At 37.1% G+C, this 224,185-nt stretch overlaps 1 protein-coding gene and 1 pseudogene across 3 annotated transcripts; one reads left to right on the forward strand and one right to left on the reverse strand.

The window, feature by feature from the left end:
- The first annotated feature begins 38,148 nt into the window (after positions 1-38,148).
- Positions 38,149-163,399, forward strand: TUBGCP3 (tubulin gamma complex component 3). 3 transcript variants are annotated; one of them, XR_011645804.1, is made up of 23 exons: positions 38,161-38,580; positions 51,922-52,029; positions 54,780-54,847; positions 62,495-62,572; positions 63,474-63,691; positions 65,556-65,728; positions 73,248-73,366; positions 74,134-74,259; positions 76,385-76,453; positions 76,914-77,046; positions 78,705-78,871; positions 96,514-96,624; positions 96,955-97,063; positions 101,371-101,560; positions 103,688-103,823; positions 104,715-104,783; positions 107,827-107,962; positions 125,825-125,913; positions 126,048-126,179; positions 127,408-127,498; positions 135,849-135,989; positions 160,377-160,493; positions 162,258-163,399. XR_011645804.1 is itself a non-coding variant. In XM_004450720.5 (22 exons), the coding sequence occupies exons 1-22, from the start codon at positions 38,505-38,507 to the stop codon at positions 162,414-162,416; spliced, it is 2,724 nt and encodes a 907-aa protein (XP_004450777.2). In that variant the 5' UTR covers positions 38,149-38,504; the 3' UTR covers positions 162,417-163,399. The 3 variants fall into 3 exon arrangements, 2 of the variants coding, with proteins under 2 accessions (XP_004450777.2, XP_012377751.2); XM_004450720.5 differs by lacking the exon at positions 127,408-127,498 and having other exon boundaries at positions 38,149-38,580; XM_012522297.4 differs by lacking the exon at positions 127,408-127,498 and having other exon boundaries at positions 38,190-38,580; positions 65,556-65,668.
- Positions 163,400-200,550: 37,151 nt separating this feature from the next.
- On the reverse strand, positions 200,551-201,099 carry LOC101435672 (selenoprotein H-like; annotated as a pseudogene).
- Positions 201,100-224,185: the final 23,086 nt, after the last annotated feature.

Raw genomic sequence — 224,185 nt, forward strand, 5'->3', positions numbered from 1 at the left:
TAAGCTAATCAATTTAAAAATGCACCATCAAAACACAGTGCTGAAAAATAAAAACAACTGCTTTTATGCTTTTATGAATGTGAATAAAAGTGAATAAACTGCTTTTATGAATGTGAGTACAAGCAATAAAAAATCCATACAAGGTATGGATATATGAATATATTATAAAAACTAACATGCAGTTTCTGTTAATTTTGCTATTCATGTCTAACTATTTGTGACATAAAATGATTCAATTCTGTACTCAAATTGCTGTGAAATCATCTTTCATATATAGCATACCTTGAAGTCATTAGGACTTCACTAGAGTTTATGTCATTTCTATGTTTATTCTTTTTATATTACCCCTTGACACTTAGAGTGGTCCATTATTTTGATCATACTATGTTATCTTCATAATGTCTAACTGAAGTCTTAAGGTGTTAAACAAATTAAGAAGACCAAGCCTTACTCTAGGAAAATGTGTTTTAATGGCAAACATCAAGTTTGACTTTGTAACTTGTCAAAGATTTTAACATGAATACAACAGGTATAGGATAATCAACATTTTGAGTTTGGGACATGCCAAGTCTAAGGTGGCATATAAGCAGTTCATGGTCCCTTTAGGGTCTTACCTGGTGCATCCTTGAGCATAAGCAGTGTGTGAATGCAGGTGTGGCAGTGCTTTGGCAACACTCATTCTAAGATTGGCATCCAGATGATCCACAAGATGCTGAATTTTTCCAGATTAACATGGAAAGAAGCACAACATTGAGCAATAGTCTCTTGGACCCTGGAGAATCTCTCTTACCCTCTCTCTTCCACTGTCTCTTTTTCTTTATGTGTGTATGCATATTGTTATGTGGGGCATAAACTAGTTCAGTCATATTCACTCAATGATTCCACTTACTAGCATCATCTGCCTTGAAATTGTCCTTTTGTACTTCTTGCCACACAATGGGACATTTCTCCAAGGGAAAAAGGGCAAAAGCCCTGGATGATTGTGTATGAAGAAAGACAACAAAGAGGCAAGTGAATAACGTCCTCAAAGGACGAACCTTTTGTAGGGGTGGGTCTCCAGTGCCATCTCCATTTCCTAACCCAGCGTTCTGCACACGCAGGATTCCAAGATCTGATGCGCATTGGGTGGCTTTCAAGGGGTCTCTACTGTAACCTGACTGGGCTAATCATTCCTTTCCCTTTTATTGGTTTCTGGCTTTTGGAAGGGTCATGAAAGATCCTGTAGTAAGGTCACAGATGCCCCCAGGCCTCTGTGTTTCTGCCTTCATCAAGAGGTCTGAGTGGAGTCCACTGCACTGGCATAAATACATCCAGCCCTGAAAGCAGACAGACAGGCACCTGCTGACAAAGATGGAAGGTTGGAGCCCAACAATAAACATGAACTCCCTAGCCTCTGACCTTTATAAAACCCCTTACACAGATGGTACATGAGAGTGGCTCTCGTACTTGGCTTAGGGAAAGAATAAGAGAAAACAAGCATGTGGGGTTTAGGCTATAGCTGAGAAATTTTCTGGCAGAAACAATTATTCAAGATAGGCTTGATGGATTCAGGTTGTAGAAAGGAGACTTTCCAGGAAGAACTGATTGCTGAGGAAGGCCGTGGAATCACCTTCCCTGAAGGTCTTTAAAGGAAGATTAATTTCTACCTGTCTGGGGCAGGTTAAATAGGTCTTGCTCAAAGGGAGGAAAATGGGTCAGAGTGCTTTTCAAGGTCTTTTCTAGTTGCGTTACTCAGTAGTTCTTCTACCACTTGAGATAGGAAAGGTTAGACTCTGAATGCATCCTGGAAAACTGAAAGGCACCAACGGGCTTTGCCAGTTCTCATATGTGCTCTGTTGAGCTGGTCTCTTATAAACACCAGTTTAGAATTTTTCTGTAGCCAATGAGTATAATAAAATGCTTTTAGTCATCCAAAAAGGTATTAAAGATAAAATGGAAAGCTTTAGCATGCTCTAGGAAAAGCCATGCTCCATCTACTTCAGAAGTCCTAAAATAGTTCCAGGTACTATACCTCTATGCCCGAGAGGAACTGACCAGAAGAGACTAAACTAGAAAAACTTAGTTATCAGTCAGGAAGTAGGAAGCCTCCAAGGACAAGACTAAATTTTTGTGAATTCATGAATATCAGCGGTAGAGTGAGCACAGACTTATAACTAATCACAGGACACCAGAATTTGGGGGATCTTCCCTTAATTTGGAAGAGACAAATTTGCTACTATTCAAAGAAGACATCTTTTTTTTTTTTACAAGAAGTAAATGTATGGAACGCCTTTTCCTATAATTAGTAATAAGATGATTCTAAAAATTTAAATAAATTAATTGGTGGTAGAAACACAAATTACCATAAGGAATGCTGGAATTTTTAGCTATCTGATGTCAGCAGCGAGAACAATTGCTCTATCCTACGACATGGTTCTTGTAGCAGTTTATAAGAAAACAGAACCCTGGGCTGGGTGGACCTGGGGCTACTGAAACGATGACCTAAGAGACCACACAGAGAGAGGCTGACCTCCATCTCTGTGGAAACTGTATGGATTTAAGCAGGTTGTAGTCTTTTTCAATTTAAAGAAATAATCATTTGCAAGTTACTGGTTTTCTGCCAAACAAATAAAGGTAGCATATCTCATATTATTTCACAAGGCCAAAATTAGGCCTTAAGAGCTTAAGTATGCTTCCTATTTGGCCCTACCTCTAAATATTTATAATTCACTAAAGATCATTCCCCTAAATGCCTTTTGAATCGCATTTAATAAGCATTCATTTATTTATTCATAGCAAACATTTATTGAATGCCAATATATCTATAGTAAGGTATAAGCATTAATAAAATATAGTCCCTGCCCTCAAGGAGCTCACAATCAAATGGACAAATTACTGTAAAGAGCGGTCAGGGCTATGTACAAAAGATGCTCCCAGAGCCCTGCCCTCATCCCTGGAGCAATGACAATTCCTGGGAACACCCACTGAAGGGTTTGTCCTCTCAGGCATGGCCCAGTTCTGGAGAGAGGTCAAGTTGGATGAGAGTTAAATACAGGCTTTTCACTTGAGCAGTTAGTGAAGAGTCATTGGTTATTTTGGACAATACTAGCAGAGTGGCTGTTTGGAAGAATGAGTCAAGAATGAGAGCTGGGAAAGTAAAGCATATGTAGGCAACTCTGCTATGAAAATTTCCAATGAATTTTGTGCATTTAAATCAGTGATACAACTTGATTATTCATCATCTTGGTACATGCAAAAATAGTTTGCATTTACTGTTCCCTATAATTATCATGACCCTCTGCAGTAGACAGGGCAGTTACTATCATCCCCAGCTTTTGTGGAGGTGGTCCACCACAGAAAACAGGTAGTGTTGAGTTAAGAAAAGGAGTGCTGGCTGACATTTTAATCACGCTTTGTATTTATTTTGCCAGTAATAAGTACACTGTCAAATGCCAATGATCTTCTAAAATATTTAAGAATGGAACGGTATGATATTTGAGATTGCTTCAAAATCAGTTGGGAAGAGGACAGTGGACCTCACAGGAAGGGTGTGCCCAGGGCTTGGCAAATTATGGGGCCACAGGGTTTGAGGAAGGTGTGAGGGCTCAGGGCCCACTTTGCGTAGAGACTTTGCATAGAAGGTACACCCAGAGAAGGATCATTTAGGACTAGTGGCTAAACAGGGGTCAAAGATCAGAGAGAAGACTCAAAACATAGAGGCAATTGTTAAGAGCACATCCAGTTAAAAAGAAATGGAGCAGGAGCCGAGAAGTCTGAAGTAAGGGTAGGAAATGGAGGGCTGCGGAAGTGGAGGTGGATCTTCATGCTATCCCAAGAGATGAAAGCAGTGCTTGGTAACCTTGGCTGCACATTAAAATCCCTCAGAGAGTTTTAGAATACATCTGTCCTGGACCCCACCTCCAGGCATTTTGATTACGGTATTTAAAAATAACTCTTCAGGATTGAGAAGCACTGAACTGAAGTGTTGGCTAGCACATTCTCAGAAGATAGCTGTGAAGACAATTCAGGGATATGCCTGACTCATAGTAGGCACACAACAAATTTGTTTCCTCTTCAGCCCTTTTTTTCTCCTTCTACTTTATTTAAATATAATGATAATGGTTTTGTTTTTCAATCACATGCCATATATTCTACAAGCCTTGCAAGAAATTTGTCCTTGCTGTTCAATGCTGTGACCCATGAGATCACTGCAGAAGAAATCACTTTTTAGCCATCATTTTATTTATTTTGCCAAAATTGCACTTTTGAGTCTATTGTTGGCAGGGGACGCAGCATCATTTTTAAACATTATCGCATACTTGACACTGGCATTATGGAAACCTGATATAAAACTCTCTTTCTATCCTGCTTTGATATTGATTTAATATCAGAAGACCATTTTCTCCTCTTCTCAACCAGATGCTAAAAGGAACTTGAGGTGGAGGAAGGACATTTCCTGAGCAAGGTATTGCTCACCCAACCTAAAATAAAACACAAGATTTCCCCTTCATTTGAATTTTCCTATTGTGGTTTTTTTGCTTTTTGTGTGTTTTTTTTTTTTTAAATAGAAAGGACCATGGAACTATGTGTTAAAAAACAACAAATTCTAAATGATAAAAAAATCAATCAGAAAGGCACTTTTTGCCTATTTAAATTTATGCTTAATCCTCCATTTTTATTGTCATGGCCTTCAGGTGCAGAGGTTAATCATATCCTTGTCTACACCGGCCGAAGCAAGATCTCTCTGTAAAGTATTAATAGCTATGCACACATTAATAATATAATTTCTTCCCTTCTAATACTTCATTTTTTATCTCTTTCCTCCCTTTAGAGTTGGCCAGGGCCTCCAGTGCCATGTTAAATAGTAGCAATGATAGTGAGCTTCTGCATTTTATTCCCAACTTAAAGCAATATTTATGTAAATATTCTATCCAAATATTTTTCTTAAGAATATACATAATATATTCAAATGTTTGTATTACGATTTTTTTCCCCGAAGTAAAATGATTTACATGTAGTCTATTTAATGTGTAGTGACAAATGTGTATGCCTATGTCACCAACACTCCAGCCAAGAGAGAGAACGCTTCCCTCACCCAGCTGAGTTCCTCTAGGCACCCTCTAGTTTAGGCCTGACTCCCAGGCATCAACAGTTCTGATATCTATTGCTGTTGGTTAAATTTATTTCTTTTTCAACTCAAAGAAATGGAATCTCACAATATTGTGCTTGTTTCTTTTATTCAACATATTTTTTATATTCATCCATTTTTTAATGTTTCATTTGTTCTTTTTTTTTTTTTTTTTTCTGAGTAGAATTCCATTATATTATTATACACCAAATTTTTTAACCTGTTCATTTGTTGATGGATATTTGGGTTGTTTTTAGTTTGGGGCTATTACAAATAAAACTGCTTTAAATATTATTGTACAAGTCTTTTTGTGCACATGTGTTTTCATTTCTGTGGAGTAGAGTTGCTAGGCCATAGGGTAGGTGGAATGTTTTCCTTTATGAGAAACTGTCACATAGTTTTCCAAGTGATTATACCATTTTACCAGTGAGAGTTCCAGCTGCTCCTCTTCCTTTGCCAAAGTTTGATGTTAGTCTTTTAAATTTTAGTCATTCTAGTGGGTGTAAAGTGGTATCACACTTTGATTTTAATTTGCATTTCCCTGATGATGAATAATGTTGAGCACATTTACTTGCCCTTTTTCCCTTTTATGTATCTTTTGTGAAGTGTCTCAGGTCTTTCATCCATTTTTATTGAGTTGTCTTTTATTGTTGATTTGAAACAATTCCTTTGTCATATATATATATAAATAAAGGATATTTTCTCCCTGCTTGTACCTCCCTTTAGATCTTCTTAAAGGAATGTTTTGATGTGCCTTCTCTAAGAAATCTTTATATACCCAAGGTAACAAATATATTTTCATATGATTTTTTCTGGAAAGCTTTATAGTTTACTTAGAAGTATGATTCAACAAAAATATGTCTACCTTTATACCAAGTATCACACTGCAATTATAATCTAGCTTTAGAGTAAATCTTGAAATTTATTGGTGTGGCTACTTGACTTTTTCTTTTTCAAGATTATTTTTGCTGTTCTCAGTTTTTCATTTCCATATACATTTTAGAAATAAACTTGTCAATTTCTATAAAAATGCCTATTGGGATTTTGAGTTTGATAATGTAAATATATAGGTAGACAATATTGAGTCTTCTAATGTATGTACACAATATAGGTCTCTGTTCATTTGGGTCTTTTTAAATTTCTTTCAGCACTATTTCATAGTTCTGAGTGTAGAGATATCATATGTCTTTTGTTAGCTATTTTTCTAAATAATTTTATTTTTAGTATTGTAAAGGGAAATAAATTTCTTTTCCAACTCTTGCTTCTGATAGTATTTAAAAATATTATTGATTTTTCTGTATTTAAAAAACTTTTATTTTGAAATAATTTAAGACTCATGAGACATTTCAAAAATAGTACAGAGTTGTGTATCCTTCATTCTGCTTTCTCCAATGATAATGTCTTGCATAACCATATTTCATTATCAAAACCAGGAAGTTGACATTGGTACAATTTTATTACATAAACTGTAGTTCTTATTGTGATTTCACATGTGCTCATATTTTGGGGGTGTATAGCATTATGAAAGTTAATCATATGTATAGAGTCATGTTACACTTACCACTTGATTTTTTATATCATATCATTTTGTTAAATTTACTTATTAGTTTTTGATGTTTTTTTGAGGTAGATAGCATTTTCTACATAAATAATTATATCATCTGTGAATAAGGACAGTTTTACTTTTTTCTTTTGTGAGCGGCAATTCCAATGAAAATTTAATCTCCAGAGGCCCTGCAATACTAGTCTGTTCTGCTTCATATTTCATCAGGTTTTGAAATTTTTATATTAAGAATGGCTTCTCCTCCAGAAAAATAGCGAGAGGATAGACAGGCTGAAACAGCCTAGAAAAATATCTTCTAGGGAGTAGCACCCCAGGCGAAGGGTGGACACCGCCCAGGGAAGAAAGGGACAAAGGAGGGGAATCGGGAAGGCAGAAGAACTGTGAGTTGAAACCAGTGGCTGCTGCTGCCGGCACCCTCCCCCCACACTAAGGACACCTGAGAATACTCAGGTCTCTGGGCCTGCGGCTACAGACAAAGGGGGCTCCAGGGATCCACCACTCCAGGAGAGAGGAGAGTCAGGGACACAGCCTAAGGCTGACTCAGCTTCTGACCCACCAATTTGGTTTGCTGTGTCCCACCAGACCTTGCAGACCAGGTGGGACCACACCCTTATTTGCCTTGGGACCCAGCACAGGACTGGAGAAATCCGACCTTCTCAATCTCCCCTCTCTTCTGGCTGGACTGATTGTTCAGGACAGTACCTTCCCAGAAAAAGAAGAGAGGGACACAGCCTAAGGCTGACTCAGCCTTTGACTGACGAATTTGGTCGGCTGTGTCCCAGGAGCCCTTCCAGGCTGGGTGGGGTAGCACCATTGTTTGCCTTGGGAGCTGGCAAAGGGCTAAAGATATACAACCCTCCCAATCTCCTTCTCTACTAACCAGGACTGATTGTTGAGGACTCAGAGGGGAGTAGAAATATTTCGTACCCGGGAAAAGGGGGAGGGGTACCAGAGAAGGCTGGAGAACTATCTCTGAGAAAGTTTGAATTACAGACTCTTAGCCTCCAGGTAGGGAAGCTCTATCACATTTGATCCTGTCTGTGTTATAACAGACATTCCCACCAAGCATTGAACTGAGAGCGGCCAGAAAGCGCCATCTGCTGGCAGACCAAGGAAGTGCATGTGAGAAAAGTAAGCAAGAGAGACTTTTTCTTGCCTTTATAGCTTCCCTCCCCAAGGAAGCAGGGTCCAGATTACTGGGTCCAGAACCCAGTTTTGAGCAACTAGAAAGAACAATCCTAATAATCCAGGTTGAGCCAAGAATCAAAGAGCAGTGGTAACATACAGCGTCCCATCCCTAAATCCCTACAAAAGAGAAAGAAATTGAGCATCTGACTAAACTACATCCTCATCAGATCCCTAGACATCAGCAAAAAATTGTGAGCCATACTAAGAAAATGGAAGACCTGGTCTAAGAGAAGGAATATATCAAAACCCCAGAAGAGACACGGGATTTGAAAGAACTAATGAACAAGATTCACACAAATTTCCAAAATCAAATTAATGAAAGACAATATGACTAAAGAGACAAAGGACATTAAGAGAGCATTGAGTAAGCACAAAGAGAATTTGAAATCCTGAACAGAAAAGTAATAGAGCTCATGGGAATGAAAGACAATAGGTGTGATAAAAAACACATTAGATACATACAACAGCAGACTCGATGATGGAAGAAAGAATAAGTGATAGAAAAGAAAGAACATCTGAAATTGAAGAGAAAAAAGAACAGAGAGAAAAGAATGGAAAAAATTCATCAGGGGCTCAGAGAGTTGAGTGACAACATGAAACACAACAACATAATGTGTCATGGGAGTTTCAGAAGGGGAAGAGAAGGAAAAAGAGGCAAAAAGAGTATCTGAGGAAATAATAGCTAAAACTTTCCCAACTCTCACAAAAGAAATCAATTTACATGTCCAAGAATGTACTGTACCTCAATCAGAGTAAATCCAAATAGACCTACACCAAGACACATACTACTCAGAATGTCAAATGTCAAAGATAAGGAGAAAATTCTCAGAGCAGCAAGGAAGAAGCAACCCATCACATATAAGGATGCCCAGTAAGACTTAGCATGGATTTCTCTTCAGAAACCATGGAAGTGAGAAGACAGTGATATGATACAATTAGGATACTGAAAGAGAAAAATGCCAGCTAAGAATTCTTTATCCAGCAAAATTGTACTTTAAATATAAAGATGAGTGTAGCAGTTTGGCATTATTTATGAATTCCAAAAACAGATATTGGATTACATTTGTGAACTGGTCTTTTCCTCTGGGCATATTTGATTATATTGACTCAGAGGTTTCACTTTTACTTGATTAAATAATGATTAAGGCTTTGATTAGGCTGCATCAGTAAGACATTGAGTCCCCACTCCCTTGGTGGGCAGGGACTCACACAGAAACCCCACACAGAGAAGGGAGGTTGGAGTTTTGACGTAAGAGCCCCAGGAAGTAAACACAGTGGAGAAGAACACTTAGGAAGAGGCAGGGGCTCTGGAAAGAGAGATGAACTTTTCGCCTGATAGTTTACTGACTTTGTGGAGAGAGCAGAGCAGCTGAACCTGGAGAGAAATAAACCCTGGGAGAGAGATGAGACTTTTCCCAGCCTACAACTGATATTGGAAGAAGCTGGGACTATGGGACCAAGAGAGGAAGAAGAAGCATGAACCCTGGCAGACATCAGCAGCCATCTTGCTCCAACACATGACAACAGACTTTGGTGAGGAAAGTAACTTATGCTTTATGGCCTGGTAATTGTAAGCTTCTACCCCAAATAAATACCCTTTATAAAAGCCAACACATTTCTGGTATTTTGCATCAGCACCCCTTTGGCTGACTAATACAGTGAGTATATAATATTCACAAACAAACAGAAACTAAGAGAGTTTTCAAAAAAGAATCCACCTTTGCAGGAAATATTAAAGGAAACCTTAGAATCTGAAATAAAAAGAGAGGAAAGAGAGACCTGGAGGAGAGTATAGAAGAAAGAATAGAGAAAGGGTAACCAAAAGAGTGGAAATATGATATAACAAATGAAAACCAAAGAATAAAATGGTGAAAATAAATAATGTCTTTACAGTAATATCATTGAATGTGAATGGATCAAACTCCTCAATCAAAAGATAAAGGCTGACAGAATGGATAAAAGAACATGAGTCATCCATATGCTGCTTATAAGAAACTTGCCTTAGCCCAAAAATACAAACCAGCTGAAAATGAAAGGTTGGAAAAAGATACTCTATGAAAATAGTAACCTAAAAAGATCAGGGACAGCTATACCAATATTGGGCAAAACAGACTTTAAATGCAAAAGAGTTGTAAGAGATACAGAGGCCATTATATGTTAATAAAAGGGACAAACCACCAGGAAGATAAAACAGTCATAAATATCTATACATCTAACCAGGGTGCCAGAAAAACTCTGGAAAAACTGAAGGGAGAAAGAGACATCTCTATAATAATCTTTGGAGATTTTAAGACCCCACTCACATCATTAGATAGAACAACTAGACAGAAGATTGACAAGGAAACAGAGAACTTGGCAACAATATGATAAATGAGTGAGACCTAATGGACAGATATAGAACACTGCATCCAAACTCAGCAGATTATACATTCTTCTCAAGTGCCCATGGATTTTTTCTCCAGGATAGATCACATGTTAGGATACAATAACAGTTTCCAATAATATAAAAAGATTGAAATTATACAAAGCACCTTCTCAAATCATAATGGAATGAAACTGGAAACAATAACAGGAAAATGTAAACTTGCAAATGTGTGGAGGCTGAACAACACTGTCCTAAATAATCAGAAATTGCAAGTGAAATCAGTAAATATATTGAAACAAATGAAAACAAGAACACAACTTATCAAAACTTATGGGACACAGCAAAGGCAGTCTTGAAAGGGAAATTTATAGCCCTAAATACCTATATTAAAAAAGAAGAAAGAGCTAAACTTAAAGGTTTAACTGAACAACCAGAGAAACTAGAAAAAGAACAGCAAACCAGTCCTAAAAGCAAGCAGAAGGAAAGAATAAATATTAGAGCAGAAGTAAATGAAATTGAGAACAAAAACCCAACAGAGAATATAAACAAAACCAAAAGCTGGTTCTTTGAGATTAACAATAAAATGGACAAACCCCTAGCTAGACTAAGAGAGAAGATGCAAATAAATACAATCAGAAATGAAAGGGGAGACCCCACAGAAATAAAAAGTATCATAAGAGGATATTATGAGAAACTGTATGTCAACAAATTAGAGAACCTAGATAAAATGAACTAATTCCTAGAAATGCACAAACAACCTACACTGCCACTACAAGAAATACAAGAACTTAACAAACCAAAAACATTTAAAGAGATTGAATTCATGATCAAAAATCTTCCAGCAAATAAAAGTCCAGGACCAGATGGCTTCACAGTTGAATTCTACCAAGCATTTTGAAAAGAATTAACACCAATCCTGTTTAAATTCTTACAAAAATTGAAGAAGAGGGAAAATTACCCAACACATTTTATGAAGCCAACATCACCCTAATATCAAAGCCAGATAAAGATACTACAAGAAAAGAAAATTACAGCCAAATCTCTCTAATGACCATAGATACAAAAATTCTCAACAAAGTGCTTGCAAATAGCATCCAACAGCATTTCAAAAGACTTATATATCACGACTAAGTGGATTTATTCCTGATAGGCAAGGCTGAGTCAATATAAGAAAATCAATCAATGTAATATACCACATTAACGAATTAAAGGAGAAAAACACACGATCATCTCAATCGACATGAAAAGGCATTTGACAAAATCCAGCATCCTTTCTTTATAGAAACACTTCGAAAGATAGGAATAGAATAGAAATTCCTCAAACTGATAAAAGGCCTATATGAAAAACCCACAGCCAACATTGTACTCAGTGGGGAGAGGTTTGAAAGGTTTCCCTTTAAGATCTGGAACAAGACAAGGATGCCCACTGTCACCATTGTTATTCAGTTTTATACTAGAACTTCTAGCTAGGGCAATTAAACAAGAAAAAAAATTAAAGGCATCCAAATATGAAAAGAGGAAATAAAACTCTCACTGTTTGTGAGTGACATGATCCTGTATTTAGAATATGCTGAAGTACCCATGACAAAACTTTATTAAGCTAATAAATGAGTTCAGCAAGGTGACAGGATGCAAGATCAACACACAAGAATCAGTAATGTTTTTGTTCAGGATTACTGAACAATCTGAGGAGGAAATTGGGGAAAATTCCATTTTCAATAGCAACAAAAAGACTTAAATACCTAGGAATTAATTTAACCAAAGAAGTACAGGACCAATATGCAGAAAACTACAAAACATTGCTAAAAGAAATTTAAGAAGACCTAAACAAATGGAAAGACATTCTGTGTTCATGGATTGGAAGAATAAATATCATGAAGATGTCAATCTTACCCAAACTTATTTATAGATTCCAAGAACTACCATTCAAAATTCCAAAAGCCTACTTTACAGAATTAGAAAAGACACTTACTATATTCATTTGGAAGGGAAAGTGTACCCAAATAGCCAAAAGCATTCTAAAAAAGAAGAGTGATATGGGAGGAATTGCACTGCTTGTCCTTGAAACATGTTACAAAGCTACAGTGGTCAAAACAGCATGGTACTGGCATAAAGATAGACACATTGATCAGTGGAACAGAATTGAGAGTCCAGAAATAAACTCTCACCAATATGGTCAACTGGTTTTTGACAAACCTACCAAGTCTATGTTATCAGGACAAAACAATGTCTTCAATGAATGGTGATGGGAGAACTGGATATCTATAACCAAAAGAGTGAAAGAGGATCCCTATCTCACTCCCTATACAAGAATCAACTAAAAATGGATTTTAAAAAAACCTACATATAAAAACCAGGACCAAAAACTACTAGAAGAAAATGTAGGGAAACATCTTCAAGAACTTGTAGTAGGTTGTGGTTTCTTGGACCTTACACCCAAAGCATGCACAACAAAGAAAAAATAGATAAATGGGACCTCCTCAAAACTGAAGACTTTTGTACCTCACAGGTCTTTGCCAAAAGGGTGAAAAGGCAGCTGACTCAATGGGAGAAAATACTTGGAAATCGCATGTCTGAAAAGATTTAATATCCATGATTAATAAAGAAATGTTACAACTCAACAATAAAAAGACAAAAGACTCAATAAAAAATGGGCAAAAGACTTGAATAGACATTTGTCCAAAGAAGAAATACAAATGGCAAAAAAAAAAAAGTGAAAAAGTGCTCAACATCACTAATGATTAGGGAAATGCAAATCAAAACTACAATGAAATATCATTTCACACCTATAGAATGGCAGCTATTAAAAAGATGGAGAACTACAAGTGTTGGAGACGATGTGGAGAGAGAGGAACAATTTTTCACTGTTAGTGGGAATGAAGAATAGTACAACCACTGTAGAGGACTGTTTGGCAGTTCCTAAAGAAGTTGAATATAGACTTGCCATGTGACCCAGCAATACCATTACTGGGTATATACCCAGAAGAACTGACAGCAATGACACAAACAGACGTCTGTACACCAATGTTCATAGTGGCATTATTCACAATTGCCAAAAGTTGGAAACAATGCAGGTGTCCATCAATTGATGAATGGATAAACAAACTGTGGTGTGTTCAACAATGGAATATTATGCAGCTGTAAAAGAAATGAAGTTGTAAAGCATGTGATAACATGGATCAACCTGGAGGACATTACAATGATTGAAGCAAGCCAGACACAAAAGGACAAATACTGTATGATTATGTTATTACGAACCAAATATATTGAGGAACAGATTGTATGATTCAAAAAAAATTTTTGTGTGTATCTAATACATTTAATTGAGAAATGTATGTTTTTATTCAACTGTTTTATTTTTATTTTTAAATTATTGTTTATATTTTCAATTATTAAATGTACAAAATAAACTTAAAAAATATGACAACACAACAAAAAAGAATGTATTAATTTTGTACTTAGAGAAATGAGATCCTGATATAGACATATTTTATATACCATGTCTTAGTTTGGAAGAACTCAAAAGCCAAGTAAATATCATAGTCAAAAATATTGACCAGGGAGCAGATGTGGCTCAAGTGGTTGAGTTCCTGCCTCCCACATGGGAGGTTCCAGGTTCGGTTCTAGATGCCGCCTAAAAAGCCAAAAAAAGAAACCATAAGCAAAACAAATGTAAAAACCAACTCAGGGAAGCTGCTGTGCCTCAGTGGTTGAGCACCAGCTTCCCACATACAAGGTTCCAGGTTCAATCCCTGGTACCTCAAAAAAAAAAAAAAAAAAAAAATAGTGACCAATATTTGAAATTAGGAAAAGAAGGAACAAATAGAGTGGACCTGGTACTAGAGAAGGTAATGAGGCCCTGCAACTTCATTCCAGGTAGCAAAGTTTGCTGGCATGGGGCCTCTTTGTGCCCACTAGATTAGGGTGTGGTCATCTTAAAGGTATAACTGGCATCTGAAGATATTTCCCAACACACCAATTTGGATTCAAATTTAGGACTTCCAGCTGTGAAACCAGACTACTGTCTTTAGGAGAGCAAGACACAAGAGAACACGATCTAAATGAGTTGATTAATGAATTTTGATTTTTAGACATATACACTTTTATTTTTATGTATATGAGTCTAATTTATGACACATTATATTTCTATTGGTTTATAATGCTCTGGAGACTGGATTAGTTTATAATGTAGATAAAATTATGGCTGCGTGCTGAATCAACAAAACTCTACAGATCAGGCCTTTTTTCATCATCATAATAACTACTATTATTTTAATAATTTCGTGTATTTAGACCCTTTGCTACTTTTCAATTTACTTTTGATCAATTTTAATACACAAAATAATACTATATACATATATGTGTAATGTTAAATTAACTTTCATTTAAAAATATACAACATGATTAAAACGAAGCTCTGTTATCTTTTAAATGTAATCCTGTTAAAATTTATATATTGAAATCTATTTAAAGATATTCTATAAGCTCTTTCACAGCTACCATTTAAAAATGCTTATCAGGCAGTTGGCAGACATTCCCTCACTGAATATTTTCAAAATCCTGCAAGTGATTAAATAAGTGCATTTCTGTTTCAAGGATAAGAAAACTGAAGCTCAAGGCAATAACTTGCGCAAGGTCTCATCGCTAGTAGTAGGATTTAAACGCAGCGAAACGGTCTTCCAGGCATTCTGAAAAACAAGACAGAACATTCTAATAGTTTTACTAAAGCAAGACAAAGACTATGGGCCAGAGCAGAAGAGACTTATTAGTACAATTATTAGAATTCTATCAATAACAGAATTGCTCAGGAATTGATTCGCTAAAACCAGTCATGATCAAGCTTCAATTCCTGTGCCTTACGGGTAGCAGTTCAGTCCCACTGGCCTGCAGAGGGCAGCACTAGGCTGGCTCATGGGGGACTGATTTCGGAAGTGACGATATTACCTCGCTGTGCCTGTCATATTTACCTTAGTGACAGTATCTCACATCCCTGAGGATCGGAGGGTGCTTTTGTGCTATCAGATCATGAAGGGATTAGTATGAGGGCTGTCAGATTCAGGGTAGGAGTTGAGAGGACAGAAAAGGGAGTCCCTTTTCTCTTGGCTTCTCGTCCTCTCTGTGTTTATGGAACGGAGAAAAGAGCTGAGAAAATTCTCAACTAAATACAGACTTTCTCAAGGAACTTGTTACATGCAGTGATCCTGTCAGTATTTGGGAATGTTTTTTTCCCTGCATCAAATGTATCACATGCTATCTTCAAAAATATTTCTCCATTTTCGGTGGTAAGAATTTAAAATGATTTTCTTGGAGCCATATGAAAGGTTACAAAGAACCATAAATTTCAATATAACTAGAGATTTTTTTTTTTTGGTGGAGGAGGAAGGAGGAAATATTGCTCACCAGGAAGAAAAAAAATATGTTGCTTTTTAAAAAAGTGAAATAGCAGCTTCTTGACATGGTAGAAGTCTACTGGTGAAGGCTTTTTATATACAATTTTACATTGAGTTTTTACTCTCCTAATTTACTGATAAAGTGTTAAAATGAGAAGAATCAATGAGTTTTTACAATCCATAATTAGTGAAATAGGTATTCTTAAATTCTTATTCGTGGTTTTATTTCTATTAGAAAGCGATTACTAGTTAGAAAGGGATAGTAGTCTGGAACAGACACAAATTCTAGCCTCTGGATATTTACTGCTATGTGAGCTTAGGTAAAGCTTTCAACTTCTCTGGCCCTCAGTCTCCTCATTTCTAAAAGGGATCATAATACTTGCATTAGGTATTTAGTTAGGAAAATGGGCTCATCTTTTCCTCTCTTTTAAAGGTATAAAACAATCAAAATGCATATCCAGTGTTATTAATTAAGAATTTAGCTTGAATAGCATTTTATTAAATATATTTATTTCCACAGTATTCCATGCCATTCATTTTACTGACAAATAAACCCACAATTTAGAGAGATTGAAGGACTTTGCAATGGTTACACAGATAGTCAGTGGCTGAACCAGAACTTAAAGCCCTCATCTTCTGGCTCCAAATCCTCTTCCCTTTCTACTTCACCATACTGCCTGGGCAAAGTTGTAAAGGAAAATTTGAAGTTATAAACACAGAAAATGCATCTCATATAGGGGAGTAGAGTCATCCCCAAACTGTTCTAATTTTTAATGAGATTGATGACAGAGAACGTCATCTTAAAGTATTTTTTAAAAGATTTATTTTATTTATTTCTCTCCCTCCCCCGTTGTCTGCTCTCTGTGTCCATTCGCTGTGTGTTCTTCTGTGTCTGCTTGCACCCTTGGTGGCACCGGGAAACTGTGTCTCTTTTTTGTTACTCATCTTGCTGCATCAGCTCTCCGTGTGTGCGGTGCCACTCCTAGGCAGGCTGTGCTTTTTTTCATGTGGGGTGGCTCTCCTTGCCCTTGGGGCACCCCCACGCGGGGACACCCCTGTGTGGCACAGCACTCCTTGTGCACAGCTGCTCAGTGCATGGGCCAGCTCACCACATGGGTCAGGAGGCCCTGGGTATCGAACCCTGGACCCTCCATATGGTCGGCTGATGCTCTATCAGTTGAGCCATGTCCACTTCCCTTAAAGGGAGTTTTTTTTTGAGAGACTTAGAGTGATTGTCTACTTCAAATTCATGGCTTTTTCAAATGGATGTAATCCAGTGGTTTGGGTTCAGAGTTGTATTTAGAATGAACGTAATGCTACTTATAGTGATGTCCAAGGGCTTGAATAGGAAAATTAAGTACATAAATTGTGGTAGAGCCATAAGGCCATGTTATGGCACCATTAATAATCAAGCTTTGGTTTACTTGATGACATAGAAAAATAGATATTAAGTGGAAAAGGAGTTTACAAAATGGTATGCATAGTACAATTATATATACATGTATATATATACCTATATTTGCATGCATACAGAAGTCTGGGGTGTACATACTAGAACATTAATAGTGGTTCTCTCTCTGGGTGCAGTCATGCTTGACTTTTATCCATTAGGTGATTTTTTTTTTGTGGTTTCACAAATTTTCCATGTACATTTGTTATCCTGGGAGCAGAAAAGTTATTTTTTAAAGGTGTGTACATATAATATTGCCAATAAAATAGAAATGATTTTGTAAGTGTATATATGCAGACAGTCTCTGTAACCAAAAGATGTTACAAGAGGACCCTAGAAATAGAAGATAGCACGAATTGAATTTAGTGCCTAGGTGCTAAAGAAAATGGAGAAGAACCTGGTAGGTCAAATTAGAGCTAAGCAGTTAAATTTGATTGAATAGTTTTCTCATAGGAAATGGTGAATACATACATTTATCAGTAAAATGCTTTATGAAGTTCTACAAATAAAGCTTATTGATGACATTTTACCTGGAAATCTGATATAGGGAGAACTGTGACTGTGAGAAGAAAATGTGGGTGATTTTATAATTAAAATAAGAGAATTGGAGAGTCAATTTGGAGCAGAACAAGCAAAGCAAAATTTTCAGTATCAAATGAACCAAACCAATCTCTTTTCTCTTTTGTCCTATCCATCCCTGCTTTCTTTCGTTCGTTCTTTTTTGCTTTGCTTTCTTTTATTTCCATATATGTAACTTTGACTTTATTTCATGAGCCAAAAATTAAAAAGTAGTGTGATGAATTTGGGGATCTATTAACATTTGATAATTGTTATGCTGAATTATAATGTAGTCTGGGCTTAAAAAAACAAGCCAAAACAAAATCTGTCAAATATAGAGAATTAGTAATTAAATAAAAGTATCAGGAAAGGACGAAGACTTACACAGTTTTATCTGGAGTAAATTTGAAGTTACCTACTTATAAACACAAAGACAGCTTTGGAAACTATAAATAAAATATAGCACCTCTTGTCATTCAAATTGTGATTACTGATGGAGGAACATAAAATATAATTAGGAGGTGTGGTCAAGTTTTATGGGATTTGGTCCATTTGGTTCCTTGAATAAGAATTTGAATTAATAAAGTACTACTGTGCCCACTTCTTACATGAGAAAGCAAGAAGGAGGAGTTAAATGGTTTGCCCTTCTAAGCAGCAGACACAGGCTCAAATCCCTGTCTTTTGCTTTCAGTGTTCTTTCTGTTTTTATTAAATTTATTGGTTTTAAATGGTAAGTTAGTTTGTACACAATGAGATTTTAGGATGAGGCTCTTGCCTTGGGAATACTTATAGGGTAATTTTATATTTATATTATACACTGAATGTTAGTTAGTTGGGAATCTTGTAAAAATATAATTTGTATAAAAAAGTTAACATGTAAAATCCAAAATAAGGGAATATCCTTGGTTTTGATTCTGTGCCACGTTATACAAATTCTCCCTGTATATTCCAGGTGCATCTTTACAAATACGTTCAAGGTAATTTTATATAAAATGAACAAACATTAGTGCTTGTGCTTGATAGTTAACTTAGCCCACTCAATTGTTTTGTGAGACACATCAAATATAAAAGCATGACAAAGAACAAATGTTTTTCTTCCCTATGAAGAGATGAATTGAATTCTGCTGCTGCCAAGGTAATTTAATAATACATATTCATAAAAATAAATGACCCGTCTAATCATTCATGCACTTCAAATCAATCACTGAGTACAATGCTCAATGAAAAAAGAGTCTTATCCAAAATAGATTTTGAGGCCTCATTTGACCACTGTGCCCTGTGGAAGGTTTTGTAGCCTGAAGGTTTTGCAGGCAAGCACAGTCTTCTATCTTAGCATTTTTAACTTGGGTGAAGCATTCGTTCAAGCAGAAGGGAAATAAGCATTCCAATACCATGTAAGTTATTAGAAAATGAGTAACTTCTTTCTTAAAAATGACGTATTATATGTCTCCTTTGATGTTTTCCTCTAATTGTTTGGATGAAAGGGCTAAAAACATTTGAGAGGAGTTATCACCATATATCGAGCAATCAAAAATGTCTTTGAATGAGAAGCAGTTTTGTAGAGGGGCAAAGCACTAGTGAAAGGGCCTTACAAACCTGGCCTTGAATTCTGGTCTGCCTCCAGCTATGTGTTCTTGGACAAATTATTTATGACTTCTGAATTGCAGTTTCTGTATCTTTAAATTGGGGAGAACAAGAATGACCATAAATTGTGAAGATTAGAGGCATAATTAGGAAGCGCTTGGCATGCTGGGTCAGTGAGGCAGTTTGATATGGTTAGGAATTCCAAAAACAGATATTGGGTTATGTTTGTAATAATAATAATAATGGAATATGTCCGTACCTGGGCATGATTAAGTTATGATTAGGGCCACATAATTATGGTTGTGTCCCCACCCGTTGGTGGGTGGGGACTCACAGATAAAAGGCATGGCAAAGGACAGAGGTGAGGGTTTCTGATGTTGGAATTTTGCTGTTGGAGTTTGATCCTGGAGCCCCAGGCAGTCAGCACGCAGAGGAAAGAGAAGCAAGCCCCGGGAAGAGAGGACCTGAGCCAGGAGAAGAACACAGAGGAATAATAGAGAAGCCTCCTTAGACAGGGGCAGAAACTCCAGGGAGAGAGACAGAGCCATCCACCTGATAGTCTACAGCTGACCTTGTGGAGAAAACAGGGGAGCTGAGCCCAGAGGAACCCAGGAAGCCTGAACCCTCACAGACATCAGCAGCCATCTTGCTCCAACACATGAAAATAGACTTTGGTGAGGGAAGTAACTTACCCTTTATGGCCTGGTAACTGTAAGCTCCTACCCCAAGTAAATATACTTTATAATGCCCAGCAGATTTCTGGTATTTTGCATCAGCACCCCTTTGACTGACTAATACAGTCAGAAAATGGCAGCTGCTGTAATTTTTTAAAAATTGCATTTATGTATAAGATGACTGTGGTTACATAATGAGAAGCGTGTGATACCGTAACTTTTTTTCTTTTTTCTTTTTAGGAGGTACCTGGGATTGAACCCAAGACCTCATACATGGAAGGCAGGTGGTCAACCATTGAGCTGCATTCTCTCCCCGATACCATAATTTTGAGGACACAGCTTTCTCTGTTGCTGTGCTCTGAGGAGACTGAGGAGTCATAAATTAGGATAGAGAGCATCTGACTCTCAGAAGCTTAAATGGCTGTTGTTTGGATGGTATATCCCATCATCTGTTGTGAAAATCATACAATGTTTCAGAGCTAGCCCGGTCCAGAGGGAGGCCTTAACAAAACCCTATTAGGACAGTATACCTCGACCCACTTTATATCACTGGATATGAATGAGATGAAGTGGTCAAGAATATGGAGGTAAAGTAAGCAGGAAAGTCAGCTGCTGCTGTCACCTTCGGCTGTTTTGAAAGGTACTACTATCTTGTCTTTAATCTTTCAAACACATCATGTGTTATAGTTTGCTACAAACTGTTGGGAGCAATATACCAGAATTGGATTGGCTTTTATAATGGGGATTTATTAGGTTAAAAACTTACAGTTTTGAGGCTGTGAAAATGTCCAAATAAGGCATCATTGGAGGCGCTGTCTCACTGAAGTTGGCTGCTGGTGATCCTAGACTCCTGCCACATGGGAGGGCACAGTGGCGGTTCTGCCAGCCCCTGCCTTCTCCTCCAGGCCATGTTGCTTTCAGCTTCTGGCTTTCCAGGGGCCTTCTCTCTCAGCATCTCAGGGACCTGTTTCCATGCCTCTGTGCTTGGCTGATTCCAGCCTCCAGCCTCCGGGACCTCTCTCTGTCTCTGCTGGTCTTTTTCTATGTGTGTCTCTTCACCTTTCTTTCATTTATAAAGGACTCCAGTGAAAAGATTAAGACATACCCTGGGTCATGCCCTCCTGAAGTGATCTAATCAAAAGGAAGGTCTCATAACAGAATCTAATGAAATGGTCCTAACTGCAAAAAGTTTACATGCACAGGAAAGCATTAGCTCTAAGGACATGGTCTTTCGGCATCCACCCAGCTTCAAACTATCACAACATGGAACCCATGTCACTCTCAAAACTTCTACGTTCTAGAGGTAATAGACCAGCTAGAAGAAAGCAGACATTCTTCACCACTCACTTTCTCATCTTACAGCTTTTTTTTTTTTTAGAGTTGAGGAAACTACAAAAAGTCTCTAGCCTTATGGGGAGCCTCTGAGGAATCATGATGAGCACATCTCTGGACTGAAGAGGAGGCTGAAGTGTGTATCCACTGGCTTCTGTGTCCTACTGGTCAAAGGTCATCCTTCAGGGTGTTAATGCCTCTCACACTTCCAGGCTTCACCTCACATGGCTTCAGAGAAAGCAGAAAGACACACTGTGGGTCACCGACAAGGGTGCCAGGAAATTTACCAGAGCTTCACCAAGAACATGTGGGTCAAAGTGCCATGGGGTAGTGCATAACAGGTGTCCGCTATACTTTCTAAAATTACTATGTAAGAAAATTGTATTTAATGCATTTTCAGGAAATAAAAAGGACAATAAATTTCTATATTTTGTCTTTTATTTTTATCCCAGAATGTATTTTGACAGTAAGCCTGGCATGTTATTGTGGGGGAAGTGGTCATATGAAATGAGTGATTGAAAGATTGAATGAGGTCTGATGAAACTTGTAGAAGACAAACAAAATATTGTGTTAACCAGTAAGATCTTCAAAATGAGCTTTCATAGACCCAGGAATTTTCCAGTGGACCAAGCTTGCCTTTAGACTTTAGCCAAGAACAAATTTTGGGGCACACTCTCTCTCTATTTTTTTCTTTTCTTCTTTTTAAAAAATTTATTTATCCCCCCCCCCCCCATTGTCTGTTCTGAGTTTCCATTTGCTGTGCTTTCTTCTGTGTCTGCCTGTCTTCTCTTTAGGCAGCACCGGGATCCAATCCTAGGACCTTCCAGAGTGGGAGAGAGGTACTTAAACTCTTGCACTACCTCAGCTCCCTAGTGTGCTGCATCTCTTAGTGTCTCTCTTCTGCGTCTTTTTTTGTTGCATCCTCTTGCTGCACCAGCTCTTTGCTCGCACCAGCACTTCTGCATGGGCCAGCTCTCCATGTAGGCCAAGTTGCCACGCAGCCCAGCACTCCTGCATGGGCCAGCACTCCTGCTGGGTCAGCTTATCATGCGGGCCAGCTCTCCATGCAGGGCAGCTCGCTGTGTGGGCCAGCACTCCTGCATGGGCCAGCTCACTGCCTGGGCCAGCTTGCCTTCACCAGGAGGACCCAGGAATCAAACACTGGGCCTCCCATATGGTAGACAGGAGCCCAATCGTGGGAACCACATTCGCTTCCCTCTCAATATATATTGACAGATAATATATATATACTACCTAAAGCTGTATCCATTTTAGAGATACTTTGGGAATACTTTTTTTTAATCTCAGAAGTATGTAGTAAACAAATGTACCTTCAATCTTGGTGAAGGATGAGATCCACAATAGGGACACATACCTACCAGAATACCCAAACCTAAAAAGACCAACAATACTAAATCTTGACAAGGATGTGGAGCAACCAGAACTCTTTTACACTGTTGCTAGTCTTGTAAAAATGGTATGACCACTTCAGAAAAATGCCTGGCAGTTACACTGAGCGTACACTTTTCACATGACCTAGCAATTCTACTTAAGTATTTACCCAAGAGAAATGATAATATATGTCCACAGTACAACACTGTACAAGAATATAAATAACAACTTTTTTCATAATTGCCTCAAATGGAAGACAAAGTCTCCATCATTAGGAGAATGTATAAAAGACTGTGGTTGTCTTCCTACCATGGAGTACTATTCAGCCATAAAAAGGATCAAATAACACTATGCATAGAACAGCATGGATGAATCTCAAAAACAAGGGGCTGAGTAAAAGAAGCTTTATACAAAGGAGCACATTCTGTATGAATGTATATGAAATTATAGAACCTGAAAAACTAATTTTCGGTAGGAAAAATTAAAACAGTGCCTCTGTGGAATGAGGGTAGGGATTGACTGAAGTGGCTTGAAGGAATTTACTGGATTCATGGTAATGCTTTGTATCTTGATAGGGGTTTGGATTACACAAGTGTATGCACTGGTCAAAATTCAATTTTGTAAATTTTACCTCAAAATTAAAAAAACTAAACAAAATTGAACAAAAAAGTAAATAACTATCAAATAAGTATTTTATTATCTTGTATTATTATACATTATTATGTTATTCATGTTGAAGTATTGAAGAGGAAGTGAACTGATTTCTGAAATTTACTATGAAAGTCATCAGAAATAAGATGGATTGATGAATAAACAGGGTAATGGAGAGATGGATATGTATGTTAAAAGCAAATATAGTGAAATATACATATATACATTTTTAAAGATATATGTATTTATTTTCCCCCTTCCCCTTCTTCCACCCTACTGTTTTTGCTGTGTTGTCTTCTCATTTTCTCTTCTCTAGGATTCACTGGGATTCTACCTGAAGACTCCTCATGTGGAAAGAGGTTCCCTGTCAATTGCACCACCTCAGTTTTTGGTTTCTGCTATACTTCACCTTGTCTCTCTTTTGATGCTGTGTGCTCTTTTGGTGTTGTCTCTCTTGCTGTGTGACTCACTTGAGCGGGCACTGGCTCACCATGTGGGTACTCATGTGGGCACTGGCTCACCGTGCGGGCACACTTTCTCTTCTTCTTTTTCACCAGGAGGCCCCAGGGATCAAACCCAGTTCCTCCCAAATGGTAGGAGGAAGCTCTATCATTTGAGTCACATCTGTTTCCCAAGTATAGTAAAATATTAATGGAAGTAACTAGATGGTGGATACACAGATGCTCATTCTAAAATTCTTGCAGATTTTCAGTTTGTTTGAAAATATTCACAATAAATATCAAAAAAGAAAGCAAAGGTAATTCTCAAAGATGATCTATTATTAAAGAGCTTTTAAACAGTACAAACTTCAAAAAGAAAGAAATCTTTTAAAGAGGATCTTTAGGCGGCGGACTTGGCCCAGTGGTTAGGGCGTCCGTCTACCACATGGGAGGTCCGCGGTTCAAACCCCGGGCCTCCTTGACCCGTGTGGAGCTGGCCCATGCGCAGTGCTGATGTGTGCAAGGAGTTCCGTGCCACGCAGGGTTGTCCCCTGCGTAGGGGAGCCCCACGTGCAAGGAGTGCACCCCATAAGGAGAGCCGCCCAGCATGAAAGAAAGTGCAGTCTGCCTCAAAATGGCGCTGCCCACACGGAGAGCTGACACAAGATGATGCAACCAAAAGAAACACAGATTCCCATGCTGCTGACAACAACAGAAGCGGACAAAGAAGACGTAGCAAATAGACACAAAACAGACAATGGGGGGGGGGAGGGGAGAGAAATAAATAAATAAATCTTTTTAAAAAAAGGATCTTTAAATAGCACTCTTTTTTTCATTTTCCTAAAGGTAAACAAGTCATTTCTTGGAAGGGATATATAGTGTGCCTTCCTAAATAGTGATAATTTCACATCTATTAATTTTACCTGTCCTATGAGAGGAGAAAAATTGTTATATAGTAGTATCAAGTGGAAAAGTTGTCAAAGAGGTAGAACAAACACCATAAAAGTATATTATCTCAATTGTGAAAGGAGAAAATACTTCAAGAAGTAGGAAGTATTCAATTGTGCCAAAGTCTGCTGGGGAGTAAATAAGGTGAGGATTGAAATACACCACGGAGACAATGGGTGACCTTAGGGGAGATTGTTCTGGTACAGAGATGAAGGAGGGAAAAGTGGATTATTGAAGATGAAGAAAAATATTGAAAATGGAAAGAGCACAGGGATACCTCTTTCAAGACTTTCCTGGGAAACTGTGGAAAAGAGAAAGGATGGTTGTATAGAAGTAGGGTCAAGCTAGAGGGGAAGGATTTATTTGAGAGAGACAGGCTGATTACAAGCATAGCTTAGAGAAATTGCGGTTCATTTCCAGACCACAGCAACAAAGCAACTAGCAGAATAAAGTGAGTCACACAAATGTTTTGGATTTCCATTGCATGTAAAAGTTATATTTATACTATACTGTGGTTTAAGTGTGCAGTAGCATTATGTCTAAAAAATGTACATACCTTAATTAAAACATGACATAGAGACACAAAGGAGCAAAGGCTGTTGGAAAAATGGCACTTGATAGGTTTGCTCAATGCAGGGTTGCCACAAGCCTTTGAGTTGTAAGAAACTCAAGGTCTGTTAAGTGCCATAAAGCAAAGCACAATAAAATAAGATATGCCTGTACTTAAAAGAAAAAAGGGGCAATAAACAGTGCAATGTTACTAAGAAGGAAGGGGAGAATCACGCAAGCAGAGGAATTCACCTACTTTAGGAGACAGCCTACCTTCTTGTAGCAGTTTGATATTGTTTATGAATTCCAAAAATAGATGTTGGATTATGTTTGTGAACTGGTCTCTCCCTCAGAGGGTATTAGATTATATTGGATTCACAGGTTTCACTTTTACTTGATTAAATAATGATTAAGGCTTTGATTGGGCCACATCAGTAGGACATTAAGCCTCCACTCCCTTGATGGGTGGGGACTCACAAAGAAAACGACATGGCAGATGAGAAAATTGAAGTTTTGATCCTGGAGCCTAGGAAGTAAGCACGCCGAGAAGCAGATAGGTGAGAAAGGAGAGAAGGCTCCATTAGATGTGGCAGAGGCCCCAGGAAGAGAGGAGCCATTCACCTGACAGTTTACAGCTGGCCTTGTGGAGAGAGCAGAGCAGCTGAACCTGGAGAGAAATGAGTCCTGGAAGAGAGACAAAACGTGTCCCAGCCTGCATCCAGTACTGGGAGAAGCTGGGATCATAGAGCCTTGGGAGGAAGAGGAAGACTGAACCCTCACAGACATCGGCTGCCATCTTGTGTCAACACATGGCAGTAGATTCTGGGTAGAAAGTACCTCTTATGGCACCTTGAGTTGGACTCTTTAAGACTTTAAGACTATAAGCTTTTACCACAAATAAATACCCTTTATAAACTCAACAGAGTTCTGGTACTTTGCATCAGCACTGCTTTAGCTGACTAATACACTCCTGAAAGGTAGAATTTTGCATTTATAGCAGGAAAATGAAGGAATTTTCATCAGATCACTTCTATATCTCTCTTTAGTACATGGCTAGGTTATTAACAGAGGGTGAAGGAGGAGGATTGTACTTCAGAGTTTTGAGGAGAGAAGAGTCACATGGGATACTAGGTGGAGTTGGCAGCTCATTTGAAGTCAAGGTTATGAATGTGCAGTGTATGATGTACTCCATAGCACTTGGCTCAGGCCTGGAGAATGAAATGTACATGGTCTCCTGATCCAGAGGTAAAAAGGGTCAGCCTACTTAATTTTCAACAAAATCATCAAATTAGAGACCAAACTTTCTGAAAAAAAAATCAAACATTTCACCCTAGGAAACATATATTTATATACCCTTTCTGTCTTTAGAAACACATTTATCTTTTTCTTTCTCCTTTACTATCAGTTTACTTCTAATTATTTTAAACACATACTCAGAAATAGAAAAAATCCAGCAGGGACTTAGGGACTTGAATGACAACATGAAATGCACAAACATATGCATTATAGGCATCCAGAGGGAGAAGAGAAGGGAAAAGGGACACAAGGAGTGTTGGAGGAAATAATGACTTAAAATTTGCCAACTCTTTTGAGGGACATTGATGTAAATGTCCAGGAAGCACAAACAGTATAAATCCTAACAGGCCTACCCCAAGACATATACTTGTCAAATTGTCCAATGCTCAAGACAAAGAGAGAATATTGAAAGCAGCAAGAGAAAAGAGGTCCATCACATACAAGGGAAGCTCAGTAAGAACCTCACCTTTAACCATGAAGGCAAGAAGGAAGTAGTATGACATACTTAAAGTGCCAAAAAACAAAAAACAAAACAAAAACCTTCCAGCCAAGAATTCTCTATCCAGCAAAGCTGGCATTGAAAAATGAGGGAGAGTTCAAAATATTCACAGGTAAACAGAAATTAAGAGAGTCTGTCAGTAAGAAACCTGCCCTTCAAGAAATACTAAATGGAGTTCTGCAGGATAAAAGGAAAAAAACAGGAGGAAGAGTGTTGGAGGAGAGTGTAAGAATAACTAAAAAGGTAAAAAGAGAAATAAAAACAACATATTGCATACATAAACTTAAAGAAAATATGGCTAATATAAGTAATTCCTTGACAGTAATAACACTGAAGGTTAATGGCTTAAATTCTCCAATCAAGACACACAGATTGGCAGAATGGATAAGGAAATATGACCCATCTATATGTTGCCTACAAGAAACTCATATTAGACCCAGGGACACAAGGAGACTAAAAGTGAATGCTTGGGAAACAATCCTACATGCAAACGATAACCAAGAAAGGGCAGGAATAGCTATATTTTAATATCAGACAAAATAGACTTTAATGAAAAACTACTGCAAGAGACAAAGAAGAACACCATATATTAGTAAAAGGGAAAATCTATTGAGAAGAAAGAACAATCATAAACATTTATGCACTGAACCAGAATACATCAAAATACATGAGGCAACCATTGGAAAAATTAAGTGGAGAAATAGATGCCTCTATAATTATTGTGGGTGGCTATAATACACCATTATCATTATTGGACAGAACATCTTGACAGAGACTCAATAAAGAAACAAAGACATTGAGTAATACATTAGAGGATCTGGAGTTAATAGGCATATATAGAACATTACACCCAAATAGAGCAGGATATACATTCTTCTCAAGTGCACATTGCTCATTCTTTAGGATAGACCACATGATAAGCTACAGAACAACTCTTAATGAATCAGAAAGATTGAAATTATACAAAGTAATTTTTCTGACCACAATGGAATGAAGCTGGAAATGAATAAGGGGCAGAGAAGCAGATTAAGCACAAAGATATGGAAGTTAAACAACACAGTGTTAGACAATCAGTGGGTCAAGGAGGAAATTGCAAAAGAAATCAGTAACTACCTTGGAACTAATGAAAATGACGACACAACCTATCAAAACCTGTGGGATGCAGCAAAAGTTGTACCGAGAGGGACATTCAGAGCCATAAATACCTATATTAAAAATGAAGAAAAAGCTAAAATTAAAGCCCTAACTGCACATGTGGAGGAACTAGAAAAAGAACAAAAAACTAACCCCAAAGGATGTAGAAAGAAGGAAATAACTAAGATTAGAGCAGAACTAAATGAAATTGAAAATAATAAAGCACTAGGAAAGTGGATGAATACAAGCAGACACAGAAGAACACACAACTAATGGACACAGAGGGCAGACAATGGAGGGGGGAGAAATGAATAAATAAATAAATAAAAGCAAAAAGAAAAGAAAAAAGAAAAAAACTTTTAAAAAAAGCACTAGAAAAAATAAAACAAAACCCGGTTCTTTGAGAAAATTAATAAAATTGACAAACCCTTAGCTAGACTATCAAAAAAAAAAAAAAAAAAGAGAGAGAGAGAGAAAGAGAGAGAGAAGATGTAAATACATAAAATAAGAAATGTGGAAAGGGATATCACCTCTGACCCCACTAAAAAAGAGTATCATTAGAGGATACTTTGAAAAATTGTCTGCCAAAAAGATGGAAAATTTAGAGGATATGGACAAATTCCTAGAAACACACAAGCAGCCTACATTGATGAAAGAAGAAATTGATGAACTCACAAGACCAATCACAAATAATGAGGTTGAATTCGTTGTAAAAATATCTCAAATGAGAAGAGCTCAGGACCAGATACCTTCACAGGTGAATTCTCCCAAACATTCTGGGAAGATCTAATATCGATCATGCTTAAACTCTTCCAAAAAATAGAAGTGGAGGGAACACTGTCTAACTCATTCTGTGATGCCAATATCACCCTAATACCAAAGCCAAACAAGGGCACCATGAAAATGGAAAACTATAGATGAATCTCTTTAACGAACCTAGATGCTAAAACCCTTAACAAAATACTTGCTCATCATATTCAACAGCACATCAAACAAATTATACACCATGACCAAGTGGACTTCATACCCAGTATGCAAGGATGGTTCAACATAAGAAAATCAATCAGTGTAATACACCACATAAACAGATTGAAAGGAAAAAAATCACATGATAATCCCATAGATGCAGAAAAAGCTTTAGACAAAATATAGCACCCTTTCCTGATAAAAACACTTCAAAAGATAGGAATAGAAGGAAACTTTCTCAGCATAATAAAGGGTATATTTGAAAAATGCACAGCTAACATCATATTCAACTGTGAAATCCTTAAAGCTTTCCCGCTAAGATCTGGAACAAGACAAGGATGCTCAATGTCACTGTTCTTATTTAACATTTTGTTAGAAGTACTTGCTTGAGCACTGTAGCAATTTGATATTATTGATGAATTTCAAAAAGAAATATTGGATTATGTTTGTAAACTGGTCTTTTGCTCTGGGCATATTAGAGTGTATTGGATTCAGAGGTTTTACTTTTACTTGATTAAATAATGATTAAGGCTTTGATTGGGCCACGTCAGTAGGAAGTTGATCATAGAGAAGGGAGGTTGGAGTCCCAGGAAGCAAGCACACAGAGGAGCTTGGTTGTGAGGAAAGGGAAGCAAACCCTGGGGAAGAGAGGAACCCTGAGCCTGGAGAGAAGCAAGCCCTGGGAAGAGAGTAACACTGGAAGCTTGAACCCTGGCAGACGTTTGCAGCCATCTTGTTCCAACACTTAGCAGATGATTTTAGTGGGGGAAGTAACTTATGCTTTATGGCCTGGTGACTGTGGGCTTCTACCCCAAGTAAATACCCTTTATAAAAACCAACCGATTTCTGGTATTTTGCATCAGCACCCCTTTGGCTGACTAATACAAGCACTTTGGCAAGAGAAAGATATAAAATGCATCCAGATAGGTAAGGAAGAAGTAAAAATTTCACTATTTGTGGATGACAAGATCCTATACCTCAAAAGCCCCCAAAAATCTACAGCAAAGCTTATAGACCTTATAAATGAGTTCAGTAAAGTGGCAGGTATTAGATTAATGTGCAAAAATCAGCAGCATTTCTGTACACAAATAATGAGCAATCTGAGGAGGAAATCAAGAAAAAAAATCCTATTTCCAATAGCAACTGAAATAACCAAGGAATAAATTTAACTAAAGATGAAAATGACTTGTATGCAGAAACTACACAACACTGTTAAAAGGAAATCAAAAAAGACCCAAATAAATGGAAGATTATTCCCTGTTCATGGATAGGAAGATTAAACATCACTAGGATGTGTATCCTACCCAAACTGATTTACAGATTTAATGCAATCCCAATAAAAATTAATGTAGCATTTTTTACTGAATTGGAAAAACTAACTATGAAATTTATTTGGAAGGGCAAGAGACCCCAAATAGCCAAAGACATATTGAGAAAGAATAGTGAAATTGGAGGAATCACAGTACTCAACTTTAAAACATACTACAAAGCTACAGTGGTCAATGGAAATGACTGACCAATGGAAATGAATCGAGAGTTCTGATATATCCTCACATATACAGTCAACTGATATTCAACAAGGTCACCAAGCCCATTCAACTGGGAGAGAATGACCTCTTCAACAAATGGTGCTTGGAGAACTGGATATCCATATCCAAAAGAATGAGAGAGGAACATCGTCTCACACCTTATACAAATACCAAGTCAGAAGATAATGTAGGAAAGCATCTATATGCTCTAATATTAGGAAATGGTTTCATGAACATTACATCAAAAGCATGAGCAATGAAAGAAAAAATAGATAAATGGGATCTCCTCGAAATTAAAATCCTTTGCACCTCTAAGGAGTTTGTCAAGAAAGTGAAAAGGCAACCTACTCAATGGGAGAAAATATTTGGTAACTATATATCTGATAGGGGCCTAATATCTGGCATATATAAAGAAATCCTAACATAAAAAGACAAACAACCCATTTAAAAAATGAACAAGGGATTTGAATAGACACTTCTCCAAAGAAAAAATACAAAAGGCTAAAAAGCACATGAAAAGATGCTCAACAAAACTATTAGGGAAATGCAAATCAAAACTACAATGAGGTATTATCTTATCCCCATTAGACTGATGGCTATTAAAAAAGCAGAGGACTACAAATGTTGGAGAGGATATGGAGGAACTGGGAACCTTTATCCACTGCTGGTGGGAATGTAGAATGATGCAGCCATTGTGGAGGACAATTTGGTGGTTCCTCAGGAAGCTAACTATAAAACTGTCATATGATCCAGCAATCCCACTGCTGGGTATACACCCAGAAGAATTGAAAGCAGGGACACGAACAGATATATGCACACCAGTGTTCATAGTGGCATTATTCACTATTGCCAAAGTTGGAAACAACCCAGATGTCCATCAACAGATGAATGGGTAAGCAAATTGTGGTATGTACATACAATGGAATATTACTCAGCTGTAAGAAGGACTGTAGCATTAATACACAGGATAACATGGATGAATCTTGAAGACCTTATGTTGAATGAAGCAAGCCAGGCATTGAAGGACAAATATTACATGACAACACTAATATGAATTAATCAAATTGATCAAACTCATAGAGCTAGAGTCTGGAAGATAAGTTTACAGGAGACAGAAAGGGAGAAGAACATTGTGAGCCAATGCCCATATGTGCGAAATCTATGATAAGGTGAAAGTGTGTAGTTGTGCAGTGGATGGGCATGACAGGGTGCAGTGATACTATTGGGTTGGGTGATGCTGTTTTGTGAGGGGGATAGGGTGAGGAGGGTGGGGTGAACTCCCCATGGAACTGGGGGAAGTGTTGGGGAAGGGACCAGGTGAACACTGGGGATTTGCGGGTATGTTGTTCAGATAGAAGGGGCAGAAGAGCCATGTGTAGGGAAACCACACCCGAGTCCAACTCTGTCACAATGAGGAGCATAAGTTTCAAGTAGGTCCCACTGGCAGGGTGCCAAATTCCTGAGCTGTTTACCCTACCTGTACTGTCTGGATGTCTCCAGAGCCCTCAGAGGCCCTAATATGTGAGATAATATTTACTACGGCAGTCAATGGGATCCTGCTGAGGCGAGTTGTGAGAAAAAGAGTTTAGATTGTATTTGTACTTTGTGTGACCTGTTCCTTATTGTAGACGTTGCAGTTTTTCCCTATTTTTGTAGATGATGTTGCAGTTCAGATAGCAAACAACTGCTTGGTAGTTTCCAAATAATATGATGTGGAAACTAAGATCAAGGCTCTCAGTTCCAGAAGTTGTGGTTCCCCTGGTCCCATCTTTATTTCCTCTCTTGTGTCTCTCTTTCTGTCCTTTTATTTCATAAAGTTCTGCATTGCCTTCCCTTCAAACCAAACTATTGCTGAGCTGATCTCAGTAGGGAACATAGGCGTAACCTCTGGAATGACCTCTTAACTCACTCTGAAGACTTAGCCATATAAACTCATTTGTCTTAACCTTTTCCCCTTTTGGTCAAGGTCTTTTTCCAGTTGCATTGCTAGTTGGTGCTTGGTAGTAATCCCTTGGTGCCAGGAAGGCTCATACCTGGGAGTCATGTCCCATAATGGGGATAAGGTAATGCATTTATATGCTGAGTTTGGCTTAGAGAAAGGCCACATTTGAGCAAAAAGAAGGTCCTCAGGAGGTACAGGGGCAATGACTAGTGAAGGAGGAAGAACTATTGATGGGCTTTTGGTGTTGTTGAATGTACTTATGAAACTTTACTCAATGGAAATTTAGCCTAGTATTATAGGGTGCCTAAGAGTTTCCTCCCTACATATGGCTCTTCTGCCCCTTCTAGCTGAATCTGTAGTTAGTGCTAGGGTTGATAGGCATATGTCAAGAGACTTTAATCTTTGGACTGTTCATGTGCCAGCTAGGCCTGAATCTCAACAGAGTTGCAACACCTTCTCTCCAGTTCATTGGACTCACCCAGGACAACTAAAAAGGAGATGATGATGAACAACAACCATCCCAAGGAACAGAGCATCTACAACTGCAAGCAAGAGAGTCCATCTATCTGCCACATGGAATCTAAGCCCCCTCTCAATTAGAGGTGGAGTGGGCATCACCACCCAGAATCCTTAGGTTTGGGGAATAAACAATGGACTACAGTAGTCTTACTGGTATTCTAGTACAGACTTATTGTGATTCTAGAATGGAAGAACTTTTATCATTGATGTGGAGGCAATGGCCACTGTAGGTTCTGAGTGGAGGGAGAGGAAAAAACAGGTATAAAATGGGGATATTTTTGGGACTTGAGAATTGCCCTGAATGACATTGCTGTGATAGATACAAGCCATTACATATCTTGTTGTAACTTAGAAAATTGTGTGGGAGAGAGTGTAAACTACAATGTAAACTATTATCCATGCTCTTTGGCAATGCTCCAGAATGTATTCACCAATTGTAACAAATGTACCACACTAATGAAGGATTTTTTTTTAAAGATTTATTTATTTTATTTATTTCTCTTCCCTTCCCTCCCCCACCCCGGTTGTCTGTTCTCTGTGTCCATCTGCTGTGTCTTCCTTGTCCACCTCCGCTGTCGTCAGCGGCACGGGAATACGTGCCTCCCTTTGTTGCGTCATCTTGCTGTGTCAGCTCTCCGCGTGTGCAGCACCATTCCTGGACAGGCTGCACTTTCGCGCTGGGCGGTTCTCCCCACAGGGTGCACCCCCCGCGCATGGGTCTCCCCCACGCAGGGGACACACCTGCGGGGCACGGCACTCCCTGTGCACATCAGTACCACGCATGGGCCAGCTCCACACAGGTCAAGGAGGCCCAGGGTCTGAACGGACCTCTCATGTGGCAGACGGACGCCCCAACCACTGGGCCAAGTCCTCCGCCCCAGGATGTTGTTAATGTGGGAAAATGTGGAAGGGGTTGGGTTTGGGGCATATGGGAATCCCCTATATTTTTAATGTAACATTTGTGTAATCTATGTGTCTTTAAAAAAAACAACTATATTTAAAAAAAAATAAACACACATTCAGGAGATATTCTTAGTTTATTTCTAATTAAGAAAAGTGGACTTGAAGGTAGATATCATAGTTTGTCATCAGCTATGATTAAAATATAATTAACAATCTGACAAGTGTTCCTTTAAAAATTTTTTTCTTTATTAGAAAAGTTGTAGGTTTACAGAACAATCATGCATAAAATGCAGGATTCCCATATGTTTTTGTTTCCTAGTCAGTTCAAAGTAGATACCATGTAATGCGTTGCCTTTGAAAATGGGAATTTATTAGCTTACAATTTGAGGCCATGAAAATGTCCAAATCAAGGAAACAAAAGGTGAGACTTTCTTGCCAAAGACCAGCCGTGAGTGATCCTTGGCTCCTCTGCCACATGGCAAGGCACATGGTGACATCTGCTGGTCTCTCCCTTTTCTTCTGGGTTCAACTGATTTCACCTCCTTGCTCCTGTGGCATGCTCTCTCTTTCTTCTCTGTCTGTATTCATCCTGTTTATAAAAAACTCCATTAAGAAGATTAAGACCCACTCTGGGGCATGCCTTAACTGAAGTATTCTCATAAAAAAGTCCTACTTAAAATAGGTATACACTCTCAGAAGCCAATTAGCTTTAAGAACATGATTTTCAGGGCTATATAAAGTTCCAAACCCTATATACACTATATACCACCCTATAATTAACAACTTACATTGGTGTGGAACATTTGTTACTATTGATGAAAGCACATTTTTATGCTATTAATTTAGGGTTAACTGTTTATATAGTATAGTTCCATGGATTAAAAATTTTTTGTTATCATGTATACAACCTAACATTTCCTCTTTTAACCATATTCAGATATATATTTCAGTGCTATTAATTATGTTCATGATGTTGAGCTATCATCACCATCATCCATTACAAAAACATTTCCAACATTCCAAGTAGGAACCCTGTACATTTAAGCCTTAACTTCCCAATCCCTGTACCCACACACCATCCCATTTTACCTATAGTCTAGACTCTGATTCTATGAGTTTGCTTATTCTAATTATTTATCAGTGTAATCATATAATATTTGTCATTTTGTGTCTGGATTATTTCACACAACATGATTTCTTCAAATTTCATCCATGTTGTTGTATGAATCAGGAATTCATTGAAATGTATATGCCATATTTTGTTTCCCCATTCATGTTTTTTTTGAAAGATTTATCTCCCCTCCCCCCCCCCCCCGCACAACCCGCCCCCCCCCCTTGTCTGCTCGCTGTATCCATTCACTGTGTGATCTTCTGTTTCCGCTTGTATTGTTGTCAGCGGCACCAGGAACCTGTGTCTCTTTTTGTTCCATCATCTTGCTGCGTCAGCTCTCTGTGTGTGTGACCCCACTCATGGGCAGGCTGCACTTTTTTTCACCTGGGGTGGCTCTCCTTATGGGGCGCACTCCTTGAGCGTGGGACTCCCCTATGCGGAGGACACCCCTATATGGCAGGGCACTCCTTGCATGCATCAGCACTGTGCTTGGCCATCTTGACCACACAGGTCAGGAGGTCCTGGGTTTGAAACCTGGATCTCTCATGTGGTAGGAAGATGCTCTATCCATTGAGCGAAGTCCACTTCCCTCCATTTTTTTTGATAGCAGTCATTTGAATGGGTGTGAAATGGTATCTCATTGTGGTTTTGATTTACATTGCACTGATGGCTAACGATGTTGAGCATCTTTTTTATGTGCTTGCTGGCCATTTATCTATCTCCTTTGTAAAGATGTCTGTTGAAGCCTTTTGGCCATTTTGTAATTGAGTTGTTTACTTTTTGTTGTTAAGTTGAAGGATTTCTTTATATATTCTGGATATTAAACCTTTATTGGATATATGATTTCCAAATATTTTTTCCCATGTGTAGTTTGCCATTGTACTTTCATGATTAAGTCCTTTGAGGCACAAAAGGTTCTAATTTTGGGGAGGTCCTACTTATTTTTTTCTTTTGTTGCTTTTGTTTTGGGTGTAAAGTCTAAGAAACCATTTCCTAACACAAGAACCTCAAGATGCTTCTAGGAGTTTGATAGTTCTAGATTTTTATCTTTAGGTGTTTGATCCAATTTGAGTTCCTTTTTGTATATTGTGTGAAGTAGAGGGTCCTCCTGAAGCAGGCTAGTTTAGGGGATGAAAAGACGAATCTGGGACCTGGCAGAAAAACACTGCGTTGAAATATATGGCCCTGGAGACTACCCCCTGAGGTTGCTGGAAGAACCTCCAGAGAATCTCCATTTGGAATGATGGGATTTTGTCCAGGATTAAGGAACAGCCTCAGATATTCTCAAGGGGGCATTGTCATTGGGCACCCAGGGCAATTGATGGGTGGGCAACCAATCAAAACAGCAAACAGCTGGGACTCCTCCCCCAAACATTAACAAGGGGCAGGGTAATTATGGTTTAAAAGCAAGTGCAGGGAAACGGACTTTGGCCCAGTGGTTAGGGCGTCCGTCTACCACTTGGGAGGTCCCCGGTTCAAACCCCGGGCCTCCTTGACCCATGTGGAGCTGGCCCATGCGCAGTGCTGATGCGCGCAAGGAGTGCCCTGCCACACAGGGGTGTCCCCCGCGTAGGGGAGCCCCAAGCAGAAGGAGTGCGCCCCATAAGGAGAGACGGCCCAGCCCCAAGGAGGGAGCAGCCTGCCGAGGAATGGCCCCGCCCACACTTCCCCTGCCACTGAGGACAACAGAAGCGGACAAAGAAACAAGACGCAGCAAAAAAAAAAGACACAGAAAACAGACAACGGGGGAGGGGAATTAAATAAATAAAAAAATAAATCTTAAAAAAAATAAATAAATAAAAGCAAGTGCAGAGATTAATTTGCCCTGTTTTTGCCCTTTCTCTGCCTGAACCAGCATGCAAGTACACCTGAGGATTTGTAATACGTAATGGAGATTTTTAATCTGTAAATAAATAATTTTTACCACTTTTTGCCCTTTTCCCTCTCTCTCTGCCTTGACCAGCCTGCAAGTATACTTGGGACCCATAATCTGTTTTCTTTCTCTTCTCTCATTTTCTTAATAAACTACTGGCCTAACTAAACTGGCATGTACTTTAATTCTTTTTTGTAACATAGCCAAGAACCACAGAAAATACAGCGACACTACTTTTTTTTTTTTGCACATGGAGATCCAGTTTTCCTAGCACCACTTGTTGAAGAGATTATTCTTCCCCAGTTGGCCAATTGAATGGCCTTTGCCACCTTGTCAAAAATCAGTTGGCCATAAATGCGAGGGTGGATTCCTGAAATACAAATTCTTTTGATATTAATTCCAAACACTGTGGAAAGAAACTTTGACTGGTCTAGGTTGGGACAAGTACCCAACCCTGTAACAACATCTAGCTACCGGGATCTCATGCCTTTAACCAGCTGGTGTGTGGATTGGATGGGGATTGCGCAGTTTTCAGTGCCGGTGTCTCCCTTGTGGTTCCTGAGTAAACTTCTATAATTATGCTTAAAACGATGCATTGTAATCGCCTGCCTCCTTATTTTTCTTTTTCCTCCTCAGGCCTTTTCCTCTTTTCTTCTCTCACTTTTCTTCTAGCTCTTATTCTTCGAATAAAGTCATAGTTATTTGGGAATTGGGGTACAGGGGGGTCGGTGGAGCTTTGGGACTGGTGAGTCAATGTAACTAAAATCATGCCCTGTGAATAGTCGCATGCTCTACTTACAAAAAAGAACCCGCTTTCAGCATAGCGATGTGAAATGCTAAACCAAATGTTGAAAATCATAAAACCCTAGTGCTCCCTTATGTAGGCTTCTACCTAAAGTATGACTCAAACCAATGCAGGTAAAAAAGCCCAAAATTATGGATCACAAAAGTGCTTTTGACCAGTAAGCACTCTCATACCAAGTCATTCACTATCGTGAACCTCTGGCCAGCGTTCCGAAAACGCTCAGGAGAAGTTCTGAGAAGCAGAAAGCAGTAGTACCGATGCAAAAGCTTACACAGAAAGTAAGTGACTTGGAGCAATTTGTTAACCGGAACTCTTCTGGTCTCCTCGCTGGCGGTCGTAGGAAAATTTGCAGAGACGGGAGAGGAGGAACTTTTAAGTCGCTGCACCCGCTAGCTTTGAAGCGGTGGGAAGACGAAAAGCATTGTGGGGTCGGCTAGCAGTTTCGGCGGGTTCTGTTAAAATGGCGCCGTTTACACCGGCCGTCCTTGTGTTTTAGCCTGTCAGGAGAGGACGCCGGAGCCCACGCGCGCGGAGCGGCGAGGGGCTGCCGGCGGTGACTGTCAGGAGGGTCCCTGCGTGCAGCAGCGGCGGGGTCACGGCGGAGTCCCGGGAGCGCGCTCCGGCGTGGGGAGGGCGGGGTGCAGCCAGCGGGTGAGCGGCAGGGGTTGCCCACCTGGGCCTGACCCGCCTTCGTTCCGCCCCTCGTTCCCCTACGTTTTAATTCCCGGTACGAGGATGGCGACCCCGGACCAGAAGTCGCCGAATGTTCTGCTGCAGAATCTGTGCTGCCGAATTCTGGGCAAGAGCGAAGGTAACCGCGCCCGGGCCGAAGGAAAGAGCGCCGCGGGAAGCAGGGGGAGGAGGGGTGGCTTGGGGCTACGCAGATCTGTCCCGGAGGCCGCTCCCTCCCTGTCCGCTATCTAAGATGTTCCCGTAGACTCGGGTGGGGAGAAGGTTGGGGGTCACGGCAAGGGCTGGGAACCCTCAGGCCAAAGCGGTAGCAGAACCGAGAAGGGTTGCCAAGGCCTGCTTAGGTGTCGAGACGGGCCCGGCGCCGCGGGGTTGGCCAGATGCAGGAGAGATTCCCGAAGTGTAACGGATCTGGGGGCCTCGAGAGCAGGCTGAGTCACAGCTCATTCCGGCCGGTGGATCTGTTAGCCCCTTACTGTAGAAGTGAAGATTGAGGAATACTGTGAGGTTGCGAATTTATCCCCCTTTTCTGATGTCACATAACGGGGAGGGCGCTTTTGAGTTTATTTGGGTTTATACTGAATGGAGTGAAAACAAGGGGTAGAACTGCTTCCCAGTTACAGGTACGTGACTGCTGCAGGAGTGACGTTTGCGTCTCTTGGAACAAAACGCCGTGGAGCGGGAGGGTGAGAGGTGGTGGTGAGCCATATCCGTGTTACCTTTTTCATTAGGAAAGTATAACGGATTTGTGTATGATATGAAAGGGGTATTTATGAATGGTACCTATCATGTTTTTCGGTTATAAATGGTAAGGGTTGGATTTGATGTGAAACTATCCTGGCAAAGTTCACATAGCGGATATTGTCACGAAGAAGCAAAGCCAAGAACCAGTCCTTCATAATATGTAAAGCCACTTTGAGGCTGTGGTACTTTAAAAAATGTACCGTATGTTACTTCTGTGTGTGTGTATATATATGTATGTATGTATTTGGGGGAGCTGAAGAGTGGGGATGCATATACGGGAATTTTCGAGGTACTAGCACCTGGTTTACTTATTCTTTAAGCACTGGAATATGGAAAAGGAATTGTGCAATTTTTGAGGGAAGACTTAAAAACATTACATTTAATCAAGTATTGAGACCACATTTTGACCTTTCTTTCATGACTCATGACAATTAGGTATGCAGTTCATTAGGTTCTATGATAACCTTAGGGGTAAACGATAAATTTTTTTTGGCCGCTATATTAAATGACTGACTTCACCGTTCTCCTTACTTTTTGCAGTGTTTCACTCTATCCTTTATTCATCCAAGAAATATTTGCCCATTTACACTTGTCCCCCGCCCCCGGCATTATGGTAGTCTGATGATACAGAGATGAACAGGACAGACAAGTGTTTTTCCTCTCATGGAGCGTACATTCTAGTAGAGGAGACAGATGATAAACATGTAAACATTTAATGTTAATTCGTGATTAGTGTTAATGATGAAAAATAAAGTAGGATAAAGGAATAGATAAAAGGTCAGGGAAGACCTCAGAGGAGATACTTAAACAGAGAGAGAATGGAGTGTGGAGAGGCCTTGTGAACATCTGGGGAAATTCCAGTGCAGTGGCCTTGAGCTGGGTATATTAGGGTGCTTCTGTTTTTGTCTTTCTTGTATGTGTAGCTTTAGTACTATCAGCTACCTTTCTAATTTGATGTTTCTAGTTGCAGCAGAAACCAGATAACTAAGATCGCTATGACTTACCCACTTTAAGGTCATTGTTTTCATTATACCAGTGGTTCTTAAACTTTTCCTTCAGAGGTAAACCATACATTCATATATTCCCATTACCAGAACTGGATTTTGTGTGTAATTCATTATGGAATAGAATGATGTTTCTCAACTTAAAAAAAAAAATTGAGGCTCCTTTTTTTTAAAGAAACCAATTTAATTGATACATACTAATAAAGCATACAGTTCATCCAAAGTGTACAATCATTGATATTTGGTATAATCATATAGTTGTGCTTTCATCTACTTCAATCATTATTAGAGCATTTTCATTATTTCAGTAATAAACAAAAACCACATAACCAATCATCTCTCAATCTCTCTATCTCCCCTTACCATACATAGCTGCTATTTCTGGCTGTTCTTGAACATTTATTTGTGTATTAAGCAGTTTTATTGAGAATATTCATATACCATACAATCTACCCAAAGTATATATGACTAGTGGCATTTAGTATAATCATAATGTTGTGCATTCATCGCCACACAGAATTTAAACAATTGTTCCAAAAAGAGAAACTCCACACCCCTTAGCAGTCGTTCCCCAGCCCTACATAACCACTAATCTAATTTCATGTTTATAAATTGCTTTTATTTATATTTTATATGACTGGAATCATATGTAGTACTCTGTGTCTGGTTTCTTTCAGCATAATAGCTTTTTTTGTCTGATAGTAACATCTTGTATACATTTGTTGAGCTTCAAGAAAAATGGTCTTATATATGGAATTTTACTTACATTCAGAGGCTTCTTTTGATTGGCATAAAAATTCACCCCTTTTAGGAAATTATAGCACCTCTCCTCAGCAAAGTTTTGCATTCTACTATCCCCACATTTAGAATTGTTTAAATTAAGAGTGAATAGACTCTCAGTGAGATCCAGATGGGATCCTCTCTGAATAAAATACAGCATAAAGTCCATTAAGGATGATGGTGTTTAGTCTATTTGCTATGATCTGGACACCTAGGATTGCCATACAGTTATATTCATAATTACAAATTGTACCACTATTTACCGATGAATTTATAATTATTTAATAGCCTGTCTTGTTCTATTTTTCATTCTTCCTTAGTGGGCAAAGGAGCAATATTGCTGCCTTTGCATTTCTTGAAATAAAAAAGTTCTGATCGTTAGTGGGCATTTTATCTGATGACTAAGAAAAATCTGATTAATTACATCATTTAATTTTCTTATGACATATTACAAATTACTATGGCTATACTTTGTAATATATTGCTTTTTTAAGACTTTGATATTGAGGCATAATAGACACCTGTTACTAATATGAATTTCATCTGAATCAAATTTTCGTAAGTATCCTTTAAAAAATTGTACAGTTGGCTTCAAGAGACCTTCAGAAGCAAAGCATCTAACTATAAAGATGCTTTACAGTTTTATATAGTATAAAGTTAGTTGCCTTTTCCAATTTATAACATCTGCACATTATCTGGAAAAGCATATTTGTCAGCTAGTGACAGGAGAATCTCCATATCCCTGTCCCTAACGCAGAGTACCTTTTACTTATTATTATTTAGATAGTTGCTGTTTCCATCATTGGAAAGCAATGTGCTTGATGTTGTAATATTCCAACTCAGAAGCAATATGTTTTCATGGCTATTTTTCAATCTTTTTGCATTCAATTAATGAAACTGATAATGTAGGGGAAGCAGATTTGGCTCAACTGATAGAGTGTCTCCCCGTTCAAACCTGCGCCTCCTGACCCATGTAGTGAGCTGGCCCACATGCAGTGCTGATGCGCGCAAGTAGTGCCCTACCACGTATGGGTGTCCCCCACTTAGGGGAGCCCCATGCACCACACATGGAGAGCTGATGCAGCAAGATGACGTAACAGAAAGAGACACGGATTCCTGGTCCCGCTGACGAATGTAGGTGGACAGGGAGAAACATGCAGCGAATGGACACAGAGAGCAGATGGGGGGGGAGATAAATGAAAAATAAATCTTTTAAAAAATAATTGATAATGTAGCCTTCCTACACCTTTCTAACATAAGGTAAAGAAGAAATAAAGGGGGATTTATAGTAGATATGTATTTTAGTATAAATTCTCAGGTTTTACTCTACTATGTGACATAATGAAGTAAGGTGGTTTCCTTAACATAGCTATGACTGCATGATGATATTGCACATAGATAAAGAAGTGTTGTCTTGGTGATGCATAAACAAGTGGCATTGCTTGTGTCATGATCTTCCAAAATGGTGAAGAGCTCTTGATAAAAATTCCAAGTAATGTATGATCTTTTCTTTATTATATGGTAATTGCATTCTGGAAAAATCAGTGTATATTAAAACTGCAAGGTTTTAGGTTCAGATATTTCTTCTTTGGAAGTTGTACATAATGGATTTATTGTTGTTATAACAACAATAAATTATTTAAATATTTAAAAATATTTAAAAGTTGTCTTTGTTTAAATTTATAATATGATAAACACTGACAGATGTAACCCACATAAACCAAAACTCCAGGGTCTTTGATCTTAAGAATGTAAAGTCCTGAGACCAAAATGTCTGAGAACCACAAATCTAAAGCAATGTTTCTGACTTTGCTTTTGTTTTAGATCATTGCCTTTTCAACTAGAGCTGTGAAACATGACAAGAGAAACAGTAACTATTTGTGCGAAGGGGAAATGGTGGCTAGACAGTAGTTGTGGAAGACTTAACTGTATCTAATTTGATGCCTTTTCATTTTGAACTCTCTAAGTGTGACCTTATTCAAAATAAATATTGTAGGTCCCATCTTCTGAGATTATGTGGTGCTTGGCATCTGAAATACAGAACATTATAAGTTATTCTGACCTGCATTTAGAGTTGAGATTTGCTGGTTTAGGTGCTCTGTACACTTGTGAGTTAGCCCCTTACTTCTCCTTACCCCACTGTCTTTATTGTCCTGTAAAACAAGAACAACAAAAAAACCCAAAAAAACAAAACCCAAGAGCTTGGTACATTCAAGACACAGTATAGAGGAGTTACAGAAAGGCAGAAACCTACGAAACAATTCAACATTTTTTCCCCCAATAACTTCTTGAATCCTTAGGAAGCACACACCTGTAGTTTTTTTTTTTTTTTTTCCCCACATGGTACGGGGGATTGAGTCCAAAACCTTGTACATGGAAAGCAGATGCTATATCTGCTCCCCAATCAGAATTGGTTTTTTAGGGTTTTGTTTGTTTGTTTGTTTGTTGTTTTTTTAAGGAGGTACTGGGTAATCAACCACTGGAGCTGCATCTGCTCCCCTGTAGTGTTTTTTGATTCACCTGAGCTGTGTTTATTTTGTACATTTTTCAGTTCTGTTGTCATCTTTTACCTGAATGAGTATATAACATTTTTGAGATACAAAGTGTGACTGACTTTCATTTAAAAATTCTTGGGCCCTCATCTAAGTGTGCTTTGGAGTCTTTATCTTTGGAATTGAGATACTGCAGTTCCAACTGATCTTTTTTGCCTTAGTTTTGCACTCCCTCTAGTTTCTCTTTTACATTGCAGTTAGAGGGTGCTTTCTGAAAAACAAATCTAATCAGGTTTGTTAAGGAGACTTAATTTTTCCCCTATTTATAATTTTCAGAACTATAGTGTATTTAATTCTCAAAATAGCTCTGGGAGGTCTGTATCCTTATCATTAACCTTATTTTATAGATGAGAAAACTGAGGCTTTGCTCACTGTCATCCAGCTTAGTGAATTGCAGGGCCAAGATTGGACCCCAAGTCTCTGAATCTACAGTTTATGTTAAATTAATTCATTCTTGGCACTCATTGTAGAATTTGATGGCCTTTTTGTGTATTGCAATAGAGCAGGGGTTCTTAACAAAAGGGTCTGTGAGCTTGAATTGAAGTTCAAAAAAAACCATTCTTTTGGGGGCATGTTGGTGCAGGTGGGATAGATTTATTAAATAATACACAATATAGTGTGGACTTAGTAAGGGGTCCATGGTTTTCATCTGTAGAACAAAAAAGGTTAAGAACCCCTGCAGTAGAGGCTGGAAGGTCATGGCCCTGCCTATGGGTACTTTTCTGTCCTACTCCATCAGGACCTGCCTAACTGGCTTCTCAACTCTGCCCTCATCTTGCTTATTTTTAGACTGTATATGTCAGCCACACACTCATATCTCTCTGCTGGTACTTGTCTAATAGTGTATCCTTGGATTCATTGGTGCCCATTTCTTAATAAAAGAAATATTTTCAGAGGATTGCTATAGGAGTGTCAACTCCCCCTTCCAGGCTCCTGAGGACTGCCCACCCCTCACACATACCCAGAACAGATTAGAGATAATGGTATAATGTATCCTTTTGGTACTTTGTGGTTAAAAAATTGAGAATATTGTCCTGAATACTCTAATTTTTGGTCTTAGGTTAAGATCATCAGAGAACTTGCTAGATTTCATCAACTTTGACCTTCAGTGGAATGACTTTGACTAAATTACATTTTGGTATCCAGTCTCACTGGTTTCCTTTGAAGAACAGTATACAAAATAGCCCTCTGAATTTCATTATTGTGTTCTTTCCTCCTGTTTATCTTTTTATGTCTACTTATCTTAAAGCTTCCTCAGAGAAGCATTCCCTAACCAACTTACTTTATGAAGTCGTCCCTGTTTTTTTGCTGTTGTAGGGTCCTTCTTATTCTTTTGGCAGTTCTTATCACAATGTAATTAATTTTTGTAGTCATTCGTCTATCCTCCCCTCCCCCCACATAACCATGTATCTATAACAGAAACTGAATTAATAATAAAAATTCTCCCCACAAAGGAAACTCCAGTTCAGATGGCTCAAGAGTAAATCCAGGGAAGCAGATGTGGCTCAAGCATCTACCATATAGGCGGTCCAGGAGTTCAGTGCCCAGGGCCTCCTGGTGAAGGCCAGCTGACTGGTGTGGCGAGCTGGCCCACGCAGAGTACTGCCCCGTGCAGGAGTGCCAGACCGTGTGGAGAGCTGGTGCAGCCAGATGATGCAACAAAAAGAGACACAGAGGAGAGATAATAAGAGATAGAGCAGATCAGGGAGCTGAGGTGGTACAAGAGAATGATGACCTCTCTCCCACTCCAGAAGGTCCCTGGATCGGTTCCTGGAGCTGCCTAATGAGAATACAAGCAAATACAGAAGAACACACAGCGAATAGACACAGAAAGCAGATGGGGGGTGGTGGGGGGTGGGTGCGGTGCAAATAAATAAATCTTTAAAAAGAAAAAAAGTAAATCCAATCAAAATTTTAAGGAAAAAACATTACTAATCTTACATGAAATTGCTCAAATTATAGGAGTTAGGAAACTTCCAAACTCATTTTGTGGGTCAGCACAACTTTGATATCAAAATCTGGGGAGCTTATATGGCTCAGTGGTTGAGTGCCAGCTTCCCACATATGAGGTCTGGATTCCATCCCTGGCACTGGCACCTCAAACAGAATAAAACAAAATAAAAACTTACCAAGACAGTCCAAGAAAATAAAACTATCGATCATTATCCCTCATGAGCATATAGGCAGATATCATTAACAAACAAAATGTTACCAGATCATATCCAGAAATCTATAAAAAGACAATACAACCTAAGTGAGTTTATTCCAGGAATGCAGAATTGGTCCAACATTAAAGAAATAAACCAAATTCAATATACAAAAATAAATTGAATTTTTATATACTAGCCACAAAGAAATGAAAAATGAAATTTATGAAATACTGTTGACAGTAATATAGATTAACTAGTAATAAATCTAATGAAGGTGTAAAAGATGCCTATACTGAAAACTACAAAACATTGCCAAGAAAAATTTTAAAAGACTGAAGTAAATTAAGAGATATACTATATCTGTGGGTTGTAAGCCTCAATGTTGTTGATAGCCATTCTTTCAAAATTAATTTATAGATCTAATGAAAAAATTAATCCAAATACCACAGGCTTATTTGAAGAAATTTGACAGGCTGCTTCTAAGAATTTTATGGAAATGTAATGGCTTTAGAATGGCTAAAACAGGCGGCAGACTTGGCCCAGTGGTTAGGGCATCCGTCTACCACATGGGAGGTCCGCGGTTCAAACCCCGGGCCTCCTTGACCTGTGTGGAGTTGGCCCATGCGCAGTGCTGATGTGCTCAAGGAGTGCCGTGCCATGCAGGGGTGTCCCCCGCCTAGGGAACCCCATGTGCGAGGAATGTGCCCCGTAGGGAGAGCTTCCCAATGCGAAAGAGAGTGCAGCTTGCCCAGGAATGGTGCTGCACGCACGGAGAGCTGATGCAGCAAGATGACGCAACAAAAAGAAACACAGATTCCCGTGCCGCTGACAACAACAGAAGCGGACAAAGAAGATAAAGCAAATAGACACAGAGAACAGACAACAGGGATATGGGGGCGGGGGGAGGAGGGGGGAAATAAAAAAAAAAGATTTCTATAAAAAAAAAATGGCTAAAACAAAATTTAAAAAATTGAGGAAAGTTGGAAGACTTCCAGCACTTGATTTCAGTAATAATTATAAAAATACAATAATCGAGTCATGTAGAACTGGCATAAGAATAGTCAGATCCACCTGTGTGGAGCTGGCCCATGAGCAGTGCTGATGCACACAAGGAGTGCCTTGCCACGCAGGGGTGTCCCCCATGTAGGGGAGCCCCATGAGCAAGGAGTGCGCCCCGTAAGGAGAGCTGCCCAGCGCGAAAGAAAGTGCAGCCTGCCCAGGAATGGCGCCACACACATGGAGACCCGGCACAACAAGATGACGCAACAAAAAGAAACACAGATTCCCGTGCTGCTGACAACAACAGAAGTGGACAAAGAGGACGCAGCAAAATAGACACAGAGAACAGACAACTGGGGGAGAAGAGAAGAGAAATAAATAAATAAATAAATCTTTAAAAAAAAAAAAAGAATCATCAGATCCAGTGGAACAGAACATAGTCAAAAATAGTTTCATACATATTCTTTTTAACAAATGATATTAGATCAATAGGATATCCATATGGAATAAAACAAACGTCAGCCTGTTCATACCTTATACAAAAATTAAATTGGGATGGATCAGAGACCAAATGTAAAACTTAGCACCCTAAAACTTCAAGAAGAAAACATAGAACACCTTTTTGTCCTTGGGGCAGTGAAAGATATCTGTGGATACAAAAAGCACTAGCTAAATAAAGAAAAATCAGGGAAACGGACTTGGCCCAGTGGTTAGGGCGTCCGTCTACCACATGGGAGGTCCGCAGTTCAAACCCCGGGCCTCCTTGACCCGTGTAGAGCTGGCCCATGCGCAGTGCTGATGCGCGCAAGGAGTGCCCTGCCACACAGGGGTGTCCCCCGCGTAGGGGAGCCCCACGTGCAAGGAGTGCACCCCGTAAGGAGAGCTGCCCAGTGTGAAAGAAAGTGCAGCCTGCCCAGGAATGGCGCCGCCCGCACTTCCCGTGCCACTGACGACAACAGAGGCGGACAAAGAAACAAGACGCAGCAAATAGACACAGAGAACAGACAACCGGGGAAGAGGGGAGATTTAAATAAATAAATAAATCTTTAAAAAAAAAAAGAAGAAAAATCAGATACATTGGACTTCGTACGCCACAGATTGGGAAAAAAATATTTGCAGTATATATATGATAATGGACTTATCCAGAATATTTAAAGAATTCCTACAAATCAACAATATAAGATAACCCAGTTAAATAATGGGCCAAAGATTTGACCAGGCATTTTACAAAAGGAAATATATAAATGGATGATAATAAACTTAGGAAAAGGTACTCAACTTATGAATCATCAGGAAAATGTTAATTAAAACCTCAATGATAACCATCTTTCACCTATAGAATAGCCAAAAATCCAAAAGACTAATAACACCAACTTTTGGGGAGAGGATATAGAACAATGGGAGCTCTTTTATAGTACTGGTAAGAGAAGTTAAAAGTGTTACAACCACTTTGAATAAGTGTTTTGGCTGTTCTTATAAATTTAAACATGCATCTACCTTGTGACCCAGAAAGTCCACTCCTAGATACTTTTCTCCAAGAAATAGAGAACAGAAAATGTCCACAGAAGATTTACACAAGAATGTTCAGAGCCACCGTACTCATAAGAACTGGAGACTGGAAGCAACCTAAATGTCCATTGACAGGGGAGAGGATAAACAGATTGGATTATATACATATAATGGAATACTACTTAGTAATTAAACGGAAAGTACTTCTGATTCATGCAACAACATGGGTGGACCTCAAAGACATTATATTGAGCAAAAGAAGTGATACATGAAAGAATACTTAATGATTATACTGTAGTCTAAGAACAGGCAAAACTAATATATTGGAATAGAAATCAGAAATAACATAGTCAAGGGCTCCTTATTAATGAAAAAAAATGAAGAGAAAAGTCATATTTTTATCTCACAAAATCAAACCCCATATTCTTTTTTTGACCTTTGGCATTTATATAGTACCTTCCTTGCTTTTGTTACAAAAACATTATGATTATTCCTGTGTTTATATTATTAACCACAATCCTCATCTATCATCAAAATCTGTAATACATTCCCTGTGTTCCCCCAACTGTTCTCTAACTCACATTAATCTCCCCTAACTACTTGTTTCAACCAGTCACATCCAAAAATTAAGTGTTTGTTACACTGATTGTAATGTGTTACCATTAAGTCCACACATTACCACATATTTACAACTGATCTACATACATCCAACCTCATGTCCCCCTTCTTTTTTTTATTTTTTATTTTTTAAAAAGTTTTATTTATTTATTTATTTCTCTCCCCTTCCCCCTCCCCACCCCGGTTGTCTGTTCTCTGTGTTTATTTGCTGCATCGTCTTTGTCCGCTTCTGTTGTTGTCAGTGGCACCGGAATCTGCGTTTCTTTTTGTTGTGTCATCTTGTGTCAGGTCTCCGTGTGTGCGGTGCCATATCTGGGCAGGCTGCACTTTCTTTCACGCTGGGCGGCTCTCCTTATGGGGTGCAATCCTTGCGCGTGGGGCTCCCCTACACAGGGGACACCCCTGCGTGGCACGGCACTCCTTGCGTGCATCAGTACTGTGTATGGGCCAGCACCACACAGGGTCAAGGAGGCCCGGGGTTTGAACCGTGGACCTCCCGTGTGGTAGACGGACGCCCTAACCACTGGGCCAAGTCTGCTGCCCCTTCTTTTTTTTTTAAAAAAGACTTATTTTTATTTATTTCTCTCCCCTACCCCCCACCAGTTGTCTGCTCTCTATGTCTACCTGCTGCGTGTTCTTCTGTGACCGCTTCTATCCTAATCAGTGGCACCGGGCATCTATGTTTCTTTTTGTTGCATAATCTTTCTGTGTCAGCTCTCCCTGTATGCGGCGCCATTCCTGGGCATGCTGCACTTTCTTTTGCGCTGGGTGGCTCTCCTTACAGGGCGCACTCCTTGCGCGCGGGGCTCCCCTATGCGGGGGACACCCCTGCGTGGCAGGGCACTCCCAGTGCCCATCAGCGCTGTGCATGGGCCCCTCCACACGGGTCAAGGAGGCCCGGGGTTTGAACCGCGGACCTCCCATGTGGTTGGTGGGCCCCCTATCCATTGGGCCAAGTCCGCTTCCCCTGTCCCCCTTCTTAACCCACATTCTGTCTCCCACCAATGTACACTTCATAGTCCAACTCCATAAGTCTACTCACTGTGTTTAGTTCCTATCAGTCAGACCACACAATATTCATCCTTTAGTGTTTGGCTTATTTCATTCAACGTAATGTTCTCAAGGCTCTTCCATGTTGTCATTTGCTTCCCTAGTTGATTTCTTCTTACAGCTGAATAGTGTTCCACCATATGCACGTCTTGTTTATCCATTCATCAGTTGACTGACACTTAGGTTGTTTCTATCTTTTAGCAATTGTGAATAATGCTGCAGTGAAGATACAGTGTGAAAATATCCTTTCAGTTCTGAATATATTCCCAGTAGCAGAATTGTTGGATCAAATGGCAGTTCTATATTTAGTTTCCGAAGGAATTGCCAAATTATCTTCCCCAGAGGCTGCACTATTTTATATCCCACCAAATATGAAGGATTTTGTATATTTTAAATATTTTACTGTGAAACTCTGGGTCTTGTTAAAATCTGGAGAATATTGATTGTTTTAGGAGGTAATCAACCTGTTAAGGTTCAGATTATAAATTCTGAGCCACCTACTGTGAACTGTGGCTTTAATGTCAGTTTACTTTTCCAGGCTTTTGCAGTGTTCTTTTGGTGAGCTATTCAAAAAATAATTTAAAATTTATTAATAATTTAGAAATTATAAAAAGTGTCTTTATAATTGTCCTGTTAACTATAGTCTGTCATTTACAACACTCACCATGTTGTACATCCTGTTTTATTCGTGTCATATATGACCTTTTTAAGCACATTCACATATATGAGTCAGTCCTGTTAAATTAACTCACAATGTTGTGCCACCATCACTACTATCCTTTTCCAAAACTTAAAAAGCCAGAATTTTGACTGCTAATACTGTGCACTTCTTGTGATATAGCCTGTACAACTGCCCCTGGTTTTAGCTTCATTATTGGTGTTTGCCTGGTGTAGGACGGCAAGAGTCAAAAAAATTATTCCCCAAATGGTTGCAGTGCAGTGTGGAAGCAGAGCGGTTCTACTTTGCCGCTCATATTCATTGGTTGTAAGGCAGATAAGTTAATAGATCTCCCTTCCCTTGGAGTGCCCTCCTTCCCTGCCCTGATCTCCCTATTTCTGTCTAGAGAGAATATCTGGGAGTTGTTTCTGTTTTTGCCTGTGATCATGGTTTGGGTTTTGGATTGTCTTTCAGCTCCAGCTGGGATGTATAAGAGGCAAACCAGCAAATAAACAAAATATCAGACAACAAAAACTGGAAACTCACTGCCCAGATTTCCTCTTGATTCCTGAGCTTTATACCCTGTCATCTCAGTCCAGTCCTGTTCATTACCCAGAGTCTTTTGATAGCTGTTTCATATAATTTTTTTTTTTTTGCCAGAATTTTTAGTTGTAGACAGTGAGAGAGATATGATGGCATGTGCTTACTCAGTCTTGACTGAGACTCCTTTCCAGCTTCTAACACATTGTTGACTTCTCTGTGGTATTGTTTCTGCCTTGTATTCTTTGCCTTGTAGGTTTATGCTTTACTTAAAAAAAAAAATCCCTTTATTCTCAATTTAATGGGATTTTTGAATGGAGTAGAGGCAAACAGATGTTTAAGCCATTATCTTTTTCTAGACGTGTAAATACAATTTATAAATTAATTACCTATTCTGATTGTTCCATGGTCCACTTCTTCTTCTTTTTTTTTTTTTTTTTTTGGTATTTGTTGACTTTAAACTTGGAGCTTTTCTCAGCTCTCTTTAGAAGGCTTACCTCTCAAGCATCATCTTTTGGTTTTGACTTTCTCTGCTTCATTTTCTCTGTTTATCTATCCAGTTTGTTTTCTGTCTTCTAGTATTTCTCCAGACTTTCTGGCCTGTTGCTATTTCCCTTTCTTATTTTATAGAACTATTTCATTCATTAATTAACAAGTTAATTTTGTTTTTATTTCTTTATAGCATTTCTGTCTTTTCATTAAAGACCTTGGAAAAGTAGAAAGGTAGATAGGTACGCTTAGTCCACTGTCTTAATCTGGGAGCTTCAAGTGATTGAAAATTAACATGATAATAATTGGTGTCCCTTTATGCATCTTTAAATTTGTCAGAGTTGTTAAATAATAATGTTTTTTATTCAGCTGATGCAGCACAACAGTTCCAGTATGCTGTGCGAGTTATTGGCAGCAACTTTGCCCCAACTGTTGAAAGAGATGAATTTCTAGTAGCTGAAAAAATCAAGAAAGAACGTATGTATTTTAAATAAAATTTTGTCATTTGTTGCATTCTTAAGTTTGTTAAAGCTTAATTGTATGTATGTATGTAATATGTGTGTACTGATGTATATATATAATTCCCAGGAACATTTTAATTATGAATACTACTAAAATAATGATAAATGTAATGTGATGGTAACACATTATAATCAGTGTAACAATGCTGACTTTCATTAGATCGTAGCTGAAAAGGTTTGTTTTGAATTAGCAACATAATTTGGTTAAGGGTGTGAAGAAGATAAAGGGCTTAATGTAACTTCTTTCTTATGATTTATAGTACTTAATATTCTGTACATTTTGACCGTATAACACAGCACAATATATTGGTGGTAAAAGTCTCTTAAATGAAACAAATACTGCTCCTGTGGTTGTCAACATCCAAACTTCTAGTACTTTAGAACTCACTCAGGTGAACATTTTAATTCTGAGACAATATTTCAAGCTTTTAAAATGTTAGTATCTTAGAAAATTTCCCTTGACCTTAATAGTGATTCTATTTATTAGCAAATGGTTTATTTATATAGATTATCTGATTGCATAAGGTAAGGCTATATTACCCGTCTTCTAGAGTTTCTATGGGGAGAGAAGATTGGCTTTAAGTATTAGAGAACTATGCATGAAGATTACTTGTAGTCCTGGTTGAAGGGTTGTTTTTCCTCAGTGGCCAACTTCCTGTTTCTCAGTTTTCTGAGGATATATAAGCCAAGCCCTAACTGAAGTATGGAATCCTGTATGTAATATGCAGTGTGAAGATTATTACATTTTTCCTGCTGTTGCCTAGCTATTCAACTACCCAGACCAAGTGGGACTTAGGTCTTATTCCTCAGTGTTTTGGCAAACTTATAATGACACCTAGAGTTTTGAACTTTATGGAACTGTTTCCCAGTGCCACACTGTTTTGTTATTAGCTGTATTTGGTCAGTGATCTGCATAGATGTTTTATTTCAGAAATGTGTTGCCAAGGTAGATAGTGAGAATAGATGATAGGAATTGATTACTATGGCATGTTAGTAATTACATCTGGCTGTGGTTGCTTTTGTATCTTGATAAGCAGTATAAGTTTGAATAAGTTTGAAATGATCTATCTGTTGATACTATTCATATCTTTCATATTACTTGGTATGCATGTATTATTTAAGGGAGAGGAATAAAAATGGAGTATTTATCCCGCTATTAACCTTTAAGAACTTATTTTCCTTTCATGTTTATAAAGCAGTGAACATAAAAACACTACAGTCTCTTCTTGAACCTTTAGATTATTACTGAGAAACTCAATTATTAGATTCTCTTTAAACAAATATACACTAGACCATTCCCTTTCCTAATTTCAGAGTCATGAGATGAACATACTACACACATATGTAGGAGCTAAAAATAAAATTTGTTTAAACTTAAAGATCTATATTGTTGCACTGGCTGTTGCATGGAAAAAGTTTTTATAGAAGAAAACTCTGATATATAGTTTCGTGTTTCCTATGTGTCCTCTGTGTTTTTGAAATTATAACACGTTATGTATTGACCTAGTACCTCTTTTGATATATTCCCAGCCAGGTTTCTACCCACTTGTCTTTAACACCTCCAACAAGCACTACCTCCCTAGTATCTAACCCTATTTTTGGATGGTTGTAGTTGATAGACCATTATAATGGCCACCATTGGTCTAGAGTATTTTGTAACTTTTTCCAATTTAGACATTTTAAAATTTTATTACGGTTGCTGGTGTATTAGTTGAGTTATTGTAGGCCTGCCCTCTGGAATAACACAGAAAAGGTAGTTTTCTATTTTTCATGGCTGGCTTAATATATATAATGTTATGTATATGCAAATATGAAGTTATACTTTTCAGTGGGGCTAAACACAAAGATAAACTGTGGAGACAATATTGAGTTATTATACTTTAGCTTTTAAAAGTAGTCCCTTTTTTAGTAGACTTAAGGAATTTCTTTGAGGTACAACTTTGCACAGGTAGTGTGCCTATTTTTGTAAATGTGAGCAATTGAAATCTATTCCCTCAAAGAACTTAAAATCTAATGTGTAGTTTCTGTTTCTTCATAGAACAGAAAATAACACAAGCTTTTTATTTGTTACAGCCATCTTTAAATAATGTGTAAATGTAGTTGGAATCATATCAAAGATATTTTTCTACCTTCATTTATTAATCAAATGAATTAGTGAATGAAAATTAAATAAGTTGTTTTGATTTTTTATTTTGAAAATGGATAGTTAATTCTTACATTTATACTAAAACAAGATGAAACTTTGCTGTATATGTCAACAATTATGTTTAGAATGTGTAGTCTTTAAGTCAAATAAACTTTTTTGTTTTTGCCCTTCGAATTAGTGTTCCAAAATTATTTTCATTCCCTATACCTCTTTCCAGTTAGCCGTTATTAATTGGTTAAGTTGGTAATAGTGTGCCTCACTTGTCTGTTTATTAATATTTGTAAAATTTAAAAGATTTCCTTATTTTTTTTACCTTGGTTAATTTTCATGTAATGAGCCCAATCTAATATTGCCCATATTTTACAGATATTAGAGATATTAAATAAGTTGATTAAATAGAGTTAAAAAGACACCCATTGTCTAGGTCTTTTAACTTTTATAAGTCTAAGATTCTTTTCAGCACTTTTCAAAGTTGTCTATTGTAGTAGATGAGACAGTATCATAAAGATGAATTTCATTTTATGTAATTAACATGCTGGGTTTGTTTTCTAACTTTTCAGTTATTAGACAAAGAAGAGAAGCAGATGCTGCATTATTTTCAGAACTCCACAGAAAACTTCATTCACAGGTATTTTAGAAATATTACAAAAGCCATTTCACCACTGTTGGTGAGGATATTAACAGTATGGTAATGTTTGAACATTAAATTTTTTTTCTTTTTTCCTTTTTTTCATGTAATAAACTTTATTTTTAAAGAAGTTTTAGATTACAGAAAAGTTACTTTGAAATTATAGGGGATTCCCATATGCCACACCCCACCCCCTCCCACATTTCCCCCTATTAGTAACATTAGTGTGGCACATTTATTACAGTCTATGAACAAATATTGACGCATTGCTACTAATCAAGGTCTATAGTTTACATGGTGGTTTACATTTTGCATCCTACAATTTTATAGGTTTTGACAAAATATATAATGTCCTGTATCTTCCTTGCAGTTTAATGCAGACAGTGCCAGTACCCTAAAAATGCCCTGTGCTCCATCTATTTTTCCCTCTCTCCGGTCAGAACCTCTGGTAACCACTATCTTTATATCAACATTACAAGTTCTTCTTTTACTACAATGATAATGTCTACTTTAGTCCATGGTTGCATTCCCATATTCATTTCTCAATCTTGAGGATTTTGAGATGGTGATGCCCACTCTGCTTCAGACTGAGGGGGGGATTAAATCTGTTTTACTTGCAGTTGTAGATAGCCTTTGTTTTTTATGATGGAGGTTATCCATCGTCATCATTTTGTTAGTTGTTCCGGATGAGTCAGATGAACTGGAAGTAATGTTGGCTGCAACTCTGCTGAGATTCAGGCTGAACCGGCATTTGAACAGACTGATGATTTCAGTCTCTGGGACATATATTTATGGATATACTGCTAATATTAGGTTCAAATAAAAGGGGTAGAAGAATAATGGGTAGAAGTTAAAAATGAATCTGACTATTTACATTGGGAAAATAGGCTATCATTTATTCCAATGTAAGGCCCACCAACAGGGTGCTGATTTTATGGCGTTGTGTCTCTAGAGCCCTTGGGAGCATCCCTTTTTGAGGCTTTGTTTACTGTGGCAGTTAGTGAGGTCTGCCTGAGACTTGTATAAGCGTAACCTGTGGAATGACCTCCTGACTCACTTTGAAATCTCTTAGCCATAAAAACTCCTTTGCATTTGATATTTTCCCCTTTGAGCAAGGTCTTTTTCCAAATGCATCACTGGTTGGTGCTTGCTAATAATCTTTTAGTGCCAGGGAGGCACACCCAAGGGAAGGTAGTGAATTTATTTTTTGAGTTTGGGTTAAGAGGCCACATTGAATAGCAAGGAGGTTTTCATGAAAAACTCTTAGGTAGTAGATATTTTTAGGATACGTTTCAGTTTTACAAGAAGAAGTTTCATAAGTGCAGGTATTATTATCGAGGGCTTGGTATATTGGTCTGTTTTCTTTTATTAGGCATTGCCTATGTATTCAAGAGATTTTTGCCAGTCTATTTGAGAATGTATTAATAGCAGAACTCCCCAGGATGGGAATTTAATATTTTGTTGGTTATTGTGTGGGTCTTCATCCACTGATATAATGCTCTATAACAAGATGAACAAATTCATATTCCATAGAAGCTTGGCATTAAACTTTTAATTGTAGACAGTGTATGCTTTTTTAACAAGTCTTACATTATAAATAGGTTTATAAATTATAAACCTATTTTTATATTATAAACCTAATTTATACATTATAAATAGGATTTAATGCTAACTTGCTTATAAATCTGAAAGAAGCTACCTTGGGAAAATAATAAATCAATTATTTACATATTACATTTATATTACAGAAGCCTTAATTATATTACTGGGAGGAATCATATTAGTAGAAGTATTGCCTTTTCTACATATAATAGCAAAAGCTTATCTTGTTGTTTAATACTTTATTTTTGTCTATTGGGTCCTAGTTTTTTCTGCTATGTTGAATAACTTAAAATTTTTTATTTTGAACATTTTTTGTTTGGAGGTTGATACTTGAAAATGAATGGTTTTTTGAGACATCCGAAAAGAGTTTATCAGCCTGTATACCAATAAATTAATTGAATCATAGAACGAGATTTTTGTGATTTCTAAATGTAAAGGAACTTAGTTTATCAAGCTGTCTGTCTTCTTTGATAGAGAAAAAAGCAAAATCCAGAGAGGCTTAATGCTTTGCTCAAGAACTATTAAGTTAGCCATACAAAAGTAGAAATCACTGAGTGGGCCAAATTCTGATAGTAATTAAATGTATATGCATGGTTTTTCCCAAATCTTCCTCTCCATATAAAAATAAAATAAACTTAAATTTTTTTTTTTTTTTTTACCATTTTGATTCCTTATTAGGTGTTCAGTTTGATGTACTTATATTTACTGAGAAGAAAGCTTTTTCATCTTTGATAATTTTACGAAGTAAGAAATAGGAACCTTCTTTTGAACATTCATTTCCAGGCAAATAGTTTCAAATTACTTGTATCATTTACTTTTCTTAAATCTTTCTCCATTAACAAAAAAATACCCCCAGAAAACAACAACTACTTTGTACACTGAAAATTACACAGATTTTTTTTTTTACCAGATGACGTATTCCCAAGACAGCCTTAGATCTCAAAAGAGAGAATTTCATCCAATAAAAGCTGACATGTTAATTAATATTGACCATTGGATGAAAACATATTTAGAAAGTTTGTAATTTAAAATGGTTGTGTTCCAGTATATTTTTTGGAACACTGAATGCTTGTTCTTTAAAATCAGTGTTATAAATACTGCTTAGCTTCCTAGCACTAGCCCACAAAAACCATTTTGGCTCATTGCATAGCTGAAGCATTATATATTTTCTAGAAAGATATAGAAAACAATAATCTTACAATACTAATAATTAAACAAAGTAATGTTAGAAGGAAATCTTCTTTTGGAAGAAATTAGGGTCACCCGATTGTGGAGAAGAAAAGAATTTATTCTCAATCTTGCAAGAAGGGGCGCACAACCAGAAGACGTGGCTGGCCTGCCGAACAAAGAAAAATGACACAATTTATACTCCTACACCTAGCATGCAAGCTCTTCCTCTCTTTCTCCATAGATTGGATACTTCAAAAGTTAGAGCCTATCTGAGAAGATCTAACTTTCCCAAGGAAAATTTTGTGATTAACTGCTTCCCCCATCACATTCCAACCATTTTAGTTTTTACCTGCTCCCCTTTGCCAAATAAGGAATGAAATTTAGTGCTGAATTGGTATTGACTTAGCGCTTTCTTGGGCATCTTTTTACTACCTATAGGACTGGCTTAAGCTGGTTTCCTTTGTTACTGTTTAACCTGGGAGTGGGAGACTGAGGCAGTAGGCTGCCAGGTTACATTAATCAATATTTTCTTCCTTTATGTGAAAACTAAACTAATCTTCATTTCTTACAGTAGGAAAATAATACAAATTAGTGTGTATTCCATCTTTTTGCCAAAAATATAATTTCTCAAAACTGAAAAGGTAGTTTATATTATTTATGTCCTCTCTTTTTCTTAACCAGGGTCTTTCATTTTGAGTGTATGCTGTGCATACAATGGGGAAGAAAGGTTGAAGATATGGTTTTACTATTTGCTATTGTTGTTTTTAGACTTTAAAGAGTCAGGGAGTGGAGGGGTCAGGTGTGATTTGGGAGGAGTTGGGGAGGGTACCACAGTATTCTTGAGCTGGAATTTGAAATATGACTGATATATGGGGGATTGGAACCACAAATTGTCAAATAGGGAGTGATCGAAAAGTGATCAGAATCCTTAAGGAAACGAGGTTGAATGCCTTGAAGGATTTGTGATAAGGAATAGTGGTAAATGTCTGTTAGATAAGTTGAATTTAGGTTATATAGGGCTATTTGTATTGGGTACTCATTAGATCTTATGGTGCCCTAATAAATGTTTTTACATTTCAAATGAAGTTAATCCATAATTTTATATCTAAATTGAGGTCCTTTACTTTTCAAAATCTAAAGTAACAGTGTTTGGAGTGGTTTAGAATTATTTAAAACATTTGTGATGCCAGAGTTGTTCCAGTTATTCTTTGTTTGCTCCACCAGATCTATTCTGTACATTTTCTGCCTTGCTTTGTGCTCTGGATGGCTGCTTTCTGTCTTTCAGTTGGCTTCAGCTGGAACTGGCAGAAGTACCAGCATAAGATTGCAGGGTGGGAGAAGGATTAGGTCAAGGTATTTATTCCCCTCCTGCCAGGCAACAGTTTTGGCAGTAGCTTAGCGATGTCCACAGACCTTGCTGCTGACAGTCCCTCTCTTATGTCTGTGTTTTCACTAATTTCTTTTTTTAAAAGATTTATTTTCTTTATCATCCCCCCCTTGTTGTTTGCGCTAGCCATCTGCTCTCTGTGTCTGTTCGTTGTGTGCTCTCTGTGTCCACTTGTCTTCTTTTTAGGAAGCTCAGGGAACTGAACCCGGCACCTCTCATATGGGAGGAAGGCTCCCAATCACTTGAGCCACATATGCTCCCTGCTTGTTGTGACTCTTGTTGTGTCTCCTTGATGCATCATCTTGTTGCATCATCTCATTGTATCATCTTGTTGTGTCAGCTCACCACGCCAGCCCATCGCATCAGCTCACCATCTTGTCTTCTTTAAGAGGCACCAGGAAACAAACCGGGGTCTTCCCATGTGGTAGGTGGCACCCAACTGCTTGAGCCACATCTTTTTCCCTCACTAATTTCTAGTAACTCAATTTCCACCCCTTGTTTCTTCAGGCCTAGGAATAGCAATGGGTTCTTGCTATTGTATTCCCTGAATGTGTCAGTCTTTTATTCTTTCCTTAATTTTGTGCACATGTATGTAAATAATCCCTTCATTAAACTCTTTTCAGTGGACTAATCCCTAGTCTTTTTATGTTAAAAAAATTTTTGCCTCTTCTTGAAATATGTCATATTAAAATATTCGTTAAGTTTTTTGGGTATAATTTTGTTTGTTTTTGGAACTTTCTCCACTTACCCCTCTGTACATCCTTTTTTCCTCAGTATTTTTATTTTCTTTCTTTCTTTCTTTCTTCCCCCCCTTTGCTGTTTTTGCACTCACTGTCTACATTCTGTCATTCTTCTTACATCATATTGTTGTGTCAGGTTGTCGCGCCAGCCTGTTGGGTCAGCTCGCTGTCTTGCTGGTCTTCTTTAGAAGTCATGGGAAACTGAACCTGGAGCCTCCTGTGTTGTAGGTGGGCATCCAACTGCTTGAGCCATATCCTCTTCACGACTATACATCTTTAATTTTTAAAAATAATAGCTGAGATTTTAACCCAGCGTTCTCTTGTTACAAAAATAGATTTTTTTCTGTCATCTTTTCTTATGCCTGCTGATCATCTTTTCTCTGACATTCCTGTGGAAACTTCCTAGATACTTGCAACCCAGCATCCTCAGAACTGAAAGGAACCGATTTTTCATTTCTCGTTATATACCAGCAAACATCCATTCACATCCACTCACATACATGCTGCTTTTTCTTCTATGTTCTCTCTTTCGGTGATTGATAACACCTCTCCTATACCCCCCATAATAGAAACCTGTGTGTCATATTGACTTTTCCCTCCACCTCCCTTCCCAAATTCAGTCTATCCTTAGGTCTTATTGTATGTACCTCTTAAATATGTCCCTCATCTGTCCTCTTTGGGATCAGATAGGCCTTGGTTTGAATCCTTGGCACATAGCTTTGTGATTTAGGTAAGTTTTTTAGGTTTTATCACTTTTCTTTCTTTTATTTATGAAATGAAGAGAGTAAATCCTGTGTTATAGCATTGTTGTGATGATTACAGGAGATAATATATATTTATAAAGTAATTTGTCCATGTAGGCATTGTTAAATGGTAGCGGCTATTATTAACTGAGTGCTCTTTGATCCTTAAAAAATGTGATCCAGTAAAAAAACCATGCTCTTTGGAGGTAATAGATTTAAATTTGACACCTTCGTTATGTACCCTGAGTCATTTTAATCTTTTAGGGCCTCTGTTAGATTAGTATAATACCTGTCTTATAGGGAATTGTAAAGGTTACATGATCTAATGCTGTAAAACTGTTAGCATATACTAGCCTAACTAAATTATAGCTCTAATTTAACTAACTTCTGCCCTTTTATTATTTCTCTTCCAAATTCTACAGTGTTCCTAACTAATATCCCCTTGTCTAGCTTTGTCTTTGCTCCAGTGTATTTTTCATTAGGACTGTCAGTGTGATTTTTCTAAAAGAGTAACTGATCACGTCTCTCCCCTGCAGAAAGTCCTTCAAACGCTTTCTGTTGGCTTCTTCAGCTTAAATTCCAATTTCTTAATATAGCATTTAAGATCTTTTAAAAATCTGAACCCCTAAGTCCCTTTTCAGATTACATTCTCACTCCTAGCTTTAGCTAAACCTCTCTATATGTACATTTACCTGAAAAGGCTGTGTGTGTTCACCTCCTCTCCCTTTTTATTTATTTATTTATTATTTATTTTTAAATTTATTTCTCTCCCCTTTCCCCCCACCCCAGTTGTCTGTTCTCTGTGTCTATTGGCGGCATATTCTTCTCTTTGTCCACTTCCGTTGTCAGTGGCACGGAAATCTGTTTCTTTTTGTTGCGTCAGCTCTGTATGTGTGCGGCACCATTCCTGGGCAGGCTGCACTTTCTTTTGCGCTGGGTGGCTCTCCTTATGGGGCGCACTCCTTGCGCGTGAGGCTCCCCTACGCCGGGGACACCTCTGCGTGTCACAGCACTCCTTGCGCACGTCAACACTGCGCGTGGGACAGCTCCACAAGGGTCAAGGAGGCCCGGGGTTTGAACTGCGAACCTCCCATGTGGTAGGTCGACGCCCTAACCGCTGGGCCAAGTCTGCTTCCTTCCTCTCCTTTTTTGATCACTCATCTTTCAAAGAGATATGAGTCTTTTTTGGAAATCCTTGCAACTACTTGAGCCTGGGTTGGGTGATCCTCCTGTGTTTAGAAATATGTTTTCCTCTGTCATATAATTTACTATACTGCATTGTGTTTTTCCATTTGTCTATTTGTGATGAAGCTGAGCAGTCCTTCAAGGCTGGTTTTTTTTCCCCTCATATTTGTCACCCCAGCTGAGGAATTTGTTGAGATGAGTTTCTGAAAAACTTAGTGTAAGTCCGTTTTTAAAGCTGATCATAATTATAATACTTAGAATGAGCTTACTCTTTAAAAAAATTTTTAGTGAAGATTTTATTTAATGTAAATAACTGTCCCATAATTTGTTTTGTAAATATAGGTATTTATATACTAGCCTATGCATCCACAAGGTAAAGGTTGTATGAATATAGTAGGACATTATATAAATTTGAGATAAAAATTATTGAGAGTTAGCTGCTGTTACGCTTGTGAAATCAGATTGGAGTGATACACAATATAAAATTAATGAACTCTATATGATAACCCTTACAGAGAAACCTGGGGGTAAGTTTTCTAACAACTACATGCTTCAAAACCAAATATTGAGTTTAGGACCTTGGGATTAGTTTACAGGGAGTTAAAGGATGCAAGGGTATTGCTCTCTTGAGAATATTATCTCTAGTCTTCTGATGGATGGTGCTATTTTTGATGCCTGAATAATGAAGAAATTTGGATTTGATGTTACTCTGTGAATTTTAAAATGCATTTCTATTTTGGAAATAATTTAGGGGAGAGTAAGATAAAACTGGAGAGTAGTAAAAAGCTCTTCTTTTAATATTAATTTACTTTCTAAACAGGGAGTTTTGAAAAATAAATGGTCAGTACTCTACCTCTTGCTAAGCCTTAGTGAAGATCCACGTAAGCAGCCAAACAAGGTAAATGGTTCTATTTTAGTAGCTTAATGTCTTTTAATAGAGCACTTAATGTCTTTGGTTGGGGCAGTTATACCAAATTTTGCTACTAATAGGATTTTATAGGTAAGAGAAGATAATGAGAAAAATAGAAAACTTGCCTACTTTTCCGGACAGTCATTGAAGGTCAAGAGATTTGTTTTTTCTCTCTTTATTTTTTTGAGGCCACTTTAAATCATTGAGTAGTGTTATCTTACGATGTTTTTCAGAATTAAGTTGTTACTCTAGATTAATGTGTGATTAAAGAGAGCATAAAATTTTTACTTTGTAAAGTTGTTATTACTGTAAACATAAATAGATAATTTTTAATGAATTAGAAGGCCCTTTAAGGTTTCCTCTAGTTTCAGTTATCATTATGAACATCAGTTACTGTTATACCAATGAGAACTTCATAATGCCATACAGGATCAAGTTTTGTCATGTGCAGTATTAGAAAGTGCTATTTGACTGTTCTGTTGCTATAGAAACAATAAGGTATTCTAGTAGAGAAATTTGAATGCTTAGGAAGTTGAAGATTGCAGGTTAGAGTCATATGTCTTACTCTGAGTATTGAGCAGCCCTTCGTTATCTAATAATGCCAAACTTTAAAAAATTACTTGAATTTTAATTGGCTTGGATTAAAAATAAATAGTTAGAAGTGTTTAGTTTTTGGGCAGTGTGAGAGTTGGTGGAGTTCAGAAAACTTTCTAAATTTTTTTCAGCTTTGGCATATTTCACAAGTATATAACAACTAATTTATTGTTTAAAAAGTGTGAAATCCAATTATAGAAATAGAGGGAAATCAATATGTTATTTTTGTTGATTTGGGAAAAGTGTACTGTAATTTCTTTTCTCGTATTCCTAATGCATGTTTGTTTATATTAAGGTTTCTAGCTATGCTGCATTATTTGCTCAAGCATTACCAAGAGATGCTCATTCAACTCCATACTACTATGCCAGGCCTCAGACTCTTCCATTGAATTACCAGGATCGGAACACTCAGTCTGCACAGAGTTCTGGCAGTATGGGAAGCAGTGGAATCAGCAGTATAAACATGTATGCCCTAAATGGCCCAACACCAACACCACCATCTCTCTTTCCAGGGTAAATTCAAGAAGGATAAATCATAGATTCTTTTTTTTTTTTAAAGATTGTTTTATTTATTTACCACCCCCCTTCCCGCTGCCATCATCTGCTCTCTGTGTCCATTTGCTGTGTGTTCTTTGTGTCTGCTTGTCTTCTCTTTAGGCAGCGCCAGGAACCGATCCTGGGACCTTCCAGAGTGGGAGAGAGGTGCTCAATATCTTGTGCACCGTCTTAGCTCCCTGGTCTGCTATGTCTCTTATTGTTTCTCCTCTGTGTCTCTCTTTGTTGTGTCATCTTGCTGTGCCAGCTCTCTGCTTGCCGCGTGAGTCAGCACTCTGCATGGGCCAGCTTTCTGTTCAGGCCAGCTCACTGCGTGGGCCAGCTTGCCTTCACCAGGAGGTCCTGGGACTCAAACCCTGGACCTCCCATATGGTAGACAGGAACCTAGTTGCTTGAGCCATATCTCCTTCCCATCATAGATTCTGTAAGTAGTAGAAACAGTAAAATCCTTGGGTTTTCATCGGGCATTTTGTGTTCATTCAAAATACCTTTAGTGAGCCTTATGAAGCAGGTAATAATCTAGGTGCTATGTTAGATACCATTTATCTTAGGATTTTAATCTTTCTTAGAACCATATTATAGACAGGATTTTTTCCCTGCTTTTTGATAGTTGATTGTAAAGATTTTTGGTGAACTCTTAACTTGTTCATGAAAATGCATATTAATAAAGGACCTAACTGAACAGAAACTATTATTTTGAGGTGACTGATTTATATTTCTCTTATTTTGTTCTCATTTACCTATCAATGAATATTATCCTCTTCAGAAGTATGCTTTCTCTTTGTTCAATTATAAAAAAAAAAAATAAGTAAAATAAAATAAGGCTGCCTTATCCTGAAGTACTGAGAGCTTCAAACTAAAAATTATGGCATCTTAGTGCATATGAGTTAAGATAATGGATTGCAGGAATGCTCAACTAAATTGTTACAACCAAACCTAGGGCATTGCACATGGGAGGTGAGTGCCCAACAGCCTGAGCCATATCTGCTTCCCAGGTCCCCGTGGGCTATAGCGTCTCCTGGCTTGTGGTATCTGCTCGTTTAGGCATCTGCTCATTGTGGCAATGTGGTGTCTAGCTCATTGTAGTGGGTGCAGTGTCGGCTTATTTTCTTTAGGGGGAACTGGTACTTGAACCCTGTATTTGCCATGTGGTAGGCAGGCTCCCAGTTGGTTGAGTCACATCCGCTTCCCTTGGATGTGCTTTTAACTTATATTTTATGTGTGTGTATATTTTTTAAATCAATTGAAAATTACAGCATTTCTTTTCATAATGAGTACCAGGAAGGCCAGGAGATAAGTAAGAGAAGAGAAGAGGAAGAAACTTCCACATTAAAAAATTCTGTTTAATAAATGTTACAGTGAATAAAAGGTGTTAATTTCAAAATTAAAATTAGTAGTCACTTTCAAAGATGGGTAGGTTGGTGGGTAATATAATATATGTTAGGTAATTGTAAAGAAAAGTCAAAGAGATTTAGATTTTTAAATGAGAAATATGTGTACTAAGTGGTAATAAAATGATTTTCATCACTCTTGTGCTCCGAGTCTTGAACGAATGAATCCAATTTAGCATTTAATAAAGAAGACTAAAATATTGGTTTTAGTGATAAAACCAGGTTCTCAAGGAGGCCTGAAAGAATTCAAGGGCTTTAGAACAGATTGTTTTTGATATATTTCTTTAGAATAAAGACATTGTATCACTTATTTCAGATTTATAAATTTATATAATCCTAAAAGTACTAAAAGAAGAGTTTCTAGAAACTTTTTTTGCCTTTTCAGTGAATAGCATGGTGATTTGAAGATATAAAATATTTCATCCTTTTAGACAGTCTCATCAAGCTCCTGGAGTAGGAGATTGCCTTCGACAGCATTTGGGGTCACGTCTTGCATGGACTTTAACTGCAAACCAGACTTCTTTACAAACCACTACCTCAAAAGGTATCCCAAACACTGTTTCTCGCAATGTGACGAGGTCAAGGAGAGAAGGGGATACGGGTGGTGAGTAAAGATATATTTTAAAATAGCTTTTCTTGGAACATTTAGCATTCCTACTCAAAGAACCCACACTTAACAATCTTTTTGGTTCCTTATTGTTCTTGTGATTAAGTCCAGAATCCTTAATGTGTTCTATGACACCTTAAAGAGTTAGCTTTTTCACATCATGTCATCCTCCCTGAAATCCAACAAGACACACTGTCCTTTTATTCATCAGCTCCTTCCATCTTTTGAGTCATTGTCCATATTGTTCTTTTCTCTGGATCACTGTTTTTTTTTTCTTTCTTTCTCTTCCTTACCAGATTCCCCTTTTCTAATTTTTATTCCACTTTTTTTCCTGGGAAAACCCCTCCAGTCTAGGCTAGTCTCTCTATTAAATAGTATACTTTCTTCTACCAGAGTCTGAGTTCCCTGAAGGTAGGCTCTATTTCTGTCTTGTTCACCGTACCAAAACCTAGCACAGCATTTAGAACATTGAAGAAAGTAAAGATTTATTTAATGGATAAATGAGTGTATCATTGGGAATTTTAAAGCCTTGGCTAGATTCCAAAGGAAGTTTGCATTTTTTTTCTTGAGAACATTATGAATAGCAATGTTTGAAATGTGAATATTCTGAAAATAGAATAATGGACTTGATTCTGCAATTTCTCTAGATGTTATCCTGTCCTTGTCTAGAATCTAAAGATAATGGGTGCCTTTTAGGTCTGTGAGAATATCCTGGAGCCCTTAGCCTGCTGCAACAGGCACAAGCATCTGCAGAATTCTGCCTATTCCTGTGTGTAGCTCATATTTACCAGGCTTTATGTATTCATAATAGCAAAATTATTGTGTCATGCATGACAGCTGTGAGATCTTGGGTTTAGAATGCTATTTTCTAGACTAAATCAGAATACTGTTCTTTGCTTATTTCTTTTTCTTTGCTGCAATTCCTGACCCTAGTCAATGCCTTTAAGTATGTATTCGATATAAAGCTAAGAGATAACGTGGATTTTAAAAAACACTGAATTAATCTAAAAGAAGGCAGGAGAAGAAGTACAGAGGAATAAAGAACAAGTAGGCTAAGTAGAAAACATACTGCAATAAGGTAAACTTAAACCTAAACATACCAGTATTACATAAAATGCAAATGGATTGACAGTTTTAAAAATCAAATCCATTCAATCAGCTCTATGCTGTCTAGAAGAGACATTGTAAATATAAGGAAACAGTTTGAAAGGAAGTGGATGGAGGAAGATACATTGTACAAACACTAACCATAAGTTTCCTGGGTGGTTCTATGAATATCAAAGCAGACTTCAAGGGAAGGAGTATTATCAGGGATGGAAAGGGACATTTCATAACAACGAAGGGGTCAGTTCTTTAGGAAGACATAATAATCCTAAATGTGTATTTGCCTACTAATAGCTTCAAAATACACAAAGTGTAACTTACAGAACTGAAAAGCAGACAAATCATAATTATTGTTGATTATTTCAACTTTCCTCTTTAATAGTTGACAGGAAAAGCTGGCAGAAGAAATCAATAGTGATATAATAGATTTGAATGATACTGTTAAGCAATTTGATATTTTATTGATATTTATAGAACATTACACTCATCGTCTGTGATCATTACACCCATCACCTGTACTCTGCTTTTGACTATGCCAGGGGTTCTTAACCTTTCTTTTCCATGGACCCCTTTGCCAGTCAGGTGAAAGCCATGGACTCCTTCTCAGAATGTACTGGCAGATGGTTTTATGAAACTCAGCTAGCGTTGAGTTGGGTCTAACAACTGCCATAATTTCGAAATATGAATGAGCATGAGTGATTTTTCTAGATATCCAATAACTGTAATATGAAAGGAAATCAATAGTACTGTAATTTATTGCATACATTCATAAGTGAAGGAAATGCTAGATTTCAGTTAGAAGTCAGAGAAAATAAAGATGATAAGTAGATTTTTTTCAATTCAAGCTCATGGATCCCCCAGAATCTTTCCATGCACCCCTTGGTGGTCTGTGGACCTCTGGTTAATAACCTCTGGACTATGCTGTCTTGGCTTTGGTTGTATGATTGCTGATCCTCAGGCTGTATACTCTGACCATGTTTCTCTGTCTTCCCTTCAGTGCTTAGATTTCTGGGCATTGCCTCTTCTTTATTTTGGTTTGACTTAGCTTTTGTTCAAAGGAATTAGGGAAACCCATAAATATCTTTTCTATATTATTAACTCCTTTGGAAAAAGGAGGAGCATTTTAATAGCCTTTTCAAATACAGTTGTGGATGTTCTTTTGGATAGTACACAAAAACTCAACAAGTAGTAGTTTCTGAGAAGTTAGTTGTAATGTGGAATCAGAAACCAGATCAGTGAACATTTTGCTCTCTGTTACATTACAATAAATTGTTAATGTTTAGCACTTTGAAAAAATCTTTTAACCATGCATACCTTTTTAAGATCATTGTTGGTCATTTGAAAAATATTGGTCTACTGAGTTATGCAGATTTTCTACATATTGACATTTATTTATGTAATATTGAAAAAATAATTTTAAAAGTTTCTTAGGTATTGGGTTGCTATAAAGTTTACAGTGGTAGTTACTTGTTTTCCAAATTTCTAATTTTTATTTGAAAGCTTGGAATTTAAAAAAAATTAATTTATTGAGGTATATTACTCATATATAAACATACATAAGCAGTAAGTGTATAGTAATAGTTGTGAACTTACAAAACAAACATATGTAACATCATACAGGACTCTCATAACTCATCCTACCACCAATAACTTTCATTGTTGTTAAACCTTTTTAACTAATGATTAAAGAGCATTATCAAAATATTACTACTAATAAAGTATTTTTCCCCCAACCAATACTACTATTATTATCTTTATATCATTTATATATGAACATGCATAAACAATTAACTATATAGTAAAAGTTGTGAACTTGCAAAGCAGACATGCATAACATCATACCAGGGTCCCATACATCAACCCTCCACTAAAACCTTGCATTGTTGTGAGATGTTTGTTACAAATTATGAAACAATATTGTCAAAATCTTACTAGTAACCATAGTCCTTATCTTACATTTGTTTTTCCCCCAACCCACCCTATTATTGTTTTTTAAATACATTTTTAAGACAGAAGTTGTAAACTTATAAAACAATCATGCACATGTGCAGAATTCCCAAACAACACCCCTCCATCAGCACACCACACTGTGATGGAACTTTTCCTACAGATAAGATAATATCATTTGGTTGTTACCATGTCCATAGTGTACATTTGGCTCACATTTTCCATACTGCTTCATTATCAGCACAGTACATCTTTGGCATAGAAGCAAACATATTATATTATTACTGCTAACCATGGTCCATAGGTCACCCCAGCTGTATTTTTCCCATGTTTCTCTATATTCCCAACACCCTGCAGTAGTGATGTATATTTGCTCTAGTTCACAAAGGACACTTGGATCTGTACCATCAACCACAATTCTCATCCACCTATTGGTTTACTGTGCTATTCAGTTCCTAGATTATGCTCTAGGATTTTGTCAGTTGGCATTTACATACCTATACTACCGTTTTCAGCCACATCCCCATTTATAAACTAGCTGTTACTCACTATGTGTTACCATCCACTCTATGCATTTCTAAACTTTGAAGGTAATTAAAACTTCTACATACATTAAACATCAGTAGTCCATCTCAGTCCTCCTTTAAGAATCCACTGCCTACCACCAGGGCTGGAAGATATTTTCTTATAATTTCTTCTAGAAGTTTTATGGTTCTTGCTTTTATTTTTAGGTTTTTGATCCATTTTGAGTTAATTTTTGGATGAGGTGTGAGATAGGGGTCCTCTTCTTTTGGCTATGTATATCCAATTCTTTCAGCACCATTCCTTGAATAGACTGTTCTTCCAGAGCTGTGTGGGTTTGACAGGCTAGTGAAAAATCACTTGATCATACATGTGAGAGTCTGTTTCTGAACCATCAGTTTGGTTCCATTGGTCTATGTGTCTGTCTTTGTGCCAGTACCATGCTGTTTTTACCACTATAGCTAGGTAATATGATTTAAAACCTGGAGACAAGGGTTCGCTTTTCCTTTTTATGATGTTTCTGGCTATTCAGGACCCCTTACCCTTCCAAATAAAATTGATGACTGTGTTTTCAAATTTTTTTGTTTAATGCTGGTTGTATATTTGTCGAGATTGCATTGAATCTGTGTATTAGTTTGAGTAGAATTGACATCTTAATGATAATTAATCTTCCAGTCCATGAGCATGGAATGTTCTTCCAGTTATTTAGGCTTTTTTTGATATCTTTTAAGATTGAATTGCAGTTTTCTGAATACAAGTGCTTTATTGTTGGTTGAGTTTATTCTTGACTATTTGAGTTTTATTTCTCATATTTTATTTTCACCATTCTTTTGACACTTTTACTTTTATTGATATGATCTTTATTTCTAGATTTCTTCCAGGCCTCTCTCTTCTGTCTTTTCTTTTCAGGCTCGGGCACACACTTTAGTATTTCCTGCAAATCTGGTCTCTTACTTAGAAATTCTCTCAGTTTCTGATTGTCTGTGAATGTTCTAATCTTGCCCTCATTTTTAAAAGACAGTCTTACTGGATATAAGATTCTTGGCTGGAAGTTTATCTCTTGTAGTATTTTAAATATATCATACCACTGTCTTCTTGTCTCCATAGTTTCTGGTGAGAAATCAGCACTTAATCTTATTGGGTATCCTTTACATGTCATGCATGGCTTTTCTCTTGCTGTTCTCAGAAATCTCTTTGTCTTTGGCATTTGACATTCTGATGAGTATGTGTCTCGGAATTGATCTACTCATTTTTTCAGATGGGAGTGTGTTGTGATTCTTGGACATGGATATCTATGTCCTTCAATAGGGTTGGGAAATTTTCTAGCATTATTTCTTCAAATATTCCTTCTGCCCCTTTTCCCTTCTCTTCTTTTTCTGGGACACCCATGGCACGTATGTTTGCACACCTTTTTCTGTCATTTAGTTCCTTGAGACCTTATTCAGCTTTTTCCTTTATTTTCTTCATCTGTTCTTTTGTATGTTCACTTTCAGAGGCCATTTCTTCAAGCTCATCAATCCTTTCTTTTGCCTCCTGAAATCAGCTATTATATGATTCCAATGTTCTTAAAATTTCATTTATTGCACCTTTCATTCCCATAAGATCTGTTTTTCTATGTATGCTTCCAAATTCTTCTTTGTGCTCATCCAGTGCCTTCTTAATATCCTTAATCTCTTTAGCCATCTCACTGAATTTATTAAGGAGATTTGTTTGAACATCTGTGATTACTTGTTTCAACTCCTTTATGTCATCTGGAGGCTTATCTTGTTCCTTTAACTGGGCCATCTCTTAATGTTTCTTGGTGTGGATTGTAATTTTTTGTTGGTGTTTTGGCATCTGGATTACCAGAGTATTTATTCTGGGTGCAGTTTTTCTCTTTAGTTTAGGGGCTTCCTGCCCTTCCTCCCTTGCTGGTTGTGCAGTAGGAGCCAAGGTTGTAATTGGTGCTATAAGCTGTAGAGGCTCAAGTTGCCCTCATTGCACCAGGAAACAATGAAGCTTCTCCCAATTTTTTCCTTTACCAAGGACAGAATCACAGCTGTGTGGAATCATCCAAGTCATGTAGGACTAGACTGTAGTTGCCCAGAGAGACTGATTAAGCTTCATGCCCCTTTCTCCCCTGCCTGGGGCAGGGTTGGAGATGCAGGTTTCGGCAGCTACGTATGCAGTGCTGGTCCAAGATGACTGCAGTTCCCCAGTAGACTTTGAATTTCATTCTGTGCCTCTCAAAATTACCTGCAGTTATGTGAATAGGCTGTTGCAGGGCCTGCGAGTCTCCTCCCTGCCAGAGGTGGGCTGAAGCCTCGTCTAGGGCTGCAGGCCGATCTGGGTGAAAGAAACTGGTTCCTGCCATCACTTTGATTTTTGGTCAGCCTGGCTTCCGCTCAGGCTGGGGGCAGAGTCAAAATGGTGGCCACCAGCCTCTTTCAGACTTGGGCAGATTTACACCCCTGCTGTCCCAGGATTATATCTTAGCCAGCCAAGTCTACTAATCAGTAGCTGAACTCGGCAGCTAACCAACTACTCCTCCCCTGTTTTTGGGAAATGGAGCTTCCAATTCCAGCCACAGAATAGCTCCTGGGGTAGCTTGTGGAGCTAGAGTAGGATGATCACTGGTCTCCGCAGCCTGGCTGGTAATTTCCTGGAGAGTCTGGTGCAGGTCCCTACAGCTTCCTCGCTCCCAGAGGTGGGGCTGGGGTGTGGGTTAGAGCTGCAATCTGACCTGGATGGAAAGAAGCTGGTCCCCACCAGCACTGGGATTTTCAGTCCGCCCTGCTTTCCCTTGTGCCAGGTGCACAGTTAAGATGGGGGCTGCTGGCCTCTTTCTGGCTTGGACAGGCTCAAACTTTAGCAGTTCTCAGGATTATACTTTAGCCTGCTGAATTTACTCGTTGTCAGTAGTTGAAGTTGGTGCCCAACTGTCTCTTCCTCCCCCGTTTTTGGGAAGTGGTTCAATTCCAGCCATGGAAAAGCTCCCAAGGTGGCTTGTGCCTCCAGTGGAGGATGGGCACCTGCCTCCATCGCATGGAACGCTCTACTTTTCAGTCTTCTGTGCAGATGGGCAGTCTTACTCCTTCCATTCCTTCAAGGATGTTTCAGGATGCTCTTCTGGTCTCCTGGAGCCCAAATAGGTGCTTCAGGTAGCTCCAGATAGCTCTGGGTATTTACTAACTGCCCTATAGGAAGAGCTGACTCTAGGAGGTCCTTACTCTGCGGCCGTCATGTTGGTTGTCCTCAAAAGCTTGGATTTTATTACTGGCAATAAATAACAAATGCCACTTGTTTTCATTGAAGTGTAAGGTTTACTTTTGAGAAAATGTCTGCCATGTGCCCAAGTTTGAGTAACTGTGGATTTATCAGTCATTCAAGTAAAAATGGTGTTGCACTGAAAAGGTGGTTAGCTAAGGTTGTAATTCAAAAGCATAAGTGCTTTTCTCAAGACAATTATTATACTTTGGTATGCAAGAGATGTGCTTTGTATGACTGTCTCCTTTCATCACGCAGAATGTTAGATACTTAAAAGTCAGTATTTTAAAAATTTATAATTTTTATTGCTTCCTTAAGTATATACTTCAATGAAATTGGCTTTTTTTTTGTTTGTTTTAAGTTGTGTGTTCACTCTGGGGAAGAACACAACAATTACTACTACATACTTTGTTGTTACTGCCTACCTTGATTTATGCTAATGCACCAGCAGTTTTAGCCACCATTGCTTTAAGAACTTTAGATAAGAAATCGCATGATCTCTATTCCCTTTTCAGAAAATCTTTGTTTCTAATTTCATTCTCTCTTTTTTGTCCTTTTTCATCTTAAGCTCATTTATTGAGTTTAGAAATTTTGTTCTGGTGGAAAACATACAAATTAAAGCTAATTGTGTTGTAAAGTATATTTCAACTTAAAATGTATTGTTTACTAATTACTCTCTTTTTAAAAATTTTTACAGGTAATGTCGAAATTAATGAATCAACTCTAGTAAGAGACATTTTGTACGTCTTCCAGGGCATAGATGGCAAAAATATCAAAATGAGCAATACTGAAAATTGTTATAAAGTGGAAGGAAAGGTATAGTAACATAAAATATAGTTTAAAATATTCTAAAAGAAAAAAATGCCCCTAAGGCCCAGATACTGAGTTATTAATTTGTGAGGTGTTACTAGGATAAGGAAAGTTTGATAGAATTGACAATTTTAATCAATATTAAAATCTGGTTTATATTTCTTTGCCCATTTTGTGGCTTGTGCAATTTTGTTACAGGGACACTCTTTGTAATCAATACTTGTTTCCTTTTCCCTTCCATATCTCCCTTTTCTTGAATTCACTGATAGGCCACTCTTTTTAGTGTATTTCTGCATATTATTAGAGTGATGTTAGAGCTTGGTATATCTGTCATTGATACAGAATTCCAGATATGGTGTCTTTGTTTTTGTTCTCATCTTCCAGAAACAAAAATGAAGAACCTGCATTTACCACACCCCTTATGTTTATATAGTGTTTCATAATGCTCTCAGATCTGATTCACAAATTAACTAAGGTTGCAGATTGTGTCCCATTGAGGATACACTACAGATTCTGGGTAAGTCACTCTACAGGGAGTGACTTTACAGGAGTTTTAACATTGACTTTGTGGTGTTTTAAATCCCTGTCTGTCATATGATGTTTTCTTCTTTCCTTTCTCATTGTTTTAACTTTTAATGATATTATACTAATTAACTTTAACTTTCATGTTTTGAAGCCTATGAATTATATCAAAAGTACAAATGGTTGAGAAAAGAGTAATTAAAATTCTACTTTTGATTTTTAATTTTTAACTCAATATATTTACTTTCTAGGCAAACTTAAATAAATCTTTGAGAGATACAACAATCAGACTTGCTGAGTTGGGATGGTTACATAATAAAATCAGAAAATACACTGACCAGAGGAGTTTAGACCGTTCATTTGGACTTGTAGGTCAGGTATGTCCATTATTACTGGAAGAATATCTGGGATGCCGTTGACTTTGGACAATGCTTAATCTACTTAAAATCTTACTGTGAGGGAAGCGGACTTGGCCCAGTGGTTAAGGCGTCCGTCTACCACATGGGAGGTCCGCGGTTCAAACTCCGGGCCTCCTGGACCCGTGTGGAGCTGGCCCACGCACAGTGCTGATGCATGCAAGGAGTGCCGTGCCACACAGGGTGTCCCCTGCATAGGGGAGACCCATGCGCAAGGAGTGCGCCCCGGAAGGAGAGCCGCCCAGCGCAAAAGAAAGTGCAGCCTGCCCAGGAGTGGTGCCACACACACGGAGACCTGACACAACAAGATGACGCAACAAAAAAAAAACAGGTTCCCATGCCGCTGACAGCAACAGAAGCGGACAAAGAAGAACATACAGCAAGTAGACACAGAGAACAGACAACCGGGGGTGGGGGAAGGGGAGAGAAAAAAAAAATCTTACTGTGAGACTAATTCTTAAGTGGGTTCTTTTTAAATAAAGAAACTTTTAAAAAAAATTTTATTTTCTTTTCCCTCCCCCCCAGGTGTCTGCTCTCTGTGTCCATTCGCTGCGTGTTCTTCTGTGTCTGCTTGGATTCTTTGTCAGCGGCACTGGAATCTGTGTCGTGTTTTGTTGCGTCATCTTGTTGTGTCAGCTCTCCGTGTGTGCGGCACCATTCCTGGACAGGCTGCACTTTTCTCGCGTGGGCAGCTCTCCTTACGGGGCACACTCCTTGTGTATGGGGCTTCCCTATGCTGGGGCACCCCTGTGTGGAATGGCACTCCTTGCGCACATCAGCATTGCGTGTGGGCCAGCTCACCACACAGGTCAGGAGGTCCTGGGTTTGAGCCCTGGACCTCCCATGTGGTAGGCAGACGCTCTATCAGTTGAGCTAAATCCATTTCCCACAAAGCCTTGATAATAAGAATATAGGGGAACAAAGAGAAGGTGTTTGGATTTTTAGAATCCAAAAGCTTGTGGGAGGGGCTCCCAGTGGACACAGATCTGAGGAAGTGACCCTACCCAAGTGCTACTGGTTTCTTAGGAATCTGGAAGAGGGGCCCTGCTGGAACACAGACTTGTGAGCAGGGGACACTCCCAGTTGCTCTTGGTACCTCTGATAGCACCATGAGACTGTATTTGGAATGTTCAAAGAAGCTAGAGACTAATGGCTTTTGCTGGGTCAGTGCCTATAGGAACAGCAAGTGTAAGGAAAGAGCTAGTCCCTTCTCTCCTCCTACCACTTTCTGTAACCTAATAGGAAACAGCCGGCAAAGGAGACATTAAAATTAACAGTCCCAACCCTTTTTAATGGCTAAGCAACACATGGTTTTGCCTTCAAGTTGATCTAGAGCAGTGTTTCATTGCCAATGAAATCTCAAAAATTTGAGTGAGAATTAGAAATCAACTATATAGGACAAGCACAGCATAGGCCCAGGGTTCAAATTTTGGCTCTATCCTTTAATAGTTATGTCATCTTGTACAACTTACTCACCTTCTATTGGCCTTAGTTTCTTCATATGTAAAATGAAGACCGTAATATCAACTCCATAATGTGAGGATTAAGAGAGAATATGTACATCACTGTTGCTATAGTACCTGGTCCTCTTTTCTATTAATATTTTTCACCATTATAATGAATTCACTGTATGTAATAGATCAGGGATGCCAGATTCTTGGGAGGCATGTACTACTCTCGCTTCTTACTTTAATGCAGACATTAATAAACAGTGCTTGCCAGTTAAGAGCATTAAAGAAAATTTTATTTTAACTCCACAAAGTTAGAAGGGACATAATCTTATAAAATAAGGGTAATTCTCTGAAGTAAATACACTTTTGGCTTTATAAAAAATGTGCCACATTTTCTCTTATTTCTCTCCTGTAAAGTTCCTGCTTTTTGTCCTAAGGGACAACACTTCCCTGACATTAGTAAAATATATATTATGATTACAACTACTATAGGAGGGAACCATTGACAGAACTAGAATATAAATGATGCTGAACTTCGTTTGCACTTTATCTAAAAGTTATGGGCCTCTACATTTAAATGTGTTGATATGTAATGGATATGTTGTGTTTTAGACATAGTATTCCTTCTCATACAGAGCTTTTGTGCAGCCTTGCACCAAGAACTCAAAGAATACTATCGATTGCTTTCCGTGTTACATTCCCAGGTAAACATTTTGTTTTTATTTTAATTTCTTCGTGGTTTTCAAGTGTTCTAAAAATTACAACTATCTAGAATATCTAGAATATTTCTTCATACATTCTTGTTTTATTTTTTTAAGGAGGCAGTGAGGATTGAACTGGGACCTCATATATGGGAATCAGGCGCTCAACCACTGAGCTACATCTGCTCATAGCATACATTACTTTTAAAAGACACAAATCTTTCTGATAATACTGTTTGTAAAGAGTGTACAAACTTACTTTACCCTAGAGCCAATTAATTTTTCATTTTCAGGGTCCTTTGTAACATAAATAGATCACTTGTAGCTTGAAAAGGACCATGGCTCTCTCAAAGGGACTTTTTATGAGACTAATCAGTTTCTCATATTCACTTTCTATAGATTTAGAAATGTTGTAACATTTAAATATTTATACTAAAACATTATCTCTCTAATTGTTTTTCAGCTACAGTTAGAGGATGATCAGGGGGTCAATTTGGGACTTGAGAGTAGCTTAACACTTCGGCGCCTCCTGGTTTGGACATATGACCCTAAAATAAGACTGAAGACCCTTGCAGCTCTGGTTGATCACTGTCAAGGTCATTTTGTATTTCTTATGCATGTATCTTATAAACTTGCTTTATTTCCAAACAGTTTTTAGGGAATGTTATCTATTTCTATTTTTGTACCTTGCCCTTCTGAATCCTTTTAATAGCCATAAGTATGTTGGTTGAATACAAATTAATGGATATGAATTTTTAGGGAAAATAGCCAGTTGTCATTGTGGTCAAATATTGATACTTTGAAGAAGCTCATTTCATTGAAATGGAGGAAGGAGGAAGGTATCAAACTTCTAAAGATTTTTTTTGTGTGTGTGATTCTTGATGCTGTAACTTTTATTATATTCCTCTGTTGCTTACCTTTTCTAACAGCATTTCGTAGCGTTTGACTTTTTGCTTTCATTTCTCCTGATGGTATAGTCCATGTCTGTGTTTACTATCTGTATGTTAAAATTCCCTTATTTGAATAGTTAGTTTATCAATCTCTTGAGCTCTCAGTCTATAATGCTGGTTGCCTTCTGTACACTTTTTTCACTGTGTTACTTTGGCCATGAATCTCATTCTCTTTTTTTCTCATCTGTGATATTGGGATACTCATAAGATTAGTTTGAGGAGTAAATGAGATATAAAAAGCAAGCAGTCTGGCATGGAGTAAGAACTTAATAAATGTTGGCTATCATCATCTCTATTGGATGATGATCTCTATTGGATGAAATTCAACCTATCTAGAACTCAGTTCATCATTATGCCACCCATGGCATTGCCTCCCCTACCTTTTGGCACTCCTCAGAAGGAAAGGTGTCAAACACAATAAATAAATAATCTGTATTTTTCCAATGACTGGCACTTCCCCAGAATTGGATTCCTGCCAGAGTCCTCCTAGATCTTGCTCCCAGTTTTCCCATCTCTTCCCATTTAGCCACTGAAGTCCTGTTACTTTCAGCACTTCCATATGTCTCAAATCTCTGCCTTTCCCTTGACACTATTTAATCTATGCTCTTTGTATATCTTCCCTGCATGTGCAAATATGAGAAGAATCTTAAGATCAGATCATGTCAGTTCTTTGCTTAAAATCTCCTGGTAATCTAATAAAATTCAGAATTCTTAGCATAATATAAGAAAGTCTTCATTTGCTTATAGTTTTAGACCTGATTTTTGTCACTTCTAATATTTCATACTGTGCTCTTCTCCCAGAACCCAGAGTATTATTGTATCCACTTAGAGCAGTGTTTTTCAGATTGTAAATTGCCACCCATTAATGGATTGTGAAATGAACTTTGTGAATTGAGACCAGCATATTATATACCAAGAAAAAAAGGTTGTTTTGTAAAGCTTTTAATTATTATATATATGTAAGTGTGTACTGGATTGCAATATAAAGTGTGAGTCTTAATATGTGTCACAGTTAAAAAGGGCAAAAGCCATCTTATAATTCATGATCATATGGTGAGTCAAACTTTTTGCTACTGAAATACTTATTAGCAGTCATGAAAAGATAAGTCAGATAATACGAGATTACTTGGTATCTTGACTTATCATCCATTGCGTATTTACTGCTTCTTCTGAGTCCAAAAAGTGGTATTAAGACATTAAACTTTATCTTGATTATTTTGACATTTTTGATTGGTGTTAAGTGATTGGTTTCTATTGTGAGTTTAAATGTGAATATATTTCATTTATTGTTTCCCTACCCCCAGGAAGGAAAGGTGGTGAATTGGCCTCAGCAGTCCATGCTTATACAAAAACAGGAGATCCATATATGAGATCTCTAGTACAGCATATTCTTAGCTTAGTATCTCATCCTGTTTTGAATTTTCTTTACCGCTGGATATATGATGGAGAGCTAGAGGACACATACCATGAAGTAAGTAATAATATTGCATTTTTTGACTTGGATTTAAAAAGCATGAACACTTCAATTATTTTTGTTGGTTTTTCCCCCTTGATTAAAGTAATACTATCACACTTCATTTGGATGGCATGTGTATTTTCCACATCTCTTTGAAAGCAAATTAATCTCTTTTCACAGCAGAGCTGTTTTGGCTAGTGGAAAATTGTTATTCCAGTTTTTTTTTTTTTTTCTTCCCTATTCTCCCCTCTCCCCCCTTGTCTGCTCTCTGTGTCCATTTGTTGTGTGTTCTTCTGTGTCTGTTGTTGTATTCTCATTAGTGGCTCTGAGAACCCATTCTGGACCTTCTGGAGTGGGCAAGAGGTGATCATTGTCTTGCTCCACCTCAGCTCCTAGTTCACTGTGTCTCATATTGTCTCTTCTCTGTGTCTCTTTTTTGTTGTGTCATCTTGTTGCATCAACTCTCCATGTGGGCGGCACGACTCCTGAGTGGTCTGCTCTCCTGCACGGGGCTGCACTCGTTGCGCGGGGGCTACTCTTTGCGTGGGGGGCACCCCTGTGCGGGGTGACACTTCTTACATGTGGCAGCACTCCACGAGGGCCAGCTTACCCCATGGGCCAGGAGGTCCTGGGTATTGAACCCTGGCCCTCCTGTATGGTAGGTGGAGCTCTATCCATTGAGCCATATCTGCTTCCCTTATTCCAGTTTTAATCCAGTGAGAAGCTGAGGTTCAGCAAGCTCATATCACTTGTCCAAGTGTACTTGCAAGGACTAGGTTTCTCCTGAGTCTTCATTTAGTTTTCTTTGCAATTCCTTATAAAGTCATTTTGATTATAGTGGTAAAAATTATGACAAAAGAAGTTGTTTGTATATGTATATATATATACCTATCAAAATACAATCAGTTATACTTTAATGCAACACATGTATTCCTAAAAATCACTGTGTTTTGCAAAAATCACAGAATAAAAAGCCATAGAATTTCTGGCAAAAAGTGGGGTTAGGGGCACCATGCTCAAAAACTTGTCAATGACATAAAAAAAAAAACAACAGGAACCTAGTAGAGTGGCAGCACAATTTTACCCATGTTTAATGGTTAAGAAATACATATATATTACAATAAATATGGCACTTTATGTTCACCCACAGTGAATTAAGGTAAGTGGTGGATTTTGAGGGCAGTGTGTCTGTATATGTTCATGCATGTATTTGTGTATCCCTATGCAGTTCAGCTCAGCTAGATGCAGTTTCCTGTGTTCACCTAATGTTTCCCTCAGATGCAGAGAAGATATAAACATGAAATTTGCATTATGCTACTATGTCAGTTATATTGGAACAAATTACTGTTTTTAAAACAAGCATCATAGCAGGACTGATTATATATGGTGTTTTGTAGTGTATGCTTTTGAAACACATAAATGGCATTATACTGTTTGTGTGTAATAAGTATCATACATATATATTGTACAAATTACTTAGTATATACTCTAGCTTTTTTCCATGACAGTATATTTCCTTTTACCTTACTGTTGCATATTATTTCACTATGTAGATATACCATTTCTTATTTACTGCTTTCCTGTTGATGGAAAGTAATGTTCTTTGTAGTTGAATCTTATGAACATTATTTTTTTTTAAGATTTATTTATATATTCCCCCCTCCCCCCGTTGTCTGTTCTCTGTGTCTCTTTGCTGCGTCTTCTTTGTCTGCTTCTATTGTTGTCAGCGGCACGGGAATCTGTTTCTTTTTGTTGCGTCATCTTGTGTCAGCTCTCCGTGTGTGCGACGCCATTCCTGGGCAGCCTGCACTTTCGCACTGGGCGGCTCTCCTTACAGGGCGCACTCCTTGTGTGTGGGGCGCGGGGGATACCCCTGCGTGGCACGGCACTCCTTGAGCACATGAGCACTGCGCGTGGGACAACTCCACAAGGGTCATGGAGGCCTGGGGTTTGAACCGCGGACCTCCCATGTGGTAAACGGATGCCCTAACCACTCGGCCAAGTCTGCCGCCATGAACATTATTAATATAAATGCTTCTATGTACATATTTTTGAGTTTTGCTAATTGGAAAATGGAATTGGCTGGATCATAGGGAATACATCCTTTACATTTACATTTACATATACTGCCATTTTGAACTCTAGATTAGCTATACCATTGTATTCTACTATCAGCTATGCTAAGGTTTCCATTCCTGCACCTTTGCCAGAACTTCATATTAGTCAACTTTAATAAAATTGTTGTAAATGTGGCACCTCACTATCATATTTATTTGCATTTTTCTGGCTATAAGTGAGAATGAACAGCTTTTTACAACTCTTGGCTACTTTCATTTCTTCTACTAAATGCCATTGATAGCTTTTGCCATTTTTTTCTGTGAATTTGTCTTTCAAAATTTGAATCATGGGATGGCTTTATATTTTTGGATATCTTCTGTCTGTAATTGAGGTTCTTTCTTTTAATTTGTTCTTTTAACTGTTTGACATAATTTCAGACTTATGGAAAAGTTGTAAGAATGATAGAAAGAATTATAGCCTTGACCAGACTTAAAGTTTATCATATACTAAATTCTCATGTATACTTGAGTCTTTTCCTACACCTTCTTTTCTTCTGTTTGATTTTTTGCTATACATCTGTCAATATTATTTAAATTACTGTAGTTTTATGATGTGATAAATTTGGTAGGATGAGTACTTACCCTTTGTTATTTTCAGAGTTTTCCATGATGCTTTGCCCATTTATACTTACATATGAATTTTAAATCATCTTGGCACTTCTGCTGAAAGTTCTTTGGGTTTTTTTTTTTTTTTTTTTTACAGGGATTGCATATTGAATTTATACATTAGATTAAGAAGTGTTTTTATGCTTCCTATGTTCCTTTTGCTAGATGAATTATCTTTTATTCTAAAAATATGAATTGAAAGTTTTGAAAGGTATTATGTTCCATTTTACTAAAGGTTACTGGAACATTTTTCAAAGCTTTCCTCAATGTCTTATTTTTTAAATGTCAAAGTCAAGAGCAAACTGATTTCTTTGAACCACCCTCTTCAACTCAGAGGAAGAATTTTACACTTTTCCCAGGTATCTTCCCCTTTGTACACTTAATTTCTGTTTTCTGTTTAGATCTCTATTATGTTATTAATTTTTATATACAATCTATAAAAATTGCCTTTTCTTCCAGGATTAAAAAATAAGTTTGATTTGCTTTGCCTTTATACTTTAATCAATTATTTAGACTTTTAACTGGTATTAATGTTTACCACCAAGCTCAGCAGCAACCTTTTTTTATTGAGATATACTTAATGGAAAAATACACAAATCATAGGCTTAGTGCTTGATGTTTTTGTTACGAAATGAGCTACCATCAGGTCAGGAAAGAGTGCACTATCAGTACACCATCATACATTCTCTTACTGCTTCCTTCCTGCTCTCCAAAAGTAAACACTATTTTTACTTCTAACAACATAATTAGTTTTGTCTGTTTTAGAATTTTACATAAATGGAATCATAGAGTTCATATATGTTAAAAATATCATGCTATCTGGAGGGAAGGTAACTTGTATTCATTGTTAACCATGAGTCTATATTTTTATGTACTATTTCCGGGAAGTGCCATAAATAGTTGTTTTTCGAATTAGAACTTCAAGTAAGACTTAATTTTTCAAGATAAAATGGAGACAAATTCTTGTTCTAGTCAATTTTTATCATCTCTTTTATGGTAAGGAACCTTTTGAGTAATCTTTATCCATTGATAGAGGTTAAGTTGTCATTTTTAATACATTTGAGATCTATTCTCTAATTACAGGATGATATGAATTTTGCAAGCTTTTTAAAAATCTGTGCAATTGATTATTTAGAATGCTTATTAAATCTCCTGACCATTATCACATAAGAAAAATTATCTGTCATTTATGAGCTTATGAGAGTCTAAGTGATCTTGTGGTTAAGAAAATGAAAAAATAAATGTACCTTTTAAGGATGTGGGTATATTCTTTTTATATTATAGTTCTTATATGATCAGCCGTAGTTAGCTATGTAAATATAGCTATGAGAAATATATGAGAAATAGCTTGACCTTGTAAGCCAGAAATAAAAGTCTCTAGATTTTATTATTTTCAGTTTGAGCCTATCTTTTTTCTGCCTTTTTGAAAAAAAGTAATCTTTTAAGATAGTCTTAAAAAATTAGGATTATAATAAGGTGAAAAATTTATCATTTATTTACTAAATCAACTATATTCCAACCCACCCAATAATTAATATATTGATTATAATTGGATATTTGGAAGAGTTTAACTGTTTAATGGCCACTAATCAACTGATTTGATGAATCTGGTTTTCCTCAGAGGACTTGCTGTCTGAATCTTTATGTTTACTGGGATATATATTGTTAACAATTAGAGCCAAAAACTGACTAATTCTCTTCTTTGGACTTAGTACCTAATTCCAAATTTGTTTGTTTGTATTTTTCTTGGAAATAATTTATATTTACTAGGATCAGGTTTTTAAAGTAGATAGACATTAATTGTATCACCAATGCTTTATATATACCCGTGTTTAAAAATTGTCCTTAAATGTATCACCAGTTCTTTAATGATTTTCTATTTTATGTGTTACTGTTTTTTTTTTCCTTATAGGAATTATGAGACTGGAGAGTTGATGGAGAAGGGAGAGAGAATTGGACAAAATGCTTGAAATTTATTTTCCTTTAGATTTTCTCCTCCTTCTCCTCTTTCTCTTCCCTCTCCTCTTCTTCCTCCCTCCTCTTTTTTTAAAACATTAATTCACTGAGGTGTGAGAAAAGCAGATTGCATAAAACTGATAAAATTTTTTAGAACTTTTTTTGCTTACAATATGTGAAAATATAAGACAAACTTTCAGGTTTTATTTATTAAAGATAAAATACTAAGTAAACATCCATTCCTATTGAATATAATGTTAACGTTAGTACCTTAAATTATCCTTAAAGAACTTACCTCAGATCTTGCCTCACTGGTAAGATTTTTTATTTAAAATTATTTTAATTTGATGTAATTTCACACTTCCAGAAAAGTTGTAAGAAATGTACAAAACATTTCCAGATGTCCTTCTCCCAGATTATCCAAATGCTGATATTTTACTATACTAATTTTTATCCTTTTTCCCCTGTTTCTTTTAAGGTTCTTTATTTACTGGTTATCATATAACATCTGTAGAACACTGATAAACCTTCTCAAGTCCCTATGGAACATTCTTCAGAATTGACCATGAGTTAGGCTACAACACAAGTCTTAATAAACTTAGAAATACTGAAATGATACAAAATATGTTCACAGACCTCAGAGGAATAGAAATCAGAAAACAATAACAGAAGAAAGTGAGGATAATTTACAAATATTTGGAAATTAAACAACACACTCTTAAATAACCAATGATCTTTTTTTTTTTTTTTTTTTTTAAATGTAGGAAGCCAGCACTCAACCAATAAGCCACTTTGGCTTCTCTGAGTTGTTTTTTGTTGTTGTTGTTGTTCATTTTTGCTTTTTTTTAAGGAGGCACTGGGAACTGAACCTGGAACCTCCCATGTAGGAGGCAGGAGTTCAATCAGTTGAGTCACATCTTCTCCCACCAGTGATCTTTGGTGAGAGAAGATGGAAAATTAGAAGATACTTTGAGATGGAGAAAAATAGAAACAGCATACCAAAATTCATGGGGTGCAGCAAAACCAGTAGGCAGAGGGAAATTTATAGTTGTAAATGCCTACATTTCAAAAGAAGAAAGATCTCAAACCAATAACTTAACCTCTACCTTAAGAAATTAAAAAAAAAAAAGAAGAGTAAACTGAACCCAAAGTAAGTAGAAGGAAAGAAAGATTAAAGTGAAATAAATTGAGAATAGAAGACATTAGAGAAAACCAGTGAAACAAAAAGTTTGTTCATTTAAAGATGAACAAAATTGACAAACCATATAGTTAGATTTACCTAGTAAAAAAGAGAAAAAGCTCAAATTGCTAAAATAAGAATAAAAGTAGGAATATTACTAGGCCTTACAGGGATTATAAGATTATTGTGAACAATTGTATGCAGATGTGTATGCAAATAAGTTAGCTAACCTATGTGAAATGGACAAATTTCTAGAAACACAAACTACCAAAATTATGTCAAGAATAAATTTAAAAATCTAAATACACTTACAAGTAAAGAGATTAAGTCTATAAAAAGTTTTCCACAGCAAAAGCCCAGGACCAAATAATTTCACTTGTAAAAATCCACCAAATGTGTATAGAAGAATTAATACCAATTGTTCACTAGCTTTTCAAAAAAATAGAAAAGAGATCACTTCTTAACTCATTTTATGTGGCTAGTATTACTGTGATACGAAAGCCAGACAAAGGCAACAGAAAATTATAGACCAATTTCCCTTATGACTATAAATGCAAAATTCTTAATACTATAATGGCAAGCTGAATTCAACAGCATAATAAAAGAATTATACATCATGAACAAGTGGGATTTATCCCAGGAATGCAAGGGTAGTTCAAAATTAAAAAATCAATCAATATAATATATCATATCACTAGCATGAAGGAAGGGACCACATATGATCATCTCAGTTGACGCAGAAAAGGCATTTGACAAAATCAAATACCCTTTTGTTATAAAAACACTCAACAAACTATGAAAAGAGGAAACTTCCTTAATCTAATAAGGATCTGAAAAATGAACAGCTAAAGTCATACCTAATGGTATAAGACTGGATGCTTTCACACTAGGATCAGGAGTAAGATAGGGATGTCTACTCCTGTCCACTCTGTTCAACATTGTGTAGGAAGTTCTAGAGCAATTTGGCAAGAAAAAGAAATATAAGACCTCCAGAATGGAAAGGAGGAAGTAAAACTGTATCTGCAAATGACATGATCTTACATGTTGAAAACTCTAAAGAACTCACACAAAAAAACCCATTAAAGCTAGTAAGGAAGTTCATCAAAGCTTCAGGATACAAGATCAATATACGTAACTCAGTAATATTACTCTCAGTGGCAATGAATAATTGGAAAAAAATTAGGGGGCAGATGTGCCTTAAGCAGTTGAGCTCCCAGAACCCAGGAAGGTCCTGAGTTCAGTTCCTGGTGCCTTCTGAAAAAACAAAAACAACAGGCAAAATGAAAAAAACCAACACAGGGAAGCCGATGTGGCTCAGTGGTTAAGTACCAACTTCCCATATGAGGTCCCAGGTTCAATCCTCGGCCCCTGGTACCTCAAAAAAAACAAAACAAAAAAATCTTAAAAACAGTTACAGGGAAGCAGATGTGGCTCAAGCAATTAGGCTCCTGTCTACTATATGGGAGGCCCTGGTTTCAATTCCCAGGGTCTCCTGGTGAAGGCAAGCTGGCCTGAGTCTGTGGAGAGCTGATGGCTGGCACCCACGGAGGGCTGGCGCAGCAAGATGACCCAACAAAGGGAGACAAGCAGACAGAGAAGAACATGCAATTAATGGACATGGAACAGAGGCCAGTGCAAGTGGCAAGGACGGTGAATAAATAAATCTTTAAAAAACAACAAAATTACATTTACAATACAATTAAAGAATAAAATACTTTTGGAATAAATTTAACCAAGAAAGTAAAAGGCTCATATACTGAAAACTATAAAACTTTGTTTAAAGAAATTAAAGAGGGAAGCAGATTTGGCTCAATGGATAGAGTGTCCGCCTACCACATGGGAAGTCCAGGTTTCAAATCCAGGGCCACCTAACCTGTGTGGTGAGCTGGCCCACGCGCAGTGCTGATGTGCACAAGGAGTGCCGTGCCACACGGGTGTCCCGCGCGTAGGGGAGCCCCATGTGCAAGGAGCATGCCCTATAAGTAGAGCCGCCTGCCCAGGTGTGGCGCCACATACACGGAGAGCTATGCAGCAAGGTGACACAACAAAAAGAGACACAGATTCTGGTGTGGCTGACAAGAATTCAAGCAGACACAGAAGAGCACATAGCGAATGGACACAGCAGACAATGGGGTGGGGGAAGAAATAAATAAAAAATAGATCTTAAAAAAAAATTAAAGAAGATAAGTGGGAAAAACATCTCATGTTCATGGATTGGAAGACTTATATTGTTAAGATGGCAGTACTCCCTAGATTTATCTTCATATTAAGATGCAATCCATATCAAAATTCCAAAATCCTTTTTTTATAGAAATGGACAATCGGATCCTAAAATTCATATGGAATTGTAAGGGAACTTGAATAGCAAAAACAATCTTGAAAAAGTAGAACGAGTTTGAGAATCAAATTTCCCAATTTCAGAACTTAACCACAAAATCACATTAATCGAGATAGTGTGGTACTGACATAGGAGAGACAAGAATTGAGAGTCCAGAAATAAACTGTTTATCAATGGTCATTTTACTTTTGACATGGGTGCCAGGCACATTCTATAGGGAAGGAATAATCTTTGAACAAATACTGGTGAGACAACTGGACATCCACATGTGAAAGAATGAATTTGGACCTTTACTCATACCATATCATAAAATGGATCACAAACCTAAATGCAAGAGCTAAGTAAGACTATAAAACTTTTAGAAGAAAACAGATTCAAATCTTCATGACTGTATTAGGCAATGCTTTTAAAAAATGTCACCCAAAGCACAAGTATCAAATAGATAAATTGGACTTCATCAAAATTAAAAACTTCGGTTCATTGAAGGACACTATCAAGAAAGTGAAAAGACAACCCACAGAATGGGGTAAAATATTTGCAAATCATATTTCTCCAAAGAACATATGAAAATGGAATGATGCTAAGCATCTTTAGTCATTACGAATAGTCAAATAAAAACCATAATAATATACCCCTCACACCCAGTAGGGTGGTTATAATAATAATAAAGAACAAACAAAGTAAGATTTGGCAAGGATATGGAGATATTGGCACTTATTCGTTGCTGGTGGAAATGTAGAATGGGGCAACTGCTTTGGAAAACAGTTTAGCTCTTCCACCAAAAGTTAAGTGTATGTACTCCATATGGCCAAACAGTTCTATTCCTAGGTTCTACCTGAGAGAATAAAGAAAAGTTAAATAGCTTTCTTAACTAAAGAATTTCTCTAGTAGTCAGTGTTCTCTAGGCTTGATCAACTATTATGTTTTTTATTCCCCAAGAAAAACTCCCATTCCATCCACTCCTTGATGGTAACTTTCTTGCATTAGGCTGCCACCAATTGCAGAGAATTTCCAGTGTCTACCTAAAGATTGCTTTATTTGTAAAGGCTTTTTTGCTTATATTCTACCAGGAAGCTCTTTAAAACATCTGACAGTTTACCTGTATCCTAAGGTATTATTTCTCTTCTTGCTCAGTGCCAAGCATTGTGTAAGTTTCCTTGATTAGATGCCTCTGGGTTTGGCTGATTGGTAACTGAAGGATGGGTTTTTACCTTATTCATTTTATCTGAAAGAAAAGATTTCAGATGGTATATGGATATTGCTATTTCTAGTGTAGCATCATTACAAACTGCTTCTAGGTCCAGATGTTGGTATTTTACTTTTCAAGAAGCAAAAAAGATAGGGTCCCTAATCTCAGAGGCGTTCAGTACAGTAGTGCAGAGAATGCTATCAGTTCTTATTTTGTCTTGTGTTGTGATGAAATGCAAAGGCAGGCAAAAATAAAGTACTGTCAGAAAAGAGGTACTTTGAATGATTTGTGTAGAAGTACTTTTAGATTAGGGGAAATGTTTGAAATTATTTTTTGGTTCTTAAAAAACAGTACTGTAAAATCAAACCAGATTTTCTCATTTGTTGCAGTTAACATCTAGAGAAGCCAGTGTGTTATGCTTTTAGCTAAGCATGATTTCCCACCCCTGTAAACTGAGGTAAATAAATTATGTCAATACGTTTAAGTACAAAATAGCTTTTTTTTTTCTTTTTGGCTTTTAGGATAAGCTTGGCAGAGCTATAAAGGATAGGTTCTTCAAGTAGGAAAATTTTAAATTAAGCTCTCTTGCTTTGAAATTAGAAAATTTTAGACTTTCTTCAAATGCTTACTTTAAATGTTCTATTATCCAAAAAATTACATCATTGGAATTTTAGGTCAGCGAACTATATCTGTTGCAGTGGAATATCTCTTTGGATCCCTTCAGTACTCTTGTTATTTAGTTCCTTTTATGTTTTTGCTAAGAATTATTGAAATTTAAAAGTTTACCATATGGAATGCCTTTTGGCATTTTTATATCTTAACTCCTGAAATACTGTAATTTATAAATTTACCTCCTAAATTATCCTTTATTAGACAAAGAACTGACCAGTTTACCCATTCTTCTTGTCCAAATGCCTTTTTTTTTTCTTTCCTCAAGGTGTGGCTTTAGGAGAAAGCTTTTCTTGGTAGTTGCTTAGATGATTGACAAGTTGAAGTTGGAATCTTTTAATGGTCTGTATTAATGGATCTGATTCTTAGAAATTAAGTTGCTTGCTAAGAAAATTACCCTCTTTATTTCTGTTTTTAGTAGAGAGACCTTGGCATTTGTCCAATAGTTAATGAGAAACCATGGTACAATTATGTTTTATTTTTTTTCCTCAGTTCTTTCTGTGTTTGACATAATGGTGAAAATTAAAGAGCCTTGAGTGGAAAATGCATCAATAAAATAAAAGCATATTGCAATTATATTCTGACCTTGATTTTTTTTCTCCTCTTTATATATTTTTCACAGGATTAATTATAATCTAAAATGTACCTATGGCTCTTTGTGTTTGCCAGTAGATGTTTTCTACTAGAGTAATTGCATGCTACTTTGCCCTTAGGTGAAGTAATGCTTTCGTAACTTCTAAAGATGACTGAATTGTCTGAGATTTATTTTCTTTTTTAAATTAATTTTTTTACTGTTCATACTGATAAAAATTTGGCTACATTCCAACTATCAGGATAAATTAGTGTGTTGTCTGTAAAAACTAGCTTTTCTGTTTAAGTGAAGAGTAGACAAATACAATTTATATGCAATTAATCAAATATGTTCAATGGCAAGCTACAGGGCAACCTTAGCATCGTGACTAAGTAACCTTTTAGATTATTCTTGGTGGGTTTTCAAAGTTTTAAAAAATGTCTATCGGGGGCAATTTAATTATTTGTTAAAGTAATGATATAGCCTCATTATGGTAGTGACATATTCATTAGGTATGTGTTTAGATTTAGAAAAAATATAAATTAAAAAGTCTATAATGTAAACATCAATGAATTCTTTAATAATTTAAACGGATGTGTAAAGATAAAAACTTTAGCTGAAATTGAAGGTAACAGTCTCTTCCATGTGGTCATAAAAATTTTGGCTCTTATTTATATGCCTACTTATAAAGGACATTGACTATACAAAATTGATAACATCAACCTTTATTTACAGGGATCAAGTATAAGACCCTGTCATCATTAACATTAGTTTGAATACTCAGAGTACCTGCCCTAAGCATGTGAACACACATATGCATCACTATTAACATTAGATTGAATAACATGGCACTTGCCCTGTGCACATGAACACACCCAAACACAAACCCACCCCTACCTCTTCAGAGCCTTTCTTGATGAATCCCCCAACCTAAAAGGTTTCTCTCCCCTCTCAATATTATCTCCACCCTGCTTTATTTTTCTATATTACCAGGTAGTGCTAAGTGCTCGCCTCTTTCCTACTCCAGTAGAAGCTTTGTAAGGGACTTTCTGAATTGTTCACTGCTATATCCTCAGTACCTTGAATAATACCTGGCACTTTATAGGCACTAAGTTAAATATTTGTTTCCATTCCTACTTGGAATTGAGTTTCCCTTCTCTGATTTTTTGTAATATTTTATTTTACTTCAGCTTTTATATGAATCATTACTTTCTTCATCTTATTGCAATTATTCTCACATTTATCTCATCTACCTTGTAAGTTCCTTGATAGAAGATTCCATGTTTCATAATGTTTTATTGTGAACTCAGTGCCTGAAACTTGTTTGGTGCTTAATACGTATTTTTGAATAGTTGGATTAATCTACTCAAGTGCTGTTAGTAATGGTTAATCTGTGAAGTGTACATATGTAGATTCATACAGATATTTGCTTGTTTGTAAGTAGGACCCATTGTTCTCATTTGAAAATATTCTATATTGTGGACTCTTACCTGCAATAGTCTGAGGCATAACTTTGATCAAGATCTTTGCTGCACATTGCCCTAAATGGCTGTCCCATTGTTCAAAACACTGAGGGTGCGGCATGCAGAGTTTCTTTTGCCTGCATCTTCATTCACACTTCTCAGGGCTAGATTCTGTGTGCTGACACCTAAATCATTTTAAGCTAATGGGAGATGATTAAGGAGATACATTCTGTTTTTTTCACTTGCAAGATTTTTCTCTTTTAATGGTGGTTTCCAGGAGATGGGAATTTAAGCGTTGTCTTTCTCTAGGAAGTGTTAGAAATGGAAATTCTTAAGGTTTTGAATGAGCTATGAGAAGAGAGTAGTACTATAAATTGCCCTTAGGGAAATAATGGGGAAACCATATGACACCTTAAAAATTATCTCATAAACTGTTTACTTGCTATACAGATATGGAAGGAGTTAGTTGATTATAAAGTAAGACAAATTTTGATAAATTTGGTATTTTATATTTAAGCTTGTTTTCTATTATGAATATGGTGAAGATGATTGTTTCATGGTAATATTAATAATAAAGTCTGTAGAATTACATGCTGTTTTTTAATTAAATGTGGTTGTTTATGGTCCCATAAACAATTGTCCAGTAATTTTAAATGTAGAACACTCATAATGTTGACAGGTGTCCCAATCATTAATCTGATGTTTACTTTTTTTTTAAAGAGATGTTCTGAGTTTACAGAACAATCATGCTTAAAGTACAGGATTCCCATATACCACCCCACTGTGAACATCTTGTATTTGGTAAAATTTATTACTGTTGATGATATGTCTTTTTAAATAATTGAACTATTTTTTTAACAGTAGTTATCTTTGTTATAGTTAATGAGAGATTATTAAAATAGTTCTATTGTCCATTGTTTATATTAGGTTTATTATTTTCCCCACTATACCACTGTTTTAGTTTGCTAAGAGGCTGCCAAGGCAATATACCAGAAATGGATTGGCTTTTACAATGGAGCTTTATTAACTAATATGCTTACAGTTCCTAGACTGAGAAAGTGTCCTGTTCAAGGCTTAATCAGGCAATTCCCTCTCCCGGAAGTGGCTGCAGGCAGTCCTGGACTTATCTGCATCTAGACTCAGAGTACTTTTGCTTTCAGCCTCTGCTTCCTCCAGCTTCTTCCCTGCTCCTGGGGCTTTCTCTATCCCAGGTTCCATTAATTTCAGCTTCAGGCTTCCAGGATCTTCTCTCTCAGCTTTGGAGTGGGGGTGAGGGGGTGGGGGAGTGGTTCTCTGTCTCTGAGGCCTTTTTTTCCCTTTGTATGCTCATCCCATTTATAAAGGACTCCACTAAGAGGATTAAGACCCACCTAGGGGGAAGCAGATGTGGCTCAAGCAGTTGAGCGCCTGCTTGCTGCATGGGAGGTCCAGATTTGGTTCCTGGGGCTCCTTAAAAAAGACAAAGAAACAAACAACAAGCAAACAAGTGAAGAGACCAATTCAGGGTACCTGATGAGGCATGATGAGGCATGAGGTCCTGGTCAATCCCTGACCCCAGTACCTCAAAAAAAAAAAAAAGACCAATTTTGGGGTCTGCCTTACTGAAGTAATCTAATCGGATGACTTAACTGAATCTAATCTAATCAAAGGGTCCCACTTGCAAGAGGTTCACACCTACAGTAGTGGACTAATTTAAGAACATAATTTTCTGGGGTCCAAAAAAGACCTAAACTACCACAACCACCCTATAATTACCGTCTTGTATTAGTATCAGATATTTGTTATATTTATGAAAGAACATTTTTATACTTGTGTTATTAACTATAGCCCATCATCTACAATATGGTTCACTGTGTTATACAGTCCTATGTTTTATCTTTTAGTTTTCTAATAAAATATATGACCTACAGTTTACCCTTTTAACCACATTCACCTGTATAATTCAGTGCTGTTGATTACACTCACAATAATACACTACCATCGCAGCCATCTATTTCCAAACCTTTAAAATCAGCCTAAATAGAAATTCTGTATAAGTTAAGCATCAACCCCACATTCTCTAACCACAATCTTTATCTCCTGGTAATTATATTCTAGATTTTAACTCTTTGTGTTTGCATATTATAATTTGTTCGCGTCAGTGAAATTGTACAATATTTGTCCTTTTGTGTCTGGCTTATTTCACACAACATAATGTCCTCAAGGATCAACCATGTTGTCACATGCATGAAAGGACTTCATTCCTTTTTATAGCTGAATAATATCCCATTGTATGTGTATATCATATTTTGTTTATCCATTCATTGGTTGATGGACACTTGGGTTGCTTCCATTTTTTGGAAGTTGTGAATTGTGCTGCTATGAACATGGATGTGCAAATATCTGTTCAAGTCCCTGCTTTCAGTTCTTCTGGATATAAACTTAGTAGTGGGATTGCTGGATTATATAGTAATTGTATACTTAGCTTCCTGAGAAACTGTGAAACTGTCTTCCATGTAACAGCACCCTATTACTTTCCCACCAGCAATGAAGGAGTGTTCCTAGCTCGCAAAAAAAAAAAAAAAAACCAAAAAGCCAGAGTATGAGCTGGGTTCCTCCAGTAGCAGAAAGCCCCATGCCAAGTTGCATGGCTTGGGGAACAGAGGATGTGAGGGATCAGCCCTCAACCCCACCTAAGCAGGCACTCTTGTGCAGGGAAGCACTTGTTTAAGCTCAGGACTTGGATACCAAGACCCCTAATTCTGTGTAAGTTTTGTCCCATAGAATTAAATAGGGATAGGGCCTGAGGGCCTGTATTCTTAGTAGAGGGAAAAACTGGGTTCTCATGTTTTTTGGTGCTGTAAACATGTAGATTTCTGAGGAAATAATTTAGTGTGATGGGTTTCAAACTGACTCTTTTAAATAAAAACAGCTCTTTTTTTTTTAAAGATTAATTTTTAAAATTTATTTCTCTCCCCTTCTGGCCCCCCCCACACCCCCACCCCTGCCCCAGTTGTCTGCTCTGTCTATTCGCTGTGTGTTCTGTGACCGCTTCTATCCTTATCAGCAGCACTGGGAATCTGTCTTTCTTTTTGTTGCATCATCTTGTGTCAGCTCTCTGTGTGTGCGGCGCCATTCCTGGGCAGGCTGCACTTTTGTGCTGAGCAGCTCTCCTTACCGGGCGCACTCACTCCTTGAGCGTGAGGCCCCCTATGCTGGGGAAACCCCTGTGTGGCAGGGTACTCCTTGCGTGCATCAGTACTGTGCATGGGCCAGCTCCATACAGGTCAAGGAGGCCTGGGGTTTGAACTGCGGACCTCCTATGTTGTAGGTGGACGCCTGATCCATTGGGCTAAGTCCACTTCCTCAAACTGACTTTTGAGGACCCCTTTATGTTCCAAAGAAGAGCCTCAAGGGCTGATATAAGGAATGAAGTAAGAGATCAAGACATAGCTTAAAAATTTTTTTCTTACTGATTACCCCATGTTCAATCATTGGCTTGAATGATTTGAATTCCTTGAACAGTACTTTTTTCTGATTTAAAAATATTTGTGCAAATTAAAAAAATTTTGAGTATGCTAAGGAAAAAATTAAAATTCATCAGTAATCTCATCATGAAGAGGTAACTAGAAGAAAGTGTAGAGCTGCCCTGCTCCCATACTGCATGCAAAGATAAATTCCAGAGGGGTTAAAGATTTAAATATTAAAAACACTATGGAAATATTTAAAAAATTGTGGCTATTAATTTTATAGTCAAGAAATGGGAAGATTTTAGGAATACAGTAATCTCAGACATCATAAAGGAAGTGAGACATTTACTTATATTGCAGAAAAATAGAACCAAACCAAAGCACAACAACATACTGTAAACAATGACATCATTAACTTGGAGAAAATAAATTTGTAGTACTTAAATGTTTGTCAAGTTGTCCATACTCTTATTTTATTTTTTAAAGATTTATTTATTTATCTCCCCTTCCCCCTGCCCTGGTTGTCTGTGCTCTGTGTCTATTTGCTGCAGCTTCTTTTGTCTGCTTCTGTTGTCAGCGGCATGGGAATCTGTGTTTCTTTTTGTTGCGTCATCGTGTGTCAGTTCTCCGGGTATGCGGCGCCATTCCTGGGCAGGCTGTACTTCCTTTTTTGCTGGGCGGCTCTCCTTACGGGACGCACTCCTTGCGCGTGGGGCTCCCCTATGCAGGGGACACCCCTGCGTGGCACGTCACTCCTTGCGCGGGTCAGCACTGCGCATGGGCCAGCTCCATATGGGTCAAGGAGTCCCAGGGTTTGAACCGCGGACCTCTCATGTAGTAGACAGATGCCCTAACCCACTGGGCCAAGTCCACTTCCCTATACTCCTATTTTACAAAGAAGAGAGACTACAGTATGCAAAAGAGACTACACACATATATATATATAAGAGCCATACTGACATATTGATAAATAAAAGACAGTGAATAGAAGGATGGGTCAAAGATATGAGAAGACATTTCGCAGGAAAAGCAAAGTAAATGGCCACCAAAATTATGTAGTCAGTGACAATAACAAGGCAGCCTTGATTTTACCTAACAGATTGGCACAAATTAAAAAAGCATTGCAGAATATGGGGCATCCTGCTGATGAGAGTACCAGTTCACACAGTTATTTCGAAAGGAAATCTTGGATTGCCTGTAAAAATTAAAAATTGCTTTGACAGCAATTCTGCTTTTGGAAATCTAGGTTACAGAAATAAATATATTAGGATATAGGACTGAAAAATCAGAATCCCCTCGTTGTAGTGGCAAATAAACTGGAAACAATAACAATGTTCTCCTTACCACTTGGTGTCATTGTTGATGTCAGAGGTCCAGGATGGTAGCCTGGAGTTCAGGGAAGGTGAGGAGCACAGTGACCAAGGAGGGAACTTACTGAGCACATTGTCATTCTCTGAAAGTGCTAAGAAGAAAAGGACACTTGCTGTAGTGTCACTTATTTGGTTGACTGATACTAGCCACTCAAATATCTAAGTCATTTGTAAGCCAGGGTCTACCTGTAAGTGACAGTCTATGTACTAAAGGACTTTTTTTTTCTGAATAAATACATTAACTCCTTCGATACCTTCTGCATTTCTTATTTAGGGGCTCTGCAAAAGAGAGACTACAAAGGGCTGGCACTCTCATAGAAAGAGACATAAGCTGAGTGTAAGGGAGAAAGACAATATAAAGCAGGTGTGAATAGGATATTCAAAAAGCTTTATCAATCTGAGTCCTTACTAAGGTGTTAGTGAGCCATTAGACTCTGGTGCTTAGATGGTCCATGTTATATAGAGAGGACTCTAGTTGATATTCATAATGAGAATTATGAGTTTTCAAGACAAAGCTTAAGTTATTTTTATTATACTTAGGATTAAGAAGTCTGGGAAATATGTAGTTGAGGTTTTAGAGATTTTTATCCAAAATACTTTCAAAAAGCTTTATTGTATAAATGGGTAATTCTTCCTCTCTCTAGAGAATTTGACTTTTTAAGTGATTAATATATTCTTTTATGCTGTGGATAAACTAATATTTGCCATCAGTATCACTTTTTAATGTTTCAATGCCCTTTTCTTTGCAGTTTTTTGTAGCATCAGATCCAACAGTTAAAACAGATAGACTGTGGCATGACAAGTATACTTTGAGGAAATCAATGATTCCTTCATTTATTACAATGGATCAATCTAGGAAGGTATGGTTTGGAGATATTTTTGTAATTTTGATGTTTTAATATTTTATATAGTTGGATTATGTGATAAAATTCTAATCTTAGATTTATCAAAATTTGGTTGCATTTTAAGATTATTGTTCTTGTACATATTAATTGATTATGATACAATATTAAAATGCTTTTGTTAATAACATTTGTTTAGTTCCTAGAATTTCTTGATATTGCAATAGATGTTCTTGTTTTGGAGTTTTAAATCAATAGCCAATATGTAGGTTAAGAAAATTCATAGTGTTTGAAGATTTGTGATTTTAATTTTATATAAAGTAAGCATAGAATATTTTCTTTGTTTAGGTCCTTTTGATAGGAAAGTCGATAAATTTCTTGCACCAGGTTTGTCACGATCAAACACCAACTGCGAAGATGATAGCTGTTACAAAGTCTGTACAGTCACCCAAGGATGGTATGATAATGATATTATATTTCTTAAATTATATTTTCCCCCACAGAACTGACAAATTATCTGAACTATTACCTAAAACATGTTGATAAAGAATGTGATATACATAAAATATCTAATACTATGTAAATTTTAATAATTCATTTATTAAATCTAGTAAGTATTGGAATAGTTATAGTTATTTTGCCTTTCTTAGTAATTTGTGTTGCTTTTTTATGGTCTAATGACAGTGTGTCAGAATATGAAGATAAAGAAAACAATTTTGTTAATGGTAGCCATGCTTTGGGACTAAAAGGCTTATTCAGAAATCAGTAAGAATTTTGCAAGTGTTTATTGTATTCAGAATGCTGTGTCCTGTCTTGCCTTCTTTAAAAGCTCTGTGGTTTTCCCTCATTCCTCCTCTGCCTCTATTCCATTTTTCCCATTTCCTGCCTGACCTAATCCCAATATTTTCATGGTATTTTGTATGTGCCTGATGTATGTTTATAGCTTTCCATCCTGACTATATTTGATATTTATGTTATCTATCCATTCAACAAGTTTATTTTGAATAGTACTCTGTGTTAGGTATTTGGGGAGATAATATGAGTTCTCCATGGACTATGACTTTAATGACCCTATAATCTGATAATGAAGATAAGTATAATAACAAAATAATAAGTAAATAAGTAAGTAAATAATGGAAGGTAGAAGGTGATAAATGAAATTGAGATGTACAGATAAAGTGCTTTAGGTATTTTCTGCCAAGACACCATGGAAGACTTCTATGAGAGAGGTAATAATTGAATGATCTTTGAAGAATGGATAGGATTTCTTCATGGGTTGATGTGCAGTTCAGGAAGAGTGAACAGCATAAGCAAAAGCATGGATATGAAATAGTAGAAATGTGGCCTTGAAGAAATATGACTTAAGAAAATTATAGTGAAAATAGAGAAAAAAAGTTTTTGAGCATGAAGCATGATGATTAGACCTACTTAAGTTATTTTTTCTTTATGATAATGCATTTATAATAATGCAATATCTAATATTGGAGAGATTAGAACTTCTACATGAATTAGGATGCTATTGGAATATTATTTTAGTGATAGATATTGGTGGACTGGAGCCAGAAATGTGAAAATATTCTTTAGCAGTACATCATAACTCTTTAGGAAAGAGTACCAGAAGAGACAGAAGTGCCAATGATGAAATTAGAACTTTAAACTTATGAGTCTAAAGGGGGCAAAGTTTTTAGCACTAAGATAGTGTTGGGAGAAAAACTTCAGTTTGGGGCAATATAATTTTAAATACCTGATAGGAAATATTAGTGGTTATTTCCATCATGTACTTGGAAATGCTGTACTGAATTCTAGATAAGACATCTGCATCATCATGATAATTAAAGAGTCAGATCCTTAGAATCCTATGAGAGCTATAGTGCTTATCACTCCTTCCTTTCCTGCTCCAAATACATTTTCACAGTTTGTTTTGTTTATTTTATTAAAGAAGTTGTGGGTTTACAGAACAATCCTGCATAAAATATAGGATTCCCATACACCGCCCCACCACCAGCACCTTGCATTGCTGTGGAACATTTGTTGCAGTCGAAAATAGCACATTTTTATAATTGTATTGTTAATTAAAATTCATAGTTTAACTGAAGGTTCAGTGTAGTGTACTTCCTTAGATTTTAAAAATTTTTTATTCTGTTACCATATATACAATCTAATCTTTCCCCTTTTAATCATTTTCAGGTATGTATTTCAGTGCTGTTAATTTTATTTACAATTTTTTTTTGTGCTACCATCACCACCATCCATTATCTAAACATTTCCATCATTCCAAATAGGAGCCCTGTTCATTTTAAGGCTTAACTTCCCATTCCCTATCCTCATCCCATCTCCTGGTAACATGTATTCTAGATTGTGACTCTTTGAGTTTGATTATTCTAATTGTTTCAAATTAGTGAGATCAAACAATATTTGTTATTTTTTATCTGGTTTATTTCACTCAATTTGATGTCTTCAGGGTCCAGCCATGTTATCACATGTATCAGGACTTCATTCCTTTCTTTGGCTGAATAATATTCCATTTTGTGTATATACCTCATTTTATTTATTTGTTCATTGGTTGATGGACCCTCGGGTTCCTTCCATCTTTTGAGAATTGTGAATAATGCTGCTATGGTGTGCAAATATCTGTTGGGAGTTCCTGCTTTCATTTCTTTTGGGTATATACCTAGTAGTGGGATTGCTGGGTCCTATGGTACTTCTATAGTTAGCTTTCTGAGGAACTCCCAGACTATCTTCCACAGGAGCTGCATCTTTTTACATTGCTGTGAGCAATGAATGACTGTTCCTATTTCTGTGCATCCTCTCCAACAGTTATTTTCCATTTTTAAGTAGCAGCCATTCTCATGGGTGTGAAATGGTCTGTCATTGTGGGTTTGATTTCAACATCATTAGCCATTTGTAAAATCCAAGTTAAAAGCACAGTGAGATACTATTTCACACCCACTAGAATAACTGCTATTTAAAAAAATAAAAAAAAAAACAGGTGTTGGATTTTTAAAAAACTGGTGCATAAGGAACAAATAGTGTTCAAGAAAGGTTTGAATTTTATTTATTATGGTAGCCTAATTTGTCTAAAATTTGTTTATATTGTAAACCTTTTCTTTGGAATGAAAATACTTAATGATTGAAAGGTAGAGAAAAAACATTTCTGAGGTGAAATATTTACATTTTTAAAACTTCTTAGATCAAAGGAAAGATAAGCTTCTTTGCCCATTCCCCCAAATATTAAAATGGTACAGATCATCAGGTTGGCTAATAATGTTGTGAGCATCAGTTGGACTTCTAGTGAAAACAGTGTCCGTTTTCTTCACTTTGGGTATTTTTCCCATACTAATGTATAATTGGAATAACAAAAATACTGAAGTAGATTTTTCTTAGAGAATTTATTATTCTAAAGAACAAGCAAAAAACAACCTAAATAAAGACTTAAGATATTTCCAAATTGGTTAACTCAGACAGTAGAAATAGACTTAAACTTGGAATCTAAAGGCTTCGCCTTTGTCTCTTATTTTTCCTTAACCTCGAATGAGTATGCTACCTTCTGTCAGTCTTAGATTGTTCCTCAACATTGGGATTATTTTCTAGTTTGTGTTGTTAGGGTTTTAAATGAAATCAGGTATTCAGATATATATATATATTTTAAGATTTACTTTTATTTATTTATTCCCACCCTCATTGTTTTGTGCTCACTGTCTCCTCTCTTTGTCCATTAGCTGTGTGCTCTCTGTGTCTGCTCGTCTTCTCTTTAGGAGGCACCAGGAGCCGAACCTGGGACCTCCCATGTGGGAGAGAGGCGCTCAATCACTTGAGCCACCTCAGCTCCCTGCTTTGTTTTGTCTCTCGTTGTCTTTCCATTTTGTGTCTCCTTGTTGTGCCATCTTGTTGCGTCAGCTCACTGTGCCTGCCTGTCATGCCTGCTTGCTGTCTTGCTCATCTTCTCCAGGAGGCACGGGAACCATACCCCAGACCTCTCATGTGAAAGGCGGGATCTCAGTTGCTTGAGCCACATCCATTTCCCCAGATATATTTTATCAGCTGTTCTATGTTATACAGATGGAAATTAGCATTATAAGAAGTCTTAATATGTACATAATTTAGATTATATACATAATCTATAAATTATAACATGAAAAATACTTATTTTTTATGTTACTGCTTAGATAGACTTCTTTATTGATAACAGGTTTTATTACAGTCTACTAGAACATCTTTAATGTTTTCCCTACAGTTTATGATGGTATCATATGGCTGATGATTACAATACCTAACTCATACGGAGTTTCGCAAATATAAAACTTATTCACGTTATACAAAATATTATAAAAATATCTTTATTTTTATATCTTTATTCCATTATTTATATAATGGAATCAACACTGACTTGCCTTATATACTCTTTGGACTTTTTACCCAGTGTTTTAGTGTGATTTCAAGTTAGTTTCATTGTAGAAGGATTTCTAGTTCAAATCCTTGAAATAATGACTAAGTTCTGTTACGTGTTCCTTTTATTGGTCAAAATGTAGATGTTTGCTGTAAATTCAACTGAATATTAGAGTTTTCAGTTTCACAGTCTTGTGATTAAGCTTTCTATTCACTAAAAATATGTACTGCATATGGCTTGTTTTTAGTATTTCATTGATGCTATTTATAGGTTTTGGTATTGACTTTTGTACCTGCATGGCTTTTTTGTTTTCTTCGTTAAATATGTTAAAATATAAATAATGTGTATATGTATACTTTGTCATTTGTTCTTTACAGCTGCAGATTTATTCACAGATTTAGAAAATGCATTTCAGGGGAAAATTGATGCAGCTTATTTTGAGACCAGTAAATACCTATTGGATGTTCTCAATAAAAAATACAGCTTGTTGGACCACATGCAGGCAATGAGGCGGTACTTACTTCTTGGTCAAGGAGATTTTATAAGGCACTTAATGGATTTGCTAAAGTAAGAAAATTATAACTGTCTACTTTGATTTCATGAATATATGGTAGATTAAACATGATAAAAAGAAGGGTTTGTACAATTTTTGTTTAAAAGAAATAAATGATGTTAGAGGATTCTGGGTTGAATTCTTACATTGTTTATTTCTTAAAAATTGAAAATATAAAATTGTAAAATTTTGAAAAGTTACACTCCCTTGCATTTTTGTTTTGGTTACTAGCCAAGCATAATTGTCTTATACTATGCTTTACTATTATTACTTACTATTAATACTGTGGTACTTATGGTAGTTGTTAATATAAAAGGTGTTCTTGGTATAATAAAAATTAATTTTAGCTTTAGTTTGAAATTAATCAGAAAATCAATGTATATTTTAAAACTTAAGTTTTAGCTCCATATTTTTAGTTTAAATTGTTTCCTGTTTTTAAAAAAAAAAAAAGCAACCGAAAAACTCCCTTTTCTCTTTGTTCCCTGACATTTGTCATGGCATCTTCCATTCCAGAATTAAATGTGTCCTTCTCTTCCATCCATAGAGATGCAGAGAGCTCTGAATCAGAGCAAGTTATGCTCGTAGCTCTAGAAACAATCCAGATCCTAGGAATGCAATCCAGGGGCACTCGACAGCCTTGGCGAGTGCGCATACCGAGTTGTGGGCCACAGCACGTGACATTTATAAGAATGGAAATTACTATTTTTTGTGCCCCCTTTAGGACACTTAAAATAGTAAGTTACCTTTAAATTATACCTGTGCTAATCAAGCATTTGTTTTAGGCCTTTGGTTCTCAAACTTCAGTGTTATCAGAATCCCTGAGAGGGTTTGTTAAGATAGATTGCTGGTTAATGGACTGCCCACCTCCAGTACTTCTGATTCGGTAGATTGGGTTATGACTCAAATTTTGCATTTCTAACAAAGTTCCCAGTTGATGCTGCTGCTGCTGTAGTGGGGAATTCTCTTTGAGAACCAATGTTTTAGATAATATAAACTATGAAAGTTTTCCTGTCTAACCAGAAGTCATTCCTCAATATGAAGAGTACAGTGTTTTGAGGCACATATAGCAATAGCTGACCTGTTTCTCCGTGCTTGAGTGACACTGTGAAATTGTTAAATCACTTCGCTTATGAAAGATTTGGTTATTTGCCAAACATAAAAACTTCGTGACTATACTTATTGAAGTATCATTTCTGTACTTTAAGAAATGAAGGGGTTTACTATATAGTTAAATACTGGTTGTGAGACTTCCTTTTGGAAGTATGAAATATGAGGGGTGAGGAGTTTTTAAGTGATGAAGTGTTCTTTTAATGCCAAAGGGCTAAAATGTGAGTACATGTGAAGGTGTGGGGTGTGTAGGCTTATTAGGTTGCTTAGGAGAGAGTATGTGTATGGAAATTGATGTGTATAGGGATGAGCAAATCATTTCTTACAGTTTAAAGTGAAATTTAGAGACCCATGTAACAGATTATGTATCGAATCATTTTGTTAACTTACCATAATTGCCTCATGTTTTAATATTTAAAATATCTCATTTTTTGCTATTAAATGAAAAATTTATTTCTTCTGAAAGGTATTTTTTAAGTTTCTAGTTTTTAAAAGGAGTGCCATCAATAGATCCTCGTTTGTGTGGAATCACCTCTTGATCAGAGAAACGTTATCTCCATATTTAAAATATACAGATAACCCTTCAGAAATGTGTACTGATCGTGTGGTAGTTCTTGGCCTTTTAGAATTACGACATCCATGTATCTTATTGCTCTATTTGATTTAATGAAGACCTCTGCTTTTTTCTCCCATTGCATCTCATATAGGAAATTAAAATAATGCATTTTCCTCTTAGCACAGTCTTAAGTTTGAAAAATTTATTCATTAACATTTATGGCATGTATAATTATTTCCAGTTTAAGCTAAATCAAACCTATTTTCTTTTTTTTTTCAATTTTAAAGAAATGTTTTATTTACCAAAATAATTGGTAAAACCCTATTTACAGTTAATACCGTGAAACCTTTTTTTTTTTTTAACTACATTATTGTTTTGGTCCTATTTGTCTTCTCAGTTTTTATCATTTGAATGCTTACTTTTAAAGTTCATTAAAAATCCAAGTAATGTTTTCTTTAATTTTAAAAAAATTTGTTAGACCAGAGCTTGTCCGTCCAGCTACTACTCTGTATCAACATAACTTGACTGGAATTCTTGAAACCGCTGTCAGAGCAACCAACGCACAGTTTGACAGTCCTGAAATTCTCAAAAGACTGGATGTCAGGCTTCTGGAGGTATTTTAACTTTCCCTATTTGAAATGACACTTTTTTGCAAAAACAAAAACAAAATAAAAAAAAAACAACCTCTGAGACCAAGTTATTTTAGCTAATTTTTAAAATGATTTTTAAGACATAACTAGTTCAGTGGTTAAGGTTGTTATTGGAAGATTGGATAATTTGAATTTGAATCCTACCTCTGTCACTTGTTAGTTTTGAGATTTTAGGCAGGTTACTTAATGTCACCTCACTAAGTCTCAGTTTTTCATCTTAAAAAGGGGATATTTCTCAGGGTTATAAGGTTTAAATTGGATATAGTACATAAACTATCATATTGTTTGGTAGCACATAGTAAATGCTTGCTATTAATAGTAATCTATTAGGAGGCAGAGAAGAAGATGTATAATAATTATTAAAAATAGATGTTTTTAGCTTTTAGCTTTCAGTTTGGTAGAGGACAACTTTTCTTAGGGAAGTGGGTATTGTAAACATCATTATTTGCTTAATGAAGAACATCAGCATAACCTGCTGGTTTTCTTAAAATACCAACTTTTAAAGTTTTGAAGTATGTTATAAAGCAGTGGGATTTTGGTCATAAAAATGGTGATTAATTTACACACATTTTCAAAATTCTTTCAAAAATATCCCATTCATTTAAAAATAGTTGTAGAGTGCTTGTTATGTGCCAGTCAGTGTCTGAATGCTGAGGATAAAGAAGTTGACAAAAAGATTTGATTCCTTGCTCCCATGTGGATATGCACTCAACATATTTAGCACTCTTTATAAATTGGGTATCATTTTGTTGCCTTTTCTTTGGGAATTAAATAAGTTCTTTGGCAGTGAGCTTAACACTGATGGAAAGTCCTGCTATTATTTGTGTGTTTTTTTCTTTTTTGTTTTTGTGTTAGGTCTCTCCAGGTGATACTGGGTGGGATGTCTTCAGCCTAGATTATCATGTTGATGGACCAATTGCAACTGTAAGATCATTCTGTTTATTTTTATAGTATTCACAGCTATCAAGATGGCTAAACATTTCATTGTTTTACATTTGGCTTTCTTCTCTAAGAACTAATTAAAGTGATCACTTGACATCTAGGATATACCCATTGAATGAATTCTTAGGCCAAAATTGTGTTTGTGTTTCAAATAATTATTAATGAATGCTAAAATGTTCTATTATTTTAAGAATTCTTGAAAATATCATTTGTTCTATCATTTGTGCAGAAAGTGCTTAATAAATGGATTGTTCATTTTGTTCTATTCTTAGACTGTAGCAACTAATTTAGGATAATTTGAATGGAATTATAAAGTATGTTTTAGGAGGATTGTATTTTTATAACTTAAATGAAACATGGTATTTAGTATTCATGTTAACTGATGAGAAAATAGCTGTACTATTTTTCATAGTTCTTTTATCATTTGTAAAGAAAAGTAGTTTTTTTTTAACAGTTACCAAATCATAAAAAAGTGACCAGCAGTTATCTTCTTACTGCGATTAAAGTACCCCTTCTTAAAATATTTATTTTTTTCTTTATTTAGTCTTGAATAAACTTTCCTTGACCAAGATAGCTCTTTGTACTTACTTCAGTCGTTTCTGTATCTGAAATATTGAAGGACATTACATTTCTTTTAATTATTGGGGAAGTATTTGTTAAAAAGTAATTTAGCTTGGCTGTAAAATTTCATCTTAGTGGTTCTTGTAGAATCTGACTCTATAGCATATAGAATTTAGTTGTAATGAGTATGTCTTATATAACATAAATATATAATTACATCTTATAAAGCATAACCTAATTTTAGCCTCACACTATTTCTGTGATCTACGGTATCAATGACGTTTTAGTGTAGGTTTAATTTGAGAAATTAATCTGGGAAATTAAAAACTCAAGTTATACAAATAAAAATTTATTAGCTAAATAAAGCGCATCAAACATTAAAAATATTTTTGTTCATCTTTTTATGAATCTTAAAGTATTTGAGAAAAATCAGTTATTTTATCCAAAATTTTAGTATGATTTAGTATAATTGAAATTGACATTACAATTAAGGAAGGGTTTAAGCTTTGTTTTAAGATCACAGAGTTGTAATGTGTGGTCAGATAGCCTAATATTGGGTAAAGAAGAATAAAGAAAAGTTACCTTTAATCGTCTCATGTTGACAACAGGCAGGATAAAATACATCTATTTCTCGAGTTTTCCAAGGATCCATGTCAGAAGCATATTTGTTTAGTATTTCTCTCAACTATTTTGCAGTACAGATGGACTGAAAGACCATATAAATCGAAAAGCTAACCAAATGTGATTGTTTCCTCTCATAGAAATGCATTGGAATATGAACATCTTCCTCCTAAAAAGTTAATATTTCTAAGTAGTTACAATTAACTTTGATTTTTTAAAAGAAAAACCAATTCACTTTAAATGTGCTATGGGATCTTGGTACTTATAGGAACCCTTTAAAATAGCATTTGTATAGCAAATTGTTCTTTAACTTAGTAATACAATTATTTAAATAGCTTAGCTTTTATTTCTATAATTGCAAGAACATTAACAGTTGGGCAGCACAGCAAAATAGATTCTCTTCAAAACATTCCATATTTGATTTTGCAGTACTTACAAACCATTTCTTTATCACTTCTGTTTAAACATTTAATCATCAGTCAGTACCAGACCTGGTACAAAAAGGCATATAGAATAAGTAGATAGTCCTAGCTAACAGGTGAGTAATGACAAGTATATAAACAAAACAAGGTAAAACAATGCAACTAAATACTAAATTTGTAAGACTCAAGGAATAACTATCAGAAATACTGGAAGAAGAAGAAAATAGGTGTGATTGAAGAAAGATGTGTGGCCTTTGTCCTTGAAGGATGGATAGGATTTAAGCAGGCAAAAATATAGATTAAAGCATTACAGAACATTAATAGGAATAAAGACCCAAAGATATGAATCAAATCTGGATTCAAGGGCTTGAGAAGAAAGCTCTGAATAAAGTTTATGCTTCCTGATGCCCAGCCTAGTCCTGCTGTTGAGAACTCAGGTTCTGTTTGTAAGATAAGGAGGGAGAATTTACAGATAATCTATATCCAGTTCTCTGTACTGTTAAGTTTAAAACAAATAATAAATGAATTTTCTGCCCAAGTCATCAGGTAAAGGTTAAAAATGTGCCTGAGTCTATTATGTACACACTTGTATCCGTTAGAAATGTGATTGGCTGCAGTTTGCAGAAAACCCTATTTGTTATCTGTATGCATGGGACATACACTAAAAAAATTTTCATGGTTTATCTAAATTCAGATTTAACTGGGCTAAGTTGAAATTTAACTAGGGTTGATAAATCTGGGAATCCTAGGTGGGGGGATGGGCATGGAAGGAGGCCCAGCATGATCTCTACCCTGCAAGGGCTCATTCTTCTCTGATTGTGAAACAACTGCCTTACAATTACATTGAAAATGAAGTATTCAGAAGCAATAAATAATATATTAGAATAACCTGGAGGACTGTTTTCAGACTGGAGATTCTTCTAGGCTTACATTGCATGAGATTCATTATTATAATGAGCTATTGTTACAGAAGAAAGTGTGATCCTACTTCACATATCCTTCAGGTGGGTTGAGGTAGAAAATAATAGCTACACATTTGGAGTTGAAGTTAGGAGTCCACATTTAAGAGTAGATTTAAACTAGGTTTAAAATTCCTGACTTACCATTTACTAGCTGTGCCACTTTAGGCCTTTGTTTTCCCATCTGTAAAACAGAATACTTATTTTATTGTGAGTTTGATTTGTATGGCTACTTGGCATTGAAATAGTAAATGTGGTTGTTATACTTTCCTAAAATGTACCATATTAGTTGCTTGTATGCTACTTAATATTTATTAAAGGTTATTATTTGTTTAAAATGTATTAGAGTATTCTCTGGCTTTTTTTGTAAAAGGAAAAAACAAACATCCACACTGAGACCTATATTGGGAAGCTTCTTATGCCATAGAATAATATAAGCCTGTCTTCTGCTCTTCCTTTCAGGTATTTACTCGAGAATGTATGAGCCACTACCTAAGAGTATTTAACTTCCTGTGGAGGGCTAAACGGATGGAATATATCCTTACTGACATACGGAAAGGACATATGTGTAATGCAAAGCTCCTGAGAAATATGCCAGGTAGAATACTAATCAGATAAGCAATCAAAATAAATTGGGTGCTAACCTTACATACGTTTATCAAAAACTTTGCACTGTGTATGGTTTCCAGCAAATCAGCAAATACCTAAATGTGTATGTATCATAATACTGAATTTAAAAATGATTTATTATTTTGCTTATGGTTTTGAGTTGTTAAAAGGCTCATTTGTAATACTGCTTATCTTGCCTTCAGTGGAAATCAGAAATAAAATTGAGTTGTTAGGCTTCTTTCAGACTGTGATGTTCATTTAGAACCATTTGTTTTCACTCTGGTGTTTATAGATTATTATTATTTTGTAATTGCCAATTTTCAAGGAAAGAAAGCCATTTAAATCACTGGTTTATTTAGAATTCATTTAGCTGGTGTTTTAATTAAATTCTTTTTGGGAATTGCTTTAATGTTTTGTTTGGGTTCATAAACTCCAGGACATGGAATTATTTTATAATATTTTATAGTTTAATGCTATATTAAAAATTCTCAGGTGTTGGATAGTCAAGTTTACCTTAATGTTACAGATATTCAGTGACTATAGTTAATTTTGAAATCTTTATATTGAAACTTATTTTATCGAAACCTTTGAGAAAGTATTTAAATAAATATGTCTTTAGAGAAAAATTAAACTGTATATATCCTTACTGCTTTCATTGGTGAAAAGTAATTAGTTATAATAATAAAAAGGAGCAGTGCTTTGAAGAAAAGACTGTATGACCATTCCTTCTTTACTAGGTTAAATGCTGATCCCTTGAATTGCTATCAAAGTTCCAAATAATGACACCCATGGAAAGCTGCTGGACAGGACCTTGTACCTGTCTGAGCTAATGTCAAAATCTGGGATTATCAGGTTTTACTCGGTATCAGTATTTACTGTATTCCCAGCATGTTTTTTTCCCAATGGGGCATGATACTTTTATGGTAATGAGCTAGCTTCCTTTGGGCTATTTTTTTCAGAGAGAAAATTAATAGTTGGAATCCTCTGAAATAGCTAAGAAGAAAGTGAGAGGGAACATTTTCTTCCAAACACTTTAATGCCTTCATAGTTGTCCCTCACTTCCTAGAGAAGGTGGATTGGCAGGCATATGGATTACTTCTTAAAATGGAGGCAAGACAGAGTCAGTCACAGAGGGGATTTCATTCTAAGGCTTTCAGCTCTGCATCTCTTTGCTGTTTCCATTATATCATAAATATAGCATTTTTCTAGGTATATGACAGGATTATTCACTTACTTAACTGGGTATATTATTTTAAGTTATTCAGTTTGCCCACAGTGCTCCTTCCCTCTGAATTTTTTGTAATGCTCTTGATTAGGTCACTAAAGTCGATCATCTACAATAGTGTTCACTGTGTTATACAGTCCTATGTTTTATCTTTTAATTTTTATTCTAGTAATATATACAACCTAAAGTTTACCCTTTTAATCACATTCCTCTGTAAAATTCAGTGCTTTTAGTTATACTCACAATAATGCTACCATTATCACCATCTGTTCCCAAACCTTTAAAATAAACCTAAATAGAAATTCTGTACAAATTAAGCATCAGCTCCCCATTCTCTAATTTCAGTCTATCCTCTGATAATCACCTATATTCTAGATTCTGACTGAGTTTGCTTATTAAAATTTGTTCATATCAGCTGGATTGTACAATATTTGTCCTTTTGTGTCAGGCTTATTTCACTCAGCATAATGTTCTCAAGGTTCAGCCATGTTTTCGCATGCATCAGGACTTCATTCCTTTCTATGGCTGAATAATAGTCCATTGTATGTATATACCATATTGTGCTTATCCATTCATCGGGTGATGGACACTTAGGCTGCTTCCATCATTTGGCAACTGTGAATAATGCTTTTGTGTACATTGGTTTGTAAGTATCTGTTTAAGTCCCTGCTTTCAATTCTTCTGAGTAAAAACCTAGTAGCTGGATTGTCGGATCATATGGTAATTGTATACGTAGTTTCCTGGGGAACTGTCAAACTGTCTTCCACAGTGGCTGCTCTCTTTTACTTTTCCACCAGCAATGATGGAGTGTTCCTGTTTCTCTGCATCCTCTCCAACACGTGTAGTTTTCTGTTTTTTTATAGTAACTTTTCTGGTGGGTATACAATGATATCTCATTGTGCTCCCTACCACATGAGATGGTTCCCTTGTCTTTTTGCTCGTTGTTTGTGCTCATTGTCTGCTGTTGTTTTTGATTGTTGTCTGCTTGTTTTATTTTTGCTTGTTGTCTGTTTTTGTTTTTTCCTTTAGGAGGCACCAGGAACCAAACTGAGAACCTCCCATGTGGGAGGCGGGTATTCAACTGCTAGAGCCACATCTGCTACCTGCTCGTTTTTTTTTTTTTTTTGCTTGTTTTCTTTTTGCTTTTGCTCGTTGTCTGCTTGTTGTTTTTGCTTGTTGTTTGCTTGTCTTCTTTAGGAGGCACCAGAAACCAAACCTGGGACCTCTCATGTGGGAGGCAGGTACCCAGCTGCTTGAGCCACATCCGCTCCCCCTCGTGCTTTTGATTTATATTTCTTCAAGAGCTCATGATGTTAACATCTTTTTTAAATATATTTTTTTATTTTTAAAGAAGCTTTAGATAACATAAATGTTACACCAAAAATACAGGAGTTTCCATTTGCCCCCCTTACATACACTTTCCCACATGAACAACATCTTTCATAAGTGTGGTACCTTTGTTACAATTGATGTACACATACTGAAGCATTGTACTAGCCAAGGACTGTAGTTTACAGTATAGTTTACACTTTGCCCTGCACAATTTTATAGGTTTTGACAAAATGTAGTGGCCTGTATCCATCATTGCAATGTCATATGGGACAATTCCAGTGCCCCCAAAATGCCCCATGTTGTACCAATTCTTCCCTCTCCCTCCCCTCAGAACCTCTGGTGGTCACTGCCTTTTTATCAGTGATACTAGTTTTTCCATTGCTAGAATAATCATAAGTCTACTTTAGTCGATAGTTACTTTCTTCCCTTATGTTTGTTCATTCCTCAATCTTGAGGATTTTAGGATGGTGATGCCCACCCTGTCTCTGATTGAGAGAAGGTTTAGATCCCATGGGGCAGATGAATGGGAGCTGTCTTGCTTGCAGACAGTCTCTGCTTCCTGGGATAAATGTTATCCATCATCATCCTTTAAGTTGTCCTGGGCAAGTCCAATGAACTTGCGAGTATGTGTTGCAACTCTGCTGAGATTCAGGACTCATCCGCATATGAAATTGAAGATTTATGTTTTTGGGATATATTAAAATATTTGACAAGTGTAGGGCTAATTTTAGGTTCAAATAAAAAGGGCAGAAAATCCATGGATAGGTAAATTATAAATGAGTCTAACTCTGTTATATTGGGGAGCGTATATTCCAAGGTAAGGCCCACAGGGTACTGAATTCCTGGAATTGTCTGCTTTGCCTGTAGCTAGATGCTCTAGAGCCCTCAGGAACTGCTGTTTGAGACACTGTTTACTGTGGCAGTCAATGAGATCCTGCTGAGACATGCATAAGCTTAACTTCTGGAATGACCTTCTGACTCACTTTGAAGTCTTTTAGCCATGAAAACTCATTGGTGTTTAAAGTTTCCCCCTTTTCATCAAGGTCTTTTTCCAGATTCATTGTTAGTTGGTGCTTGGTAATAATCCTTCAGTACCAGGGAGTCTCATCCCTGGAAGTCATGTCCTACACTGGGGGGAAGACAGTGCGTTTATATGCTGAGTTTGGCTTACAGAGAGACCATATTTGAGCAAAAAGGAGGCCCTCAGGAGGTAAATCCTAGGCAATATTTAATACTAGGTTAAGTTTCCTTCCTTATATTTTTCTTTTCTTTGACTCAGCATTTGTGGAGTCCTTTTCCAAACTCTGTAGTCCTCCAGAGTTCTAAGCAAGTGGAATTTTCCCCTTTATTCGCTGAATCTCTGGGAAGTTATTTCTCAGATGATGTCTTTCATATCTATATTGATGACTTCACCTGAGTAAATGTACTCTTTTTAAATTTTTTTCCCGCTCTCCCCTCCTGCACTCTGCTGCTTTTACTGTCTGTGTCCATTCACTGTGTGATCTTCTCTATCTATTTCTCTTTTTTGTCTTCTCTTCTTGTCTTTTTCCTCTAAGATTCACTGGGATTTGATCCTGAGGACCTCTGATGTGGCGAGAGGTTCCCTGTCAATTGTATCACCTCAGTTCCTGGTCTCTGCTGTACTTCACTTTAACTGTTACCTTCATCTCTCTTTTGTTGCATTGTCATCTTGCTACGTGACTCACCTGCGCGGGCACTGGCTCACTGCAGGCACTCAGGTTGCTACACAGGCACTCAGCTCACCACATGGGCACTTGGCTCACTGTGCGGCCCTGCTTTCTCTTCTTCTTTTTCACCAGGAGGCCCCAGGGATTGAACCCAGGTCCTCACTTATGGTAGGCCAAGGCCTTATCACTTGAGCCACATCTACTTCCTGAGTAAATGTATTCTTGATGGGAATAATGTTATACTTAACGTTAGAGTTTGTGCACTTGGTACTAAATTTTTTTTTTTTTAAGATTTATTTTTTATTTATTTCTCTCCCTTTTCCCGCTCTCCACCCCCCCCCCCCAGTTGTCTGCTCTCTGTGTCCATTCGCTGTGTGTTCTTCTGTGACTGCTTCCATCCTTATCAGCGGCACCAGGAATCTGTGTTTCTTTTTGTTGTGTCACCTTGTTGTGTCAGCTCTCTGTGTGTGCGGTGCCATTCTTGGGCAGGCTGCACTTTCTTTCATGCTGGGTGGCTCTCCTTACGGGGCGCACTCTTTGCGCGTCGGGCTCCCCTATGCGGGGGACACCCCTGCATGGCAGGGCACTCCTTGTGCGCATCAGCACTGAGCATGGGCCAGCTCCACACGGGTCAAGGAGGCCTGGGGTTTGAACCTTGGACCTCCCATGTGGTAGGCAGACGCCCTATCCATTGGGCCAAGTCCGCTTCCCTTGGTACTAAATTATACCTTGACTAAAATAATAATGAAAGATACCAGTTTTCCTTCATCTTTTCTAATCTTGTGGAATGAAACATGCTTATGATAGAATTGATTTCTGAAACAAGACGTTATATACAAATTGAGGAGCAATGTTCAACCCTAGAAATAACTTATGGGTGTACACCTGAACCATTAGGTAAATGCTTATTTATCATTGCTAGATTCAGAAATATTTAGAAGTGGAAGGCACTTTGGAGCGCCCATAGTCAAATTTTCTCAATTTCCAATTGAGAATAGTCTGAGAGCCAGAAAATGAAGTGACTGGCCCAAGATCACATGGTTGTTAAATATATTCAAGTCCCTCAAGTTCGTTTTAAAATAAAAATGGAAATTTTTGATAAAATGAGCCAAAAATTAGCATAGGAGAGGAAAAGGTATGACTCAGAATTTGGACTCATTGTTTAATAGATACTTTAAAGTCTTTGGAAGAATTGATGGCACTAGCTCTAGGCTGGGCCTCTAGAAAGGACCTCCAGCACAACTGGCTGTTCAAGGGATCTGCTGTCTTTTTTGCTGTCAGGAAACTAGTCCCTCAGCTACTTTTTACAGGATCATATCACCTTAGCTGCAACTTGGGAATCTGGAAGACCCTGCCCTAACTATTGTTTCCAGAGCTGCACTGTACCTGCTGGATATGCAGCAGCAACATGGGTGTCTCATGCTGAGTATCTTAGATGAGTTGGAGTTTCATGTTAATTCATCTTATTGGAGGAACCTAAATCACATTTAGTACTGTAGTTGTATAGAAATCTGTACATTTTAGTTTTCTAGTTTCTGTAATACAGGAAAATATGTTATTAGGAAATTGGGAACAGAACATCAGTAAGCCACCCTACCTACTGCTTCTGTTCACTGTCTCTTAACCTGTGGCTTCACATTTTTTTCATCTCTTTTAATGGACTCTGTTTCTTCTTTATATTTTGCCTAACAACCACAAATAGCAGCATGGATAATAGCAAAAATAATAAAAATGAAAAAATGTAGGGGTAGCCTAGATTTGTTTTTGCTCTAGTAAATACTGGACTATTTATTTTGAAAAATAATAAACTAAGATTTAGCTGTTCATATTAATTGATTTTTTAAAACCATAGGTTATCACTTCTAATATATGTATTTTTGTGTGTGTTTTAACTTCTGTTTTTTTTTTAAAGATTTATTTCTCTCCCCTCCCTCCCCCCCACCCCCCCCCGGTTGTCTGTTCTCTGTGTGTCTTCTTTGTCTGCTTCTGTTGTCAGCAGCACGGGAATCTGTGTTTCTTTTTGTTGTGTCATCTTGTTGCGTCAGCTCTCCGTGTGTGTGGCACCATTCCTGGGCAGGCTGCACTTTCTTTCGCGCTGGGCGGCTCTCCTTATGGGGTGCACTCCTTGCACATGGGGCTCCCTGCGCAGGGACACCCCTTTGTCGCAGGGCACTCCTTGCATGCATTAGCACTGCACATGTGCCAGCTCCACACGGGTCAAGGAATCCCAGGGTCTGAACCGCGCCCTCCCATGTGGTAGGCGGACGCCCCAACCACTGGGCCAAGTCCGCCGCCTGTGTTTTAACTTCTTGATGTGTAACCTAAAATCATTGTCAGGCGACAGTCATGATGTATCATTGCATATACATTTGTGAACGTGGTGGTAACTTATTAATGCCACTTGGAATGGGTTTTGTACATTGTTGACACTACATTTTGGTGCCAACTATAGTTGAAATTATTTGTCTTCAAAAAGATTACACTGTGATTCTATAATGAAAAACTTCTGCTTGTAGAAAGGCATAGAAACAGCAGTGGGGCAAAAATTTGAAATTAGTGTAGCAATTGTTATTATTGAAAGAATGACTATAATTCCATTTTTCCATGTAAAGCAGTACCAAATGCTTTATATTACCTAAGAAAAGGAAGACGTCCATAAAAACCTGAAGAGGTACTGTATGTTGTTTCTGATATGCATGTGAAAGGATTGCCTAAGGAATGCCAGGTCTTGCAGTTGGAGGCTGGGGAAATTATCAAGCCCTTTGGAGGTGACTAATTCATGTATTGTTCCAGGACTAAGCCACTTTGTCGTTTTATTTGGCAGCTCTTTTTCTTGATAGTAGATATACTGATGTATTTTACAATTGACAGTGTTTTAGACTTAATGCAGTATGATGATACCTTACAAGATTAGTTGAAGGTTTTCTCTTAAATTTTTTGTATATGTGCCAGCCATTTTGTATATGTGGATGAGTAAGGAGACCTCTATAATTATTCATATATAAAAAGTTCTCTATGCCTAATTTAGGTGTTTACAGAAACCTTTAAAAAAATATATATATATATAAATCTGGAATGGTTAATCATCAGCATAGATGTTGGAGCTAGATTGCCTGGGTAAGTCCTGGCTCTACTAGTGATACTGTATAACTTCAGGCTAATTTCTACCTCATTCTTCTCATCTGGGAGATTGTGATGATAATAGCACTTACCTCATAGGGTTGTTATCAGGATTAAATATATGTAAAAAATACTTAGAATAGTGCTTAGCTCATGGTAAGCACCATGTAAGTGTTCACAGTCATCATCATCATTATTGTAGTTATTGTTATTACTACTTGCCTGATTATATAAGGAAGACCTCTAGATGAAATGTGGAGGGGAACCTTAGAGTTGATTAAAGTTTGGAAGCAATAATCCTTTGAGTCTTTATCCTTGAGAAAAATAAATCAGGTGGGTAATTTGATAAAATTTGATAAAACCACTTTTAAACATAGTATTATATCTGTCTATGAATCATGTAGAAACATGTTAAAGCTCTTAAGAATTTTTTTAAAACAGTAGATTGAATAATTACTCAGGATTTATTCTATGCAGTCTTTCTTCAAAAAGAGTAGAAAGTTCAAGGAAATTTATTGCAAAACCTGAAGGTAGTTCAATTTACCAAAAGTGGGAATCATTTAGCCTTTTATTCTGTCCTTAGTAATATGTTTATGGCAATTCAGCATGAGACAATTCCATTTAAACAGAAGGAAAAGACGTGGTTAAGATTTATAGAAAAAAGTAGATGGTTTTTTTTCTGAGTATTTAAAAACACGGTGGTTTCCCTTCTGAATACACTGCATTTCTCAAATTCTTCCAAAGCATCACTTAAAACTAATTTTGTAAGAATAAATACTAATCCCTTTTTAAAAAAATTATATTATTCTATGTAAATTTTCTAGGGTCTGAATGAACTAGGAGATATATTTGCTATATAGAGTGAATTTACTTTGTTTGTCCCATATAAATATATATACATACACACACACAGAGTTCAGTTTGTATGCTTGATTTAGAAGTATAGTATCCAGTAATGAACGTAAGTGTTCTGCTTGTAATAATTTGAAGTCTTCATTTAGGTGGTCATGGTAAACAAACCTAAACATAACTATCTGTTCTGAAAAAAAAAATTTTAAATCAGACCTGAAGTTCTTTTAACAACCTTTAGAGGGCAGTAAAGAATTACAAATGAATCTAACATTTAGCTGCTTAGTAAACTAAAGAAATAATCTGTTCAAGTTAATCTAGCAGGAGCTATAGTTTATATACTTTTTTGAGTGCAAATGTTGCTTTGATTCTGGGATCCTTATAATTATATAGTTATTTGTAGGTTGATCATAAAAAGAAAAGCATTATAGCCAAGCATGTTTTAAATGTACTTAGGGCTCTGGGTAAAGAAATGAAAGGGATATTTCAGGTGTAAGTTGCATTTTTTAAGAATTGAATGACTGAATTGTACTGGTGAATTAAATCTGTTTGTGAAATGAGTCCTTAGCCAGTAACTAAAGGCCTTAACTAGACCTTTTAGAATTTCAGAAATAGTTATAATATATAGACATATAGTGTTAGACTGATTTCATATGTGGGAAAGAGAAAGAGTTCTCTAGTGTTATAAAGTTTCAGACTTTTATTATGTGGGTTATTCTATTAGATTCATTTTCAATAGACAGTGCCCTAAGAGAGCGACCATAGATCTCTTTACTCTCAGAGGCTTTATTTTAGAAGAATTCCATTAAAAATACTGCTGTCTGTACTTAAAATTGATAAAGAGATTTTACACACAAGAAAAATAATTTTTCTAGAAATAAAACATATTATTTGATAGTACTTTAAGACCGTCAAAGGAAAGAACACATATATTAACATTGTTGCTAAATTGACCTTGGTTATGGAAACATTTTGAAAAGGATGTGTTTGAATAGACCTGATGAATGCACAGACTACTTTCTTTAATTTAGAGTATCTTAATCACTCATTCATTCATTGAGAAATTACCGATGGTCTACTTTGTGTCTGCCTGTTGCTGGTATCCAGTGATGGATAAGATGAACAAGGTCCCTGCTGTGAAGATAGGCAGTAAAAAATAAGTTATAATATACTGTGATAAGTTGATTTGATAGAGGAATGACCCGTGTACAATAGGAATAGTAAAAAAGGTATCTTTGAGACTTAGGTAGTTTAAAGAAACTCCCCTGTTAAGAAATGATGTCTATGCAGACATCTAAAAGATAAGTATGAGTTAGTCAGGGGAAGAATATGGAAATGGGAAGTAATGCAGTGGTCTTGTCGAGAAGAATTGCATACTCAGAAAAGGAGGGAGGATATGTAGCTAAACATACAGGTAGAGAACTAAGGGGGGCTCCAGATCTTTGAAGGCTTGTGGGCTTTGTTAGTTAATTTTAACTTTAATAGCAATGGGAAGCCTTGAAGTATTTTACACAGGTGAATGGCATGCTTAGATTTTTGTGTTTTTTTTTTAATTAGAGAAGTTGGGATTATTACATTATAATATTATTTATACTAACTATAATATTAGAGATTGTTACAGAATAATCATGCATAAAATACAGGATTCCCTTGTACCATCCTATTATTAACACCTTGCATTGGTGTGGAACAATTGATGAAAGCACATTTTTATTATTGCGCTATTAACTATAGTCCATCATTTAACTTAGGGTTCACTGTGTAGTGTAGTTCCATGGATGGATTTGTGTTTTATGAAGAAGACCCACTGCCAACATTGAGAAGAATGGACCTGAGGTAGGGCAAGAATGGAATTTGGCATACCAATCAGTTGCAATATGTGAGAGATGATGTTGGCCTTTCTTAGACATCAGAGCAGTGGGGATAGAGAGAAGTAGATGTGTTTTTTGTTTTTAAAGAGATACCAACGATTGAACCCAGGACCTTGTATGTGGGAAGCATGTGCTCAACCACTGAGCTATATCTACTTCCCAGTAGCTGGTTTTGAGAGAGATGTTGGAGGTAAAACCATTAGCACTTGGTGACTGAATGTGGAACCAGGAGGAATCCAGGTAGGTTAAGCTTGAAACCTAGGTCTCTGACTTAATTTCAGTGTGTTATTTACCACCATAGGTAACTCTAGAAAAGGAGCAAGTTAGGGGAGGTAAAGAGTTCTGTTTCAGATAAAATATTTGAGATAGGGAAACGGACTTTGGCCCAGTGGTTAGGGCGTCTGTCTACCACGTGGGAGGTCCCCGGTTCATACCCCGGGCCTCCTTGACCCGCGTGGAGCTGGCCCATGCGCAGTGCTTATGTGCACAAGGAGTGCCGGGCCACACAGGGGTGTCCCCCGTGTAGGGGAGCCCCACGCGCAAGGAGTGCACCCATAAGGAGAGCCACCCAGCGCGAAGGAAAGTGCAGCCTGCCCAGGAATGGCACCACCCACACTTCCCGTGCTGCTGACGACAACAGAAGCGGACAAAGAAACAAGACGCAGCAAAAAGACACAGAAAACAGACAACCGGGAGAGGGGAGGGGAATTAAATAAATAAAAATAAATCTTTAAAAAAAAAAAAATTTGAGATATATTTTAGGATTCATGTGAGACATCTGGTAGATTGTTCCAAAACTCCTTACAGATCTGGACTACAGATAAGGATTTTAGATATAAATTCGCTTTGGTGATACTTGAAACACTGGAATTGAATTAGGTTGCCCAGAAATAGTGAGAAAGAAAAGATATTGTAGAAAAGGGGAGTAGAAGATGACTTCGTAAAGGTAGAAAAAATATAAAGGTAGGCAGAGTAATAGTATACAGTTTTTCTGAAGTCGAGAAAAAAGTGTATTTCAAGAAGGGAATATCAAATATGCAAACACTGCCAAAAATCAAATAAGGTTTGATTCTTGTTATTAAGTCCAACACAAACCAAAAACTGTATTGGGTTTAAAAACCAAGGCAGTTGTTGGTGACTTTGGCTGGGGCAGTTCAGTGATGTGTTCTTTGTAGTGAAAAATACATGGGAACCAAGGAAGTGAGGATAATAACTGGAAATTTCTTTTTCTTTTTCTTTTTTTAGTAGACTAATTGTAAATGCTGATGGAAAGAAGGAAGTAGAGGTTAAATGACATGGGTGGGGGGGAGGAAAAGGGGAAGAGCTAGTATTCAGAGCACATAGGTATAGGAATTAGCCTTAGAGAGACATGCTAGAAAGTTTATAGGTTTGATGGCAAGAAGGTAAAGAAGTTCCCACCTGATGGCTTCTTTTCTTCATGAAATGTGAGGCAGGTGGTCACCTTCTCAGACTGAGAGAGAATGTTGTGGGATCAAGGATTTCAGCATAGTGATGGCTACAAATAGCTGTTTAGAGTTGAATACCTTGAATTTTAGGTTGACAGCCAGTATTACATGATGATTTTTTGTGTGTGTGTATAATTTTTTTGTGACTTTGAGGCTGTTCAGTTGCAATTTTGTTTCCAAATATGGGACATGCATGAATCTAGATTAGTCAGCAGTGTAGAAAATTATGCACTCGGAAAATCAGAGATTATAGATAGGATTAATGATTTAATCATCATGTATCTACTTACAAACTGTGTTGAAGCCAGCGAAAGAGAAATTCCTGGTTTTTGAAGGAACTCAAAAATGAAATGTAAAAAAAATGTTAGCAAAAATTTATAACATGCTACTAAAACCCACCATTTTACCCAAGTACTGTTGGTTTTGTCCATGTGACTATGTTAGATAAATTCTAGAGGAAACTCCAAGAAATGCATAATAAAAAGAACAATAAAAACTGCATTTTCATGGAATTGAAGAGCTTCTTCCATTATGCATAGAGAATTGATTTGGAGCTAGAAAATAGTAGAGAATGAGCACAAAAAATTTTTTTTATGCTTCTGTAACAAAGGGTCCTTCAGATAGTGCTGACAGTAGCTTATGTAATATTTTTAATGTCATCTATGAGAAGGAGTATGTGATGAAATCTACAATTTTGGCAATGACTTGAAAACTTTTCCTAGTAGAAAAATGCCAGGATGGGTAAATATAAAGTGCATAGATGTGTCTCCAGGCTAGAAAATAAGCAGATGGCATTCACTGATATTAAGTGAAATCATGCATTTTAGGAAAATATTCAGTATGTATGTAAAGAATTATGGATCCAGAGATATTGGGTATTATATTGAGATCTGAGTATCATATATGATTTATAAATACATCATCCAATTTATTTCCTAAAGAAAAGGACACCAGAATTCTGTGATAAAATTAAGAACATGAAAAAACAAACCTTCCACAAATGGTACCTAAACTATTTTGTATTACAAGTTTGTTTGCCCCCACAAAGAAATTAAATCACATCCAAGGAAGATATTGAGAGTATGCACCGACAATTCTCCAGGTAAGACTCCTTGGCTTTAGAGTGTTCATCATAGACCAATGATTGGTGAGCACAGGCTGTCCTCCATCTCCATCCTTTGTCATTTGCTGGGACTTCGGTGGGGGGAAGATATTATCCTATCACTCAAGCTCTGGTAAAAAACCAACATATAGTAATAAGTGGAAGTTAGTTCCCTTTAGAAGCTTACTTAAACTGAATTACAGCTGAATAGCACATAAAAGAGTATTTAGTTATGCCATTTTACATTTGAAAAGTGCAATATTCCAGCAACAATTTTAGTTAAAAAGACTTTGAGAATTAGACCGGAAGTACAGCCTTATAGTTTTCAGTAGGGAAAAGATTCTTCATTCTAGGCTTAGAAATGACATGTGAAAGTTAACCTGTTTTTTTTGATAAGCATTTACCAGATTCATGGATTATAGTTTCCTAACAATACAGAAAACATTAGTTATGTTTGGAGCATATTCCTGATCTTTTGAGGTAGTTGTGCTGGGGGGAGCCATCAGTAATAAGCAGAATAATTAGCAGATATATTACTGATCTGAAGGAGAGCTGGATTTCGTTTGTTTCTTTTATGGTTATACAGATAAGATTGCATCTTCTGGTTATGGACATTTAACTCACTATTTTTTACTGTCTTTGAGAGTCATATTGGGAGCAATAAAGATCCTTTGGTTTTGAAGGAACAGGTAGAGTTTTTGAACTTTTTAAGTGAATCTTGACTAGGTCTTTAAAACAATTAAGTCACGGCATTTGGCAAGTAAAACACGGTGAGACCCTGAAATGGATTTATTCTCCTAATGTGATTGATCCTCTAGGCATATTTTGGTTTAGATGCCTTACTTAGAACTTGACTTTTCGAATACAGAGAAAATTCCTGTATTCGAAACACATTGTTTATTAGACTTTTTACTTTTATCTCCCTGTAGATTGCCAACTTGTTAGTTTTCTTGCCTGAGGGACAATGTGTTGTTGCTGTCCCTTTTAAAAAACATTAATTCCTCTCAAAAAATGTGCATTATTGGATTCTGTCGTTATTCATCTCTAAATTAAAATTCTTTTATCGTTTTGAAATTAAATGATATTTTTGTCTTTTGAAATTAAAAAAATATATATCTTTTGTTATTGGCCACACATTTCACTTAGGTTTTTTAAGGAAGGAAATAATCATTTATTTTCTTATAAGAAAAGTGCTAGTGTATAATATTGTAACCACTCCTTTTATATCATTGTCTACTTCAAGATTCTTTGGCTTTATGCTTGGAATAACCTCCCTTTCCTGACTCTTTCTTCTTTGTTCTAGATTTCCAGCTCCTCTGTGAAGCCCAAACATCTTAAAACCAATTAATGTCCTCCTTCCACATACTTTTTTCCTTATCATTTTCCAAATAAACAGCTCATACATCTCAGAATGTACATTACACCAAGATCAGAATATGTATGTTAATGTAATAGGTACCATTGTTCAGCATTTGTACAATACATATATTATTATGCTTGTATGTGTTTGTCATTTGTTTCAGAATGTAAATTTTAAAAAAATAATTTTTGGAGCCTCCTACCCCAGATGGCTCCCTTGTCTGTCTGCTCATTGTCTGCTCGTCTTCTTTAGGAGGCAACAAGAATCGAACCTGGGACTTCCTGTGTGGGAGGTGGGCACCCAATTGCTTAAGCCACATCTGCTCCCTGTACATTTTTTTTAAGGCTTAGAATGCCTCGCTTTCTCTCTCCATCCTTCTCTCCTTCCCTTTCTTCCTCTCTTCCTCCTCCCCTCCTTCCCTTTCTCTCTTTCTCTACTGACCAATAGTACGTATTAAACCAGAACTGCAAAATTCCTAGTTTCATTTAACTTTGACTTTAAGAAAGGAGCATTTTAAAAAATATATGTCACCATTTTTATTTTTATACATGAGTTAATATATTTTACTTATTGCTGTCTTAGAAGGGGCAAGACTGATTTTCGACTATATGCAGAAGCAAATATTTCTGTCTGACTTTTTCTGTCTATCTCTTTGTAGCTAATAAATGGCATTTGGAGAGATAATAAAAATGTTAAACCTGACCCATATTACAGTTTTCTTGTAATCATTCCTCTGATGAACTTATCTTTGATTTGAACTATTTCATACATTAGTGTAACGTAATATTCTGATATAGTCTTTGAATGAAAAATGAAAAGTACAAGTAGAGAACTCTTTGGTGATCCTCAAGCCTTTTGATGGTTTTATAATCTTATAAAGAATAAAAGCTGAATTTGAACTCATGCTTAGCTTCTTTTAAATCATATTTCTCTCAGGTGATGAGATCATATTTCAGTTCCTAAGGAAATGTCATTTTGTCTCTGAAAATCTAGGGAATAGTAAATGTTTCACAATCCCTGGGTAGACAAATTATAAAGAAATCATAAAATAGAGCTTATATTTATTTGACACTGCATGATTTTAAAATAAAATTTTTGTATTTCACCTTTAAATACAATTATACTTGGATTCATGCCATTCCTTATTAGATTCTTATATTTCTAGCTCAAATAGTATAGAAATTAGTATGGAAAAGTTGTTTCTTATTTTAAGGGGTCAAAAAGTGAAGCTAATGCTTTTTTTTTTTTTTTAAGATATAGTTATTCATTTCTCCCCTCTCCCCCCCTACCCCATTGTCTACTCTTTGTGTGCATTCATTGTGTGTTCATCTGTGTCTGCTTGTATTCTCATTAGGTGGCTCCGGGAACTGATCCTGGGACCTTCTGGAGTGGGCGAGAGGTGATCATTCTCTTGCACCATCTCAGTTCCCTGATCTACTGTCTCTCTCATTGTCTCTCCTCTGTATCTCTTTTTGTTGTGCCATCTTGCTTTCCACATGACCCAGCACTCCTGTGCAGGCCAGCACTCCTGCGTGGGGCAGTACACTGTGCAGGTCAGCACTCCATGCAGGCCAGCTCATCACAAGCTTGCCTTCACCAGGAGGTCCTCGGCATTGAACCCTGGATCTCTCGTATGGTAGACAGGAGCCCAACTGCTTGAGCCACATCCTCTTCCCATAATGCTTTTTTAAAAGATCACAGATATAAGTTATACCATTGTATTGATTTTAAATGTATTTCCATTTATTTTTTACTTTATTTTATTTTTAAAGAAGCTTTAGATTACATAAATGTTATGTCAAAAACATAGGGGATTCCCATATACCCCATTCCCTCCCCATCCCATACTTTCCCACTTTAACAACATCTTTCATTTGTTACAATTGATAGACACATATTGAAGAATTGCTACTAATCATGGAATATAGTTTACATTATAGTTTACACTTTACCCTACACAACTTTATAGGTTTTGACAAAATGTATAATAACCTGTATCTGTCATTGCAGTGTCATGCAGGACAATTCCAATGCCCCTATGTTACACTTATTCTTCCTTCTCCCTCTCCTCAGAATGCCTAGTGACCACGGCCTTATATCAATGATCAAAGTTCTTCCATTGCTAGAATAATAAGTCTATAATAGAATAATAAGTCTACTTTAGTCCATTGTTCATTCCCGATCTTGAGGATTTGGGGATGATGATGCCCACTCTGTTTCTGATTGACAGGGGGCTTAGATTCCATGGGGTAGATGGATGGAACTGTTGCTTGCAGTAGGTACTCTGTTTTTTGGGATGGGTGTTTTCCACCATCATCCTTTTGTTAGTTGTCCTGGGTGAGTCCAATGAACTTGGGAGTAGGTGTTGCAACTCTGCTGAGATTCAGGGATCAACCAGTATATGACCAGACTGAAGATTTAAGTCTCTGGGACATACAGTTCATGAGTGTAGTGCTAATTATAGGTTCAAATAAAAGGGGCAGAAGATCCATGCGTAGTAAGGAAATTATAAATGAGCCTAACTTTATTACATTGGGCATATATTCCAAAGTAAGGCCAGCTGACAGGGCGCCCAATTCCTAGGATTTTCTGCCCTGCTTATAGTCTCTGGATATCCTTAGAGCCCTCCAGAGCACTGCTGTTTAAGGCCCTGTTTACTGTGGCAATCAATGAGATCCTGATGAGATTGTATAAATAACCTCTGGAATGACCTCCCAACTCAGTTTGAAATCTCTTAGCCATAAAAAATCATTTGTGCTTAATATTTCTCCATTTTGGTCAAGGTCTTTTTCCAGTTGCATTACTAGTCAGTGCTTGGTAATAATCCTTCAGTGCTAGGGATGCTTATTCCTGGAAGTCATATCCCATGCGGGGGGAAGGAGGTGGGGAAGGTAGTGCAGATATATGCTGAGTTTAGACTTAGAGTCCACATTTGTGCAACAAGGAGGTTTTTAGGAGGTAACTCTTAGGCAATATATAATAGTAGGCTAAGTTTCAATTTCACTAGGAAAGGTTCGTGAGTACAGTCATTAATATCAAGGGCCCAGTGTAATGGTCTGTCTTCCTTCACTAGGCACTGGCCATGTACTTGAGGTATTGTTCCTCTATTAGAGATTGTAGTAGGACTCCCCTGGATGGGAATTCAATATTCTTTTGGTTATTGTCTGGGTCTCCTTACCCCCCTGATATGATGCACCATGACCCCTTGAACATACTGATGTGCCTTAGAGGCATGCCTCAGGTACACCCCTTATTTCCATTTATTTATTTATTTTTACTTAATTGTCTTTTTAAATTTTTATTCCCCCCTCCCTTGTGGCTTGCTTGTTGTCTGCTCTCTGTGACCATTCGTTGCTTGCTCTTCTTTGTTTTTACTTGTCTCTCTTTTTGTTGGTTGAGTTGGCACTCTGTGGCTCCTGGGTGGGCAGCTCTCTGCAGCATGTGGGTGAGCCTGCCTTCACAAGGAGCCCCTGGGACACGAACCCAGGGCTTTCCATGTGGTAGGTGGGAGCCCAACTGATTGAGCCATAGCTGCTTCCATAATTGTCTTTTTTGTTTAAAGATACACAGATTTTAAAAAATGTTACATTAAAAAATATGAGGTTCCCCATATACCCCATACCCTACTCCACCCCACCCCATTCCTCCCACATCAACAACCTCTTTCATCATTGTGGCACATTCATTGCATTTGGTGAATACATTTTGGAACACTGCTACACCACATGGATAATAGTTTACGTTGTAGTTTACATTCTCCCCCGGTTCATTCAGTGGGTTATGGCAGGATATATAATTCCATTTATTTTTAACATACATTCTTTGGTTTCTTTTACAGAATTTTCTGGGGTACTACATCAGTGTCACATTCTGGCATCTGAAATGGTCCATTTTATTCATCAAATGCAGTATTACATTACATTTGAGGTATATTTTAATTTTACCTTGTTTATTTTAGTTTAAGTCATGCCTTGTACTTTTATGCGGTATATTTTCTAAAGGATAATATTTTACATTAGGAAAAATATGACCTTATCCAAAAGTTTTGAATTGTTTCCTAGGTGCTTGAATGTTCTTGGGATGAACTTTGGAACAAAGTACAGCAGGCTCAAGATTTGGATCACATTATTGCAGCACATGAGGTTTTCTTAGATACCATCATTTCTCGGTGTCTACTGGACAGTGACTCCAGAGTAAGACTCTTAATTGTTTTTCTGTCCTAAAAGAAATAATATTCTTTTTCATGGGTTCCTGTCAGAGGGGAAATCTTAGAAATCACTTGATGTAGCCATATTAGTAATTATAAAACCTTTTTTTTTTTTACAAGTTTGATGTTCAAGGTATACTGTTATTAAACATAATTGGAACAGTAGTGCTGAAACAAGAATGTGCTCTAAAATGTTTAAAATAGATATAAAAATGGTAAAGAATTATAATACCTTTTCATCTCCTGGGTGTAATGATATCCTGTTGTATTGTTCAAATAGAGAAAGGATGTTTTAAACCTATCTTTGATGGACCATTTAATCATCAGTGATAGTTTTGAGTTGGGTAAGGGTAATATCTGAATAAAATAAACTAAGCAAGGCACTATAAGAAAGAACAAATTGTAACATGTATTAAAATATAGTAGAATGGTTTGAAGAAATGTAGAACCCTCCAGGTTATCTTTTTATTTTCTTAAGCAAGGAAAAATGATCTTTTCCTTTATTTTATCTTCGTTAAGTCAGTATCTAACGATATGAGTTAGAAAATAGAAGGTTTATCTAGATAAATCCTAAATATTTCTATGCCCCAATTTTTTTGCTAATGTTTTTTTCCTTTTAGGGCTCCAGTTCTCAGAGTTGCAATTTATATATAGGAAATCTTCCTGTAGTTTTGATTTTATTTAAAGATCTGGGACAAGAGAACATATTGCTTAAAGCAAATATATTAGAAAGTAGGATGAAAAATTCAAGTACGTTTCTGAAATTAAACATGAGACTTCATAAAAATTTCAGGCATGCAAAGACCTGCTTCAGATTAAACTTTCCGTATCTTCAAGGGTACTTGTATTGGAGAAGTTCTTATTTTTTTCTAAATTTCAGTATTGAGACTAGCCAACCATGTGAGAAAATAGGTATTTTGATATGCTGAGTTTCATTATTAAAGAATTACCAATCATATGTAATAAAATTGTTCAGATCAAAGATGCTTTTCTATAGAATGTTTTTTATGTGTTTTAATAAATATATTGAAATAATGGCAGAAAGATCAGTCAGAATTCTTTGAATGTAATTAATAATTTAAGAAATGTGTATCTCAGGCTGTTAGGGGGCCTTTTAGCCTCTGGTTATAATTACTAAGCTTAGACTTAAGTTAAACTTGAGCAGATTTCAAAATTTCTTAGTATTATCAGTTTATACATTTATATTTATTCAGTAGATGCAGATGAGCATCCTCAATACATTATTGGATATGTTGATATAGTTTCAAATTGGACATTGTTCCTAGCCTCGAGAAATTCACCATCGTGAGTATCAACAAGTTAGGTTTAATTGCAAAAATAGTAAAGTAGTCATAATAATCATGGTTAAGATTAGAAATATGATTTCTGGAATCAGATGAACCTAGGTTTGAATCCCACTTAATAGCTTTCTTTTTTAATTTTTTTAAAGGAAGTACTGGGGCTCTAACCCAGGACCTCATACTTGGGAAGCAGGTGCTCAACCACTTCAGCTATATCTGCTCCCCATTAATAGCTTTTTGATCCTAGTATTCCTATGTTTTAAAACATAATGATAGTTGTCATTATTTAATATATTTGTGAGAATTAAATTCTGTAATATCTATTAAATGTTTATTGTACTGGCTGGCATATAATTGTTAGTTGCTACTATTACTAAATAATTAAAAACTGTGATATATATGTGTGTGTGTTTTACAGATGTACTCTGAGTCTTTACATTTGTCATCAGTCTCCCACCAATTTACCTTACGTTTTGTTGTTCAAGTTAATTGGAGTGTTCCAATAAATGTTTTTTGTTTTTAAATACTAAATTATAGTTATAGCTGGACTAATTTTGCCAAGCATGTACGTTTTCTTAGAAAACAATGTACTTGGAATTTTCAGTAGCTGTTAAAAGTGAAGTTGTAATAATATTTTAATAGGTCTAAGAGCTTTCTTGCTAATCAAAAATGACTGTCCTCCAATCATATTCTGACTTTTATTTATTATAGGAAAACCGTTTGACAGTTTAGACCCACGTTTTCATCATAGAAAAAACCAAGATTGTGTTTTTTTTTTTTAAAGATTTATTTATTTATTCCCCCCCACCCCTCCCCTGGTTGTCTGTTCTTGGTGTCTATTTGCTGCGTCTTGTTTCCTCGTCCGCCTCTGTTGTCGTCAGCGGCACGGGAAGTGTGGGCGGCGCCATTCCTGGGCAGGCTGCACTTTCCTTTCACGCTGGGCGGCCCTCCTCACGGGCGCACTCCTTGCGCGTGGGGCTGCCCCACGCGGGGACACCCCTGCGTGGCACGGCACTCCTTGCGCGCATCAGCGCTGCGCATGGCCAGCTCCACACGGGTCAAGGAGGCCCGGGGTTTGAACCGCGGACCTCCCATATGGTAGACGGACGCCCCAACCACTGGGCCAAAGTCCGTTTCCCAGATTGTGTTTTTTAATAGACTGATAACATGGTTTTCATTTCACATTTTGTAAATGGCCTCAAGCAGGTTTTGAAACTAAGTGATTATTGTTCTAAAGAATAGCTAAATATTAATAATGCCAAGATCAGTGGAGATCTAGAGTAAAGCTCTCCATGTAACTGATAAATAGTAGCTTAAGCCCTTTTATTGATATGAAAATTCTATGTGAAACAAGTTAAATAAAATAAGAAAAGGATAAAATTCTTGCCTCTAGATCTTTATTAGTATGAACAGAACCCAAGGGAGAAAATATTTTTGCCATAACATAATGTTCTTAATTTTCTTATAATGGTAATGGAATGTTTATATGTGAATTGATTCTAACTTTAGTGAGGGAGTTATTATGCTAAAGGCTTAAAAATTATTTCTTAAATTGTACCTTTGCTGATGATTTTATTCTTAATTCAATGATTTGTTTAAAATAATCAGCAACGTTTTATTAGGAATTCAATTTATAGAACCGATAAAAAAATCTTACAATTTACTTAAGTAATGTTTTTATTGTATCATGTAAGAAATACAAGGCTATTTTGGTACATATAATTTTGAAATGAGAGGTTCATGACATGGATGTTGCAGGTATATTTTTGGTGTTTAATACTTTGTATATATTTTGTTCGTTGTTAAGAAATGTCCTGAATCATACCCTAAATTGTTGTGAACTGATATCCCCACAAAATATACTTTTGCAGTTATCCTATGTTAACGTAGGAGTCCATATTGTACCCTTAGCTTGGGGAAACATCAATAAATCACTTCATAAATTATATCATAAATAATCTTAAAATGTTTTTAATTTAGCTCCAAAAGTCATTTTTTATTTTGCTTTTTACTATTATAAAAAAAGATCCCTTCCAAAAGAACAGAACAACTTTTAATATTTAGTGCGTTAATATCATGGATGCCTAATATTAGATGCGTCATTACTTAATCAGATCCTTTTATATTGTTTGCCAAATCAAGTCTATATTTTCTCTGCATAGAATTTAAAGATCCTGTTTTGCACAAGTACATTGTAGTAAATGAAAGAAGAACATGAATTGTTCATTTTGCAATATTTGAATTCTCTTGAATTAGCTTGTTCCAACAGTTATTTGGCAAATAATAATTTTGTTCCATTTGAGAGTCAGACATTCGCTCAGCCATGAATGTGCTGCAATCACTCAGTAAATGAATTTTGATCCCAAGTATTACTGCCTCCTCATAAAGGAAAATGTTTTAACAAGAGTAGAGTGCAAGTCTACCAGATGGATGGGTAATTGGAAGTAGCATTGCAATTATCTTCAGTAACTAAAGTTATTTTCAACAATAAAGTTAGCCCAAGATCTCAGATTTTGTAATTATTTTCTTGTATCAACTAATTGGTCTTAAATATATTATCAAGGTATCTGAATCTCTTTTAGCAAGAAGAATTTGCCAGACAGAAGCATGGAATCCCTGAAAGCTAGTGATTCATAATATAGCACAAAGACTCTTAGAATAACTTTATCTCATCAGAAAAATTTCACCTTTCTAAGTAGAAGGCAATATTGTTGGCTAACCTCAGTTTCTTTGGATGGAATTTTAAACAAATCCGGTAATTTTTTCAGCAATATAAGCATTATTGCAATGTATTGCCTGGTGACATACATAGATATTCTTACTACTATCTGATGCCACAATTTGGATCCAGACTTTGATCCCTGTGGTCTTTCTAATCTTTGCTCTTTATTATTGTATTAGTTAGAATGAAAACATTAGTAGCTATGTCAAATAAAGATAAAAATTTTAGCGGTGTAACATAATAAAAGGCAGTTTCTTATCTACTTAATAATCTGATGTTGAAGTTCTTAGTTGACAAGCAGTTCTTCTATGTCCATTGATTCAGGCTTTCAAGATCCTTCCATCTGGTGACTACCATTCCTAGGAGCCTTTAGGCAAAAGGAGAAAGAGGAATGAAGGCACACCCTGTTACTCATGCCTTTGCCTGGAAGTAGTCTACATTACATCAGCTCGCATAACTTTGATAATGTTGGGAATACTGGGAAACATCTTTGGTTGGGCAGCTGCTTTCCCTAAAACCTTTGTCCTGTGGAAGAGGAACACAAATTTTCAGGGGCAGCTAGTTGACTCTGATATAACTACATACCTCAACACATTTTTACCCTTATGATACTTGAAAAGTACTTAACGGTTGATCTTCATAATTGGCGGATTCTGTATTCGCAAATTCATCTAATCAGTAAAATTTATTTGTAACCCCCAAATCAATACTGTGTCACTTACATGGTCTTTTGTGGTATTTGCTGATATGTGCAGAGTTGGTGAAAAATTTGAGTCACCTGACATAAGTGTTCCCAGCTGAGGTTGAACAGTACAATACTTTGCCTTCTTGTTTCAGCTCTTATACCATAAACATTATCCTTTTCATGGTATGTTTAGTGCCATGTTTTTTACATTTTTGTGCTTTTTCTTGGTGTTTTCACTGTTTAAAATGGCCCACAAGCATTTGGTTCCTAAGCACAAGACGTACTTTATGGAGAAAATACATGTGTTAGATAAACTTCATGCCAGCATGGATTATAGTGTTGTCCTAGTGTTCTTAAGCACAGGATGTACTTTATGGAGAAAATGAATGGTGTTAGATCAATTTCATTCAGGCATAGATTAAAGCATTTGAAGTAGGTTCATTCTAATCTGAATCAATGGTATATATTTTAAAAGTTCTCTTTAAATAGAAACACACATAAACCAAGGTAATATTTTGATCAGTTGATGAAACTATTGTGACTAGAGTCTTGAAGTAATCCTGTATTTCCCCTAGGAGCAGTAGTTTATTATTCACTAATTCAGTGTTCATGGAAACTTTATAGAACATAACTGCTGCAAATAACAAGAATCTACTGTATTTTTTTATGTTCAGCATAATTTTGTTCCCATATGTCTTTGAAGTTTAAGTGGAGAATAGAGAGTGGTTTGGTAATGTTTTATCAGATAATTTGCTCTGAGCATCAGGAGAATTTTTGTTTCCAGTTTTGTAATTTAAATAGCAAAGGATTGTCATATTTTAAAAATTTACCTCCAAATATTAATTTTATGGGTTTGGATATAAATTGTGTCACCTTGGAGGGTTCGTCACTTAATTTTTGAAACTGAAGACTGAAATTATATTTCCTTCAACTTTTCTACTGGTTTAAGTCATGTTTTGAGAACTACAGAACTCTACTTTTCATTTAAAATTTCCTTCTTTTATACAAGGTTTCATGGGAAATACATTTCTGCAGTATGAATATTTAATATACAGTAAACTATTGTATGGTGATTTTATAAACCAAGGTATTTTGTATAATTCAGTGATCATTGAATAGATGGCATCTACATGAAAAGAGCTGGCAGGTGATTTAGGTTGAATTTCATGTGTTCATGCATCACTTGATCTCTCATGCCACTTCCTTAACTGTTAGATTATTATATTATAATAATATTTTTATTAGAATGTATTTGGCTATATTTTGAATGAGACAATGTCTATAGCATTTTTCTTTGTGGGGTTCATCTATTAATGTCTTCTAGAATGTAAGTGTTCTCCAGACAGTTCGGCTAATGCTGAGTAAAACTGACCCAACAGTTTGAAAGGATGATAGAAGGAAATTTTGGTATGGGCTTTCTGCTCTTTCACTGGTATGCTTAGCTGTACCTATGACAATATTCCTATTTAATTATTTTAAATTTATAATAATTCTTTCTCTGGTTGGGTCAGCCTTTCCCCATTACTTTCATTTTTCGGAAGAAAAAGTTATACTTGATCGTTCTTGATCCATAATATGAATTTAAAGGTGAGCTTGTCAAGTTCCAAAAATTCTGTTCGGATTTTGATTGCAGTTGAATTGAATTTATAGGTGAAATATGGCATTTCTCCCCAAATTAATAATATTGAACCTTCCCATCCAAAAAAATGAAGCCTCTCTGGTTTATTTTAATTTTTATTTATTTCTTTAGGTTTCCAGAAAAATCATGCATATAGTACAGAGTTCCCATATACCATATCCCACACATGTAATTTTTCCTAATTATTAACATTTTATATTCGTGTGATGCCTGTTAAAATTGATGAAACAATATTATAATTATTATAATTATTACTAACTATAGTTATTATAATTAACTATAGTCTGTATTTTACATTAGGGCTTACTCTTTGTTCTCTGCAGTTGCAATCTGGTAACATATATACAACCTAAAATGAATCATTTTAGCTACTTTTTAAGTATAAAGTTCAATGGTGGAATTGCATTCCAGGTGAGTATTTGATTGTATATGCTGTATTTTGCATATTCATTCATTTGTTGATGGACATTTGGATTTTTTTTTTTGGCAATTGTGAATAATGTCACTTAACATTGGTACGCAGATACCTGTTCAAGTACTTCTTTCAAATTCTTTTGGGTAAATACCTAGAAGTGGGATTGTCTGATCATATGGTATTTTTATACTTCAGTTTCTAAGAAAGCACCTAAATGTTTTTCACAGTAGCTGCCCATTTTATATTACCACCAACAATATATGTGGGTTTCTATTTCTTCACATCCTCACCAGCACTTGTTATTCTGTTTTTTTAAATAGTAGTCATTCTAGTAGGTGTGAAAGGGCATCTCATTGTAGGATTGATTTGCCTTTCTCTGAAGGCTAATGATGTTGATCATCTTTTCATGTGCTTATTGACCATTTGTATATATTCTTTGTAGTGCTTTGCCCTTTAAAATTTTTTTTTAATCTCTTTATGGTTGAGTTTTAGCAGTTCTTGATATACTGTGCATATTAAACTCTTATTAGAGTATGTTTTCCAAATATTTTCTCCCATTCTGTACATTGTCCTTTTACTTTCTTGAAAATGTCCTTTGATGCCCAAAAATTTGTAATTTTGATCAAGTCCCATTTACCTATTTTTTCTTTTGTTACTCGTGCATTGGTGTAAATGTACATTAGTGTGGTACATTTGTTACAATTGATGAGCATATACTGAAGCATTGCCTAATACAAGGTTCTGAAGCTACTCCCCTATGTTTTCTTTAAGGAGTTTATAATTTTAGTTCTTATATTTAGCTCTTTGATCCATTTTGAATTAATTTTTATATATTGCATGCGATAGGAAACTACTTTCATTCTTTACATGTGGGTATCCAGGTTTCTCCCATACCATTTGTTTAAGAGATGATTCTTTCCTTATTTAGTGGAATTAGCACACTTGTCAAAATTCAGTTGGTCATTAGTGAGTCAGGAAGTCATTCCAGAGGTTACGTTTATGCACATCTCAGCAGGATCTCATTGAATGCCACAGTAAACAGTGCTTCAAAGAGGGGTGATCCTATAGGCTCTAGAGACATCTAGACAATATAGGCAGGGCACACAATCTCAGGAAATCCGCACCCTGTCAATGGGTTTTACTTTGGAATATGTTTTTCTCAATATAATAAACAGAGTTAGACTCATTTGTAATTTCCCTACACATGAATCTTCTGCCCCTTTTATTTGATCCTACAATTAACATTATAATCTCTAAATATATGTACAAGAGTCTTAAAACTTTGGTCTGATCTTGTGCCGATCAAGCCCTGAATTTCAGCACTTGCAACACTCTCCAGTTCATTGGACTTGCCCAGGACAACTAACAAAAATGATGATGGTGGACAACACACATTCCAAAAAACAGTATCTACAACTGCAAGCAAGACAGTTCCATCCATCTGTCCCATGGAATCTAAACTCTTTGTCAATCAGTAACAGAGAGGGCCTCACCATCCTAAAATCCTCAGTACTGAGGAATGAACAAACATAAAGGGGAAATGCAACTATGGAATAAAGTAGACTTATATTATTCTAGCAATGGAAGAACTTGTAACTGATAAAAAGGCAGAGGTCACCAGAGTTTTTGAGGAGAGGGAGGGGGAAGAATAGGTGTAACATGGGTCATTTTTGGGCCATTGGAATTGTTCTGAATGACATTGTGATGACAGATACACGTCATTATATATTTTGTCAAAACCTATAAAATGTGTGGTTAAAAGTATAAACTATAATGTAAACTATTCATGGTTAGTAGTGCTTCAATATGTGTTCGTCAATTTTAACAAATATACCACACTAGTGAAAGATGGGTAATGGGGAAAAGTGCGTGTGTGGGGGGGTGAGGTATACAGGAATCCCTCTATTTTTAGGTGCACCGTTTATGTATCTAAAGCTTCTTTAAAAATAAAAAAATCTCTAAAAAATGAAATTATCATGCAAAAAAAATCGGCTGTAGATATGAATGCTTATTTCTGAACTCTCAGTTCTATTCCATTGGTCTATATGTCTTTCATTGTGCCAATACCATGCTGTTTTGAGTTTTGTAACTTTGTAATAATTTTTAAAATTGGGAATTATGAGTCCTTCAACTTAACCTTCCATATGAATTTGATGATTGATCTGTAAGTACTTTCAGGTAGTATTGACATTTTAATAATATTAAGTCTTCCAATCTATGAGCATTAAAGAGTTTGAATCCCTGGTAAAAGGGTGAAATATCCTTTCATCCCTAGTATAAAATATGGTGCCAATTAAAAAAAAAGTCTTGCTGAATTTTTTTTTTATTAAGGAGGTACTGGAAATTGAACCCGGAACCTTGTGCATGGGAAGTAGGTGCTCAACCACTGAGCTACATGCACTCCCTGAATTTGGTTTTTAATATCCATTAAAAATTTCTTTTCTTATATTCTCTATTGTCTGATTTTAATATGTTTGGTTTAATATGTTTCAAAAATGAATTTGGGGTGCTTTCTGTGTTTTTGTAATCCTTGGAATAGTTTCATCCCTGACCCTCAACTTACCTAACTTTGATATTTAGGGCAGTATTTCATTTTTATAAGGTTGTTGTGAGAATTGTAGTAATTTGTGTAAAGAGTTTGACATATCATTGTGGAAAATGGTAGTTGTTTTTATGCTAAGTACAGAATTACCATATTTTCCTAGTACCTTGTTTAATGCTGCTCCATTATAAGTGTTGAGTCAATGTTTGGTAAATCAATGAATAATTAATGAATATTGAGAATTTCAATTGATTCCCTGTTTAGTATCTTTTTACTAATTACCAATATTTTAAAATTTAGCATGTTGAGGTTCTATTTATAAAAAGAAAAAAATTTGTGTCATCTTTTTAGGCACTTTTAAATCAACTTAGAGCTGTATTTGATCAAATTATTGAACTTCAGAATGTTCAAGATGCAATATACAGAGCTGCTTTAGAAGAATTACAGAGACGATTACAGTTTGAGGAGAAAAAGAAACAACATGAAATTGAGGTATGGTTTTTACACTATTGGATTTTTCTTTTTTAGTAGTGAACTTCTTGCCACCATAGTCACAAATATGAACAAATAAGTTAACTTTCCTACTGAAAATTTCATAGGAATTGCAACTGTGCTTTTGTCTGCTTTTGGAATCCTACGGAAGTATCAACTGTTTTAAAGATGGAATGGTCATCATCATCATCATTTAAATAATAAATAAAGGCAATAAAATTTATGAGAATCACAAATATGTTGCCAGTTTTCATTAGTAAGTGCCGGGATGCTGGCATCCCTCTGAATTGGCACCTATCCAGAGTGGTAGCTTATACTCTGCATTCATTCAATCACTCATTCATTCATTCATTTATAAAGTGATTTAGATTACATAAAAGTTACATTGAAAATATAAGGGATTCCCATAACCCCCCCCCAACTTTCCACATTGACAGCATCTTTCATTAGTGTGGTACATTTGTTACAATTGATGAACACATATTGAAGCATTGCTACTAACTGTATTATAGTTAACACTTTGCCCTGCACAATTTTATAAGTTTTAACAAAATGTATAATGGTTTGTGTCCCTCACTGCAATATCAGGAAGAACAATTCGAATGACTTAGTGGTTGAGTGCCCTGCTTCCCATGTACAAGGTCCTGGGTTCAATCTCTGGTACCTCCTGAAAAAATAAAAAGTTTTATTTTAACCTGGTGGATCAGACAGTGTAACTTGTTTAGCATATATTTGGAAATCTAATTTCTGCACTTCAGGCTATTTTCAGTGATCTTACTAAAGTATTTTATGTTCTCAATGACCTTTAATAATGAAGATTATTAAACAAGTTTGCCTGTTTATAGAATTTCTAATGTTTGCTATGATCTGTATATTCTTGGGTGGTCCTAATTTTACTTTTGAGTATATGTGTTTCCTTCAAAACTCAGGTTAGAGGATGGTATTTTGTTTAGAGTATTCACAGTCACTTAGAGCATAAGTTGTTTCTTAAGTGTATTTTGGAAACTGGAGTAGTGCTTGCTCTGTTGTATTGCTAAGGTCTTTCATTATTCGAAGTGTTGTTTTTGTTTTTTAAATTCTGAAGTGTCAGAGTTTGTATGCACATAACCTCCTGGACCTTGCTCTAGCAATCCTGCTGGAATCAGACAGACTTAAGATTCAGTCCTAATTCTATAACTTACGATATGTGTACTGTTGGATGAGTTAACTTCTCCTAGACATAGTTTTCTTATCTGTAAAATGGATGAGATAATAAATAATACCTCTTAGAGTTATTCACTTACATTTCCTCATGTATGTCAATTATTCAGTAGATGCTACCCACTGCTCTTTTTTTGAAAACTGTCCGTATGCTGCTGGTAACTTGGCCTTCTAAAGAATTGCAAAATAACATAAAAACTACAAAAATCAACCCTTAGGATCATAACACTATAATAATAGATAGCATAGTGGCCAATTTCGTGGGAGTTGATTTTTTTCTCCCTCTAAACTGTTAGCCATCAGCAGTGGAGTGAAATAGATTTACATAATAATTTCAAGTTTATTCAGTATATTTTATTCAGACATCCTTAGGGATACTGAAAGAGATCTAAACCTAAAACTATATCTGAGAAATTATTTAAATTCAGAAGGCAATGTAATCTTTGATGCAATCATTTAGACCTAAGGTACACTGAAGTTTTGAAGATATTATGCAGAAAAATCATAAAAAAGATTTCAAAATACTTCTGAGAGTAATGGAAGTTGGAAGTATCTGCTTCCTCTTTTGATTATGTCTCTAGCTCTCTGCCTCTTTCTAATTTTCTTCTCAAAATTCCTATATTTGTAATGATACTTTAAATGCAAATTAAGGTTTAAAGCTTTTGCTTCTTTGTTTTTTTATACATATTATACAGAGAAAATCTTGGGTTATAATATTAGAATACTTATTTGCTATCCTATAAAATACACACACACCTCAGATTAGGATTCCTGATACTACCACCACCAATATAGGTATTGAAAATAGTTTTATGCATTTTTACTATATTTTTGTCCATTCAGTATATCCCACTAGCTATGTGCATTTAAATTCCATTTGATTATGTTCCTTGAAATAATTATTCACTTTTGGTTATGCTACCAACTCTAGACACAGTTAGATGAATTGGTTTCATTCTTGCTTTTAATTTTTAGCAACTGGTTTATTTATAAACAGAAATTGAATTTAATTATTTAAAATATTTGCATGGTTCCAAAGTCAAATTTATCAGAACAAGGCATTTAGATTAGTCTAACTTTTGTTACACTCTACCCTATACTAGTTTCTCTCGTGAACATGGATATAAAAATCCTAAAAAAACTACTAGCAAACTGTGATATATCAAAAGAATAATACAGTACAAATAAGTTTGCTTATTCCAAGAGTGCAAGAATATTTTAGCATTCCAATAAAATTTTTGTAATTCTCCCCATTTATAAACTATGGAGAAAAAATTATATGATATCAAGATGGAAAAAACCTTTATTATCAAGCATAGTAGGAATAGAAGGAAACTCCCTTAACCTAATAAAAGATTTGCACCAAAAATGTACATTGACACATAACATTCTGAATGGCAGAGTACTTTTTAAAGTGTATCCCTAAGATGGGTGAGAAGACATAAGGTTATTTGCTATCACCACTTACCTTATTTGGTATTGTACTTGTAGTCTTAGGTAATGTTATAAGCCAAGAAAAAAAATAAGCAAAAGGATTAGAAAGAAAGTAATAGTTGACATTTTTTATAAAAGCAATTGAGATGGGACATAGAAAATCCAAAATGGCCTTCAGGTAAATTATTAGAATCACATGAATTTATCAAGCTGGAAACAAGATCAATATCCAGAAGTCAATTGTATTATTTAAATCAACAAGCAGGAAGTGGATTTGGCTCAACTGATAGAGCACCCTCCTACCACATGGGAGGTCCAGGGTTCAAACCCAAGGCCTCCTGACCTGTGTGGTGAGCTGGCCCACGTGTGGTGCTGATGTGCATAAGGAGTGCTGTGCCAGGCAGGGGTGTCTCCCACATAGGGGAACCCCAAGCACAAGGAGTGTGCACCGTAGGAGAGCCACCCTGCACAAAAAACGTGCAGCCTACCCAGGAGTGGCGCCACACACATGGAGAGCTGATGCAGCAAGATGACACAACAAAAAGAGACAGATTCCGGTGCCGCTGACAAGAATGCAAGCAGACATAGAAGAACACACAGCAAATGAACACAGAGAGCAGATAGATAGCTTGGGGGGAGGGAAGGGGAGAGAAATAAAAAATAAATCTTAAAAAAAAAAAAAAGAAAAAATGTTATAAAAAAATAAACAAGCAAAATGAAGTTTTAAAAGAAATACAATTTACAAGGGCATTAAAATGTAACCAAATAGGCACAAGACTTCTAAACAGAAAATTATAAAATAGGGCTTGGCAACCAAAGACTCACAGAACAAATCAGCTGCCTATTTTTAAATGAAGTTTTATTGGAACACAGCTATGCCCATTCATTTATATATTTTTGTTAGTTGGTTTTGAGCTACAGAGGCAGAGTTGAGTAGTTGTGACAGAGACCATATGGCCTGCACACTAAAACGTTCGGTGTCTGTAAGACATTCACTTTCTGATCCTTTATAGAAAAAGTTTGTTGACCCATGCCCCAAAGCATCACTGAAAACTATTAAAGGAAACCTGAATAAATAGAAGAATATATCACGTTTATTGATTGGAAAATTGATATTTAGATTGAGTGCAATTCCAATACCAGTATTTTTTTTTTATTTTGGTTTTTGGTAGAAATTGATAATATAATTCTAAAATTTATGTGGAAATATATCGGGCCTTTAGAAGAGCCAAGAGAATGTTGAACAAGAACAAAATTGCAGGATTTACATTTATACTGCCACATACTAAGACTTAGAATTATGTAAGTAAAAGAGTGGCTCAAAGACAAATTAATAGAACAGAATAGAGTCCAGAAACAGATCCACATATTTAGAGATAGTGAATCTATGATAAAGATGGCACTGAGAACATTGGGAATGGATAATATTTTCAATACATCATGTTAGATCTACTCTTTCTTGACCCTACCTCACATATACACACAAAAAGCAGAATGAAGTAGGTTGAGATAGTAGTTTTATTACTAAAGTTTTTATGTGTAACCTGAAGAATATTTTCACAACCCTGAAGTAAGGAGACTTTTCTTAAATTGGACATAAAAACATTAACTATAAAGATATTAAAGATTGGCTAATCCTTGTGCTACTATTAGAAATGCCTATTTATTAGAAGCACCCTTCAGAATGTGAAGAAGCAAGCCACAACATGAGAGAAGAAATGTATGTAAATTTAAGTAACCTGTATAAAGAGCTCCCACGGATCAATAAGATAACCCTATTTAAAATACGGACAAAAGACACAACAAAGGGGATATCTGGAAGGCTTTAAATGTGTAAAATTTATGAAAAACTTTAAATTTATGAATTTAAAAAAATGCTCACCCTCATTAGTCATGAAGATTTAAAAACCCAGTGATAGTACATTATCTCACCAACAGATGACTAACATTTTAAAGAGAGACAATAGAAATTTTGGTGAGGATATGAAAAAACAAGAGTTGTCATAATTGCTGATAGAAGGGCAGATTGGTACAACCATGTTGGACTACTGTTTTGGCAGTCAGCTGAAACTGAGTTAAGGAATATTCTGACCCAACAATTCCATTCCTACCCTTACACCCAACAGAAATGCATTCATAGCAGTGTTATTCTTAGTTAAACACCTTTAGGAAAGGAATAGGATAGTGATTAGAAGAGATTGTGAGAGTATCTTCTGGATTGCTAAAAATATTCTCTATCTTGATGTGGGTGGTGATTACTTGGGAGTATTCATTTTGGGATAATTTATCATGTTCACTTATGGTTTGTGTACTTTTTTATAGGCATTATACTACATAAAATAGTATACTTGAAAAATTTGTATATAAAAGACAAAATTTGGTAGAAAAAGGTGATAGTGTAAATATTGTGATTTCTTAATCTTTTATAGCAAGGCATCAAAACTTATTTTTGAGGAGCAGATGTGGCTCAAATGGTTGAGCGCCTGCCTCCCACATGCGAGGTCCTGGGTTCAGTTTCAGGTGCCTCCTGAAAAAACAGAAATGAACAGCAAGCAAAACAAACAAGCCAACTTGGGGGAAATCAAGATGGTGGCAGAGTAAGGAGCTCCTGGAGTCAACTTGTGATACAGGACAGTTGGTGGTCACCCAGAGCCATCCAAAGCACCTGTTTGGAGGCCCCAGGAGACCAGAGGAGTAACTGGCAACATCCTTGAGAGTGTGGAAAGAAGAGACTGCCCATCTGCAGAGGATTCGTGAGTAGAGCCCTCTGCACCATGGAGGTTGGTGCCTGTGGCACAAGTCGCCTCTGGAGATATTCCTTGGCTGGAGTTGGAAGCTCCATTTCCTAAAAAATGGGGGAGGAAGACATGGTGTGGCACTGACAGCTACTGATTAGTGGACTCAGTGGGCTGAAGTATAAGCCTAGGAATAATTAAACTTTAAAGAGCCTGTCCAGGTCAAAGGGAGGCGGCGGCTGCCATTTTGACTCTGCCCCTGGCATGAGGGGAAAGTGGGGCTGATTGAAAATCACAGTCCTGGTAGGGATTGGCTTCTTCCCACCCAGGTCATATTGCAGGTCTAGCCTAAACTCCAGCCCACCTCTGGCAGGGAGGAAGCTGGGGGCCTGCACCACTCTCTGAGAAACTGCAAGCCATGTTGCAGAGGCAGGTGCCCATCCTAATTTAGTCGTGCAAGCTGCCTCAGGAGCTATTCCTTGACTGGAGTTAGAAACTCTGTTTCCCATAAATGTTGGAGGAAGATTCGGTTGTCCATTGACCTCAGTTACTGATTATTGGACTCGCCTGGCTAAAGTATAATCCTAGGAACAGCTAGGGTCTGAGCCTGTCCAAGTGGGAAAGAGTCTGGTAGTTGCCATTTTGACTCTACCCCCAGCATGAGGAGAAGCCTAGTTGACTGAAAATCCTGTGATGTTAGGGACCGGCTTCTTTCCACCAAGATCAGACTGCAGCCCTAGCCTACACTCCATCCCCACCGCCAGCAGAGAGGAAGCTGGCAGGACCTGCATCAGACTCTCCAGGCAACTGCAAGTGCTCTCCGCTGGCACAGACTGAATAGTAAGTCATCTGGGGCTATATGCTTACACCCTAATAGGATAGGAGAACTGCTGGGTATCCTCAGCCTCTCCAGGCAATGGCAGGAGTATTCAGCCCACACAAACTGGTTTGTTGAGTGCCTTCGAGCCCATCTCCACCTCTGTCCCCTGATAGGATGGGAGGGGAATGGTATTCCCTCAGCCTCTCAGGGCAACTTCAGACAGTTTTGGCCTGCACAAACCTGACCATTGGGCACCTGTGGCTCCACTCCCATCCCCAATAGGACAAGAAATGGACTGTGTTTGCCCAGCCTCTCTGGGTAACTGCAAGTGCTTTTGGTCCACACAGCCTGGACCTGTGGGTATCTGTGGATCCACCCTCACTCCCATAGGATAGGAAGGGACTTTTGTTTCCATAGCCTTTCCAGGCAATGGCAGACCTTCAGCCTGCATGGATTGGACTGTTAGATGCCTATGGATCCACTCCCCACCCCCCACCCCCACCAATAAGATAGGAGGGGTCTGGTGTATCCACAGCCTCTCTGGACAAAGGTGGGTACTTTGGCCTACATGGACTGAACTGTTAGGTGCCTGTTGATCCAAGCCCATGCCTTAATAGGATAAGGCTGGTGCTTCCTCATCCACTCTGGGCAATGGTGGGTACTTTTCAGCCTACAGGGACTGAACTATTGGGCATTGGTGGTTCCATTTCTGCCCCTGAAGGGCAGAAGGGGCAGTATTCCTTCAGCCTCTCAGGGCAACTGCCAGCCTATTTGGCCCACACAGATTAGATTGGTGGGCATTCCAGAGGATCCATTCCCACCCACTGCAGGAAGAGGGTCTGGTGCTACATCAGTTTATCTGAGCAACTGTGGTCATTTTGGACCCACATAGCAGGGATTGCTGCCCACAACTGTAGCTCCATCCCCACCCAAGGTAGGGGAAGAAGGGGTGTGAAGCTTCATCAGTCTCTCTAGGCAACTACAAACAGTTTTGTTCTGCCCAACTTGAATTATTATACATGGCTGCAGCTCTGTCCCTACTCCTGGCAGAGGAAAGAGGTGAGAGAAGCTTCATCAATTCCTGGGGCAACCTGGCCTCCATAGCTTACAGGACCAACTACATCCTTAGCTCCTAGTACACAACCAGCAAGGGAGAAAAGACAGGAAAGCCCTAACCTAAAGTGAGAAACTACATCCAGAATAAATACATCTAGCAAGCCAGATGTGAAAACACCCAACAAAAAATTATAGTCCATACCAAGAAATAGGAAGATATGGCCCAGTTAAAGAAACAAGATAAGCCTGCAGATGGTATAAAGGAGTTGAGCCAGATAATCTTAGATGTTCAAACAAATCTCTTTAATAAATTCAATGAGATGGCGAAAGAGATTAAGGATATTAAGAAGATATTGGATGCGTACAAAGAAGAATTTGAAAGAATACATAGAAAAATAGCAGACCTAGTGGGAATAAAAGGTGCAATAAATGAAATTAAAAATATACTGGAGGCATATAACAGTAGGTTTGAGGGAGGAGAAGGAAAGATTGGTGAGCCTGAAGACATGGCCTCCAAAAACGAACATACAAAAGAACAGATGAAGAAAAGAATGAAAAATATTAAACAGGGTCTCAGGGAACAAAATGACAGCAAGAGACATGCAAACATATGTCATGGGTGTCATGGATGTCCCAGAAGGAGAAGAGAAGGAAAAAGGGGCAGAAGGAATATTTGACGAAACAATGTGAAAATTTCCCAATTCTACTGAAAGACATAGATATCCATGTCCAAGAAGCACAACATACTCCCATCTGAATAGAGCAACTCCTAAACACATAATAATCAGAATGTCAAATGCCAAAGACAAAGAGAGAATTCTGAGAGCAGCAGAGAAAAGCAGTGCATAACATATAAGGGATTCCCAATAAGATTAAGTGCCTATTTTTCATCAGAATCCATGGAGACATGAAGACAGTGATTAGAATATTCACAGATAAATAGAAACTGAGAGAGTTATAACAAAAAGGCCAGCTTTGCAGGAAATATTAAAGGGAGTGTTACAGCTTGAAAAGAAAAGACAGGACAGAGACGCTTGGAAGAGAGTCTAGAAAGGATGACTGCCAGTAACAGTCATGAAAAGTGTCAAAAATAAAACGACAGATAAAATGTAAAGATCAAAATGAATGAAATAAGAACTGCCTTTACAGTAATAACGTTGAATGTTAATGAATTAAACTTCCCAATCAAAAGACATAGACTGGCAGAATGGATAAGAAAATATAAGCCATTTATATCCTGTCTGCAAGAGACCCACCTTAGACCCAAGGATACCAATAGATTGAAAGTGAAAGGTTGGAAAAAGATATTCCATGCATGCAGTAACAAAACAAAACAAAAGCTGGGGTAGCTATATTTATATTAGGTGATAAAGAGTTTAAAAGCGAAACTTGTAATTAGAGACAAGGAAGGACATTACATATTAATAAAAGGGATGGTTCACCAGGAAGAAATAACAATCATAAATATATATGCACATAACCAAGATACATGAGGCAAACACTGGCAAAACTGAAGGGAGAAATAGACATCTGCACAATAATAGTTGGAGACTCCAGTACACCACTCTCAGCATTGGATAGAACATCTGGGTAAAGGGTCAGTAAAGAAACAGAGAGCTTGAATGATATGACAAATGCACTAAACCTAATAGACATATACAGAACATTGCACCCCAAAATAGCAGGATATACATTCTTTTTGAGTGCTTATGGATCTTTCTCCAGGATAGACAATATGTTGGGTCACAAAGCAGATCTCAATAGATTCAACAATATTGAAAATATACAAAGCACTTTCTCTGATCTTAATGGAATAAAGTTGGAAATCAACAAGTGGCAGAAAAAGGGAAAATTGGCATATATGTGGAGGTTAAACAACACACTCTTTTTAAAAATTTCTCCCCCCTCCCCCACCACCCTCTGGTTGTCTGCTCTCTGTGTCCATTCACTGTGCATTCTTCTGTATCTTTGTATTCTCATTAGGTGGCGCTGGGAACCCATCCTGGGACCTTCTGGAGTGGGAGAGAGGTGATTATTCTCATGCCACCTCAATTCCCCAGCTTGTTGCATCGCTTATCGTCTCTTCTCTGTGTCTCTCTTTGTTGCATCATCTTGCTGCATCAGCTCTCCATGTGGGCAGCATAACTCCTGGGTGGGCTGCACTCCTGTACAGGGCAGCACTTCTTGCATGGTGGGCACTACTGCACAGGGTGGCACTCTGTGTGGGCCAGCTTGCCACATGGGCCAGAGGGCCCTGGGTATTTAACCCTGGACCTCTCATATAATATGCAGAAGCTCTATCATTTGAGCCACATCTGCTTCCCTTAAACAACACATTCTTAAATCAGTGAGTGAAAGAAAAAATTTCAAGAGAAATCAAATATCTTGAGATGAAAGACAATGAGAATACAACCTACCATAACATATGGGATGCAGCAAAGGCAGTGTTTAGAGGAAAATTTATAGCTCTCAGTGCTTACATTAAAAAAGGAGAAAGAGGTAAAATCAATGACCTAACTATACAGCTAGAGGAACTAGAAAAAGAACAGTAGACTAATCCCACAGCAGGAATGAAATAAAGATCAGCGCACAAATAAATTTAATTGAGAACAAAAAAACAATAGAGAGAATTAACAAAACCAAAGACCTAGAAGACTTCAACAAACCAATCACAAGTAAAGAAATTGAAACAATCATCAAACAGTTCCCCAAAATGAAAAGCCCAGGGCCAATTTCACAGGTGAGTCCTACCAAGCATCTGAAGAAGATTTAATACCAGTCTTACACAAGCTCTTCCAAAATAAGCATGAAGGAATGCTACCAAACTCATTCTATGAAGCCAATATCATCCTAATACCAAAGCCAGACAAAGATAATAAAAAAAAAAAGAAAATTACAGACCCATTTCTCTAATGAATACAGATGCAAAAATCTGCAATAAAATACTTGCTAATTGAATCCAACAACACATTAAAAGAATTTTTCATCATGATCAAGTGGGTTTTATGCCAGGCATGCAAGGCTGGTTCACCATAAGAAAATCAATCAGCATAATACACCACCTTAATTAATGAAAGAAGAAAAATCACACGATCTTATTGATTGATGCAAAAAAGGCATTTGACAAAATAGAGCAACTTTTCTTGATAACAATACTACAAGAAATAGGAATTGAAGGAAACTTTCTCAACATCATAAAGGCCATCTATGAAAAACCATCTATGAAAAACATAGCTCACATAGTACTCATTGTTGAAAGGATGAATGCTTTCCCATTGAGATCAGGGACAAGACCAGGATGCCCACAGTCACCAATGTTGTTCAATACAGTACTTGATGTTCTAGCTAGAGTAATTGGGCAAGAAAAACAAACAAAAGGCATCCAAATTGGAAATGAAGAAATAAAACTTTCACTGTTTGCAGATGATATGATTGTATATCCAGAAAGTCCTGAAAAACTACAACAGAGCTGCTAGAGCTAATAAATGATTTCAGTACAGTGTTAGGCTACAAGATGAATACACAAAAATCAGTAGTGTTTCTATACACTAGTAACGCACAATCTGAGAAAGAAGTCAGGAAAAAATTCCATTTACCATAACAACTAAAAGAATAAAATATTTAGGGTTGAACTTAACCAAGGTTGTAAAGCACTTGTATTTAGAAAACTATAATGTATTGCTAAAAGAAATTAAAAAAGACCTAAATGATTGGAAGAACATTCTGTGCTCATGGATTAGAAGACTAAATGTCATTAAGATGTCAGTTCTACTTCAATGCAGTCCCAATAAAAATTCCACAAGCATTTTTTAAACAAATGGAAAACACAATTATCAAATTTATCTGGAAGGGTAAGAGGCCCCAAATAGCCAGAAACATCTGAAAAAGGAAAAGTGAAGTTGGAGGACTCTCACTTCCAGATTTTAAATCATATTATCTAGCTACAAGTGGTAAAAACAGCATGGTATTGGCATAGAGAAAGACACAGAGACCAATGGGACTGAATCGATGGTTCAGAAACAGTTCCTCACATCTGTGGTCAAGTGATTTTGACAAGCCTCTCAAACCCACCCAACTCGGACAGAGCAGTTTATTCAGCAAATGTGCTAGGAGAACTGGATATCCATAACCAAAGGAAGGAAAGAAGACCCATATCTCACACCTTATACAAAAATTAACTCAAAATGGATGAAAGACCTAAATATAAAAGCAAGATCAATAAAGCTAGAAGAAAATGTAGGGAAACATCTTCAAGACCTAGTGGTAGGTGGTGGATTCTTAAACCTTACACCAAAAGCATGAACAACGAAAGAAAATGTAGATAAATGGACCTCCTCAAACTTACACTCTTCTGTGATTGAGATGACTTCCTCAAGGTGAAAAGGCAGCCCACTCAATGGGAGAAAATATTTGGAAACCACATATCTGATGAGGATTTTATTTCCATTCTATATAAAGAGTTCATACAACTCAACAAAAAAAGAGCAAGCAATCCAATTAAAAAATGGGCAAAAGATTTAAATAGACATTTCTCCAAAGAGGAGATACAAATGGCTAAATGCACATGAAGAAGTGTTCCATATCACTAGTTATTAGGGAAATGCAAATTAAAGCAACAATGAGATATCATCTAACACAGCATAGAGTGGCCATTATTAAATAACAGACAACAAGTGCTGGAGAGGATGAGAAATAGGAACATTTCTTCACTGTTGGTGGGATTGTAAAATGGTGCAGCCTCTGTGGAAGACAGTTCAGCAGTTCCTCAGGAAGGTGAATATAGAACTGCCATATGATCCAGCAATTCCTTTACTAGGAATATATCCAGAAGAACCAAAAACTATGACATGAACGGATGTCTGCACACTGATGTTCATAGTGGCATTATTCACAGTTGGCAAAAGATGGAAACAACCCAAGTGTCTCATCAACCAATGATTGGATTAACTAAATGTGGTTTGTGCGTACAATGGGATACTATGCTGCGGTAAGAAGAAATGAAATTGGGACACACGTGATAACATGTATGAATCTTGAAGACATTATACTAAGTGAAGTAAACCAGACACAAAAGGACAAATGTTTCATGGTCTCATTAATATGAACTAAATACCAAGTGTAAACACATAGAGTTAAAACCTAGAGTATAGGTTATTAGGAGAGAAGAGGAGAGTTGAGAAGAACTGTGGATGCTTAATGTATGTAGAAGTTTTAAATACTTAACTATAAAAGTGTGGAAATGGATAGAGTTGATGGTAACACATTATAGTGAGTAGCAACTGGCTTATTTGTAGCTAAAAAGGATAGTCTGGGGCAGTAAATGTCAATATAAAGAAGGCTAAAGAATAATCTAGGGACTGAATAACACAGTGAACCCAGAGGAAGATGAGGATTGTGGTTGAAGGTAGAAATGCAAGAGTGTCTTTCTGTACACCACTGTTGCAGGGTGATGGGAATGTGGAGAAGCATGGGAAAACTACAACTGGTGTGACCTATAGACTGTGGTTAACAGCAATACTATAATATTTTTGCATCAATGGCAAAGATGTGCTGTGTTGATAATGGAGGTGTATGGAAAAAGGATGCCAAATGTATGCTATGGACCATGTGTGGTGGTAATAGTCAGATGATATCTCATAATCTGTAACAAATATTCCACCATGGTGTAGTGTGTTGGTGAAGGGGTGTTGTAGGGGAAATCTACATATGTGTATGATTGTTTTGCAAGTTCACAACCTCTGTAATAAAAAAATATTTTTAAAAAACAGGTTGGGTTGGGGGAAAAATACACCAAATGTAAGACAAGGACTATAGTTGGTAGTAGTATTTTGATAATGCTCTTGCATAGTTTGCAAGAAATGTTTCACAGCAACGCAAAGTGTTGGTGAAGGGGTGATGTATGTTTGATGTTATGTATGTTTATTTTGGAAGTTCACAATCTTTACTATACACTTACTGTTTATGCATGTTCATGTATGAATGATGTACTTCAATAAAAAATATATTGAAAAAAAAAAGTAAGCTTGGGGAAGCCAATGTGGCTAATGGTTGAGTGCTGGCTTCCCACATTGAGGTCCCAGGTTCAGACCCTGGTACCTCAAAAAACAAACAAACAAAAACCCTTATCATCTAAAGCTGATAAAACAAATAATACTAGTGTAAGTATATAAGAAGTTATAAACATGAAAATAATGTCTTCTAAAATTGAGTGGCTAAAGAAGGACACTAATCATTATTATTTATGTTGGGGTATTGTTACGATTCAAAGAATAGATTATAAAAGTGGTATGTTTTAATGAGGTATAGTTATAGAGATAATCTTTAGAACAAAGATATAAATATTTCAAATTATCAGTAGAAACCTATCCATATAGTAAAAGGTTATTCCCCCTCAAGTAAACTAGAAAGCATAACAAATATGATGGAAACAAATCTATATACCTAGAGGAAAGGGGTGATTAAAAAAAAAATTTATTTCCAAAATTGACCCCAAAAGAGAAAGTAAATCTTAAAGAGTACAACCTCTAAAGAAGTAGTAAAGTTCTTATAGAACTTAGAAATTACGGTGTAAAGCAGTTTTACCAACATATCCATCATATCAATAAAGGTAACTAGGTTAATCGCACCTCATAAAATAAAATTCAGGAAAAAATAATGCTTATTTTGGTACTATTAGGTAAAAGGACTAGATTGCCTGTAGCTGATGGTGACTTGTTAGAATGTTGAAGGGATCATTATCTAGGCAAATCTGCTGGTTGGTATGTTCTATTATAGAAGAAATACACAGAAAGCAGGGTGACGGAAAGCTTGAAAAGAAAAGAATGGACAAGGCATATTAAACAAATGCAGTTCAGAAGAAAGGAGGTTGAGGTTCAGGGCAAAGAGCAGTAAACTAGTCAAGAAATTTATTGCATCTTTGTAATGGTAAAAGGTGCAAGCCACAATGAAAATAGAGTACAATTATGGCATTCTATAAGTGTCAAATAATACAGTATCAGCATGCATTAAAAAAAAAAAAAAGCCATGGAAAGTACAAGGAAAAATATACCAAAGGACATTAAGTCTTTTAGAAGTAAAGTCAATTTCTCTCAGAACATGAAAGATCAAATTCACATAAATAGGACATAATATGTTATATCAAAGTTTCTACCTTTAAAATAGGTAAAGTACCTTTTCAGGTACCTATGCGTTATTTAAAATAATTGATCATATATTAGGCCTCAAAATCTCAGTGAATTAATTACAAAATGTACTCATAGTATATAGAAACATTCTCTTGTACAATGAAATAAATGTAAAATTACTATCAAAAGTAGAAATCTAAAGCAAAATTAATGGATTAGAAAAGAGAAGAGATCTCAGAGGCGGGACAAGATGGCATCTCAGTGAGTGCACCTTATAATCTCTCCTGCAAAGAAGCTGCTGAGTAGGGTTGGAGTCTTGCTGGACTGGGCTGTTTCAGGTGCTTGCAGGGCAGGAGGTGTCTGGACGTCGATTTGGTGCTGCAGGGAGTGCTTCACATTTGCTGTGTTTCCTCATCCTCCATTTCCTCTTTTCTATGTGTATTGATTTTGGCCACCTACACTATCCCCTTTCCCCTACGTCTTTCTATCCTCCATCATCTACTGTTTCTCTTACATTCCACCTCCCTTTCTTTGGCCATGAAATTGTCTTTTTATTTCTAATACCTTTGTTCTGTTTTCTGTCTTTTACCCACTCTTGATATTATTGTCTTTCTATTCTCTTTCCCTTTCTCATGAAAACACTGGCCTTTTAATTCATACTGTATTCCTCCTCATATTCAGTTGACTGTCTCTTTATAGGTACTCTACTTACTGCTATAACTCTACACAACTTACATGAGTCTAATATCCATTCTCCTAGATCTCACATTGTTGCTCTGTTAACATTTATTACCAAATACTACTTTATACATTTTATTTTCTTACTCATTTTGCTTTCCCTGGCCCTAATATTTTCCTTCAAAGTGAACTTAGCCAGCAACAAGAAAATAGAGTAAGAAGAACAAAGTGATGAAGAGAAGACATAACACTTACGCATAAACAACAACTAATTGATCCCCAAGACTAGACAAAGAAGCTGAGGAACTGATTAAACCCGTCAACATAAAATGATGACCAGACAGCAACAAAAAACTACAAATCAAACCATTAATCAGGAAAACATGACCAAATCCAATGAACAAACTAAAAACCAGGAAGAGGAGCAGAACATCGGACAAGTAATTAAAGATCTCAAAACATATATTAGAGACCAACTTAATGAAGTAAAGGAAGAGATTAACAATATGAAGAAAACACTTGGAGAGGAAATTGCAGACATACACAAAAAGATAACAGATATGATGGTGATGAACACCACAGTTCAAGAAATCAAAAATACACTCTCAGCAAATAGCAGCAGATTAGAAGAGGTAGAGGAGAGAATTAGCGACGTGGAAGACAGTACATCGGAAATCAAACAGATAGTAGAATTGATTGATAAAAAGATAGAAAAAATCCAGCTGGGACTTAGGGACTTGAATGACAATGCAAAACGCACAAACATACGTTATTATAGGCATCCCAGAAGGAGAAGAGAAGGGAAAGTGGACAAAAACGGGTATTGGAGGAAATAATGGCTGGAAACTTCCCAAATTTACTGAGGTGGATGTACATGTCCAGGAAGCACAACGCACCCCAAACACCATAAATCCCAACAGGCCTACCCCAAGACATATACTTGTCTAATTATCCAATGCTCAAGACAAAGAGAAAATTCTAAAAGCAGCAAGAGAAGAGAGAACTGTCACATACAAGGGAGGCTGCATAAGATTAATTGCTGATTTCTCATCTGAAACCATGGAGGCAAGAAGGCAGTGGTACGATATAGTCAAGGTAGTAAAAGAAAAAAATTCCAACCAAGAATACTCTACCCACCTAAGCTGGCATTCAAAAATGATGGAGAGTTCAAAATATTCACAGATAAGCAGAAATTAAAAGAGTATGCCAACAAGAACCCTGCCCTTCAAGAAATACTAAAGGGAGTTCTGCAGGAAGAAAGAAAAAAACAGGAGAGGCAGAGTTGGAGGAGAGTGTAAGAGCAACAGAAAAGACAAAAAGAGAAGGAAAAAAACAAACAAAATATGACAAACACAAGTCCAAACAAAATATCACTAACATAAATAATTCCTTGAAAATAATAACACTGAATGTCTGGATTAAACTCACCTGTCAAAAGATTCAGACTGGAAGATTGGATAAGGAAATATGACCCATCTATGTGCTGTCTACAAGAAACACATCTTAGACCCAGGGATTCAAGGAAGTTGAAAGTGAATGGCTGGAAAACAATCTTACAAGCAAACAATAACCAAAAAAAGGCAGGAGTAGCTATATTAATAACAGACAAAATAGACTTTAAATGTGAAACAATTGTGAGAGACAGAGATGGATACTACATATTAGTGAAAGGGATAATCTGTCAAGAAGAACGAATAATCATAAATATTTATGCTCCTAACAAGGGCGCCTCCAAATACATGAGGCAAACACTGGAAAAACTAAGTGAAAGAGTAGACACCTCTACAATTATAGTGGGAAATCTTAATACACCACTGTCAACTTTGGACAGAACATCTCAAGAGAGAATCAATAAAGAAACAAAAACTTTGTACAGTATATTAGAGGAGCTGGACCTAATAGACATATACAGATCATTACACCCGAATACAGCAGGATATACATTTTTCTCAAGTGCACATGGCTCATTCTCCAAGATAGACCATATGCTAGGCCACAAAGAAAGGCTCAATGAATTTAGAAAGATTGAAATCGTACAAAATAATATCTCTGACCACAGTGGAGTGAAGCTGGAAATCTGCAAGGGCCAGAGGCCCAGATTTCACAACAAGATATGGAAATTAAACAGCACATTCTTAGAAAAACAGTGGGTCAAAGAGGAAATCTCAAAAGAAATTAATAACTACCTTGATACTAATGAAAATAATAACACAACATACCAAAACTTACGGGATGCAGCAAAAGCAGTACTGAGAGGGAAATTTATAGCCATAAATTCATACATCAAAAAAGAAGAAAGAGCAAAAATTGAAGAACTAACTGCACATTTGCACATTAGTAAAAAACAACGAAGTAACCCCACAGGAAGAAGAAAGAAATAACAAAGATCAGAGCAGAAGTAAATGAAATAGAAAATAAGAAAGCACTTGAAAAGATAAACAAAACCAAGAGCTGGTTCTTCGAGAAGATCAATAAAATTGACAAACCCTTAGCTAGACTAACAAAAAGAAGAAAGGGAGAAGATGCAAATACACAAAATAAGAAATGAGAAAGGAGATATAACCACTGACCCCACAGAAATAAAGACTATCATAAGAGGATACTTTGAAAAACTATATTCCAACAAAAATGACAATTCAGAGGAAATAGACAAATTCCTAGAAACACATAAGCAGCCTATATTGATGAAAGAAGAAATTGATGACCTCAAACCAATCACAAGTAAAGAGATAGAATCAGTCATTAAAAACCTCCCAACTAAGAAGAGCCTAGGGCCAGATGGCTTCACAGGTGAATTCTACAAAACATTCCGGAAAGACCTAACACCAATCTTGCTCAAACTCCTCCAAAAAATTGAAACAGAAGAAACATTACCTAACTCATTCTATGATGCCAACATTACCCTAGTACCAAAGCCAAACAAAGACACCACAAGAAAGGAAAATTACAGACCAATTTCTCTAATGAACCTAGATGCAAAAATCCTCAACAAGATACTTGCTAACTGTATTCAACGACACATTAAATGAATTTTATACCATGAACAAGTGGGATTCATTCCGTGTATGCAAGGATGGTTCAACATAAGAAAATCAATCAGTGTAATACGCCATATAAACAGATTGAAGGAAAAAAATCACATGATTATAGATGCAGAAAAAACATTTGACAAAATAAGCACCCTTTCTTGATAAAAACACCGCAAAAGATTGGAATACAAGGAAATTTTCTGAACATGATAAAGAGTATATATGAAAAACCCACAGCCAACATTGTTTACAATGGTCAAATCCTAAAATCTTTCCTTCTAAGATCAGAAACAAGACAAAGATGCCCACTATCACCTCTTCTATTTAACATTGTCTTAGAAGTACTTGCTTGAGCACTGAGGCAAGAACCAGATATAAAAGGCATTCAAATTGGAAAGGAAGAAGTCAAAGCTTCATTATTTGCAGATGACATGAGCCTATACATGGAAAACCCTGAGAGGTCTACAACAAAGCTTCTAGAACTCATATAAATGAGTTTAGTAAAGTTGCAGGTTATAAGATCAATGCGCAAATATCAGTAGCATTTCTGTACACCAATAATGAGTAACCCCTGGAGGAAATCAAGAAACAAATTCCATTTACAATAGTAAATTAAAAAATCAAATAAGTTTAACGATGTAAAAAAACATATACACAGAACTACACAAGACTGTTCAAGGAAATTAAAGAATACCTAAATAAATGGAAGAATATTCCCTGTTTATGGATAGGAAGACTAAATATTATTAAGATGTCTATCCTACCAAAACTTATCTACACATTCAATGCAATCCTAATAAAAATCAACACAGCATTCTTTAATGAACTAGAAAAACTAGCTATGAAATTTATTTGGAAAGGAAAGAGGCCTCGAATAGCCAATGACATTGAAAAAGAAAAACACAATTGGAGGAATCACACTACCTGACTTCAAAAGATACTACAAAGCTACAGTAGTGAAAACAGCATGGTATTGGCACAAGGAGAGACACACAGACCAATGTAACCAAATTGAGAGTTTTTATATAGATCATAGTCATATAATATTCGATAAAGCCACCAAACCCTCTCAACTGGGAGAGAATGACCTGTTCAACAAATGGTGCCTGGAGAACTGGATATCCATATGTAAAAGAATGAAAGAGGATTACCAGCTGACACCTTATACAAAAATCAACTGAAGATGGATCAAGGACCTAAATATAAGAGTCTAGACCATAAAGACTTTGGAAAGCAGTGTAGGGAAGCATCTACAGGACCTTGTAATAGGAAATGGCTTCGTCAACTTCACACCAAACGCACGAGCAGCAAAAGAGCAAATACATAAATGAGACTTCCTCAAAATTAAAGCCTTCTGCACCTCAAAGGAGTTTGTCAAGAGAGTGGAAAGAGAGCCTACACAACGGGAGAAAATATTTGGTAACCATATTTCTGATAGGAAACTTATAACCTGCATATATAAAGAACTCCTATATCTCAAAAATAAAAGGACAAACAACCCATTTAAAAAATGGGAAAAACATTTTAACGGACACTTCTCCAAAGAAGAAATACAAATGGCTAAGAAGCACAAGAAAAAATGCTCCAAATCTCTAGCTATTAGGGAAATGCAAATCAAAACTACAGTGAGATACCATTTTACTCCCATAAGATTGGCAGCTATGAAAAAAACAGAAGACTACAAATGCTGGAGAGGATGTGGAGGAATGGGAATACTCATCCACTGCTGGTGGGAATGCAGAAGGATCCAGCCATTCTGGAGGACGGATTGGTGGTTTCTCAAAAAACTAGCTATAGATTTTCCATATGACCCAGCAATTCCACTGCTGGGTATATACCCAGTAGAACTGAAAACAAGGACACAAATCGATATATGCACTCTGATGTCATAGCAGCATTGTTCACTGTTGCCAAAAGTTGGAATCAACCTAAATGCCCATCAATAGATGAATGGAATAATAAAATGTATTATATACATACAGTGGAATACTACTCAGCTTTAAGAACGAAAACACTACAAACACATGTGATAACATGGATGAATCTTGAGAACCTTATGTTGAGTGAAGCAACCCAGGCATTGAAGGACAAATACTATATGACCTCAATGATATGAAATAAGTAAACCAAACTGCCTCAGAGAGCTAGAGACTGGATGATAGGCTTAAAGGAAATTGAGGGGTAGAGGAAGGATGTAGGCTGACACCTACATGGGTGAAATCTATGTTAAGCTGGAGGTAAGTATTTGTACATGGAAGGGATAAAATGGGGGCATAGGGTTACCTTTGGTGGGGCTTTGCAGGTTGAGGGGGCTAGGAATGGGAGGATGGGTAATATTGCCCAAGAAATTGGGGGGAGGGTGGGGGAACATACAAACATAGGAGATTGACAGGTATTTGCTGAGAAAAGTTTTTCAAAAATATAATAAGGAAGGTTACCTGTTTAAGATGTTTAAAGGGGATAATCTTATGCAGGACAAGCTCCTAGGGAGTGTATGAGTGCTCATTTTGCTATAGTGGGTTATATCATTGGATAGAGACCCATATAATGAGAGTGAAGGTATACCCACATCCTGGGGAGGACTGATGTTCTCCAGTAGAGGGAATTGTATCTCTTGAGGGAAATGGTTGCTCCCAATGCATTAGGGCAGTTGAGTATTTCAAGTCCTCAACACTGTTGCAAGTATCTCTGGACATGGCCCTTCAAACAATGAAGATTGACTGTCACTGTGGGCCCTAAGGGGAGGGGGAAAGAGGTATTGAATAGATGGAACCAATGTAACTATATGGGCAATAGAAGTGTTCCACAAGATTACGCAAGGATGGATATAAGACATGTTAAATTACACCAAAAATATATAGGGGCTGATTGGCTAAAATGTAAATCATAATGTAAAACATAAAATAACTAAAAATTTAGAAAATTGTATAGTCTAAAATATAAAACACAATGTAAACCCAAATGTTACTTGTTTGAAAGCTATTTTCTCAATATCTGTTCATCAGTTTCAGTAAATATAGTATGAATATGTAAAAAGATTATTACTGTGGAAGGGAAAGGGTTTTATGTTGGATATGTGGGAGTACTGTATATTGTATATATGAATTAATGTGTTCTAAAACTTTTGTGAAGATAAGCTTAATAATTAGGAAAAGAAAAAGAAAAAGGACGTAGACACGGGAAAAGACGGAAGATGTTGCCTTGACAATTTGCATACAGGGCAACACTGTTGCAGTGATGGAAGGCAAAACATCAAAAACAAAGCTTTTACATTTAAATTTATTGATACCCCAATTTAGTTTTACCTTAATTTTTCTAAATTAATAGGTATTCTATATCCAACCTTTAAACTCATCACTATATTCCGTTTTATTATTAGTGGAACCTGGCAATATATTGGGCTTCATTTATGAAGAAGTTTTGGATCACAGAGAGGTTCAACAATGGCAGGGGAGGAATACTGGTATGGGATGTTAATGACAGGTGACACATGGTTGGCAGGGAGTTCTCCAGGGCATATATCTAGGGTACATAAAAATGTTTGGATATTTTCATAGTGGTTACAATTAAAAACAACAACTGAGGGAGTGCTGAGTTCCTAACCAGGGGAGCTCTGTCACAGTCCCTGAAGCAACAGCAACAATCCCCCAAGTGCAACGGCAAAGACCAACAAAGAAGGAAGGTCCAACAATGAGCCCTTGATACTAATGACTATGCTTGTGAGCCTGTGCACCTGAAATAAGAACAAGGCCTAGAGCTGCAGGGTGCTAAGAGTTACCTCCTGAGAGCCTCCATGTTGCTCAAATGTGGCCAGTCTCGAAGCCAAACTCAGTAAATGTGTTGCCTTCCCCACAGCGAGGGACATGACTCCCGGGGATGAGCCTCCCTGGCACCGAGGGATTACTACCAAGTACCAGCTGATGATGTAACTAGAAAATGACCTTGAATAAAAGGGTCCACTCAGACCAGCAGAATATCTCAGTCTACATATAGTACCAGGAGTTAAAAATGCTTTTTGTCCTGAATAAAAGGGGGAAATGGGAAGAACAAATGAGTTTATATGGCTATGAGTCTCCAAAAAGATCTGGGAGGTTGTCAGAGGGCTTGCCTTTATGCACACCTCAGCAGAGTCCCAGAGACAGACAAAGTAGATACAACCCCAGATATTGGTTCTTCTGAGGGATGCAGAGACCCACAGGTTCTGTGGTCATTGCAGATGGAGTTCAGTGCCATCTCAGTTGGCCCTACTTTGGAGTTTGCATTTCTGTATGATGGAGCTGGTCTCAGATGTGATCTTTGTCCACAAGCCTCTCCTGTTACTTTTACCGTAACTGTAGTTGGTGCTGGGGTTTAGTGTATACCCAGGGGACCTGAATCTCTGGACTGACCATGTGATAGCCAGGCCCTGAGCTCAACAGACTTGCAAGTCCTACACTCTGGTTTATTGGACTTACCCCACTCAGCTAACATGGAGGTGAAGAAGATCAACCACCACACCAGGGAGTAAAGAGTGCCTACAACTGAAAGCAGGGGAATTGCATCCAGCATCCATGTGGAATCTAAGCCCCCTCTTGATATAGATGTGGAGTGGACACAACCATTCTAAGGTCCACAGGATGGAGAAATAGTGTATGGATTAGAGTGGACTTACTGATATTCTATTCATGAACTATTGTGATTAGTAATCGAAGAATATGTGACATTGGTGTGGAGGAAGTGGCCATGGTGGCTGCTGGGGGGAGGGAGTATGAGCAAGAGATGTGATGTGGGGGCATTTTCGGGGGTTAGAGTTGTCCTGGGTGGTGCTGCAGGGACAGTTACCAGACATTGTATGTCCTGCCATGGCCCACTGGGTGTACTGTGGGAGAGTGTGGGCTATGGTGTGGACCATTGACCATGAGGTACAGTGGTGCTCAGAGATGTATTCAACAAGTGCAATGAATGTCTCATGATGATGGAGGAGGTGGTTGTTACAGGGTGAGGAGTGGGGTGAGGGCATCGGGTGGAATGTGGGGACCTCATATTTTTTGAATGTAACATTAAAAAAATAAAGACAAAATAAATTTTAAAAAAAAGAGAAGAAAGCTAATAAAATCAAAAGAACTGGTTCTATATTGGAGGAGGGAAGGACTGGGTGTTAGAATTAAATAAACTATGAACTGATAGATTGTGGGAGGAGAAAGCACAAATACACAAAACAAGAGAGAAAGTGTCCTATGTTATTTTGCTGAGCTCTGTGGAAATAAATCTAACCTGGAGGAAATGGGTGATTTTTAAAATAGATTTCCAAAATTGATACCAGAAAGAAAGCAAATCCTATACAACACAGCTTCTTAAGAAGAAATAAAGTTGCTAAAGAGCTCTGCCATCTAAAGTACCAGCCAGAAAGTTTTACTGAGAAATCCATCCAAGCCTTTAAGCAATGACTCTTATTCTTTATAAACTATTCCAGAATTGTAGAAAAGAAAAACTTTCCAAACTCTGTTTATGATGCATGAGTTAATGCCTAAACTAAAAACAGAGAACCAATCTTATAAATATTGATGGAAAATGTTACATGAAATATTAGTGAAGATATCTAGCAGATTATTAAAAAGAATAATTCATCAAGGCTAGGGTTAATTTCAAGAAAGCAACGTTAAGGAAATCAAGTAATATAATTCACAGTGTTACATGATCAAAAGAAAAGAGTCCTGTGGTAATTCCTATATATGCTGAAAAGGCATTTATCAAATTCATCATTGATTGAAAGGAATTAAAAAAATTATATATAGATAAATTTGCCTCCTATACAAAAATACATCATGCTTAGTGGGAAAATAGTAAGAAGCATTCCCATTAAAGTCAAGAATTAAAGCAAGGTTGATGAGGTTCCGATACTTTGAACCATAGTGGGGTTTCACTTCTATGTATACAGTTAAATACAAAATGCATACAAAATGACAAAAGCTAAAAGATTGTTTATTACAACACTGTTTGTAATAGCAGAAGACTGGTTAGCTTGTGATGAATTAAGTCAATTATTATACCTTATGCAATGTAATACTGTAATTAATTTTTAAAAGAATGAGGCAGTTCTATGTGTACCCTGTGTATTGATATGAAATATCTCTAAGATACAGTTAATTTAAAAAAGTAAGTTGGAGAACAATTTGGCATTGTCGCAAAATTGTTATGTAAGTTTTTAGCAGTTTAGAAAGGTATATAAAGCATACACCTTCCTGCTCCTAATATACCTAATTCTCAGTCCTACTTTGTTACAAAAGCTTTCATGAAGATTTTAATTAAAATTTGCTACTTTGATTCTTTAGGGTCAGTGGGGAGTGACAGCAGCAGAGGAAGAAGAAGAGAACAAGAGGATTCAAGAATTTCAAGAATCTATACCGAAAATGTGTTCACAGTTGCGAATATTGACACATTTCTACCAGGTGCATATTAGATTAGCAAAATGCCTAGCAAGGTCACAGTTGTCATTTTCTGTAATTGACCGTTGCTTTCAAAATGATTAAAAATGAAACACTTAATAAATTTAGTGTTTATTTATGTAGATGTAAATAGAACCCACAGTGGTTCTCAATCTTGCCTGTATAATGGAATCACCTGGGGAGCCTGTGACCTATCCCAGAGATTCTGATGTTAATTGGTCTTCAGTGTAGCCTCGCAGTCAGGTGTTCTGAAAATTCCCAGGCAGTGCTAATATGCAACCAGTGTTGAGAAACATTGACCTACGAATTGTTCCAATTTTCATTCTTGGCTCAACTCCTTCCTCTAATTTTGGTAGGCAGGAGGCTTTAAGAAGGCCTTTGCACAATTTAAAGCCTGTCAGATTTCATTTTATTTCTCTTGAACTGAGACAAAACCATACTGCAGATATACCGGATGCAAGTCTAAAGGGACTTTTCACCATCACAAGTGGAGATGAGTTACTTGTTTAGCCTACTGAAAAGTTGAAAAAATAAAAACAAGCCTCTTGGTTTTAGCACAGGGTGAACAGATCTAAAGATGCCGAGAAGAGAGACATTTACCTATTATACAGTGCACATGCTCTGTTTTTTTATTTGCATTTTCTGGTTCTGGTTTCTGATTTCATCTGCTTCTCAGTGTGATTTTAGTGATGGAGATATACATGAAAAGATTATATGAAGATTTTTTCCAGTCAGTTTCTGTTAACAAATTAGATAAATCAAGCATTGACTATCAAATTCTTTGAAGTATTGCATGTGTATGTATGCTATCCATATTTACATAGTTAAAAATTAGAGCAAAATTCTTCCCACCCTGTCCCACAGGCAGTTTGCCTTCCTGGGGTCCTCAAGTGTTTTAATTTTATATTTTTCTTTAGCTTAACTTGGAACCCATTTTCTCTTTTACAAGTGGTCTTGTACTAATTTTGGCCTTTTTGCATTTTTGGTGAAAACTTGTTTCCTAAATGGTGGTAATAATAATAAGTGGTTTATGTTCGATGCATAGGTGTTTTAATATGAAGTACCTTTATGACCCCATGTTGTATATGTAGTATGTATTTATATTTCTCTAAAAATATATACCTAATGGTTAGTTCCATCCTATTAATTAAAATAAGATGTACAGCTACAAAGGAGCAATATATAATTTTATGCTTCGTTTCTAAAAGAGTCAATGATATTCTTGTTTGTTTACATATTTCCTGATACAGCTAATAAATTTTTTAAAAAGCAATTAGTATAATCCGTATTTTTTTCTCAGTCTTATTGTAATCTTCTTTGTAAGTCATTACCACTCAAATTTATTTTCCCTAACAGAAAAAATTATTTTCTGTTCTCTTGTTTGTAGAGGTGTTTGAAACAATCCTGTATTAACAGCTCTTTATAATTTTGCCTAAGTACACACAGAGTCCCAAAGTCTGGCATTTTAGAACTTAAAAACAAAAAGGAAAAAAATGTTGGCTAATTGCTTTTAAATAAAATTTATTGATTGCTAATTTTTATTTGTAAAAATGAGTTTCTTCTACTAATATGGGCTTCCATTGATTTGGTAAGCTCTAGGGTTAATATTTTTCATTACTCAGTATGTCTGCTCTATTGGGTGTTTTTTAAATGCTTAATGAATTGGAAGAAAAAATTGCTCCAAAGGGGATCAAAATTGAGAGGATACAGTTTGTCGATAGCTTATTTTCTGATATTAATACTTTATTTCTTATGTTTCTTTTTCAGGGCATTGTGCAACAGTTTTTGGTATTATTGACGACCAGCTCTGATGAAAGTCTCCGGTTTCTTAGCTTTAGATTGGACTTTAATGAACATTATAAAGCCAGAGAGCCGAGACTCCGAGTATCTCTAGGCAGTAGAGGGCGACGCAGTTCCCATATGTGATGCCTTTTGTATTAATATAAACAGAAAGAACTACCAATGATATTAATTGCATTATTAAACATAAAAATTTACATTTAAATTCTAAAGCCAAATGGCATGCTCTGTGGTGTCTACCATTTCTGCCCACAAATACTTCAAGTGTTTTGATGGCATGATGTTATGGTAGAATTAAAGGTCATGTTTTTATACATTGGAGTTGAATATATTTGTAATATCTCTGAGTTAAATAGGTTGGTTTGCACTATTCAAATTTATTATTTAAACTCTTTGTATTTAAAAGATACCACACTTGGTTGAGGCTTCTTCAGCTCTCCATGATATAATTTATATGTGTCACTTTTTAAAAAATCATAATTTCTTTTTGAGAAAATTAGGGTGATGGGAATTCATCAGGTAAGATAGTAATGTCATTACTATTTTTAAAATATCCTCCTTAGATGCCATTTTTGTTAATATAATCAAATTAAATTGAAACAAAATGTCCCTACTAAGAAAATATATTTTATTTTGCTGGGTTTTTTTGTATTATAATGTATTAACATCTGTGAGAACCTTTGAGTCTTGATGCATTATCTTTACATATGTTTATTTTTTTCTCTTCTTTCAAAGTTTACATTTTTGTATTTAATTTACTATTTCAGATAAGTTATAAATAGGAGTGATGTGGAACAAAAACATCCTTAAACAGTAAAACCTAAGTTTCTTGAAACTGTCAGCTGTAGTAATGTGTAAATATGAATGACTAGAAAACTTAATGAAGTATTTTATTTTCAAAATTCTGATAAGCATTCGAAAGAAATTGCCTTGGATAATGAAGATTTCCTTTTTCCTTGCATATTTTTTCATTGTAAATATTTATATACTAACTGACCAGATGTTGGGGGAACTGTTTTTTGTAAAAATGTCATATCAAGTCACATAAATCTGCCTTTATTATGTTCTGCAAGTGAAAATTTAGAAAATTAAAAGCAATTATCTTTCAAGTGTATCAATTATTTCTTAACTAGTCTATGAAGAGATATAGTTCACTTGCCAGGTTTGGGGAATTGGAGTTGATAGAGTTTGATTTATGTACTATAGTATATGAAATATTTGATAATCAGTGAAACCAGATAATTAGATCTTGTGTGCAGTTTTAAATGTAGAACCAAAGGGAATGTCACCAATCGATGCCTGTATGATACCTTTAGTGACCTAATACCTATGTCTGATTTTTTATGTGTAGAGTCCATTTAAAGTAGAAGGGGAAATTGGGATTCTAAACTATGCAGAAAGTTAGAAACTTTTAGGGTAAAAATTTAATTTTAGTTTAGTTTAAAATTTCATAAAATAAGAACTTTGAGGTAGGTTTCTCTGCTGCAAGACTTCCCAGAACTTGTATATCATGCATCTCCAAGACAAATTACCCTGTCATTTGACCATGAAAACTCCCTTTATTTTATTCAAAGCATTTCTCAAGGGATTACTCTGCAGTAGAGACCATTCTAGAAAATGCTACCCTCCATTTAGGGATTAAAACTCTTATTTGGGGTTAGGAAACTCCAGGTAATTGGATTAGTTGTGGAGATTAAGGATGAAGCTTCTGAAAACGTTTCTTCCTCTCTACCCACAGATTTGAAAGCTCTGACAGGGGACTAAGAGTCAGGTCTTACTAGAACAGAATTGTGGATCAGAAAGATCAAGTTGTTAAGATCACAGATAATCAGGAAACCATGCATTTGTGTTGATATGTAGGTAAGGTCATAGAAGAATTGACTTCAGACCTATTGGAAACTTCACTGTTAATGGGCAATTAGGTCTGTTATGAAATTGTTGGGTGTGTCCCAAAAATCAGAATCAACAAAGGCATTGATGACTCAGAACTCCAAAGTAGGGGTTGTTGAGATAAGAGAGCAGTCCAGCTGAGGGGAAAAAACAGTCTTTGGAGACAGAGCTCCATTGGAATAGTCTTGGGAATGTAAACCAGGGAAGTTTTAGTTACCGTGGCTGAATCCTCTGGTTGAACTTGTAGTTACTTTGGAAGGTCTTGGCTTCCCTTGTGCCTGTTGGATTCATGACTGTTTAGCTCAACTGAAGAGAAGAATATACTTGCCTTTTCTTCCTTGCTGAACTTGTTACTTGGAAGAATTCATGACATCAAAGATTCTCAAGTCTGCATGGAAAAATTTGTTCTCTAGACTTTAAAAAATAGGGCATAAGAGCACAGCATACTTGAAATTCCATATATTAGGAAATGAGCATTTTTAGCAAGTAACAATGCTCATAACTGAAATTGACTGAAGGCACAAATTATAAATGGAGAAACAGGTTAATGTTACCAGAAACTATGTGCCACTACGATTGTATTTGATAACCTGCAGCTATTAATGCAATTTGGGTTCTAAGGTAAACACTAGGATTGCTTCTGTCTATAAATGTTTGGTTTGACTATTTTAGTTATAAATGCCTCTCAGATATTTTTCATAACATCTGTAGAACTGAGAAGTGTTGGCCCTATGTTAGCATTAAAAACATCACCTCATCCAATAAGTGTTTTATGTATTTTAATAGATACATGATCTGGGAGACGGGGATAGAACACTATATAGAAATTTAGAATTCAAAAAGAAAATAAAAGTTATATGAAAATAATGATCAAATGACTGCAATTAAATATGTGAGTGATAAGTGGGTTAATTCTGAAATTGGTGAAGTTGAGCTAGATTGCAGTGCTCTTTGGAAATTTGACTTAGGGGAAAAGAAAGAAATTAGTTCAATGAGTCTATTCTTAGAGGGTTCCCGCCCCACCATTTGTCAGAACCATACTGTCTTGAGCTAGTAGTTATTTATCCTAATGACCATCCTCAGTTTTAATAGCATAACAATTTCTTGGCACCCTTTAGTGTGGTGATTATAAGCAATGCTTTCTCCCTCCCCACCCCGTCCCCACTATGTTATTAGATTATTTGGATTTTCTAGTTCTGAGCTAACTTTTAGGAATTTCTGTTTCCTAGAAAATAATGCATTTTCATTAAGGTTTTCAAATTTGTTGGTATTAGTTTTAAATGTCAAAATTTTAAAAATATTCACAATTAAGTTTTAATCCTTTTACTTTCTAAAGCCATTTTTGTTTTCTCTTTTTTACTGGTCACATTTACCAAAATTTGTTTAAAACAGATCTTTTCAAGAATTATCTCTTTATTAGTTTTATTAATCATTCAACTATATACACTTTTAAAGCTTTGTTTATAAACAACTATTTTTATATTTAATACCCTCCTTTTGGTTTACTGTCTCTTCTTTTTTTTTCCTATCTGATTGCATCATCTTTTTTGGTGCGTTGTTTCGCCACTGGGGGCCTGTGCCCATCTCCACTTGGCATGGGAGCCTGCACCTCCCCTTGCAGGTCTGGGACGCTGTTTTTCTTTTTTTTTTAAACAGGAGGTCCCAGGGATCGAACCTGGGTCCTCCATGTGGTAAACGGGAGCTCAATTGCTTGAGCACAGTCGCTTCCCTCATTATCTCTTCAATGTTTATAGAATTTATTTTCTCGTTATTTAATCAGCATTTCAGACTAGGAATTATCCTCAGCATATAACTTTAGTTACATCACAGATTTTTGTATAGCACATTCTCAGTGTCATTAATTTCTATCTAGTATAGAATTTTTGCTTTTTTCTCTTTTATTTTGCATATAAGTACATTTTCAAAATTTTCAGGAGGTTAGCTTTTTTTTATTCTTATTTTTTGAAAAAGAATAGGAAAAAAGGAAATTTGCCAAATTATCAAAAAAGTATTATAAAGCAACAGTGTATAACACAGTATGCCACAGGAATAGAAAGAAACATCAGGGGAATGGAATAAAGTATTGCCAAACATTATACTTAGAATGTGTAATTGATGATGAAAGTTTATTTCAGATATATGTGAAATGTCTGATTTTTCAAACAAATGTTTTTGGTTAAATGACTTGTGGAAAACCACCATTTGGAAAAAATTTTAATTAAAATTTTTAATATCACAAAAGAAAATTCAGTTGGATTAAATATTTTAAATATTAAGAAAATGAGGAAATATTTTTAATAATATCAGTTGTTATATGCTATTCACATAATACCAAGAACAAACAGTGTAAAGGAAAATAGTGACATATATATGGGCTACATAAAATAGAAAACTATTACACAGTAAAAGGCAACATTGAAATAGGACAAATGACAGACGGAGAAAATGTTTTGCAACATTTATAACAAAGCCTATGTTCTTAATTATAGCAGGCTCTAAATATAAAATCTACAAATAATCAAATATATCAATGGGCACATCAGAGAAGAAATACAAAACATGAAAACATATAAAACAAAAATGCTCAGTAGCAGCCTCACTAGTAATTTTTTAAAACAGGCTTATTGAGGTATAATTGCTAAATAATATAGTATATATGATTAAAGTCTACAAATTAAGTTTGACAGTTGTATATACCCAGGAAACCATAATCAAGGTAATGAACATATCCATTAACTTGAAAAATTTCCTTTGTCACCCCTCTCTTTATGCCACCTCCAGGAAATCACTGATTGGTCTCTCTGTCATAAATTAATTTATATTTTCTAAAATTTTGTTTAAATAGAATTAAAAAGAATGTACTTTTTTTTTTTCCCCATCTGGCCTCTTTCTACTAACCATAATTTGAGATTTATCCATGTTTTTGCCTATGTAAAACGTTTATTCTGCTTTATTGAAGAGTAGTCTCTTGTATGCTTGTATCACAATTTATTCACCTGTTGATGGCTATTTGGTTTCCAGTTTTTTACTATTTTAAATAAAACTGCTTTGAACATTTGTGTACAAGTCTTTGTATGGATAAACAAATGCTTTCATTTCTCTTGGGTAAATACCAAAGAATAGAATGGCCAGATCATATGGTAGGTATATGTTTAACTTTTTAGTAAACTGCCAAACTGTTTTCCAAAGTGAGAAAATTATTTTATATTCTCAGCAACAGTATATCAAAGTTCTGTTTGTGTCACATCCTTGTCAACACTTAGTATTGTTCACCTTCTTAATTTTAGGTATTTTGGTTGGTGTGTAGTGGTATCTCACTGGTTTTAATTTGCATTTCCCTAATGTCTAATGGTATTCGGCAGCTTTTCATGTGCTTATTTTGCTGTGAAACAGTTTCTGTTAAATATTTTGGCCATTTTTCCATTAGGTTTTCTTTTATTGAATTTTGAGAATTTTTAATATATTTTGATACCTTTTTGCAGATAGATTGTTTACAAATATTTTCTTTATGTAATTTGTCTTTTTTTTTTATCGAGTATCTACTAAATTCTATGCTCATCAAATACAAATTTTAATTGAAGCCAATGTTGTGGAGGAAGTTCCTCAGGTTTAAAGTTTTTGTGTGTGTGTGTGAATAAACAGTAAGTTTTAGTTTGCTAAATGCTATCAATGCAAAATACTAGAAATGGGTTGGCTTTTACAGAAAGGGATTTATTAAGGTAGACACTTAAAGTTCCAAGGCTGTGAAAATGTTCAAATCAAGGCATCAAGAGATGCTGTCTCACCAGGTTGCAGCTGTAGGCAATCAAGTGCATGGGCCTTATCTAAAGATATTTTTTTCTCTTGGAGCTCACCTGTGGGTGATCAAGCACGTGGCTTGTTGCTTCCCTCCTGTTGCTCTAGCTTTGGCTGTCCTCTGATTCCATCCTCTGGCCTCTCCCTCAGCTCTTGGAGTTTCTCTTCCTGTGCCTGCAGGCAATCCTGACGTCCTATCTTGTGTGGCAGGGTAAAATGGCAGATTTTCCTTTCCCCTCTCCTAAGTTTATGTAGGACTCCAGTAGAGGATTAAGACTCACCCTAGGTCCTGCAGTCTAATCAAAGGTCCTTAGAGGAACTGATCTAATAAAAAGTCCTTTAACTAAACCTAACCAAAAGGTCCCATGTAAATAAGTTTCATGAATAGAAATAGGTTAGCTTAAGAACATACTTTTCTGAGGTTCACAGTAGACTAACCAGGACAGTAAGGATGGGCAATAAACACCAACTTGTGTAGAGAACTAGAGCAAAGATGCTGCTTTGTTGTTGTCATTTTAACCACAAAATGAAATTTTTTTAGGGGAAGCAGTATTATATATTAGCCTACAATTAGGTAGAGTTGTCAAAAAGATTATAGTAAAGGTATTTTCAGTTGTCAACATTAGATCATAGCTGTTCATTTAGATCTACACTATCATTTGTAGCCACAGAGCCCTTGAAATGTGGCTAGTCTGAAATTTGTCTCATACTGATGACATATTGAGTGACGTACTTTGTACATATTTGCTTAAATAAAATATATTAAAATTAATTTTACCGTTTTTTTACTGTGGCTATTAGAAAATTTTTAATTACATATGCAGCTTGTGTTTCTGTTGTACGATGCTGGTTTATATCTTTAATTCACTTTTCAAAATACTTATTTTAGAATAGTTGTATTTTTTATTTTTTTGAAAAGATTTATTTTATTTATTTCTCTCCCCTTCCTCCGGTCGTCTGCTCTCTGTGTCCATTTGCTGTGTGTTCTGTGTCTGCCTGCACTCTAGTCATGTGGCTCTGGGAAAACTTTTGCTTTTTTTGTTGTGTCATCTTGCTGTGTCAGCTCTCCATGTGTGTGGTGGCACTCCTGGGCAGGCTGTGCTTTTTTTGCGTGGGGCAGCTCTCCTTGTGGGGCACATTCCTTGCGTGTGGGGCATCCCTATGCTGGGGACACCCCTGCGTGGCATGGCACTCCTTGTGTGCAGAGGCACTACACGTGGACCAGTTCACCACATGGGTCAGGAGGGTCCTGGGTGCCAAACCCAGACCTCCAATATGGTAGGCAGATGCTTTCTCAGTTGAGCCACAACCGCTTCCCATTCTTAGAATAGTTTTAGATTTGCAGAGTTATTGCAAAGATAGTACAGAGAGTTCCTATATACCCCATATCCAGTATTCTTTATTATTAACATCTTACATTTGATACATTTGCTACAATTAGGAACCAAATTCTGATACATTATTATTAACCAAAGTCCACACTTTATTCAGATTTCTTTAGTTTTTACCTAATGTCCTTTTTCTGTTCCAGGTTTCTATCCAGGACAATACATTGCATTTAGTTGTCATGATTCCTTAAGCTCCTTTTGGCTTTGACTGTTTCTTAGACTTTCCTTATTTTTGATGACCTTGACAGTTTCAAAGATTAATATCAGGTATGTTATTGAATGTCTCAATTGGGTTTTGTAAGTTTTCTCATTAGACTAGTTATAAGTTTTGTGAGTAATACTATAGGGGTAAAGTGCCATTATTGTACATCATATCTAGGGTACATACTATGAGGCTGACATATCACTGCTGATGTTAACCTTTATCACTTGTCGAGGTAGTGTTTCTCCACTACAAAATTACTTAACCTTCCCTCACCCCTCCCACGTATTGTACTTTTTGGAAAGAAGCCACTATGTATAGCCTCCACTTGAGGGTTTGAGATGTGTGCTTCATCTCCTTGAGAGTAGAATATCTACATAAAATATTTGAAATTCTGCATGGGAGATTTGTGTATTCTCCCCCATATGTTTGGTTTATTCAATCATTTATATTAGTAAGGACTCATGAATATTTATTTTATAATTTGGGTTATAGCCCAATTCTACTCTATTTTGTTGAAATTGGTCCAGCTTTGGTTATTGGGAACTTTTTCAATTGACTCCTGCGATCCTTTGACATGCCCCCATCGTTGTGTTTTTTGTTATTCTTATTTTCCTTTTTGAGCATTGCCTTACTTTCTGGTACTACAAGATACTTCAGGCTCATCTTGTATATTCCTTCCCCACTGTTAGATTTAGCCATTTCTCCAAGGTGTGGCTTATATTTTTATGCTTTTAGCAATAAAGTGCAGACATTGTTAATTTTACCTTTTTTTTTTTCCTTTTAGGGATCATTATTTTGATGTATCTAAGAAATCTTTGCCAACCCAAGAGCATAAAGATTTTTGTCATATATTTTCTTCTAGAAGTTTTGGTTCTGTGATCCATTTTGGGTTAATCTTTGTATCAAACACTGATGGACATGTTAAAGCTCATTACCTTACATATGGCATATGGATATCCAGTTCTTCCAGCACCATTTGTTGTAAAGACTGTCTTTTCTCCACTGAGTTGCCTTTGCATCTTTGATGAAAATCAGTTGTTCTTATATATATGAAATTATTTCTGGCTTGTATTCTGTTCCATTGATCTACTAGTCTATAGTCTGTCTTGATGCCAATACTACATTGTCTTGATTCCAGTAGCTTTATAATAAACCTTCAAGTAAGGTAGTAGAAAGTCCCCATTTTTGTTCTCATTCAGAGTTGTTTAGCTATTCTTGTCCTTTCTATTCCTATATTAATTTTAGAATCAGTTTGTAAATTTCTGCCAGAGAACTTGCTGATACATTGAACCTAATGATTGCATTGAATCTATACTTCAATTTGGGACATTTTAACAATATTGAGTCTTCTGATTCATAAACACAATATAATTTTCCATTTATTTGTCTTAATACCTCAGAAATATTTTTAAGTTTTCACTGTACAGGTTTTGCACATCCATTACTAGCTTTATTCCTAAATAGTCTTTCTTTTAAATCTCAATTTCTGATTTTCCATTTGTAGTTTATAGAAATAGAGTTGATTTTGTATATTGATCTTATATTCTGTAACAATGCCAATCTCATTTACTAGTTTGAATAGCTTTTTGTAGATTCCTTAGAATTTACTATGTAGATGATTGTCCTCTTTGAAGAAAGACACTGTGCTTCTTTTCCAATCTTTCTCCCTATTGCACCGGCTAGAATCTCCTGTGCAATATTTAATAGTGAGAACAAATATTGTTACCTTGTTCTTGATTTTAGGAGGGAGGATTAAGTCTATCACCATTTAGTATGTAGGGTTTTTTGTAAATGCCCTTCATCAGGTTAAGAAAATTCTCCTCTATTCCTAATTTTCTGAGTTGAGTAATGTATGTTAGGTTTTGTCAAATGCTTTTTCTTCATCTATTGGAATGATCATGTTTTTCTTTTTATCTTTTAATATGGGGTATCACATTGATTTATTTTTCTAATGTTAACACAATCTTGAACTCTAAATCCTATTTTGTCATGGTGTATTGTCCTTATTATGTATTGTTTGAACTGATATGCTAAAACTTTGAGTTTTTGCATCTGTTTGTGAATGATATTGGCCTTTACTTTTCTTGTAATATTTTTGATTTTCATATCAAGGTAATGTTGTTCTCATAGAATTAGTTGGGAAATATTTCCTTCTCTACAATTTTCTGGAATAGTTTGTATAGAATTGACCATTCTACTTCTGTAAATACTTGGCAGAATTCACCAATGAACCATCTGGGATTGGAAGGTCCTTGAGGATGGTTTTAATTACAAATTCAGTTACTGTAATAGATATAGGGCTATTCAGCTATTAAGGGTATCTGTTTTCTTTAAGGATTTATTTCTACCCCTTCCCTCCTCCCTGTCCTTCCCCCCCCCCCCCCAGTTGTGTCCATTCGCTGTGCATTCTTCTGTGTCTGCTTGTCTTCTCTTTAGGTGGCACTGGGAACCAATCCTGGGATATTCCAGTATGGGAGAGAGGTGCTCAATCTTTTGCACCTCTCTGGTCTGCTGTGTCTCTTATTGTCACTCTTCTGTATTTCCTTTTGTTGCTTCATCTTGCTGTGCCAGCTCTGTGTTCAGTCCGGTTTGCCATGCAGGCCAGCACTCCACTCAGACCAGCTCTCTGCGTGGGCCAGCTCTCCACTTGGGTCAGCCTACCATGCAGGCCAGTTTGCCTTCACCAGGAGGCCCTGGGAATAAAACCCTGGACCTCCCATATAGTAGATGGGAACCCAGTCTTTTGAGCCACATATGCTTCCCTCTGTTTCTTCTTAAGTGACTGATGATCATTGATGTCTTTCAGGGAATTGGTTCAGTTCATCTAAGCTGTTGAATTTATGAGTATAGTGTTTTTATAATATTTTCTTACTCTTTTAATGTATAGAAGCTGTATAATGACGTTACTTCTCTGATTCCTGATCATGGTAAATTCTCTTCTTTTTTCTTGATCAGTTTTGTTAGAGGTTTATCAATCTTACTGATTTTTTTTTTCAAGGAAAACAAAACCTTGTTTTTTTTATTGATTTTCTCTTATTTTTCTGCTTTATATTTCACTGATTTCTATTCTGATCTTTATTGTTTCCTATCTTCTGCTTATTCTGAGTTTAATTTTATCATTTTTTTCTTGAGATGGAAGGTGAAATAATTGACTTAAAATCTTTCTGCTGCAGTTCACAAATTTTAGTATGTTATATTTTATTTTTAATCATTTCAAATTCCTTTCTAATTTCCCTTTTGATTTCTTCTTTGATCCACGGGTTATTAATTAGAATTTTGTTATTTGGTTTCCAAATATTTATGGGTGTTCAAGGCATCTTTCTCTTGTTGATTACTAATCTTATTGTGGTCAGAGATCATACTTTGTTTTTTTGTTTTTTTAAATTTTATTTTTTTAATTCATTTTAAAAAAATATTACATTAAAAAAATATGAGGCCCCCATTCACCCCTACCGCTCCTACCCCACCACTCCCCCCACAGCAACACTCTCCCCCAGTATCACGACGCATCCATTGCATTTGGTGAATACATCTCTGGGCATCGCTGTACCTCATGGTCAATGGTCCACATCATAGCCCATACTCTCCCATGTTCCATCCAGTGGGCCATGGGAGGAAGAGATCATACTTTGTATGACATGAATCCATTCAAGTTTATGGAAACATGTTTTATGACCCTGAATAAATGTTGGTGAATGTTCTCTGTCCACATTAGAAGAATGTATACTCTGCTGTTTTGTGGTACTGTGTTTTATAAAGTCAATTAATGAACTGACCCATCTGTCATTATGGAATGACCCTTGCTATCCCCCATAATATTATTTGCTTTGAAATGTACTTTGTCTTATATTAATATAACCCCCTCCTGCTTTCTTTTGATTAGTGATGATAGCGTGGTATATCTTTTTATTTCCTCTTTTAACTTATTACTTTATTTATTTATTTATTTTTGGAAGTTAAAGACTTTAAATTTTGTCATGTAATATAACTTATTTTATGCAAACATACATTTTGTTTTTATGTTTTTTATTAGAGAATTTGTAGGTTTACAGAAAAATCATGCAGAAAATACAGATAACCCTCCTTATACACACAGTTTTCTCTGTTATTGACACTTTGCAATAGTGTGGTATCTTTTTTACATTGATGAAAGAATATTTTAATTGTACTATTAACTGTAGTTCAAAGTTGACATTAGAGTTCACTGTGTGATATAGTGCTATGGTCTTTTAAAAAAATTATTCTGGTAACATACATAGAATCTAAAATTTCCCCTTTTAATCATAGCCACATTCAAATATGTAATTCAGTGGTGTTATTACAATCACTAATGATGCTACCATCACCATCATCCATTACCAAAATGCTTCCCTTACCCCAAACAAAATTCCTGACTTTGAAGTGGCAGTCTTATAGACAGCATATGGTTGGGTCATGACTTTTATTTTTAAATCCAATCTGACAATTTCCACCTTTTAGTTGGGATTTTTTAGACTGTTTACATTCACTATGGTCATTCATTTGTTTGGCTTTAAATCTTCCATCTCGTTGTTTTCCTGAATTCTGAGGCAAGGCCCTTCTTAGCACTTAATAGTTTTAAAATTAGGAAATTAAATAAATGTTTATTAAGTATCTCTCTTTAATAATTATCAGAAAGGGAGGACTTCCACTTCTGGTCAAGATGGATTAATAGAGACTCAGTTTACTTTCCTACCTGAAACAACAGAAGAAAGAAACTAGACAAAATGCAACAGTGGGTCTCGGGACAATGTACATCTGACAATTGAGGACAGTGATACCTAGGAGACTGGAAAAAACCAAGGTGAGTCTACAATTGCTCTGACTTACTACTTGAAGAAAGTTTGCAGTCAGTGACAGAAAAAGGGAACCCAGGCAGAGCATGGCAATTTCTCTGAGTCGAGGAGATGGAGTTGGTTGGTCTAAGAAGCCCAGTTGGCTAGAGTTTGCAGGGCAGTGTTAGAGTAGTTAACTAAGCCATTGGATTATTGAGTTTGGGTGCAGGAGGAGTCAGGGCTAAAGATAAACATTTAGAGATCACCAGCATATAATGACTATTTGAAGGTATGGAATTAAATGAGATTGCCTAGGAAGAAAGTTTAGATAAGCAAAGAAGATTCAGGACCAAGCCTGAAGAACTCCAGCATTTAGAGGTTGAACAGGAGAGTTTGAGTGTCACATAAGCCAAGAGAACAAAATGTATTGGAATAAATTGTCAACTGTTTCGAATGCTGCTGAAAATAGAATTAGTTTATGATACAGAATTGTGTTTGCCAAGATGATGATTTTGATAAGCTATTTTATTGGAGAGCTGGTTTGTTGGTTTTACTGTTGTCATTTCTCTACAGAGAATTAGTTTTTGGTTTTATGGATCTTATTTTTATTTTTTGTATCATTTCTGCATATATTTAAGACATCCATGTATAGTTTAATGAATAATTATAAAGCAGAAGCCAGGTTATTTCCCCCTATTTAAAATATAGAACATTTCTAGTGTCCTGAAAGATCCTTCCTTAAAACTCTTCCTGATTATATTTCTCTGTCTGCCCAAGAAAATAATTATCCTAACTTTTTTTGGCATTTGTTCCCTGTATTTCTTTATAATTTTACCATCTGTGTAAGTACTTACAACAACAATATATTAGTGTCTTAGTTTGTCAGGCTTCTATGACAAATGCCTCACAATGGGTTGGCTTAAACATTGGGAATTTTTTTTCACAGTTTCAGAGGATAGAAGGATTGGTTGCTGCTTGGTTGTATAGTGTTCTGGTTCTACCTTGCCACAGTCCTTGGGGTTCCTTGACTTATATCTCTACCTCATGTCACTGGCGATGCCTTCTCCTTTCTCTTCTGGGTTCCTGCTGATTTGGCCTCTCAATATGGCTTCTTGTTATAAGACCTCCAGTAATCTAGATTAATACTGACCCTGATTCATATGGACCACATCTTAACTAAAAATAACATCCTCAAGAGGTCCTGTTTATAATAGCTTCACACCCACAGAAATCTAGGTTAAGAGTAAGAACATGTCTAAATTGCTATATATAATTTAATTTACCACAATTACTTTTGTCTAATTTGCACTGTAAGTAAATGGAATCTTTAATTCAATAATCTCTGTGTGCAATTTTTCCATATCAATACCGTATTAGTCAGCCAAAAAGGGTGCTGATGCAAAGTACTAGAAACCTGTTAGCTTTTATAAAGGATATTTATTTGGGGTAGAGGCTTACACTTACAAGGCTCTAAAGAGTCCAACTCAAGGTACCATATGTGGTACTTTCTCACCCCAAATCATTTGCCACATGTTGAAGCAAGATGGTGGGCAATGTCTGTGAGGGTTCATCCTGCCTTCTTCCTCTTAAGGCTCTGTGGTCCCAGGTTCTTCCAGTCTCAACTGTAGGCTGGCATAAGGCTCATCTCACAGGGCTTATCAACTGCTCTCTTCTGCTGCAAATTGTCAGGCTCATCTCTCTTCCTGGGGCCTCTGCCACATCTACAAAGCTGTCTCTCTTCCTCTGTGTTCTTCTTCTCTGTGTATTTCTGTGTGAGGGTGTTTTATCAGCCCACAAAGGGGGCGGGGACTCAACCTTGCATGCCGTAATGATGAGGTTGAATCAAAGCCCTATTCTTAATTTAATAAAATAATGGTGAAACCTCTGAATTTAATACAAATGGATTTCATTCCCAAAGGAATATGCCAGTTTATAAACATAATCAGTATCTCTTTTTGGAATGGATAAATAATATCAAACTGCCACAGATACCTGTAATTTAAGTTCACTCATTGCTATGCACTATTCGATTTTTTTATCATACAATCATGTATTCAGCCAGTCTATTGCTGATGTATATTTGGATTATTTACAATTTTCTTTTATTACAGACATTGCTGCTATAAACATTTTGAACATGTTTTGTTAGGCACATATGCAAGAGGCTTTGTAAGGTAAATATCCTAGAGTGGAATTGCTGGCTCATGGATATGCACCTCTTGAACTTTACTACATAATGCCAAACTGTTTTTCAAAGTGTGCCAATTACATTACTGCCACCAGTGTATGAAAGTTCCCATTGTTCAATATCCTGGGACACTTGGGATTGTCAAACTGCTGTGTAATGGTATCTCATAGTTTTAACGTCTATTTCTTAAATACTAATGAAGTTGTTCATGTGTTTATATACTTACTGGACATTTTGAATTGCTTGTTCATGTTGTTTCTACTCTTCAGAGGGTTGTTTGTCATTTTGTCATTGATTTTTAGTTCTTTATATTGTATACTAATCTTTTGTCAGTTGTATGTATTGCAAAATCTTCTCAATTTATGACAGGGATTTCTCTTTTTCTGTGGTGTCTTGAACAGACATTTTTAATTTCAATATAGACCTAGCTATCAATTAAAAAAATTTTTTTATGTTTTTGTAAGGCCAGGTTAGGTTTAATGTAATCAGTTATAAAAAATAGATAGCATAGCAACAAACATTTATAAATTTAAGTAATAATTCAAATATAATAGAAATTAATTATAACAATTCTAATTTTTACATTACAGCTCTAACTATTGGACATAATCTCTAAGAATGAAATAAATTATTGGTTTAGTTATTTAATTTCCATTTAGGCCATAATTCATTCTAGTTAATCAAATTCCTATTTAGGAATTCTTCACATCTTTATAAGAGTAAATTATAGAGATAACAATTTGCCAACTCATAATTTATGAGGCCAAAAACTCAAAATCTTGTTCAACAGTAGTCATGCTAAATCATTATTGATCAGATAGATTATTTTAAGTACAGAGTATTTAATTAACCCTCCTCAATTAAAAGCAAGTGTTTATTTTGTATGAAAAAAATTATAGCATACTGGTCACAGGAACAATTTTCTAGTTGCACTGAGTAATTATAACATTATAACATATGCTGTAATATTATTTCACATCTATTTGGTCTACTCCAGCTGTTTTTTGGTTACTATTTGCATGGAATACCTTCTTCTAATCTTTCACTTTTAACCTAGTTGTGTTCTTAGTCTGAGGTATGTCTCTTGTAGACAACATATAGACAGCATATATTTTTTATCCATTCTATCAGTTTATGTCTTTTGATTGGGAGTTCAGTCCATTAACATTCAGTGTTAGTACTGTAAAGGCATTAGCTCCTTCATCCATTTTGTCCTTTGGCTCTCTGTTGTCATATCGTTCTGTTGACTGTCTTCTTATCCTTTAGTTTACCCTTCCTAATAATCTTCATTTCTAAACTCTTCTCCAAATCTCTCGTTCTTGTTTTTTCCTTTCAAGCTACAGCACCCCCTTTAGTACTGCTTGCAAATCTGGTCTTTTGGCAACATATTCTATCACTTTTTGTCTGTGAAGACTTTGAAGTCACCCTCATTTTTGAAAGACAGCTTTGTCGGATATAGAATTCTTGGCTGACAGTTTTTCTCTTTCAGTACATTAGATACATCATAACATTTTCTCCTCACCTCCATGGTTTCTGGTGAGAGGTCGGCACTTAATCTTATCGAGTTTCCCTTGTGTGTGATGCTTTGCTTTTCTCTTGCTGCTTTCACAATTCTCTCTTTATCGCTAATATTTATCATTCTGAATAGTAGGTATGGGGGGGTAGGTCTGATTGGATTTATTCTGTTTGGGGTGTGTTGTCCTTCATGATATTGATATTTATGTCCTTCTAAGGGTTGGGAAGTTTTTGGTCATTATTTCCTCAAATATTCTTTTTGCCCCTTTTCTATTCTCTTCTCCTTCTGGGATACCAGTAATGCAAATGTTTGTGTTTTTCATGTTGTGCTTCAATTCCCTGAGACTCTGTTCCATTTTTTCCATTCTCTTTTTTCTCTCTCCTGCCTTTTCCAGTTCAGTTATCTGTCTTCGAAATCACAAATTCTTTCTTCAAGCAATTCAAATATTGGCTCTTGTGTGCCTCTAATGTATTTTTTTTTCCAAATTCTAATCCATTTATTCATTTTTTTAAAAGATATTACATTAAAAAAATATGAGGTCCCCATTCGCCCTCACCACCCCTACCCCACCACTCCCCCTCTACTGTATTTTTAATCTCATCCATCATGTCTTTCATTCCCGTAAGGTCTGTTACTTTTCTTCATAGGTTTTCAAATTGTTCTTTATGCTCTCCCAGTGTTATCTTAGTATCCTTTATTTCTTTTTTTTTTTTTTTTTAAAGATTTATTTTTATTTATTTAATTCCCCTCCCCTCCCCCGGTTGTCTGTTCTCTGTGTCTATTTGCTGCGTCTTGTTTCTTTTTCCGCTTCTGTTGTCGTCAGCGGCACGGGAAGTGTGGGCGGCGCCACTCCTCTGCAGGCTGCTCCCTCCTTCGCGCTGCGCGGCTCTCCTTATGGGTGCACTCCTTGCACGTGGGGCTCCCCTACGCGGGGGATACCCCTGTGTGGCACGGCACTCCTTGCGCGCATCAGCACTGCGCATGGCCCAGCTCCACACGGGTCAAGGAGGCCCAGGGCTTGAACCGCGGACCTCCCATGTGGTAGACGGACGCCCTAACCACTGGGCCAAAGTCCTTTTCCCCCCTTTATTTCTTTAGTCATATTTTATTTAAATTCTTTGAAGTGATTTAGGAGAGTTGTGTGATTATCACTGATTACTTGTAATAAATCTTGTATCTCTTCAGGATATATTTGGTTTGTTCTTTGGCTCACCCATCTCTTCCAGTTTTCTGGTATGGCTTGTAATTTTTTGCTGATGTCTGGGCATCTGAATGTGTTGGTGAGTTTACTCTACTGGCTAATTTCTCTCTCTTGCTTATTTTTTTCCTCACAGATCCTCTTTGATATTTGGTTCAACTTATTCTTTTTTTTTTTTTTTTAAAGATTTATTTATTTATTTAATTCCCGCCCCCCCCCCTCCCCCCGTTGTCTGTTCTCTGTGTCTATTTGCTGCGTCTTGTTTCTTTGTCTGCTTTCTGTTGTGGTCAGCGGCTCGGGAAGTGTGGGCGGCGCCATTCCTGGGCAGGCTGCACTTTCTTTCGCGCTGGGCAGCTCTCCTTACGGGGCACACTCCTTGCGCGTGGGGCTCCCCTATGCGGGGGACACCCCTGCGTGGCACGGCACTCCTTGTGCACATCAGCACTGCACATGGGCCAGCTCCACACGGGTCAAGGAGGCCCGGAGTTTGAACCGCGGACCTCCCATGTGGTAGACGGACGCCCTAACCACTGGGCCAAGTCCGTTTCCCAACTTATTCTTATTCTTTAAAATTTCCCAGCTTAAGTTTTCAAAATTGGTCCAGGGTCTCACTAGTGGAACAAAGATTTTCTCACAGGGGTTGGATACAGAGAGCTCGGATAACAGTTTTTGTCCATGTAATTTCCTAACCAGCTAGCAGATGATGCTAGTCAATGTTCCTTTCCACTGAGGTGTTTCAGTCTCAGCTTTCCTGTGTTCCTGTGTTGAATCTACAGGTTGGAGTTTCAGAGTGGGCTTTGCTGACTGAATTCACTGAAGGAAAGTACCCTTCCCTTCCTTTTCCCTTGAAACAGCTGACAGGGAGGAAAATGTTTGTTCCCCTCTCAGTCAGCTACGTGAGCTAGGTATTTTATCTCAGCTTAATATCTTGGGGGTGGGGGAGGGGAGCCCTTCCTGGTGGCCACAGGGGTTTGGCAACTCATGTTTCATTTCCCTTCTTGATCTCTCTGCCCCTCACCCTCCTCGGAGTTGTGTAGCACTGTCCTGGTCTGCCGACTCATAAAGCAGGTCCCTTGGATGGCTTTTGGCTCTTTTTCCATTGTTTTTGTGAGTGCATTCAGCTCTGCCTGTTAGTCTATCACCATCTTTATCTATTAATTTTCATGTTTTATAAAAACATTATGGTTAGCAAATGTTGTATTTTGTTTAAGAAATACTTCTCAACCTTAAAATCATGGAAAATAGTCTCCTGTATTTTAATCTAAAAATTCATAGTTTTGTCTTTCACATTTTGGTTTTTAATTTCCCTAGAATGAATTTTTACATATGGTGAGAGGTGAGAGTCTAGCTTCATTTTATTTTTCATAAATTCATCTAGTTTCCAAGTATCGATAGTTGAGAAATCTGATCTGAAATACTATCTCTGTCATATAGCAAGAACTTATATATAATGGTATTGTTCCATCGGTCAAATTTGTCACTCCCTGCAGCAATATAAGACTGTCTTAATTTCTTTGGTTTTATAATAGGTATTGATAACTCTTAGGGAAAAGTGCTTCAAACTTCTTTTTGTTCTTCAAGGGTGCTTCAGCTTTTCTGACTTCTTTTCTTTCATATAATTTTAGAATCCAGTTCCACCAAAAAATGGATATTTTGATTAAAATTATATCTAGATCAATTTGGAGAAAATGATATATCTCTACATATTTATTTAGGTCTTTTAAAATGTCTCTCAATAAAGTTCTATAAATTTCTCCATGATGGCTTTGTACAAGTTTTATTCAATTTATTCTTAGGGACTTCAATTTTCAAAAACACAATCATAAATGGTATCTTTCCTTAAAATGTAATTTTCTATTTCTTGCAGATATACAAAAATACAATTAATTTTTGTACATTGATTTTGTATACAGAAGCTTGCTAAATTGTATTATTAATTCCTATAGCTTATCTGTAGGTTCGGTGAGTTTTCTATCTACATGTGCTAGTCTGGATCCTCAAAGATACAGTCAGCAAGAATTAGATGTGCAAGAGATTTATTGGAAGAAATATCTGAGAGGAAAAACAGGAAGGGATTTAGTGGAGGCTGGAAAAGCCAGAAGACCATGATTCATGTCAATTCTTGTGAAGAAGGGAGAGAAGGAAGGAAGGTTGAGTAGAAAAGTATTAAGCTGCAGTGCAGTTCTGATAAAGTTTGGCATAGTCATCAGGGAGTCCTTGAGCCATAGTTACTCATCAAAGGAATTCTGCATCTCCCAAGAATAGGCCTCTCAGTCATTGGCTGGGAAGAACCCATGAGAAATGTCTAACTTCAGCATGAATGCTTTAATGGATTTCAGAGCATTGCAAGTAGGGCCTTAAATCAATACATTCACACAGTTGGATATCTGAGAGGCCCATTTCCATAACCACACATATCTTTATCTCTACACAAGTTTTGGAAACAGCTCCTTTGTGATTCACATGTCCTCTCTTCTGATGGAAAACTCAGAAGAGGGTTGTTCGAGGGGTGAACCACATGCCCATCCTCTGTAGCGGATGTCTCCCTCCTATACTAATCCTTTTGAATCCCCATCATCTTGAGCTATCACGTTGCAGGTGTTGGTGGCTTACCTTGAGGTGTGACCCAGACCTTCATTCCTGAAAGGTGGGATCTGAATCTTTGGTAAATACTGTTTTCAGGCCAAGGTTGCTGCAGGTATCCCTCACAATCAAAATAGGACAAGAAAGTTCTAGGAGGTGCCCATGTGGGGTCACTTGGGTGGGCTCCACATTTATTACTTCCCTGCAACTTAGCAGTAACCAGCCAACTCCATTGTCTTTGTAGGCATTTCACCCCCATTATTTTCTATACCTATATATTATACCTGCCACAATGTTCCTATCCACTGGGTCATTTTCCCAGGGCAGAAATTTCCTCATAAAATCTTTAGCAATTGAGCCACCACTCTGTGCTCCCTGACCATCTAGGGTAGAGCTTTTCTCCCATTGGGCAGTGGCTGGCATGGTGCCACTTACATAATCTAAATCCTCTGAAAAGCAGACCCCAAGATGGCTGTAATCAGGTAAGAGAGTTATGAGAGGAAAGATCTTGCAGAAAAAATGGGAAGGGAGTCAGTATAGGCTGGGAGAGCCATCAGGCCATAACATAGGCTTGACTCTCGTGAAGGAGAGAGGGAAGGAAGGAAGTTTGGGGTGAAGAGTCAGACTGCACTGCTATTCCAAGAAGGTTTGGCAAGGCATTCGGGCCAAAGTCAAGCCTAAGTCACCTGCTAGAGGAGTCCCATAAATCCTAGGAACAGGCTTGCCTTTGTATCCCTGCTGTGCCATTGACTGGGAACAGCCCATGTGAAACAAGGCCTCCACTGAGATGGATTTGAGAGCACAGCAATTCTGTATGTGGCTGTATACAGACATGCAAGTATATCTATATCTGTATCTTTATGTTCAGAGAAAATGAGAAATGAATGGGACAAATTGTTAAAAATTGGTAAATTTTTTTTTTTTTGTCAAATGTTTAATCACACTGGCAGGCATCACATGGAGTTAGAGAGGTGTCTCTGGATTTCTGCAGAATCTGGCTGTGCTGGGGTGGGGTGGGGATCCCTGTGATCTTTTTTTTTCCACTGTAAAGGCACATTTATCTCAATTAATCCTAAAAACAAACTCAATTGTTTCTCCAGTGTACAGAAAGATACATAAATGAGCACAGATTTGTTAAATGACGTGACCAAATTCTCCTTGTTAATGAGGAAATTTTTAAAAAAATACTTAATCATATTCATATTTCATCAAGTTAAGTCCCATGTTCTTTTTTTACCTTTAGCATTAACAGTAACTTCTTTGCCTTTGCTACAAAAATATTGCAATATTACTGTTAACTAGTCTATGAGTTACATTTGTTGTATTTTCCCCATGTATCACCGTGTTCTTTTTTTTTTTAAAGAATTTTTAGGTTACATAAAAGTTACTTCGAAAATATGGGGGATTCCCATATACCTCACCTACTGCCCCTCTCATACTTTCCCCCATTAATAACATCTTTCATTAGTGTGGTATATTTGCTACAATTGATGAACACATATTGAAGCATTGCTACTGACCACAGTCTATAGTTTATTTATGGTTTACACTTTGCATTGCACAATTTTACAGGTTTTGACGAAATGTATAATGGTCTGTGTGCATCATTGCAATATCAGAAGCGATATGCAGAACAATTCCAACGTTCCCAAAATGCCCCATGTTGTACCTGTTCTTCCCTCTCCCTCCCCTCAGAACCTCTGGTGACTGCTGTCTTTATATCAGTATTACAGGTTCTTCCATTGCTGGAATAATAAGTCTACTTTGGCCCATAGTTACATCCCCCTCTTATATTTGTTTATTCCTCAATCTTGAGGACTTGGGGATGGTGATGCCAACTCTGCTTCTGATTGAGAGGGGGCTTAGATCCCATCGGGCAGATGGATGGAACTGTCTTGCTTGCAGTTGTAGATACTCTGATTTTGGGGGATGGGCATTGTCCATCATCATCCTTTTGTTAGTTGTCCTGGGTAAGTCTGATGAACTGGAGAGTAGGTATTGGGTGCAATTCTGCTGAGATTCAGCTTATGAATAGACTGAAGATTTAAGTCTCTGGGACATATATTTAATGGGTGTAGTATCATCATATGCTCAACACCTTGCATAGAGTAACATTCTTGTGTTTATATTATTAACCACAATACTCATCTACCACCAAAATCAGTATGTTATACAGTCCCTAGATTATGCTCTAGCTGTTTTTCAATTAACATTCCCCTCCCAAGACTACCCCTTTCAGCCACAATCACATTTATAAATCAGCAATGTTAGTTATCCTCATTATAATGTCCTTTCGTCAACTCTGTCCATTGCCACATATTTACAATTGACCTTATTAAACAGTCTATATACATTCAGTATCAGCTACCCCTTCTCAACCATATTCTGTCTCCTACTAACCTATACTCTATTATTTAACTCCATAAGTTTACTCATCATCTTTAACTCACATAAGTGAAACCATACAATATTCATCCATATAATATTGTGCCTGGCTTATTTCATTCAACATTAACATCCTCAAGGTTCGTCTGTTTTGTCATGTGTTTCCTCAATTCATTTCTTTTTACAGCTGAATAGTATTCTATGGTATGTATATACTACATTTTGTTTGTCCATTCATCAGTTAGCAGACATTTAGGTTGTTTCCATCTTTTAGCAATTGCGAATCATGCCACTGTGAACTTAAGAGCACAAGTATCTGTTCACATCCTTACTTTAAGTTCTTCTGAATATATTCCTAGAACAAGATTATCAGATCATATGGCAATTCTATATTTAGCTTTCTGAGGAACCACTAAACCATCTTCCATATAGACTGCACCATTTTACACTTCTACTAACAGTTTCCTTTTTCTCCACATCCTCTCTAACAGTTGTAGTTTTCTGTTTTTAATTTAAAAAAAAATAATGGCCATTCTGTAAGGCAAGAAATGATATCTCATTGTAGTTTTGATCTGCATTTCCCTAATAGCTAGTGATGTTGAGCTTCTTTAATGAACTTTTTGGCTGTTTGTATTTTGTCTTTGGAAAAAGATCTATTCAAGTCTTTTGCCCCTCTCCCCCCTTTTTTGGTCAGTCCAGTAAAAATAATTTATTGGGAAATGGAAGGAAAAGTGCTTACTGAGAAATGGGAAAGAAGGATGGAAATACAGAGATTTCGTGCGGGCTCCTTTAGGGAGAGGGTATGAGCTCTGCCTTTTGTGGTTACCTTTTAAATTGTTAATTATTCCTCCCCCTTGCTAATGCTAAGCGGAGGTGCCCAGCTGTTACTGGTTACCCCACCAAAGGTGGAGCCAATGATGAGGCCTGTTTGGAATATCTGGGACCAAGGGCAAGTCCCAGAAAGAGAAAATGGGACCTCAAGTGTGAACTCAAGGTCGCAGTGAGGTCTTGCAGCCATGTTATCTGTTGGCCATGTTGTGGCTCATCTTGTCTTCATTTCCCTGGCCAACCTGCCTCAACTCCCCCCTCAGAGAGTTCATGCCCTTATTCTTAGGGGGACACTGAGGTTTTGCCCTTTTTAAAGTGGGCTCCTTGTCTTTCTCTTACTGAGTTGTATGATCTCATTATATAATGTGGAAATCAAACCCTTGTCAGATATGTGGTTTCTGAAGATTTTTTCCCCTTGAGTATGTCTTTTCACTTTTTTAACAAAGTCATTTAAAGCACAAAAGTGGTTAATTTTGAAGATGTCATATAAAAGAGACTATAAGAGGATACCATGAATAACTGTATGCCAACAAACTAGACAATGTTGAAGAAATGGAAGAATTCTTAGAAACACATAAACAACCCACACCAACCCCAGAAGAAATACAAGACCTCAATCAGCCAATCACAAGTAAAGAAATTGGGCAGCAGACTTGGCCCAGTGGTTAGGGCGTCCGTCTACCACATGGGAGGTCCGCGGTTCAAACCCTGGGCCTCCTTGACCCGTGTGGAGCTGGCCCACGCACAGTGCGGATGTGTGCAAGGAGTGCTGTGCCACGCAGGGGTGTCCCCTGTGTAGGGGAGCCCCACACGCAAGGAGTGCACCCCGTAAGGAGAGCTGCCCAGCGCAAAATAAAGTGCAGCCTGCCCAGGAATGGTGCCGCACACACAGAGAGCTGACACAACAAGATGACGCAACAAAAAGAAACACAGATTCCCATGGCGCTGACAACAATAGAAGTGGACAAAGAAGACGACGCAGCAAATAGACATAGAGAACAGACAACCAGTGTGGAGGGGGAAGGGGAGAGAAATAAATAAATAAATAAAATCTTTAAAAACAAACAAACAAAAAACAAGTAAAGAAATTGAAACAGTTATCAAAAATCTCCCCAAGATGAAAAGTCCAGGACCAGATGGCTTCATAGATGAATTCTACCAATGGTTTAAAGAAGATTTAATGCCAGTCTTGGAAGCGGATGTGGCTCAAGCAGTTGAGCTCCTATCTACCACTAGGAGGTCCAGAGTTCAATACCCAGGGCCCCCTGGTGAAGGCAAACTGGTCCATGTGGCGAGCTGGCCCATGTGGAGTGCTGCCTCACACAGGAGTACTGCCCCTGTACAGGAGTGCTGCCCCATGCAGGAGTGCTGGCCCATGCGGAGAGCTGACTTAGCAGGATGATGCAACAAAAAGAGACACAGAGGAGAGACAATGAGAGACACAGCAGACCAGGGATCAGTTCCTGGAGCTGCCTAATGAAAATACAAGCAGACAACAGAAGAACACAGCAAAGCGACACAGAGCAGACTACAGAGGGAGGGGGAAATTTTAAAAAAAGGTTATAATAATAATAATAATAATAAAATACCAATCTTGCTCAAAGTCTTCCAAAAATTGAACAGGAAAGAATGCTACCAACCTCATTCTATGAAGCCAGCATCACCCTAATACCAAAGCCAAAGAAAGATATTACACAAAAAGACAATTACAGACCAATTTGTCTGATGAATGTAGATGTAAAAATCCTCAACATAAAACTTGCAAGCTGAATCCAACAGCACATCAAAATTAAACCCCACAATCAAGTGGATTTTATAGCAGGTATGCAAGGGTGATTCAACACTAGAAATTCAATCATTGTAATACACCACACTAATAAACTGAAGAAGAAAAATCACACGATCATCACAATTGATGCACAGAAGGCATTTGATAAAATGCAACATTGTTTCTTGATAAAAACATTCTGAAAGATAGGAATAGAAGGAAGCTTTCTCAAAATGATAAAGTGCATATATGAAAAACCCACAGCTAATATTGTTTTCAATGGTGCAAGACTGATATCTTTCCCACTGAGCTTGAGAACAAACAAGTTCCCACTGTCTCCACTGTTATTCAGTATTGTGCTAGAAGTTCTAGCTAGAGCAATTGGGCAAGAAAAAGGAATAAAAGGCACTCAAATAGGAAAGGAAGAAGTAAAACTTGCTGTTCACGGTTGATATGATCCTATATCTAGAAAATCCCTAAAAATCCACAAGAAAACTACTAGAACTAATAGATGATTTCAGCAATGTGGCAGGGTACAAGATTTATAAGCAAAAATGAATAGCGTGTCTGTACACTACTACTGAGGACACTGAGGAGGAAGTGAAAAAAAATTCCATTTACAATTGCAACTAAAAGAATCAAATATTTAGGAATAAACTTTACCAAGGACACAAAGGACCTGTATTCAGACAACTCTAAAATATTGCTAAAAGAAACCAAAGAAGACCTAAATAAATGGAAGGACATTAAATGCAATTCCAATAAAAATTCCAACAGCTTTGTTTGTAGAATTGGAAAAACCAATTATCATGCTTATTTGGAAGGATAAGGACCCCTGAATTGCCAAAACTATCTTTAAATAGAACAAGGTTGGAGGACTCTCACTCTCTGACTTTAAATCATATTATTTAGTTATTGTGGTAAAAACAGTATATTGAGAATTCAGAAAGACTCTCACATCTATGGCCAAGTGATTTTTTGACAAGGCTGTCAAACACACTCAGGTGGGACAGAACAGTCTATTCAACAAATGGTGCTGGGAAAATTGGATATCCATCTCTAGAAGAAAGAAAGAAGACCCCTAATTCACATCTTACACAAAAGTTAACTCAAAATCAATCAAGGACTTAAATATAAACCATAAAACTCCTAGAGGAAATGTAGGGAAATGTCAGTATCTTGTGGTAGGTGGTAATTTCTTGGACCTAACATCCAAAACTGGTAAATCTCATAAAGATTATAAAGGAGTACTTTGAAATCCTCTTGTAACTTTTCTGTATCTTTGAAATTATCGCCAAGTAAAAAGATAAAAAAAAAATTGCGGAGTAATTGTAGCTCAGTGGTTGAGTGCCTGCTTTGCATGTATGAGGCCCCAGGTTTACACCCCAGTAACTCCTAAATAAATAAATATACATATATACACACACACACAACCAAAGATAAAGGAAAAACAGAAAATTAATTGTGAAATGTCCCAGGTTTGATACCACAAATATATAAAAAGCTCTCACAAGAGAACACAAATATCAGAATAAAATCAGATAGACAATGTGCAAAAGAAGAAAACTAGTTAAGAAATATATAAAAATTTCAACTTTACAATTAATCAAATATATTTAAACTAAGGTACAGTCAGATACTATATAATTATAGTGCATGGTTAGTAGCAGTGCTTCAATATGTGTTTATTAATTGTAAAAAATGTACCACACTAGTGAAAGATGTTAATGTGCGAAAATGTGGGAGGGGGAGGGGCAAGGGGAGGGAGTAAGACATATGGGAACCCCCTGTATTTTTATGTAATATTTATGTAATCTAGAGCTTCTTTAAAAATAAAAAAATAAAAAAGATTGTGTTCCCAGAATTTGGATTGCTGCATCATTTTTAATGGGCAAACTAGAAACTTCCTATATGTTCAGCAATAGAAGGTTTGTTTTAATAAAGTATTGTATGTCCAGATAGAATTAGACATTAAAACCAGAATTATGAAAGATATTTAGTGATACATAATATTTGAGACAATATTAAATGGATTAAAATAAAAACAAATTTTCAAATCAGAAAGTGTGTTATACCTTAAACTTAGCAAAGACTATCTGTTTGTATGTATGTGTGTGTATGAGACATGGCCCCCAAATAACAGGGGTTCTCTCTGATTATACAGCTTACGAGGACTTTTATTTCTTCTTTATACTTTTTATACTTTTGTACTTTTTGTAATAAGTTTTATACTTTACTAACATGCTGACTCACTTTTCTAAAATAGTAGAAGAAAACTAATGCATGAAAAGTTCAGAAAATATAAGAATGAGAAAAGTGGCAATTTATGTTGAAGGAAGAATATAATTGGCAGAGTGATTTGAAACATCAAGCCTGGGATATCCATGTATTCAAATCTTGTTGTATCCTCCTAAGCTACATTAAAGAACAAGTAATAAGCTCTTCACTAATTGTCCTCCATGAAACACAATCAATTTCAGCATATTTACAGACATCTTTATAAAGTCTTGGGAGAATCTATATTATCAACTTTTTATTATAATTCAATGAGGTGTATGGCCAAGATCTCATTAGCAAGCACGATCTATCCTGACTTAAATGTTTAGGAGGAATCCTTTCTCCCCCTTTTCTCTGATAAGTAAGGGAATACAAACACTGGCTTTGTTGATCTAATAAACTCTTGGATTGAACACTTAACAACTATGTATCCTGAGGTCACCTATTGTGTCAAATGTTAAGTAGGTTTCCTTATGGTTTATAATCTAATCTGAAATGGAGACCTTTTTGTGTTTGTGTGTGGGGGGGAGGGGGGTTCCCAAAACATAGAGGTATGTTACTTTCCCCTGAGGTTCATTTGGTTGTAGTAGCCTCTCTGTGACAGAAGAAAAATTTTAAAATAGTTATTCAACACCTGTATGTGCCAGGCATTTCACAACAATCCCGTAAGGTGTTTTATATTCATTTTTAATGTGGGGATACCAAGGGTCAGCGCGGCAAAGCAGCATGGCCAAAGGTCTCCCAGTGATTAGGAGTTAGTGCCTGCCTCCAAAGCCCTTTCCTCCCCAACTCCCCAACCAGTCAAGAGTCCAATTCCAGTCAGGCCTGTGATGTACGGTTTTGTGTTGTACCCTGCAAGGGGGGCTGCGATCTAGTCCATGATCCACTTGCCAAGTTATATCCTGGTATGGGGCCATGCTGCCTGGAGGAAGCAGTGCCTAGTCTGGCTGGCAGGTGTCTGACCCCAGTAGTAAGTCTTGACAGTATACAAATGTTCAGAACACAGGACCTGGCACTGCCACTTCTAATCCTCTCCTCTCTTCTTTCTCTCCTTGGAGACCTTGTGAAGTAGCATCCACTGCATTACTTTCTGTTCTTGACAGCAAGCTAGCCGCCAAAGAGGAATTTCCTAAGCATACCATATTTCTAAAAGCTAACTTAGCAAAAGTGCAATAAATGCTGTGGGGGCCCCTGGGGGTGAGTATAACAGGAGAAGAAAATGGAGGGGGAAGTGTGAATTATACAAAGATCTCTGCTAGTCCTAAAATATATCTCTGCTTTTTGTAAAATTGAGTAAAATCATATGGAAATTTGGCTAAGTAATTACGGATATTGTTCTGTGGACGTGTTGCCAGGTGTCTCTTAAAGAAGAGAAATAAATTTGTATTTCTTTGCCTTTATAAAGGGTTTAAGGTTTTAATAAAAATGCAGCAAGGGAATATTGCATAGCAACTTGACTGGAACTGAGGTTAATATTGCTGACAAAATCTGTAGTTTGTTTAAAACAAGTTTGCTGGTATCCATCATATAATATAACTCACATCACTTTCAAGACACTGGAGGAAACTGTCAGCTTTTGTTGGTTCCATACCATGGAATGTGGCTGGAGGCAGGCATTTCTTAGCTTCTAGTATCAGAATACCTATTTGGTTAATTCCTTGATAATCTGAAGGGTCGATTTCATTGGAGAAGATTTCAGGGAGGCAAGCCACCCTGCTCAGTTTCTTGCCTATAGTCTGATTTCAGTAGGTTTCATTTAAAGTTGTCAGTTGTCAGTCTTTTTCATTTGAGCCATTTTAGTAAATATGAAGTAGTATCCTATTGCAGTTTTAATATAGATTATTGGATAACTAATGATTTTCAGCACTTTTTACTGTGCTTATTGGTCATTTCTATATCCTCCTTTGTAAAGTGTCTCTTCAAGTCTGTTGCCCTTTTTTCTTTTTCTTTTTTTTTTTTTAGATTTATTTATCCCCTTGCCCCTCGTTTTGCACTTGCTGTCTCTTTCTGTGTGTTCTTCTGTGTCTGCTCCTCTAGTCCCCAGGTGGCACTGGGAACGGATCCTGGGACCTTCTGGAATGGGAGAGAGGCACTCAATCTTTTGCACCACCTCAGCTACCTGGTCTTCTGTGTCGCTTATTGTTTATCCTCTATGTCTCTTTTTGTTCTGTCATCTGGCTGTGCTAGCTCTCTGTGTGGGCCAGCATTCCTGCACTGGCCAGCTTTTCTGTGCAGGCCAACTCCTGCGCAGGCCAACTCTCCTGCATGGGCCAGTACTCCTATGCGGGCCAGCTCACTGCACGGGGCCAGCTTGCTTTTCACCAGGAGGCCCCGGGAATTGAACCCTGAACCTCCTATATGGTTGACGGGAGCCCAGTTGCTTGGGCCATATCAGTTTCCCTGCGCATTTTTATTGAGTTGCCTTTTTCTTATTGAGTTGTAGTATAGCAGTTATAGAATATCTTTTTATATCTGGATACAAGTCTTTTGTCAGGTACATATTGCAAATCTTTTCTCCCATCCATGGCTTGCCTACTTAATTTTTTTTAAAGTGGTACCAGGAATCGAACCTGGGACCACGTGTATGGGAAGCAGGCACTTAACCACTGAGCTACACATACTCCCCTTGCCTACTTAATTAAAAAAACAATTCCATCCTTTGAAACAATCTCAAACTTACAGAAAAGTTGCAAGCACACTAAAATTCTTGAGCCATTAATAGTTAAGTTGCTGGCTGGCCTGTTCTCCCATCATCCCCAAATACTTTAGTTTCTATTATAAAGCCATAGTATAATCATAAAAATCAGGAATTTAACATTGATTTGTTGCATCACCTAATCCTCCAGACATCATTCAACTTTCATCAATTGTCCCAATGTTTTTATTAATTTTTTTTTTTAGTGGCTAGCAGTTCTATTCAGAGTCTAGGGTTGCATGTAGTTGTTCCAGCTATTTAATCTCCTTTAGTATGGAACAGTTCATCACTCTTTGGCTTTTATGACTTTGAAACATTTGAGTACAGGTCAATTTTTCAAGTTTTCCCTCCATTTGGGTTTGTCTGATGTTGCCTCATGATTGGATTCAGATTATATAGATCTTTAGTAGGAACATTACAGAGGAACTTCTGTGTTCTTCTTAGTGCATCCAGTTAGGTAGTACATGATTTTAATTTGTCCCATTATTGCTAATATTTCCTTTAATTACTCAACTAGATGGTGTTTGGCTGATTGAGACTTATTTTATGACTCATGGTAAATCTTTTTACCTTAGTGAATGTTACTTTAACGCCTGAGAAATATGTATATTTTGCTGTTGAGTGACGTGTGTTAATAATGTCATTTAGGTCAAGCTGTTTGCTAGTGTTGTTCATATATTCTTTGTCCTCAGTGACTTTCTTTGTCTAGTTATTCTATCAATTACCGAGTGGTGGTAAAATCTCCAAATATGAGCATTGATTTCTCAGCATTTCCCATTAGTACTGTAAATTTTGCTTCATGTGTTTAGGAACTTTGTTATTAGATGGTACATATTTAAGATTATTACATCATCTTAATGAATTGACCCTTTTATCATTATGAAATGGTCCTGTTGTAATATTCTTTGACTTAAATGTACTTTGATATTAATAAAGCTATCCTGGTTTTCTTATGGTTAGTGTTTGCATGGTGTATCTTTTTCTACCATTCCATTTTGATCTTGTTTGTGTCCTTTTTTTTTTTTTAAGATTTATTTAATTTATTACCCCCCCCACACCCGCCCCCCATTGCCCCCGTTGTCTTCTCTCTGTGTCCATTTGCTATGTGTTCTTCTGTGTCTGCTTGTATTCTTATTAGGTGGCTCTGGGAAACTATTCTGGGACCTTCCGGAGTAGGAGAGAGGTAATTACTCTCTTGTGCTACCTCAGGTCCAAGTCCCTGTTCTGCTACTTCTTATTTTCTCTCCTCTGTGTCTCTCGTTGTGTCATCTTGCTGCACCAGCTCTCCATGTCAACTGGCACTCCTTCGTGGGGAGGCTTTCCTACGTGGGGCAGCATTCCCATGAGGGGCAGAACTCCTGCACAGGGCTGCATTCCTGTGTGGGCTGGCACTCTGTGTGGCCAGCTCACCATGTGGGCCAGCTTGCCCTCACCAGGAGGCCTGGGCTTTGAACTCTGGACCTCCCATACGGTAGATGGGAGCCCAGTTGGTTGAACCACATCCATTTCCTGTGACCTTATTTTTAAATTATGTTTCCTGTAAACATATATTGGTCTTACTTATATTTTTACTTAGTTTTTACAATTTCTGTCTTTAAATGTGAATATTTTGTCTATTTACATTTAATGTAATTATTGATATGTTTGAGTTTAATTCTACCATATTTCTATTTCTATGTATTGCTTTCTACCTAGAAATAATCTCTTCTGCCCCTTGTTTATCTATTCCTTTCTCTCCTGCCCATTTTTTTTGTGTGTGAATTACATAATTTGGGATATTTCATTTTATTTCTTCTTTTGATTTATTAGCTTTTATGACTTTGAAACATTTAAGTACAGTCCAATTTTTCAAGTTTTCCCTCCAGTTGAGTTTGTCTGATGTTGCCTCATGATTGGATTCAGATTATACATCTTCAGTAGGAACAGTACACAGGAATTTATGTGATTTTTTCAGTGGTTTAATGAAAAAATTTACCAGCCCCCTACCTTCAAAAAACACTACTACTTCCTCAATAGTGTAAGAAATCTTTCCATAATATAATTCCAATCACCACCCTTTTCCCCCTTGCACTTTTTAATTTTACTCTCATTTTTGAAGAATATTTTTGCTAGGTGTGGAAATCTAGGTTGATACTTATTCACCTCAAAGATTTTGTTTAATCTCTGGCCTCCCTTATTTTAGTTGAGAAGTCAGTCGCAATTTTTATCCTTGTTCCTCTGTATGCAAGAATACATGACTGTTCTCAAGATTTACTCTTTATCTACATTTCTCTGCAGTTTCACTATGATGTACATTTGAGTGGTTTTTCTCGTATTTTTCCACTTTTGTGTTTGCCTAGCTTCATGGATCTGTGGTTTGTGTCTTCTATTATGTTTTCAAATTCTTGCTATTATTCATTCTGATGTTTTTTATGCCCTAATTTGTCTCTCTACTCCAGAAGGAGAAAAGAGAACAGAGCATTTAAGATTTGTGGGTGAGTTTTAAATGCTCTTTTCTCTCATTTTCTCCCACTTTTTTCCCCCCTTTATGTTTCAGTTTGGACGTTTTCACTTCAAGTTCACTGAATCTTGTGCTGTTTCCAGGCTGCAGACAAGCATGTCAAAAGAAGTCTTCATTTCTGACGTCAAAGTTTTCATTTCCAGCATTTCCATTTGGCTCTGTTCATGGAAGTTGTCCACCTTTTTTTCTAGATCTGCTAACATATTTATTATAGTTATTTTAAAGTATCTGTTTGAAATTCTGATGTTTGAGTCAGTTTTAGATTTGGGTCTATAAACTATTTCCTCTCATGAAGGTGGGTCACATTTTCTTTTTTTTTTTTTTTAATTTCTCTCCCCTCTCCCCCTCCCCAGTTGTCTGTTCGCTGTGTCTATTTGCTGCGTGTTCTTTGTCCGCTTCTGTTGTTGTCAGCAGCACAGGAATCTTTGTTTCTTTTTGTTGCATCATCTTGTTGTGTCAGCTCTCCATGTGTGTGGTGCCATTCCTGGGCAGGCTGAACTTTTTTTTGCGCTGGGCGGCTCTCCTTATGGGGCACACTCCTTGCACGTGGGGCTCTCCTACACGGGGAACACCCCTGTGTGGCACGGCACTCCTATCGCACATCAGCACTGCACATGGGCCAGCTCCATACGGGTCAAGGAGGCCCGGGATTTGAACCGCGGACCTCCCATGTGGTAGACGGATGCCCTAACACTGGGCCAAGTCTGCTTCCTAATTTTCTTGCTTTTTGATATGTCTTATAATTGTTTATTGGCTTCTAGAACAAATCAGCTGTGTGTATAAACAATAATAGAAACAGGTAAATAATAGTCACACCTAGAATAGAGCAGTTGAGCTGGGATTGGGCTTTATGGTTGACATAGATTCATTTTATATAGGTTTCAAATTATTTGAGGGCCAGATCAAAACCTTTCCTTGCTTCAGATCAAGGTTCCTGTGTGTCTCAGTTCTGCTTTATCCTCAGTTTTCATCAGGCTTCTTCACCTGCACGTAGGGGAACTCTCACCTCTCCTACTGTTCCTCTGGTGGTAGATGGCCACTACTTTGTACTCAATGCAAGGTGTGGAGTGTCTTTGGGTTTCCTTCAGTTTTTCTCCTGCCCCTCTGCAGGGACTGCTTTCTCAAAAGAAGGCATGAAGTGCCAGAAGTGTTCTCAGTTCTCCTCTTACACCGTCAGCCTTCAGTAGGTCCTTTGTTCCTGTGCCTCAGGAGGAAATCTCACTAAGCTTTTCTGCTATTCTCCCAGTCTTTCTCAAGGCACTTGAAAAATCATTGGTGAATGGGTACAGATTCTCCTTGCGTTTGGGTCTCACTGGTATTACCAATGCTCATGCCACCTCACATCCAGCCTTTTCAAATTTGTTACAAGTGTATCTATTTTGTTCTTTGTTTCTATGGCAGGTTCCTCCTACTTGCACTGCCTTGCCAGGGACCAACTGTGGGCATTGCTTTCCTAGGACAGGGTTGCCATTTGTGGATTTTAGTTCATTGGGTGTCTTTCCAGTGTTGGATCTCTGATAAACTTTAAAGAAAACTATGATTTTGTAGATTTTCAAAGTGGTTCTCATTTTTAGGGAGGAAGTAACACTTCCTTATGACTTTCTGCATCTTAAGTGGAAGCAGAAGTGTCAATATATTATTTTGATTAGTTGGATCATTACAACATTTTGTAAGGAAATGAGAAGTGATCTTAAAACTCTTCTGTAATACACAGAGGTTTGTTAGTTAAGTTATGGTAAAGTACTTAAATGATGCTGAGCTTTTACAATAGTATACTTCTTATTTACAAAAGAATAAATGTCTCAAATTTGTTAACCTTTTGTGTTATGATAACTGGCTATCAATAGTATGATACTTAGCAAATATTTTCAAAAAAATTAAAGCACTTGATCAGTCCTTCAAGGTAAAAATATCACTAATAAAGATGTTTTGACAATGAGTGAGGCAGTAACTACTTTGAAATACATCTGTGGAGATAACATTTTGAAAATAAATGTTCAGAAATATTTTATTGTTATGTGATTTTGTTGCTAAAAATGATGCATGCCACCTAGTTTTTTAAAATAAAGTTTAATCTTAAACCCTTAAAAAACTTAGAGACATAGTTTTTCAACCTGTTTTAAATATTCCAAGCAGAGTTTCAATACATTCTAATTAGTCTGGAGGAACAATTGGTTGTCATCATAGTGTGTAAAAATGTATTGCTCAAATTTTAACAAAGACATTAAATCAAGAGCAATACAATTTAGAGGTATAGCCAATGAGATGCTTATTCCATTTTAATCTACATATTCTGGCAAAAGATCTTTTTCAGAAGTGCAGTCTCAAGTGAGAAAAAAAAAATAGAGAAGATCAAAACCATAAGCTGGTTCTTTGAGAAAATCAATAAAATCGGCAAACCTTTATCAAGACTAACAAAGAGAAAAAGAGAGAAGATGTAAATAAATAAAACCAGGAATAAAAGGAAGAATGTTATGACTGACCTCCCGGAAATAAAAAGGATTATAAGTGGATATCATGAGAAATTGTGTGCCAGAAAATTAGACAACCTAGATGAAATGGACAACTTCCTAGAAATGCAAAAACAACCTACACTGAATGCACTAAAAATACAGGAACTCAACAGACCAATCACATGCAAAGAGACCGAATCAATCATCAAAAGTCTTCCAGTAGGGGAGTGGGTATGCCTCAGTGGTTGAGCACCAGTTTCCCATATATGAGGTCCTGGATTCAGTCCCCAGTATCTCCTAAAAGAGAAGAAAGATAAAAAAGAAAAATCTTCCAAGAAAGAGAAGTTCAGGACCAGATGACTTCACAGGTGAATTCTACCAAACATTTTGAGAAGAATTAATACCAATCCTGTTTAAACACTTCCAAAATACTGAAAGGAAGGGAAAATTACCCAACACATTTTATGAGGCCAACATTATCCAAACACCAAAGCCGGATAAAGACACTACAAGAAATGAAAATGACATAACAGTCTCTGTAATGAACATTGATGCAAAAATTCTCAACAAAATACTTGCAAGTAGAATCCAACAGCATATCTAAAGACTTATACATCACGACTAAGTTGGATTTATTCTGGCATGCAAAGGTGGTTCAACATATGAAAATCAATTAATGTAATATACCACATTAACAAATTGAAGGGAAAAAAACACATGATTATCTCAATCAATTCAGAAAAGGCATTTAACAAAATGATCAGTTCTTAATTGCACTGTCAAGAGCTCTGGTATAGTTATGGTTTTCGAAGATACTGTAGATGATGTTTTAATAATAAAGTACCAAAGATAGTATAAATTAGAGCAGATTCAAAGTTACCCCTGTAATTGAATTTCTTTTTCTTGCATTCTATCCTGGTAGTTCCTTGAGTAGGAGAGAAAGGAGAGGAGGAGGAATGGCAGGAAGAGAATGGCTCATAATAATGGGATAGTTCAGGGAGAACAGGTTATGCCATTTGTGTTGCTGCTGGAAAATAGGAAAGATTTAACATCATAGCCTAAGACCTGTCATTCTCAAACTTGACTGTAACTCAGAATCAACTGAAATACTTATTAAAAACAAATTGCTAGAAAGGATATTGACTTCTGGCATAATGGCGTGAGGAGCTCTGCTGATCTGGTCCTCAAAAAACTTGTGAAAATGTTTTAAAAAATATTCAGAACCTCTGGAAATGGTCCTAAAATCAAACAACGAATGTAGAAGCATCTATTCAAAAAATTTTGCACAATTTTGGCAAGAAAAATTGAACCAATTTGGGGTATTTGAACCAAAACCATTCCCTCCTTCCCTCTTCCCAGCTCAGCAAGGTGGAGACTTCAGACTGCTGCAGTCAGCAATACAGAGAACCCTTTCACCCTAGCTCCCATTTTGAGGGTTTTCTTCCTGGGAGCATTTCTCATCCATCCTTCAGCTATCTGGGAATGTGTGGTCAAGATGTGGGGTCTCCTGTTGTCCCATCCCAACTTGTGAATCAGAGGCCCTATGTTGGGCATAGCGCCCTGAGAATACTGGGGCCCTGGGTAACTCTTGCATTAGCTTATGTAGCAGTGGTTCCATGTCAAGAAAGGCAATCCAAAAGGAACTCTAGCTGCCGCTTCCACCCCATGCACTGAGTACTCAGCTCCTGCATGTGGGTATCATTCAGAGAGGTACTTGCCATTATTTACATCCCCAGCACCAAAGCCCTTGCTGAAAGTTTTACCTAGGGAGAGAAAGAGGCTGTGAAATAACTCCTAATCTCTCCCTGAAGGAACTGACTTATTTTGCAACAGAGAGTGGAGGAGTTTCGGCCTAAATACACTCTCATGAACAGTGAAGGTTGTCATGAAAGGCAATTGGGAGGTGATTTGTGGATCTAATAACATGGTCTAGCATATAGGCCAACTAGTTTTCAGGTGAGAACCAGGGAATAAGCCAGCTGGGAGGAGACCTTCTGGGACCAGAAAAAATATCAGACCCTGTCCTCAGAAACTAATACAAGGAGCCACAGTTTGATTTGATTAGTTTGTAGAGGAATGTATGTACCAGGCCATAATTGAAAACAATAGAGCAATTAGTGGAGATTAACAGTTTAGCATGATCAGGAAAAAAGTGGAAGAGAACCCTACTAGTGCCACTCATCCCAGAGTGACTGTGGGCATACTGAAAACTGAGCTTCCCTGATGAGGAGCAACATCAGAGGCTTAACACTCTGGGGATGGTAGGAGATAGGCTTCACTAAAATAATCCAGCCAATTGCTAAACAAACAAGAAAACAATAGCAATCCCCAAGAGGGGGTTAGGGACCAGTATCCCAAATTACTACAATATATTATCTAAAATACTTTGTTTCCAACAAAAAACTATGCCTTCAAAGAAATAGGTAAGTGTGATCCATGTACTTTCTTTATTCTTGGTTAGACTAACTTGTTTTTATCAGCTTGTTGGACCATTTCCAGAGGATTTGGAAGAAAAGTAGAAAGTGACCAGATAGTGGATTTAATTGAAAAATATTTCAAAGTAGCCATTGTGAATTTGTTAAAAGAACTAAAGGAAAGCAAAATTAAAGATGTAAAGGAAGGTATGATGACAATGTCACACCAAATAGAAAATACCAGTAAAGAGATATTATAAAAGGAACCAGATGGAAATACCAAAACTGAAAAGTATAATATGTAAAATTTTAAAATTCATTAGAGGAACTTAACAGTGGATTTGAACTGGCAGAAGAAAGAATTAGCTAATTTGAAGATAGATCAATAGCTATTATACAAGTGTCAGAGATTTCAAAAAAGGAAGAAAATGAATAGAACCTCAGAGAAATGTGGGATACTATTAAGTGTGCCAACATACATGTAATGGGAGTTTCAGAAGGAGAGGAGAGAAAGAATAAACAATATTTGAAGAAATAATGGCTGAAAACTTCTCAAATTTATTGTAAAATAATAACTTACACATGTAGGAAGCCCTGTGAAATCCAGGTAGAAGAAACAGAAATTAAAAACAAACAAACCAGACACATCATGGTGAAAATGCTGAAACATAGTGAAAGACAAGGAGAAAATCTTGAAAGAAGAAGAGGAGAACCTTGCATTTACTGGAGCAGCAATGAACCCAAGAGAAAGACTATATTTTCCAACCTCTCTCACAACTAGATACTGCCATATGACTGGCCAATGAATTGTAACTGGAAACTTAGTATAAGAATTATAGGATATTTCCTTAGATGTGGTGGCATGCTCCTCTCTCTCTTCATCCTTCCTGTTTCTCAGAATGTGGACATGAGGCCAGGGCTCAGGCAGTCATCTTGGACTATAAATACCATAAAACAGAGCTTGGATTCCCTATGACCATTGAACCACCATTCCAGTGTTCTATGAACTTCTTTTTTGTTTAAGTCCCTCCGGTTCTTTTTTTTCCTTCCTTCCTATCCTATACAGTCAAATTTAATCTCCATTCATCACTCTTGTTCTGGGACTTCAAGTGATGGTTTCCACAACGGCCTCAGCAATCATTCCCTCTCCTGGCAATAACAATAGGAGCAACTATCCACATCTCTATAATATACATATTACTTTATACTGTAATTTATCTGCTTACATAGCCATCTCTTGTGCTAGACTGTGAGCTCGATGGGGGCAAGAACCTGATCTTACTTATTTTGGTATTCCCTGTTACTAAATCAGGGCATGGCATAGAGCAGGCACTTAATAAATGTTTAATGAGCCTAATCACACTTTCTTTTATATATATATATACCAAGAATTTTTATTAAATCCAAGAACTTTTACAGTGCCTTACTAAAGGGCTGCCTCACAACTGAACCATCTGTCCTGGAGGGGGAGAAACTGGCTTCAGGTACATGACTGAAGTTTGGCCATGTCCCATCATAAATGCTCATCACCAAGGATAGAAGGCTCATTCTGAGGATGTCTGCCCCAACTTCCCTATGAAAGGTACTTCTTCAGCTCTTCCACCACCTTTTGGGGCTCAGGAAATTTGAGTTTACGGGGAGGCCCCTTCTTAATCCCAGTCCAGAGCTCCACACTGCTGCCGTCGGGACACTGCAGCATCACCTCGAAGCTTCCCCGTGAAGGCTTCACCTTCACGGAAAGTTCCGGGACCTCCAGACGCAGCGCCTGGCTCAAGGCCGCGGCGTTGTGCCTGTAGACCCGTCAGCTCGTACAATGCTCGATAACGACTACCGCCTCCTCCACTGCCCCTTCGCTGCTTGCCTGCTTCTCCTGCTTTTTGGCGGCCGCAGCCACCGCTGCCTCAGCCTTCCGCTTTCTCCCGCGGGAAGCCATGGGGCCTGGAACGCAGCGGGGGAGCAGCCCACCTAGAGTGGGAAGAGCGAGAAGTCCCCACGCAGAGTGAGAACAGGGCACTGTCGCTCCAAATTCCAAACCGCAGACCAAAGACCACCCGTAATTACACTTTCATATGGAGTTTTTAGGTCTTCAAGCTGTGATAATGCAAACCTCTGGATCTCCTTTGAAGAAACAGAGATGGGAAGGTATTTATGGAATCAAGAAAAGAGGTTTCTCCAATAACCTGAATATCACTTATGAAACCCTTAATGCTAATTATTCTTAATGCCAGCAATAGGAAGTATCAACTGTTTGAAATAGAAGATGGGAATACTCTGCCTTATAAAATGTCCCTGAGTAGCCCGACCCACCAATAATTTCTGCTCTCTCTTCAGTGACAACCTGACTTTAGATAGTTCATCTTTCTGGCTTAAATATTCAGAGTGAAGATGGACTGAGAAAACTGGACATTTTCCATTATGCCTTAAACCATGCTCCATGGCTGACCTTGCTGAGTGAGATGATTTTATTGTCCGTGCTGATTTATCTGCCTAAAGCAGTAAGAGAATACCCATTTACATGAAAACTCCACTTGCCCATTGTATTCATTCTCTGTGCGTCATCTCAATGCACACTTCATTTTCATAATGCACCTGGTACAATGGGAGCCTTGCTTTATTTTGCATTTTGTAGATTCTAGTGCATAAAACCCATTATATTAGTGGCAGGGGTTGGGGTAGGGTATAGGAGGTTAGTAGCTCAGGTATTGATTTCTTTCCCTTAATGAGCAAGAAAAAAATTCTTAGATCCTGTTTAGTGCTTCTATACACTCATTGTATAATTTAATCTCTGGGATTTAAGCCTGGCAGAAGGACCACAGAACACTGAACTGCCTCAGCCAGGCCAGTGCAGACTGGGCCTAGGATCTAGGTGGGAGTATTCAAGAAGGTAAAGGTGGGAAAGTCACATAGCAGAGGTATGGATGAACTAGGGCCATCCCCTCTTGGCTGGAAAAAGGCTCTGGCATTGTGTCCAGCACTACTGCCCTCAGTGCATGTGCCAGGAAAGACAGCAGGCAGCTGGGAAGTACAGGACCATCTCATCTGCTTTGGGTCTAGACCCTCTTTGTGTCATAGACCCTTTCATAGTCAAACGAGGCCAACCCAGCTCGTGATTTCTTGGCTCTCAGCTATCACCTCTGCTGATTTTGCTGTCTTACCTAGTGATTTGACCCAAATCCTAATTTCTGAAGAGTCTGGTGTCCAGGTAACCATGCCCTTCTCAGACCAGGGTTGGTACCCATTCCAATTGAGCAAGTGATGAGTACCAAGAGATACCAAACATGAATAATCTTAATTCCATACCTATTCCATCCCATTCCCATTGAATAGCAGCATTCTTACCTCCTCCTGCTGATCAGTGACAATTTTCTTTGGTAGAATGGTGGCATCTCTTCTTACTTGTACTTCCCTAAACACAAAGAGCTCAAAGATAGCGAATGTAGCTTGCACTTCAATGGGAAATTTGTTTTGTCACCTGGTGGCAGTGTGCTCCTTTGAGGCCATGACCTCTAATCTCTAACTGTTCAGAGTTGTGGAGATGAGAAGCACAGAGTCCCACAATGGGTCATTGAGGGTAAGAGTGGGGTCACACTGCTTCACCTCATTGGTTCGAAGACCCATATATTCTTCCTACTGGGGACACTGAACCATTAAAGAGGCTTACTGAATATACCTTACCTTGGAGGATGGTGCCCCACCTTGCAGGCAAAACTTCAATTTTAGCAGGTCATTCCAATGCTCTAATAGGCTGACAGCTTCTGAGTGATATTTTTTATTAGTCAGCCAAAGGGGTGCTGATGCAAAGTACCAGAAATCTATTGGCTTTTACAAAGGTATTTATTCAGGGTAAAAGCTTACAGTTACAAGGCCCTAAAGAATCCAACTCAAGGTTACTTTCTTACCAAACTCTGTTGCCATGTATTGAAGCAAGATGGTGGGTAATGTCTGTGACGACTCAGCCTTCCTCTTCATAAAGCTCCATGGGTCCAGCTTCTTCCCATCTCAGCTGTAGGCTGGCATAAGCCTTGTCTTTCTTCCTGGGGCTCATTTCTTTCTGGGCTCAGCTGCTCTGATCTCTTCACAAAGTCAGCTGTACACTATCAGAAAAATGGTTCATCTCTCTTCCCGGGCCTCTGCCATATCTATGGAACTGTCTCTCTTCCTCTGTGTTCTTCTGTGTATCTACTTCAGTGTTATTATTTTTTTAAAGATTTATTTTTTATTTCTCTCCCCCCATCCCCCCCCACCCAATTGTCTGCTCTCTGTGTCCATTCGCTGTGTGTTCTTCTGTGTCTGCTTGTATTCTTGTCAGCGGCACTGGGAATCTGTGTCTATTTTTGTTGCATCATCTTGCTGCGTCAGCTCTCTGTGTGTGGCACCACTCCTGGGCAGGCTGCACTTTTTCCACGCGGGGTAGCTCTCCTTATGGGGAGCACTGTGCATGGGGCTCCCCTATGCGGGAGACACCCCTGCATAGCTCGGCACTCTTTGAGTACATCAGCACTGTGGGTGGGCCAGCTTCACCACACGGGTCAGGAGGCCCTGGATTTGAACCTTGAACCTTCCATGTGGTAGGCAGATGCTCTATCCATTGAGCTAAATCTGCTTCCCTTTTTTTTTTAAGATGTATTTTTAAAAATTTATCTCCCCTCCCCCCCCCCAGTTGTTTGCTTTCTGTGTCCATTTGCTGTGTGTTCTTTTGTGTCTGCTTGTATTCTTGTCAGTGGCACCAGGAGTCTGTGTTTCTTTTTGTTGTGTCATCTTGCTGCTCAGCTCTCCATGTGTGCGGCCCCACTCCTAGGCTGTCTGCACTTTTTTCACACCGGGCAGTTCTCCTTACGGGGTGCACTCCTTGTGCGTGGGGCTTTCCAACATGGGGGATACCCCTCCGTGGCATGGCACCCTTTGCGTGCATCAGCACTGCGCATGTGCCAGCTCACCACGTGTGTCAGGAGGCCCTGGGTTTGAACCCTGGACCTCCCATGTGGTAGGTGGACACACTACCTGCTGAGCCAAGTCCGCTTCCCTTCAGTGTTCTTGATTGAGTGTCCATTTATATAGCCCACCAAGGGGAGGGGGGTGGGAACTCAAACTGAGTTGCCCCAGTCCCAACATAATTTAATCAATGGCATCATAGCTGAATTCAACAGTCAAAGAGTATCACTTCCAGAGGAACAGACCAGTTGACAAACATAATCTGTATCTCTTTTTGGAATTCATAAGTAAATATCAAACTGCCACATATGTCATAAAACCAGTGGATGCCATGGTCTTGGGCCCACTCCATGGCCAGAGGTTATGTTGTATGTTATTTCATGCCTGTGGATCAAATTTCCATAAACCCCAGATAGTGATGCTGGCTGAGGCTCTACATACAGGAGAGACTAACTCATACCCAGAATAAATATCTATTCCTGTGAGAATGAATCCCTAGTCCTTCTAGATCAGAAGAGGCATAATGCACTCAATTTGCCAAAAAGTAGTCAGTTGATTTTCTTAGATAATAGTGCCTTCTGGGGTGCTCAGTATTGATATTTATTGCTGGACATTCTTAAGTGGCAGTCCCTAGATTGTCCTTGGCAAGCGGGAGTTCATGTTCTTGGGCCCAGGCATCATCTCCATCTCTGCCACCATGGCAATTCCATTCATGTAGAACAATTATTACTGCATTGTTTGCAACAATTATTACTGCATTGATTTTGATTTCCGTTATTCTTTTTGCACTTATTAATTAAAGTTCTTCATAAGAAAGAGCTGTATCTTCTTTCCCATATATTTGTCTACTCAATTATTTATTTTTATCAGTATGGACAGATAGATATTTTTATTCTATGGATTGTAATCCAATATCATCATTATTTATTTTGTTGCTTAAATTGTTTCAATTTTGGTCAGTGGGTGTTCCTTTGGAGTTGATTCCTGTGTCCTTTTGATATGTCCTCTTCCTTTATTCATTCATTTTCTGGCATCACAATATGTTAGGCTTAGCTTACATTCTCTCTACCCCAGCCCTAGAATCAACAACTCTTCAAGTAGCCCTGGTTTCTTTTACTGAGAATGACATCTAGAGACCAAGATCTGGATGCAAGATATACTTATTGCTACTAGGGTGTCATTACTTCTATAGTCTTATCAGAAGATAAACCAATAAAATACATGTGTATATATATTACCCCATATCTATCTAAACACAGATAAAGAGATAGATAATGGACACACATAGGTGGTTCTCAAGCTGCACAGTACTGTGTTAATAGAAACGAGTGCATATCAGAACTGTGTCCTCACTTTGTGTGGATCTCAGTTACTATGGGACTGTGCAAAGTAAGGACAGGTTCTGGTTAATACAGTACTGGGGACTGTGTTCTGATACATCTTATTCTAAGTCAACACCACAAAGTGCACTTTATAGCCTTCTCCCTTTCCTCATTTATAACATCTTGTCAGACAGTAAGAAACCTGGCTCTCATTATCTACAATATATATTGTACATATTATTTATTCAACCTTGGTATACACATAAAGTACGTACAGAATTGCTAACTCATACTCTTGTGAGAAACAGATAAATAGAGTGTATTTTAGTGTCCATTTCTTTTGTCTCTAGTCTTACTAGGGTGTCTAGTCAAATCATGGTTTTCTAAAATTATTTATATAAGTTCTTTTATTTCTTATCTCCTTCAATATAATTGCTATTTTTCTGCAGTACAATTAGGTTCATTCATTATTATTTATATTTCATTTTGCTCTTTTCCATTTTGGGTTCCTCCCTTTCTGATTGATTTTAATTATTTATTTTTTGGAGTCTGCAAAGCCTTATTATTAACCTAAGAGTCAAAGGTATACAAAAGACCTACTCAGATAATTGTTCGTCCTTCTTCATCTCTACTACCTTGTTAACATTATCCTTTTCTACAAATTTCCTACCTTGTGTTGTAGAGTTTTCAAGATTTTCTCTATATAGAATTATGTCATCTGCAAATAGGAAAAAGTTTTACTTCCTTTTCAATTTGGATGCCTTTTATTTCTTTTTCTTACTAGTAGCTCTGTCTAGAACTTCTAGTACAATGTTGAATAATAGTGGTGACATTATTGTCTTGTTCCTAATCTTAGAGGGAAAGCTTCCAGTCTTTCACAATTAAGTATGATATTAGCTGTGGATTTTTCATATATGCCCTTTATCATGTTGAGAACATTTTCTTCTATTTCTATTTTTCTAACTCTTTTCATCAAGAAGGGGTACTGGATTTTGTCAAATGCCTTTTCTGCATCAGTTGAAATGGCCATGCCCTTTTTTTTCTTTTGTTCTATTAATGTGGTGTACTACATTAATTGATTTTTTTTTTTTTTTTTTAAAGATTTATTTATTTATTTAATTTCCCCCCCTCCCCTGGTTGTCTGTTCTTGGTGTCTATTTGCTGCGTCTTGTTTCTTTGTCCGCTTCTGTTGTCGTCAGCGGCACGGGAAGTGTGGGCGGCGCCATTCCTGGGCAGGCTGCTCTTTCTTTTCACGCTGGGCGGCTTCCTCACGGGCGCACTCCTTGCGCGTGGGGCTCCCCCACACGGGGGACACCCTTGCGTGGCGCGGCACTCCTTGCGCGCATCAGCACTGCGCATGGCCAGCTCCACACGGGTCAAGGAGGCCCGGGGTTTGAACCGCGGACCTCCCATATGGTAGACGGACGCCTTAACCACTGGGCCAAAGTCCGTTTCCCAATTGATTTTCTTATGTTGAACCACTCTGCATACATGGGAAAAATCCCACTTGAGCATGGTGTATAATTCTTTTTTTTTTAAAGATTTATTTTATTTATTTCTCTCCCCTTCCCCCCGTCCGCCCTAGTTGTCTGTTCTGTGTCCATTTGCTGCGTGTTCTTCTTTTTGTACGCGTCTTCTGTTGTCAGTGGCATGGGAATCTGTTTCTTTTTGTTGCATCATTTTGCTCTTTCAGCTCTCCGTGTGTACGGTGCCATTCCTGGGCAGGCTGCACTTTCTTTTGCACCGGGTGGCTTTCCTTATGGGGTACACTTCTTGTGTGTGGGGCTTCCCTACACGGGCTCTCCTGTACTGCATGTGGGCCAGCTCCACACAGGTCAAGGAGGCCTGGAGTTTGAACCGGGGACCTCCCATGTGGTAGATGGATACCCTATCCACTGGGCCAAGTCTGCTTCCCATAATTCTTTTAATGTGTTGTTGTATTTTGTTTGTTAGCATTTTATTAAAGATTTTGGCATCTATATTCATAAGGGTTATTGATCTGTAATTTTCTTGTTTTATCTGTATCTGGCTTTGGCTATTCAATGATGTTGGCCTCATAGAACAAATGAGGGTGTGTTCCCTCCTCTTCAACTCTTTGGTATATCATGAACAGGATTGGTGTTAATTTTTGGAATGTTTGGTAAAAAATTCACTAGTGAAACCGTATGGTCCTGGGCTTTTCTTTGATGGAGAATCTTTGATTACTGATTCAATCTCTTTACTTGTTCATGGTCTGTTGAGATTTTGTATTTCTTTTTGAGTCAGTGTAGGCACTTTGTGTGCTCCTAGGAATTTGTCCAGTTCATCTAGGTAATCTAATTTGTTGGCATACAATTGTTCATTTTAGTATCCTCTTATAATTCTTTTAATCTTTGTGTGGCTGGTAGTAAATCCTCCCTTTCATTTCTGATTTTAGTTTTTTGTGTACTCTCTCTTTTATTTGTCAATCCAGCTAAAGGTTTATTTTATTTATCTTTTCAAAGACCCATCTTTTGGTTTTGTTGATCCTTTCTATTATTTTTTGTTTTTCTCATTGTCTACTTGTTTTTTCTTTAGGAGGCATTGGAAATTGAACTTGGGACTTCCCATGTATGTGGCTCAACTGCTTGAGCCACATCTGTCCCCCACCCTTGTTTTAATTTGCCTCCAGAGAGTTCCTAATTTATCTCATGATTTCTTCTTTGACCCGTTTGTTGTTTGAGTGCATTGTTTAATTTCCACATAATCGTGAATTTTCCAGTTCTTGCTCAGTTCTTGATTTCTAGCTTTATTCCATTTTGGTCAGAGAAGATACATTGCATGATTTCGGTATGTTTTTAACTTATTGGGATTTGTTTTCTGACCCATCATATGGTTTATCCTGGATAATGATCCATGTACACTAGAGAAGAATGTGTATTCTGCTACTGTTGGATGAAGTGTTCTATAAACATCTGTTAGGTCTAATTAGTCTTTTATTTCCTTATAGATCTTCTGTCTAGATGTTCTATCCAATATTGAAAGTGATGCATTGAAGTTGTAGAACCACCTATTTCTCCCTTCAAATATGTCAATATTTGCTTCCTGTATTTTGAGGCTTTCCTGTTAGGTGCATATATGTTTATAATTGTTATGTCTTGTTGAATTGATCCCTTTATCAGTATATAATGACCTCCTTTATCCCTCATAACAGTTTTTTACTTGAAGTGTATTTTATCTGATATTAGTGTAACTACCCCAGCTCTCTTTTGTCTACTATCTGCATGGTGTATATTTTTTCCATCCTTTCACTTTCACCCACTTGTGTCTTTAAATTTAAGGTGAGTCTCTGGTAAACAGCATTTAGTTGGGTCATGCTTGTTTTATCCATTTTGACAATATCTGTTTTTTGACTGGAGAACGTAATCCCTTTGTATTTAAATATAATAAAACTGAGAATGCAGGACTTTTCCCTGTCATTTTACTATTTGGTCTTTGTAAGTCTTATACCTCTTTTGTCTTCCATTAATGCCTTCTTTCATATTTAGTTGATATTTTTTATTGTACCATTGAGTTCATTCTCATTTTTTTCGTATATATTTTTCAAATATTTTCTTTGTGGTTACCATGGAGCTTAAATTTAACATCTTAAATCTGTAATGATCACGTCCTACTTGATAACAACTTCAATAGCGTATACATAGGTGTACCCTTGCATCTCCCCCCCTTTTTGTTCTACTTGTTTCAAATTAGATCTTTACACATTTTATGTCCCCAAACCATAGATTTAACACATTTTTTTTTGCATTTGCATTATAGAACCCTTAAGAAGTAAAAAGTGAAGTTACATACAAAAAAGTATAATATACTAGCATAATTACCCATATGCTTACCTTTACCAAAGGTCTTTATTTCTTTATGCTGCTTCAATACACTGTCTAGTGCCTTACAAAAAAGTATAATATACTAGCATAATTACCCATATGCTTACCTTTACCAAAGGTCTTTATTTCTTTATGCTGCTTCAATACACTGTCTAGTGCCTTTCCTTTATAGTCTGATGAACTCCTTTAGCATTGATTGTAGGGTAGGTATAGTGGTGAAAAATTCTTTTTAGGTATGGGAATGTCTTAATCTCTTCCTCATTTTTGAAAGACCATCTTGCCAAACCTGATACAAAATTCTTGTCTGACTGATAATTAGTTCCTTTTAGCACTTTAAATATTTTGTCCTACTGCTTCTTGCCTCCATAGTTTTCACTGAGAAATCAGCCTTTAAGCTTATTTGAACTCCCTTGTCCAACAAAGGCAACACTTTCTTTTCTCTTGCAGCTTTCAGAACTCTCTCCTTGTCATTGGCATTTGACAGTTTGACTGCTATGTGTCTGGGTGTAGTTCTTTTTGAGTTTATCCTTTGTATGGGGTTTGTTGGGCTTCTAGACTATCCATATTCATGTCTTTTGTTAAATTTGGGAAGTTTTCTGCCATTATTTCTTTGAATATTCCTCCTACCCCTTTCTTTCTTCTCTTTCTGGTATTCCCATCATTACACTAGGTAACACCTTTTGTAATTGTTCCATAAGTCTTGGATATTCTATTTCATTTTGCTCACTCCTTTTCTTTTTGCTTTTTACTTTGGAAAGTTTCTGTTGACACGTCTTCACTCATTAACTCTTTCCTCAGTTACATTAAATCTACTGATGAGCTTATCAGTGGCATTTATCATTTATGTTGCAGTGTTTTTTTCTCTTCTTTTAATTATTTCTTAGAGTTTCTATCTTCTTGCCCACATTTCCCATCTGTTCTTACATGTTGTCTACTTCCCCCCTTTTTCCATTAGTGCTCTTAGCATATTAATTATATTTGTTTTAAATTCCAGGTCTGATAATTCCAAAATCTCTGCCATATCTGATTCTGCTTTTCTTGAGTGTTTTGTCTCTTCAGACTGTATTTTTGTCTTTTAGCATTCTTGTAATTTTTTGTTGAAAGTCAAATTTTGTTGAGTAAAGGAATTGAGGAAAATAGGCCTTTAGTGTGAGGTTTTATGTTTATCTGGCTAGGGGTTAAGCTATGTTTACTGTTTCCTATTGCTGTAGGTGCCAGAGGCTAAAATGTCCTCTACTGTCCTTGTTTTGTCTCTCCTGTCATCTTTGGGTTTTCCTAGATACTCCTTCCTAAATATGATTTAAGCATTGCAGTTCCTGTTACTATACAGGAACTCTGTTGAGGTAGTGGTAAGTTGTGGGGGGAGGAGAAATGTTCTATATTCCTATGATTGTATGTTTATAGTCCTATGATTAAGCCTCAGACTTTTAATGAAACTGTGTCCCTGGACTGTGACCATCACAAGTGCTTCTGAACTATTTTTTTCTCCCTTTAGGTGAAATAGGAAGGCTAGAAGGGGGCTGGAGTGTGGTATTTCCTTTTCCTTATGTTGAAGGAAGATGGAATTGGAGTTAGGTATTCCTTTCCACCATTTCAGCTAGACTCTTGTAAAACTCAAACTGGCTAAGATCTGGAAAAATAATTTCCCCTGAGGGCAAGTCTTGTTAAGGGTAGCAGAATGCTCTGGGAATATTTCAAAATGGTGACACCCACCCCTATCCCTTGCCAAAAGTTCAAGGGGTTCTTCTCCCTGAGACCCTGGAGAGCGCATGCTGGGATTCTGGAGGTAAAATGCAGAAAGTAAAGGGAGCCTCATAAAGCTGGATCCCCAGAAGTTTTTATTTCTAAAGCTAGTTCACAGCTCAGTCCCTGGCACTTAGCTACTTACCTTTTATTCCTACCAGTTGCTTGCTCCAGTGGTAGTTTCTGCTCCCAGTGAGCTCTGATTGACTGTATTCCCCTGTCTCTCCAGTTTTTGGATAAGTAGTTTATCCTGTGACCTCAATTCTCTGATGGACCTAAGAAGAGTTGTTGATTTTGTTTTTTTCAGCATTTTTCTTCTTGTGAGGACAGGAGTGCTGACTTCCAAGTTCTTTACATATCAGACCAGAAACCAGAAATTCTGCTTATTTATTTTTGTTAACCTGATGAATACATTGATTAATTTTGAATATTAAATTAATCTTATATTTCTGGAAAACATCCCATTTAGTGAAGAGGTATTATTCTTTTAATATATTGCTCTATTTGATTTCCTAAAAGTTTAAGGATTTTTGCATCCATGTTCGCAAGGGATATTTGACTGTTGTTTTCTTTTTTGTAATGTCTTGTCTGGCTTTGCTGTCAAGGTAATGCTTTCTTTGTACAATAAATGGAAAACTATTCCGACATTGATTTTCTTAAGAATTTGTGTAGGGGCGGTGGACTTGGCCCAGTGGTTAGGGCGTCCGTCTACCACATGGGAGGTCCGCGGTTCAAACCCCGGGCCTCCTTGACTCATGTGGAACTGGCCCATGTGCAGTGCTGATGCGTGCAAGGAGTGCCGGGCCATGCAGGGGTGTCCTCATGTAGGGGAGCCCCATGTGCAAGGAGTGCACCCCATAAGGAGAACCGCCCAGCGCGAAAGAAAGTGCAGCCTACCCAAGAATGGCGCTGCACACACGGAGAGCTGACACAACAAGATGATGCATCAAAAAGAAACACGGATTCCCATGCCGCTGACAACAACAGAAGCGGACAAAGAAGACGCAGCAAATAGACACAGAGAACAGACAACCAGGGTGTGGGGGGGTGGTGGAGAGAAATAAATAAATAAATAAATCTTAAAAAAAAAAAGAATTTGTCTTTTTTTCTTTCCTTAAATGCTTGGTAAACATCAATGAAGTCATCTGGGCAGAGTTTTCTCTGAGTGTACAAATTAAATTTCTTTAGGTTATATAGGGCTGCTTAGGTTTTATATTTCTCCTTATGAGGGATTGGGTTATTTGTGTTTTCCAAGGAATTTATCCATTCCATTTAACTTATAAAATTTATTGGCATAAAGCTGTTTATGACATTCCCTGATTATCCTTTTAATATATGTAGGTTGCTTAGTGATGTGATCTCTCTTTTCTTTCATATTGGTAATTTGTGTCTGTTTTCTCCCCCCGCCTCCCCCATCAGTTTGATTTGAGGTTTATTGATGTTATTGGCCTTCTCAAAGAACCAGCTATTGATTTAATTGATTTTCTCTGTAGTTTTTCTGTTTTCTATTTCATTGGTTTGCATACTGATCTTTCTTATTTCTTTCTTGATTACTTGGGCTTAATTTGCTCTTTTCTTCTGAGTTAATTGGTTTGAGACCATTCACCTTTTGTATTCTATACAGAGTGCATTTAATTTCTCCCAATACTGCTTTATTCACACCCTTGTATATTTTGATATGTTGTGGTTTCATTTTATTTCAGTTCAAAATATACTACAATTTCAATTTTGAGTTTTTCTTTGATCCATAGGTTATTTAGAATTCTGTTAATTAATTTCCAAGGATTTGGGAGATTTTCCAGATATTTTTCTGTTACTGATTGTTCATTTACTTCTATTGTGGTCAGTGAACACAATTTATATGATTTGAAATCTTTAAAAATTCATTAAAACTTACTTCATGCCCTAGAATATACTCCACTTTTGCAAATGTTCCAGGTGCACTTGAAAAGAATGTATATTCTGTTATTGTTGGGTGGAGTGTTTTGTAAATATTAATTAGGATAACTTTTTTGATACTATTGTTCATTCTTCTATATCCATATTGATTTTCTCTTTACTTGTTCTATTGATTACTGAGAATACAGCATTGAAACCTCTAAATATAATTGTGGATTTGTCTTTCTCAATGCAGTTTGATGACTTTTTGCTTTATACATTTCAAAGTCTCTTATAAGATGCATAAAAATTTATAATTCTGATATCCTCTTGATGAATTGTCCCCTTTATTATTATTAAATGACCCTCTTTATCCTTGGTAATATTCTCTGCTCAGAAATATATTTTATCTGATATCAACATAACTACTCCAGTTTTCTTTTTATTTGTATCAACATGCTTTATCTTTTTCCATTCCTTTTGAGCTTCTTGGTAACTTTAGATGTACATCGGTTTCCTTGTAGGCATCATATAGTTTAGTTCCCAAAATGAGTCTCTGGAATGTTTATACTATTAACACTTAAAGCAATTATTGATATGGTTTAAATCTACCATCTTCTTATTTGTTTTCTGTTTGCCACTTCTGATCTTTGTTCCATTTTCCCCTCATTTTCTGTTTTCTTTGGAATTAACTGTTTTTATAATGCTATGTTATCTCCTTTCTTGATTTAGCTATAACTCTTTGCTTTGCCATTTCATTGTTTGCTTTATATTAGTCATCCTTAATTATCATTGTCTAAAAAAATGGCGGAGCAAGTGTAGCTCAGTGGTTGAATGCCTGTTTCACATGTATGAGGTTCTGGGTTCAATCCCCAGTAATTCTTTAAAAAAAAAAAGATCATTGTCTACTTCCCAGCATATTGTACCATTTCTCACATAGTATTAAAAACTTATAATAGTAGACTATCACTTCTCTGTTCCTGTCCTTTGTGTAATAGTTATATATACATCAATGTGTTATAAATGCTATACTATGTGTTATTTTATTGAAACAATCAATTATCTTTTAAGATTTAAATAGAACATAATTTTATATATTCACTTACCTTATTATTATTGTCAGTGCTTTTTATTTCTTTGTGTAGATCCAAATTTTCATTTGGTATCACTTTTTTTCTGCCTGAAAGACTTCCTTTAATATTTCTTGTAGTAAAGGTCTATTGGCCATGAATTCTTTCAACTTCTTTTGTCTGAAAGAACTTTTATTTCAACTTATTTGTAAAAGATTTCTTTTCTCAGCATAGATTTTAAGTTGACAGGTATTTCTTTTTTTTCTTTTAGTAGTTTAAGATGTTGCTGTATTTTCTTCTGGCTTCCATTGTTTGCAGCAAGACATCTGCTATCATCCTTTTCTTTGTTTCTCTGTGTGTAGTGTGTATGTGTGTGTGTGTTTGGTCACTTAAAATTTTCTCCTTATTATTGGTTTTGTGCAATTTGATTATGATATGCCTTTGTGGTGTTTTCTTCATTTTCTTGTGTTGGGTTTTTTTTTTTTAAAGATTTTTTATTTATTTCTCTCCCCTTTCCCACCCCCTAAGTTGTCTGCTCTCTCTGTCCATTCACTATGTGTTCTTCTGTGTCCACTTGTATTCTTGTCAGCGACACCCATAATCTGTATCGTGTTTTTTTGCATCATCTTGCTGTGTCAGCTCTCCTTGTGTGCTGTGCCATTCCTGGGCAAGCTGCACTTTCTTTCATGCTGGGCGGCTCTCCTTACGGGGTGCACTCCTTGTGTGTGGGGCTTCCCTACGCTGGGGACAACCCTGCATTGCAGAGCACTCTTTCTGTGCATCAGCACTGCGCGTGGGCCAGCTCATCACATGGGTCTGGAGGCCTGGGGTTTGAACCTTGGACCTCCCATGTGGTAGGCGGACTCTTATCCATTGGGCCAAATCTGCTTCCCTGTGTTTGGGTTTTGTAGATCTTTTTTACTTCTGTGGGTTTATAGTTTTCATCAAATTTGGAATTTTTTCAGATCTTATTTCTTAGAATAGTTTTCCAACTCTTCCCCTGTCTCCTTTCATTTAAGGGCTCCAGTATGTATATTTGACCTTTTATATTTGTCCCACAGTGCTGTTTAATTTTAAAGTCTTTTTCTCTGTGTTTAATTTTGGATAGTTTCTTGCATAATGTATTTAAATTCATTGATTTGTTTTTCTTCTGCAAGGTCAAATCTCTCAGTTTTTGTCTTCTTTTTTTTTTGTAGGAGGCACTGGGTATCGAATGCAGGACCTCATACATGGGAAGCAGGTCCTCAACAACTTGAGCTACATCCACTCCCCAGAGATGTATTTCGATATTGTAACAACCAGTGCAGACTATCCCATGTCTGCCCTGCTCTCATCTCTCCTCCATAGTGGCATTCCTCCCCCGCTTCTTGGCTGTCTACATCAATATTTTCATTTTCCAGTCTTTCAGCCTAAGGACCTATCATTATCCCTTTCATTAGTCAGACTTCTGTAGATGCTTTCAATATGGGAACATATCCAGTCCAATCTACACAAGGGACTTCAAAATAAGTCATAGAACAGAGCTACAAAACTGGGATGATGAGGATTCTCATCATAGAGGCACATGTGATGATATGACCTCTAGAAGACTAAGAAGGTCCATGAACTTGGTGGTTCCTTTTTTTCCATATCTGAGTGAGCAGACACAGTAGCACCACACATATTCCTGTGAGCCTTCAATCCTGAAAAACAATGCAGGGAAAACCTGTGTTATTTTTGCTTTTAGTGGACATGGCAAACCTAGCATCTTAACAGCTGGCCCCAGTATCTTCCTTGGAAGGAACTTGTCTTTATTTATGAAAATACATTTCCTAAGTTATCTACTGGAAAGGTGAACTTGACTTGCCAAGAGAACCTCGTGTTGAAGGCTTGTGGAATGCTGGCTAAGTGCCTTCTTGAGCATTATGGGAAGAACCTGGTATGTATTCATCTTCTTGCGAGCTGTGTGGTGTATCTGGGCTCTTAGAGACATTGCATCAAGTGACCCTGATGGCTCTGTTGGGATAATCAGCATTGCGAGGTTTTCCTAACCTCCCCCAATCCTCCCCCCCAGCCCTTCTGAACCTTCTGTTACACTTCTGAACCTTTCTAACAGGCCTTTGGCAGCTGTTCCCCACCTTCCGCTTTCCTCCAATCCCGTGACATAGAGTGAAATGTTGGACAAGAAGATTTTCACTGAATTGTTAGATCTTGCACATGTAATTGGGGATTGCAATATCATGACAAGTAGGCTGAGGGATGGTGTCTCTCTTTCTTCATTTTCTCCGCCATACATACCCCACCCCCCCATCCTTTCCCAAGACCCCACACTCCCAGGATTTAAAGGTTTTACTGCCATTTAGAAATGGTGTTCCTGCTCGTTAAATTCTAAAACTGAAGCAACACAGCTGGTTAGTAAATCAAATTTAGTAAATAAATAGGCCATTCTTTTTAGTATTGTCTTTAGGTCTTATTTCTCATGTTTCCCTTCATTAGAGGTTTTTATTATAATCTTTCCAGCTCAACAAAGACAACAAAATCTGCCCTGTTAATTTTGTAATTGAGGTCTATGCAAACATATTGCCATAGCCATGGAAAAATGTTTACTCTCTTTCAGCTGAACACACACAGTACATTTTTAGTTGAATAAGATCCAACTGAAAGGCATAAATCAGCGGTTTAAAAATAGAATGAGAATCTCAATAGCTAAGTATGTCAATATACTAGTCAAGTATTAAATGACAACTAAATGACAACAAAGCAGAGATTAGACTGCCTGGTATAGCTGGCAAAACTCAACTTGGCCACCTAATATTTCACTGTATTTACAATTCATCTCTCATAAAATGCTATGGAAAATCTCCTGGCAGGATGTCAGCTTGCGGAGGTACAGAATGATAAAGGAACAAGATTGTAAAATGGTTACTTTTCTCTTTATTCAAAGCTAAACTTGCTCTCCTTGGTTTTTCTCTTTTCTATTAAAGAAAGCAGAAATACTTAACTATGTAGTGAGGCCTCAGGTAAAGTTCAGGGAGGAAGCCCTAGAGAATACACAAGAACCTAAAAGGGACTTCATCTTTGCAAGGATAATCTCATTTTAATGGAAATGAAGACAACTGGGGAGATGGAAGAAAAAGGATCTCTTCCCTAAAACACTGTGATTAGATTAAGCTTTTTGGATTTCTCTCTATGTATCTTCAGACTGGGTGGAAATCAGTGAAGATTAGGATTGGCCAATTGCTCAACAAAGGCAGAGAGGAAACAATGAAAAGCTTGAAAGGGACTTTAAAATGGATGACAATTTTTCAAATACTAACTCAAGTGTTGTAGTTGAGGAAACAGACTGTCTTTAATCAACAAATCAACAGATATTTATTGTTATAATTTACAAATTTTCATTTTCAAAATTTCATTTTACCTATGAAAAATACCTGGGGTTTGTAGATATTTGATAACTTACCCAAAGGTCACAGAAGTATCCAAAATTCAAATTCAGGTCTCTGTGCTGAGCTTATGGGGATGCAAGGATAAATAAGACTCAGTATCACCTATGAGGAACTACAGGTCTGATTGAAGAGATGAAATGTGCATGCAAATAATTGAAGAAGGTAGTGTTTGGTAATAACCAAGTGATCCAAAGTAAACTAGAGGCTCAGGGGAGTGGAGTATACTAGTGGGGGAATTCTGGTTTTGAACTGGGTCCTGATGGATGAGGTTTACATAATTGAAAATAGGGAGGAAAGCCTCTCCCAGCAGTAATAGCAGATCACTGAATGTATGAAGGTGAGAAAGTATTTGTTGTGCGCCCAAACTCTGGAGGAGAGCCTATAAAAATAGAGGAGAGGCACCATTTTTATGAATGGTGGGCAAAGTTGGGTTAGGGCTGAATGTGATGTGAAAAGCTTTGAAATATAAAGATCAGGAGTCTGGACTCGTTTATAGTCAACTTTTAAAATGAATTAAACAAAAAAGATGCATGGTATTCTAGGAATTTGATGCTTTCTTCCTAAGTGTCTTCCAATTGTTAATAAGTGAGGAAACAATCTTCTGAACTATGAACTTTTAGAGGAGGCAGGGATCTTGGAGACCTGGAAAGACACTCCTTTAGTGGGCAGACTGGCGGCTGCTGAGTTATTCAAGAGAGAGAACTTTTTCAAAGGGAGAGAAATGTGTTCTCTTGGGTTTTTTCCCTCCCACCCATGACCAATGAATTCTCATGTGAGATGGTTCCTAAGAGGGTGTCAAGAACTGTGTTGAGTCTGAAATTTTACCCTAATTGTAAGTTAACAAATTAGCCAGCCACAGTTCTGTGGATGCTGTAGAAGATATGAGACTCCTAGATTAGAGAAGATCAATTTATTGCTCACAGCCAGAGTATAAGCATTTGCACCATTTATCTGAACTTCATTTTCCACAAGGTGATATGAAGACAGCTAAAGGCATTTGCACACACAAAGTGTAAGTTTGCATTATAAGATAGCAACACTGAGGTTAGAGAATGCAAATCTTTGCTCTAGAGGAATATACAATATCTTCCAAGGTTATTTATTATACAAATATCCTTGAAAAGGTAGTCCTGAACAAAAGGACAGTCAGTGCCTCACTTCATAAGATGGGCAGAACATGCTAGAGACCCACAGAGAATTGTACCACCACAGTGAGTTGAATGGTAGCTGACAGGTCAAGCTGAGGTGTCCTGTGAAAAAACCAGATAGAATAGCTACCCTCAGGTCTTTTCCTTTGCCACCTGTGATGGCGTGGTGCTCACATGTGTTCCTGTTTGTTACCCATCCTATTGCTAGATTTTCTCTAGATTCTTGGCTGTGTTACCAAAAGAATTTTAAGTACACTCCAGTGTAGTCAGGCCAATAGTTCATTAAGAAAATAAGAGAGGAGAAATGAGAGGAAATAATAGATTATGGTCCCAGGTAAAGAGAGGAAAAGGGCTTTAAAAGGGATAAAAAGGGCTGATATACACACTACACGTCCCCATTACAGACTACATGTCCCCAGGTCTACTTGCATGTTAATCCAGGCAGGGAGAGAAAGGGCAAAATAGGGCAAAAACAGTGCCAGTTTGGCTTCCGTGCTTGCTTTTTAAACCATTAATTATTCTGCCCCTTTGCTAATGTCAGGGATGAAATCCCAGTTGTTTGCTGTTTTGATTGGTTACCTCACCCACCAATCCCATGAAAGTGCACAATGATAAGACCCCTTGAGGCTTTTCCTTGATCCCAAATGAAATCCCCTTCTGAATGGGGAATTCATGCCAGGTTCTTCCAGCAGGCATCTGATGGGGTATCCATGGCCATGTGTTTTGCCAGGTCCCAGATCCATTCTCTTTATTCCCTAATCTAACTTGCCTCAATCCTATGTGCAATTCCCTGCTGCCTGACTGTGACTCCAAACTATTCTCTGCAACTTGAAAAAAGCATAGCAAGGCTATTGTAGAAGGAACTTGAACCTATTCTTTTTTTTTTTTTCAGTCTACATTCTATGGTAAATCCTGTGGATTAGTTCACACAGACTTTAATCCATTCTACTTCTCATTGGAGAGAATGGAGTGCTAAGAACCAAATATCCAAGATTTCCTTGCAATGAAGTTCTGGATACAAGGTAGGTTCCACCAATTGGGATATACTTGCATACAACTTAGAATGCAGACAAGAAAAGAGGCCATGTTTTTGCTGGAAAGCACCATCATTTAGATGTGCTTTTTCTCTGCATTAGTGTCCTGTGTCCGTTCTTCAAATTCCATATGCGGTTGTGATCATGTTCATGGCCATATGCGATTGTTGGTTTCTGCTCCCTGATCCCTGGATTGCACCCTCAGAGACAGGAGCTTCTCTTTTGGGTCAGTTCCATATTGTTTTATGAGTCATTCCTTTGTGCTCAGTCTGGAAACTACTTCAACTTCCCAGTAGTTTTCATAAACACCTGCATTAAATCCTTTCCTGCTTAAAATACCTAGAGTGACTTTTCTGACTGGTATATTCTTAAATAAATACTTTATTTTTGGTAACAAATTGCTTTCAAATTCCTGACAGCAGTATAGCAGGATATTGTAGTTCAAAACCCTTGTTCCAGGGTATGGCAAACCAGGCTCCTGGGCCCAGAGGGTGAGGGCAGAGGTTAATGTTGGAAGAGGGCGATTCCACCTAGGGGTAATGGAAATGTTTTAAAATGTTATTCTTTTATATATCAACTAATCTTACCTTTTGGTCCCTAATCCCCAAGCTCTTACTCCTCAAACTCACCTTCCCAGTAGATCTCTGATATGAGCTCCATATCACATAGTGAGGAGAGCAAAGGCTCCCATTTCAGAACCTGGGGAGATTAAAAAACACCAATGCTCAGGCCCACTCCAGACCAATTAATAAATCAACGTTTTTGTGAGTGGGGTCTGGGAATCAGTATTTTTAAAAGCTTCCCAGAGCTGGTAATCACTAGTCTGTTTGCTGCAAACTTATTCAAAGAAACACTTTACTGTAAATTTAACAACCAGAGGAACATCTCCTCCACTAAATATTCCCCAGTTTGGAAAAAAAAACCACAAATCCTTGGTGGCTGATTTAATCAGAGATCCCAAGGTAGATAAAATTAGTGGTTAGTTCCCTAGCAGGATATTCAGAGACTTTATTAAATCAAGTTTATATTTTTCCATTTGCTTTATTTTTTATTTTTTTAAAGATTTATTTTCTTTATTTACCCCCCTCCCCTTGCCACTTGCTTGCTGTCTGCTCTCTGTGTCCATTCATTGTGTTCTTCTGTGTATGCTTGTCTCCCTTTGTTGTGTCTCTTGCTCTATCAGGTCTCTGCAGGCATGGACTGTCAGCTCTCCATGGGCGTGGGCTGTCAGCTCTCTGCGAGTGTGGGTTGTTAGCTCTCCACGGGCGTGGGCCAGCTTGCCTTCACAAGGAGGACCTGGGAAGCAAACCCAGGGCGTCCCATATGGTAGATGGGAGCCCAATTGGTTGAGGCACATCTGCTTCCTGCATTTGTTTTATTTGGTATGGTAATTGCTGTTTCTATTGCTGTGTATCAAATTACCCCCAAAGCTTAGTGGCTTAAATAGCAAACATCTATTACGTTGCAATTTCTGTGGGTCAGGAATACAGGACCAGTTTAGCTGGGTACTTCTGACTCAAGGTCTCTCATGAAGTTGCAGTCAAGGTGTTGGATGGAGCTCCAGTCTCATCCAAAGGCTCAAATGGCAAAGGATCCAATTCCAAACTCACATAGTTATTGGCAGGATTCAGTTGGCTTGAAGGCCTCAATTCTTCCCTGACTGTTAACTAGAGCCCTCCTTCATTTTCTTTCCCTGTGGGCCTCTCCTTAGAGAAGCTCAGAACATGGCTGCAGGCCTCCCTCAGAGCAAGCAAGGAAGAGAGACTTAATGTGTGTGTGTGTATGTGTGTGAGAGAGAAAACAGCCAAAGCAGAAGCCGCAGTCTTTTTGTGACCTAATATTGGAAGTCACATCCAATATTTTGTTGTATTCCACTAGTTAATAGCAAGTCACTAGGTCCAGCCTATAGTAAAGGTAGGGGAGAGGATTATGCAAGGGCATATATAACAGTAGCAGGGATCATGAGCAGGCATTTCAGAGACCACTGATAAATGACAGTTCTAGGTTAATTACATGCATGCAGACTGTTCTGCCAATTATCTGAGCAGTTTGGATAAACGAAAGTAGTAGATGAGAAGTGATCTTACTCAGTGGTCATTATTGTTGAAGAACTGACTGAAGTAAAGGAATCTGTGCTGCATGTCTCTGTGAAGAGGGCAGATTTCTTGGGAAACAAGAAGTCTCGATGCTGGTCTTCCCTGTTTCTCCAGACCACCAAACTGGCCTTGAGCCACACTGCCAGATGCAGCTCCTCTCTGCAACCACCTCTAGGAGAAGGTCAAGCTTAGAGTGTGCTGAAATGTCTTCTCATATCCACTGGACCTCCTTGGACTAACAAATTAAGTCTGATACCTTGTGGCAGCTTTTAAGACATTTGAATACATCCATCACCTCCCATTTGTCTCAGTTCAAGCTAAACATCCCGAACTCTTTATTTGTTCCTCACTGAACATAATTTTTGAGTCCTTTCACTCTCCTGGTCCCACTTTTCTGAAAGCAATCCAGTTTGTTGATATTCCTCCTAACTCATGACAGCACCACCCGAGAGCAGCAGTCCATGTGTGGTCTGTCAGTTTCAGAGTAGGGACCACAATCACTTAATTCATTGAAGACACTATTCCTTTAATTGAGTCACCTAAATTTGGATGAGCTTGTTGTGGCAGCTCCATTGCATTGCTAACAACTTGCATTCACTGTCAAAATTCCCAAGTCTTCCACATGCTGTTACTGACATGCCTGCCTTAACCTGTACTTGCATTGGGCACTGTTCTTGGACCCTCATTTATTTCTGTTAAATTTTTAGGACTGAGCCCATCAATCTAGGCTGCCATTTTAAAAGGTTACTTTCTTCAGAAGTAAATGTCATTGTAGTAGTCAGGTGTCTCAAAGAACAAAAATCAGGTAAACCCAATTTCAATGTACCCCTGGCTTTGAATTATTTCCTCTCTCAGGATTTAATTAAATATATAAACCTAGTCCTTGGGGGACATGATATTTCAGCTATAGTTTAAAGGGAATCTGGGATCCAGAAAAGCAGGAAGGTTGTTGCCTTGATAGGGTGTGTTGTCAGTTAATGCCTGAAGCCAAGCTGTCATGCAGGTGCTGTCATCCCTCTGGCCATTTGGTTCACTTGCCTTGCCCCTGCCTGCTGCCTTGGCTGCTGCTGAGCCCAGAGCATGTGCCTGGCTTTATTACATATTGATCCATTTCTCTCACCTATTTACCATCTCTAAACCATCTTGTTAGAGTGCACACTCCTTGTATGACTGGAATTCAGTTAAATTTAGTTCAACAAAAAATTATGAAAAACTATGTCCAGGGTATTGAACTTAATACATGTCAAAGCAAAGCAAAGCAAAGCAAAATAAATCTTGTTGCTTTAGACAATGGCACAGATAGGAAACCTGTGTAAAGGCCCTACCTATCACAAATATTTCATTTTGAAAAATTGAGGGGGAGAGTAGTATGGATATGTAAATATTCAAAGTCTGAAACAGAATATGATTTTCCTTCTGACTGAAAGGTCTTTAGCACTGTGAGTGCCTGAGCAAGTGGGAGTTTTAAGGAGCATCGGCTGCCATACATGGAATGGGCAAAGGGCTTGACTAACAGAATCAGAACCCAAAATTGTTCATGATAATAACTACTGTTTGTCAAGTGTTTCTTATGCTCCAATCACATGCTAAATGCTTTGAATTCATTATCTCTTTTATTTCTCTTGACAATCTTATTATTTGCCCATTTTGCGGGTGAGGCTCCCAAGGCTAAGGAAAAGTAAATAACTTGTGTACAGTTACATGAATCTGACTTTAAAACCCAGTGTCTTTATCAACATACATACACGCATAAATCCACATCTCCCAAGACCCAGGATTAGCTCTGCTCATTTCCCTTCAACCCACGCAGCTGCTTGTGCAACCCAGTGCCCCTGGTAATAGGGAATTATATATTTCGGAGGATGATACCTGGATCTGCCTTGCCTTCTGGTTGACTCCTGGAAACTAGAGATCATGGTGGCCTAAAGGTATCCTAGGACATGATTTCCTGGCTTAGATGGGGAGGTGTTGAGGTGGCAGGTTTTGTGAAGGACATTTGTTTGGGGCAAGTTCTTGACTACTCTGCACATATGGATAGTGATCGTTTTGTGGCCAAGTCCTAGGGCAGGAGTTAATACTTAAATATTTGAGTTTCAACTTTTGCACAGCAAGGCGGTTGTTATTCTTGGAAGAGCCATAGAGGGGCAGTGTAGGATAGTGATTAAAATCCTGGTCCCTGGAGCTACTGTCTGGGTTCAGATTCTGGCTCCATCCATCATTACTTGTGGCCTTCTGTGTCTCGAGTTACCCCATTTGTTAAGTGGAGAATAATGATAGTAGTGACAGTGTATACTTCACAGGACCGTTGTGGGATGAAACGTGCTAATCCAAATAAAGACCTTTCAACCCCCTATGTATCAGTTGTCCTTATGAATCATTGCCTTTTGTTCCTAGAACTCTTGTTATTTGTATTTCTCATACATGCCCTATTTTATTTTATTTATTTTTTATTTTTTATTTTTTTAAAGATTTATTTATTTATTTAATTTCCCCCCTCCCCTGGTTGTCTGTTCTTGGTATCTATTTGCT

The sequence above is a fragment of the Dasypus novemcinctus genome, chromosome 15, assembly GCF_030445035.2.
Source record: "Dasypus novemcinctus isolate mDasNov1 chromosome 15, mDasNov1.1.hap2, whole genome shotgun sequence".
Lineage (NCBI taxonomy): Eukaryota > Metazoa > Chordata > Mammalia > Cingulata > Dasypodidae > Dasypus > Dasypus novemcinctus.

What these genes read in the sequence shown, in the direction of transcription:
- TUBGCP3 (XM_004450720.5), top strand. Translation starts at nt 38,505, where the DNA reads ATGGCGACCCCGGACCAGAAGTCGCCGAATGTTCTGCTGCAGAATCTG. An exon ending in GTTATAAAGTGGAAGGAAAG is followed by an intron (nt 73,367 to 74,133) that starts GTATAGTAACAT and finishes TTTACTTTCTAG; the next exon opens with GCAAACTTAAATAAATCTTT. An exon ending in AGTATTACATTACATTTGAG is followed by an intron (nt 125,914 to 126,047) that starts GTATATTTTAAT and finishes ATTGTTTCCTAG; the next exon opens with GTGCTTGAATGTTCTTGGGA.